Source organism: Saimiri boliviensis, chromosome 8, assembly GCF_048565385.1.
Source record: "Saimiri boliviensis isolate mSaiBol1 chromosome 8, mSaiBol1.pri, whole genome shotgun sequence".
Taxonomy (NCBI): domain Eukaryota; kingdom Metazoa; phylum Chordata; class Mammalia; order Primates; family Cebidae; genus Saimiri; species Saimiri boliviensis.
The window spans coordinates 41,540,624-41,828,981 of record NC_133456.1 but is presented as its reverse complement, the minus strand read 5'-3'; the positions used below and the strand labels follow the sequence as shown (position 1 = coordinate 41,828,981).

The 288,358-nt window shown below is 38.7% G+C and overlaps 3 protein-coding genes, 1 non-coding gene and 1 pseudogene across 5 annotated transcripts; 2 read left to right on the top strand and 3 right to left on the bottom strand.

The window, feature by feature from the left end:
* Positions 1 to 16,444: 16,444 nt before the first annotated feature.
* On the bottom strand, positions 16,445 to 55,651 carry GUCA1C (guanylate cyclase activator 1C). 2 transcript variants are annotated; one of them, XM_003939401.4, is made up of 4 exons: positions 55,331 to 55,651; positions 30,532 to 30,681; positions 25,110 to 25,197; positions 16,445 to 16,924 (listed from the first exon to the last, which is right to left on the bottom strand). In XM_003939401.4, exons 1-4 carry the CDS (start codon positions 55,532 to 55,534, stop codon positions 16,737 to 16,739), a joined length of 630 nt encoding a protein of 209 aa, XP_003939450.1. In that variant the 5' UTR covers positions 55,535 to 55,651; the 3' UTR covers positions 16,445 to 16,736. The 2 variants fall into 2 exon arrangements, with proteins under 2 accessions (XP_003939450.1, XP_039333411.1); XM_039477477.2 differs by having other exon boundaries at positions 25,070 to 25,197; positions 55,331 to 55,618.
* A 4,715-nt stretch (positions 55,652 to 60,366) lies between these two features.
* On the bottom strand, positions 60,367 to 229,256 carry MORC1 (MORC family CW-type zinc finger 1). Its single transcript, XM_074405314.1, is given in 30 exon segments — positions 60,367 to 60,384; positions 61,027 to 61,065; positions 61,068 to 61,196; positions 65,192 to 65,386; positions 71,316 to 71,369; positions 73,257 to 73,329; positions 79,771 to 79,923; positions 83,770 to 83,836; positions 91,148 to 91,217; positions 105,123 to 105,227; positions 109,206 to 109,277; positions 109,458 to 109,703; positions 112,042 to 112,107; positions 132,690 to 132,828; positions 136,367 to 136,472; positions 139,049 to 139,177; positions 153,375 to 153,529; positions 155,684 to 155,827; positions 158,505 to 158,569; positions 160,670 to 160,740; positions 161,572 to 161,651; positions 169,580 to 169,705; positions 201,146 to 201,251; positions 202,636 to 202,795; positions 207,398 to 207,506; positions 208,832 to 208,922; positions 212,718 to 212,786; positions 220,348 to 220,382; positions 223,971 to 224,024; positions 229,177 to 229,256. Coding segments are annotated over 30 exon segments (3,006 nt in total).
* On the bottom strand, positions 124,073 to 124,285 carry LOC120367295 (small nucleolar RNA U3). The gene has a single exon (XR_005581705.1). It is a non-coding gene; the product is annotated as a small nucleolar RNA U3 (small nucleolar RNA).
* A 1,347-nt stretch (positions 229,257 to 230,603) lies between the features above and the next one.
* Positions 230,604 to 232,082, top strand: LOC101046888 (putative ATP-dependent RNA helicase DDX6 pseudogene; annotated as a pseudogene).
* A 24,065-nt stretch (positions 232,083 to 256,147) lies between these two features.
* C8H3orf85 (chromosome 8 C3orf85 homolog) lies at positions 256,148 to 270,196 on the top strand. The gene is made up of 3 exons (XM_039477626.2): positions 256,148 to 256,200; positions 267,055 to 267,188; positions 268,610 to 270,196. The coding sequence occupies exons 1-3, from the start codon at positions 256,152 to 256,154 to the stop codon at positions 268,697 to 268,699; spliced, it is 273 nt and encodes a 90-aa protein (XP_039333560.1). The 5' UTR covers positions 256,148 to 256,151; the 3' UTR covers positions 268,700 to 270,196.
* Positions 270,197 to 288,358: the final 18,162 nt, after the last annotated feature.

The window sequence follows — 288,358 nt, the reverse complement described above, 5'->3', positions numbered from 1 at the left end:
GGGCAAGATAGTGAGACATCATCTCCAAAAAATAAATTTAAAAAAAAACAACAACACTACAAAGAGATATCACTACATAGCTACAGGAATGGCTAAAATAAAAAGTAGTGACAATACCAAATGCTACTGAATATGCAGAGAAACTGAATCATTCACACTTTACCAGTGGGAATGTAAAATGGTACAGTCTTTTTGGAAAATAGTAAGGCAATTTGTTGAAAAAGCAAGCATGTAATTACCGTATTATCCAGCAATTTCTTCTGAGCATTGATCTCACACCTATACATGAATTTTTATAGCAGCATTATTCATAGTCACCCAAAACCAGAAACAACCCATCTGTCCTTCACTGGGTGAATAGTTAAACAAACTGTGGTATACCCGTATCACAGAACACTAACTCAGGAAGAGAAAGGAACTGACTGATGACACACGCAACATGAATCAATCTCCGGAGAACTATGCTGAGTTTTAAAAGTGAGTTCCAAATGGTTACATATTGTGTAATTCCATTTATATAACATTCTTTAAATGACAAAATTATAGAAATGGAGAACAGTTAGGTCAGGTGTGGTGGCTCACGCCTGTAATCCAAGCACTTTGGAGGCCAAGGCGGGCGGATCACCTGAGGTCAGGAGTTCAAGACCAGCCTGACCAACATGGTGAAAACTCGTCTTAAAATAAATAAATAAATAAATAAAAATAGACCAAAAAAATTAGCTGGGTGTGGAGGCACGTGCCTGTAATCCCAGCTACTAGGGAGGCTGAGACAGGAGAATCGCATGGATCAGGGAATCAGAGGTTGCAGTGAGCTGAGATTGCGCCATTGCACTCCAGCCTGGCAAAGGAGTGAGACTTCGTTTCGAGATAAAAAAAAAAAAAAGAAAGAAAAAAAGAAATGGAGAATGGTTTAGTGGTCACCAGGTGTTGAGGAGGTGGTGGCAGGAAGGAAGCGAGTGAGTGGGATTACAAAAGGGCAACAGGAGAGACCCTTATGGTGATGGAATTATTCTGTAGCTTGACTGTGTCAATGTGATATAGTATCTATTGCAATATTTTACTGTGGTTTTGACAGCTGTTACCATTAGAGGAAATGAGTGAAAGATCTCTGTATTTTTCTTATAATTATGTGTGAATCTATAATTATCCCAAAACAAAAAGTTTAAATTTTTAAAAAAGCAAATACATGAAAATCAGTATGGAAAATTAAAGTGGTAGTAACCAATCTGATTCCAAGATTGAAGTTGTGCTGTTACCAACATTGGCAAGTAATTATAATTTAAAATAGAATGAAATTTTTCTTTCAAAAAATTTTTTTATTCCAGATAACGAAAACCCTACATAATCCTACCCCTTGTGCTTTTGCACCAATTCAACAACGACGCCTTTGCGAAACAAGGAGAGGCACTGAAATAAATCCTTTGCAAGATCTCAAACAAATTCTGAAAATGGCCGGGTAACATCCTTCATGTTCACTGAATTAATAACTGAACTAACATTGTTTGTAAAACCTTAAGCTGATTGGTCTGGCCCTTTCCTAGTGCTTGTTAAGAGTTGCAATTTTATACTCATAATGTAATTTACTTGATCAACAACTCCTTCTGGCTTGTAAACTCCAAAAGGGCATGGTCCATGTCTGGCTTTATTAACCTTGTCTCCTTTTGATCTATCCCAGAGTCTACAATATACAATAGATACTTGAGGAATTGAAGAATACAATTATAAACTACCCTTTCTGTCTCTGCCCACATCATCATTACCACTGTCCTAGCAGAAAGAGCCTCCTAGACTTATCTTTCAGCCTAGGGAATGCACTAGGCAGTAAGCTCATTGGGGCCTATGGTTAGATTCACATGGAAGCATCTTTCCCACTCCATTTTTGTTTATAAGGTTATGGGGTATTCAGGTATTCAGCTGTACCTGAGGTTACAGCTGCTGCTGCTATTTCTGTTTCTATTAGAAGTGATTATTTTTTTCTTTTGAGATGTTGTTTCACATTGTCGCCTGGGCTGGAGTGAAATGGGGCAATCTCAGCTCACTGCCCTCCGTTTCCTGGGTTCAAGTGATTTTCCTGCCTCAGCCTCCCAAGTAGCTGGGATTACAGGCATCTGCCACCTCCCCACCTCGGCTAATTTTTTGTATTATTAGTAGAAAAGGGGTGTCACTGTGTTAACCAGGCTGGTCTCAAACTCCTGACCTTGTGATCTGCCCAACTTGGCCTCCCAAAGTGCTGGGATTAGAGGTGTGAGGTACCACACCCAGCCAAAGTGATTTTTCTAAAATGAAAGAAAAAAATCACTTGGTATTCACTCAATAGGAAACAATGCAATTGTAGAAAATAACTTTGCACTCTAGTTCATGTTATCTGGATTTGGTTAGGGACTTCCTTTTCTTTGAGCTACAAGACCATTAGTTGGGTTTTCCTTATAACTTTTTCAATCAAAAGTTGAGCCTAATAAGTCACTGAGAAACAACTGATCTTCTACCATAGTACATGCATTTTAAAACATTAAGAACCCAAAACAAGTTAACACATTCTATTTTTCTCATTTAATATGACCTTAGTATTTTAAGTGGTTATTTGATCACTATACAGGTATGCTAGCTGTGACCACACTAACTTTGTGGAAATGTATCTTCGCCTGAAAGGATGTAATTGAAAATACTAAACAATTTTTAAAATAGAAATTAGACAAAGAGTAGATGTTTTAATGGAAAATCTTGCCCTAGAGGGGGGAAAAATACATTTACTAACTTAGAAATGAAGGCAGTGTAGAAAGCTATATATTTTTATTGTATAGTCACCAATTATTTTACAAAGAGATCATTGAACTATTTGTAATATGTTAATTATGTTGGACATTCACTGCTAATGCACAAGTCTTACATTTGTTCCAAACAGAATTTGTGAGTAATCAACCAGGAAAAAGAGCAGCAATGGAAAGTTTCTATGTAAGAACATATTTCATATGCAACTCCTGATTGTCAGCGTCTCTTTCAATCTCTCCACTGTCTCCGACCTCCAAAACCCACTCTCCTACTTCTGGTCTTAACCTTGATGACCTGTCATAACCTATCCCATATTAAAATTAAAGGGCTGATTTTAAAAAAAGAACGTGAGGTTTAGGCCCTTAAAACTTATGGTTGAGTCCCAATCTACCTTTCTAGATTACTTCAGGAAAAATCCAAATAGCAGAAATAAAATTTGAAGTCAAACTGCTTGCTTTCAATAGTATCCTTCTTAAATTATCACTGAACAGAATCACTGAACAAATCACTGTATCTTCTTTATATAGTACATTTCATACTTTTATTTTTCTAAGTAAAAATGTAAATCACCAAAAAAGCTTTTCCCCTTCAAATGAACAGTATTGAGAAAAGATTAAAGATGATCAATGCTTTAGATGGTGACTTATTTTTGCCTTTTAAATTCTTTTTTGTGTAACTGTTTTATTAGAAGAACAGTTTTCACATCCATACTTGTATGTGGATTCTTGGTAATGTAGATTATATTGTAAACAAAATGTATGCATCAAAAGCAAAATTACTGCCTCATTTATTTTTGTTCAATTTCAAATAAACTATTGTACTTTTTAAGCTTACTTTAAATCATCTCCCTATAAATGTGTCTTACTCTTCAGTTGTTTTTTTTTTTTTTTTAATCAGACTCTCGCTGTAACCCACACTGGCCTGCAATGGCACAACCATGACTAACTGCAGCCTCAGCCTTTCAGGCTCAAGCAATCCTACCTCAGCCTTCTTAGCAGCTGGAACCACAGGTGCAGCCACCAATCCCAGCTAATTTATTATTATTATTATTATTATTTTGGTAGAAATAAGGTTTCACTATGTTGCTTGACGGGTTTCAAGCTCCTGGGTTCAAGTGATCACCTGCCTCAGCCTCCCAAAGTGCTGGGATTATAGGTGTGCACCACCACACCTGGCCTTCCTTAGCTTTAGCAGCTTCCATTACAGCTGTGGGAAATGAAAATTGGGTTGGTTAGCCCAGCGTGGTGGCTCACACCTGTAATCCCAGCACTTTGGGATGCTGAGGTGGGCGGACCACGAGGTCAGGGGTTCAAGACCAGCCTGACCAACATGGTGAAACCCTGTCTCTACTTAAAAATACAGAAATTAGTGGCCAGGCATGGTGGCTCAAGCCTGTAATCCCAGCACTTTGGGAGGCCAAGGCGGGTGGATCACGAGGTCAAGAGATCGAGATCATCCTGGTCAACATGGTGAAACCCCCTCTCTACTAAAAATACAAAAAAATTAGCTGGGCATGGTGGCGCTTGCCTGTAATCCCAGCTACTCAGGAGGCTGAGGCAGGAGAATTGCCTGAACCCAGGAGGCAGAGGTTGCAGTGAGCCGAGATTGCGCAATTGCACTCCAGCCTGGGCAACAGAGGGAGACTGTCTCAAAAAAAAAAAAAAAAAAGAAAAGAAAAGAAAGAAAATTGCATTGGTTAGATAGTAAGCTGTTCATGTCCAGATTGTCACCATTTTACCTTCTTAAATGTTTTGTGGGTTTTGTTTGTTTTCTTTTTTGTGATTAAAATAAATATATTATCATTTAAAATTGTACCACTAGAATGTATAGTAATATCTTTCAAAAGAAGCAACTGGTCAGAATAAATAATATTTCCTAAATATTAGCCCTTGGTAGGGTTTCTAAGAAACCCTGAGAAAACTGAGAAAGCATTGCCACTTATATAACTTTCCTTAAGAATTTAAGTCTGCCTTAGATATTCAAATTAACATAGCTGGATATATGGCAATAATGATTTTCATGTAAAATGAAATTTTAGTAATGTTTTACACAGTCTAAATGAGCTACATCTGAAGAACAGTTGTATGTCAAAGGATTTATAATGACATCTAATCTAAAAGTAAGTTCCATTTTAAACAGAATAAGAGCAAAGTATGTGATTACAAGCTTTTGAGAACATCCAGCCAATCTGAAAACTATTTCATAGGGTAATGAGCTGCCATTTTCCCCATTAATTGGTGTGTTATTACAATGACAGGATACACTGTAAATATCACTAAGCAGAATAAATGACATTTGGGGAAAAAACTGTGATAGGCGTTTGTGGGTTTTTTGCAGCTCATCTTTGCAATCTTTGACCCCAATTCTGGGAAGCAGCATGTCCCTGCAGATTCATGTTGTTCATTAAACAAGGTCTGGGTGACTCAGTGGGATAATCATCACCACAGACTATAATTGGCCTTTCGGAAGAAAAAATAAAACTACACACATTTATCCATTTATTTGATTCTAGTGCCTGCTGGAAGCGGGCACTGCAATTAAAGAGGAAAGGGAAGCATGCAGAGATGAAAACAGGAGAGAGTGGAGAGGGCCTGCTGAGTAAGTGGGCTTCGATCTAGCTTTACGTAGAGGTATGGCCTCTCAGTTCATTTATTCAACGTTTTGTGTGTGTGTGCAATGCCTACCAATTGCCAGCTCTCTGCAAACTGTTAGAATGAGGGAAATGAATAGTCATAGAACTATAAACCAGTAAGTCTAGAAAAAGAAAGACAAACGAGCTTGGGAGGGAAATTGGGAAAATTTCCAAAGCTCTACCATTTGAGGCAAAGTCTGAAGAAGAGCAATACCAGACAAAGAGGGAAAAAGTTCTTTTTTTTTTTTAATTGCATTAGGTTTTGGGGTACATGTGAAGAACATGCAAGATTGTTACATAGGTATTTCTGAAGGTAGGTCTAGCAGAGCAAATGCCGTATGTTAAGAGGAAGCATGGCAAAGAGAAAGGGAAAAAAAGGGCGAGTGTCTAGGGTGGAGAAAGCTCAGTGGAAGTGTTTACGAGTTGAGGCTGGAGATAAGGAAAAAGCCAGACTATATGGCGCCTTGTAGACCCTCACATGGCCGGTGGAGGGTTCTGAATTCCACTGACCAATACATTACCTCGCGCAAACACGTGCCATTGGTCTTGTTTCTGGAAAGTGAGGCATACTGATTAACAGTTGGTTGCCCACACTGCTAACTGAAAGTCATAGGCAGGAATCTGATGACAGAAGAGCTACAGAACACTGATTCCAAAAAGTTAACTTTGCGAAGAGAGACCCAGAGAGAAGTGATACTGTAAGAGTGACTGTTTGCCTTTCTCTTTATTTTGATGCTCTCAGGAAAAGAGTCTGCCCTGGGGAAGTTATAAGGAGACAGATTTCAGATTATAACAAGCACCCCGCTCTCGGTTCCCGCCCTGAGACAGGAAAATGTCTCAGGAAAGCACACTTGTGTTGCTTGATAGGGTCTCACTCTGTCACTCCAGCTGGAGTACAGTGGTGCAATCATGGCTTACTGCAGCCTCAACCTCCTGGGCTCAAGCGATCTTTCCACCTCAGTCTCTGAGTAGCTGGGACACAGGTGTGCGCCACTGCACCTGGCTAACAAATCACTTTCTAATGGAGCAATCTGAAGACTGGGCAGGCTTTCAAGGAGGAAGACTGTTTTCATGCTTGAGATGTTTGTGTATAGTCTTGACAGATGGCTTAGGTGCCTGAAGCAGATATGCTAAATATTGAAATATAGAACAGCCATACGTTTGCCATTTCTTGTATTCCTTATTATTCTGAGAACATTCTTTAGTTTAGTCAGCAGCATTTCATTGCCTCAGTGGGTATGAAATAACAGAACAGGAAAAAAAATTTAAAACTCTTGGTTGTCAAAAGCCAAGGCCTAAGAGTCTTAAAGGACCCAGACCATAAAAATTTCACCCTAACCCATTTTTAGACTGCATTATAACCTGGGCAATAAAGCAAGATTCCCATTCTCTCTCCCTCTTTCTCTTCCTCTTTCTGTTTTTTTTTCTTCTTTTTTTTCCAGAAAAAAAATTCACTCTTAACAGTAGATTTGGGAAGATATATGGAGCAACACACTATAGCCCCCTCATTAAAGAAAATGTCTGGATCAGAAAAGGAGAGAATTGGAAACAAAATTAGAAACAGATGTATTTCTAAAAATTATCTGTACCCTGACCATTTCTGGTCCCTGACTCCCACCTCTATCCTGGTCCAAACCCAACTTAAACCTTGATGAGAATGAGAAACTGAAGGCCAGGGTAACTGACTGGATCTCTGCAGATTCTTGACTACCTCTAGGAAGATGCAAGGATCGTAATTTTACCATGTCCTACGGAACAGAGGAGTAGAGAAGGCACAGTTTCCATGGCCAAAAGTGGAATAGGAGTAGCATGCTGCATTTAAAGCATCCGAGAAGCACTTGGATATGGCACAGAAACTTGAAAAGGTTTTTCTATGCAGGCAAAAAGATGTAGTTGAAGCTTGGGTAGACCAATAGTTGCACATCAGAACGAGAACTTCAGTAGGTTCTTGTTTGTGTTAAGTAGTTACTGCAGACACCCATTTTGTCTTTGCCTGTGCCATTTTTACTTTTAGACATATAAAATACATATTTCGATGATGATCACTGATTACAACAGAAGTCAGCTGTTGATATGGCAATTAAGACCAGGTCCCGGGCCAGGTGCAGTGGCTCAAGTCTGAAATCTCAGCACTTTGGAAGCCGAGGTGGGTGGATCACAAGGTCAGGAGTTCAAGACCAGCCTGGCCAACATGGTGAAACCTCGTCTCTACTAAAAATACAAAAATTAGTCGGATGTGGTGGTGGGCGCCTGTAATCCCAGCTACTTGGGAGGCTGAGCAGGAGAATTGCTTGAAACCAGAAGGTGAAGGTTGCACTGAGCCGAGATTGCCACTGCACTCCAGCCTGGGCAAATGAGTAAAACACTATCTCAAAAATAAATTAAAATAAAGACCAGGTCCCACCTTCCTATATATTGATATTTAGTAAGTTTCCTAGACAGACGAAAAGAGGAGGATGGGAAAATGTAATCTCAATGTAAATTACCCACAAGAGTAGTAACCTGAAAACAGAATTTACATTCATTTTTAGAAAGATGATGTTATGTCCTCCCCAGCCTGCTGGTGTGGGCTGAGAGTTATATTTATCTACTCCTCAGAGTTTGTAGCAACATGCACTGGTGGCTTTTCATGTAGATTTACTTTTTGAGACACCTATCAATATGAGACAGGTAGTGCTAAATCAGAACTAAAACAAAAATCTGTTCCCCTTTGGAGAAGAAAAACTATTTGGGAATAAAATAAATTTTAAATATATATATAGAGAGGTGACAACAAAAACATTGAGCCCAAACAACCTAAGGATTCTCCAGGAAAATGTCATCTGCGTGCCAAGAATCAGCAAAGATGTTGTTGGTCTTACACAAAGTCTCCACCAAAGTCACAGCCCAGTTCTCACAAGCATCTCACACCAAATGAGCTGCTTGCTAGAGTAGAACAGCCTACCCAGGATCTTTTGTAAACCTGACTGTAGCCACTTTAAGTCAGAGAACACTGGCAAGCCATCCTCTGCCTCTGAATCTGTCTGTCAGAACCATTTCAACTAAAATACATCACCAAAGCAGGCACACACATCTCTTCAGTCCACATTTGGTTTGACAGTAATGTATTTCTATTGCACCAAACTATTTCCTTTAAACCTGTTTTGTAGTCTGGGATACCAGAAAACAGTTTGGGGAAGCCAAGTGAGAACGGAATCCTCACTCTGCCTGGTACAGTTATTCCTTGAATGAACTGAGGCTGCAAGAACAGTGTTGTGCTACTACTACAGAACACTAAAGACTGGGTACTCTAGAAGAGACAGAAATTTATTTACTCACGGTTCTGCAGACTGGCAAGTCCAAGATTGAAGCAGTGGCTCTTGGTCAAGAGAGAGCATCCTCGCTGCAGTCACCAAAGCAGAAGGCAAAAGCCTTCTGACAGCTGCAAACAATGTGAAGCCACTTTTATAAGGGCCTCAATCCCACTAATAAGGAAACAGCCCTCACGTCCTAATTACCTTTGGATGCTTAAGAGGCCCAACCTGGTAACACTATCACATTGGCAACACTTGAATTTGGAGGGAACCCGTTCCTATCATAGCAGTGGGTATAACAAACTTAGATTACGGTGGATCAGTAAACCTACAAATTACAATAAATGGACAAAGAATAATTCTCTCTCTAGGAAATAATGCCCAGAGAGGCCCAGGAACTTGAAAAAATTGTGCTGTGACTCTGTTGTTCCAAGCTTATGCCAAGTTATTTCTTACGCTTGGATTTCCTCTCAATATTTCTCTTTCATATACATACATTATGTAAATGTTAATAGAAATAATACACAAATGAAGTTTCCTTTAAAAAAATCTAACACGTCACTCTTCCTTTTTATTTATGTATTTATTTATTTATTTATTTATTTATTTTGAGACGGAGTTTTGCTCTTGTTACCCAGGCTGGAGTGCAATGGCGTGATCTCGGCTCACCGCAACCTCCGCCTCCTGGGTTCAGGCAATTCTCCTGCCTCAGCCTCCTGAGTAGCTGGGATTACAGGCACGTGCCACCATGCCCAGCTAATTTTTTGTATTTTTAGTAGAGACGGGGTTTCACTATGTTGACCAGGATGGTCTCGATCTCTCGACCTCGTGATCCACCCGCCTCGGCCTCCCAAAGTGTATGTATTTATTTTTTAAATTTTACTTTAAGTTCTGGGTTACGATGTTGGTTTCACAATAGCAAAGACCTGAAACCCCCATCAGTCTTACTTCCTTCAAGTCTGTGTTTGTAATGATAACCAAGGATCGATGTCGGTACAGCACAGAAGGCGTGTTGGTTCCTACATGAAATTTTTGTATCTGATTAGTATTTTGAAGTGATCAAGACAAGCTTTCTGATCATCAAAGAGAAAGTCTTCGTAACATACGGAGACCTTGACAGAAAAAAAGAAAAAAGAAAATCCCGCAGGAGCGCCTTCCTGTAGTCCAAGAAGTGACTCGTCTGCCTCCTTTCCATCCTTTAAGCCATCTGGTGAAGCTGTGAGTGCAGATAGAGCAGCTGTGAAGGAAATATTTTCCCCTGGGTTAAAAAAAGTGATTGATGAAAAAAAGCTATTCCTTGTTTTTAATTTTGATGAGGCTAGTCTCTACTGGAAGTGAATGCCCTGAGGATGCCCTGATGAAGAAAACAGAATTCAGGATTTAAGGCTATAGGGATGTACTGACTGTGGTTGGAAACTGGAAACTGTTACAATTGATTGTCTTGGCTCTCCGATAGAGCCAGTTGGATAGATTCTGAATAGTTTGTCCCCAATCTTATGTTTTCCATAAGCCTGGCTATTTTTAGTGTGCAATTTTACAAAACATTTGGCTTTTCAGGAATACTTGTATCACTTTACAACAGAACGATCGCTCTCACAGGCTGGGTCCTTTGGAAAGTAGATTCCGAGACAGAGTTGAGTGTGCAGAATGTTTGCTGTGAAGGACCCTTGAACGACATCTGTGGAAGGGAAAAGAAGGAAACGGGAAAGGGGAAAATCAGCCCCCGTGCAGGTTGAACAGCCTCGGCTGATTTCACTGGATGGCTCTGGAGCTAAAATGGCCATCACAGTGCTCAGTATTGGTCGAAAATAGCTGGGCCTTTATACTCTGTGGTTGATCAGCTAGTTAGTGAATGTGAGCCACCCACTCCTACCATCCAGGGCTAGCCACAACCTTGAGTGAGATATACGTTTCTTCTCATATTGAAAGATTTCCAGGTGACTTCAATGTAGACAGCCTGTCACTGGCTTAACATTCCATGCTTGATGAAGAGCGCTCAGAATCAGGGGTAGGGACAAAAGTGGTCACCTGTGACATACAGTTCATAGGTAGCAATCTGAGACTCAGTGGCTGAAGGAGTCCGGAGAAATCTGGGCTTGCAATTTGCATCAAATGTAAAATAATTTTATTCGATTTGGTTTCTAAACTATTAATCCTTTTGAGGTACTAAGGCATCATTTTCTGCATTGTGGGAGTCTCAAGGAATGACACAATATTAGAGGTGGAAGGAAATTCAGTGATTTTTTTCTCTTACCTCAGAAGCGAAGGGACAGATATTCAGGGGTAAAGTGACTTGTCAGAAGTCACTAGAATCCAGATCTAATGCTCACTCCAGCACACTGTTCACCAAGCCATTCTGCCTCTCTAAACACTTTTCTCAATGTTGTGTGCAATTCTGCTGAGAAAACTTGGTATTCTCGAGGTTTAATTTCAACATTCAATTTTGCCTACCTGTAGCGGTCCCCAGAAACAAATTCTGAGTATTGAAAAAGCTATTCCCTGTCCACGCAATTTTAATGATTTAGATTTTTTTTCAGCAAGCACAGGACCCTAGCTTGGTTTTAAATGTCAGACTTCTCTGTATTTCATTTTCATTTTTAAAGGTTATTCTAATATAGTTGGGGGAGGGGGAAGCATAGCTAGCTACCTCTCTCCAGCACTCACAGTTTCTTTAATGTACTAAACTCTTCATCTGCCTCTCAGTCATGCATTCAGTGTTAAACAAACCACATCTTCTCATTTATTTCCCCAATAACTGTTATACTAACAGATTTTGGAAAGAAAAATGAAGGAAACATTTGCGACACCTAAGCCATTTCCTATCCACTCTTCTGCTTTAAACAAACCCTTCTGGCCGGGCGCAGTGGCTCACACATGTAATCCCAGCACCTAGGAAGGCCAAGGCAAGCAGATCATCAGGTTAACAGATCAAGACCATCTTGGCCCAACATGGTGAAACCCCGTCTCCACTAAAAATACAAAAATTAGCTGGGCGTGGTGGCGCACGCTGGTAGTCCCAGCTACTGGGAGGCTGAGGCAGGAGAATTGCGTGAACCCAGGAGGCAGAGGTTGCAGTGAGCCGAGATTGCACCATTACACTCCAGCCTGGCGACAGAGTGAGAAAAAACAAAAAACAAACAAACAAACAAAAACAAAAAACGTCTTTAGCTAAAATGTTCTCTGTTCATGCCAGGAGAACCCAGGCTTCATTGAAGGAGCAGCTGCTGATTGGCTGCTGCAGCATGGGGAAGGGAGGGAAATCAGATCAGTGCTGTCCTCCTGGACCAGCTGCAACTCATCTGTTTCCTTTTCTCTTTATTTCTCTATATTTTGGGCCAAAAAATCAGGGCATCTGCTTCCTGGTGCATCTTTAGTTGTATAGAAAGACTTGAGTAACATGCTGTTACCCCAATATTTAAAATGTTTCTGTCATTTTTATAAGGCAAAACTTATTACAAGCTTTAGTATCTTTCTCTTCATCTTTATTTTTATTTTTATTTATTTTTTTATTGCATTTTAGGTTTTGGGGGTACATGTGAAGAACATGCAAGATTGTTGCATAGGTACACACATGGCAGTGTGATTTCCTGCCTTCCTCCCGTTCACCTATACCTGGCATTTCTCCCCATGCTATCTCTCCCTAATAATGTCTCTTAAAACATAGTAAAAAAAAAAAATTCCCAAGGAAGCACTCTTTGACTGTTAATACAGGTTAGATCCCAGTTATATGGCCTCACAGCTCCTTGTATGTCAGCATTTAGCATTTAACTACAATTACAATGAATTATTCAGTCATGTAACTCATTGATCTATCTTACCCTCTATGAGGGCAAGGACAATATATGTCTGATTTGCTGCTTTATTCCCAGGCTAGTACAAGACTGTGCACCTGGAAAGCACTCAGTAAATATTTCTTTAATGAAAAAAGTAAAATAGAATAAAATAATATCTCTTTAAACCATCAAAAATTGGAGTTAAAAAAAGAGGAAAGTAGTTGGAAGATCTATGTTCTCCTTCAACAGTGATGTGTTCTGGGTTAGCCACTGCTCTTTGGTCAATGGGAGTAGGTTCTTGAGGTTCTTAGACACTGGGCTCACATATCACGAAATCCCTTTCTTGAAATGTTACTATATAGTCATAAGGACGAAAACTGGTATTCCAATTAAATACAATAAAACTGAAAAAAGTTTTGTTTTTTTAAGTCACTAGACAGTAAACTCTGCTTAAGGCTTATCATCTGAAAGAGGAAAACATTTTAAAATATTTGATTTATTAAAATACCATGACTTGATATGTAGATTAGGACTATTCCTTTGAACTCAGTATCATGTTGTTAAATTGCAGGGAAAATGATGGAGAAGGCCAGGACGTTGGTAGAGATGACCTTAAGGAGACTTGAGGGAAAGAATATGGCTTTTCCCACAGTCTCTCCCTCATTTTTCCTCCACCTCACCTAACCATGAACCTAACCTAACATTGTTTCACTCCTGAATTTCTGACTTATCTCCTTCTTTGGACCACCCTCAGAAAAAAAATAAAACACAGATATTGTTTTATGACTTGTTTTCTTATGATGAACAGTTAGTATCTTCACATTCTCCCAATCCACCAACCAGCATTTTTTGGTTTTGTTCTCTTTTTGAGACAGGGTCTTACTCTGCCATGCAGGCTGGAGTGCAGTGGCATCATCACAGCTCACTGCAGCTTCAACCTCCCAAGCTCAGCAGATCCTCCCAATCTCAGTCTCCCAAGTAGCTGGGACCACAGGTGCGCACCACCACACCTGGCTAAGTTTTACATTTTTTGCAGAGATGGGGTTTTGCTATGTTGTCCAGGCTGTTCTTGAACTTACAGACTCAAGCAATTCTCCTGCCTCAGCCTTCCAAAGTGCTGGGATTATAGATGTTCGCTACCGGGCCTGGCCTCAACAAGTTTTCCTAAGAAGCCGACCAGAGTGTGCTATAGGATACCCAGAGAGGACACAGCTATTCTTTGGAAAGGGAAGTGAGTACCCCTTTCCCTTCTCTGCTATGAACCCCGGGGGTCAGTTTAGGAGGCCGAAGACCTGGAGTGAGCTTTGAGTACCACTCACAGAACGGAACTTAGAAATCTAAGAGGCAGCATCTAGGGAAAAACTGAAACCAGATCTGGGCAAACTACACAGGCCAGTCATGATGCCAAGGGATTCTGTGCTGACAGAGAGGATCACGGTATGAGGCAGCTGAGTGACTAGAGCCTGGGGAAGCCAGAGGGGAACTACAGGGCTCCAAACAGACAGTGCGAGGCGGGGCCCGGGCTAAAGCCGGGCTTGGCTGCTCTTAATATGTTACCTATGATGATGAGGCTGTCTGGACGGTGTCGCCTTGGCTCATCCTACGCATTCCACCTGTGCTGGTGATAAAATCATGAACTCTCAGCTCCAAGCCCATCCTTCTGTAACAGGCTCTGTGATGCCAGGCTGGAGCCCTACCCACAATCCTCCTTGGCTGGCTGTTTCCCAGGTAGGCTCAGCCCACAGCTGGTGCTATAGGGAAAACGCCAGGCAGGAGGAGATAGAAGGACTTGCTCCGTCCTGTTCCTGTCGGCCTTGGCTCAGCAACAGCCCCGTCCTGGCAGTGACCGTTGATTGCAATGCTTTTCCTACATTCCTCTGAGGCACCCTGTGTTCCTTCCATGGAAAACTGGGACCCAGCTCTCCTCTTCCAAGCTTCTGTGTTCTAATAATCCCAACCTCTTCCCTCTGCTTCCCTAGCCTAGGATGGTAGCTGCTCCCTGCCATTACTAGTTCTGTGTTACTTTGCATTTCCAGCCCTCCGATGCCTTTTAGATCAATTCCTTATATTACATTCTCTCTGTTCATACAAGTGTGGTCTCCCTGTGTTTCCTTGACTGGATCTCGACCGACTGAAGGGTCAATCCTGTTGAAGGTGGGGAACCCACCCTTTTCTTTTTCGACATGCCCTGAGTACTTACTCTGGATTTTGCCAAGCGGACTTATTTAATCCTAATAGCCCAGTGATGTTGCTGTTATCCCCATTTAATTCTGGTAGCCGAGTCTCAAAGAAGTTATGTCATTTCCTCAGAGTCACAAAGCACATGCTATGAGAACACGCTGCTAGAACTTGCTTCAGACCTGGGCTTGCCTGACCCCCAGAGCCTCTCTCTTATATTCCAGCTGGCTGCCTGCTGCTCCTGCCGCTTTTCCAGCTGCCTCCTTGTACTCTCCCATCATCTCCTCCTCTTTCCTCTGAGTGGGGTGTGCGGAGGTGGTTGAGTCCTGGGGCAGAGGAACAGAAGGACCTGAGTGACCACGAAAGATGGGTGGAGAGGAGGATGTTGAAGCTACAGAATCCACTGAGGTGAAAGGATCCATGGGTACGATACAATGCCTGGAGTGAGAATGGTGCCGCCGTGGTGAAAACAGCCAGGCCAGGGAGGAAAGCACTGGGTGGGAATTGTGTAAGCAGAAGTCAAGAAGAGTGGGCTTGGGCAGCAATAGTTACTGCCTTGAAACTGCTGCCTTTTCCCTAAATAGGTTCAGATACCCTGAGAAAGATTAAGCCACAATAAAAATGAGTTCTGTTTAGCATTATCCTAATACCTTGCATTTGCAAATCTTAACAATACATGGAACACTGGGCTGTTTAAGTTATTATGTCATCTGGCAACACAAGTTTGTGGGATTGCTTACTCTGCTGATATTCTGGCTCTTCTAATGTTTCCTTTTTCACTTCTAGGAGGCTCAGAGTCCAAAGAGTACCCCACCTTTCACAAATGAGTAAACTTCGTGTCACCACGGCTACTATAATTTTCTTTATATTATCTGAGATAATTTTATTTCAACATTTTATCTTGCATTGCATACCTCTTTGTGAATTTCCTCAAAATCTTTTGGAAAAAAATTCCCAGGACATTTCTACCTCCATCTATATCTTCATCTAAATGTTCACCTATTACCTTTTCTCACCTCCATTTCTACTTCATTTCTACGGCCAGTTATTTCCTCCATGCCTCCATTTCTCCATGGATCTGCTCAGACAGCTGTGAGGGAGAAACGGACAGTCCAACTCTCTCTTTGTAGTCTTCCAGTTGCATTTTTAACCCGGATTTGAATATGAAAGCCTAATTATGAAGCTTTTGACATAAAGATGGTTCACATCTGGTCTTAGAAAACTACAAGAAAGCCAGTCATTGACAGACATACTAATGGGCCTGTGACATAGAACTCAAAACTTAAAAAGCTCTAACCCATCAAGAAATCCCATTCATCATTTCATTTTTTGGAAAGGATATAAAAAATGAAATGTCAGAGCTATAATGTCAGGACTGTTTCAAATGTCAAGTGCTTGTGGTTGCACAGCCTGGCTGTCTGCTGTTCTGATCAAACCTCCAACTAGCATAATAATTACAGACGATACATCGCATTTTCATGCACAACTGGACGCAGATTTATAACAAATCATACAAAAACATTCTCACTGCCCAGCCTGAAGTTTTCTCCTTTTACTGCATAGCTTAAGATTTTTCTTCTGAAGCAGAGCATCAATACTAGTGCAAGACAGCATTCACGAATGAGAAACAGGTGCAAAAGAAAGTTTCTCAAATAAACCAGAACTCGGTCATTTATAATATACAGATGCAACAAGAGCCAAGAGGCAGCAAACACATTTAACACAGGCATGTTTAATCTAAGAATGCTAAACTGCAGAGACACTTTCCAAATAATCCAGTTCTATTTCAAGGTGTACATTAAGTGCACAAGGAAACACATATGAGAGTTCTACTTTGAATGGATAGGTATGGAGACAGTCCTTCAATTTAATTGTTATATTTTAATCTGCAGAGAGAGCACAGAAAAGCAACAATGCATCTGTTCAGGATCTTTATGGAAGTCTGTACTGGATTAAAATAAATGCTACATTCTCAAGCCTATATGAATTATAACCAAGACCTGAAATCAACAGCATGTACATGGGGAAGATTCTATTTCTTCTCTACTGAAATGTTGCGCTCATTGATAACTGGGAAAGGTATTCTCAAAGCTACTTCATTTTCACCTTCCCTAGACCAGCCTTGTCAAGAGATTTGGAGGAGTCTGCCTCTGTGTCTGGTTCCTTCCCGTTAGAGATTACTCTCAGCACATTGGAGAGGTCGAAGCTCTTGTAAACAATATCCAGGAGGTCCTGATCTTTTGCAATGCCATTGATAAATTCTTCTAAAGTCAATTCTCCTGGAAAATAATAAACAAACAGTTAACGAGGCGTTGTCTATACTACTCACTGGCACAAATAATGCACTCACTGGTATGTCTGTTGATATTCTTTTGATATCCTTTCCCCTCAACCAGACTCTAAGGTCTTTGAAGATCTTCATTAAAAAAAAAAAAATTCAGTGGTGGAGTTGCCAATGAAAATAAAGACAATAATAAAATAATAAAATCTATCTTTATGTTTAGTTGAGAACATCAGGTAATACCCTGGATGAAATAAGAGCACATATACAATTATATCTCTGCACAGCACTGGTTTATGAACTTTTAATCTTGGAGATATGACCAAGTCTTAGGAGCATGATAGATTGGAGGGTTTTAAAATCAAGACAAAAATGACTGTTCACACGGCTATTTTCAATATTCTTGGATTTTAAGATCAAGACGAAATGTCTGTTCGTGAGGCGATTTTTTCGATATTCTTCTCTCTAAAGAAATAATTCTTGGGACTATCTAAAGCTGTGAGAAAGCTTAAACATGTGTTCATTCCACATATTGTTATTGGTCATTAGTTCTCTTTTCTTTTTCTGGTTTTTGAGTCCTAATCTTATCACCTTGACTTATGCCTTAGGTCTATGCTGGCCAGCCCAGCGCTATGCATTTATTGCCTCCTATCCATGTGTCCCGGCTGCCAGGTTTTTCTACTACCTTCATCCCACGAGATGACTTTTAAACATTTTCGGGGGGAGGTGAAATTCTCTGTCGAAATAAATCATTTGGGTTGAGATTATGAGTATGAGTGTGTTCAAGTTGAAGGGTACAGATGCAGTTACTGATCTCAAAGAGACTGTACCCAGTAGGGTTTGTGGATGGGTATATCGGCCAAAGATGGGTCGTGTACATTCAGGAACTGGAGAAAGTTGACTCAGGAAAGAAAGTCAGCAGGCACTTAAGTCAGGTGTTATGCTGTACCTATACTTTTTCGTGGAGAAGACAAATATCTAAAATACCACAACAGTGATTAAAATATCAATCAGCATGAATCATCATATATTCAGAAACACCTCCCTTTTGGTTTCAGTGCAAAATGCTAAAATGCATTTTTTTTTTTTTTTTTTGAGACAAAGTCTCACTCTGTCACTCAGGCTGGAGTGCAATCTTGACTCACTGCAACCTCTGCCCCACCAGGTTCACGTGATTCTCCTGCCTCCGACTCCTGAGTAGCTGGGATTACAGGCACTTGCCACCATGCCCAGCTAATTTTTGTATTTTTAGTAGAGACAGGGTTTCACCCTCTTGGACTGGCTGGTCTTGAACTCCTGATCTCGTGATCTACCCGCCTTGGCCTCCCAAAGTGCTGGGATTACAGGCGTGAGCCACCCCGTCCAGATGCTAAAATGCATTTTTTAAGAGAAAAACCTAATCTGTGTTCTTTATATCTTGTTTATACCAAAGCAAGTTCTGTGCAAAATCCCAGTTTAATAGCAATCAGGAGTTGGGCCCCACATGCATCACAGAAAAGGTGCAATCATGGAATAAACCATAGGGAATACAGAAGATTGCAAATTTTAAGAAGTGATACATGTGCGACTGGGGAGAATCACATGGATCAGTGGCAATGGGGCAGAGAACCTGAAATAATCACAGAATAACCACCCTTTGCAAAAGAAAATCACGGTTGGTAAATTCCCAACCCCAGATACTTTTCAAATTTATTGGGACTCAGCATGACCAAAACAGAAGTGGGAGTGGAGCTGGAGGAGCTAGAGATTGTTTTGACTGCTTAATTATAAAACTTCTCTGATGTAACCGCTGGCAATAGAAAAGGCAGCATCTGAAAGAACTGGGACATAGTAGTGGTCTCAGTTGAAAAGCAATGCAGGTCACTGACATGGAAAAGAGAAAAAAGACGGAAGTATTCACTTTCTTCAAAACCCTTGTGAACGCTGCGCATTAACTTTTTTCATGTTACCTAACCAATTACCATAAAAAAAAATCTGTTCCAAATCATCAAACTTGATATTTACTGTATCTAAATTATTTCTTTTGAAATGAACTCAACATTCATTCATTCATTCATCACATTTATTAAGCCCTAACCACAATTACCATTTCTGCTACCACTCAGCTACCACCACTACAGGCAACTACAGTGCTATGCATATGGCAGGTGCTCAGAAGGCACAACTGACTAATTGCCTTCCTTTATCTGATGGTCTTTAACGTTGCTTCCTATTCTGCTTTAATTTGACTGCGGATTTAGGCTCCAACAAATTAAAAGAACAATTTCTGGATTTTCCTAGAAAGAATCACCTATGGAGGTCCAGAAGCTTCCCACCAAAGAATCTACCAGCAAAAAGCAAAGCCTGTGAGGGATGACAGAATGGGAGATCATGGGATTCAGAAGGACTCTAAAGTCATTACTGAGTTTTGATTACTTTGTTTTATATATAAAGACACATCTCGGCTGGGCGCGGTGGCTCAAGCCTGTAATCCCAGCACTTTGGGAGGCCGAGGCGGGTGGATCACGAGGTTGAGAGATCGAGACCATCCTGGTCAACATGGTGAAACCCTGTCTCTACTAAAAATACAAAAAATTAGCTGGGCATGGTGGCTCATGCCTGTAATCCCAGCTACTCAGGAGGCTGAGGCAGGAGAATTGCCTGAACCCAGGAGGCGGAGGTTGCGGTGAGCCGAGATCGCGCCATTGCACTCCAGCCTGGGTAACAAGAGCGAAACTCTGTCTCAAAAAAAAAAAAAAAAAAAAAAAAAAAAAAAAAAAGACACATCTCAATTTTCATAGGATATTATTTGGAAAGTGCACAATTTTATTTTTATATTGTTGAAATATAAATATATGTAATTGGAATCTATGTTGTTTAGGGCTGTTTGCTGAATTGCTGGGTGCATTCTGTAGGTCTGGGGACAGTATCACTGGTACTCTTTCATCACTCACTACCAATTTCAGGAGTCTCATTAGTAATAGAACAGCTACCCAGGAATATTTTACTTAGTCCTGTTTTTGCAATCTGGTTACCCTGTTGATATTCCTAAATAATGCATTTCTTCCCATTTGCACCTTAAATAATCTTTTATAACAAAACAAAATATTATCTTTCACAAAACCCCCACCCCCACAAGAAAGGCAGGATTTACTGTGCATACCTACATTTCAGCTCTCAAGAAGTCATCCTGGTTTAAAAGAAATCAGCCTGTGTAAAGGAATTTGTTATTCTAATTTCTTTTCATTATAACTTCATAAAACACTGGACTGGGGCTGGAAAATTAGCAAAGATGGGGTGGAAAAGATTCAGGAGATGAGAATAACCAAGTTTTTAAGGGAGGATGCTGGTGAAGATTTTGAATGGCACAGTATTGTTTATTAGCAAGGTGGCACTAGAAGCATTTAGCAGCATTTTACAGGAGAATTGTAGCACGCGGTAGTTTCGTTTCCTCTACATAGAAACTCAATTCTTTCTTATCTCCTGATAATTCTGTTTCCCAGTTTGTGACCCTCGTGGCTTTTCACAATGTTGCAGTCTAAAGCACTGGCCTTTCTTGTTAGTTACTCAATAAAATTTCTTTATGACCTGTCCTTGTTATTTTTTACCCAAACTATCTGCTCAGTAATCACCCTTTTTAGCTGGACATGGTGGCTCATGCCTGTAATCCCTGCAATTTGGGAGGCTGAGGTGGGTGGATCACCTGAAGTCAGAAGATGGAGACCAGCCTAACCAACATGGTAAAACCCCATCTCGACTAAAAATACAAAAATTAGCTGAGCATGGTGGCAGGCATCTGTAATCCCAGTTAGTTGGGAGGCTGAGGCAGGAGAATCACTTGAACCCAGAAGGCGGAGGTTGGATAAACCAAGATGGAGCCACTGCACTCCAGCCTGGGCAACAGCGTGAGACTCCGTCTCAAAAAAAAAACAAAAACAAAAACAAAACCCCACCCTTCTTCATTTCCTCTTTGGCCACTATTTACTTTCACCATTTGGTGTCATGAGGCACTAAGTCTCCCTTATCCCTGTGCCGCCTTTGGCTCTATGTGAGACTTGCTGAAGCACTTTCTGCACTTGATGTGAACATCCATGAATCTCCTTAAATTATGTCAAGAATGAGGCCTCAATAGAGCATGGTAGGATGCGGATTGCTCTTCTTCTGGTGGTAAAGCCTGCAGAATTCAGCACTTCATCATTTTTCCTGACTTGCCTTGCTGTCCTCTCTGTTTTCATTTTTCAACAGTATTGAATGTTTAGCTTCCATTTTCTGTCTCTGTGAGTCTCTTCAAGCTCTCTTTCCTGATGCTTTTGTTCATAATATAAAATAAATTTGATAAATCATAAAAATAATATGTTCCCAAGATAAAAAGAAATGAACAATACAGAAAGATGTAATGAAAAGAAAAAAAAAATTCCCCTTTAACCTCTTTCTGGCACCCGGTCCGACTTCCCATAGGTAATTAACTCCTGCTAACCAATCCAGGTTTAAGTTTTATGAAGTTTGTAACATATATGCATATATTTGTTAATTTCCAAAAAAAAAAAAAATCTAGACACCTTTCTTCCTATAGATAAAATTGCATATTGTGCTTGTTTCTTGATTTACTGTTTTCTCTATTTCTTACATGACATCTTCTTAACAGACACTCATTCATATCAGTTATTTATAGAGCACCAGTGTGTGCCAGCATAGGAAATACCAAAGTGCACAAAACAGAAATGGTTCTTTCCTTCATGGAGCTCGTAGTTCTTCATCTTGTTACAAATCTAGCCTTAATCCTGTACCTTTATTTTGTTTAGCCTTCTAACTTTGATTTGTTATTATAATAATTATGCTTAGAATACTTCACAACTGTTGTGTATTTTTCCGTCACAACAGATGCGATGTTGACCATTCTTTTGCGAACAATTTACAATCAAATTGGGATTTTCATATAGGTACCTAAAGTCTTTTTAGTTGTGTGCTGTGATCATCTTTACTTTTGGTTTCAAGATTCATGAGATTATTGGCACAATGATGTACTTTTTATTTTGAGAAATAAAAAATATGTATGTTGGCATATAGTCAACAGCAATTTGGTATACTTAATTGAGCATCTCTATTTCTATCAACACTGATGTTTCGATAACAATGATAACGAACAATAAAAAATTATGTTTGAGGTAGCTGGGTGTGGTGGCTCATACCTGTAATCCCAGCACTTTGGGAGGTTGAGGTGGACAAATCACCCTAGGTCAGGAGTTCAAGACCAACCTGACCAACATGGAGAAACCCCATCTCTACTAAAAATACAAAATTAGCTGGACATGGTGGCGCGTGCCTGTAATCCCAGCTTCTCAAGAGGCTGAGGCAGGAAAATCGCTTGACCCTGGGAGGCAAAGGTTGTGGTGAACCAAGATCGCACCACTGCAATCCAGCCTTGGCGATAGAGTGAGACCTCGTCTCAAAAAAATATATATATATATTTGAGGTATCCGTAGTTGAGATTTTGCAAATGTGAATAGACATTCTCCTTTGTGGTGCTAGCTCCTTCTTTATCTGTAAATGAAGTACTTCATATTATTATTCTCTGTCAAATACTGGCCAAATCCTTCTGCACTTCTGCAAATATCAACCTTTTATGTCTTCATTACTTTTTCTTCCTTGTCTTTGGTTACAGCGGGCTGTCTCTGCAGCACATTGGTTAGCATCTTTTTCTTGATATATGGAATGACCCAGCTGTCTCTTGATGAAATGATGTAACAGCTGTCAATTTTATATAAAACCAAATTCCATCAGTTTTAGTTCTGTATAAGCATTTGCTAAGAAATTGTTATTCATATTTACTAGATGGATATGGATGTGGATGTGGGTGTATTTTTTTTTACTTAAAATATAAGTTTTTATAACAGGAAACAATTCATGTATTTAGTTTTATAAACTATTCCAGAAATCATAATTCATCCCCTTTTTTCGGTCACTGACTTACTCTTGTAGGTCAAAGAGCCCGCCTCTAACTTCAGGCAATCTCAGCTATTGCCCAGGCACAATTTGTCTTTTCTGAATCACATCTCTTTTAACCCAGCCCTTTGTATTTCAAGTTCCTTTCTAACTATAGTTGCCATTTTATTGATTCCTTATACTTTGTCCTTGGGGAATCTTCTTGGATAGTAAACAAAAAGTTTTGAATCATATTCATGTTTTCCGGAATACGCTATGTCCTCAAACTAATAGAAACCTAGTTTTTTTCTAAGAATACCAAAATCTTCGTACTTCTCCAAGGAAGCTCACTTTCCCATTCCCCTCACTCCTAGCACTAGAAGCAGTGTTTATGAAAATTATCAAACATTTTTGACCTACCCTTTTGAAAGTAACTGTAGAAACCAAGTCTTAAAACTTTGTGCTATCCCGTCTATTTCCAGAATACTCATTCTTCTACATCAGCGCTTTCAGCCCCAAGCTGATATGGATTATTTACTCTGTTACAATCCCTGCCATCCTGCCATACCTCTAAAATTAAAAACAAAGTGAAACAGAACAAAATCTATAGCATTTCTCCAATTTGATGACCACCATTTTCAGTAGAATATTCCAAAGAAAGCCTTCGTTGGCCTCATCAGACCCTCCACTCTCCATTTCTCTGGTCCTGTTCTAGCTACACTCAGCCTCCTTATCTACTTTGGGTAGTCTGGCTCTGTTTCTTGCAAGCTTTCACATGTTTCATTATCTGATCTCAGTACACTAGTAAGTGAGCATACTGGATTGAGATTCAGGAGAGGCAGATCTAGACGGAGGTGAAGATGATTGAGGCGACTGATGCATCTTCAGATTGCTTTCTTGAGCAGTATGCTCTTGTCCAGTCGCTTGGCTTTTTCGAAGCAGTGGCTGCATTTGAGCTTCCTCCCAGCCTCCTCACCATCCCATTCTGCCACGCTGAGCTGCCACATTTTGCTAGTACAACCTGCCACACACAACATGCAACATGGGTCTCTACTGCCCTCTCGTGTCCACTAGAAGAAGTGATGCATGGTGGGCAGGTTAATGCCTTTGGAAGGGGTTTTGGAATGATGACAACCGTGATAGACATGCCAATGCCTCTTATCCTTTTTTTTTTTTTTTTTTTTTTTTTTTTGAGACGGAGTTTCGCTCTTGTTACCCAGGCTGCCAGGCTGGAGTGCAATGGCGTGATCTCGGCTCACCGCAACCTCCACCTCCTGGGCTCAGGCAATTCTCCTGCCTCAGCCTCCTGAGTAGCTGGGATTACAGGCACGTGCCACCATGCCCAGCTAATTTTTTGATATTTTTAGTAGAGACTGGGTTTCACCATGTTGACCAGATGGTCTCTATCTCTTGACCTCGTGATCCACCCGCCTTGGCCTCCCAAAGTGCTGGGATTACAGGCGTGAGCCACCGCGCCCGGCCTTCTTACCCATTTTTTAAAACGTTTTACTACTACCTTATATTTTTAACAATGTCAAATTTTCTGTTTTTCAAGGACCATTCCTAAATCTTCTGCCTCAATCTCAAGTCAATATGCTCACCTACCTGTTTGCTGATATCAAAGCTATATTAGAAGCACTCATTTCTCTTGGGCTGTCTGTGTCTTCTCTCTTCACTCCTGCCTCTGAAGAAAAAGGGTACCTCCTCTAAGCTAAACGGGAACCCAGAGTACAGAGTAGAAAGAGCTGATGGAGAAACGATCAGAAAAAGCAGAAATGTACATAGAGAAGGTAGAAACAGCAGAAGTGGAGGCAAGGGTGGACTCTTCTCCAGAAATGTTTAGTCCAAAGGAAGAAAAAGTCTGATAGTAGAAGAAGATAGCGTAGTTGAAGTAAAGTTTTCTACAATAAAGAAAACTTGAGTTTATTTGTAAGCTGATGGAAACCCTCCCGTGGAGAGGAACTGATTAATAGAGTGTGCCTCAGAGCAAACAGCAGAAGGTACTTCATCCTATATTCTTCCGATGTATTTCCTCGTCTATCTTTGCTCTTGTTTATATATCCCAACACGTCAAGCACCAGATGTTGGAAATAAATATGGTAAATAAATATTTACCACTCACTTGAATCATATTGAGAACATTGGATTGGTCCAGTTATGAAGCCCAAGTCATAACTAGGGTTCTCTTGAATGGTTTCTGCTTTTGTCTAAATAACATGCCCCCACTACCACCATCTCCTACTTTGAAAGAAAAGTGATCCAGAATAGAGTAGCTCCATTACCATCATTGTTTATATCGATCTTATGGAACACCAGGTTGGTGAATTCCTCAGGACTCAGAGTTTGCTGGCCATTGAGGGCTTGTACCGCCTACAAAAAGACATGAAATGAAAGAGGTCAACTTTTCTGAAAGCAAATATATTTTGCAACATTTCTGCTCCAGTGCGACAGAATTTGGGGATGGGTTCGTGTCAGTTGCTGTCCAACCAGTACCAGTTGTTAAAAGTAAAAGGAAAAGATTGTATGTCAGTTCTGGGGTAATGAGACTTGAAAATTAAATGAACTGAATAAAGACTGAAGGCTTATTTTATTCAACATACTAGGTCACAACAGATGCAGTGAGCCCATTGGAGACAATATTGCAGTGGTCATCGTCATAAGGATTCCAGACCCAGAAAGCAGACATCGCTCTCAATTTCAGACAGATTCATTTGGGTCTTATGGGTGAAAGTAAAAGCATGGCCAGAACACTGTAAGAGTCTCAGGCTTCCTCTCTGGCTTCCACTACTGGCACCCCAGATTCTTTGTGCCCTTTTGTATAATGATTGACTGGGGAGACAGATATATATGCCTTAGAAGGGTGCTGACTTAGCTGGGCGCAGTGGTTCACACCTGTAATCCTAGCACTTTGGGAGGCTGAGGCGGGCAGATCACCTGAGGTCAGGAGTTCAAGACCAGCCTGACCAATATGGTGAAACCCCATCTTTAAAAAAAAAAAAAAAGAAGAAGAAGAAGGGTACTGACTTTCTCCCACATTCTGCCAGTGCCTTTTCATCATTAAAATTGTCAGGAGATCCAGGGGGCAAATGATGTTTCCAGCCTTCCTAGAGCGCAGACGTAGCCAACCTCCCCTAACCCCAAGGTGATTAAATTAAATGACCCAGACTTGACATAGAACTTCATAATAAAATGAAAGAGGATTAGCCATTTGGGAATTTGAACAGAACTATCCTGGTTGAACAAGAAGGAATCTTTATAAAAATTTCTTGCAACATATTTCAATGAGAGGATACAATCATAAATATGACTGTCTCTCTTGCTGCTTCCTGAGCATTACCAACCTGGAGTCCAGGATTAATCATAATAGGTGATGGTAAGACACCAGTCTTAGCCTTAGCAAGTTTAGGTCTCATGATCTAATAGTTGAATATAGGACAATATTTAAAGTAACTATTACATACATATAGCATCACATTTGAAGAAAACTTCAAGGATTTCTCAGTGTTTGGTCAGAGGCTTCAAAAGCCTAGAAAATCTGGCTAGGCATCCAGTATACCCCCATTCTGAAGTGATATTAGATCACATAAACAAGTCCTAACAAAAAATTGTGAGATTGCGATTTGTTCACCAGTCTTCAAGTCATATAAGTGGAAGTGAAATACTGATTGGGAAGTGGAGCCCTGAGGGATAATTTTTTTATTTTTATTTTTTTTGAGATGGACTCTTGCTCTGTTGCCGAGGCTGGAGTGCAATGGCACAATCTCAGCTCACTGCAACCTCTACCTTCCAGTTTCATGCAATTCCCCTGACTCAGCCTCCTGAGTAGCTGGGATTACAGGCACCTGCCATACGCTGCTAATTTTAAAGACAGGGCTTCAACATGTTGGCCAGGCTGGTCTCAAACTCCTGACCTCGTGATCTGCCCTCCTTGGGCTCCCAAAGTGCTGGAATTACAGGCGGGCATGAGCCACCACGCCCAGGCTCTTTTTTTTTTAATAGAAGCACCAGGTTGGGGGGGATAGGCAAGAAGCTTTGTTTTGTTGTTGTTATTTGTTTGTTTTCCTTCTTTCCTTCCTCATTTACTACACACACTCTTTCTTCCGTATTTTCCTAATCACAGTCTCTGAGCACTCCCTGTGTGGGAGCAGGAGGATGTAGGACAGGCGTCCCCAAACTTTTTACACAGGGGGCCAGTTCACTGTCCCTCAGATCATTGGAGGGCCGCCACATACTGTGCTCCTCTCACTGACCACCAATGAAAGAGGTGCCCCTTCCTGAAGTGCAGCGGGGGCCGGACAAATGGCCTCAGGGGGCCGCATGTGGCCCTCGGGGATGCCTGATGTAGGAGATAAAGGAAGCAGGAGAGTTCTCACTTGGCAAGCACTGTCCTGGCTCGCTAATTTCAGTGCTCCCTGGACTGGCAAGTATAGACTCTCTCTCCTGCAATTCTCCAGGCAGGAATCATGCATCTTGATTGCAGCTGGTCCCTTACTCGCTTAGAACTTCTTAAAATCCATACAATTGCCATTTTTAGACTAGGCAATTCTTTCTTGTTCAGGGCATTCCCATGCATTGTCAAATACTTGGCAGTACCCGTGGACTCTAAGCAATAGATGGCAACAGCACTAGGCATTCTCTACTCTCCAACTCACCACAATGTCTCTAGACACTGTGAAATATCCCCCGAATAGAGATTCTCCTGGTTGAGAACAAGGGCTCTAGGTCTGCCTGCAGCTTTCTTTAAGTTTTCTTCACCTCTTCCAGTGGCCCCGCAGGTTAAGATCTAACCCAGACCTATGCCAGCTTCCTCTCACAGTGTTCCATACCTGATCTACGGAAAACACCTGGAGGAGGTGGGGAGGTGAAAAATAAAACAGGAAAACACCCTAGCATCCTTTGTCCCAACGAATTCTAGGAAGGCAGATACTTCCAAACTGTGCGCTCCTTTGCTGTCACCATTAGCTTCTTTAGACTTCTCACTCATGACTCAAACACTCAAATGTGGTGTTCCTCAAATTGCAGGATACAACCACATCTCAATGGTTTCCTAACATCTTCATGTTATTGACTTGGGGGTCCTACTAAATAAATTTTCCTCAAAAATGCTTAAAAACCGGACCAGGTGCAGTGGTGCGTGCCTCTAATCCCAGCTACTCAGGAGGCTGAGGCAGATGAATTCCTTGAACCCTGGAGGTGGAGGTTGCGGTGAGCCGAGATCGTCCCACTGCACTCCAGCCTGGTGACAGAGCAAGATTCTGTCTTTAAAAAAAAAAAAAAAAAAAAAAAAAAATCCTTAAAAAAACCCCTTCTGTTAACTATTTTATACCTTTGGAGTGAGACTGAGCTGTAACCGTGTCCTTTATAAATCCTCCCTAGACTCTGGTACTTCCTTCCAGTTTCTAAATGCCTGGGCTGAATTCCATTTTAGCATCTTCACTGTATGTAGAGAGAACTGAGATTACACAGTTTGTATTATTCTTTCTCTTGCCGATTTTTTCACTTGCCCATTGTATAGAAAGTATGTTCGGAAGCTACCAATTTCTTCCTAAGTATGTATTCCATTGCATTTGTTTATTTAAACATTTTCATTTTTTAGTTTTTAAAAAAATTTTGCTATGTTAAGAGATTCTGTGATATAAATCAAAGGACTTTATCCACAATGATTGTTTCTCCTGACTCAGAATAAGTCATGCTAATTCCAAAACGAAGATCAGCTTTTAGCCTCTTGATGCAGATTACCACATTTCCCAGAAGGTTTTATGCACTTACACTCTCCACAGTCTGTGAGATGCCTTCCTTACCTTGCTCTTACCAGAATTTGCTATTATTTTTAGTACTGATTAATCAGAGACAAATTATATCTAATTATTATTATTTTTTTATTTTTTTTTTTTATTTTTTTTTTGAGACGGAGTTTCGCTCTTGTTACCCAGGCTGGAGTGCAATGGCGCGATCTCGGCTCACCGCAACCTCCGCCTCCTGGGTTCAGGCAATTCTCCTGCCTCAGCCTCCTGAGTAGCTGGGATTACAGGCACGTGCCACCATGCCCAGCTAATTTTTAGTATTTTTAGTAGAGACGGGGTTTCACCATGTTGACCAGGTTGGTCTCGATCTCTCGACCTCGTGATCCACCCGCCTCGGCCTCCCAAAGTGCTGGGATTACAGGCTTGAGCCACCGCGCCCGGCCTATATCTAATTATTAAATTTATGTTCTATGCTCTTATTATTTTAATTTTCCTATGTTCTTCTTTTCCCCCCTCTCTAAGCACTTTGAGGGAAAATTCAATTTGCAACTTAAAACTTATCTTTCCTTGGCTCACTAAATGAAGTTATACATTTTAACTAATAAAAATCTATAGCACAATTTCCCGTATGTTATAGACAAAATCACTTTTATCCTTTTGTTGTTCTTAATACTTTTGAGAATCTGATGACTCTCTCCTTCACTCAAAAAAAAAAAAAAAAAGCATAACATACAGGCAAAATTTGCCCTCAAGTTCAAGGGCTAAAATGACTCCTGAAGGCCATTGATTCTTAGATTCCAGAATAAGAACCCTTGTTTTGAGAAATGCTTTGATGGCATCCTAAGATCTGCATGCTCTTGTTATATTTTCATTGTTTTTAGAAAAAGCTGAATATTTAAGAGAACATTTTAAAATGTACATGGAGTTGGGTATTCTCTATAGAATATTTGATTTTTAATTTTGTGTTGCAATATACCACGTATAGGCAGAATTTCTAAGTTGTTCACTTGCCAAGTGACTCCTAGTACATTTTTGTGTGTGAATGATCTACGTGAAATTAAAATGTTAGCAATATTGGTATTATCCTACTCTTGAATTCTTTCTATATGTTGGTTAAGTCTTCACTCACTTATTTAGCTTTACATTTTTAACTGCTTTGAACATTTGTTGAGACGGTTAATTATAATGGTAGTTCCACTCACTTATTTTTCTAGCATTTTGCTAATATTTCTATTGTGTATTTTATTTGTAACTCAGCTCCTTCATCTATGAAACAAAGAATTTGGACCAGATCAATTCTAAGACATCCAATTCTAATGTTCTTTGAGTCTGTGTTACAAATTCAGTGTCTTGAATTCACAATATTAATTACACCTCTTATCTTCACTTAGGTATAGTGTCCTGCTTAACCATTTTTTTACTCTGGGATCTTTATTGTTTTATACCATGATAATAACTATCTCCTAATCCTTTGAGGGGTGGCATGGTGGCTTATAAAAGCACTTATTGAACTTTAGATATGGAAAAGGTCTGAGATTCCTGAACCAACTATCAGAAATACTTCAGTATAGCTCCCAGAAAGATTAGGCCTCGCGTACCTTCATTCTTAGTCCATGTCTCTTGTTAAATATACATAAATCATCTCATAGTTTAGCTGTTTCTCACAAGGCATTCTGCACTGGGGCAGAGAAAAAGATAACTTGTTTTACAATATCATATTTATTTCCCTTTTCCATTTCAATACTCTGTTAAATTTGTGAATGTCAGAGTGGACTGCACCAAGAAGAAAAAGCCTATTTGCTGTTGCTCATTCAATAACCAATAGGATATGACTTCAGCAATTCAAAATGTACATTCAAAAAATAGCCAACCCCCTAGACAGTTGTTACCTACTCCACAGGAAGGGAAACTGGGCTAACTATATAGCGGCCTGAAAGGGATATTTTACTACTTCACTTACCACAAACATGTCCAGTAGTTCATTTTTGTCAATAGAGCCACTTCCATCAACGTCATACAGCTTAAAATACCATTTTAATTTTTGCTCCATTTTTTCTTGCACGATTAGATTCACAGCAGCAATAAACTCTAAAAAGTCAATAAATCCATCCTATGGAAAGTGAAGGGAAAAGAGAAATCAATATTTAAGAAGAATAATTGGTTTTTTATTTGAGAAGTCAGCATTCGTGAGCAGGCCCTTTAGCAAATCTTAAATCAACCAGTAAGAGTTCAGCATAAAACTTTTCCCTAGTGTTTCATTAAAAAAAAAAAAAAAAAATCCATGGGTGGCTGGGTGCAGTGGCTCATGCCTGTAATTCCAGCTCTTTGGGAGGCTAAGGCAGGTGGATCATGAGGTCAGGAGTTAGAAACCAGCCTGACCAACATGGTGAAACGCTGTCTCTACTAAAAATACAAAAATTAGCTGGGTGTGGTGGTGCACACCTGTAATCCCAGCTACTCAGGAGGCTGAAGCAGAAGAATCACTTGAACCCGGGAGGGAGAGGTTGCAGTGAGCCAAGATCATGCCACTGTACTCCAGCCTGGGCAGGCAACAGAGCGAGACTCCATCTCAAAAAAAAAAAAAAAAAAAATGCATGGGTAATGCTTATAGACACAAGTGACTTTAATTTTACAATTAAGTGCCTTAGGTAAATAGGCATTATTTTTAGTGTAGTTTTAGGCTCACAGCAAAAATGAATAGAAGGTACAGAGGTTTCCTACTTACTCCCTGCCCCCACACATGCATGGCCTCCTCCACCGTCTCGTACCAGAATGGTACATTTGTTACAACTGCTGAACCTACACTGACACATCATCATCATTCGAAGTCCACAGAGTACACTGGTGTTTACTCTTTGTATTTTACATTCTGCAAGACTGGATATATAATGCCATGTAGCCACCATTGGGTATTGCATAGAGTAGTTTTACTCTCCTAAAATTCCTCTATGCTGTACCTATTTAGTCTTCCCTAACTCCTGGCAACCATTAATCTTTGTACAGTCTCCATAGTTTTAACCTTTTCTTAGAGTATCATATGGTTCAAATTATATAATATGTAGCTTTTTCAGCTTGGCTTCTTTCACTTAGTAATATGCATTTAAATTTCCTCCATGTCTTTCCAGGGTTGGACAGCTCATTTCTTTTCAATACTAAATAATATTCTATCGTCTGGAGGTACCTCAATTTACTTATCTATTCACTTCCTGCAGCACATTTAGTTGCTTTATGGTTTTGGCAATTATAAAGTTACTATAAATATCTATGTGCAGATTTTTTTGTGGACATAAGTTTTTAACTCCTTTGACGAATACCAAAGGGTTTAGATGATAAGTAAGAGTGTGTTTGGTTTTTAAGAAACTGTATCGTGGCACTGTTTACAATAGCAAGACCTGGAACCAACCCAAATGCCCATCGATGATAGACTGGACAAAGAAAATGTGGCACATATACACCATGGGATACTATGCAGCCATCAAAAACAATGAGTTCATGTCCTTTGTAGGGACATGGATGAACCTGAAAACCATCATTCTCAGCAAACTGACACAAAAACAGAAAATCAAACACTGCATGTTCTCACTCATAGGCGGGTGTTGAACAATGAAAACACGTGGACACAGAGAGGGGAGCATCACACGCTGGGGTCTGTTGTGGAGGGGCTTTGGGAGGGATAGTGGGAGGGAGGGGAGGGGAGGGATAACATGGGGAGAAATGTCAGATATAGGTGATGGGGGGATGGTGGCAGCAAACCACCTTGCCATGAATGTATGTACCTATGCAATAATCTTGCATGATCTGCACATGTACCGCAGAACCTAAAGTACAATAAAAAAAGAAAGAAAGAAACTACCAAACTATCTTTCCAAGTAGATGAACCATTTTACATTTCTACCAGCACTGAATGAGAGTCCTGTTGCACCACATCCTCACTGGCATTTGGTCATTTTAGTGTTCTGGATTTTGGCCATTCTAACAGGTGTGTAGTGGTATCTCCTTGTTTTAACTTACAATTCCCTAATAACATATGATGCTGAACATCCTTTTATGTGCTTGTTTGCCATCCATATTTCTTCTTTGGTGAAATCTTTGGCCTATTTCTTAATCAGATTGTTTTCCTGTTTTCAATTTTTTTTTATTTCAATAGGTTTTGGGGGAACGGGTGGCATTTGGTTACATTGTTGATCTAACGATCATTTTGAACCAGGTTTCTTAATTTCCATGTATTTGCATGGTTTTGAAGGTTCCTTTTGGAGTTGATTTCCAGTTTTATTCCACTGTGAGAATCCTTGATATAATTTCAATTTTCTTAAATTTACTGAGACTTGTTTTGTGGCCTACCATATGCTCTATCTTGGAGAATGTTTCATGTGCTGATGAATAGGATGTATATTCTGCAGCTGTTGGGTAGAACACTCTGTAAATACCTGTTAAGTCTATTTGTTCCAGGGTATGGTTTACGTCCATTGTTTCTTTGTTGACTTTCTGTCTTAATGACCTGTGGTGCTGACAGTGGAGTATTAAAGTCCTCCACTATTATTGTGTTGCCGTCTATTTCATTTCTTATGTCTAGTAATAATTGTTTTATAAATTTCGGAGCTCCAGTGTTAGGTGAATATATATTTAGAATTGTGATATTTGCCCATGGGACTAGTCCATTTATTACTATATAATGTCCCCCTTTGTCTTTTTTAACGGCTGTTACTTTAAAGTTTGTTTTGTGTGATATAAGAATAGCTAGTCCTGTTCATTTTTGGTGTCCATTTGCATGGAATGTCTTTTTCACCCCTTTATCTTAAGTTTATGTGAGTCCTTATTTGTTAGATGACTGTCTTAAAGGCAGGAGATGGTTGGTGAATTCTTATTTATTCTTCCATTCTGTATCTTTTAAGTGGAGCATTTAGGCCAGGTGTCCCCAAACTACGGCCAGAGGGCCACATGCGGCCCCCTGAGGCCATTTATCCGGCCCCCTACCACACTTCAGGAAGGGGCACCTCTTTCATTGGTGGTCAGTGAGAGGAGCACAGTATGTGGTGGCCCTCCAACGGTCTGAGGGACAGTGAACTGGCCCCCTGTGTAAAAAGTTTGGGGACGCCTGATTTAGGCCATTATATTCAATGTTAGTATGCAGATATGAGTCATTATTATATTGATCATGCTATTTGCTGCCTGAATGTCTTGTTGTTTTTTTTTTCTTCTTCTTTCATTGTGTTATTGTATAGGTCTTGTGAAATTTATGCTTTAAGGAGGTTCTACATTGGTTTATTCTGAAGATTTGTTTCAAGATTTAGAGCTCCTTTTAGCAGTTCCTGTAGTGCTGGCTTGCTTGGTACTGAATTCTCAGCCTTTGTCTGTCTGTAAATGACTGTATCTTTCCTTCATTTATGAAGCTTGTTTTCACTGGATACAAAATTCTAGGCTGATCATTGTTTTGCTTAGGGAGGCTAAATATAGGAACCTAATCCCTTCTAGCTTGTAGGATTTCTGCTGAGAAATTTGTGCTTGTCTGATAGGTTTTCCTTTATAGGTTACCTGATGCTTTTGCCTCATAGCTCTTAAGATTCTTTCCTTTGTCTTGTCTTTAGATAATTTGATGACTATGTGCCTAGGCAATGGCCTTCTTCGCGATGAATTTCCCAGGTGTTCTTTGAGCCTCTTGTATTTGGATACCTAGATCTCTAGCAAGGCTAAGAAAGTTTTACTTTATTTTTCCCTCAAATATGTTTTCCAAACTTTTAGATTTCTCTTCTTCCTCAGGGAGGCTTTGTTCCTTTTTTTTTTTTTTTTTTTTTTTTTTTGAGATGGAGTCCCACTCTGTTGCCCAGGCTGTAGTTTAATGGCAATATCTCAGCTCACTGCAACCTCCACCTCACAGGTTCAACCAATTCTGCCTCAGCCTCCCGAGTATGGGATTACAGGTGCACACCACCATGCTTAATATTTCGTATTTTTAGTAGAGATAAGGTTTTACCATGCTGGCGAGGCTGATCTCGAACTGCTGACCTCGCGATCTGCCAGCCTCAGCTTCCCAAAGTGCTGTGATTACAGGTGTGAGCCGCCGCACCCAGCTGGCTTTGTTCATCTAAATTTTAAAAAAATATTTTTGTTTTGATAGATTGGGTTAATTCAAAAGCCTGTCTTTGAGCTCTAAGTTTCTTTCTTCTGCTTATTTGATTCTATTGCTGAGAATTTCCAGTGTATTTTGCATTTCTCTAAGTGTGTCCTTGATTTCCAGAAATTGTGATTGCTTTTTATTTATGCTATTTCACTGAAGAATTTTCCTTTCATATCCTGTATCATGTTTTTGATTTCTTTAAGTTGGACTTCACCTTCCTCTGGTGCCTCCTTCATTAGCTTAATAATTGACCTTCTGAATTCTTTTTTTGCAATTCAAAGATTTTGTCTTGTTTTGAATCCATTGCTGGTGAGCTGGTATGATCTTTTGGGAGTGTTAAGGAATGTCGTTTTGTCATTCTGTCAGAATTGTTTTTCCAGTTCCTTCTCATTTGGGTAGACTATATGAGAGGGAATATCTGAGATTCAAGGGCTGCTTTTCAGATTCTTTTGTCCCACGGGATGCTCCCTCGATGAGGGATTCTCCCCCTTCCTCTAGGAATGGAACTTCCTGAGGGTCAAACTGTAGTGATTGTTTTTGCTCTTCTGGGTCTAGCCATCTAGAAGAACTACTGGACTCTAGGCTGGTACTGGGGAGTATCTGCAGAGTCTTGTGATGTGATCTGTCTTCAGGTCTTGTAGTCGTGGATACCAGCACAGTTTTTTGGCATCTCAGGGAGCCTGCAGTGGTGATCAAGTTTCTTCAGAGTCTGTGGATTCTCTCAGCTTCTCTAGCATGTTCCCGTGGCAGTTCTTTGAGCAAAAGTCCACGATACAAGTCTCCACACACTGCTCCGTCCATCTGAGCAGGAGCTGCAAGCTAGTTCTTCTCCTATCCACCATCTTAATCCAGATTGTCTTATTGTTGTTTTAGGCGTTCTTTTTGTATTTTGGGTAACAGTCCTTCATCAGCTATGTTTTTTGCAAATATTTTCTGCCTGTTGGTGGCTTGTCTTTTTATTCTCTTACAATGTCTTTTGCAGAGCAGAAGTTTTAATTTTGATAAACTCCAGCTTATTATTTTTCATAAATTATGCCTTTGGTGTTGGATCTAAAGCATCATTACCAAACCCAAGTTCATCTGGATTTTCTCCTAAGTTATCTTTTAGGAGTTTTATAATTTTGCATTTTATATTTAGATCTGATCCATTTTGAGTAAATTTTTGTGAAATGTGTAAGGTCTTTGTCTAGATGTTTTTCTTTCCATGTTGATGTTTCATTGTCTCAGCACCATCTGTGGAAAAGACTGTCTTTTCCCCTATGTATTGCCTTTGTTTCTTTGTCAACGATTAGGTGACTAGATACATGTGGATCTATTTCTAGCTCTCTATTCCTTCAGCTTGATTGATGTATCTATTGTTTCAGAAATACCACACTGTCTCAATTACTACACTTTTATAGTAAGTCTTGAAATCAGGTAGTTTCAGTCCCCCGAATTTGTTCTTCACCTTCAATATTATATTGGCAATTCTGGGTCTTTTGCCTCTCCATATAAACATTAGAATCAATTTGTCAATATTTACAAAATATCTTGCTAGAATTTTGATTTGGATTTCATTAAATCTATAGATCAATTTGGGAGGAAGTGACACCTTGACAATACTGAATCGCCCTTTTCCTGAATATAGAATCTCTCTCCTTTTATTTCATTCTTTGAGTTCTTTTATCAGAGTTTTATAGTTTTTCTCATACAGATCTTGTACATATTTTGTTAGATTTATACCTAATAATTTCATCTGGGGATGCCAAAGTAAATGGTAATATGTTAATTTCAAATTCCACTTATTCATTGCTAGTATACAGGAAAGTGATCACTGATTACTTTTACATAAAAAACTTCATGTCTGAAACCTTGCTGTAATCTCTTATTAGTTCTAGGAGGTCATTTTTTTTTTTTTTTTTTTTTTGGATCAATCCTTTTTTTTTGAGTTTTCCAAAGTTGAGTATCATGTTATTTACAAAGACAGTTTTACTTTCTCCTTCCCAAAGAGTATAAATTTTATATCCTTTTCTGTCTTAATGCCGTAGCTAGGACTTCCAGTAAAATGTTGAAAATCAGTGATGAGAGGGGACATTCTTGCCTTGTTTCTGATCTTAGTGGGATAGCTCTTAGTTTCTTACATTTAAGTATGATGCTTACTGTCAGGTTTTTGTAGACATTTTTTTATCAAGCTGAGATTAACTACCTTTTTAGAGAAAATGTTTACTTCTTATGTCAAAGAAACAAACATAAAATGCCATGATGGAAGACTGAATCTTCACAACTGAGCTTCTACAATGCCTTTCTTCTGAATTTCTTTAGATTTTGTCCTTCTCTGAAGACCAAGTACCAATTTTTAATAGAAGTACCAAGCAGACAAATTCTATATTCCTTTTAATAGGAACTGATGGATATTTTTTCACTGCTAAATTCCAAGTTAGGATATAAATGCATAGTTTTAGGTATAAATCAAAATTAATGAGGCTCTTTTTCTGCAAAGATTTTGTCCTAGTCATCAATCTTGGAGATTATTTAAGGACTGCAAGTTTAGGTAGTGTCCCTTATCCTGTTTTTAATTGGTAAAACATTTTCAGTTGAAACAGAAACAGTCTGTCACTCTTTAGAACCATGTGCTTCAAACCTGACAAACATAAATGTTCAACTGTTTTAGGAAAGGCGGCCAGCTCTAGGGAGGTCCATTCTTCACTATTTTCCCATGTGAGTTCTGATGGTAGCATATCCAGCACAAGAAAACATGCTGGAGGCTATATTCTTCTTGGAGTATTTGTGATTCCGGGGCCTGTTTACAAAACCAGGATGTGACATAAAGTAAACCTCTGACCCCCAGAAATAAAGAGCTTTAGACTTACAGTCTGTAAAGTGTTATGTGTTTCACTGAGTCTCAAACTTTTGTGGATAGTTTCACGAAGTCCAGAAAAAAAAAAAATGCAACTGAGACCAATAGTTCACAATAGGGAAGTAAAGTCTATTTGGCGTTTTAAAAGTTTTTTAAAAAATAAGATTACCACAATATTTCAGATGTTGGAAGTTAACATGTGGGGATGGTAATCGCTGTGGCATTGTTTTCTAAATGTATTAAACTTTCATTTTCTACACTGTGGATGTTTTACTTTTACAGTCAGAAGGTGATAAGAAAACATTTCAAAGTTGTTTTACTACATTTAGTATTATATTTTTGTGTTTTACAACTTAGGCCTCCTTACCACATCAGTAACTTTGATACTTCTTATAAGAGATAAGATTTCTTCTAACAGATAGAAGTCTAGTTGAATCGGTCTCCTAAAAAAATTTGTTCAAATACACAGCACCTAACTGATTTTATCTTTTCACCGCTTGCCTTTCCTACTGCTTACTGCCGCCTCACTTTATTAATCCCTAGCAGAGCTGTGACTGAGACAGCGACATATGTTATTATAGGGTTGAAATTTATTTAAGAGGACAATGAGGTATCATGTCTCCAGATTCGGCAGGACATGACCATGATTTTTCAGAAACAGGATTGGAGGTGTGGATGAAATGAGCTAAATGGACAGTGTTCAACCAGAGGTACATTTACTCCCAGGCCTTCTCCCTGGGTCTTTAGGGTTGACCAATCAATCCAGCAGTCTCCTGAACAGTTATTGTGTGAATTTACCAAAGAGTCACAGGAACATTCTCCCTGAAAGCCTGGATTGTTATTAAGATGATCCTCCAGAGTTTCCATAAAAACCTTTTATTTGATGATGGTCTGTTTCACTTTACAAGTTCCACTTCAGTGACTGCGTTTTTCCATGTCACCTACATGATGAATGGCAAAAGGCTAAATTGAGCAACTTTGTCATTAGAACATTTGGTATTTTTTTTTTAGGTACAGTGGATGGGTGGTCCTAATATATTTCAATTCAGGCTTTAAGAGGTCTGGGCAAGCCTACCATGAGATAAACATAAATATTTTCACTGTATGGTTTTTAAATGAAAAACCTCGTTAATCAAACCTTTCTACTTAGACAAGTACATCCTCTTTCAAAAACTTCTGTAAGCAAAACATTTGTGTTTTCACTTCAGTATTCTGTCAGGTACTCAGGCAAATTAATCTTTACAATTTACAGCCAATTCTTCTGTTCCATTATCTTTCTGTTAAGATTTTGTGGAAATTTGCATTGGTGAAATGACTTTGGCAAATATGATTTAATGGCTTGTGTTAGTGCTAGAGAGGGTTTGGGGTACACATTTATTCTATAAATCAGGAGGAAAATAATTATTGTTTTCAGTTAATTTACGGATTTCAAGGGCTAGAGAGGGGGATAATTATCACCGTGAAGATGAGGAGATGTTCTTGCAAATGTGACAAAGAAGGATGCAATAAAGAAAGTCCAAAGACTTTCTTTGGGGTGATCCAAGGGAACACTCTGAAGCCTATGTTTCCGTAGTTGAACTTCAGGAGTCCCTGGCACATGGAACCGTTTGGAGATGATGAATTCTTATTGGCCCAAGCCTGAGTGGGGGTCATAGATTCCTTGCATAATAATCAGATGGGGGATAATGAAACATGCAGATTACTAGCCCACCCCCGTCAACACTGCATGAAAAAAACCCAGCATCAAAGCTGCTTGGGATATAGTCAAAGAGTCTGCATTTTAAAATGCTCCCCAGATAAGTCTTACATATCCTAAGATTGGAAAACCCACGGACCTAAGCTGTTTTTCTAATCCACACCCTTCTCTGTAGGCAATTTTATCATCTAGTCATCTCTCCAAGTGGCTATTGTAATTGTGATTTATTCCAATGTAAATTTATGTAACCTTATTAAAGCTAATTCCAAAAATTATGACCCATATGGCTCAGTCTCAAAATGATATATGCCATAAGATAAGGTCTAGCAATCAAAAATTAATTTCAAAATAATGGAAGATCTTTACTTGCATTTCAACAAATACATATGAGTTGCAAGAAATTTTATATATTTCTTCATAACATTCCCTTCCTGTCTCATCTGCTTCTCCAAGTATGTCACACTGCTCAATTTTCAGTAATCTCCATTCCTTAATTTTTCACGGCCAGCCCTAGCATGAGATCATTTTATCCTTTTACCGCACCAATTTTTCTTATAACTTCTACATCACAAAATTATAAATAATTTAATTTGTAATGGCAGAATCCCCCTTTGAAACTGAGGAAGGAGAAGAAATTAAGAGCTTGAGAAGCCTGAAGCCATTCTAGTGAGCCTCAGGAAAGGAGAGTTTGGGAGCATGTATATAAAATAATTTTAATCCCAGCATGTTTATCGATGTGTACATCATGTTCTGGAGTGAATTCCAGGGAAAGGCTTAATGGGGGGGTCAGGGGAGGAGGTGTAAGGATATGAAAGCATAACAGCTTCTCAGGTCCCTAAGGGAGTTTGTCTCCATCAATATATTACGAATCATTTCACAGAGGAGGAGAGGAAAGAAAGAAAAACTATATGGAGACTTCAAATTTAAGGTTTCTTCTGGCTTCTAAAACCTACGGAAGGTCAACATCACCAATCATAAGAGAAATGTAAATCAAAACCACAATGAGATACCATCTCACACCAGTCAGAATGGCTATTATTAAAAGGTCATAAAACAACAGACGCTGGCAAAGCTGCAGAGAAGAAAGAACATTTACATACTGTTGGTCAGAATGAAAATTAGTTCAGCCGCTGTGGAAAACAGTTTGGAGATTTCTTAAAGAACTTAGAACAGAGCTACCATTTGACTCAGCAATCCCATTACTGGGTATATACCCAAAGGATTATAAATCATTCTGCTACACACACACACACACACACACACACACACACACACACACGTATGTTTATTGCAGCACTATTCACAATAGCAAAGACTTGGAACCAGCCCAAATGCCCATCAATGAAAGACTGGAGAAAGAAAATGTGGTACATATATATACCAGGGAATATTATACAGCCATAAAAAGGATGAGCTCATGTCCTTTGCAGGGACATAGAGGAAGCTGAAAACCATCATTTTCAGCAAAGTAACACAGGAACAGAAAACCAAACACCATATGTTCTCACTCATATGTGGGAGTTGAACATTGATAACACATGGACACAGGGAAGGAGACATCACACGCTGGGGCCTGTCAGGAGGTGGGGGACTAGGGGAGGGATAGTAGGGAGTGGGAGGATTGGGGAGGGATAGCATTAGGAGAAATACCTAACGTAGATGACTGGTTGATCGGTACAGCAAACCACCATGACACATGTATACCTATGTAACGAACCTGCACATTCGGCACATGTATACCAGAACCTAAAACATAATTTTAAGAAAAATTCAAAAAACAATAGACGCTGACAAGGCTGCAGAGAAAAAGGGACATTTACATACTGTTGGTGGGGACGTAAATTAGTTCAGCCACTGTGGAAAGCAGTTTGGAGATTTCTGTTTGAACGAACTTCAAACAGATCTACCATTTGACCCAGCAATCCCATTACTGGCTATATACCCAAAGTAAAACAAATCATTCTACCACAAGACATAAGCACTTGTAAGTCCACCACAATACTACTCACAACAGCAAAGACAAGGAATGAACCTAAGTGCCCATCAGCAGTGGATTGGATTTTTTAAAATGTGGTATATGTACACCATGGAATAGTATGCAGCCATAAAACAGAACAAAATCATGTCTTTCGCAGCAACATGGACGAAGCTAGAGGCCGTTAGGCTAAGGAAATTAATGCAGATACAGAAAACCAAATTCCACATGGTCTCACTTATGTTCTCACGCTTAAGTAGGAGCTAAAAATTGGGTGCTCATGGACATAAACATGGCAACAATAGAAACTAGGGACTGCTAGTGGGGGAAGGAGAGGAAGAGGGCGGAGGTAAAAATTACCTACTGAGCACTCTATTCACTATCTGGATATTGGGATCAGTGGGAGCCCAAACCTCAGCATCATCCAAAATACCCAGATAATGAACCTATACTCCTGAATCTAAAATGAAAATCAAAATAAACCTCATGGAAAATATAAGCACATTTTTTATACTTAGAAAGCATAAAAATAATGTATGTACAAATATATGGTTAATTTTTTTTTCCTTTGTACCATTAAATAGATGAAACTTTAAAAGTCAAAATAAGGAAATAATCAAAATAAGGCAAACAAGAGCCGGTAGTGCTTCTGTCCAACAGAAAACCAGAGATGGAATATATGGCCTTCAGGCAATGTTCATGGCCTCCCAGCCATTGCAGATGTTTTCAGGATATGATCAAAACGTAAGCAGGTAAAAAGTTAAATAAGGCTTATTTGAGGTGGAGTGTGGTGGTTTATGCTCGTAATCCCAACACTTTGGGCAACTAAGACACGTGAATCACTTGAGCCTAGGAATTTAAAACCAGACTGGGCAACATGGTGGAGCGTCAAAAAAAAAACTAAACCAGGCATGGTGGTGTGCACCTGTAGTCCCAACTATTCTGGAGGTTGAAGTGAGAGGATCACCTGAACCTGGGAGTTGGAGGTTGGATGAGCTGTGAGGGCAATACTGGACTCTAGCCTGGGTGGCAATGAGATCCTGTCTGAAAAAAAAAAAAAGGCTTATGTACATGTAAAAATATAATATTATTTATTGCTAAGTATAAAAGCTATCATTTATTTTTCAAAAAGAAAAGGGCTGGACATGGTGGCTCATGCCTGTAATCCCAGCACTTTGGGAGGTTCAGGCGGGCGGATCACGAGGTCAGGAGATCAAGGTCATCCTGGCCAACATGGTGAAACCCCGTCAATACTAAAAATACAAAAAAATAGCCAGGCGTGATGGCGCACGCCTGTAATCCCAGCTACTGGGGAGGCTGAGGCAAGAGAATCACTTAAACTGGGAGGTGGAAACTGCAGTGAGCTGAGACAGTGGCACCGCACTCCAGCCTGAGCGACAGAGGGAGACTCAGGAAAGGAGAGGAGAGGAGGGGAGGGGAGGGGAGGGGAGGGGAGGGGAGGGGAGGGGAGCCTATGTCCTGGACACTGTGTTAGTCACTTTCAATATATTATTTCTAACAGCAATTTTGCAGGTCACCTTATTATTCTTATTTCACAGAGAATAAAACTGATTTTCAGAGAACTTAAATAAATGAATCAAAGTAACAAAAACGAGGTCGGGTGAATGCAGGATTTAAACCCAGTCAGCCACAGTCTAAGGCCTTGATGTTTTGTACACTCACCGTTACCCTCAGAACTCATTACAATTGGATTCTCTTTCTAGGAGAGGCATCCCAGACTTTAGTAGATGAGACGCATTCGGTGTAGTGCGCTATTCTGGATTCCTGTGTATGAGCTCTTTGGTAGTAGAGAGGATTGTATCAAGTAAGGAAATTCAGAGGTGCTTGGAGATGAACACGCTGCACCTTGGACCCTGTGCTCTCCTCATACTTGCTCAAGCGAAGTCTGGCCTGGGTACAATCATCTGCTCAGCCTCATGGAGACTTGGAGCCCAGACAGCTCTTGGGGCCACCACTTCTAGGGACCTTTCACACCTAGCCTTCAGTGCTATCTGGCTCAGCCTCTTTTACTCCTCTTCTGTTTACTGGTGTATTTCATGAACATTTCTTCTGTCCATTTTGGAACCCTTAGCCCTCTGCCCCCCACCCATAAGTTTAACCTCCAGCACCCCACAGACAATAGCCTCCCTTAGCCTACAGTATCCCCAGGAAATGTTCCCAGCTGCCCTTTCCAAAGCCTGATGAGTTGATCATTGTCCACCTCAACTGATCTTGTTAATCTTCACCCACACTCTTGACTAGGAATCCACAGCTGGCTTTTGCTGTGCAGTCTGACTTTGCTTTGACTCATCTTCCCCCCCACCGCACCCCAGCCACCTGCCATCCAGGGGGCCTCGTGCCCGCATTACAGGCCTGACTAATTCCTTCATTCTCCCCACCCTGTGCAATCCCCGGGTAAATCTCACTGCAGATTCCCTCTGATATGCCCAAACGGTCCCACCATTGCTCCCTCTCTGCTTGAATAACTCCAGGAACAGATACTAAAATGTTATCTTACTATTTCAGAGACATCTGCTTCGGGGTTTTGCCCCAACAATAGAGCTATGAATTTATAAGTTGGGTAATGTCATTGAGGGAACTTAGCTTCATTTCATTGCTTCAAATCTTAGAATTTTAGTTCTAGAAACAATCTTTCATTTTTAGATGGGAAACAGACTGAACTAGTAACAATAGCAATCATAATTAAACCTATCACGATGACAATTATACTTACTGGTGTTGCTGTAATACTTGCTATACCTATAAGACCAGGCATTGTGCTTTGCACACTTGAGGGCTACAGTGTTAACCAAGGGTCCTAACAAGGCCCTACAGCAGGCGTCCCCAAACTACAGCCCGCGGGCCATTTATCCGGCCCCCCGCCGCACTTCAGGAAGGGGCACCTCTTTCATTGGTGGTCAGTGAGAGGAGCACAGTATGTGGTGGCCCTCCAATGGTCTGAGGGACAGTGAACTGGCCCCCTGTGTAAAAAGTTTGAGGACGCCTGTCCTACAGAGTGTTGACCAAGGACCATAGCATCCAGAGTCCTACTAAGAATAAGACCACAGAAAGAGAAATTGTTATCACGGCAACTAGAGAGAAACTCCATTTGTCCTATGTACCCTCCAATTTAGGAAAACAATCCAGCTCCAACTAAAATTCACCGAACTATAGACTCAGATCAAAATGGATTCCCCCCACAGCATTAACTTTCAGTTATTTTTCAGAAAGCAACACTGTCTGTGAAACATTCATGAATTTTCGCAGCCCCATAACCTCAAGACATTTGCATGCATTCTTTAACATATGACACTTTTCAGTGACATTTTACCAGCTGTGGTGAGTTGGTACCAACACATGAATTGAAATGTCTGTCTGAAAATGGTTACTCAGATGGTCAGAAGTAAGGAAACCCAGACGGCTAGCATAAGCACATGACACAATTGATCAATAATCATCAGTGGTGTTTAATTTATATTTTAGGATCTTTAAAAATAGGCAATATAAGGTCCAGTCATGTTAAATATATATTAATATCTTTGTAAATTGTAAATTTAAAAAAATCCGTAAGGGAAATGTCAGGTACAGGATTTATGACCTAGCCCATTTCACCCACAGATACTAATATTAACAGCAAACACAGTCTCTATGAAACATGGAATTGCTGGAATATCCTGATGAGAGGCTGCCTCTGTGAGATCAGAAATACACTGCTGGCTTGGTACTTGGTTCTATAATGTGATCTTCACGCAGCTCTGGATCAGACACTGTTGTTCTTGACTTCACAGTGACTGTAATAATTTAAGGGTTCTAAAACAAAGGACTTCTCATAATCTTTACCAAAAGAGCTCCTGATTATTAACAGGATTTCTGGCTATCAGAAATCCCTAACCCTCTGCCCCTAGAATGCAGCCAGCTTAGTAGGTCCACTGTGAATCAGAAGTCATCTCATGTGGATTTGGGGAAGGCAAGACAATTGTCCAAGTTTGAGCACTTCTGGATACTGTAGCTAATTACTGCAGATCTAGGACTACAGTCACAGCAGCCTTTTGCAAAAAGCTTCCTCGGGTAGGCAGTATGAGCCTCCTCTTACAAGCATCTGTCTTCAGTGTGTCACGGGTAAAGGTGATGTCTTTAACAGGTAAAAGTCTGTGAAAAGCTTAGCCAAAATGTTGTAATTGATAGTATATATGAAAATTATTTGTAAATTATGAAGTGCCAAACAAATATGAGGTACTTTATTATCACCAACAAATGCTTCCTGAGAGCTTCCATTCTAGAAGCTCTAAACTCTTGGTCTTAATCCTTAACAGACTGCAACTTAACAGACATAAGGTCATTTGTTTCCAGTAAATGTGTCTTATGAATATCAACAGTTAATTGTGGTCACTTTGTAGGCCAGAAAACCCAGTACAGTGTGACAGGTTGCAGGGTAGCCAGGGGTTAATGAACAGCAGCGATTATGACACAAGTTAAAAAGCCATGTTGCCTGCTCCAATTTTTATGGGTTTTTTTTTTTTTGTTGTTTGTTTGTTTTTTTTTGAGACGGAGTTTCGCTCTTGTTACCCAGGCTGGAGTGCAATGGCGCGATCTCGGCTCACTGCAACCTCCGCCTCCTGGGTTCAGGCAATTCTCCTGCCTCAGCCTCCTGAGTAGCTGGGATTACAGGCACGCGCCACCATGCCCAGCTAATTTTTTGTGTTTTTAGTAGAGGCGGGGTTTCACCACGTTGACCAAGATGGTCTCGATCTCTTGACCTCGTGATCCACCTGCCTCAGCCTCCCAAAGTGCTGGGATTACAGGCTTGAGCCACCGCGCCCGGCTATGGGCTCTTATACAAAGAAGCTAGGGAGCAGATAACCAAAGGTCACTTCTGAATTTCAAGTAGAGCTGGGGCTCCCACACATGAGTCCTGGCTTATAGTAAGATGACAGTCAAAATACTAAGATGATTCTCACTTAATGAATTTCATTTCATGATTGACAGGCATTGCAAGGGGCAAATGTTGCCCAAAACAGCATGAATAAATGTTCAAAGCATTAAGAAAAATTAAGAAATGGCAGGAAAGCAACTCCCGCACCTGTAGAAACACCTTTCATTTGGAAATACAAGCTCGATAAGAAGTGCTATTAATCTACACTGTTATCAAACCTTTGGGGGCTGAGGTCAGAGTTATCTGCATTTTGCAGATAAATAGTCCGTTCATTTGTGGACCGGATTGCACATTTTTTCAAAGTTCTTTCACCTGGATTATTTCATATGAGCTCAATGCTAATGCAGGCAGCATAGGTCTTGTCCCAGTTTTGGAAATGAATGATTTGAGACACAGAGAGGTTAATGGTCTTGTCCAAGATTACATACCCCAAGTAAGGGTCAGAATGGGAACAGGAGCCCAGGCATTCTGATTCTTTCCAAGGTGCTGCCTCCACCATCCTGTTGCTGGGCTGTGATTCATATTATAAAGAGATTCTCTAAGGGGCTCATTACACACACACACACACACACACACACACACACACACACACACAGCAAGGACTTCTGCTACATTAAAGCTAAGATGTGGTTTATGAACACATTTGTAGGTAAACAGTCATCACATCCACTGTAATAATCATTATTCAATTCTCACTGCCCGCTACTTCTCATTCCTTTTCCTGTCCAGGTAAACCCCTGCCCCGTTTCTAATAATTCCCTCATCATCCCCTCAGTCCTGATGCCCAGGGTTTGTCAGAAGCTGCTAACTAAAAATAACAACCTGAGGATTTTCTGGGTGTTTTGTTTTACCCTGGAATTTACATGAACCCAGTGCTGACAACTGTTCTAGCTTAAACTGGCACTCCATTTGTGGTTTGAGTTCTAAACCCATACACTTAGAGAAACCATTTTGCCTCCCTCTGTAAGATTTCTGGAGTCCCAAAAAAGGCAAAGATTTTTGAGAAGTCTTTTAGATCCCTGTTACCCTCCTCCATTCTAATCCCCCTGCCACCAAAAATCAGGCTTCTATTGGTCCAGTTTTGCTCTTTGGAAATGGGGTCATTCCTACGATCCTGCATCTGACAAGTCAGTATTCTTAGAGGAGTTTTGGCCTAGTTTAAGGGTTGATAATGATACTGTATTTGGATAAAACCCGGATGCCTAGGTGTAGCCCTGAGGGTTATTTATGTACCTTCACACCTGTTAAAGCAACAAGAACTTGGACCAGAAGCTAGAGGCATCATAAAGGCTGACTTCCTGCTCCGAGACTCTCCAGGCATCTTGGTGTTCTGAGTTCCTCACTTCTCAGCTAGGATGCAGGTGTAGTGCTGACTACTGCCAGGTTACCCATATGGAGCAAAAGATCTAGTTGAGACACCTAGTGTCTCTGGCCAGTTATGCTCCAGCCATAACCCTCTGCCTCAGCTAAGCCCCATGCACCCTTCTCCCTCTTCCCTCCTACTCTAATTAGAGCCGTTTTCTTCATTGCAATTCTCAACTCCTCTGTTGAAGGGGGAATAACACACCAATTCCAGGGTGCAGCCAGCATTCCAATCCTGATGTGTAGTTTCTGGCAAGTTACTTAACTTCTCTGTGCCTCAAGTTCCTCATGTGTAAATGGGGATGAGAAAAATAGTATCTACTCTATAATATTGTTGTAAGGATTCTATGAGACAATAAACATAAAATGCATAAAAGAGTGACTGGCACAGAAATGTTGAGTGTTAGCCTTTATTAGTAATAATCAAAGTTCTTCACTTCTTTCGAGATCCCCAAATGACTCAACTTCTCCAAAAAGCCTTTCCTAACTAAGTCCATCGCTCAACCCCTGCTGCATCTTCTGACCCCAGTAAATGAACCTTGGATCACCCAGTCAGTCCTGCTTAAACTATTTTGTTTTATTTTTTGGTTACATAATCTTGACATAATTATTCCTCAACTAGGCTATAAATTCTTTGAAGGAACAGAAAAACCATGTTTTCTACCTACTCATACACCCCTATCCCTGCACAACCCTAATACTTAAATGTAATTTTTCTATTCTTATTTTCCCTGCTGGGATGGGACTCAAGAATTCCCCTAGGGAACCCTTGACCACTACCAGGTTTAAAAGCAGCCCTTAATACCATGGATCCATTCAGAACCTTGAAACCAGAGAGTTAGTACAATGTTTTCCCCTCACTCAAGCTTTGATTCTTTATTTACTAATTCTTTTTATTTTTTGAGGATGTGCCTATCTTCCCCACTAGCTTGTAAAGTCAATTTAGGACAGAGGCCAGTTCTTATCCACCTTTGTGGCATCCCTCACTCCGTGCCTCCAGGTGCTCAGTACATATTTGCAAGTGCAGTGAGATAATAATACAGAATGTTAAGGATGTGAGTTTGCTCCTGTTAATCCCTGCTGTCTTCCAGCTCTGCCTACATTCATAAAGACATTCATTGCCTAAGAGATAAGTCACTGTAGCAGAAAAGCAGGAATCAAGAATTCATTCTTAGCTCTCAAGTTTCTGTGGTTGAAGATCTTTAGGATTCAGAGCATAAAGTTTATGCCATAAACAAAAGATTTAGAGAAATGTATAATTAGAGACAGTTTTTCTAGTTTCTCCACTATACTCCCAAACTACATAAAGATTTCGTAGGCTGGGAAGGTGTGGAATAAGGGAAGGAAGAGAGAGTTGCCAGATATTGACAGGGAGGGGCACACCGATTTGGGAGGGCCAAGAATGGATGGATGACAGGTGACAGAAACACCATGTTTGGCAGATGTAAGAGCAGAAGCACCTGTGATTCACTCCCTGGGTTCAGATATACCAAGTTCCCCTGCACCTCGCATTGACCGGGAGAAAAGGCTATAGGTATTTGGCCAGATCAGCCTGAGCCAGACTAAGAGGGCTTGGAGTATAAAGTAGCTAAGAGAGAATCTGGCTTAGGAGGCTTAGCTGTGCAGAAACAATAGACGTCTGCATGAATCTGGACATAAGGAGGGGGACTATCTCCACAAATACTGGTGTAGACAGATTCTCCCCCAACACCTTGAGGTTTGGATACACACTTGGGATTTACAAGCAATCCTGGAGAGTGGAGGAAGAGCCGTCCTTGGTAAAGGAGGACTCAAAATATCAATCTAGTAAAAAACTAAAGTAACATTTATTAAATGCCTATGTAAGCTAAAATTCTTACCAGATAGGCAAATAAGAAATACATTTTAGTCTTTTATCCCTCGGCCCCTCCTAATCTCCCCACCTCCCCAAAGTCCATTGCATTATTCTTATGCCTTTGCGTCCTCATAGCTTGGCTCCCACATATCTGTGAGAACATACAATGTTTGGTTTTCCATTCCTGAGTTAGTTCACTTAGAATAATAGTCTCCAATCTCAACCAGATCACTCCACCTGTACCCCAATAACTTATGGACAATTTTTTTTAAATAAATAAATAAATATGATAAACCAAATTTAAAATAAGCATATAAAGACTGTGGACAAAATAAGGAATCCAAATAAAAAATAAACATATAAAGAAAATAAACAGATTTTCAGCTTCTTCTTGAGATCATTACTCCAATTAGGCATAAAGTTACAATTTGGAAGATATGGTGGCCTCCCTTCGGGGGAGGTACGGGGAAAAAATAGGAGGGAAAGAGAGGAACAGAAAGGAAAGAAGTGCATATGTAAAAGTGAGGCTACTGACGTCGTTTCCTGCAGGATAAACACACCTAGTAGGAATAATTTCAGAGAAACCTGAGGATGACCCTGTCTGGCAGATGTCCGTCAATGTGTTCTGAGATAGCGAATCCGGGAGTAGCCAACTAGATTTGTTTCTTGTCTATGAAGAATATCTGAGCCCCCATCCTGTCCTGTGGAACATGGGTCACGGGATTGAGGCCCTGAGTCTTAGGTTAAATGAAGGTTGCCAGGTGGAGGTCATTAAGGGAAGGGTCTTAACTGAAACACAATAGCAACTGCATACTGTTGGTAAGCGACTGCAGTTTTCCTGCCCAGCCTGCTACCACTGTGCCATTCGGTCATGTTGTCCAGACCCTGCCACCAGACTGTCTCTCTGGTATAAATGCCCCTGGTGAAACCCCACGTCTCATTTGCTAGCTCTGGGCATCTTGTTTGGCCTCTTAAACCCAGTGCCTTCCTTATGAAGGTTGATAGGGGTTCAGCACAACATCCCCCTATTATTTTATCACTCAGTAAACCTTTGTTCACTAACTCCTATATGCCATTATGCTATAATAGGAGCCCGTTCTGGAGAAATGTGGGATTTGAAGGAGCCAATGATCCTCTTACTTTTCCTATTTCTGTACTGTTGTTTCACAAGGATGAACTCACCACTTGCACTTAAAAAGAGAAAGGAGACCGAGAGAGGACTAAACTGAAGATGAGAAAGAAGGGGGCACACCTGAAGTGCGGAGCGCAGGATGTGCGGCAGGGCTGGGTGCTCCTTCATCCTCAGCCTCCTCATGGACGTCAGCAAAGCAGAAGGAAGCTCCACTCCGTGTACTCCCTAGGAGCTGAGCGGGAGTGCAGGTGCACTCCCAGAACATTCCCAGCAAGCAATTTCCTGAGAACTGGGTGTTTTGCATTAATCTCCAGGTGAAGCCTGTGGATGCTTAAGGTGAGAATAGTGCAGCCCCTGCCCACTTTCACTGCCTTTAAGGAACCAATGGCCAGCGACAAAAATCTACAGTTTCTGTTATACCTGTGCTGGCCCACACCTGGCCCTCAGAAGCTCACCAGGCTGTCACCAGATTTTGCCTTGGCAGTGGTGTTAGCTGTGACCAGTCTTTGGAGCCCACCTAACTTCAAGTCCCATCATCTCACGTGGTTTAGGTTTAGCACTGACCACAAGAGCCACATACTTTCATTTTGTACTCATCATGGAGACTTTATGTTTTGACAAGGTTACTCATTACCAAGTTTGGGCCAGTCTAGGCCATCAGCTTTCAAGTCAGTAGAATTTCCACAACGGAACGGACGATTCCCAGTTGTAGAAACTAAGGAACTTGTGTTGCCAAGGCTTTCCCAGAGACAGACCTTAATTTTGACAGGAGCAGTTTCCATCACTGACCTCACCTACAAAGATTTGCTGTCTTCTGTGTTATCTTTAAAATTTTTAAGTTTTTAAGCATGTACGTAGAACATACACATATTTTAAATTAAATACAACTAAAAGGCTTATGATTAAAAACATTGAACCAGTGGGGATTTTCCTAGTCTTTACTTACATTTGTAATTAAGATGCTTATTCTTTTATCTTGATGTATTAATTTTAGACATTGGCTTCCTGTTATATTGAAAGAGAAGTATCTAATTTTATGACCCTCATATAACCCAATGCAATGGTGTACGGGAGTGTATTTCATCTGCCACTGTGAGCTGATTGTTAAATTCAGAAATTGTATAAGCCAAGTATTAAATAGTCGTTAGCTTGAAAACTGGCCACAGTGCGAGTATTTACACCACAGAAATCAGCAAATGTCAACAGAGTTACCTGCCCTTGAACCCTCTGAGCTAATGAAGCATTCACCAACACAGTATTGTTCTCCCACCATATTCCCTTAATTATAGTTAATCTAAAAATCAGAGTTTCATTTTAATGATTGCGGTAATTTGTTTTTTGAAACAGGGTCTCACTCTACCACCCAGGCTACAGTGCAGTGGTGCAATCACTGCTTACTGCAGCCTCAACCCCTCTGAACTCAAGCAATCCTCCCACCTCAGCCTCCTGAGTATCTGGGACTATATGTGTAAGCCACTGTGCCCAGCTAATTTTTTTTTTAGGTATTTTTTTTTAGAGACAAGGTTTTGCTATGTTGCCCATGCTGGCCTCGAAATCCTGCACTCAAACCATCTGCTTGCCTTCTTGACTTTTCAAGACTATTGGGATTACAGGTATGAGCCACCATGCCCAGCCTATGGTACATTTTGCTGTCTGCATAGCCGTGGTATACTAAAATTACTGACTTCCTTGTTTCACATAGAGTTAGTAATTGCCTCATTGTAATCAGCCTGACACTGCCTGAACCTAGCAGACAATTCAGTAAAGTGAGATAACCAATAATTATGTGCCTATGAAGTATTCTTGCCAAACAAATAAATCAGAATCTATTTGTTTCTACAGCTAAATACCAATTTATAGGTAATACAAAGAATCAAAAGCAAGTTAGATGACACAGGAGAACAATTAGAATGTGGGATACTCTATAGAACAATGACTCTCTTTCCTTAACAAATGATTGGCATGGAAAGGGAAAGAGATGATTAGAGAGCTATTACAGAAAAAAAAAAAAAAAATGAAGACTTGAGAGTCAGAACCACAGTTGGAACATGAGGACCTTGTTTGGATCCTAGCTCAAACCAAGGATGTAGAAAAAAAAAAATGTATGCTTGAAACAATGAGGAAAATTTGTCCTTAGACTGGGTAGTAGATGATATTAGCCATTATTAGTTAATAATAGTGTACATTTCAAAATCACTGAGAGGATGTTTTAAATGTTCTCACCACAAAGAAATAAGTATGTGAGTTGATGGATATTTTAATTAGCTTGAGTTCATCATTTCACAATGTATTAACGACTAGTAGGTTGCTATTGCTTGGAAGCTTTACCAATAACAGAAACAGTTAATTAACACATAGTTTTTATATTATGTGTACTATATAATGCAGGCGTCCCCAAACTTTTTACACAGGGGGCCAGTTCACTGTCCCTCAGACCATTGGAGGGCCACCACATACTGTGCTCCTCTCACTGACCACCAATGAAAGAGGTGCCCCTTCCTGAAATGCGGCGGGGGGCCGGATAAATGGCCTCAGGGGGCTGCATGCGGCCCGCGGGCCATAGTTTGGGGACGCCTGGTATAATGCATTCTTACAATAAAGGAAGCTAGAGAAAATATATTTACTATTCCTTTTTTTTTTTTTGGAGATGGAGCTCTCTCTGTTGCCTAGGCTGGAGTGCAGTGGCACAACATCAGCTCACTGCAACCTCCGCCTCCCTGGTTCAAGCGATTATCCTGCCTTAGCCTCCTGAGTAGCTGGGATTACAGGCGTGCACTACCACGCCAAGCTAATTTTTGTATTTTTAGTAGAGACAGGGTTTCACCATGTTGGTCAGGCTGGTCTTGAACTCCTGACCCCATGAACCTCCTGCCTCAGCCTCCCAAAGTGTTAGAATTACAGGCATGAGCCACTGTGCCTGGCCATATTTACTATTCTTTAAGTAGAAATGGATCATCACAAACGTCTTCATCTTCATCATCCTCACGTTTGAGTAGGCTGAGGAGGAGGAAGAGGAGGGGTTGGTCATCCTGTCTGAAGGATGGCAGAGAAGGAAGAAAATCTGTAAAAGGACCCTCACAGTTCAAACCTGTGTTGTTCAAGGGCCAACGGTATATCATACCATAGCACTGTACCCCATAAAAATACACCATTATTCCTGTGGCGGACACTGAGAAGGCTCTCATAATCAAGGGCACACACACCTGTGTGGACATTGGCCCTGCTTCCTTGACAGGGGGCTTCATCTGACAGCAGATCCTTGCTTCCACCCACTCCTTTCTGCATGTTCTCATTCTTGCACGTGAACTGCTGACATGTACAATGCATTCATAAACACTGGGCTAGCAACCAAACTGCTGCATGGGATATGACAACACCTTTAGAGAATAACTCTAAAACTCGCTGATAGCTCATTTTCTAACCTCTCATGAGTAGATACTCAGAGCCGAAGAAACTGCTGTCTAGAGCAACCGACTTTTATCCTGATACTAGGCTGCTTATAGCAGCCATACAAAGAATGGAACACAGAGAATGACAGAAAGGAAGTGAGATTGAGAGCTGAGAGACACATCTGCAGGCAGAGGCAAATAAAGACGACATGGCAACACTCCTATAGTATCTGGAACACATTTCAGGATTAATCACAAAAGCAGAATCTGCCACATTTTCCCACTGATTTGTCAGCCCCTTGAAGATTGCCTTCTGCTTGCATTGACACTAAGTAAAATTTACGAGGAGGAGAACGTTGTCATGCTAAACAGGCAGGGCTTAACTCATGTTTGATACCAAAGCGCAAAAAACCATAATGTCCTAAACAAATCTGTTCCTGACATTGCGACAAGGATTAAAATAGCTGTTAATTTTGCACCAGTTTAATTTTCCCAAGTTCCTGCTTGTTATCTCCTTTTAAGTCACTGGCTTCTTGGTTTAAAGTACTGTGCTAAATTCTACACATCCTATCGGACAATTCGTTCTTTTCTAATTTTGCTCAATTTACCATCCCTTCTTTCTCTTTAACAGGTGGATGGCCTTCTAAAGTCATCTCTTTTCTATTAGTATGTTCTCTGTTTCTTTTTATTTTGATCAGCATCTACACATTTTGAAATATAAAAATATACAGGTAAAATAACCAAAATAAACAAGTAAAAGCAGGCAGAACCTAAGGCTGATATTTCAGGTTGTTGCTTTTCTTTCTTTCTTTTTTCAATTCCATATCTTCTTTTCTCTTCTCTTTGCATTTTTTCAAAAAATGAAATTAAATGCACTACAGCTCCTCAGGAATGAGTAAATTCAAGAAAATAGCTGAGTAACAATCTTTAAAAACAAAAATTTGTCTAAATTTCAGTTTTCATTTTCCCCAAACTAAATTGGTCAAATATGGGGGAAAAAAAGTAATATGAAAGAGTTTAACTTTTGATTTCAGTTCAGACAACATGTTGGCTAATTTGTATTGATTTTATCTGCCAACCTAGATGCAATCACATATTTAAAAGCGGAGTCCTGTAATTTGCCTTTCTATAAAATGTCACCAATGCATTAAATACTTCGAAAACAGTCTTTGTAAATCTATCTGTACTGATTAGATTTATTTAAATGATAGCATTAGAATTCCATGCCGAGATTTAATTTGGTTTTAAAATAACTCCCTACATGCAGAACACTTCCTAGGGTGGGAGAGGCTAGTTCCCAATTATTTTCATGCCGTCAGTACTAAATGTGTTTAATGACTCACTTACCTACAAGCTCTGGGTTGTCTGAAGACCTCTCTGTTCAGTGGGATGCACGCATTTTACTTAAGGCTATTTTATAGGGAAAAAAAAGGAAAGAGCACAGAACCACAGGATTTTCAAATGAAATAAAAAGTAGAAGGTCTTACCTTGTTCGTGTCAAAGGTGTTATAAACTTGATCAATATGTTTATTGGCCTTCTGATTCAGACCTTGCAGACCCAAAAGCGTCTTAAATTCATGTAGTGTTTGCAGGCCAGATGGATATTCCGTCATAAATGTTCTGTACCACACATGGGTCTCCTGTGTAGGAACTGCTACCTGATCACCAGCTATAGACTGACCATTCCCCATCTTGACTCACAGTCTACAGCTTTTCCTCAGGTTGTTTTCAGGTAAGTTTCCTCTGGATTTAGTCCCTCACTCTTCACTAAAACTGAAGGCTAACATATGCTCTCAGAAAGCTACTCTAAACCTCTTACAGCAGCAGGCTAAATAAGAACAGAAAGCCAGTGAGATTAACTCATCTGCACAGTTTTAAAACCAAGGTCAGTGGGCACTAACGGTATTGTTCTTACCAACATACAGAGACATAGCTTTTTTGTGAAGGGAAGACGCAATATTTTAGAGAGGGTAATCTTTGTTATATTGTTAGCTATAAATTTTGCCTACATTATTGAGGGGTACAGTGGATCTAATGGCAGGAACTTTGAGTCGCAATCAGGAAGCCTAGATTCTGTGCTTTGTTCTACCGCTTATTAACTACATTGAAACATTACTTCTGTTTTCAAGTCTGTTTCCCCAGCTGTAAAATAATAATAAAAGGTATTGTGAAGATAAATTTAGATAACATTTTTACATGAAAAAATTATACATTCTGAGTATTGTTAAAAATAAGTCTATGTGTAAGAGAGAAAAATCAAATAATTAGTAGTAAGAAAAACTGTAGATGTAGTAGTCAGTAAAGTGTCATCTGAAGATAAAGGAATACATTGGGCTGTGTTTCTGGCATTGTTCTTCCTTTTTCACGCCCACCCTCTGTTCTTATCTTTTTTTTTTTTTTTTTTTTTTTTTTGGTCTCTCAAGTATCTACACATGCCCTGGGCCTGCCAGCTTTATCTTACTCCAGTTTTCTAATCTGGCTAATCTTGTCCTAACCAAGCTCCAATTGCCAATGAACTTAAGAGGGTGAATGTACCTAAGAACTGTAGGCAAGGTCCAGTAGTGGAAATGAATGCTTTGTGTGGTCCTCAACCCATTGTTATACCAACCATACTTAGTACAAAAAACCTCAGGCAGAAATAATATAATTCCATTACTCCTAAATCACAGTTCTCCTTGTCTAACCCCACTCAGTTTTTACTTCTATTTCCATTTTTGGCCCAGCTCATACATCTGGTCTCTGTCTTTGTCCCTATTCTTTAATCCTGACTGATTACCTATTTATTTATTTATTTATTTATTTATTTATTTATTTGAGACGGAGTTTCGCTCTTGTTGCCCAGGCTGGAGTGCAATGGCGCGATCTCGGCTCACCGCAACCTCCGCCTCCTGGGTTCAGGCAATTCTCCTGCCTCAGCCTCCTGAGTAGCTGGGATTACAGGCACACGCCACCATGCCCAGCTAATTTTTTGTATTTTTAGTAGAGACAGGGTTTCACCATGTTGACCAGGATGGTCTCGATCTCTCGACCTCGTGATCCACCTGCCTTGGCCTCCCAAAGTGCTGGGATTACAGGCTTGAGCCACTGCACCTGGCCCTGATTACCTATTTATTAAAAAATCCCTGATTCCTAAGAATGAGCCACTGGGGCCTAAATGAACTGCCTTCACAGGAAGTGGTGGTGGTTATGGTGAATGTGGTTAATTTTGTTTCAAACATATCAATATAGACTCTCGATGGGACAATTTGATGTCATAATTAGATTTAAATAATAGGGCCAGGCACAGTGGCTCATGCTTGTAATCCCAGCACTTTGGGAGGCCGAGGTGGGTGGATGACTTGAGGTGGGTGAATCACTTGAGGTCAGGAGTGCAAGACCAGCTTGGGCAACCTGGTGAAATTCCATTTCTACTAAAAATACAAAAATTAGCTGGGTGTGGTGGTGCACATCTGTAATCCCAGCAACTCAGAAGACTGAGGCAGGAGAATCGTTTGAACCATGGAGGTGGAGGCTGCAAGTGAGCTGAGACTGTGCCACTGCATTCCAGCCTGGGCGACAGAGTGAGACTCCATCTAAAAAAAAAAAAAAAAAAAGGTGGAAATAAGGTCATAGAAATGTGAAACTTATCCATTTGAAAAAATTACTTCAAACCATTAGAGTGAAATATATTCTTTTTTGGAGAGTAAAAAGAACAAAAGGGAGGTAAGGGGAGACAGTGAGGACTCAGCCTCAGGATTATTCAGCTAAGAATATGAGAGATATCCTGCCAGAATTTTCAAAAAGCATTCTTTGGGGAAGTCTCCTTTAAGACTCTTTCTAAATGTCTGCCATAGGATGCTCAGATGTGCTAACTTCTTATCCTCATTAACATTTATTAATCACCAGTTTTATATTAAAGAAAAAATGGATACTGATGATGGCAGAGGAAGGTATTAACAGTTTTCAAGGAGGCCAAAAAAATCCTTTATGGAGGGAAAACTTTGGATGGATCAAGAATATAAGGACCTGAGATCCAAAAACTGTTTCTTAATGTAAATTAGACTTTAAAGAAAATCTGCATAATGATCTTTTGCTGATATGGAAAAAAAACTTTAAAATTATTTGTAAAATGAGAATTCTTATATTGAATACAATATTGAAGTCCCAAAATCAAGAGTCTTGCTGTATAAAACATTAGCCAGTCATAAGATAATGGGAAAAAGCCTTCATTTATGATACACTAAAGAATTAATCTAACTGCAATAAATATAACTAGCAATGTGCAAGATGAATTTTTTTTTTTTTTTTTTTTTGAGACAGAGTTTTGCTCGTTACCAAGGCTGGAGTGCAATGGCGCGATCTCGGCTCACCACAACCTCCGCCTCCTGGGTTCAGGCAATTCTCCTGCCTCAGCCTCCTGAGTAGCTGGGATTACAGGCACGCGCCACCACGCCCAGCTAATTTTTTGTATTTTTAGTAGAGACGGGGTTTCACCATGTTGACCAGGATGGTCTCGATCTCTCAACCTCATGATCCACCCGCCTCGGCCTCCCAAAGTGCTGGGATTACAGGCTTGAGCCACCGCGCCCGGCCACACAAGATGAATTTGAAGAAAATTTTAAGATGGTACTATAGGGTTTCAAAGAGGACTTAGGAATATACAAAGGCGTATCTTGGTCTTGGGTAGAAAGACTTAATATTAAAAAACATGTCAGTTCTCTCTATGTTAATCTGTATTATCACCACAAACCCTTACCTAAAAAAAAATAAATAGAATTTGAGAGACAGTGGTGGCTATACAATGCAATTCTGAGAAACAAGCATAAAAAGTACACAGGAAAATTTTGAAAAATAAAAGTATTAAGTAGGGCTACCGAAACAATATGAATCTGGCATGAGAAAAGATGAAGCACTCAATGAAAAACAGAATTTTTATAACTAGGCTCAATTACAAATAAGAATGTAATATGCAGTAAAGGTGGTATGGTAAGGCAGAAGGGAAATAACTGATGATCAATTAATAATTCTGGGAAAAAGCTATGGCTATGTGGACATGCATACACACACATACATACATACAAAGGATTTCTAACTTACTTGCACTCCAAAATAAATTTCCGATAAATCATACGTTTAACCATATAAATCACTATAAGAAAAGAAAGCAAAATTGTTTAATAATCTTGGCATTAAGAGTCCTTTCTTTTTTTTTTTTTTTTTTTTTGAGACGGAGTTTCGCTCTTGTTACCCAGGCTGGAGTGCAATGGCGCGATCTCGGCTCACCGCAACCTCCGCCTCCCAGTTTCAGGCAATTCTCCTGCCTCAACCTCCTGAGTAGCTGGGATTACAGGCACGTGCCACCATGCCCAGCTAATTTTTTTTGTATTTTTAGTAGAGACGGGGTTTCACCATGTTGACCAGGATGGTCTCGATCTTTTGACCTCGTGATCCACCCGCCTCAGCCTCCCAAAGTGCTGGGATTACAGGCTTGAGCCACCGCGCCCGGCTAAGAGTCCTTTCTAAATATGACCATAGAAGCCATAAACAAAAGGAAATTAAATCAAAATCTTTTTTTAAAATCCCAGATGATTCAAAACACCATAAAAACAAAAATAGAAAGTTTGTTAGAAAATATCTATAATACATATCATATAAAAAAGATAATATCCATAATATGGAGACAGTTCTTAAAAATCAGTAAGAAAAACACCCACCACCAAGTAGAAAAATTGACAAAGTCCAAATTTAAAAATCTGAATGACTTTTAAACATATGAAAAGATGCTCAATCACACTCAAAAGACAAGAAATGTATGTGAAAACTACAAGGATATACCACTTTTCACCTATTTGATGAGCAAGATACGAAAGTCTGGTAATCCACCAGGTAGGTGGAGGAACTCATACACTGCTGTAACAGTGTAGATTAATACAATTTTTTCAAAGTGCTATTAGGCAATATCTAGTCATAATAAAATGTATATACTCTTTGATCCAGCAATTCATTTGCTGAGACATTGACAGACATAATTGAGTATGTGTGAAATGAGCAAATTTATAAGGAAATTCACCATTGTGCACATGTAAACCCAAAAGAACAACAAATACGCACAGAAAAGGAAATGGTTAAATAGATTTAGTGTTTCCACAGAATGAAATAATGAGCAGCTGAAGATAATGAGAGGTTATCTCATTATCTCTCAATACATATGTATTATTGCACATACTGGTCTTAATATGTAATGATCTTGAAGGTATACTGAGTGGAAAAAAGCAACAGCATCTTTTGGATGTGATTACATCCATATCTATAGCTGTATCATGGTATATATGGTTTTACAGATATTGATTGTTTGGGGATGGATTTACAAGTAACTGGTAAAAGCATGCCTCTTGAGAAGAGTATTTAAGTGGCCAAAGACAAAAATGGGATAACGAGTTTACCGTATTCCATTTCCCATGTTCCAGACTTTTGCTATATGTATACACGTATATTAAAATTATACAATTTCACCAATGAATATTAAATGTTTTATTGTTTTTGTCTAAAGTTTCAGACATTTCTAAACAAAAAAAAAACACTTATGAAGAGTATAAAAACATACTTCTTTACGCATCTGTAAATGTAACAATTTTTACATATATGCAATACGTATATATATTATGCTTAGGAGATTTATTCTTTATGACTAATAAAATTATCATATAAACCATATCTCAAACTTGTAGGAGGATTTATATTTTCTGCTTTGCTGAGTATTGGCTATAGTGGAGAAAGAGCATAATGTCTTTCTTTTTCAATATCTTCAAGAGGAGGTGATTCTGTAGTCCTTTGCATACTGATTTTGAAAACATCTGCTTTTAAATTTTTTAAGGAGTAACAAAATTACAATAACAATCTTTTTAAGGAATAACAAAATTTAACCTTGAGTGACATTTTCATTTAGTAGCTCACATGAAAATTAGAGAACTCTAGAAATGATTAATATTTCTGAAAGAAAAGAAAGACTTAGATAACAGGATTAGGGAATATAATAAATTGTAAATTGGTCTCTATTTCTAGAGTATACAATTTTCTCATTTAAAAAAACAATTATTTCTTAATTCTTATTGTTAAACAGAACAATTACAGTAACAACAACAAAAAGGAAAAATTTTTAAAGAATCTTCCAGTTTTCTTACTAGCATTTTTTGAAAGGGAATACCTTCTCTGACTCTAAATTTTCAGGAGTCTTTTCGTTTTTTTTTCTAACAAGAGCCTATTTCTTGTATCTATGGTCACTTTATTTTAATTGTTCTGGAAGAGGAGATTATCTTCTTTAAGCAAAGCTTCTAAATAGGTGTCAATCTGCTCCAGGTCACCTTCTGGACCACCCTGGAAAGGAGAAGCAACAGTCACACCAGGGAAAGAAGCTGAAGAACTTCCTGCTGTAATTTGGGCAGCCTCCTAACAGTCTCCGCTGTGACTCATGCTGCAACAAAAGCCACCTTATATTTGAATCATGCTTTTAACCTTTCAAAATGTTTTCTCACTTAATGTCATTTTATGCTAATGAGTGGTTAGAAACTTGGTTCATTTTTTTATTCTTTAGTGGAAGCTAGCACAACTATTTTTTCTCTCTTTTTAAAAAAACTACTTGCTATATTCCTAAAGGCCCCTCAGTCTAATCTGATCCTTCTCTGTTACAGGTTGTCACCTCCTATTTTTAAAATTTATGAATCTTTGGTCTTGTAGACAAAAACAGACAAGCAGGCAAATTCTGTCTTCTCTGTTTCTTCTATTTCCATTGCAGCATCTTTTCCCTCAGCTCTCGGCTTCCTAACCTGGTCTGTCCCCTTCTCTTTACCCTTCCCTTCTCTCTTTCACTCAGCTCCCTACTGAGGCCATTTCATGGTCTCCTTTTCTGGGCTTCTTGATCCATGGAACATTTAGACGTAGGAGGAGGTCTCTAAGATGTTCACGGAAAATGCATATTATGAAAAAACTATGTGGGCATGGATTTCAATTTTTTTTGAACAAAAATAATTTGTTATGACATATTTGACCAGGATCTAGTTTGATGCACTAAAAAAATAAGATAACAGTTTGAAAGGAGCCCCTATCAGAGTAACATGAATTCTGCTGAAATTAAAGCAAGAACAGACGTAAAATTTATGGTGAAGCTTAGGTGGAAGAATGTTAAAATCATACACGCTTTATGAAAGGTTTATGGGGACAATACCCCCAAAAGAGCCTATAACAGAGAAGAATGAGATTAGACTGAGGGGCCTATAGGACTATGGCAAATAATTTTTTAAAAAGAGAGAAATCAGCAGTTTACAAATGAATAACTTGTTTCAGATCAGATGAGATGACGTTGAAGATGAAGCTGGCAGTGTGAGACTGCCCACATCACTTTGCAATGAAAGAGTTAACCTTGTTCATGCTCTAACTGGAGAGATGGATAATTAATAGCAGAAACAAGTGCCAACACCACAAATATCTCAAGCGGCTCAGCTAACACAAATCTGTCTGAAAAATTAAATTTGAGCAAATTTTCCACTCAATGGGTGCCAAAACCATTGCGCCTAGATCAGCTGCAGACAAGAGCAAAGCTTTCAATGGAAATTTTGGACAAGTGGGATCATGATCCTGAAGCATTTCTTCAAAAAACTGTAGCAGGAGATGAAACATGGCTTTGCAAGTATGACCCTGAAAACAAAGCAATGGCTACTGAGAAGTGGAAGTGGTCCAGTCAAAGCATCAGTAGATGGGTCAAGAGCAAAGGTCACGACAACAGTTTCACACTTGGGGTATTTTGCTTGACTTTCTTGAGGGCCAAAGAACAATAACATCAGCTTATTATAATGGTGTTTTAAGAAAGTTAGCCAAAGTTTTCATAGAAAAACACCTGGGAAAACTTCACCAGAAAGTCCTCTTCTACCAGGACATATGTTCCTGCTTATTCCTCTCATCAAAGAAGGGCAATTTTGTGAGAATTTTGATGGGAAATCATTAGGCATACACTTGATAGTCCTGATCTGACTCCTTCTGACTTCTTTTTAAAAATCTTAAAAAAAAAAAAAAAATCTGTAAAGGGCATCCAGTTTTCCTTAATAATGTAAAAAAGACTGCATTGACATGGCTTAATTCCCAAGACAGATCTAAAAGGCTGGTGTCATTGTTTACATAAGTATCTCGACCTTGATGGAGACTATGTTGAGAAATAAAGTTTACATTTTTACTTTTAGCTTTTAATCTCATTTTCCACAAACTTTTTGAGGTCCCCTTGAATGTTCCCTCTTTGCTGACTGATCTAAATCTCATTCCTTGGGCCCAACTATGGGATCAACTAACTCTCCAACTGAGCTGATAAGAGGATTTTTAGGAAGGACCTTTCAGAAACAATCCCAGCACTAAGTATCTAGCACCATTAGCCTCGCCTCTGCGTCTCTTCTCTGGTTTCACAAAATGTGCTTCAGCTTTACTCCCTCTACCCGAGATTTGCTCTCACAAGGCAGAATTGTAGTGAGTTCCAGCTTTGTGACTGGGACACTGTTCCTGCAGATGAATTATAACGATGATACTTACCTTGACTTCCAAATATTCGATGACCCTGAAGAATGCCCTGTGACCCTGACATAAGCACTTCTCATCCTGTTAGACATAATCTGATCTTTTGGTGATTATCCTCTGCCTGGGGGGCTAAATTTCTTCTAGGATGCTATATTATTTCCGTGCTTCTTCCAGGATGCTACATTATTTCCATGCTCCACAGAAATTTCATGTGGGGGGATGAGAGTAATACATTTGGGTAGGAGCCTTTTGAGTACCTTTTCACTGAGACTAGGCAAAAGAGTTTCATACTCTGCTAACTGAAGCCCTTCACCTGTCTACCAAACTTTGTGAATACAGCAAATTAAATTAGTATAGTTACTCTGGGTACTCTCTAAGAACCTAGAGGTCTGAAGAGAAGAGGTAGTAAATGATTATTCTTTCAGTTTTTCTTAGCCAAAACGGATTTGCTATTATGAAAGCCAATTATTTCATAACTTGTTTAATAGTCAGGAAGTAATCTTTAATTTCTATTGATACAGATTTTCTTTGGTCTTTATCTAGTTTTCTTGTTAGTGAAACAATCATTGTCAGTGAAACACTACCATGTGCCAGGCTCCACACCAGACCTTTAACACATGAAAACATTTGGCACCCTTCTCGGCCACAAGAACCAAAAGAAGCTCCACAGAGATTCCACTCTCATAGCAACAAATAAACTAGACAAACTGGCTGAAGTAGAACGGTTGAGAGAAGCACAAATACAGTTACCTTTACATAAAAATTTTAAATTTTAATAACATTTTAACTGTTGCCTAGACCATCAAAGGGGAGAGGGATTTCTCTTTTCGCAATATATTTAGATTAAGTAAAAAAAAAAAATGCTTTTATGTATTTTGTTTTGTACTTAATATAAGACAAATTTCAGATAAACTGAAAGATTTATTGTTTGAAGTGGGAATGGATTCCCACATTTAAACGTTCACAACCAGGACTGAAACCCAGGCAGTCTGGCTTCAAGGTCCATGTTCTTCACATATCATACAGATGTAAATCTGGCAAGTTTTCCTGTCTCTCCCCAAGGGCAAGGCAATCCTCTAGCCAATCCTCCATCAGGGTCTCAGTTCCTGCTCCTTCACGTTGCATGGCCCAGGAAGGCTCTGTCTCCTGTTCCAGCACTCAGGGCCTATATTTGAGGACAAAATGCCATGTGCTCCCTAGGCTCACTGCTCTGGCTTGGATTTCTCAATTTATTTCTAGACACCACAGGAAGACTTTCACCCTTGACTACATATATTTTCAGTTTTGCTGTACTTTGTGCAGCATTTCCATGTGCTATAGAAAATGGGCTCTTCCTCATTAGTTCAATCCATTACAGAGCTCAATTCTTTGTACATTAAAATACACAAAAAAACCCTGGAAGCAATCCATACTTACATGATGTTTCCTGACTTCTCCCAACCTGTCCTCTAAGAGGATTTATTTTTAATTATGCATTAAAATAAAAGTAAAGTAAAATATTTCACTGTCTGAAAAAACTGAAGAAAAATACCTACTCAGTGTCCCTATTAAAGGGACATGAAGGGTGATCATGCTATACCAACACCACCAAAGATTCCAAATTGTTTAAAATATGAGAGAACAGAGTTTCTAAATGTTCTAATATATGCCTTTACAGTTATTTATGATTTCAAAATCCTTATAGGGAGAGTAAGGGCTGGCTTAAGTGACTTGTCCAGATCAGCAAGTGAATGACAATGTTAGGAGAAGAAGTTAGCTGAGTTCTCGTTCCACAGAGTCTATTCCTGCTGCTCACATACAGTTTTATCACTCACCAGTTGAAGTCTCTGCAACAATAGTGCCAGTTTTATACGAAGATTCTTCAGCTCATCCTCAGAGATTTTTCTTTTTCCTTCACATTGCCCCAGAGAGATTTCATTGCGTTTTTCTCTCGTATTTGAATCATAGATGACGGATTGTATTTTCCTCTTTAGCTTTTTTTCATATTGGGCCATGCAAGTATTCTGTATCTGGGAATGTTTTAAAAACAGTTTTAGCATGTTTTAAAAATATTACTTTCTCCCTAATATCACAAGGCAATTTCATATTCCAACTCCGCCTAGAGGTACCAAGTATCAACTTTGTAAGTACTATAGGTGGTCTAAATTTAGTAAGTGTTGATACCCTTAAGGAACTTACATACACTCTGATGGAAGATGAAGAGAGAAGAGAAAAATCTATAATATTCCAGTAATTGTAATTCTAAGGAGGAAAGAGACACATCACAGGCGGCTTGGAGACCTTTGCTCTGGAATGAAGAAGAACCTCATAAAAGTTGAATCTGTTTTTCCAATAATGACCACCAGATTATTTAGGGCACAAAGTAAGCATGTGCCTGTGACTCTCTCCACAGCACCAGTAATTCACAGGCAATGACACAATGACCCACCACTTGGGGCTGTCTTGGCAGATGATGTAGTGTTACTTGTAATGCCAGGCTGTTGCATCTAGAAAGCACACAAACTACAGAAAGAGGAATTCCTGTTCTCACTCTCTTCAGGTTCTTTATCATGATACAAAAAGTACAGATAGTTATGCATATGATCCTCGCTAATTGAAGAATCTTGGTTGTTCTCCCAAATTTCATGCTGTGTCTGAGGCATTCATGAAGTAGAAAGAGGTAATGGAGAGGCCAAACGCTTCAGTTTTAGAATGACAGTAACTGCTTATATAAACATTTCAGGAAGGCCAAGTGATATTCTGAGAAAAGAGATACAGGGCAAATACCACCTTGATAAACATTTGAATGTTTACATAATAAGGAGATTTCTGTGTTCTAATAATGACTGGTTGCCAAGAAAGTTGTAAGGTAGCCTCGTTTGTCTTCCGGGCCTACCCTTCCCTCTTCAGTCCCCCCACTACACTGACTATGTGCAGACCCTTCTCTGACGTCCACATCATCTCCGTTAGCATTCACTGACCTCACGAGTTTCCCTTTTTTTCTACAAAATCCTTTAAACAAGCATACAAAAATCGCTACATATAGGAAATTCTGTTTAATAAATATTCACTCACTAGTTCTTAATTTGAAAGCACTGCATTTAATTATAGGTGGTATGGAAATACACAAGGTACGGTCTTTGCCCTCAAGAACTCCCTAGTCTATAGCAGGAGATAACACAAGTGTGCAAATACAATGTCTTACGGTACATAAGAACCCTATGTCCCCAAGTAAGGCACAAAATAGCAGGGATTCAGAAGAGCAGATATGCAGCACTCACAGCAAGGGAATTTCAAACACACGGGTAAATCCTGCCTTGAAATCCAAGCTACATTTAAAGATCCTGAAAGGGAATCCACTTTTGAACATCCTTAATTCAACCTGCAAGTTGATGACTTACAACTAAGGCAATCACCACCACCTCTACCAGGAAGCTTCACAGATGCTTCCAGTAGAGGCTGCATGGCAAACCCAGGGAGAGACATCTCCTATGGCCTGAAGGTGGAGTAGGGGAAGTCATTCAACTCAGCTGGAACGAGGAGGACAACACAGTTCGCATGTCACTAGCCACTTACTTACAGTTTTCAGAACTCTAGAATTTTACAGCTTTTGCTATTCTGAATAATAGTCAGAAAACACTTTTTCATAAAAATAAAAGCAACAATAAAATAAACCAAAACAAATCAAAGATAAATATCAAAAATGGCAAATACGATTGAAACATCATTTGAAAAAAACAATAGTAGTACTGCTCATCAGCCATAAAAAGGAAACTGCTATTGACACACTTAAATAGACCTGAAGTGAGGCTGAATTAATGAAGCAATTGTCAAACAACACATTCATATGATTCCATTTCTACAGCATTCCTGAAAAGACAAAGATGGAGATGGAGAACAGATTAGTGGATGTCAAGAGTGAGAGGCGATTGTGGAAGGGCTGGGTGGATGAGACTATAAAAAGGTAGCATAGGGAGATACTTACAGTAATGAGAATTCTGCACCCTGATTTCAGTAGTGGTTATATAAACCTCCATGTATGATAAAATGACATAGAACTATACAACACATTTTACCAAATTCAATTTCCTGGTTTTGATATCGTACCATAATTATGCAAAATTCTGCACTGGAGGAAACTGGGTGATGAGTACACAGGACCTGTCTGCACTGTTTTTGAAACCTCCTATGAATCTATAATTATTTTGAAATTAAAAGTAAAAGAAAAAAGCAAAAACAAAAAGCCTCAACACTATTAATACGAGATGAGACCAAGAATGTTTATACAGTACATTACATTCAAAGTCATATTCAGTTTCTGAAAGTTATCCTTCCCTTTAGTAACCTGTAAACGACGTTTTTGTCAAATACTACAGGTCAGCTTTTTGGTTTATTCTCCTGCCTTTCTCTCCAGGAAATTCTGCTAACCTCTCCAGGAAGTTTCAGTGAAAGTTAACAATTCTGACAACTTTTCAAGCTCAGTGTAAAAGGACAACTAGTTGTATTAACTTTTTTTTGCATCTTAACATTTTAATCAAGGTGACAAACGAATTCCAACAAGATGAGAGGCTTAGTTCTGCTGGTTAAACTCACTCTTGTAGAGGTATTTACAGATCAAAAACCAAATTCTTTCCAAACCACATTAACTCAGAATAGAATTAGGATTTGAAAGAAAGGATATTTAACTGAGATTTTAATTTTCTGCCTTGAATTCAAAAAGTAGGAACTCTAGCAGTTTTGCAGCTCCAAAATCCTAATGAGTTTGTGCAAAGTAAAGAAGACCTCCAAGACCTACAGATTTTGTACCATACAAACAGGAATATTCATTTAACTGTTTATGTTAGCAGGCACTAAAGCAGAAACAATAAGCTTTGATTCAACACCTAACTATTAAGATCCAGATGCATGCAAAGGCACTGGTTGAATGCTGCTAGAATACAGAGCTTGATGACAGGATTATTAATTTCAAAGATTCTATAATTTAACTGAGGAGAACATGAAATATAATCAACCATTATAAGGCAGAAATGTTAATGCTGAAACAGGGTTTTAAGGTTCTCCCAGAACACAGAGAGGTCAAGATTAATTTCACATGGAGAAACTAAGAAAGTCCTCACACAGAAGATAATATTGAGCAAGCTCAATGAGGAAGGATTTCAAGAGGCCCACTGTGGATTGGGAAAGTGGACGGGAGTATTCTGGGGAGTATCAGGAGAGGAAAGGCTCAGAGGTAGGCCAGCGTAAGTAAGTTCAAACAACTCTGGGGCACTCATTTTAGATGAAACAGATGGCCTGTGAGGAAAGAATAAAAGATGATGGTTTGAGTCAGGTGGCACAGGACCACCAACGCCATCATGTATCATCTACTTCTACAATAGTATTTGTGAAAACCACTGTTGTGACCAAAGAAGCCTGTGACTTACATAAGGTTCTCCTGTACTTTGATGTGGCTCTCTTTATTAAAGTTACACACCTTAAAGCAAGTTGTTCTGTGTTTTGCTTATAAGGTCTCATTTCAGCAGGAACTGCTGGTCTCCTGTTTATTTTGCTTTGATATTTTGAATTGGACATGCCCGGCATATTAAGGGGATACTGTTCATCATCTATGCTAACACTGTTCACTCTGAATAAACACTTATCTTATTCACTCTGGCTCCATTACTGATGGTGTCGACATTGGAAAAAAAATTGAAACAGATATCAAAGGGTATATATAAGCTTGGATAAACAGCTGTATGACAGTATAATTCTTAGCAAATTTCTAAGTTTTACAGGGTATTCAAATCAGAGTCCCCTAACCAGTAGGTAAAGAGCTACAGGAAGATCCAACAGCCTTACTAATAAGCTCCTCAAGCTGACTGACACAGACTTTCAGTTGGGACAATCAATTCCTGGTAGGCCAATAAGCCAACCCATCTACTACACACACCCCACATAAATATGTCACTGTCAGCACCTCCGCCATATATGTCTCACGATGTAACGTCAGGGCTCTGGTAAGTTAAAAATAATTCTTCTACACCAACGGGCTGAGAAGTTGTAACACACTTATAGCAAGTAATACACATGAACTCCATCACAAAGATGAAGTATTAAACCTGGATATGAGAATTAGATGAAATAGCCAGGTGCGGTGGTACCAGCCTGTAATCCTAGCCACGTGGAGGCTAACGCAGGAGGATTGCTTGAACTCATGAGTTCAAGACCAGCTTGGGCAATGTAGCAAGATCCTAACTCAAGACAAAAACAAGCAACACAAAAATAGAGGGGATGGGCAAAAAAAAAAAAAAAAAAAAAAAAAAAAAAAAGTGGGAAAATGTATGATGAAAAGAGCTTTGGAGTGGGAAAAATTAGGGTTCCAATTCTGAATCTGATCATGACACTGGGATATTATCTTTCTGAATCTCTATTTCCTCATCATTAAAAGAGATAGTGGCTTTACCTACCAAAGTTGTGAGAATAAATGAGTTAATGTTGAGCAAAGACCTAGTTCAGTGCCTAGCTCTAGTGGCTCTTGATCAATCAATCACAGTTTTACATTATTGATGAAAATAATGTTAGTGGTAGAACAATATCAAAGCACACTGAAAGTCAACTTTGTCTTTTATTCTTGTTAGGAAATGTTGACAAGCAACCCTTCAAACTGAAAATGTTCAGTTACTGCTTTTTCAGCAAAATGTTATTCAGAAAATAAATTCACTGTTCAGTTCAACAGTAATAGGAGACCAATAACTACACCCCCTCTTTCACCTCCACTTGTTTATCACCAACCAGTAGATAGAAGCATCAAAGCCAAATCTATCAAGAAGGGTTATTAAATTTAGGCACAGTCTGAACTTTAAATACTGTGTGATAAAGTCTTGGTAAGAAGGAATATGGTTTACATTCTACTTTTAAAGTTTGCCTAGTCATATGTCTTCTGGGAATTTACTTCACCATTCTTTTTCATTTTTCAAATGACTTCCATTACAATTGCTTCCTCAGTTTCAGCTAAAATCAAGTGCAAATGTACCTCTTTACCTATAAACCCTATGAGGCAGTGTCTCTGCTTGGAGTCATTCTTTGCACAACTCCAGGAAGTGCCAGTCACCTCTTAGTCTTTATAAATTTTCATGTTATGAGAGCTTTCCAGAGATGGCTGTAAACAGAAGCACAGGGAAGAAGATGCTAATGTATGCACTAATGATGGAGCTGGTGGCTAGGTGACAAGGCACAGGTAAAGTGTCAACAAAGACTCAATATTTCAGTGTTGATCCTGGTTCTAGGCTACACTGGGCTGTGCAATTAGTCCGGGAACCTTCGTGGCCACCCTGGCTCCAACATTCATCCTCTACATCAGCTTGGCCAAGTTCACATGTTAGAGTCCCAGGGGATTTTTTTAGTGTAAAATAAGGGATTTTAGGGCATTTGATTATTTGAGATATTTCTGTAGTAGAACTGAAGGGCAATCTGGACTCTTTCTCCTACAGGAAATCCTTAAGGACTAGATACACAGCATTATTTGATAACTGTTAAAAAAAAAATCTACCCAGAAAAAGAGAAAGGTTGTAAACAAATACACAAAAATATTATCAGTAATCTTGGAATGGCTTGAGACCATGGATGAATTTCTAAGAGAGATATGAAATTAAAATAATTTAAAACTTCAACCTAAAATTTCTGCTTCAGTGTATTTTGAGGATTCAGTGAATTTATTTCTTAAAGCTCAGAATATCCTGTTTCCTATTCAAGTTACAGCCCTGCTCCAAGTGTTTCATAGCTTTATGTTATAGAAATACTTGTATTTTAAAATTCAAAAAGATGTTGTTTTATGACATCTGATATGCTATACATTAAGTCTCCATCAGTGAATGCAAATTTGATTTGCTTTCAAACCTAACATTTGGAAATGCACATTATTTACCCTTTGAAACACAAGATCATTTAGAATATAAACGGCGATATTGAAAGGAAGCTTACCTGGTTGAAACACATTTTCAGCTTTTTGTTGATCTGCTCTGGGCACTGCTCCAGCTGTTTTCATAAATGATAACAGAACAGGATATTAGCTTTTAGAGAATGTGCTGTCTACAGCAGAGTTACATCATGCAAGCATTGAGTATAAAAAAGCATCAAAGCCTAGAACTAGCCAACATTGGTACTATGGGCCTTTTAAGTCTGGGTCTAATTAAATTAATTAACTAAATTATACTTCACTTCCTTCCAAAAAAGGATTAAGTCAGCTTACATAAATAAATGCAGCTTGGTTAGAAAATCGTGCAGATACAAAAATCAAGGTGAAGGAAAATTAAGTGATAAAATAAGAAATATTCAAAGAGAGATGTCAAGAGGGCAGCTGGAGTGTGGATTTCTTGGGAAGGGAGTGCCGGAGAAGCAGACAGGGAAGCCACTGGTGTGGGGTTAGCAACACTATTTGAAGTCAGAGATTAGATGAGGCTACCTAGAAACAGCATTTAATAGAGAAAGGAAAGTAGCCCAGGAAGGAGCCTTCAGACATGCCAGCACTGAGAAATCACATACAACAGGAGCCGCCACAAAGACGGAAGGGAGGAAAGCGAGGCAATGGGCAGTGAGCAGTCAAAGAAGGTGCTTCCAGAAGGTGAAAGTGGTCACCTGGGTTGAAGGTCTCTGACAGGCCAGGTAACAGTGACATTGCACTTAGCAGCGGTCACTGGTGGCCCTGACAAGAACAGTCATAGTTCAGCAGTGGAATCAGAAGCCCCATGAGAGAGGATGAGGTGAGAGTAGAAGTGAAGAGGCAGAAACAATGATTACAGTCTAGAAAATTAGGGATGGTGCCCGAATGAGACTCATATAGTCCCTCTGTTGCATTAATAATTTGTGCTGGGGCCGGGCGCGATGGCTCAAGCCTGTAATCCCAGCACTTTGGGAGCCCAAGGCGGGTGAATCACGAGGTCAAGAGATCAAGACCATCCTGGTCAACATGGTGAAATCCTGTCTCTACCAAAAATACAAAAAAATTAGCTGGGCATGGTGGCGCGTGCCTGTAGTCCCAGCTACTCAGGAGGCTGAGGCAGGAGAATTGCCTGAACCCAGGAGGTGGAGGTTGCGGTGAGCTGAGATCACGCCATTGCACTCCAGCCTGGGTAACATGAGCGAAACTCAGTCTCAAAAAAAAAAAAAAAAAAAAAATTAATAATAATAATAATAATTTGTGCTGAATACCAAGTGTATCCATCATCTCCACAGGCAAAACTGAGCATGGAGGTGGAGAAGAGGCCTCCCACCCTCCTGCACTAGGCAGCTCTTCCCCTCCACTTCTGCTGAGCAGCTCACTTGTCAGGCATACGCGTCTTACTCAACTTCACAGCCCTCCCGGGGCCCTTTGTAAACTCCTGGTTATGACTTAAGCACAGCCAATGGATGTGAGGCTTACTCTCTGCACCCCAAGTAGCTGTTCAAAGTTTTCTTTCCAATCACTTCTGGCACTGTTCCTGAGAGGCGATTTTCTTCATCTAGCTCAGTGATGTCTTGGTGATTTCAGTAAGATTAGTAGTTTGGATATCTAACGTGCCCGACCTGCCCAATTCTCAGCTCAGCTCCTCATAATAAGCAGCTGAGGAGGTGTTATCTGAGGAACAGAAACTCTGTTTTTGATGGGGGAGAGGGAAGTCAGGGACTATGTCCTGTTTCTTTCCATCTCTGCAACTATCTGTCTATAAGATCTTTTCCACCTTATTTAACTCACAGCCACAATGATTTCAAATATAGCTTTAATTACAAATCACGATTTGTAATTAAAGATGAGAAAGATTCACATCTTCATTCACGTAAGCCATTCTAGGTCCTCTTATTGGAAACACTTTACATTTTTCTTCCCTGAGGATTAAATTCAGGCTATTCTATCATTCCCTCACAGTTCCACAAAAACCAGCTCACCTCACAACTTAATGCAGGTTCTTCCAATACTGATGGTAGCTGATACTCAGGAAAAAAATACAGAAGAGTCTCCCTAGGAATACAAGCAGAGCAGATATGCGAATATACGAGGATAACAGAGGTAGCACTCACTTGTCAGAACTCGATTTGTCTTCTGGGTATTAAACATCCTGGCAAAGATGAACATTGTTTCCCTCCAAACATTTTGTTTTTATTGTTGACATCAAAGCGTTCTTCAGAAAGCACAGACTAGGGAGAGGAAGGTGGGTGTGGCTATAATAAGGCAATAGGAGGGACCCTTCGGTGAAGGAACTGGTCTGTATCTTGACTGCATCCATGTCAATATCCTGATTGTGATACTCTTCTATAAAGTTTTGCAAGAAGCTATGTGAAGTGTACAGGGGATCCCTCAGCATTATTTCTTACAACTTAACATGAAATAAATTTATCTCAAAATAAAAAGATTACAAGAAGAAAGGAAGGGAGAGAGGGAGGGAGGGCAGGTGGGCGAGAAGAAAAGAAACCAGCCAACTTCACAATGCCTCGAAATCCATGAACAACCAGTCTAGGAAAGCCCTGTACCTACTTGAGTGTTCTCTTCTGCACAGAACTCAGCATAGCAAATTTCTTGGAAAAAACTACGCTGACTACAGACCTACTAACTTTTTTCCTGAGAAAACCAAAGAGTTTAAGTCTCCAGAGTAATGTTTTTATCAGAAACTCCAGGACTGCTTTTAGAAATCATACATGGACCTTGCTCTTTCTTAAATAGTGGTGGCCATTGTTCTGACAGGTACTTCATTTTGTCAAAAGGCAGTAGCACCCATCCTTCTACGGTGACAGCTTTTCTAGGATTAATCACCTATATGACATATATTTCATTCCCGGGAGAATATGAGATCCAGAAATTTATAGCCACCACATCTTAAAAGTGTATAGTATTCTAATGCTGATATGTTCCAAGAGTCTCATGTATACTATCTAAGGGATTTACAAAAATTTTTCCAGTTGTAAAATAATACGGTATACCAAAGACAAAACGGCTCTTTCTTATACAATTTACATTCTTTATACTTTAAGTATATTCTTTGTATTAATATTCATTTATAGTTTCAAGGAGATTCACACCAGAAAGCTGGAAATTCTTGGCATTGCCATTGCCCAAACATTAAATATGACATACAACACTCCTCAGAGTTATCTGCCTGGCTAGCAAGAAGATAAATGGGGTAGAAATGGGATAAGAAGGGGCTTCCAGGTACATGAGACGAGAAGAAATCATATGGCATAGAGAGAAAAGCTGCAAAAGGAGTTCCTGGGAAAGGCGACGTGGGTCACCATTATGGCCATTTTGTTGGAGCAGGAGGGGTGAGAGACCTTTTACACAAACTATCCTTGCTTCTTCCCAAAGCCAGGCTCCCTTTCCCTACCACAGGCTTGAAACCTTTTCAGAGCATTGTTTCTTTCCATTGTGAGTATAAATTCTTTTACTTTAAATTTAGAGCAAATCAGAAACCCCCTAGGAATATGCTCTTAGACAAATATTAGATGGTAGCATTTACTAGGAAAGGGGAGAAACCAAAGGGGAAGTTTGAAGAGAGAAAAAGTTCTGGATTAGTTTTACTTTCAATCTGTGGCATCTCTATTTCAAAATCCATACCAAATATCTATAGTCTGAATACTGTCTTACACATGTACTATTATTTCTAAAAACAGACACATAACAGATATCTTTAAACACAATTTCATGTTTACTGAAATCACAGTACCTTTTGCTATCTGGCATTTCCTCAACTCATTAATTCCGCAGACATTCTTTAATTCCTACTAAAATATCGCCTTTGCTCTTCAGTGCCCCACAGAGCCTGGCATCATGCCCCCATGCTAGGAACGCAATACAATCTTATTGAACTTATTTGGCCTAGTGGGGAAGTATAGACAAGAAAGCAAACTATTCTAATACCATGAGATAAATGCTTGGAGGACAACAAGAAAGGTGTACCATGGGGTCTAGAAGAAGGGACTCTAAGTCTTATTTCGGTAGCCGTAAAGGAACAGGGGGAGTTAGCCAAGTGTAGGGGAAGTAAGTATTTTGGGTGAAGGAAGTATTTTGGGTCACCTGCACCATACACCAGAGCATTTTGTATTTTTCTTTGGTAAAATATCTGACCAAATAGTTGGTCAGATTCAAGTATTTTTCTTGGTGTTTTTGTTATTGCTATTTTTGAGACAGAGTCTCACGCTGTTGCTGAGGCCGGAGTGCAGTGACGCACAATCACAGCTCACTGCATCCTCTCTGCTCCCAGGCTCAAGCAATTCTCCCAACTCAGCCACCTGAGTAGCTGGGAGTACATGTGCCCACTGCCATGCCCAGCTAATTTTTGTATTTTTTTTTTTTTTTTGAGACGAGATTTCACCATGTTTCCCAGGCTGGTCTCAAACTGCTGAGCTTAAGTGATCCACCCACCTTGGCCTCCCAAAGTCCTGGGCTTACAGACATGAGCCACCACACCCAGCAGATTCAACTATTCTTTATAAAGTACTAGAAATGTGCCAAACACTGCTATATAGTTTCTTGGCATAATTTCATGTAATCGTTACGGAAACTCTTTGATTGAGGAAGTATTCCTATTTTCTCTGGTCATCCAGCTGTTCTTTTTAAACAATAACCTAGTTAATGAGCTTAGTCCTGGCTAAGGAGAAGAGCAAGCCTCCTACTGGAGGTTGATCAAAACTATCTTCTCCAACTCAGTAAAAGACTAGTATGAAATGGAAATAACACAGCTCTAATCATGCTTTTTGGCAGACCTCAACAGCTAGTATATATATTTTCATGGCCTTTTCCTTTAACAACTGGCAGACATGTTGAAAAGTGACATTCTTTTTAAAACTTATTTTTGCTATTTTTAAAATCTAAGATAATAAAAATCATGTTTATATTTTTATAGAGAAGAAGTAAATGGAGTGCCTTATCAAGTTTACACATAAAACAATAAGCCAAAACAAGGCATTACAGTTCAACAGTTAAGAGCAAGGAGTGTGGGATCAGATTGCCAGGATTCAAATCTAAGTTCTATCACTTAAGTGTCATATAATGCTAGGCAACTTACTTAACCTCTGCGTGTCTCAGTTTTCTCATCTTCAAAATGAGGATAATAAAAGCATCTATACAGGATTGTTGTAAGATGAGTGAGTTATCATATGCAAAGCCCTTAGGACTGTGCCTAGCATATAGTAAGTACATAATATGTATTATTACTAATATTATTGCTATTATTATTGTAAGTGATGTGAAATTTAATACTACTCCAAACTTTAGGATCACCTGGTAAATTTAATAGTCTGGAACCCAGTTCAGCTTATTTACCGCTAACTTAACTCAGTTGCACTCCAATATTTAAAAGTGTTTAAAAGTATTAAATATTGCACTCCAATATTTAAAAGTATAACATCCAGTAATACTATTCACTGCTTTTTACATTAATCCCTTTTAATTGAATTTCAAGTATTATTTAAATATATGCTGATATGTTAGACCTACTGTGGACAAATCAATCTGTTTTCAAAGATGTTACTTCATTTGAGAATTCAGCAAACTAATATACAGAAAGTAAGAAGTAATATAAGACAGGAAAATGCCTAACTGAGAATAATTAGGTAACGAGTATGTACACTAAAAACTGTATTTTTAATTAATTGTTAGCATTAATTACACAGAGATAGCCAGACACTACTTTGGCATTGTGGAAACAGATACGGATGATGTCATGTCCAAAGTGACCCAAATGGAAGGAACACCCTTCACACTTAAAATGTCTCTAACTGCTATTCTTTTTATCATGTGACAAGAAAGGTAAATACAGTGAACAATTCTGAGTATTTCTATATAAATTTAAATTGTACACAGCTAGCCACAATCTTCATGCCTTGAAAAATTTAAAGTCTAGTAAATTCAAGAAATTACATGTGGGCCAGATAGAAAATAGCAAATAATACTACAAAAACAACAACAACAAAAACCAACAAAATATCTAACAAAGAAAACTGTTTACACTGGTGAAATGTGAGAAAACATACTACATGTTGCTGAAGGCAAAAGAGTAAACTGGTATGACAAGGAGCTCATTTTGTTTTAAAGTCATGTGTTCTAACTTTTTTCCATAGAATATTTTTAATAAAATAATCACCATGCAAAATTTAAGATGGTACAGAATAGAGCTAATATATTAACACATTCAGCTTTCGGAGTACTCACTTGATAACAGTATGATGATTCTAAGCAATAAAGAGTCTGCCTGTTCATTAGGGAGATAGTTTCCGGGAAATTTTAATTTTCTAGTGATGCCTAATGATAGAAGTGGATGCATTTTAAAGTCTTAGTACACTCAATCAGATTATCCCCTTTTTGATCACATGTAACTCACTAAAATTAATAGAAATGTTACACTTAGACAAATAACAAAAATTAGCCAATAAAAAAATCAGGAAAATAATGAATTTGAAAAAGAAAATTGATCTAACTTAAAAAGAAATTTAAGTAGCTATGCATCCAAACTCTGCTGTAACACACTCAGACAGGTCTCTCTAGGTCATCTAGTGTGGAGAGAGGGTATATGCTATATATGGTTAAGATCATGGGATTCCAAGTCAGAAAGCCTTGCCTTAAACACCAGCCCCATCCTTAATATTTGTGTAATTCCCCATGAGACTTGTAATGTGTTAGTTCCTCTAAGCTTCAGTCTCCTCATTCATACAAGAGATTTAAAAATAATACCAATCTCATGAATTTGTGGGAATATAAATTAATTTACAAAAAGTAAGCGGGTATCCACCCTGAAATACAATAAAGGCTCAAACCTGATAGCTATTGTTGTTATTATTTTTTATGGAAACAGGGTATTGCTATGTTGCCTAGGCTGGTCTTGAACTCCTTGTTTCAAGCAATCCTCCCATCTTGGCATCCCAAAGTGCTAGGATTATAGGCATGAGCCATGGTCCCTGGCGTGATAGCTATTATTATTAAGAAGGCCTGGTTCACTGGTAGCATGACCAAATAATTAGAGATGTGGTCACAGCCATACATTTTTAATGATATTCATACATTTATTCAAATACATATAGGCACATGTATAGAAAACTTACTGTATACTACTATGCTTTAGTGACCAACCAATAGGACTGAATCTTAGGACCAGTAACATACCAGGATTCAAACTTATAGCAACCAACTTCAAAGCTGAAAGACTTTAAATACTACTTCTAGGCAGAGGGAAGGAAACTAGTTAGAGAATCCCAGTTGTTAGGGATTATACTGTAAACTACAGCAGTGCAATACTAACATCTGTCTTTCTCAGCCTTATAATGCCTGTATCACGCTGAGGTCTGGCCGGCTTTTGTCCTATTTCCAGGTCAGCGCATGATTGCCAACCAGACAGAATGGAGGTCAGAACTTGGTGTTCTGGAATATAGCTGTCTGTCTTCATTGCTCCATCAACCACTTGTCTCTGGATCCCTAGTGCCAGTAGTGAAAATAGGTACCTCTACAAAGTCCAAGGTGGGTCCATCCACACTGGAAGAGGAAGAGTGCTTCCTCTCTCCTGGGGCACGACTGGTGTTAGGCATGAGACAGCAGGTGGGGCCTTCATGCCCATGTAATAATCATAGCCCTGCAGCCCTGGATGCTGCTATAGAGACTTTCACCAACCCCATGGCGTCAAGTTGCTATCCTAAGAAAAAATACTATTCCGGGTAGGGCATGTTGTTTGTTTTTCCTGGCCCATAGCCTCTCACCCCACACAAGACCCTTAAAACCAACAAAAGTCTGTGGAATCCAACAAAACCAGTGAGGTACACTAATTTAATGATGGTACTGGCCCCACCGCCCACCTTCCCATATGGCACCTATTTTAGAGCACATTATTTTAGAGCACACTAATGTATACAGACTTCCTTGACTTGATTTTAAGGCCCCCACCTATTATTAGCCTCTATTTGAAAAAAAAACAAAAACCCTGAATCATGAACTTTTCCTACTCCTTGTCTCCATCCTTTGAGAAATGAGACACAGATATTTAAATTGCTCAAATACCAGGCCCACAAATGTTAACATTGTACACAGAACAAGTAAAACTCAATTTCCCTCAATAAATTTAGTATCCAAACTAAAACAAACAAACAAAAATCCCAGATTTTTTTAAAAGGCCATATAATGTCATAAGAGTCTTTGTCAGGGGAAAAAAGAAAGAAAATTCAGTTAAAATTATTTATTACATTCAAGAGAGGACTAACATCCACCACACTGCCAGACTATGTAACAACAGGCAGTTACCAGTTCTATTACAAGGGACATTTAACCCATAGTATATCTAAATCAGCGTGGTTAGGAGACAAGTCATAATGTCACTCCACTGAATTTATTCAGTAACATTAAAACTCAGCAGGGAAAACAACAGGAGTTATCACTGCTTAGAAAGCTCAACAAAGCATGCGGAAATATATGAGTAAATATCTTTACCTTAATTTAGACATCAGTTTTCTCACTGGTTCCTTGACAGATGTGCTTTGAGAAGACACTGGCGTAAAAGCAACTTTACAACCACCACTCACAGAAACTCTGGCTTTGTGTCCAGAACTTAGATTCACGTCTTCCACTGGCAGATTGGGCAAGCTGAAGTTTATAATTTCAAAGGAGAAATCATGTTAGGTATTAATCTCAGGAACATTAATATACAATGAGTGAAATGTTAATATATAACAAATGAGAGCAAGAACATACATGTGAGGCTGAAAATTGCCACCGCTGTAGTTACATGAAACAAATTCTTAATTAGAATAATTTATATTTATTCCAGTCACATATTTTTTCGAAGTTTTTAGGTAGTAAAAATTAAAGGGAATTGGTGACAATTTATTTTTAACAGTAGTCATATACTGCTTGTCTCTCATTTGCTGAAAGAAACTTTTTAAGTTTGTTTAACTGTAGAATATTTTGTGTAAGCCTCATAGTAGCCATATAGCAAAAATCTATAATGGATACACTTAAAATAAAAAGCAACAAATTAAAACATACTGTAACCAGGTAGCCCCATTTTTCTAAGAAAAGGAGTTGCTATTATTTTTTATTATTTTTTAATTCTCTTTTCTCCGTTTCCCCATTCCCCACTTCCTATATAGTCCTGTAGAAATGCAATGATAACCTTTGACCTGCCCTTCACCAGAGACTCTCCAGAGGGCAAGTTTGTTTAACTATATGCTTAGAAGCTCCAGAGTGGAACTTTCAGCCACAAGGAAACTGCCTCCAAAGATAACAGATGATTTACAATCCAAAGTCCCACTACGAAACTCTCTCCCGTCTAGAGAGTTTTCGGCCACCTTTACAATCTATTTCTGCCCATGAAACGCTAACTCAACTGCCCAGCAGGTAAGGCACCATGCTAGCATGTGGGCCTACCCACCTGCTCACCTCCTCCCCTTTGGTGCCATTCATGATAGGCCCCCTTGAAAAGTGTCCACTTTCTGCTCCAAAGGTGAATGGGTACCCTTAAGGCGGGAAGGAAGCCCGTACTTCTTCCCCTATGCTAGCTTTGGAATAAAAGGTCACTTTGTTTACACCAGACCCGGCTCTTGTTAATTAGACTCTACAAACAGCGTGCAAGTGACCCTACCATTTGGTTACAATACTACCAGAAAAAAATCACTTAACTACAATTAAAGAGACTTTTAAACTAAAGTTTATTTTAGGCTGAGAGAAAAGCACAGAAATAAAACAAAACAAGAACTAAGTCAGTTGAGGGAAATACTTAGTCATGATCTGGAGGAGGAAGAATGTTCAGAGCTAATGGGGTGGAGGAAGCCAGAAGCAGAGGGAAAGAGGAGATGAGCGAGGTCAGTGTTGGGATCTCAGCGAATCGTGGGCATGGGGAGGGAACTGAAGTTTCTTCTAAGCAGAGTGGGCACTAACATTGGAAGTTTTCAGGCATGAGAGTGAGGTGATCTGATGCAGGTTTTAAAAAGATACAAGGCTACAGCATGAAAAATAACTCATGGTGAGGATGCATAGCTTGTTAATGAAACTAAAGCTTTTGATACCATAGGGAAAAGAAAGTACAAGAGTCTGGGAGCAGTACATGGGAGACAAAGCTGGGGAGGGTGGGTAGGGGTCAGATCACGAAGCATTTTGTTTGTCAAGTAAATAAAAGGAATTTTTTTTTGGTAATCCTTTCATGCTGATGTCCATAAATTAAGATCACAGCTCTAGAGAGTTCTGCATGTTTAAAAGATGAGGATCTTTTAAAATTGGATAACAATTTATTATCAAATGGAATGTGCTTCTACCGTCAACAGCTCTTTGGCATTAATTACACTGTCTAACTTCAGCTAATTTTTTTCAGATTAAAAACATTATATAAAACTAATGCTTAATTGCCTGTTAAAGAATACTTACACAGTGTCTGAATGCTCATAGTTATAACCTCCTTTATACTGACATTTTATTAAAGAAGTCTTTTTTTAAACCATTTTAGGGATGTTAAAGATTCATTCATGTTGGCGTTGAGGTTGAAGGATAAAAAGTACCATACTGGAGCACAGGGGATTCCTCTCTAAACCTCTGTTTCTCCTCTGTTAAATAATAATAGGGCCTACCTCATAGAGTTGTGCTGAGGATTAAACAAGATATACAATGAATGTAGCTCAATGTTCAGAGTAAGTGCTCAGTAAATAGTAACTATTATTGTTATGATCATCCTTGTCATCATCATGAGTAATGCATTTAGTAAGTTTCTTCCATTAAGATTGTTTTTCTAACATTCATAATGTATTTACAAGTCAACAGTGATTACAAAAAAAACTCCACAATCTCATAAACACCTAAAAGTATTACATGAAAGAATATACACATGCATACACACACTCACATACACACAAATGTGTTTTAGTTTTTGGATGAATCTTAAATTGTAAAACAAATTTCAAAAGTAATTCTAAGTCAAAGTATTGGCCGTGAGAAGGCCTGGCAACAGCACTGGGAAAAAATTACATCAGTTATTTAATCAGCAAGTATTATTGAGTGCCAAGTATGAGTTGGTGTCATTCTGGATATCAGAGACAGGGATAAGCAAGACAGTCCTTGCTCTCATGGAGTGCGCTGGCATCTAGTGAAAAGTAGAGAAAACAAGCAAGCTGGAATTTAAAATGGAAAAAAAAAGGTGAGTAAAGGAGATAATTTAAAATAATAATACATGCTTTGAAAAAAATGAAGGATGATAAAAGTGTGACTTGTCAGAAATGGGGTGGGCTATTTAGATGGAATTGTTAGAGAAGACCTTTCAAAAGCTTAGAATTAGGAAGAAGACAAGAAGGCCTCTGTCCTTAAGGAGCCTGTATGCAATGGGAAGACAGAGATTCAAACAGATAACTTCACTTGACTGTGATCACTGTTCACCATTGTGTGTAGGAACACAGTCAGAGTTTAACACGTAACTACTGAGCAAATACAATCTCATCATTGCAACAGTGGCTCTGTGAATACCTGATTTTGCTGAGGAGAGTCAAGAAGACCCTAAAGAAGGGAACACTTGAACTGAGACTTAAATGAAAGGGTAATTGACATTGGCATAAGAGTTACTGAGGGCATTCAAGTCAAGAAAGCAGTACAGACAAAGGGATGAGAAGATGTGATAAAACACAACTACTGGTAACTTAGAACCTTTGGAAAGCAAAGTGGGGGCTAAAAGTAGAGGCAGGAGAGGAGAGGATCTGTGCTATGCTAAGGAGTTTGTAACTTACCTTAAAAGTAGTGGGGGCTGAAAAGGCTCTGGAGTAGAAGAGTGAAGTGATCAGATTTGAGTGCTGGAGTGACTCACTACCCTGTCAGCAAGTGCAGGAAAATAAAAGCCCCTCTCTGTTTTTCCTTGCTCTTAATTCAATGTGCTCCTATGCAAAGAGCACAGGATTTGGATTCAGAGAAACTGGACCTGAATGCCTGGAAAGCAGCTTAGTCAGGTTTGTAATACAGGATAAGAGTTTGCTTCCTTGAAAACAGTATTTTCATTCTATTGGATATTCAAAACATTCAGCTGATTTCATTTTAAGAGATAAAATTCTCATGTCAAGAAAATTCTAGCACTCAATGATTGTAATTACATGTATGTATGACAAGAAGAAATGAACCACAGAGAAAAATTTCAGTTAATGATTTCATAATCATACCTTATATATATGTGACATTTTGAGTTCTTTGACTACACTGAAGTAATTTCAATTGGTTACTTGCTGTGGGTAGGAAGTTAAGCCGGCTCCATTTCATTATTTCCAAATCCTCACAAAATAAATTAAAAGGTTTGGGGAAAAGGTGTATTGCTAATTCTTTCATGTCTCTGTTGTAAAATTTGGTTCCACTCTTGATTGCTTTTGTTGCTATTATTTTCTTTCTTCTTGTATGTAAACATTGATAATTACTTTCTGGCAGTATAATTGCCCTCACTTGGAATTTGTGAAATTGTAGTACACTCACCTTTTCCAGCTAGGTAATGAAGAGATGCTTTTCACTGCTAGAACTTCATTGCACAGCTCCTGTTTTTCTTCAAAAGAACATAGACAAAACTATCACATTTGGATGATCACACAATAAAATGAACCAAAAGAAATGTTAGTGGTTCATTAACTATCTCTGTATAATATAAATTTGTATTCAAACATCCATTTATAAAACTGTACCAGTTTTCAGGAGATTTGTAATATAAGGTAAGTTCATAATGTTTTAAAACATTGTATTTACCTTATATTATAAACATTATGAACTACCTTATAATACCTTATAAGGTAGTTCATATTGTTTTTAAATAAGGTTTATGCAGTATACATCATTATCCAAGAGACTCTGTAACATTTTTTTGGTAATTTTTAAATTGACGTTTCTTACAGTGCCTGGAGGACTGATGAGAACTGTTGATTCCCTGCTTTCACCAGCCTCTACCAAGACAACCATCTTCCCCCTAATATCCCACTTTCTACTATTTTGGGTTCAGGTTCAAACCCATTCTGATGGATCCCAATAACAAAAGTGTCTCCAGTTAGAAAGATGAACTTTAAAGCAGGAAGAAACCCAGAGTCGTTTAGTCTTCTCACTCAGAGGACCTCAGAATTATAGGCTAACAGAGCTTGGTGATTTATTTCCAGTTCACATCAAAGCAGAAATTCTATGATCCACTTAGATTATATATATATATATATATATATATATACATATGTATATTTTATTGCATTTTAGGTTCTGGGGCACATGTGCAGATCATGCAGGATTGTTGCATAGGTACATACATGGCAATGTGGTTTGCTGCCTCCATCCCCATCACCTACATCTGGCATTTCTTCCCATGTTATCACTCCCCAACTCCCTACCCCCTACTGTCCCTCCTCTATTCCCCCCCAATAAACCTCAGTTTCTGATGCTCCCCTCCCTGTTTCCATGTGTTCTCATTGTTCTGATTCTGTTTTAACAAAATATTCAGGCGATCTTAAGCACTGATTCCTTCAAAGTGAAGTGTCTCAAGTTTAAATGTTCAGGTTCTATTTAAGCATTTTGGTACTCAGTTGCTACATTATCTCCGACATGTGTTCTCATTCTTCAACACCCACCTGTGAATGAGAACATGCAGTGTTTGATTTTCTGTTCTTGTGTCAGTTTGATGAGAATGGTAGTTTCCAGACTCACCCATGTCCCTACAAAGGACACGAACTCATTGTTTTTTTATGGCTGCATAGTATTCTATGGTGTACATGTGCTACATTTTCCTTGTCCAGTCTATCATCAATGGGCATTTGGGTTGGTTCCAGGTCTTTGCTATTGTAAACAGTGCCACAATGAACATACGTGTGCATGTGTCTTTATAACAGAACGATTTACAATCCTTTGGATATACACCCAGTAATGGGATTGCTGGGTCAAATGAAATTTCTATTTCTAGGTCCTTGAGGAATCACCACACTGTCTTCCATGATGGTTGAACTAATTTACACTCCCACCAACAGTGTAAAAGTGTTCCTATTTCTCCACATCCTCTCCAACATCTGTTGTCTCCAGATTTTTTAATGATCGTCATTCTAACTGGTGTATCTCAATGTGGTTTTGATTTGCATTTCTCTAATGACCAGTGATGATGAGCATTTTCCCATATGTTTGTTGGCCTAATAAATGTCTTCTTTTGAAAAGAGTCTGTTCATGTCCTTCATCCACTTTTGAATGGCTTTGTTTTTTTCTTGTAAATCTGTTTTAGATCTTTGTAGATTCTGGATATTAGCCTTCTGTCAGATGGGTAGATTGCAAAAATTTTTTCCCATTCTGTTGGTTGCTGGTTCACTCTACTCATTGTTTCTTTTGCTGCACAGAAGCTCTGGAGTTTGATTAGATCCCATTTGTCTATTTTGGCTTTTACTGCCAACGCTTTCAGTGTTTTAGTCATGAAGTCCTTGCCTACGCCTATGTCCTGAATGGTTTTGCCTAGGTTTTCTTCTAGAGTTTTTATGGTGTTAGGTCTTACGTTTAAATCTTAAATCCATCTGGAGTTAATTTTAGTGTAAGGTGTCAGGAAGGGGTCCAGTTTCTGCTTTCTGCACATGGCTAGCCAATTTTCTGCACACCATTTATTGAACAGGAACTCCTTTCCCCATTGCTTGTTTTTGTCAGGTTTGCAAAGATCAGATAGTTGTAGATGTGTGGTGTTGCCTCTGAGGTCTCTGTTCTGTTCCATTGATCTATATCTCTGTTTTGGTACCAATACCATGCTGTTTTGATTACTGTAGCCTTGTAGTATAGTTTGAAGTCAGGTAGCGTGATGCCTCCAGCTTTGTTCTTTTTGCTTAGAATTGTCTTGGCTATGTGGGCTCTCTTTCGGTTCCATATGAAGTTTAAGGTAGTTTTTTCCAGTTCTGTGAAGAGGGTCATAAGTAGCTTGACGGGGACAGCATTGAATTTTTTTTTTTTTTTTGAGATGGAGTTTCGCTCTTGTTACCCAGGCTGGAGTGCAATGGCGCGATCTCGGCTCACCGCAACCTCTGCCTCCTGGGCTCAGGCAATTCTCCTGCCTCAGCCTCCTAAGTAGCTGGGATTACAGGCATGCACCACCACGCCCAGCTAGTTTTTTTGGTATTTTTAGTGGAGACGGGGTTTCACCATGTTGACCAGGATGGTCTCGATCTTTCGACCTCGTGATCCACCCGCCTCGGCCTCCCAAAGTGCTGGGATTACAGGCTTGAGCCACCGCGCCCGGCCTAGCATTGAATTTATAAATTACTTGGGGGCAGTATGGCCATTTTCACGATATTGATTCTTCCTAACCATAAGTTTTTCCATCTGTTTGTGCCCTCTCTTATTTCCTTGAGCAGTGGTTTGTAGTTCTCCTTGAAGAGGTCCTTTACATTCTTTGTTTGTTGTATTCCTAGGTATTTTATTCTCTTTGTAGCAATTGTGAATGGCAGTTTGTTCTTGATTTGGCTCTCTTTAAGTCTGTTATTGGTGTATAGGAATGACTGTGATTTTTGCACATTGATTTTGTATCCTGAGACTTTGTGCTGAACTTGCTTCTCAGTTTCAGGAGATTTTGGGCTGAGACGATGGGGTCTTCTAAATATACAATCATGTCATCTGCAAATAGAGACAATTTGACTTCCTACTTTCCTAACTGAATTCCCTTTATTTCTTTTCTTGCCTGATTGCTCTGGCTAGAAATTCCAATACCATATTGAATAGGAGTGGTAAGAGAGGGCATCCTTGTCTAGTGCCAGATTTCAAAGGGAATGCTTCCAGTTTTGCCCATTCAGTATGATACTGGCTGTGGGTTTGTTATACATAGCTTTTATTGCTTTGAGATAAGTTCCATCAATATCTAGTTTATTGAGTTTTTAAGCATAAAGGGCTGTTGAATTTTGTCGAAGGCCTTCTCTGCATCTATTGAGATGATCATGTGATTTTTGTCTTTGTTTCTGTTTATGTGGTGGATTTTGTTTATAGACTTGCATATTTTGAACCAGCCTTGCATCCCCAGGATGAAGCCTACTAGATCATGATAGATAAGCTTTTTGATGTGCGGTTGCAATCAGTTTGCCAGTATTTTATTGAAGATTTTTGCATCTATGTTCATCATGGATATTGGCCTGAAGTTTTCTGTTTTTGTTGAATCTCTGCTGGGTTTTGGTATCATGATGATGTTGGTCTCATAAAATGATTTGGGAAGGATTCTCTCTTTGTGTATTGTTTGCAATAGTTTCAGAAGGAGTAGTACCCACTCCTCTTTGTATGTCTGGTAGAATTTGGCTGTGAATCCATCTGGACCTGGCCTTTTTTTGGTTGGTAGGCTATTAATTGTTGCTTCAACTTCAGCCCTTGTTATTGGTCTATTCAGGGTTTCGACTTCCTCTTGGTTTATGCTTGGGAGGGTGCAAGTGTCTAGGAATTTATCCATTTCTTCCAAGTTTACTGGTTTATGTGCATAGAGTTGTGTGTAGTAATCTCTGATGGTAGTTTGTATTTCTGTGGAATCGGCGGTGATTCCCCTTTATCATTTTTTATTGCATCTATTTGATTCTTCTCTCTTCTTTTTTATTAATCTGATTAGCGGTCTACTTTGTTGATCTTTTCAAAAACCCAGCTCCTAGATTTATTGATATTTTGAAGGTTTTTTTGTGTCTCTATCTCCTTCAGTTCTGCTCTGACCTTAGTTATTTCTTGCCTTCTGCTAGCTTTTGAGTTTTTTTGATCTTGCTCCTCTAGCTCTTCCAATTTTGATGATAAGGTCTTGGTATTAGATCTTTCCTTGCTTCTCATGTGGGCATTTATTGCTATAAATTTCCCTCTAGATACTCCTTTTAATTGTGTCCCAGAGATTCTGGTACATTGTGTCTTCATTCTCATTGGTTTCAAAGAACATCTTTATTTCTGCCTTCATTTCATTGTTTATCCAGTCGACATTCAAGAGCCAGTTGTTCAGTTTCCATGAAGTTGTGTGGTTCTGAGTTAGTTTCTTAATCCTGAGTTCTAATTTGATGGCACTGTGGTCTGAGAGACTGTTTGTTATGATTTCCGTTCTTTTGCATTTGCTAAGGAGGGATTTACTTCCAATTATGTGGTCAGTTTTAGAGTAGGTGTGATGTGGTGCTGAGAAGAATGTATATCCTGCTGATTTGGGGTGCAGAGTTCTGTAGATGTCTAGTAGGTTTGCTTGGTCCAGGTCTGAGTTCAATTCTTGGATATCCTTGTTAATTTTCTGTCTCATTGATCTGTCTAATACTGACAGTAGAGTGTTAACATTTCCCACTGCCAGATGTCAGGCTCAGCTCTACTTTATGAGGTATCTCTTTGGATATACAGGGGTCAGGGAGCTGCTTAAGGAGACAGTCTGACCCTTGTAGGAGCTCAAGTGCTGACTTGTGACCTCCGTTGTTCTGTTCAGAGCTTCTGGACAGGTACATTTAAGTCTGCTGCAGTGGAACTCATAACTGCCTTTTTTCCCAGGTGCTCTGTCCTGGGAAGGTGGGGCTTTATTTATAAATTCCTGATGTGCTGCTGCCTTTTTTTAGAGATGCCCTGCCCAGCTAGGAGGTAGCCTAGTTATAGTCTGCCAGCAGAGGCATTGCTGAGCTGCTGTGGGCTCTGCCCAGCTGCTGTGTGAACTTCCTTGTGGTTTTGTTTATAGAGGTATAGTTAGAACTAGCTCGGTAATGGCAGTCTGCCTCAATAATGACCGACAGCCTCTGTAATAGTGGACTGCCTCAATAATGGCAGACTGCCTCAGTAGTGGTGGACTGCCTCGGTAATCGTGGGAGACCTTCCCTCCACAGAGTTGGACCATCCCAGGTCCAGCTGCACTTGCTGTAAAACTCTCAATCCAGAGAGTTTCAGACTGTGGGTCTTTGTGGGGGGTGGAACCCACTGAACCAGATCACCTGGCTCTCTGTTTCAGCCCCCTTTTTTTCAGTTGAATGGGCGGCTCTGTCTCCCAGGTGTTCCAGGTGCCAGTTGAAATGGCCGCCCAGATTTGTATGAGTTTTTGTGTGGAGACCTGCTGCACAGGCTGAAACAGCTGTGCTGGAAACACATGGTGCTTTTCAGCCCAGGAATCCTCTGGTCTGTGGGCAGTAATAACTCATTTGGAAATGCGGTGATCACTCATCCTCTGTGCTGTTCTCGCTTGGAACTGCACTTCAGAGCTGTTCCTATTTGGCCATCTTAGATCCCTATCTGAATTGTTTTAAGAGTGTGTTGAGGTCAGTATAAGCAATGAGTGAATGTAGAAGTCTTTATTATTACTGTCCAGACATCATGATCCACTAAGTAAACATTTACCAACAAGTTTAGGGTTATTGAAGGCTAAGTAGAAGAGGACATCAACAAGCAAAGTTATGGTGAGTAAATGGCTGAGTATCTGCCTGACTCTTTTAAGGAAAAAGAACGGATGAAGAGATGTTTTCCAACCATGCTGTAGGCAGCATTGGTTTTGCTCAGTGACTTGCAATGCAAAGTGAAATTTTTTAACCCAACAGCTAATTCAAAATCATAGTCATTTGAAAACATTTCACAATTTTTTCCTGCCAAACCCAGGATGAGTATTTAAAATTAAATATTAATTTTAGGATAAAATTGTATTAGCAATTTTTTCTAGTACAATTTGGAAATCTGACAGAACCATATTTGACAGCATAGCAGTAGTTTGAACTGTCTATAAAAGACTGGCTTTAAAATTAAGATACTCTTACAAAGAAATCCTGATGGTGGAATTGCAAATTATTGTAATTAAGATGAAAAAGAAAAAGCATGATTTCTTAGGGACCTCACTAATGGGTTCAAACATAAAGTTGTGAATGAATAGCGGATTAGGTTACCTAAGCAACAGAGAAGGAAGGAAGAACATGCCACCAAAGGAGAATATAAAACCACAACATGGATCATAAAGAAAAGGATTGGGAATTATGAAACCAAATGAGCTCAGACTTACTAAGAAGACTAAGATCTTTAAAACTTATTTCAAAATAAGACAAAGGCAATGAAAACAATGGATGTGCTTCTTGAGTCCAATGGTATAATATTAAAATAAGGAGAATGCGATAATGATAATATTAGAGTGCATAATAAAAGAAATACAGTAATAACAATGAATGAACACTAAGGAAATAAATACTTTGAATCCAGTTTGTTTTCATCTTCTCTACCCAGGAAATTATTACTGGATTGAATATTATAAGATGGCAACTTATGCCTTAAATAAGTTTAAGTCTTTTATCTGAGACACATTACATCCCCTGGGCATAATGTGTTTGTTGAACTACTTTTAGGAACCTCAGAAGAATCATGAAAAGCAGAAAGTTACTAAAAGATAAAAAAAAAAAAAAAAAAAAAAAAAAAACAGGGACTGTCATCATCATAATTTTCAAAACTTCTGAAATGTAATAATAATTACAAATGTAATTATAAAATGTAATAATATAAAATGTAAATATAAATATAAAATGTAATAATTAAAAATGTAATAATAATTTTCAAAACTCTTTTTGAAAATTATTGACCTGGTATCAATCCTAATCAAAATTAGAAAGAGAATTCAAAACAGAGCATGGTGTAAGTCTATGGAAATTTCAGGCAGTGTGGCAGTGTAGCGGACACTATCCTCAGCCAGAAAGTGTCTCTCTGCCCATCAAAACATACAAGGTTGGCAGCTCACCCTCTCTCTACTCCTCTCACTTCTAGAAAAACAAACCTAATTTTTTAAAATCCAAACAATTTTTTAAAATACAAACTTCTGATCTATGTATCAGGCTGTCGAGCCATATTGAAAACGTTTCAAACATTATAGTTAATATAGATAGACACAGATATAGATATGCAAGCTGATTTGTTTTACCTTGGTTTATAAGAGGAATTTCCTTTTTTTCTTGTTTCAATGAAACATCGGTGTTTCTTTTATCTGAAACCTGAAAAACAAGCTCTTTATTTAAAACTGTACAAAAAGATAGGACATATTATAAACTTGATAAAAGACTATGAAAGGCAGTGCCCCCGTCAGAAGAGAGATCATAATGTTAGCAGCAGTGAAGTTATGCACCTGTTATAAAGGGAACGAATGGTACATGTTCAAAATGAAAACAGCATATATTTCAAGGATGATTACATTATCATAGTCATGTTTACTCATTTGATTTCCTTAAAGTGATTTTTGTATTTCTACTAATATTTGTACAGCTATTTTAAAAATCGATATCACACGCAGATATAACGATGTCTACAACAAGTAGGTCAAGTATTTGATTCACCAGTAACAACCATTGAGCCTCTATTCTTTTTTGTTTGTTTTTTGAGACGGAGTCTCATTCTGTCACCAGACTGGAATGCAGTTGTGTGATCTCGGCTCACTGCAACCTCCAGCTCCCTGGTTTAAGCGATTCTCCTGCCTCAGCCTCCTGAGTAGAACTGGGACTACAGGTGTGCACTGCCATGGCCAGCTAATTTTTGTATTTTTTTTTAGTAGAAATGAGGTTTCACCATGTTGGCCAAGATAGTCTTGATCTCTTGAACTCATGATCCACCCACCTCTGCCTCCCAAAGTGCTGGGATTACAGGCGTGAGCCACTGTGCCCGGCCACCTCTATTGTTTTGAGGAAGCTTAGGGTACCTCTGGTTGCTGCAAAGCAGACAAAGTAGGAGTTCAGCATCCATGCCATGAAAACTTTGGAGAGTGTGGGCCTGGGGCCTGTAGTCCTAAAACATAATAAATAAGACTATGGGGAAGAGGATGAGGAGTTGACCTGGAATACTGGGGGATGGGACATCTCATCTTCTAACAGAATCCCAGGCAAACTGCCTGAAAGGGGCTGCAGAGCCTTAATGTGTTGATTGCTGGGGCCAGGAGGGCTACTTGCACCTGGAAAGAGAGAGGACATATATGTGTTTGTGTGTGGTTGCAGGGCTGAAAAGGTGGGAATGGACAGGGGACATTTGAGGGGTGGAGTGCACCATTCATAAGCCAGGTCTATCATCACTTTGGGAATCCTGTTAGGATCCATTTTACAGGACTCACACAAAGCAGACTTACACTTTGTGAATATACTTTAGATGAGAGAGAAAGAGAGAGTGAAAGTGTCTGTTTATGCCTTCAGGTAGACACCCAGAATGCTCCTTCTGTGTATTTTGTAAATCTGTGAGAAGGTGTAGGAACAGGCAGTTATGAAGAAAGGAAGGAAGGAAATGAAGAAGGCAAGCAGAAGGCAAAAGCTCCTGTCTGCTCCTTGCTCTGAAGACCCGTGAACACACACTGATACAGATGCAACCATGTCCCCAACTCTGTTGCCTCATGGAAGATAGGGAGCTGTCAGTCTTCTTGAGGTTTGCTCATTGTGAAGTTTGCTCATCCTTCATCTTTCATGCCCCTTCTAACCTGCTAAACAAATGTGGTCTAAAGAGGATATCAACTCTCTTTTTTCCCCTTCCAGGAAACAAAGGAGTATTTTTACACAGCATTCCGGAAACTGTGCTCTCTCAGGAAGTAGGTTAAATGGGCACACAGGGAGCCTAGTAACAAAATAACTATGTGGCTGTCTATCATTGCCATTTTCCATTTCACCTAAATCAAGAGCAAGAAAAGCCTTATGGATAAGGGAGAAATAAATAAGACTACTTCTAAGCTACTTTAGTCTATTTAAAAAAAAAAAAATTGTACTTAAATTGTAAATAAACACCTGCCCCAGGAAGTAATCAAAATGCACATTTCTTAAAGATTCATTTTGCAAAAATCTTGAAAGTGACTTTAAAATGCATGTTTTTTTCTTCTGATGAACATAAAATTTAAAGTTTTCTTCTGATGCGCTGATATGTAAGGAAAATCTACATGATACTAAGTGTCTCCAACTTCGGACTAAAGATTTTTCCAACCAGTTTATAAACAGCATAGACTATTTTCAACAACAGCTAATAGGAACCACAAGATAAGCTTATGAGAAGAACTATTTGATGCCTTTCATTATAAGCACTTCGTTATAATCCATGATGATTATATCAAAATGTGTTAATTTTCTTTGGGAACTTTCTTCTATGACGAAATCAGACAAGATGAAAGTATCCAAGATTCAAGAAAATGACAGCACTCCCAGAAGAGAAATTTTGTTCTTGGTGTTATTAATGCAGCCTCACAAAATTAATTATGTTTGCATTATATTGTTTAGTTCTCTGCTTTGAGCTCTGTCTGGTTAGGGCTGTTTTTACTAGGATCAGATAAGCCCCCTTACTCCAAAAATGTGACTTGTATGTACAAAGCTCTGCCATCTCTATAAAATAAAAAATTTATTCTTCCTTTGCTTTATTATCCTTATTCTTTATATTGAAAGCATAGAAATGTTTAAAAGATTTTTAGATAAATGATTTAAAGCCTACAGTATTTTCTTTGAAATAACATTGTATAAATCTGATTTTATAGGATGCTGCCTTCTATTACAATATAGCTGAGGGTCTTATTTTTTTCAAAATGAGACAAGAAAACACAGCTGTTTTTTCAATTACATGACTTGTATACTTGATCTTACTTACAAAGGTCTTTCATTTACATTAATTGGTTTCATTACAGAAATGTTCTTCGGTCACTTAAGCTTAGCTGTGTCTCATATTCTGAAGTTGGAGGAAATCTCTTGCCTGAGATTTTTACCTATATCACGAAATAGACAACACCTCAGACAAAGCAAATGAGATTATAGTTAAGTCTTAGCATGGAGTTTAAGACGTCTTAATTAAAATTATGTTAACAATGAGCAGGGTGGGATTTGTCAGTTCTTCAAGGGATGCAACGATTAACGTAATACCACACGCTCAATTTTGTAAAGTATCTACTTAAGAAGATAAATAAATAATAAGTAAGTCAGAGGAAAAAAAGAACACACCACAGGCAGCTGTGCAACACCTATTTAATTTCATTGTTGTTAAGGAAGCTTAAAAACTGGATTATATCACTTTATCTGACTACTTCTACTCCTTTATCCCTCAAAACCTACGTCAAGCACTTATTATGATGAAGAATCCATAAAGGCTATGAGACCAGTAAATACCTTTCCAGCAACTTCAAAGACCCTTTCTGTTTGTGCTCGTCATGGTTAACATTATGTTCCAGGCCTTCCCCTTCACTCAATAATTTATTCAATAACATTGGGTTCCTGGTGTGGACCAGGTACTATTACAGTGAAAAGTTCAAAGTCCTCCTGATATGGTTTGGCTATGTCCCCACCCAAATCTCAACTTGAATTGTAGCTCCCACAATCTCATGTGTCGTGGGAGGCACCCGGTAGGAGGTAATTGAATCATGGCGGTGTGCTTTTCCCATGCTGTTCTTGTGACAGTGAATAAGTCTCAGAAGATCTGATGATTTTACAAGGGGAGTTCCCCACACAGGTTCTCTTGCCTGCTGTCATGTAAGACATGACTTTGTTCTTCTTTTGCCTTCTACCATGATTGTGAGGCCTCCCCAGCCATGTGGAACCTCTTTCTCTTTATAAATTATCCATTCTCAGATATTTCTTCATAGCAGTATGAAAATGGACTTATATACCTGCCTTTATGGAATGACTTTTCTATATTCAATCAATAAAAAGATAAACATGTAATATATTGTCAAGTAATGGAAGTTCTGAGAAGAAAAATAACACAGGTGAGAGAGAGTGATGTAAGATCCTGCATAATCTGACCCCCTCACTGCTCTGTTCTCATCCCACATCCTCCATTTGCCTCTAGCAGCTCTTTGACAAATATGCCAGGCACACTCCTCTCAAGTCTTTGGCTTGTTGTTTACTATAGACTTGCTTGTTGCCCCAGCTTTTCCCTAGTCTTGCCTAAGCATTCCATTAGTGGGGCCATCCGTGGTCACGCTACCTAAAATTGCAACTCCTGTTCACCACCTGCAACACAGATACTTCCCATTCCCGTCCTTTGCTTTCTTTTTCTCCCTGATACTTGTTATTATCTACCATGCACCGTATTTACTTATTCATCATCTCTCTTGAATGATCCTCCCCACTAGAATGGAAGCTCCACAAAGGCAGGGAGGATTGTCTGTTTTTTCCCCTGCTGGACCCCCATTGTCTAGGACAGTGAGTGATGTTCAAGATATTCAGAGAATAAAAGAAAAAAGTTTAAAAAATCAAGTCATGAAAATACATGTTTGTTGCTGACAGTGGTGACGGGGTGGTCTGGGTGGTGGAGTACAGGTATATGAATGATAAAGGAAAATACTTAGGCTTATGTTTCTGTCTCTCTTACCTGTATTATTTTTCTTCACAGAATTTATATGACCTAATATTATATTATTTATTTACCCTTTTATTTAATATCCCTTAGGGTACTGGAGGCCAACTATGGTCAGAGTGGCCACAGTGGACGAAGAGAAGGAATGAGCAGTGGGGTCTGCAGCCTCAAAAGTTATCAGGTCAGGACATCTAGGGCTTTGGGGGCCACAGCAAGAACACTGAATTTTGTTCTAAGTATAAGCAACAGCCATGCAAGGGTTCTGAGTAGGCGAATGACATAATATGACATATTCTAGATGGCGTACTCAGATTTTTAGACTGTGGTGGCCAAGAGAGACAACGAGATGATTCATAGGAGTACTGCTGTAGTCCGGGTAAGAGATGTCAGTGTGATGGCCAGAGTGGCAGCTATGGAGGTGGTAGAATACGTTGTATGTCTAAAGATTGATCAGCAAAAGCAGGATGAGAAAGAAGGAGAGAAATTCAGGATGATTCCCAGGTTTGGGCCTGAGTAGCGGTGAGAGTTAAGGAAGCATGAAGATGTCTCTTGGAATTCTTTCTTCTCTTGATCTTTACAGCCTTCTCTGTTTCAACTCTCTCTGGTAGTTTATCCTTTTTCTGTCTGTTCTCAACTTCTCATGGTACCTGTTAAAATCTCTGGAGTTAGGCTATCACACTTCATGCAAACAATGGCTTATCTCGGCACATCAACCCTAATTTTTCAAGTTTGCTCCAGTTATTTCCAACTGATCTCATGACCGTTACACGTGAATGTCTTGCTGAAACTTCAAATCCTCAGTCCCATCTTTGACTACTTGGCCAGATTCCCGTCAATGAACTCCATTCTATTCATAGTACTGGCTTTTGTTCCAGATTGCCATTGCAGAACTGCTTTCATTATTTCGTTCTCCATACTTCTTAGCAAGCTGTACTACCTTACTTCCACAATTTCTTAAGTTTTTCTTGTCATCCTATACTACAATTTTCAGGCAGCATCATCCCACTCTTTTTTGTTGGTCTTTACTTTCTTCTCTTTACAACCCAAGCCATTATCCAAATCTGATTAATTTTTTAAACAAAATACCCATGATTAGATGTTCCTTCTTAAAACCATCCCATAGGTCCTGCATGCTTAGTATCTCAAGCACAGAATCTTTATCTGTCTTTCAAAGCTCAGGTCCTGCATGCTTAGTATCTCAAGCACAGAATCTTTATCTGTCTTTCAAAGCTCTTCTCAATGTGATTCTAAGTTATCCAGACACAATTTAAGTATTTCTTAACAAATATCCCTTATTATACTCAAAATGTTCTCTTCAGAATTCCCTAGACTTACCATATGCACTCTTGCTTCCACATCTCTGCCATGTAAATGTTCTACCTGGAATGGCTTCTCTCTTCTCTTCCTTTCTTAAAAGTTTTATCCATAACTTATAAAGACAAGTATACATCCCACTCTTCCCAAAACATCTTTTTTGTTATTACTCCAGCACATATTCTTTCTTCCTCTAAATAACTATTAACAGTAAGTTGTATACAGTTGACTATTCCTACTGTTATCAATAGTCAAGAAACATCTATATGACCCAGATAAGACTGGGACCCTACAGCAGCCTTAGATTCTTACCTTGATCCTTCCAAGCAAAACTCAAAATTTGGCTCCATCTCCCAAAAACAAATCCAACTCTATACAGCTTTGATAAATGTACAGATTTTACTAAAGATTATGTTGGAAAATGGAGGAAATGATTACATGTAGCAAAAAAAATCAACTTAAAATTATAATTAAATGTCTATTTTTTAACTTCTTCATCTGCTAACTGCCTCATCTCTCTCTGCCCACCTGCGGCTTCTCCAGTTCTGCAGCTCCAGGTTTCTTCACTTCTGGCAGTACCTCTCCCCTTCTGTCTTCCCCATAAGTTCACTCTTTGGCTATTTTTTTCCATAAAGATTTTTACTTTCTCAATTTTCATTCATCTAGCTCACCAATAAAGGCTGACTTTTTCTTCTTTAGAATTACAGAAGGTGGCTTTAAAAGCTTTTTATAATGCAAATAATTATTTTCATTCTATCATGAATATAATTCTCATAACCTTGAAAATAGATAGCATTACTGCTCTCATTTTATATACAAGAAAACAGAATATCAAAATTTGACACAACTGACAAACCTCATGGAGGTCTGAATTGGAGCCTGGGTCAGCTGCTCAGTGTAAAGCCTCCACAGTGTAGAGCCTGTATCCTTTCCATAACATAATATACTACCCAATGGTGTTGTAAAATTGTCTTCCAATTTTTTATTCCTTCAGCACAGAAATCAGATACTTGACTTTTTTGGTGTCCCTCAAAATCTTGAACATAGTATTATTCAATAAATTCGTTTTGATTAATTAGCTCAGGGTGCTGGTAGTTCACACTCTAGCACTTGAATATTTAAATTCCTTGTAAGTCATCCACAAGGTTTTCCTTTAGGTCAGGGACATATCACACATTGTTGTTGTGTTTCTCTGTACATTTGCTGGAGAGTTGATGAACAATCCTGTGGAGGACTATTCCCTCAGGGCAGCTCTGGTTTGCATCTTGTAAGAGGGCTTCCCATGTGTCTAGTATTATTATCAACCATCACAGCATTTTACAGATTCATAAAGAGTCAATGGTAGCATCATCAACCAGGAGCAAAGCTGGTGAGAAATCACCTACTTTTGAAATTAAGGCAACTTCAATAATCTGAAATTATGTTATTGTACTGCCAGTGCAGTATTCTATTTTAAAAAAGCCATTCTGTTGGGAGTCAGAAAAATGATGTATATCTAGGGTGAATGCAGTTGATTTAGGGACTAATTTTGCAAGGTTTTTGTTTTTCTTTTCTATCTGCTTCTGGGTTACTTTGTCACCTTTTCAGTCTCATTGTCATGATTCATTATCTTATATATTTGGTATATACTTATACCAAAAACAGTACTTATAGTTGTTTTTCATTTGTTTTGGCCACCATAAAACATAAACCTAGACACCGTAGCAACTCATCACTCTTCTGGATGTTCTCCAGGTTTTATAACATACTATGAAGGCCCTGTTAATGATGTCAGGGATTCAGAGTGCATTGATGCTTTTTCTAAGCTGGAATCTGCCTCTTTTGAAAGCTTCCCCAAAGAGCTGACCAGTACAACTGGTAAATGACTTAGCTTATTTCTGAGACAGGAAGATGGTTCCATCCACTCATTGCTATATGTCTTTCTTGAGCCCCAGAAAGTGTTCTGTTCTAGATACCAGAGGATACATGTTTCATAATGGCTGAGGTTTCATTGCCAAACTCTTGAAATACTTTTGTCAGTGGCGATCTGGACATCAAATGTTTAAAAATATCTATAGATTGAGAAAATGAAACAGATCCCTCTGTCAGTATACTCTTGAGGACAGCTGTAAGCCAAAAGAAGGCTTAAATAACCACAGAGGACAAAAGGGCTAGTCAGTCCAAATAAAAAAAAAAATACATGGTTCCTGGTTATTAAATAGAAGGTCTATTCTAACCTTACTATAACCACACCATACATATTATTCCATGTCTTCGCAAATCTGGGTTTTCCTCTGACATTCAGTATAGTACCTGAAAGATTATTATTATAAAATATGAATAAACAACAAAGAACAGTATTTATGAGAAAGGTGTATGTTGCTTCATGTTAGAATTAGAAAATTTCGGGCCGGGCGCGGTGGCTCAAGCCTGTAATCCCAGCACTTTGGGAGGCCGAGGTGGGTGGATCACGAGGTCAAGAGATCGAGACCGTCCTGGTCAACATGGTGAAACCCCGTCTCTACTAAAAATACAAAAAATTAGCTGGGCATGGTGGCGCATGCCTGTAATCCCAGCTACTTAGGAGGCTGAGGCAGGAGAATTGCCTGAACCCAGGAGGCAGAGGTTGTGGTGAGCCGAGATCGTGCCATTGCACTCCAGCCTGGGTAACAAGAGCGAAACTCCATCTCAAAAAAAAAAAAAAAAAAAAAAAAAAAGACTTAGAAAATTTCTACAATGTCAGTTTGGAGTGTGTGTTCAGGATGAAAAAAAAAGCATGTACATATGTTTTTAAATAAAGTTAGTACTTTTATCGCTCTGTCTGGAGCCTCAGCACATTATTGCTATTCAACTTCTCTAACTGCTGGCATTGGTAATTTCACTTCCCTGGTGTTCCTCAGTTTTGCGTCTCTCTTCAGATTGATCGTTAGCTTTTCTGACCCTCTACTGTGGTCTGGAAACCTAATCTTCCCAGTCACCTTTCAGAATAGATCCCCTAGGATGTTTAATCTGTGTGGTTACTTCTTACCTCTCATCTGGTGATGTAACTTTGATAGGATGTGAGATACTGTAATCCCATTGTTCCATTTTTACTTTTAAAGTTTTTATGAAGCATTGTGTAGAAACAGCTGATCAGACTGCATCACTTTGGAGAGGCACGGAAAATACCAGATTCACTCCCAGATCCAGGGTGGTATGGAGTTTGCCTGGAGCAAAGTTGGACTGCCAATTTATCACATAGCAGTGCACAGGAGTTTGCAACTAAATCTAAACAAACCCTTAATTACAGGAGTACCACAGGGCACTATTCCAATAAGAGCAGAACTATAGCAATATCTACTCAGACACTGATTCTCCTGATAAAGGCTGGCATATCTATAAAAGATGTGATTTAACAACAACAACAACAACAATTTCTACTTCCTTCCCATCTGGGATTAATTGGGACAAATTTGAACTTTACACATGGGTTTGGAAATGCCTGAGACAGAAAAAGTTCAGAATACCCACTATTCATTTAAAGAGACAGCAGGACATGTGTTCTGAGCATGTAAGATAGAAAATAATAAGATTTTCTGGAGGCCAAAGGTAAAGCAACAACAGCTCATGGAAGGGGTTGGTGACCACAACCATATTACTAGAGTGATAATCTTGGACAAGAAAAATGCTTTCTTTTTTTAGAAGCCAGGAATTAGTGGAGACCCCAAGGAGATGAGCCTCATAACTGTGACTGGACTCTAGGTTGACTAGAAGGACAAAAGCTAGGTCTTAGAAGAAAATAACTATTAATACATCGTTTAGGTCGGATTTAGGGTGGATACGGAGAGAAATGGGCTAAAGAGAGCTGAATCTGGGCAAGGCGTGGATGATGGATTGGTCCTTTAAAATTGATTCAAGACACTTGACAGGAGGTGCCCATCTAAAAAAACTTTCGAAACACAAGCCAAAATGCTAAATGTTAGCCAATGCAGTATAGAGGTGGACCTTGAAACCCTCATGCCTGAGTAAAGTGTATTCATGTGCTTCACCTGACCCGAGTGGAATGGGCTGATTGAATTAATGTAGGGGCCAGCTATGGAGGTAGGAGGTAAAAGGAGATGTCAGAATGAGGAGTGATTACACAAGAGGGAGCCAAGTCAAACAGCTGGGGCTCAAGGTGCCCACTTCCTGGCAGTGTGATCTTTAGCTAGTTTAATTTTCCCCATCTGTAAAATAGGGGTGAAAGAGTACTTGCCTCAGGTTATCAGGTGAGAAGAGATAGGAAACATGGGAAGAACAGTACCTGAATTTCATCATGGCCACACAGAAAGTGAAAAGACTGACTACTGGAATATGACGGCTGTGCGCATGTGCGCACACACACTAAAATTTCTGGATAATTCAGCTTTATAGCGTCAGAGGTTAAAAAAAAAAAAAAAAAAAAAAAAAGGACCACCTTAGTTACCCTAAAATGGTGGAGAGAGCTGTAGTTGTGCTAACGAGATTATGAAAAATAAAAAGTTTGCTAAAGTGCAGAATCCCACAGCAAATGTCTCCAAAGGTCCAACTGAGAGGCTATCTAGAGCATTTTGATGAGGATTAAGATTTTTTAAAGAAAAACTCTTCATTATTTTCCTGCCAGTTTTTTAATCTCCAGAAAATGCCTGAAGCTTTAACCAAATCCCAGTTGGAAACTTCTACAGCTCCAAGTGATGTGTAAGGTCTTGCCAAGAACATGCTCATTGCATGGACTTTGAAAATGAATGGCCCGCACTGGCTACAAGACCAACCATAAATTAATATCAAAAAGAAAACATGCTGTGGAAGCAATATCAATGAAGTATATGAGCTGAAGCAACTGGAGATGGGACAAATGAAGCCCCACACCCCATGAACGACTTGGAGCATGTCAAATGGGAGGCATGGTGCAGAACAAAGTGCCAGACGTTAAAAACGATCCGAAAATAAAGATTATTCCTCTGGGAAAAGAGGAAACAAGAAGAATGTGGTTTTAAAAAAATTGCTTCAGTAAGGTTGGGCACGGTGGCTCACGCCTGTGATCCCACCACTTTGGGAGGCCAAGGTGGGTGGGTCACTTGAGGCCAGGAGTTCGGGCCAGTCTGGCCAACATGGCAAAACCCCATCTGTATTAAAAGTACAAAAATTAGCTGGGTGTGGTGACGCATGTAATTCCAGCTACTCGGGAGGCTGAGGCAAGAGAATTGCTTGCCATGAGCGAAGACTATACCACTGCACTCCAGCCTAGGGGAAACAGACTCTGTCTTGAAAAATTTAAAAGGTAAAATAAAAAAAATTTCTTCAATAGACCACAGGCCTTAGAGCAAAAGCAATAAGAAGAACATTCAGTCAAGAATTGAGGGGCTCAGTGGGGACAGGGAGGGAAGAAGTTAGGAAAACAAATAAAATGTAACAGTAGGCCACAACAGTGAGGTAATTTTGGAGAATGAATGATCACATGGCTGAAATAATCAGCAATGGTTGGGTTAAATATGGATCTGGAAAGTAACCAATACTTTTTTTCATTTCACTTGAAATTGCATTAGTATTAGCACAAGAACCAGAGTGAGATGTTGCCTGAAACATGGAACAGAGAAAACTAAAGTGCCTTAATATGAAAAAAAAAAAAAATCCTTTCAAAAGGCAGGCTGACAGATATTTATTAATATAGCAAAACAAGTCTGCTAATCAGAATGGAGTTATTCTCCAGAAAGCATGAAAAAAAATACAGTTATAGGAGCATAGTCAGGCACGGGCAAAGGTTCCCTGAGTCAGTACCCTTTTAGTATTATGGTTGCATTGGTACCATCATCTCTGTCATGTCTCCTTGGGAGGTGGACACAGCAGGCTGTCTTAGCTGGACGCCTTTTACATATTCAGGCACCTAGCTCACTAGCAACTGTCAGATTATAATTGGCCAGCCCATGCAGATTGGCATAAAGGGACAGAACGCATAGCTTAGGTCAATATGTGCCTTCCAGTTGAACTGAGGCTGTATTTATCTTTTAAATGACTAAACTGACATCATGCTATAATACAATAGTTTCATGAATTTGGATAAATTGGATGTGAAGTCATCCCTGTGAGATGAAGTTTCTTTGGTATGCTGAACATGCCATATTTCTTAGTCTCTTATACCTATAAATAAGACCCTGGGTCCCACATTCAGTAAATTTACCAAAATAATAAATACCACCTTTGGGGGTCAGGGGAGAGAGTCCTTTGCGGTAGGTAATTATTCTTCTTTAAGTGACAACCTCCTGTACCACCATTAGCACTGAGAGCCTTCCTTCTTGAAATTTGATAGACACAGGGGCACATACACTCACACGTGTACACAGACACATGCTATAATTAGAAGATAACTAGAAAGGAGCATGGGGAATGGGATGATCTTTTTTTAATTTCTAGGTTTAAGAAAATACAGACAGACAGCATTGAGGAGCAATTATTTCCTACTTGAATTATTGCAACTACAGCCAAACAGAAATTAATGTGCATCTCTGGATAATACATATTTATCCAAGTTAATTAGACACCATCAGTATGGAAACAGACATCCTGCTAGGATCACAGGAACACAAATAAATCATACCACATACCTACACACAAGCAATATAAAAACTGGAGAACTATTACCTAAAAAGACAATATTTTAAATATAAATGTCATATCTAACTGATGAAAAGGCACTTGCCAAAAGCTCTGTGCAAAGCTGAGAGAGGTGACATAGTAAGGGCTACATGAAAAACTCACAGAGACTTTGAAAATTCTGCAAAGCAAGTGGTGAATAGTAATATTCGCAGGTACAACTATATTACATTTTGCTTTGAAGAGGTCAAAAGAGGGGGCATTATCTACAACACCAGTTGCAGTTTTGTCTTTCTTTCCAGCCTCTGATTAAATTTTGACCCTTTTCCTTTTGAACATACTTCGGTGTTCACTTTTTTCATTTAGTTGTTCTTTATTGCTAATAGCGAGGCTGTTTCTGTTCCCATTCACAAATCACTTCTATACCTTTTCAACATCCCTTCAAATTGCTTCTTAAAATGATTATAATTTATGGATGAAATGATGTGATGCCTGGGGGTAAGGAGGGGAGGGAGGGGACAGGGGTGAAACAAGGCTGGCCATGAGTTGACAACCACTGGAGCTGGGAAATGGGCACACAGGAGTTGGTTGCGCTATGCTCAAAATTTTCCAAACTGAAAAAAATTTTAAATAAAACTTTCACTATAGTTGTATCATGTACCTTGTGACAATAATTTTCTAGTGAAGGACATTATCATAAGTTAAGCTAAAGTTCGAAGAAAGTATGTGTTTCTCATTGGCACAAGTGCAATTTAAACCTAATCCACAATTCTTTATAGTATTTTGAAGTACCTTACCCTAAAGACATGTGCAACGAGGCCTGGTCCTTTTCTAAATACTCTCACTTATCATGTCAAAAATAGAACCATGCAGGCTACTGTAGTTACTCTTATGTAGGTTAAAGTTTAACTATAAGCTTAGGCAAAAAACAAACTATAATGAGTAATAACATTTATATTCAGATAAAAGAAAATATGAGATAGGTTTTTTTTCCTGACATTAAATTCTAATGTATAAATTATTTTTAGTGTTTTTTATTATAACACAAAGAACACTACATAACATAATGCACACCATTAGGTTTTCTTCACAGATGAAGCATTTCTCAAATAGTCAGTCCTTTAATCAATTCTTCCTAAACACCAAGGGCTTTTTATGCTTGGTTGAATGAGGGCAAAGCAACTCAACTCTACAGGAGCCCAGATACGTACTCTTTGATATCAACTATCAAGTTAGAAATAGGAACACATTATTTAAAGGAAAAAATGGGGAGTATTCCCATAATTCTTGAACAGACTTTTCTCTGCCTAATTTAAGTCAATTCAGAATTACACCTTCTGGTGAAGAGTCCAATTTACAAATTATAGAAAGGTTCATATTCTTTGGATTTGGGAATGAGTTTTTACAATGACCTTCAAGTCATATATGTAACTTTTGTATATTTTTGTATATTTTCATATATATCAAGGTTTTCTTAATCTGAGAACTAAAAGAAAGGGGCCATAGACTAGGGGTTGATGTGTGTAAGTTCCAGATGTATCTCTACTAATTTATGTAGCCTTGAGTAAGTAACTTAAACTCTTCTGAGGCTTATTTCTGTATCTAAAAACTAGGTTATCCAACTAAACGTTTCCATTACTTTGAGGCACTAACAGGTCCCTCTAATCTCTGTGAATATGAAAATCTCAAGGTGTCACTTAGGGTGTAGTTTATCTCACCAGAATTATATCTGGATCACTGTTGCTGTTCTCATCTTCAGTCAGTATCTGACATTCCTCTACAAGGTTCAGACTCTGCTTCCTTTTCATTTTCCAAGAAGTGGCCTATAACAAGGAATTAACAAAAAAAATACAATGATCAGTGGCAATCAATGGTAGACATTAAACTACCTTCACTCTTTACTTCATTCTGCCTCTACTTACTGCAGACTTTTGTAGGACATATAGCAAAAATTCAATTTCTGATCTTTGCATATGATAAGCATGTGGTAAGATTTACTGAGAGTATATCTGCTATCCTAACTCCATGCTGCTTAGGTTAATTTTTTTTTTAGATGGAGTTTCACACTTGTTGCCCAAACTGGAGTGTAATGGTGTGATCTCGGCTCACTGCAACCTCCGCTTTGCAGTTTCAGACGATTCTCCTGCCTCAGTCCCCCGAGCAGCTGGGATTACAGACCCCCACCACCACGCCTGGGAAATTAGCTTATCTTTCTAAGAGCTGATATGCAATCTGTTTCCATTTCTTCATGTTCCACTTACCAGTCAATTCACTACTTTTAATGGCAAAAAGAGCAATTACTTTTGCACCAAACTATAATCTGATTTCTACCCTTTCTACTCCAACAACAACAAAAAATCCTGAGATCATTCCTCTTACCTCTAAATCCTTAAGACAACAGATAATTCTCCAGCCATTGGCCAGTTGAGTTGACCCCTCAACGGAATTTAGCCCTCATGACAGCCTCTCTTCCAATCACCCTTTTCCCCCTTTTGGTTTTAAGGAAATAACACATTCCTGGTTTCTTCTATTAGCACTTTGGCAATTCCTTCACAATCATCTGTGCACATCTGTACTCTAGTAGGTAGCCACAAAATGCTAAAATTCCTCAAGTTTGTGTGGAGTCCTTCCTTTCTTCTTACCCATTCAACGTCACTCATCCTTAGGTATGCAAATGTCTCAAACGATTGTCTCCTACTTAAACCTCACCTCCAAAATCCAGACTCATATAATATGTGACTTTTCACTTGGCACGTCCTTTTGGCAGTCTCAAACAACCTAAGCTAAACTCATGCTCATGCTCTTCTCCAAAAGCCCAGTCACCTTCTACAATCCTGTTTCAATGAATGGAATTGCCATTCAACCTGGTGAAAGAGCTCAGAATTGTGTAGTCATTCTCGCTGTTTTCCTCTACATGATCCTCTGTATCTAATAAAGCCTACCTCCCAAGAAAAGGGCAGGGCTACCTCCTCATCACTGTCATCCCAGCCCACACCACTGCGATCTCCATCAGAGCACAGACAAGTCTCCTAACTGCTCTGCCCACACCCACTCTTGTTAAGCATTATTTCAGTTCCAGAGGATGAGTCTCAAAACTTCTGCTCATTGTATCTTGGTTATTGGAGTTGCCAAAGAAAACACAATGCAGGCAAGCACGAGATGGAACAATGCCTTACTCATGTAGAGAAGAGACAAAGCAAGATCCACTGCAGCAGCGTTTATCAGGCCCCCACGCCCAGCAGGATCCCCATCAGCCAATGCTGGGCAATTGGCTACATGCACCCCTCTCATGCTACAGGAGAAAGACGCCATGCTCCCTCCCCAAGGAAGATGGATATAGCAGTGGGGTTGACCAAGGTTTCATGTGACACACACATTTAAGCAGATAAAAGAGCATACATTGGGCTTGCGACAGAGAAATATAGCTCCACACAAGGAGATAAACCCAGCATAGGCCATGTGTGTCCCAAGGAAGTGTCCCAGGCTCAAGGTCCATTCTTATGTAACCAGGTGGAGGCCAAAAGGCTATACCCCTGAGACCGTCTTTCCCAACAACTCAGCTCTCTACTAATCTTTCTTTATACTCAGCCAAAACCATCTTTACTAAAGAAAAATCTGGTCATGTCACTTTCCTACTTAAAACTCTTCAATGGTTTCCCATTGCTTATAGGATAAATGCAAAACCCCTTATGGGTGGCTTATAGGACCTGCCCTACTCCTCCACACCACAGTCCCTTTCCATCTCTTTTTCCTGCCATAGATTACTTGACTTTTAAAAGTTCTTTGTATTCACCATGTTCCCTCTTCAGCAAATGCTGTTTCCATTGCTTAGAAGTGTGTTTCCTCCCTTTTACTAACTTAATTACATTTTAATCCTCAAAGGCTGGTTACCATCTTTTCTGGGAAGATGTTTCTGTCCTACCAGAGTCAAAAGCCCTTATCCTATTGTCTCATAAAAATTGCCATAGTAGTAGTTGACATCTGTCTCTGTAATTATTGGGTGTCTGTCTTTATCACTAGACTGTAAGTTTGATGGTGGCAGAAACCATATGTGGTTTTGCCCACAATCCCTTTGACTGGCACACAGAATGGTACATAATAAAATTATATATATACAGACACATATATGTATATATCGCTATATGCATATATATGTGTGTGTATATATATACATGAAGTGTGTGTATATTGTTTCATATAGCTTTACATTTTATATGTGTATGCACACATGCACTCACACATACACACACATGCTATACTGAGTGAGTCTCTGTATTTAATGTCTAAAATGTTTTGTTCTAACACTTGGATACACTCTCAACTTCTCAATGGACTGTATGTTTTTAGAGCATGCAACATATCTATACAATAAACTGACAAATCCCAAATCTTGAAATTGCACAGCTAATGAGTTTTTCTGGAATTCCGAGTGAAAAGAGATGTGATTATAAAGTGATAACATGCAGGAGTTCCAACACAGCAAGGATCGAATATCTGCTGAATACATAAAACATTCAAGTATAACACATAATTCAAATTAACAAAAAAACTGAAATTCTGTAGGTTGTGAACAGATTCGGCTTGGTTCATATAGAAAAGATTTGGGGCAAAAATTTCAAAATTATAGGGAAATGGATTCGAAATACTTTTAAGAGGATGAGCTGCCAAAAATAGCATTAAGAAAAGGGGGTAAGGATTTTCACTAAAGAATTTCAGAGAGTCTGTATACCATTTGCCAAAGATATTATAAAGGAATGTGTGAGACATTTCTATAATGTAACTGATGTTCAAAATAATTCCTTAGAACCATGCCTAAAATATCTTGCCTCCCACTATGACTAATGCAGTATCTGTTTTTGTTTTTCTTTTTTTGTTTTGTGACAGAGTCTCGCTCTGTTGCCCAGGATGGAGTGCAATGGCACAATCTCAGGTCACTGCAACCTCCCCTTCCCAGGTTCACATGATTCTCCTGCCTAGGCCTCCCAAGTAGTTGGGATTACAGGTGCCTACTACCATGCCCAGCTAATTTTTTTTTTTTTTTTTCGTAGAGATGGGGTTTCACCATGTTGGTCAGGCTGGTCTCAAACTCCTGACCTCAGGTGATCCACCTGCCTCGGCCTCCCAAAGTGCTGAGATTACGGGCGTGAGCCACCACGCCCAGCCAATGCAGTGTCTTACACTGGGCAGAACTCAGTAGATACTTGCTAATTAAATAAGTTTATGGATTTCAGAGCCTATAGCAGTTCATTTGAATATTTTCTGTGGTGGATAATCTCTACTCTTTAAGGTTGAATTTAATTTGTGGAAATAGTAAAAGGGCATTCGAAATCAAATGTTATAATAAACAAGGTAGATAAACTAGGTGGTAAATTTTGGCTTAAAAAGATACGAAATGAAAGTTATTGAGATGATGTCTATAACCATTCAGCACTGAACCTAGCACAGGGTAAACGCCCATTGAATTGTAGGCATTAATATTGTTCTAAACTGAATTTGAGGGAAAAATCTCAAAAAAGAATTAAATACTGGCAGCTTTGTAAGAATAAATGTGTTGTGATTCTTTTGAAAGAAACTGATTTGGATAAAGGAAAATTCTAGAGTGGTGCATTTGTTAACATCACTCTCAACACTTAGTAATACATTAACATTACATCCCATTTTTTCAGAACCTTGATTGCAGGGTCACAATATGCATGATTTAGCTAAGCATTTTCCTAGAAAGCATTGAATTCAAAACTTAAAAGTATTTATCGTATATGAATATTTCTCCCTTAAATATGAATTTTAAATCCTTTTCCCACCTGGGCATTCTTCTGGGGCCCTTCAGTCAATTGAGCTCTCCAGACACTGGTGATATTAGCAATCTGAATTTTCTTTCAAAACAGAGAATACAGAAAGAAAACTATAAATTGGGACCTTGTCCAGGAATCACACATTACAATGTATATTTTATAATTAAAGTGTCTTAAAATGTGAAAATGAAGCAAACCTTGACTGAATGCTATTTCCAAAATGAGTGAATTGTCTTTTTGAATGATAAACAACAATAATACCTGGGATCTCTCAGCTAGTTTAACATTTTCTGGCAGAGCTACTGGAAGTCTCTGCTGTTGACAGTTCATTTTCTCCTCCATAGACTTTTTCATAATTTTAGTTTCTGAAATATGCGCTACATCGGAGTCTGTCTCTTCTATGTTTATTTTCTGGCCTCTATGGCTCACTGAAAGCTGAAAGGATGAAAGAGATTCACGCTTCACGTCATCGCCCAAAAGCCTGATTTTCTGGGTTTTGTTATTTTCCTTAAATAACAAAAAACATGTTTTTATTTTTGATAGATACCTTATTTATAATTCATTACCACTTCTCTCATAACCTCATTATATTAGGTATTTCTTATTACTAATAAAAAGTTTAAAAATCAAAAGCTTAGAAGCAACTTTAGCAAATGCATAATGCCACAATGGCTCATTCAGAATTTGATTCATAAATAGCTGCAGAGTTGTGCTGAGTCAAGAAATCTGACTTCAAGGATAAAAAAAGTCCCCGCAGTGAGAACATACTGTGCATTCTGACTTCCTGCCAATAGAGGTTCACTTGCCTTTGGCTCCCACCGCAAACAAGGCTGGCCTTCATCTCTACCCACATCCACAACCTGCTTCCTGCCCCTTGCTAGCTGCTACTGCAGCCAGTGAAAGATATATTTGCTAAGAGATCTAGCATACATGTGCCTGCTTGTATAAGAGCCTACTCTCTTTTGTAAGAAACCAAAAATAGGGCGGGCACAGTGGCTCAAGCCTGTAATCCCAGCACTTTGGGAGGTCAAGGCGGGCGGATCATGAGGTCAAAAGATGGAGACCATCCTGGCCAACATGGTAAAACCCCATCTCTTACTAAAAATACGTAAATTAGCTAGGCGTGGTGGCACAAGCCTATAGTCCCAGCTACTCAGGAGGCTGAGGCAAGAAAATCGCTGGAACCCGGGAGGCAGAGGTTGCAGTGAGCCAAGATCATGCCACTGCACTCCACCTAAAAACAAAACAAAACAAAAAATCAAAAATAAGTATTAGAAGGAGAGGAGTTGAGGGCAGAGCACTGAGAGACACTCTAGTTTTCCTAAGCATATCATTATTCTCCACAGCCTTGGAGAACACTAGTCAAGCAACCCTCTCCGCAACAGTGCTGAGGGCTCAATGAAACTCTTTAGCTGTCATTTTCCTTCACATAAACCACCATCATTTTTAAAGTTATGATAAGGTTGAGTATACTAGTTTGTTCATGGCCAAGTCGAATCTCAAGGCATGAGACAATGTTATTATTACAGAGGACTTACAATGACATGTTACAATCTATTTCTCATGGCAAGTTACTTGTAGGTGATTTTTACTGCTTTCCACTCCAGAAGAATCCCTTTCTTCATCTTGCTTTCAGACTCTAGTGATAATTTATTATAAAATGGGTACATCCTAAGCCCGGTGCTGCAATTCAAGTATGTGGTGATCTTAGATAAATTACTATAAAAGGAGGGAGTTGGATTATAAGACTATACGAGGTCCAACTTATTACTGGGTTCATTGGTCTCTGATTCCTTGATACAGTAGCAAAAGGTGAAAATGCAAACACACACACACACATACACACACACACACACACACACACACACACACAAAGACAGTATGGAAATGAATGGTCCAATATTTAAAATGAATAGTAAAGAAATGCCAAAGATAAGAAATACATTATGTAAGTCTATCAGAAATCTATTTATTTAAAGGTTGGCTGAGTTTGTAAATCCCATCAACTGCCTGTAAAGAAATGTGAATAATTAAAACTATAGAGTTCCATATTTTTGTGTGGGACTGATATAACTGAGAAGCTCTAACTAAAGGTTCAAAAATCTTCCTCTCTAAATTTTAAATTCTAAATAAGAACAGATATTTTAAGAATATAATGTAATATGACATTTAGCAAATACAAGAAATGATATAGGAACTATATATACAACATATTTCTAGGCAAATACACATCAGTAGACAAAAAAAATACATATGTATATATCCCTAGAAAGTACTGGAAAGAAATACATTATTTTAAAAGGCTATTGTGTGCAGGCAGTAAGATAATAGGTGATTTAATCTTGTTTATATTTTATTTTCTAATTTATTGCTAATAAACATGTATCACTCTAACAAAGGATAAAATGGTAGTTAAAATCTATTAGCGCGGCTGGGCGCGGTGGCTCACGCCTGTAATCTCAGCACTTTGGGAGGCAGAGGCGGGTGGATCACGAGGTCAAGAGATCGAGACCATCCTGGTCAACACGGTGAAACCCCGTCTCTACTAAAAATACAAAAAATTAGCTGGGCATGGTGGCGCGTGCCTGTAATCCCAGCTACTCAGGAGGCTGAGGCAGGAGAATTGCCTGAACCCAGGAGGCGGAGGTTGCGGTGTGCCAAGATCGCGCCATTGCACTCCAACCTGGGTAACAAGAGCGAAACTCCGTGTCAAAAAAAAAAAAAAATCTATCAGCGCTTCACTGTGTGAACCTCATAAACCATGATGACATTTTGGCCCTTGATAAGGCTTATCCTTCACAGGGAAACATGACACAAATTACTTAATCCTACATTAATTACTCACCTTAGTTGCTGAAGTTAGGCAGGTGGAAGTCAACTCAGAGATTTTGTCCACTGGTATAAATTGGGGCTTTATGGGAAAACAAACCATTAAGGCAAATGTAAGTAAAAATAACCTTCAATTGGCATAGGGTAATAATTCAGCATTCTTTATTTCTTACAGAAGGGTCAGGATAGCAAATCCTCATGAATAATTGTTCAGGAGTGCATTTAAGTTTAGTTATACTGCAATAATGTTCTGATTAGTAGTGACTAGACAGTGCAAGAAAAATCCAACAGTTTGTTGAAGCATTATGGATCAAATGCCTCATGAACAAGGCACCGCTCTGTTGAACTGGGTCTCATTTCAGCCTCCACAGCCCTTGTCTCTCTTCTACCAAGTCCCACTGTTCCCCACCTGCAGGGTCCAGGGTCTGGAAGGAATCCTGACCTTAGGCAGCAGCACTCTAGTTCAGAGCTCTGGGCCTCACCTTTAATGGACTCTTGAGGGTAAACTGGCCCTGACTGTGTCCCTAATGCACTCGATGTCCAATCACTTACTATTCCTCAGGCTTGTTTTCATGTTTCCACACTTTGGCCTGAAATGACTTTTCCAACCTTGTCCATTTGTCGAATTCCACTCATCACTCAAGTCTCAGTTCAAATATTATCTATCCTGAAGGTCTCCTCTGTTTCACCAGGGGAGAATTAATTGCTTTCTTCTATGCCCTCATGGCATTATTTCTCTTTACATGTTTATAGAGGTAATATAGTCACATGTGACAACACTTTTTTTGAGGCGGAGTCTTGCTCTGTCGCCCAGGCTGGAGTGCAGCGGTGCAATCTCGGCTCACTGCAACCTCAACCTCACAGGTTCAAGCGATTCTCATGCCTCAACCTCCTGAGTAGCTGGGATTACAGGTGCTGGCAACCTCGCCCAGCTAATTTTTTGTATTTTTAATAGAAACAGGGTTTCACCATGTTAGCCAGGATAATCTCTATCTCCTGACTTTGTGATCTGCCTACCTTGGCCTCCCAAAGTGCTGGGATTACAGGCATGAGTCACCCCACCTGGCCAACAATACATTTTTAGAAGTATATTAAAATGAAACCTCTTTACTACTTCATTCTCCACTTGTCTAATTCATAATCCACTAACATGTGACCACAGCTACTACTGTCTTCTTTGTCTTTCTGGAGATTTGTTTATATATCATATACAAGCATGTGGGGGGGGGTGTTTATAAACTTTTCCCACTTTTTGTTGTAGGGAAAGATGGTAGTGTATTATAGACATGGTCTGCATTTGTGCTTTTTCATTTAAGGATATATCTTAGAGGTCTTTCTCTTTTAATACATAAAGAGCTTCTTTATTCTCTTCTACAGCAGATAGTATTCCAATGCATTGTTGTACAAAAATGTATTTAATCATGTTTGTTGACAGACATTTGGATCTTCTCAATCTTTTACTATACAAACAATTTGCAGTGACCAACCTTGTAAATAGGTAATTTCACATTTGGGTGAATATGCCTAATCAATTTCCCCAAAAGTGAAATTTCTGGGTCAAAAGGTACATGCCTTTATAATTTGGATAGACACTGCTATAATTGTCTCCACCAGGCTTTTTGGTGGCCTAGCATATAGTCATCCTTGCAATTATTCCAAGGCTACTTAAAGAGAAATACCTTCTCTATTTTGAGAGTGCAGAGTTTACACACACACACACATACACACACACACACACACACACACACACACATAATTATATGTATGTTGCTATTATTATTGATTGTTTAGGTATCCCTGGGCTGAGATTAAGTTAAAGTTTCCTATTACTAGTACGATTGTTTCTTTTTTTCACATATCACTTGTAACTACTTTGATATCACATACATGTTTGATATTGGTTCAGTCATTTTATTTTATCCTTCACTTTTATAATTAAAGTTTTTAATGATACATTGTATTTTCTTTTTTCTGGTGACCTCCATTATAATGATAACTTTATGTAATATTTTTAGTTTTCTCTGTCTTTAGACAGGATCTATATATTTCCTACTCTGAACAGTGGCAAAATTTTATTTTCCCTTCCCCATTTTCTTCCCCTGTTTGATATTTATCAATAGTATGATCCTTCTCAGTGTTAACCTTAGTACTCAGAAGTATGCAGAGATCAAATAAATGACATCTTTTGGTCTCCTTTAACAGTTGAGGCAAACGTTAAACTATCTTTCTCCTTCTATCACCCTTGACCTTCCTTTATGTTGGCTGAATTATTTTCACATTGCCAGGGTATTAACATTCAGTTTGGTGTCTAATGTCACATAAGTTTTAGGCTTTTTGCTTTAATTAAATACAGTCAATGCTTACATCCAGTCCTTTGCTGTAAAATTTTCAGACATCTCTTGCTGTTTGAAATTTGATCCCCAGTAGTTTCCTCAAAAAGAGACCATGACCATTTCTTGAGTTGTTTCCCATTTTTTACAACTATTTACCTGTAGGCTTTTTCTGTGAAGAGTAGTTTGGTGAATATAAAAGTCTTGGTTTATACTTCCTTTCCTTGAGGATCTTTTAGTTTTTATTTCATCACCTGAAGCTGATTTTTTTGTAGAGAAGTTTGAAGCCAAAGTGAACTGTTTTGTCCCTATAGGTGACTTGATGTTTTATCTGTTGGTCAAAGGAATCTATTTTTTTTTTTACAGTCAAGTAATTTTATTATAATATGTCTTACTATTGACTATTCCAGGGGCAGTTTTTTCCCATTGTGTAGTATACCATTTCGATCATGTAGCTTTAAGTTTTATTGTTTTCCTGAAAAGCGTGCCTGATTTCTATCTTTAAAAATTATTCTGTTTTCTCTGAGTATTCAAAATTGTGCAGATATTGTCTCCCTTTCCTACTTCTATCATTAGCATTTTCTGTGTCATTAATTGCAAGCAATTCTTTTGTAATTTCTATTCTTTTTATTTGCTTTTTACTTTTATCCTCTATGCCAGGGGTCAGCAAACTTTTTCTGTAAAAGGCTAGATAACAAACAGTTTGGCAGGTCACATACAGTCTCTGTTGTGTATTCTTCTCTCTCTTTCCTCTCTCTCTTTCTCTCTTTATTATCTAAAACTGTAATTTCAGCTTCTGGGCAATAAATGAACAGGTAGTGGACAGGATTTGGCCCCTGAGTAATAGTTTGTGACCTTTGTTCTATATGCCCACTATGCTTACCAAAATGATCATTTGTCTTGTGTTCTTTCCAACTGTATGATTTCATTTATTGTTTCTTTTTTACTAAGTTCTGCAAATTATGTTTTATTTCATTGTCTCCTACAGTCTCAGCATCTCTTCATGTTTGTATTTATGAATTAGTCTTCTTTCATAAAAACGACTTTTTTCATTGAGTTTTTAAAAATGTATGTATAAATGTGTATGTTATTGCCTTCTGATGTGCATTTTTCTTTTTCTTTTTTCTAATTTACAGCTTTAGTGAGATATAGTTGACAAACAGTAGCACGAAATTCCAGTATATAATTTAATAGATTTTTGTATATGTATAATAATCAAGATAATTAACATACTGATTATCTCCAAAAGTTTCCTTGTCTTCCCATCACCTCTCCCAACCCTGTCCCATCCCTGAGCAACCACTGATCTGCTTTCTCTTGCTGTCAATTAGCTGCATCATCTGGAGTTTTATATTAAGTGAAATCACATAGTATGCAATCTTTTTATGTTTGACTTCTTTCACTTACAAGAATTATTTTAAAACTCATCCCTAGATGGGTGCAATGGCTCATGCCTATAATCCCAGCACTTTGGGAGGGAGGCTGAGGTGGGTGGATCACCTGAGGTCAGGAGTTCAAGACCAGCCTGATCAACATGGTGAAACCCCATCTCACATAATATACAAAATTAGCCAGGCATGGTAGTGCATGCTTATAATCCTAGCTACTCAAGAGGCTGAGGCAAGAGAATCGCTTGAATCCAGAAGGCAGAGATTGTGGTGAGCTGAGATCATGCCACTGCACTCCAGCCTGGGCAACAAGAGCAAAACTCCATCTCAAAAAAAAAAAAAAAACGTATACATATTGCTGTGTGAATCAAGAGTGCATTACTTCCTATTACTTAGTTTCCCACTGAATGGACATGCCATAATTTGTCCTTTCACCTCTTGATGATTATTTGGATGGCTTCTAGGTTTTCACAATTACAAACAAAGCTACTTACTATAAGCAAATAAGTACAAGTTTTCAAGAGGACATATGCTTACACTTCTCTTGACTAGTACCTAGGAGTGGATTATCTGGGTCACATGATAGGTATATTTTTAACTTTTTAAAAACTGCCAAACTAGGCTTACTCCTTTAATCCCAACCCTTTGAGAGGCCAAGGCAGGAGGATTTCTTGAGGCCAGGAGTTTGAAGCTGCTGTGAGCTATGACTGTACCACCACATTCCAGCCTAGGCAACAGAGAGACCCTGTCTCAAAAAACAAAGACTAAAACAAACAAACAAAAAAACACTGCCAAACTGTTTTCCTAAGTCATTTTGCCATTTTACATTTTCAGTGGTTGCTCTATATCCTAAGTCAATATAGTGTAATCAATCATTTTAACTTTATCCATTCTAGTAAGTGTAGAGTGGTATCAAATTGTGGTTTTAATTTGCAGTTTCCTTAATGATTAATGAAATCGACACTTTCCATATGTTTATTGGCTAGCTGCATGTCTCCTTTGGTGAAGTACCTGCTCAAATGTGTCTATTTTTTAATTGGATTGTCTTCTTATTACTGGGTTTTTTGTGTTTTTTTTCTTTGAGATGAAGTTTCATTATTGTTGCCGAGGCGGAGTGCAATGGTGTGATCTTGGCTCACTGTAACCTTCGCCTACCAGGTTCAAGCGATTCTCCTGCCTCAGCCTCCCAAGTAGCTCGCATTACAGGCATCTGCCACCACCCCTGGCTAATTTCATATTTTTAGTAGAGATGTGGTTTCTTCATGTTAGTGAGGCTGGTCTCAAATTCCCGATCTCAGGTGATCCACCCACCTCAGCCTCCCAAAGTATCAGGATTACAGGCATGAGCCACCACACCTGGCCGAGTTTTAAAAGTTTTCTCCATACTCTAGATACAAATACACTGTCATATTGTTTTGCAAATATTTTCTCCCAGTGTGTGGCTTGACTTTTCAGTTTCTTAACAATGTATTTGGAAGAGCAAAAGTCATTAATTTTGATAAGGTACAAGTTTTACATTTTTCATTTCATAGTTCATGCTTTTTGTGTCACATTTTAGAAACATGCCAAACACCAGGTAGCTAAAATTTCTTCCTATAATTTCTTCTAGAGGATTATCTTTACATTTAGCTCTATGATCCGTTTCAAAATAATGTTGTATATGACATAAAGATTCAATTGATTCAAAATAATCAATTATTATTTTGGGGGAATACACGGCCATCCAAATATTTTGGTTCCATTTGTTGAAAAGATTCTTCTTCTCTCACTGAAACGTTGTGATCCCTTAGTTGAAAATTGGCTGGCATGTATGTGTGGGTCTATTTCTAAACTCTCTATTCTATTTCATTGCTATCTTTGTCTCTTTTTACGCCAATAGAGTTTTATTACCAGTATTAAAATTAAGTAGTATGAATCCTCCCACTTTCTTTTTAAAAGTTATTTTAATTATTCTAAATTCTTTGCACTCCATATAAATTTTAGAATCAGTTTTTAATTTCTATCAAAATACCTGTTTGAATTTTAATTGAGGCCAATTTGAGAGAATAGACATCTTAGCCATGCTGACTCTTTGAATTCATGACATAGAATCTGTCTCTATTTATCTGTTTTATTTAATGTTTTCAGTAGTATTTTATAACTTTCAGTGTACAGGTCTTACACATCTTTTGTTAAATTTATCTCGAAGTATTTCATATATTTTAATGCTATTGGAAATGATATTTTTCAATTTCAATTTCTAATTGTTTGCTGCTAATATATAGAAATAGTTGATTTTCATATATTGATTTTGTATCCTGCAACCTTGCTAAAGTTCGTTTTAGTAGTTCTAGTAACTTTCTGTAAATATTATCTGATTTTCTACATAAACTACCAAATCTTAAAAGAAAAAAAAATCTTTTACCTCTTCTTCTGCAATCGGAGTGCCTTTTATTTCTTTTTCTCTCTTTTCACACCATCTAGAACCTCCTGTACAATGTGGAACTGGAGGGGTAGAGGGAAACTCCCTTGCCTCATTTCTGACCTTAGTGGGAGAACATTGATTCTTTCACTAATAAGCATGATTTTAGCTGCAAGTGTTTTGTAGATGCCCTTTATCAATTGAGAGAATTTTCTTCTATTCCTGCTTTCCCAAAAATTTTATCAGGAATGGCTATAGTTGCTTCTTTTTCGTCGTTTTATTTTGCTAGAATTCTTCAGCATTTTTCTTATGGCATTTTATTTATGTGTTACATTATTATATGGTTTCTTATTGAAATTGTACTGGAATCTTTGTGTGTGTGTGTGTGTGTGTATCTGTTGAGATGCTATACTACTTTGTTTTATTTAAACATATCATTACAAAAGTTAGATTTTCCAGGTCCAGCTCTTTACCAGTTTTCTACAGAAAGGGTAAGTGGAAGGCAAAATTCTAGGCAAGTTATTTTTCACAAAGAAAGCTTCTTTTCTTCTGAACGCTATAAAAAATACTGCTTCTGCAAATTATGACTTATTTGAGTCCTTTCCTGTGCATTTCACATCTACTTTTGTGAATCAAAGTTGCTCCAGTAGGGTTCCTGTTGCCTGCTGGCTATTTCAGACAAAAGGCTATAGCTTTCCCATCTCTAGATGTATCTTTCTTCAGTTTAAGTGTATATTTGTATTCATTCTTTTGATATGCTATCACTGGGCTCTTCCTTCAATTTATCTTGCATTCTTCCTGTGGAGCTCCTGCATCATCTTGATTGCTTTGAGCAGCCCTAAGAAATATGTTCATATATATCTATGCTATGGCTTGAATATGTCCCCCAAAAGCATGTACTGGAAACTTAATCTGCAATGCAACAGTGTTGGAAGGTTGAGCCTAAAGGGAGGTGTTTAGGTTATGAGGATTTCATCCTCATGAATGGATTAATGCTAATTATTAAAGGGTTTGAGGCTCTAAGTTCAATCTCTCTCTCTTGCCCTCTTTAGTTCTCTTGCGTTCTGCCACAGGATTACACAGCAGGAAGGCCCTGACAAGATGCTAGCACCTTGATATTGAACTCCCCAGCCTTTAGAACTGTGAGAAATAAATTTCTTTTCTTCATAAATTACCCAATTTTTGGTATTATGATATAGTATCACAATATAGACTAAGACAGTTTCCTAGTTTGACTAAAATTTCAGTTTGCATTTTTGTCTTCCATTTTCTGTGTTGCTCTTAGAAGAGTTTCAGAAAAAGAATGGGGAAATGCTAAGTCTATGTAGCCATATTTATACCAAAAGTTCCCTATAACACTTCACCTACCTTTATCATTGTACGTATCACACTGTCTAATAGTTATATGTTGGCATATGTGTCTCTCTCGATTGACTGTAAACTCCCAATCATTTGTTTTATCTGTAGTACCTCGTACAAGATTTTGAGTATTACAGGTTCTCAACAAAATGTTGATGATTAACAGGATAAACAGATGCTTCCAGAGCCTACTGGTCATCTCTTTCATAGCCAAAACAGTGCCACAAGTCTACTCTACATTCAAAATATGGTTACTTCTCCACTACTTGTTGGAACTTATCACACCATTCAGATGCTTTATATTAAATTCCAGTGTATACTCTCTTCCAGTGTTTGTATCACTCTGGGATGAGTATTTTCACGATGTGTGATTCTGTTAAATTATTTGGGTTTGTAATATTTTAGGTGCTAGCTTGAAGATAATTATTTTGCGTTACATAGTTTTATTGTAATGGATTTTATCCTGACACTAATTATATCACTAAACGGAATTTTGAGTAAATAAAAATTTTATAACTTCTATAAATTATGCTCTTTCATTTTAACTTCAGAGTTGCTTCTACCAAAAAACTTGAGATACTATAGAAAAACATAGCAAAGACGTCTCAACTACATTTTGAGTAGAAAAACATTAATAATTATGGTCAATTAAAACTTTTTTAGTAGATAGGGGGTTTCACAATGTTGGCCAGGCTGGTTTTGAACTCTTGACCTCAGGTGATCTGCCCTCCTTGGCCTCCCAAAGTGCTAGGATTACAGGTGTGAGCCACTGTGCCCAGCCCCAAATAAAACATTTTAAGGTAATAACAGAAGCAAGAACAGACACAGTAACCACCTCTAGTAACAGGATGAAGGCAAAAATTCACTCATAATTGGAAGAGCACAGCAGGAGACAGAGGAAGAACTCAAAGACAGCAGCACTGAACACCCTTTCTCCATTAGATCTATACCTAGAAGGTTTTACCATAGTCAATGAATGGGTTACGTTTTAACTATACCTTTAGTAAAGTGCACCATATCCTTAAGGACATCAGGTCTGTTCCTCCCACCCATCTGGATTCTGCTCATCTTCTTCCTTAATTCTATCACATGTTGCTTTCACTTTGGAACTCCAGGGGTAGCTCAAGTTCAGTCTTTTCATCTCTTAAAAATTATCTACCTCTGAAATGCTTTTCTCTTCTTTATAATTTATAGTTCTTCTAATTCTTTCAGGATTATTATCAATGCTCTTCATATACACAAAAACTTCCTTTCCCACAGTTGTCCTTTCTCTGAATTTATTATACCCCTCTTGATTTCCCTTCTATTCCCAATCCTGCCTGAGAAAAATAGTCCATCACATCAGCTAAGCTCTGCCATGCTATCCTAATAATCCTCAGTCTTGGATCAATCTCATCATTTTCCATCTCTGCAGAAATTCCAGGTGCTAAAATTTGTGCAAATTGAGTATCTCTTATCCAAAATGCCCAGGAACAGAAGTGATTCCCAGGACAGTCAGTATGGGAATCTGATTTGGGATTTTTTTTGAATTTTGGAATATTTGCACATATATAATTATTTATCTTGGGAACCCAAGTCTGAACATGAAAACCATTTATGTTTCATATATAACTTATACACATAGTCTTAAGGTAATTTTATACAATATTTTAAATACTTTTGTGCGTGAAACAATGTTTTGACTGTGTTTTGACTGCAACCTGTCACATAAAACCAGATGAATTTTCCTCTTGCAGTGTCATGTCGCACTCAAAAAATTTTAAATTTTGGATTATTTTGAATTTCAAATTTTCAGAACAGCGATGCTTAAACTATATATAACCACGGTATCCACACTACAAGAAGTATGCCTGGTTCTCATACTCTTCTGGATGATCTTTTCACTTTTCCCTAACTAGTTTCTGTATCCATGTCCACAAAGATTGTTCCAAATCTATACTGTACCCTCTACATCGGACCTGCATCTTTCACTCAGATGACCCTGCCTCCTCTTTAGATAGTAGAAAAAAATTTAAGGTTTTTAGGTGTGTGTGTGTGAACACCCTTAACTTCTTGTCCACAATCTCAGAGGAAAACATGTCCCTCCTCCCGCCCTAACTTAAACCCTGCAGCTAGGTCTTAGTAATCCTTCCTTCCTCTCCTTGCTGGACTCTCTACGTGAAAAAGGTCCCACCACACCTGTGTGCTATATTTCTCCAATTTTGCTGGCTTTTTTCTCTTAGTCCAGAAACATTGTCTCATCTCACTCTGTCACCTAGGCTGGAGTGCAGTGGCACCATCTCCACTTACTACAACTTTTGCCTCCCAGGTTCAATCGATTTTACCGAACCATGAAGTTACCTCAACCCCACATAACGCTCTAGCTGTAACCCCATGTTTCTTTGCTTCTTTAGTACAAAACCTCCTAACACAGCTTATTACTCATGGCTTCCATTTCTTTACTTCCCATTCACCATTTCCCCTGATCCCACCTGGCTTTCCCTCTGAAACTTACCTTGCTGAGGTTGGCAATGGCCTTTCTGTCATAAGGCCCAATGAACTCAGCACAATGCTAAGTACTTATCATTGATCATAACAGATACAGAGGAAATACTTGCCTACTTAATTTAATAATCCAATGGAATTGAAGTGAAAAGGTCAAAGCAAAATATAGAACACAAGATTAGGGCCAGGCGTGGTGGCTCGCACCTGTAATCCCAGTACTTTGGGAGGCCAAGGTGAGCAGATCAACTGAAGTTGGGAGTTTGAGACCAGCCTGACCAACATGGAGAAACCCCATCTCTACTAAAAATATAAAATTAGCTGGACATGGTAGCATATATCTGTGATCCCAGCTACTCAGGAGGCTGAGGCAAGAGAATCACTTGAACCCAGGAAGCGGAGGTTGCTATGAGCCACGATCACGCCATTTCACTCCAGCCTGGGCAACAAGAGCAAAATTCCATCTCAAAAATAATAAAATAAAAAATAATAAACAAATAAATAAAACCCACCAGATGAAAGTTTTCTAAAGCATTAATACAAAAAGTAGGATACTTTCTTTTATCTATTGAAGTATCCTCTATGCAATTTACACATAATTAGTGTACTAAATTTACACATGTTAAGTATACTAAATGAAGCTGAGCTAAATGAAAAATGTAAATAGTTCCCCTAAAAGTTGTCCTTCTAATTCTAATTAGAGACAGAGATTTCCACTAATAGATACATTTCCACTAACAGATGAAGATTTTCAGCAGCACTTTTGGGGTTGGCCTATAGTTTTAAAAATACATTTTTTAAAAAATCACATATTTACTTTTTTTAGGAATACATTCTTACATCTTTGATTGCATTTTTGTAAAATAGAAATCTGAATAACACAGTTAACCCACACTTCAAAATCTGAGTTACTTAATGAGTTTACCAGTGATAGCATCATTTTTATCATCATCATCTTTTCAGATTTCAAAGAATCATTACCCTAGAAAGCTGAAAATATCAGTATTCATTTTTTTAAATGACACTTGTAACTTCTCCCAGCAAGACTATTACATTTCTTTATGAGTTCAGAAAGTCCTGCAAATCACAGACAGAATCAGTGAGAGCTGCATGAGACGAACTGTCTCTGGAAGTAGAAAAACTGAAGAATCCTTAAACCAGGAATGAAGAATTGAATAGCGGTGACGCATAGCATCATTTGGGAAGCTGGCAGAAATGCAGATTCCAAAGCACCAGACTCAGATTCTTGTTTAGTCTGTCTGGTGTAGATCTCAGGAGCGAGTACTTCTATAAAATTTTGACACTGCTCTCTACCAGAAAGCCCCATAATTGTAGACTCACAGCCCTGGAAAGTAAAGAATGATACTTTCTAATTTTCTATCAATTGTTTGTGGGACTATGGAGAAAATATTTTTATGTTTCTACATAGTTAGGATTTTCTGATTAAATGTACTTCACTTGGGGCCTGGACTAAAAGAGCAAGTCTTAGAATTTGATCTGCAACTGATTATTAGTGGAGAAGGCATCTAAAGAGATTTGCCTCCAGAGACATTTACCTCTCTGGAGGTATCTGTTTATATTTTAAGGGAGGAATAAAATCTGGGACCAGAGACAAGACCAGAGTTGTCAAACTGAAGAAACTAGTCTCATCTTTCCCCATCCCCAGAGATCTGTTTATATTCCAAAGGGTAAGAGTTACAACCCAGGGTCCTTCCCAAAGAGCAAGAGTGTGGAGAGGGTGGTTGCTACTCTCCTATAGAAATGTCCGGACACATTTTCTTAGAAGTTCTTTGCCTTTAGTACGAATCGTAGGATATCATCTGATCTGACTCTCATCCGATCCATTGCTTCAGGGGTAAAAACTGGAGCAAAGGGCAATTAGCTTGATTACTTGTAGCATAACAATTTGTTCTGCTTCAGAAATATCATGCTTATATTCAAAACAGTAGTAAATACAGATATTTGAAACATAACTGCTTGTGATAAAAGATTCACAACTAATATTCATGGGTTCTAAAATTCGAATGGGTCTTTGTAAACATCTAGCTTAATTCCCCACCCCCGCCTTTTTTATTTGTTAAAGCAGGAACCACTCAACTGTGTCCTCTCCCTATTCCTCTCCCAAAGGAAGAGAGGAATAATCATCAATAGCAAATGAATGGCCAGTTGCAGTGAAGCAACGCTGGCCCCACACTCAGGAGAGAACGCTGCGCCTCCTCTTCCTGGTTTCCTGTGCCCTAAATGTTCAGAGAAACTTCTCCAGAAATGACCTATAGGCATGATTCCTGAAAATACAGTCTTCTTCTTCTTCTTTTCCCCAGGCTGGGGATACTCAGATCAATGACTACAGACACCAGGCAGGCCTGAGGTCACTCAGCTAATGAACAACAGAGCCGGGACTTGAAGGCAGGGATCCTAACGCCAGGCCACAGCTGTCCACTACATCCTGCTGCTTGTACCTCCTTCTTCAAAGAGCTCCTAAGCATTCCTCCTTCTATAAAGCTTTCCAAAGTTACTTTGCCTTCCAAATCTGCCCGCTATAGACTGAGCTACTCAGAAAAAGAAATTATGATTACTATTAGCAGTTAATGTCTCAATTTCTCTTACGCAGAAGAGCAACTGAGCCAAACTGAAATGAGAAAAGCAGAGTCCTTTGAACAGCTTTGAACTAAGAATCAATCCTATATTTCAGATGCACTCCTATCCCTACATCACGCTGGCCAGAGGGGCAATATAGTTCAGTAATAGAATCAGGGGTCTAGAGCCAGTCTGCATTGGCTGAAATCATGGTTCTGCAGTTTCCTAACTCCATCTTTGGCAGATTATTTCTCTCTGACTCGGTTTCCTCATCCACAAAACAGGAATCATAATAATAATAGTATTGTAATGAGGATTAAATGTCAGTGCACTAAGAGCACTAATAGAGGCACATGCTAAGTGTTTCATCATTTCACCCCTCCATTCATCCTTCTCATTAGGTTTCTTCCTCTACGTAATATGTACAGTTATGTACAGTTATAGGAATCAGGTAGTTTCAAAATTTCACCAAAAGTATACATAATTACGGAAATCTCAGGGAGAAACTGGAGAGAAGGGAATTGGAAATATGAAAAATATGTAATTATCCTTTATTACAAAATATTCTGCAGTGACCACATGGTATAATACGTGCAAAAACAGATAGTGGGTGAACCGTGAAGTATATGCAGCTTAAGCGGCAACGTCCCCTCTTACACAAGCCTCTTCTATGGCACTGTCCTAACTTCATATTTATAATTTGGTATTTTCTACTTTAAAAGGATCCCCAAAATTGTATGAACCTCAGGCTCAAACAAAACAAAATGGAAATTAGATCTGCTCCTGTTCAGAAGCATTTTAAGTAATACTTCCTTATTTTCAAACGCCAGAAATTATTCCTAGTGGTCTTGGCTAGTGCCTACAAGACCTTCTTGGGGTCCCACCAAGAAGAGGAAAGGTTATTCTAGACCATTGCGAAGCAAAGTTCATGGACTCATGTCAGTTCTTTAGGACTGCATGCAAACCCCGATGTGTCAGGAGACCTTGTAACCTGGTTAGAATGCTGGACTTGGTGGGGGAACACTAACTGAAGGAGTGGAGAGGTTAAATCACACGCTGGTAAAGTACAGGTGAAAAACAGACCCCAATTAAGATGAAGTATGAATTTTACTCAAGCCTCTAGAAATTTAGACCGAGGAAGGGAGCAGATTCAGATCACAAATATGGTCAGGGGACACGGGTGAATTGAGGTTGAATCAGGGGTACAAGATACGAGATTTAAGTTCAAAATCAGAACAGTCATGAAACACAGTTCTCCAAACTGAATTCAAAATATAAATTTAGGTCCTAAGTAAGAAGGAAATTGGATCAAGCAAGTTGAAAAACAGATTCAGGCTCAGAGAGGAGGACTCAGGTGGGTTGGTGCCCAGGGGTACAGGCGCAGAGGCTCAGGTTTCCTTGAGAGGGGAGCAGCGAGCAGCCTACTGTGGAAGGAAGCCAAAGACTTGTATCTTACTCTAAGCAGAGTCAGGGAACAGGCCCTGACATGTACCCAGGACACCAGGCAGCCTCTGATGGTCCCTGATTAATATGCACACTAACTGGGGACTGGCTGTACATAGAGTTCATATGCTTAAGGAGTTTTTGTAGGGTAGAGATCAAATAGGTGTATTTCGATTAAAACCAAAATTAGCATTCCCTGCAGTGAAAATCATTTCAGACAACACATCTGAACCTCTACTCCTCTCTCCATTTCTGCTGATGTGAACGGGAATGACTGACTAGCATGCAAAGAGAGGGATGTAATGAGGCAAGACTGCCTGCCACTATCAAAGCTATTGGTGTCCTTCTTGGAGGAAAAATGTGTTCCCTCTGGGCTCAAACTTCTCTTGGCCTTTGAAAACAGCATTTGGCCACTTCTGTGAAGCTCAGGAGCAGACAACAATGGATGACATTCCTCAGTGTCAACCCCATGGCAAAATAAAGATACTTATAAAGCCAGGAGCTGAGAATGTCCTGAGTTCCCTGCACCACACTGTGCCACAAAGCCAGGCTGTTCTGACACCCTTTAATCATTAGTGCTGCCTGGGTCAGTTCAGTAAACTACGAATGCTGTTCCATCACATCAGCTTCTCAAGAAAGGACGAGTAAGAAAATAATTTGGACATTCAGTGCAAGTTACGGAGTTGAACTCCTGTTAGACGCCTACTGTGGCCGACATTGCACCAGGTGTGGTGGTAGGAGGTACACAGAAGAAAGCAATACATGATACCTGCCTTCAAGGGACTTGTACTCTAGTTAATCATAAGCGATTTGTTTAATTACTCATTTCGTATGCCGTGAACACAGGGCATAGGACCCAAAAGTGTGAATATATTATGCATTATCCCTCTTCGAAAAGCAATACATCACCAAAGAGAAATGAGATCTTTGCAGTAAGAGCAATAAAGGAAAATATTTCATCTACAATAACTAGAATAGTCACTTATTAGACAAGGGCCTTTAGGTGTCACAAATTTTGGATCATGACAGTTTATATAAGGAGACTGAAACGCACTCTTGAATAATACATAAATGTATTTTCTATGGCGTCTGTCACTATAGTTATACAGATTTCAGCAGCCTATACAATAATGACACATTAAAAAGATTAAATTCTACATGGAAAAATGCATTCACATTCTTCATTACAAAGTTGTACTCAGATACGCCATTCAATTTGAAAAACACAGCTGAAAGTTCAGCAAGCCTTCTTTGCTCTACATTTACTGCTAAAACAACCAATGTGGGAATTGCCAGATTATACTATTTTCATTTCTGAATGTATGTGTGTCCACATGAGCACTGAAAAAGAATGGAATTCTATTGCTGGAGTTCCTTCTCAGGCATGAAGTCTTATAAAGGCTATTTATTTGATTGGATGACTATGAACATAACAAATGAAATCCAAAGGCAGTCTCTGTACTCCAATCCAAATACAACAGTTTACTATCAACAGGTGTAAGAAAATTTGGTCTGCAGTAATACATGCAGAAGTTGGTAAGTCTAACCTATGTAGAGTCAACCAAGCCAATCAAATACAAAATATTCATCTTTCAGGAATTCTGCATAAATCAAATTATTCCTTCCATCCTTCATTCATGGTTTGCTAAATACCTATTACGTGAAAGCTGCAGGCCTAGGTGCTGTTGGGAATGCAAAGATGAATAAAAAATAGTCCTTTCTTTCAAAGAGCAGATAAGTCTGATTGGGAGACAGATAAGATACCTAATTAACTGTAACATTAGACACAAAGTAACTATAATACCAGGTAGAAAGTAAAACAGTAAGAAAGACCACATGGGACAAAGGGAACTGGAAAGAAGGAGATAGTTTTCCAAGTAGGTAAATAAGAATTCAAACAGGGATTGGCAATAGTTTGGGATTTTGAAGGACTGGAGAAGAACCAGAGGGTGCTCCAGCTAAGAATGCAGATACAAAGGCCCGCAGAGCAGCATGGGAGTGAACACTCATAAGGAACATGGAGAAGCTCAGTAGGAGCACCACACAGAGTGGAAGAAACTAAGGCTATTATATTAATAGAAAGGCAACTAGTGTCAGATTATAGACAGCCTGGACTGTAAGCCAAGAAATTTATACTAAACGGAAAAGATTAGTTCAGAAAGGCCTAGGGGACACATAAGCAATCCATCACACATCGCACAAATATATCGATTATGCAAATACGCTAGTCATTAACATTACTTAGGTATAAAGGGGTAAATATAGGGTAGCTTAAATCAGGGAAAAAACTATGATCTGTCTTTTAATGACTGAGGGTATTAAGTGGATTTCACATGGTACCATGAAACCCTGAATAAAGTGTAAGTAAAACTAGATTCTGTGTGCATGATGACACGATCGCCCTTGTTATATAACAGAAGGGGGAAGAGAAATTTTTAAGTTAAAAATTGAGAAAAAGGCAAATTGAGAATGAGGAGGTCCTGAAATACAGAGAAATGGATTTTACAACATTACGGTTTTTAAATTGTTTCCTAGGTTTACAGAAAAATAACAATTATTCAGCTAATATGGCAATTACAACTGAGCAATCAAGTGAAACAATGGAAATGAAAGTTTCATCATCTGGCCAGCAGGTGGCACTTGCCACTCAATATAGAAAATAGCAGGTAATGAGGAATGAAGCTGAAAGTGGAGTCAGAAACCACTCATTCATCTATTCAGAAGGATAAAGATGCGGATGGGTTGTATTCAGAAGCACAATTTATAACGAGGATCTTAGCTTGTTGACATAGCTTATCAATTACATGGAGGACAACCCTTTTACTCTATAATATGCACCACAGGTGACAGATCTGGAATTTGAGCTCTCCCATTTAGTTTACTGAACTTAGGTATTTCCCTTAACAAATATAATTTGCAATATATAAGTTTGCTACTACTGTAAAGTTCTTATGTCCTTTTTGTCTGTATTTTTCCTATGAGACTGTGAAGAAAATTGTGCTGGAATTAGGCAAAAAGGAAATGAATTCCAACTTCACCATTTAAAGTTTTGTGACTTAAAATTATTTAACTTTTTGGATTTCACTTTTCTCTTTGTTCAAATAGATATTGCTAGCTGAAATGTTGTAGGAATTAAATATGATACCTTTAGACCTAGCTACTTCATTTTCTCCTACGGGACAACATCTAACGATCAGGATACCTCTCTTACCATCTAATCCAGGCATCCCCAAACTACGGCCCACGGGCCACATGCGGCCCCCTGAGGCCATTTATCCGGCCCCCGCCGCACTTCAGGAAGGGGCACCTCTTTCATTGGTGGTCAGTGAGAGGAGCACAGTATGTGGCGGCCCTCCAACAGTCTGAGGGACAGTGAACTGGCCTCCTGTGTAAAAAGTTTGGGGACGTCTGATAATCATTAGATAACCACAGAACCTAAACTCCAGAAAGATCTCTGATTTTCCTAGTCAACCCTTCATTTTCCAGATCAAGATGGCTGCTACCATTAAAGCTGAAATGGAAGAGAGTTAAGAGATAGGGTATTCAGGTTTGGGTCACTTTTATATTCACTACCCAGGTCTGGTCAATGGATAAGTGGTCACCGGGAGTGGGAGGGAGGAAGAGAAAACAGGAGGTGGGCAAATAATAATTACATGTCATATATTGTACGATTTTGCGATACTGAGAGAATAGGCGAACGGACACCAACAGCAGACACACAGTGAATCATGGTAATAAACTAGCCAGTTCTTGATTTTCCAGTGGTGTCTAGCCTGCACCGAGTGTCTACGCTGAACCTGAATAAAGCCAATGATGCCCTGCTTTTCTGGCTCTCCCATCCTTGCTTACATCACATTCCAAAACTTCTTCTAACAGGTTTTAGAAGACAGGAGAACAAGAAATGTATACTGAACACTGGATGGTTTTGACATCTTATTTTTGGCATCAGATAAATGTCACCAAAACATAGTTTTGAACACTTTCATGGATTATTTTTGTGAAAGGGGGAATCGAGGTCATCTTTCAGAGGCCTTCTATTCAATAATTACCGTATAATAATTAAATGGGAGTTACATCATTATTAACAAGTCACACCATTTTTAAAAGACAGATACCACATAAATACTGAGTTTAATTTTTAAAATATGTAAGCTTAGCATGTAATTTAAGTGACTGGTTCCATGAAGGCACAAATCAGTGCTCATCTCCAAGTAATTCTTTAGGTTGTTTTTCTTACCTGAAATGCCTTATCCTTTTCCCTCTATTTATCCTAAATAGACTACAAGACACAAGTGTCAGTTCCCCTACACAATTTTATTTGATTTTTTTTTTTTTCCCTGAGACAGAGTCGCACTCTTTCCCCCAGGCTGGAGTGCAGTAGCACGGGCTCACTGCAACCTCTACCTCCCAAGTTCAAAGGATTCTCTCACCTCAGCCTCCCAAGAAGCTGGGATTACAGGAGTGAGCCACCATGCCCAGCTAATTTTTTTGTATTTTTTGTAGAGACGATGTTTCACAATGTTTGCCAGGCTGGTCTCAAACTCCTGACCTTGAGTGATCTGCCCGCCTCAGCCTCCCAAAGTGCTGGAATTACAGGCGTGAGCCACTGCACCCGACCTCATATAGCTTTCTTTGATTGAAGCGGCCCTCACTGTCTTCTGTAGTAAACTTCTATTCCCGTGTCAGTTACAGGAAGTAAACACATTTGAATTAACATTACTTTATAGTGGTTGCTCATTTTTACATAGCTGTCAGACTTGGTCCACAAAAAGACTGTATAATATCTGAGGGCATGTTTTATTTGTTGATTCAACTACCTATTGAGTACCCAGTATATGCCAGGCACTATTTTGGTTAATACAGATTCACAGTAAGTAAAACAAGACTATCCCTGCTCTTATGGAACTTATATTTTGGTTACAGACACTCTGTATTCCCCATAATACTCAGCCTGGGAGAGACCTGAGGGCAAATATGTGCTCAGTGATCACCTCAAAATTAACTGGTTGCCTCTGGTTGAGTGAATCTTAACCCAAAGCCTGCCTTGATTACCACAAAAGCAGGGTCAGGTAGAGACCCCGAGAACTAGAAAGTATGTAAAAGGTATTAGAAATCTTTTCAAAAAAAAAAAAAAGAGATTTTGTAAAATTTTCCTTTTGCAAAAGGGAAAAAAAGGATGGAGAGGATTCTTACATCCTTTGAAGTACTGGCAGTGAATTTCTATGTAAGTACTGCTAAATTTCTTTGTTTACATTTGAAACAAACTAAATCTATAACCTTGGCTTAAATCTTATTTTTAAAAATCAACTACCAAGAAAAAAGAATAAGCAAAACTGTTGGCCCAAATCTGCTATTCCATCAGCTGCTATCAAATTCTCTGCCTCAGTGATGAATACAACATCCAATACTAAACAAACAAGCTAATTAAGTCTTGGTGATCGCCATTATTACTATACAGGGGTTGGCTATGATCGCTACAGAAAAGATAAACAATGTCCAGAAATGCAAATAAAGATGCAATCAATTCAGAATGTGCTGAATGCCTTCACAAAGCTGCAAAGTATGATAAATAAAATAAGAAACAAAATTGAAATATTTCATAACAAAAAGATCTGAATGTACTTAATTATTTACTAAAAGTTTGTGAAAACTTTGTTGCTGACTTATGTTATCAAACCCTTAAAAACTGTAGAAAGTTGAACCACTTTTTAGAGGTGGGGAGTGCTTAGGAGAATGTGTTTCCAAAGTGACTCAGTATCTTTCCAAGAGAGACCCTAAGACTCCAGGGTAGAAATGAAGGCTTGGGGTTTTTTTGGTTGTAATCTCAGGTGGTATCTGGCTTGCACTGCAGAACCCTAGCAAGCTAAGTGAGGTAAAAAGAGTAATCCTCCATGAGCCCAGGAAAACACTATAAGCTGCACGGCTGGGGAGCTTAACTTCCACTTTATCATTGAATTTTCTATTTTAATAAGCATTTTATTTCCTGACATCTATAGAAGTGTTGTTCACACATTTAGACATATGCAACAAGTGCTATTTGAGAAAGCTGACAGGCATACAATTAAAAATATGTGCTAAATCTATAGAGATTTAATTATTAGTCAAGAAAATAAAATAATTTTTCTACATGTCACACTTTCTTACACTTAAAATTGTCATGGTTACCTATGTTGATTGATGGTAATGTTTTATTTATTGAATTTTCTTAACAATTAAATATGACTTTGACTCTCTAAATTAATAGGTTAACGCTTTTTAAAAGAACTCTTTACCTTAAAACCCTCCCTCAGGGAAGAAGTGTAACAAAACCGAAACAGCCTATCCTTTGGAGTTATACAAACTTGTGTTACATCTTGACCACATGGCCTTGGACATGCCGGCTGATTTGGGCTCTATGTGCAGCTGTGGAGTGGAAAGGAAATAAATGTCTCTATTTCTCACATGCATTGTTGTGTAGGTGGGCTTAGGTATCATTAGAGAGTATTTTTTTTTTTACAAAGTTCTCCACCCTCCTCTGTACTCTTTCTCTAGAACAGGTCTTAGATCCAAAATTAAAAGATCTCAAAAAGGACAGCAAAAAGAGTATACACATTTTATTGTGTAAACCGCTTTAGTCAATTTGCACATATGAAACCAACAGCTCAAGAATCACAGTAGAATTGGGGAGGAATTAATAACAACTCACCTGTGGCTGTTGTTCTGCCAGTCTATTCTGATACTTTACGACCGACTCTCTAAGTTGCTTCTCTTTCTCATTTTTTGATGGTGATACTATGCTCATGGCACCCAGGGGAATGGAAGGTAGACGTTCTATGTGATGACAACTTCAGAATCAACAAGTACAAGATTAACATCAGGAGGAAATACAAAACTATTTACTGTCTCTAAAAGATGATTTGCTTCTAAAAGGAGTTACTCTTTATGTCACATATCCAAAATTCAAATACAAACGAAAAGCACTGTATTGGTGGCTTTAGGTAACAAATGACCTTAAATCTCCAGTTTGCATGGAAAACAGTTTAATAAAAAACGTGGACAGTGGCATATATTTACAAGGATGGGAAAGTGTCAATTACATTGCGAATGCTTCATTTATTCTACATTATCATGAAATGAAGCCATTTGCAAAAATTATTTCAGATCACGGAGCTTATCTCATCACTGTCATTTCCCCCGCCTCCGAGAACTTGGTAGAGAAATACATATGCCTCTTTAAAATACAGCAAATCATTATGCCTCTGAAACACATGGATTATCTGTTTGATGACCCAGGATCACTGTGAAGACCAGTGACTACGTGATGTGATGTAGGATTCAGCAACAGCCTTGGAGGTCCTAAGCTGCATAGAGCCCCTTCTGCAAATCGCCCGTTGGTCCTGACTGCAGCATCCTGCCCAAGTGCTCTATTGTCATAAGGGTTATCTGCTTCTGGCAGCCACTCTGCTTCCCAGCCTTACCGATGTGCTGTTCTAACAACTTGTGAGTTAGTAAATATATAATAACGTAGAATGATTTGTAAGTGGACAATAATCAGGCTACGGATGAGCACATTTCTTGTTATAATTACAACAAAAAATACTAATAACCCTCAAAGCATATGGTTTGGAAGGTTTGAGGCCATTTTTTTCCTTATTTTTGCTTTTGTGGCTATGTACTGGGAAACTGAGTCAGCCAAACTGCTGAAAAAGTAAGATATTATTTTGTTCAGTTTGGTATCAAAGCTTGATACAGACAAGAAGTTCAACTCCCGCTAGGCATCGCTTTGATTCAGGGCATGGCGGGGAACATTCATAGTGCCGTAAGATGCTGAGGTTAGTTCTTCAAGCCCACTCTAGGTCTAGGAGTTTTCTATTATTGATTGGGAGTGGGGAGGGGATGAGTTCCACTGAGCTACCAAAAAAAAGGAGAAAGGGACAGAAGTCCACAGAAAATACAGGGGTGTTAATCTAGGCGAGGGAGGAGGAGGCTGAGGATTGAGAGAAGACTTTCTCCCATCTGGAACGGGGAGGGAAAAGTGAGGTAGCTCAGACCCACCATTTCTGTTTTTCAGGGCTGCAGCATATATTTTTCTCACTCCATACCAACAGAGAAGAGTTAGGAACTACAATCAAATTCAGGCACTACTGTGAAAACACACTTAATTCCACCCACATATGGTGTTTGTTATTATGGTTGTTTTCAAAGAAAGGTGCTAGATAAGCAAATCCCAGGGACAACTTCTATATATACAGCGACCTGCAGTGTTGTTTTGAAGACATCTGTGGGGCGGCATCTATATAGGTTTCTATTTCATTTCAGAAAAGAACCTGTGGCAACATTAAGTTTTTATTCTGAAGAGAGAAACCTCAACCATTTTATTAGAAGGCAATTCATTCAACTGTCTTCATTTAAAGATGTTTGGAAATGAATTAAGCTTTAATGTGCAATATAATACATGGATATTTTTCAACATCCTTTTCAAAATTCAGACATTTTTGGTTCAGCCAAGTAATAGGCATCATTTTTACTCTGCTGGTAATCCCTGTTTTCAATGCAGATAAGTGCATAGTATGAATGTAATGGAAGCATACCGATAGCTATTTCTCAGGTATTGTGTCAAAAATGTATTGCCTCCCTCTGTGCTTAAAGCAGAAAACAAAACCAGGTTCCAATCATTTGAAAAAAGAGTGGCTCCACTTTACCCTGTCCAGGTTACTGAATACCACCATTTGTAAGATGTATTTTGTCCACTAAAAAGTATCTCAATGATACCAAGCTTCCTGAAACGGGAAAGGGTGCCTTCCAACAGACAGTGTGGTAAGGCAGGAAGAGTATAGGTTTTGCATCAGCAACTTGGCATCCAGCTTCAGCTGTAGTGAAGAATTCTGGGCAAGTCACTAATCCTTTCTTAGCCACTCTATTTTCTTCTCTGAAAAATGGGGAAAGTTCAGGGCCGGGCGCGGTGGCTCAAGCTTGTAATCCCAGCACTTTGGGAGGCCGAGGCGGGTGGATCACGAGGTCAAGAGATCGAGACCATCCTGGTCAACATGGTGAAACCCCGTCTCTACTAAAAATACAAAAAATTAGCTGGGCATGGTGGCGCGTGCCTTTAATCCCAGGTACTCAGGAGGCTGAGGCAGGAGAATTGCCTGAACCCAGGAGGCGGAGGTTGCGGTGAGCCGAGATCGCGCCATTGCATTCCAGCCTGGGTAATAAGAGCGAAACTCCGTCTCAAAAAAAAAAAAAAAATGGGGAAAGTTCATAGGCCTTTTATAGTAATGGAATGAGATAGCAAATGTAATTGCAAAGTAAGAGAAAGTTATTATGCTTCCAGTCAGAGTTCTAGTTACACATTGTTCATTCAAATGCTGTCCGTTGACATCGTCCTTGCTGACAATTGGCAATTAACTACTGACAAGAAACTGTATTTTCTGTAAATACAGGCAATGATACTTTTCATCCCATTAATCTGTCCCTCTACTCATAGATTATTCCCTAATAAATAACTATACTTGTCATCATTTTGATACACTTATTTTAAGCAATCTATCCAAACCCAATGGCATATATGTCAGGGGGTTTGCCTAACAATAATTTATTTCAAGGCATATTCTCAAGGTATAGATGGCCTATCCTACCATTTTGAATCAAAGGACTGAGCAAGGTCGTCAGATTAATTTCTTTACCCTCCCTGGAAATGGTCATATCTACATCACTGTTAATGAGCTCCCCTGAGGAAAATGCCAAATCTCAATTAACTGCCCTTTTAATCAATTTTTCTTTACATGTCCCTTAAATCTCTTGCTACCACTTTAAGCAAATTTTTGTCACAATCTTTTCAGTGAAAATAAAACACAGATGGTTAATATCATGTCACATATTTAAAGAATCAAGGACTTAAGGAAATTATAAACCTAAGAAAACATTTTTGCATTTTAGGCTTTTCAGGTCTATCAGTTTTCTGTCAACATGGCTAAATTTATCTAGCCACTCATCACAAGTAGCACTGTTCTTACGTGTAAAAGAGACAAAATTAAATGACACCCTCTGAGTCACATTCCTGTACAATAAGGCCATTTGCTGTGTGAAAATGAACTGGAAGGCAGAACTCTTAAGTACCAGGTTGTGGTCTCCCACCAGTGGAGGTACAGAGCTGCACACCCCAACATCTTCAGATAGTTACACCCAGATCTCTTTTATTTCATGGAAAAGCACACCAATGAAATAATCTTTGCACAGGTAGCAGGGGGTCAGAAAGAGTTTGAACAGATACCAGATACTAAGCTAAAATCTATATTATAGATTGACATTTTCAAGGTTCATACATGTGAACTTTAGAAATTAAAAATGGACAAAGAATCTTAGAAAATAATCAAAAACTACCTGTTTTCCAAGAGGTTAGGATTATTAGCACAAATCCAAATGTCAAAAAATTCTTTCTCCTGATAATGAGCAGAGGAAGGCAGGACTCTCCATTTAAGACAAAGATCTGACAATCAAAACAAAATGACACAGAAAAGAGATCACAATAAGAAACGAATCTATCATAGTAAGATGTCAGTTTGCACATAGCAAAAGTATGAGGTAACTCTCAATCCAAAGACAAGTGAATCCTTCATATACCATTATTCTTGATGGCACATCTATTCTAAGGTTCTATAAGCTACTTCGGGACCCCACCAACAAGTTATTGTGATTATTGTCTCAGTTCCCTCCAGTTAGTTTCTACTTTCAGCCAAAATATCCTTAAATAATAGATCCCACTTCACTTCTTCTAAAACCAAATTAAGCATTTCAGTGACTTAACTATCCCATTTTCTCTGACATATTACCTATCTGCTGACAACACCACTTTCTGTCTCCAACTACATGGTTAACATAAGAAGGAAAATCACGGTCTCAACTAGTATAAAATTACGGTAAAATAAAGCAAGAAGGAAGGAAGGAAGGAAAAAAGGGAGGAAGGAAGGATGGGTAAAAGGAAGGAAGGAGGGAAAGAAGGAAGGAAGGAGGGAAGGAAGAAGGGAGGGAGGGAGGAAAAGAAGGAAGGAAGGGAGGAATGACAGAATGTCAAGGTTTTTGAACCATATACGTATTTTCTTCTGTACTTTCTTCTGTTCTTATTCCCCTCACCAGTTCATAGTTTCTGATTTCTTCACCCATTTTCCCTTACAGTCCTTCCTTGCCTTTAGAATGAAGGCACACTTCTCTCTCCAGGCTACACTTAGATTTAATCCTGAATTCCCTCCAGACACACTGCTAACAGCTCATAGGTTAACACTTGTCTCTTTCATCTAAGGCAGAGGCAGTATTCACAAAGGTTAAGAATTTGAACAGCTCCACCTCTTACCACCTGTATGATCTTGGACAAATTATTTAACTTTTTATATTTTGGTATCATTATCTATAAAAAGAGATTAATATTATATTAGTATGTATCTAAAAGTCACTGAGAATGAAATGACATTCTCCTCCTCCTCCTCCTTCTCATCATCATCATCATCATCATCATAAAAGCCAACACTTCTAGACACTATCCTCCTTAGCACTTAGTAAACTTCATACTTATTAATTCACATTATTCTTAAAACTCTATAATGGAGCTACAAATACTAATCTCATTTCATAAAAAAAGAAACTGAGACTTAAAGAAGTTAAACAATTTGCCCAATTTCGTATCGCTCTTGGGTACTGGAGATTGGATTCTAACAGTACCTGGTACAAATCAAAATCACAGTAATTGTTATCCATTATTATTAGCATGTGACAGACTGTCACATACTGTCATCAATTTCCTCAATTATACCTTCTAAATATCTGTCATGTATGATTCTCTTAACTCTCACTGCCACACCTTCATTCAGACACTTACAATTCCTCACCTGGATCCTAGATTACAATAATAGTCTCCTGTTCTAGTCCTTCACCAAGTCTTCCCTCACTGAGCTGCCAGAACAACCTTAACTACAAGTTACCCCTGACCTCTTTGGAATAGTCCCAGGCAAAAGGTTAAAGAGGTGCTCCCTCAGAGCTGTATAAAGACTTCTCCAGAGTTGTACACACTGTAGAGTGCTTTCTTGTCTGCTTGTCTGTTTTCTCCACTAAACTGTTAGTTGCAGATATTAGACACTGTCTTTAATTCCATACCCCTTTGTGTAGTCGGTAGAAAACAAATCAGTAAGTGTTGAATGTAATTATCCTCCTATTCCTTCTACTGAAAGAATTCCAATATCTCCTCCTTGCTTATCAAAGTAAAACCTTATCCTGACATCCAGGAATCTCTAAATGTTTACCCAACCTAATGTGTTTGTCTTATTTATTCACTGTTTAGTCACTCAGTTATCAGTTACTAAATTCCTACTATGTGTTAAACAGTGTTACATATTAAAAATAGAAAGATGGCTATTATTCTTTCACAAACATTTTAGCTGAAGTGTACACCTGATATTAATTCGTATTTCCCACTCTTCATCTCTGCCTATCAAAATTCTATTTTCATTTATTTATTTATTTATTTTTAAGACAGGGTCTCACTCTGTTTCCCAGTGTGGAGTACAACGGAACAATCACAGCTCACCATGGCCTCAATCTCCCAGGCTCAATTGATCCTCCCATCTCAGCCTTTCAAGTAGCTGGGACCACAGGTGTGCACCACCGTGCCTGGCTAATTTTTGCATTTTTTGCAGAGGCGGGGTTTTGCCATGTTGCGTAGACTGATCTTGAACTCCTGGGCTCAATCTACCTAGCTCAGCCTCCCAAGGTACTGGGATTATAGGCATGAGCTACCGTGCCCGGCCTGAAACGATTTTAAAGACTATCACAAATGCTACTCCATCAAGAAGTCTTGCCTCTACTCCCCAATCCTTTTCTTTGAATCCTCAAATAATTCTTTGTCTCTTTACTACAACCATTTTCATCTTTACAACTTTCTTCTAGACTGTAACCTCCTTGGAAACAAAATGTTTTACTCACCTTTGTCTCTCTCATCCCTCATTTCTTAACACAATGACCTGCATATTTAAGAAATCTTAATATTTGGTAATTAGAATGGAATTCAACACTCACCACATTGTATGATGAACGGGATACCCATGGCTTGTCTTCTTTGAAACTGAATAGAATTTAAGGGTCTCTCTATGTTGATGTCATTCTGGTACCCAAATTCATTCCAAAACAATGTTAGATTTCTATTATCTTTTTTTAAAAAAGGCAAAGAATAATGAAAAAAAATTATTAAAATCAAAACAATTGGCAAAGGAAAGTTTGTATATATGATATGATCTCAACTGTGTAAATATTAATACAAATACAGGAATAGAGATTAAAATATCAATATTGGTTGTCTCTGAATAGTAATATGATGACTGAAAACTATTTAGTCTTTTTGCATTTTCCAAATTATATGCAGTAAATCTGCAATATCTTTATAATAAAACTAAAGACAATAGCCTGGATTTTAAAAGTTATATGTTTATGCAATAAAACATATTGACATTTAAAGAATCGTTCTTAAGCATTCCCAGGAAAGACTGTACTGATTAAACTTTAAAGGACACTCTTAAAATTATTGATACAAATATTTATCTTTCTTATCTCACAGCCAGAGGTGTTTTTTTTTTTTTTTTTTCATTTTCATTTTATACCTGGTTCCTTTTCTCTCTAGTCTTTATTGTTTATGCCCTATCCTATCCCCAAATTGTGTGTTTCCTCTTTGCTTGGAAACACTATTTATTATGCAGGACTGTTAGAGAGTCGTCTTTAAGAAACTTTATTCTTATCCTTTGATCCAGCAGTTACACTGGTAGGAATTATCCCTACACACATACATAAGTTGCCACATATATTATAGCATTGCTCGAATAGTAAAAGGTTGGAGATAATGTAAAAGTGTATGAATAAAAAACTGGCAAATTCTGTTCCCCAAAAATGGAACAGTGGCAACGTTTAAAAAGGAGGAAGTAGAGCTAAATGTAGTGTTGCATCAAGACCTCCAAGTTACAGTTTAAATATACATTTATAAGAGAATCCCTAGCATAATCATTTTACGTAACTTATGAAAAGCATAACCATATAAAATTGTATTGCACGTACTTTTCCTGAATGGATGCAAAAGAAATTTTTAATAGTGGATATCTTTAGAGCAGAAAAAGAGGTGGAGAGGAAGGCAACGGAAAATCCTTTTACTGTTCACTTTTGATTTTTCTTAGCACTTTGAATACCTTTACATGTGCATATAGTAATTAAATTTTTAAAAAAAGAATCCATGTTTGACTGTTTTGTCCAATATGATAACCACTAACCACAGAGCCAACCTTAACATATGACTATGTAATCCAAGAAAAATGCAAATAAATGACCGAACACCTTACTATTCCTGCTAAAATTTTGGCTCAGGGTGCTACGGCCCTTAGAGACCAGCAGAGAAAGAACTCAGCTTTCAAAAGGATCCTCACAGTTGGGCTTGCCTAAGCAGACCTCACAAATTCCTAGGTCTGCCCTCTGGTCGCCTCACAAAATCCCCAGCTGTTCTCACTTCAAATTTTCCTTTGAATTTGGCTTTTGGAGCTTTTAATTCAGACTTTCAGTTTCTTCTCTTGGCCCAGTGTTTGGTTTTTGTGAATAATCAAGTAACTCCATCGTAAATACTAATCGGCCATGCTGACTTGTGATTAAGCCCTGTTCTGGAAATGCCTCTAAAGTTTCTACTTTATCTACTGTTACTGTAAACCTTGCCCTCAGGTTAAAACAACCTTGACCATAAAACCTGCCCTTAGGTAGATTCACATAGCATTCTTACCTTTCACCGAGGGTTCAACTTCAACTGTCCTACACATTCTTTCCCTTGGTTTTTAAGTCCTGGGTCTGGGGGTTAATGACACAGGGATCCACCATTCTTGTCTCACCATAGCCTAAGTTACGGCTTTTGTTCTTGAGTCCCTATTAAATGTTTACTTCTACGACACTGGACTTGTCAGCCTCTTTCTTTGGCCTCTCAGCTTCCTCAGCCTTTGAGGGTAGGTTCACATAGACTTGTTCACAGCGGAACAGTCTCAGTTCATCTCACACCCCTCTTCTCTGTACCCCAGATCCTGACCTACTACTCCCTGGTATCTAGAAGTGTTGATGAAGTTCTGCTTCTCTGATTTTTCTTTCTTTTCTTTCTTTTTTTTTTTTAAGACAGAGCCTCACTCTTTCCAGGCCGCAGCACAGTGGCACGATCTCGGCTCACTGCAACCTCCGCCTCCTGGGTTCAAGCAATTCTCATGCCTCAGCCTCCTGGGTAGCTGGGATTGCAGGTGTGCATCGCCGTGTCCAGCTAATTGTAAGATTTTTAGTAGAGACAGGGTTTCACCACGTTGGCCAGGTTGGTCTTGAACTCCTGACCTCAAGTGATTCACCTGCCTCAGCCTCCCAAAGTGTTAGAATTACAGGTGTGAGTCACCATGCCCAGCCTACCTTTCCGATTTCTACATTAACTCTTTAGTTTCTATTATATCAAAGCAGAGGGTGCTGCAGGTTAAAAGAAACAGATTTTTTTAGCACTGGCTCTGTCATATATTAGTTGTATAACTGTGGGTAAGCCACTAAGCTTTCTTATCTATCAAGTGAGTGACCGCTGTAACCTGCCTCACAAATTTATCACAAAGAATAAATGTAAAGGCACACTAAAAACTATAAAGCCTGGAGGATTCTGGGAAGATGAGAGAGTAGGAAGCATCAGATGCTTTCGCCACCTAGACAAAAACTGTACTGGCAGAATCTAATGTAACTATTTGGGAACTTGGGAGTCTACTGAAGGCATGCAACTTCCAGGGGAAGGGATCAATAGTAAATTGCAATTAATTTCAGTGATTTCAGCTCTAAGCCATTAGTAGCTACCCACCCATCCTACATTCCATGTTCCTAAGATCTTTCACACAGCTTGCTGAAAATTACAGTGGGGAGAAAAAAGACCCTGTCCTCCAAATAATGGGGACCCCTGTTCTGATCACTGATGGCTGGTTATGATCACATAAGTGTAGATGAAGAGGTAAAGGCCATTTTTGTTATGCCTCTCCCTCATGGTTGCAAGTTCCCCCCCCACCCCACCCCCTCTAGCTGGAGTGACTTCCAGGGGATTTAAGGGACTGGTGTCTTTTTTCCCTCCTTTCATTTGTCTCTTTTTCACCTTATGGAAACCAGATACTGAAGACTAGTGCATCCAAAAGCTGCTACATGTATAGAGGAAATTAGGAAGTAACTGCCCATGTCCAGAGAAAGGCACAGGCTCAAAAAAACCCAAGAAAACCTCAGGCTGATCTGCACAGAGAGAGCCTACAACAATTTAAACAAACACACACACACACACACACACACACACACATACAAACAGCAAGTCTTAGAGAAGAAAGACTCTGATTTCCAGAAGTACAACGCTGTTAGATTTAAATGTCCAGTTTTTAACAAAAGATAAATCACAAGTCATACAAAGAAACAGGAAAATATAGCACATTCCAAGCAAAAGAATGAATCCACAGAAATTCTGCCTGAAAAAAACCTGATGGCAGATCTACTAGACAAAGACTTTAAAATGACTGTCTCAAAGACACTCAAAGGACTAAAAGAAAAAGAAAAAGAAAAAAGAAAAGAAAAGAAAAGGCTGGGCACAGTGGCTCACACCTATAATTCCAGCACTATGGAGGCTGAGGTGGGTGGATCACCTAAGATCAGGAGTTTGAGACTAGCCTGATCAACATGGTAAAACCCTGTCTCTACTAAAAATACAAAAATTAGTGGTGTCACACACCTGTAATCCCAGCTACTTGGGAGGCTGAGGCATGAGAATTACTTGAATCAAAGAGCTGGAGGTTGCAGTGAATCAAGATCATGCCACTGCACTCCAGCCTGGGCAACAGAACAAGACTCTGTTTCAAAAAAAAAAAAAAAAAAAATCACAGGGAAATTAAAAAATATTGAGAGATAAAAACAAAAACACAACATACCAAAACGTACAGGATACAGCATAAACAGTGCAATGGGGAAAATTTATAGCTTCTACAAATGCCTATATTTAAAAAATAAGACCTCAAATCATCTACAAATGCCTATATTTAAAAAATAAGACCTCAAATCAAAAACCTAACTTTACAACTAGAACCAGAAAAAAAAGAACAAACTAAACTCAAAGCCAGCAGAAAAAAAGGACATTAAGAATAGAGCAGAGATAAATCGAATAGAGAATAGAAAAATAATACAGAAAATCAACAAAATCAAAAATCAGTTCTTCAAAAAGAGAAACAAAACTGACAAACCTTTAGCTAGATGAACTAAGACAAAAAGAGAGAAGGTCCAAATTACTATAATAAAAAATGACAGTGAGGACATTACTACAAATTCTATAGAAATAAAAAGGATTATTGGAGTACTGTGAACAATTATATACCAAAAATTGGATAACTTAGATGAAATGGACAAATTCCTAGAAACACAATACCTACCAAGACTAAACCATGAAGAAATTAAGAATCTGAATAGGTCTATAAGTAGCACGGAGATTGAATCAGTAATTTTAAAAATCTCCCTACAAAGAAAAGTCCTGGAACAGACAGCTTCCTCAGTGACTGCTACCAAACATTTAAAAAAGAAATAACATCGATCTTTCCCAAACTTTTTTAAAAAATTGAAAAGGAGATAACATTCCTCCTTAATTCATTAAGCTGGCATTATCCTACCTTTTTGGCAGTACTACAAAAAGAAAACTACAGACCAGTATTACTTTTGACAATGATGCAAAAGTTCACAACAAAATACTAGCAAACTAAATTAAAAAGCATATTCAAAAGACTATATACTTCATGACCAAGTGGAATTTATTCATTGTAAATATACAAAAATCAATGTAATAGATCACATTAAGAGAATAAAAAAAAATACTGCATGATCATCTCAATTGATCTTGTGAAGGCCTGTGATATAATGAAACATTCTTTCATGATGAAAACACTCAACAAATCAGGACAGAAAGAAACTTCAACATAAGAAAAGCAATATGTGAAAAATCCACAGAGAATATTGTACTCAATGGTAAAAGACTGAACATGTTTTCTCTAACATAAGAGACAATGCAGAGATGCCCGTTCTTACCACTTCTATTCAAAATAGTACTGGAAGTCCTAGCCAGAGTGATTAGGCAAAAAAAAAAAAAAAAAAAAAAAAAAAAAAAAAAAGAGAGAGAATACAAGGTACCCAGACTCAAAAGAAAGAAGTAAAATTATCTCTGTATACAGTTGATATAATCCTGTATACGTAGAATGCCCTAAATATTCCATGCAATTAAAAAAAAAAACTGTTAGAACTAATAAAAAATTCAACAAAGTAGGACACGAAGTCAACACACAAAGATCAGTTTTATTTCTATACACTAACAATGAGCCATCCAAAAAGAAAAATTATAAGACAATTCCATTTACAATATTATTAAAAAGACAATTTAGGAATTAATCAAGGAGGTGAAAAACTGGTACAATGTAAACTGTAAAACATTTCTTAAAGAAATTTAAAACGATGTAAATAAATGGAAAGAAATCTCATGATTATGGACTGGAAGTTTAACTTAACACTATTAAGATGTCATTACTACCAAAAGCAATCTGCAGATTTAATGCAATCCTTATGAAAATTCCAATGACCATTTTTTTGTGGATGTAGAAAAACCAATCCTAAAATTCGCAGAAAATATAGAAAGATCCTAAATACCCAAAACAATCCTGAAAAAGAATAATAAAGCTGGAGAACTCATAATTCCTAACTTCAAAACTTATTAAAGCTACAGAAATCTAGAGTTGGCACTGACATGAAGACAGACAGATAGACCAACGGATACAGAATCCATAAATAAATTCTCACATAATCAAATATGGTCAAATTATTTTTGACAAGGGTACCACAACCATTCAATGGAGAAAAGGCAGAAAAACAGTCTTTTCAACAAATGGTATGGAGAAAATTGGATATCTACATGTGAAAGAATAAAATTGGACTTTTACATAACACCATCTGCAAAAATTAACTCAAAATGAATCTGCAACCTAAATGATATAAGATCTTAAACTACGAAACTCCTAAAAATCACAAGGCACCATTAGATTTGGCAACACTGTAAAATATATGATACCAAAGCCATAAGCAAGAAAAGAAAAAATAGACAAATGGCAATCCACAGAATGAAAAACTGCAATGGCAACTCACATATCTGATAAGTGATATCCAAAATAGAGAGAACTCCTCAAACACAGCAACAACAACAACAATGAAAATAATTCAACTCAAAAAAAAAAAAAAAAACACACAAAAGAGCTTGAATAAATATTTCTCCAAGGAAAATATACAAATCGCCAGTAAGCGCAAGAAATGATGCCAAAAATCACTAATCATTAGGGAAATGTAAATCAAAACTACAATGAGATACCACTTTATACTCATTAAGATAGCTACCATCAAATAAAGAACCCACAAAATAACAAGTGTTGGTGAAGAGATGGAGAAACTGGAACCCCTGTGCACTGTTGGTGGTAATGTAAAATGGTGTAGCCACTGTGGAAAAGAATACGGTAGTTCCTCAAAAAATTAAAAACAGAATCACCATGTGATCTGGGAATTCCACTGCTGGGTAAACACACAAAAGAACTTAAAGCAGGGTCTCAGTTTTCAAAAGAAGACATATAAGTGGCCAATATATATATGTATTGTTTAAATGCTCAACATGACTAAGCAACATGAAAATACAAATTAAAACCACAGGGAGATATCACCTCATACCTGTTAGAATGACTATCACCAAAGACATGAAAGGTAAGTGCTGGCAAGGATGTGAATAAAAGCAAATCCTAACACACCAGTGGCAAGAATATGAATTAGTGTAGCCATTATGAAAAATAATAGGGAATTTCCTTCAAAAAGTAAAAATATAACTACCATATGATCCAGCATGTCCTCTTCTGTGTATTTATCCAAAGGAAATGAAATCAGTATGTTAAAGATATTCACTGCAGCACGACTTATAAATAGCTAAGATATGGGATCAACGTAAGTGTCCATCAACAGATGAAGGGTTTCAGAACATGTGGTACCCATACAATGGAATACTATTTAGCCTTTAAAAAGAAGGAAATGTCATTTGCAAAACCATAAATACATTACATGAAATAAGCCAGGCACCGAAAGACAAATAATGCATATTTCATTTATCTGTGGAATCTAAAAAAGTCAAACTCATAGAAGTACAGAGTAGAATAATGGTTGCCAGAAGCTGGGGCAGAGGGTTGGGGAAATGTTGGTAAAAGGATACACAATTTCAGTTAGACAGAAGAAATAAGAACAAAACATCTACTGTACATCATGGTGATTATAATTAATAACGATATGTTATGTACTTGAAAATTTCTTTTAAAAAACACAGGACCTTGAAGAGAAATGTGCATACCAATTTTCATAGTATCATTATTCACAATAGCTAAAACATGGAAGGAACTCAAGTGTCTATCAACAGATGAATAGATCCCAAGCAAAATGGGTGGGGTGGGGTGTGTGTGTGTGTGTGTGTGTGTGTGTGTGTGTGTGTGTGTATAATGGAATATTACGCAGCCTTAAAAATGAAGGGAATTTGACATCTGCTATAACATGGAAGAACATTGAGGACATTAAGCTAAGTGAAATAAGCTAGTCACAAAAGGATAAATACTGTACTGTTCCACTTACATGAGGTACTTAAGAGTTGTCAAGATCATAGAGACAGAAAGTAGAACGGTGGTTGTCAGTCAGAGGATGGAAAGGCAGGGAATTGGGAGCTATTGTTTCATGGGTATAGCGTTTTAGTTGTGCAAGATTAAAAGAGTTTTAGAGATGGATGGTGGTGACGGTTGTACAGCATTTAAATGTACTTAATGTTACTGAACGGTATGCTTAAAAGTGGTTAAGATGGTAAATTTCATATGTCTTTCATCATAATGAAAAAAAGGAAAAAGAAACACTTAAGAGCCCTGCAGAAATTTAAGTTTGCTGCTGTGATGTATGTTTCCTCTCTCTACAAGTTACTTCTCCATGAATACTGCACCTTTCCAAAGGAGGAAGTGTGTTTTATAATTTTGCATGTCATCAACATGTTAACTCAGCATCCTGCACCTAACAAGCCCTCAACGAATGCTGCTACTATCCCTGAAAAAATACCTCATTAATATGTTGTCTGAAATAAAATGAAAGTGGAATAATGTCTCTTCTAAAAAACATTAACCAAAATACTTTATCCACCTACAAAAAGAGCCATGCAGATAACCCCCAATTTCTTAACTCAAAAATTACATATTATTTTAACATCCTCAAGATAGGTTGATTAAAAAATTCAGTTTACTACATCTAAAAAAGTCAGTTTTTAGATGGCTGAGAGCACACAGCTAATTTTCAAAATTATAAGAGTACATATCTTAAGACTTTTGTGTGAAGAACCAACAAGCTCATTAAATTAATAGGATAATCTGGGATTAATGAACACAGAATTAAAGTCTCAATTTCTAGAAGAAGTATCTGTGAGAAAAAAACTGAGAAATTAATTTACTGCCAGCTATGTATGGAATACTTTATTCAGTAGATTCTTAATGTTTAAATTAATCTAATGAATTTTTCAGGAACCTCTTTAAACCAAGCACCTGGAAAAAAAAAAAAAAAAAGAGAGAAATATTGCAACAACTTACAAAAAATTTGCTAAAATCCAGTAACTAAAAGGGCAGCTGACACACATTTTGCCTCTGAAAATTAAGAGAAATGGAGCTGGGCACAATGGCTCACACCTGTAATTCCAGCGCTTTAGGAAGCAGAGATGGACAGATCATTCGAGGTCAGGAGTTCGAGACCAGCCTGACCAACAGGGTGAAACCCCATCTCTACTAAAATACAAAAAATTAGCCCAGCATGGTGGTGGCACCTATAATCCCAGCTACTCACAAGCCTGACGCAGGAGAATCGTTTGAACCCAGGAGATGGAGGTTGCAGTGAGCCAGTCTGGCAGCAGAGTGAGACTCTATCAAAAAAAAAAAAAAGAGAGAGAGAGAAATGCAACATCCTCTTAGGTGTCAGTTTCGTATCTGTTCATAGAATGTACAATGGAATCCAGGGAATCAATTAGCCCAGGAAAGATGCCTCAAATTCAATAGCAAACTACTACAGCAAAGCTTTGATAGTCTCCATCAAAATAAGGAGGCCTGAAACAATTTATAAACTCAAAGCACCAGAAAAATGGTATACCTGGAGAATGTTAAATCAGTTCCCTACCTCCAGGTGGTTCTGCATCTAAACAGAAGATTATATAATCATATTCTAAAGAACTCCTGAGAAAGAAATTTGATACCTTTTCTCAGGGGACTGTTAAATCACTCTTCCTCCTCTGTTGAATACAGTCCTTTTTGTCATTACCCCTCTCATTTAAAGCTAATGTAACAGCCAGGCATCAGGCCCCTCCTCATCTGATCTAGGGTGTGATTGCTTAATCATCTTTGTTCTTAATGAAAGCTCTGGATTTGGGATGGCAAACTCGTTTCAGTTGATAATGTCAATGCCAATCAGTTGGTAATGACGCCTGGTACACTCTTGAGAAGAAAGAGGCCAACTGCTTATCAGGAAGAATTGCCATGATGACTTAGTGTGTGGTGCAAGTGAGCCCCAATATAATTGAGGCCTATTTGCTATCCCTGTTTGTCACTTCCCAAGGTGGTCTACTTGAATTGAAAAAAAAGCAAGGCAAGATATATTCAGTGGTAGTGAAGATGCTACAGTCCTTCCTTTTCTCTTGGCCCCTGGGTATGGTGGCGTGCGGTTGTGCTAGTCTCATGTTATGAGTCCAGTCAGTGTCGAAAGTTACGTGGCAGCTGCTATCAGAACGTTTTCACTTCTCCACTCTACTCTAAGCACAGGACGCTCCACTGCAAAACTCCAGTAGCCTGCAGCTGGTCCAATTCACTCCAAATGTCAACTTCCTCATTTCACTTGGCCCATGTAGCATCACTTTCTCTAGTTCCCTATCACTGGTCACCCACCTTCTTAAGTGTGAGGACCTCCTTATGCTGCAAGAAACTTTTAGAACCACCACCCCCAACCTAAGAAAATACATGACAAAAAATAAATCATGAATTTAATAACACCTTGAGTAATTTTATATTTTACTACCCACAACTACATCTATATACATTTGAAAATCTCTAGCATATAGATGTATGAGGCATAACGCCCCCTTAGACAATTACTGGTAGACTTAGGAATTCGTGGACTCCCTGGTATACTGAGATGCCCTCGGGCATTTTGGCTCCCAGCTGGAAACCACATCATTCTGTGCATGAAGACTAGAGTAGGGAGAAGCCTAGAGGCCTCATTAGTTTATTTTCATTATGGCAGATCTTCAAAAATAACACTGGGGATAGTTATGTTTCTTCTGGTTTCTTTCTTCAGGAAGAAATAACTTTGACCTTCTTTTTTTAGGTTATATTTTTATTTAGTCATTGTCATTGCTCTCCTTTGGCTACATTCCAGTTTCCCTCTAAAATGTGGAAATCAAAACTAGACATAAAAATCAAATCTAAAGCATATTCCTAAGGAATTCTGTGTCATCATGGGCAATAGCCTATTCAGCTCTATATGTCTCCTCCATACCTGGGTTAGACTACCTTTCTACCAGAATGCTCCTTACTCAGATATACATAAAGCCTACTGACTAACCTAATGTTCCTAAAAGCCTAAAGAGTCACTTTGGTTTTTATTAGTACAATGCATGCTTAATTCTGACTACATTATTTTATTTTTCATGGATTACAGGAATATTTTAAAATAAACTTTATTGTGTATATTTAAAATATACAAGAGGTGTGTGGGGTTTTTTGGGGGTTTTTGTTGTCGTTGTTTTTGAGACGGAGTCTCGCTCTGTTGCCCAGGCTGGAGTGCAATGGCGCTATCTAGGCTACTGCAGCCTCCGCCTCCCAGATTCAAGTGATTCTCCTACCTCAGCTTCCTGAGTAGCTGGGACTACAGACGCCTACCACTAGGCCCAGCTAATTTTAGTAGTGATGGGGTTTCACCACATTGATCAGGCTGGTCTTGAACTCCTGACCTCAGCCTCCCAAAGTGCTGGGATTACAGGCATGAGCCACCGTGCCCGGCCTCAACATGTGTTAAAGGATACATACAGATAGTAAAAGGGTTACTACAGTGAAACAAATTAATATATCTAGCTCACAAAGTTACACATTTTACTTGTTTTTGTGACAAAAGCAGCTAAAACCTACTCATTTAGTATAAGTCCCATATACAGTACTTTTGTTTTTTACTTCAAAGATGTATTGTGAGTTGCTTTCTTATCGTGAAGTGAACCATTTAGCAAACTCTGAACTTCATAAGCAAGTGTTTAAAACAAGATTTTCAAAGACATTCCTTACCATTGTGTTTAAAGCCATAATGCAGAGTTTACATGTACACTTTAAAAAGATGAATCTCAGCATGTTACTTCAAAGATGTATTGTGAGGTGCTTTATTACAGGGAAATGAACTGTTTACCAAACTGTAAACTCCCATACACAGTACAATTGTATTACTTACAGTCCTCATGTTGTATATTAGATTTCTGATTGCAGTTTTAAATTCCGAGTCATTAAATATAACTTATTCTTTTAAGCAGACTGATCAGGAGAGTTTTGAAGTCTTCCGTTAGGTATGGCAGGGAAAAATCAAACTATAAGAATCAAATTTTATTAAATTCTGGAAAGAACAAGAGTTCTAGTCTTTTTAGTATTTTATTTGCAATATGGGTGAGATCCTCTGAGATATTTTAGCAAAAAACTTCATTGTAGATGTAAAAAATGTCATTATCATGAGAATGCAGGTACAGTCAGAAAGAAAAGGAAGCATAAGTGCTGTCAATGGTAATAATTTCAATTCCCAGCTGAAAACAACGTAAATGAATCAAATCTAAGAATGTGTCTTTTTTTTCCAACAGTCAATTTGATGAACTCCTGAACCATCTTTTTATTTGCTGGGAGCTGACACGAAGTAATGATTTTAAATAGAGTATATATTTATGTCACGTAAATCAATTAGGCAAAATGTCTATATCACATTTTAATCTTTTAATTGTCTCATTCTTTTCACATCAAGCTTTTATGCAAGGCATTTTTTTTTAGCAATATGGAGTTCAATTGCTTCTGTTAAACAGTAAAAACACCCACATGAGTAACCAAGTAATCAATGAAAGACAGTTTTTTCTTACAGAAGTATTAGAGCTGATGAAGAAAATATAATTTTTTGAACTTCTAAGGAATCTGAGCATTGATCAGTAACTGCTAATATCATTAAAAGAGAGAAAATCAGCCTCCCAATGGAAGAACACACTACCACCTGTGAAACATCTTGACAAGTTCCAGGTGATGCTGATAATACTGGTGCACAGAACACACTCTGGGTATGTTTTAGACCATAACATGAAAACCCAGCTTTGGCAGGAAATCTGTCCCCTTCACTTCGTTCCCTCTTTCATAATTTCCTGCTGAGTTCCTACACTTTTCCCTGTTTTGCTGGTGTGAAAGTTTTAGGTACAGCAGGATGGATACAAATGAAAAGAAAATATTTTAAAATTACAACTTCAAGTGAAGATTTTAAGTTGTCTCAAGGGTAGAGACATATAATGTGCCTGAATTATACATACTTCATCCAAATCACTGAATACATGATATTCTATTTCTTGACATAAATGGAGCTCTATGTCTGCATAACTGAAAAAGTTTATTTACAGACAATCAATTATAATAGGTGAAAATATTCACAAACTATGCCTCTGACATAGGAACTTAAAAGAAATCAACAAGCAAAAAACAACCCCAGTAAAAAGTGAGCAAAGGACACGAACAGATACTTCTCAGAAGAAGATATACTTGTGGCCAAGAAACATGAAAAAAAGTTCCACATCACAACTCACCAGAGAAATGCAAATCAAAACCACAATGAGATACTGTCTTATACCAATCAGAATAGTTTTGTTAAAAACTTTTTAAAAAGCAGATGTTGGCCAGGCTGTGGAGAGAAAGGGACACTTAACACACTGTTAGTGGGAATGTAAATTCATCTAGCCACTATGGAAAGCAGTTTGGAGATTTCTTTAAAAACTGAGATTTCAACCACCATTCAATCCAGCAATCCTATTACTGGGTATATACTAAAAAGAAAATAAGGAAAATCAGTTGTTCTGCCAAAATGACACATGCACCCACATGTATGTTCACTGGAGTGTTATTTCCTATAGCAAAGACATGGAATCAACACAGATGCCCATCAACAGCAGATTGGATTTAAAAAAAAAAATGTGGCACAAATATACCATGGAATACTACAACACAGCCATAAAAAAGAATGGAATTGTGTCCTTTGCAGCAACATGGATGCAGCTAAAGGCCATTATCCTAAGTGAACTAATGCAGGAAAAAAAAAAAAAAACAAATACCACATGTTCTCACTTATAGCGGGAGCTAAACATTGGGTAAACATGGACATAAAGATGGGAACAACAGACACTGAAGAATACAAAAAGGGAGAGGAAGGGAGACAAGGGCTGAAAAACGACCTATTAGATACTATGCTCAATGCCAGGGTGACGAGTTTGGTCATATCCAAACCTCAGCATCACACAATATACCTCTGTAACAATCTTGCACATGTACACCTTGATTCTAAAATATAAGTTGAAAAACAAAAAGAAGTTTAATTAATGCTCAACACACCCTCTCATTGTTCAGGTGTCTCTGGGGAGTAAGGTGATCTAAATGAATCACATTTTCCAGATAACTGAAGTTTATCTTTTTAAGTTTCCAGACACAGCTATTTTAGACATTTTTAATTGACATCTTTCTGGAATTAACATACACAATAATTTTTAATTATACAAAACAAAGTTTAACATATCTACAATTATCCAGGATCAGTAGTTTTTACTCCATGGTATGACATAACAATGTTATAAGAGCTACTAAGGTCTGCGTGGGACTCTGTGCTCTCAACACAGTGAAGTCCCAGTGCCCAGAGCAGGGTTTCCCAGTCTGTTTGGAGCAATAATCTTCTGCTTCCTTCCCCCACGGTCTGCTACTTCACTCTGCTGATTGCCCTCCCCTTGCAATTTCTAATCTGCTGCTTTGTTTTTCACATGATAGTCTGGGAAAGATTCTGAAATGGGCTCCCTTCTCACTCCTCTTATGTTTTAAAGTAGGAACTCTCTTTCAGAGCTTTCAGTTGTTGGTAATTTGAATTCAGGTAGTCATATCAGCTTAAAGAAATCACAAAAATTAATCCCTCTTTAAGTATCTTCTACTATGACTATTGATTGAATACTTACTGATGCCAGTGTCCTTACAGTACTGGACCACGTACTGTCCCATGACTTTTAATAGATGATTATACTCTCGGACATTGAGAAATTCCTGTTTATTGTGGGATGGTTCCATGATCTCCAAGGGTATATTAACAATTCCAACCACGCCTGCACCAAGTCTGAGAAAATATATGCATATTTACATTTTGTAATTCTGGCTAAAGAAAAACAAATCAAATATATTCTGGTCATTTGAAAACTTTTTTTTTCAAAAGTAACTTCATTCCATTGGTCCGGACCATGTTTTACAATTTAACAATTTATCTAATTATGTTATCGTAAATCTGTGGTGATCCCAGTGTATTTAGTCCCATAATAAAAAATTACTCTAGCACAATGTTACTGAGTTAATATGACTTTTTACAAACCTATCACCTTACATGGAGTGTGAGGGTGGGTGGGAAGGCAAGTCCTTTTGACATTAAAAACCATGGTGCCTTACTGCAATAAACTAGCATAATCTTCTAAATGACAGTGGCCAGAGAACCATTTTCCTTGTCTGCATTTTATCTATCAGATTGGATTTCTCCTCCTCATTGCAGAGGTCTGTGGGGTGCTCTGTGAATTCTACTAAGGAAACACAGAGTGGGCTTATCCCAGAGGGCAATGAGTATTTCACTATAAATCTGCTTGGTGACATAACCTGCTTTCAGAAAGAGCATACAATTGTCTAAGCCTTTAGGGCTCCCCACCACCCTCTGCATGACACACATGTCAAGCCTCACACTTTGAGGTCCCAGCTTATGTTTTGTTACCACTTCCCTCTTCCACCCTGCTTTCCTTTCACTATTCATTCCATAAGTCTAAATTTGGGCATCATTCTTCTAGGAGGCCTGAATTGACTTCCCCAGTTTGCTTTACTGCCCCTCATAAATGTTCTTTTTGCACTGATGCTCACCTCTAACGTAATATTCATTCATTCATTCATTCATTCAAGCTCAGCACCTGGCCCTGTTCCAAGAGCTAGGAATATAGTGAGAACCAGAAGTACAGGTTTCCCCTGGCTTTGAAGTTTCTCTTCTACATAGTAAAAATATACAAGATCATTTCAGATGGTGATTAGTGGTATGAGGAACATAATGCAGGTGCTGTGATAAGTGAAGAGTGATAGGTGGAGGGGATAACGGAAGGGGCCAGTTTTAATTAGACAGTCAAGGAAGACGTTCCTGTGGAGATTACTTCAGGCTCACGGCTGAATGGCATGTTAAGGCCAGCAATAAGAATATCTGAGGACAGAAGGTTCAAGGCTGAGGAAATAGCATGTCTCAAGGTCTTAATACAGGAATTAGCTTAGGAGGTGTGAGAAGCAGGCAATGCAGAGAGGGTAGGGTATAAGTAGGGGGTGAGATCCCACAGCCAATCAGAGATCAGATCACTGGAAGACCATGGCAAACAGTTCCACTCTAAGTGCACTGGGATTTAAGCCAACTAATCTAGATTTTAAAAGACCATTCTTGTTATTTTCAAACAATATTTTAAAAAATGCATTTATATGCTTGTCGCATTCACTGTATAATACATTCCTTAGCAAAAGGTAGTAGGTCTGGACTACCTTATGGGCAGAGCTTAGTACAGTGCATACGCTGCTGCACTATAGGTGCTTGTTAAATAAACAATGAATGAAGGACCAATTCCCTGAGAGTGCGGGAGCAAGATAGTAAGTGCTCCCCTGACCCATTATACTGGTCTTGATTACCTTGTCTGACCCTGGCCTTTTCTGTGTGTCTCTGTAGGACTCTACATCATTGATGAAAGCAGCTTGAGAAATTTCAGACCATTGGGAAAGCATGAAAATGTATTACTCTAAAATCCAAATAGGCTACAGAGTTTTGATAACATGACCTTGCAGGAAGCTGGCAAGAACTCATGCATGTGGGGGCTTCACAAAATGTTAATAGGGTTGCTTTACAAGACTATGGATTTTTCTTTTCTTTCTCTTCTAAAATTTATTTAATATGCTTGTATTATTTTTAAATTGGTAAAGCATCAAAAATTTAACCCAAAGAGGCAGCACAAGGAATGGCCCCACACCAAGTTGTTCAATAAATGCATTGAAAAAAATTTCTCACTGTGATTTTTCCATAGAGCATGCATGCAGACTCACTGATGTTATAAATGAGGCACATAAATGCCTGCACATCGACAGGAAGGGTGAACAGAGACTGTGACACTTGCTCCCATTGTGATTAGTCACTCATCTCACTTCACAGACAGAATCTTACTGCAACTTCCCTTTCTCTGCTTATATCTGTGAAGGCAAAAAACATACTTACAAGGACTTCAGTTTCAACTGTGGGCCCACTTTTTCGTGCATTTTGATCAAACGGTTATTGCTGTAAATGAACATTCCAGCTTGGCTTCGGTTTTCTATGTTCACTCCATAGAACAGGGAGAGTGTTCTTGCTTTCTTTAATTCTCTAGAGTTATATTTAGAAAGTTTAAAAAGTTTTTTATTAAATAAACATATATAGTTTATGAAATGGCTAATCATTAATCTAAAAGGCATATCCAGATACTTTGCCAAACCTGGTGGCAAACTGCTAATAATTAAACTAAAAGGTTAACGTCAAAGGCATATATCCAGATACTTTGCCAAATCTAGTGGGCACACTCAGTTATCTCGGCATAGCCAAGTATTCTGCATAAACATGATGCCAGTAACTATGTCAGTCAAACAAAGGCATTTATTGTTTCAAAAACAAGTCTGCACATTTAAATTTACAAGAACTAGAAAATGGCAAAAGTGTTCTGAAATATTAACTGGTGTTATAGGTACATTGCAGCATTTTTTTTAAAAAAATGATGACTTGGTTATTTTAAATTTAGGTATTTCTAACATCAGTTGTGATTCCTAAATTTCAGCATGTTCTCAAGTCTCCAGATATCCCACATAGATTGGAATGTGCCAAAAGATAGTCCCTGGCTTTCTCTCTAACCTTTTCCAAAATACAATACAAGGTAAATAATAGTTATTATAATAAAGCAAGTTTACAAGGGCAACAGATATGAGCTCCTATTTTTCTCACTGACCTTCTATATTTTGTGTGAGTTTTCTAATAAAAGTATAAAACAGAAATTGAGAAATACCAAAATGTGATAAAAACAGCTATGGTAAGGAGTTGTGATATAAACATCTATGGTATCAGAGGCTGCTGGGAGCTACGAAAATGCCTGAATATGACAGGCAGACCTGTTTTCAAATACAAGCCTGTCTTTGTAATAACCATGTGACCATGGATGTGCCTCTTAAACTTTCTATCTCATTTGAAAAATGGGAGTAATACCTACCTAGCCACTTGTGATGTCATAAGAACTAAAAAAAAAAGTTAAATATAAGCCTGAAACAGGTTAGGTATATCACAATTGTTATTTTCTTTACCCAACCAAGAATGACACCAAATATAATTCTCCTGCACTCACCCTGTAGCTCCCCTCCCTCCATAAACTTGGCCTTTTGTTTTCAAGCTCATGACCATGTGCTATCACAATTGACACAATATACTTACTAGTAACTAATTAAATGCATCTATCATTAAAGAATAATGATAAAGTTCTATCAGGCCTTCCATACAGATATGATATATAGAGAACCTAAGACATGAGTTAATATATTATATATTTATTAAATGCACGTATATCTAAGGTTAAACATACATAAATCAAACTTTTTCTCAAAAATCACTACTCAGTAATGAGATCCCAACCCTTCAACAAAAAGAGTATAAGGGATATGTAAATAAGGTATTACAGGATATGATATGACATAATCACTCTATAATATTAAATAATATATTGATATTCTTCGGTGTTTTTTTTTTTTTTGAGACAGAATCTTGCTCTGTCACCAGGCTGGAGTACAATGGCGCAATCTCAGCTCACTGCAGCCTCCACCACCCAGGTTCAAGCGATTCCCCTGACTCAGGCTCCTGAGTAGCTAGGACTACAGGTGTGTACCACCATGCCTGGCTAAATGTTTTTTGTATTTTAGTAGAGATGCGGTTTCACCATGTTGGCCAGGATGGTCTCAATCTCCTAACCTCATGATCTGCCCACCTCGGCCACCCAAAGTGCTGGGATTACAGGCATGAGCCACCTCGCCCAGCTATTATGGAATTTAAAGAAAAAAAAAAAACAACAACATTTGCTATTAAAACAAGTTCATGGCAACTGGCATTATTATTAATAAAATGTTGACTGGTCACTTTTTATACATTTCACTGTATGAGCTATCTCACACAGTGAACTTGTTTCAACAAGGTTTTTATTTCTAAAGACCTTAGAGAGAGCTTCATTTTTCAATTAAAATTTCTATGACATTTATTTAAATTTTTTCTGGTAAATGTAGAAGTAACATTTCAAATTTATTTATTTTGATAAATGCAAAATTGACATTTAAAATTTAAGTTTCGAGGAAAGTTATGGTTGAATGTCAGTGCATGGTTCACCAAAAATAATGTTAAAAACAAATCATACTTCCCTTAAGAATAGTTTCACAAAGATATAATGACTTTTAAAGTCTGATCTTATGTGGGCAGCAGTGATTATTTTCAGTTTAACTTGGTTAGCATTTGAGTTGGAGAGCAAGTTAATCTTACAAATGTAAATATTTCATTTTTGTTAACATAGCCTTGCTTTTTTAATTTTAACGATATATAAGCAATACATTCACATGAAACATTATTTCCTATCTTAAATTTTTAAGGTACTAGACAAAGGGAAGAAACTGGAACCAACTCTCTAGAATTTAAACGGCAAACGACACAGAGGGAAAGTGAGTTATCAGCTGGTCACTTCCTCATGCAGACATCTTCATCTAGCCCAAATAATTAAATGCTGAACTAATTTTTCTTTTTTTTTTTTTCAGAATTTTTATTATGTAGACACATATGCATACATGCAAATATATATTTTATCAATGTTTTATATTGCTTATCTTGGTTGGGGGACCTTGACTGTATTAGGTTTTAAATTGTAAGACGTCACAAACTGGAAAAAAAATTGTCACGGTAAACACTAAATCTATCTACTTAGAAACTAGAATTTGTTTTAACATAGTACAGAGGATCCCTGCAAACAGAAAACCTTATGTCTTACCTTTGCTTCTCTTTAAGATTCTTTTGTTTTGCTTTTGCATCTTCCAAAGCTCTCTGTAACACATCCTGGAGAAGTACATTGGTTGGGAGAGAACATAATGCCACTGAATTAACCAAAAGCAAGTTGATACTATCCTGTTATTCAAATGTTTCAAGGGTAATGATAGCTCATATTACCTAATGCAATTCTACCATAGTAGATTCTCAATACTTGATAAATCATTCAGTTCCAATACCTTAAAAGATAATCCAAATCCTAGCCCACTATTCTCTTTTGTACATATTCAGATAACCTCTCTTCCTTTTAGAGAAAGAAACTTTATTCTCTCTAATGGCACAAAGACTTTGACAAAAACTACAAAAAAACTTGGGTGAGTTATTTAGCATACCCAGCTCTGACTTTCGTCTGTGAGAACAATAAATGCTCAATTATGTGACCACTGAATGTTCTTGCAGGAAAGAAAAAATAACAATAATTGAGAAATTTTGTTAGCAGCCAACAGAAAATATCTCCTTCATATTGAATTCTGGATACCTCTAATATTTCTCAAACTTTCCCTTTATAAGACACCCCATGCCCAGTTGTCTTTCTTATTAACTCTTTTAATTTGATGTATCAACTCATTCACTACTCTAAATCTAGTATGCTCCCTCTAATCAAGCAGAAGAAGAATTCATTATTGTTCTTAGGCACAAGAATAGCCTCTTAACATGCTTCATCCACTTGAGGTAAAAGGTGGGCATCTGTTTTGAGGTACAGTATAACACTGACAGAACACTATTTTTACTGCCTTTCAAGTAAAAGAAAATGGAAATGGTTGGCAAGTATTCCACTTAAAATTCATCTGCCCTGAAGAATTTAAGAGGTTAAAAGTTTAGGTCATTCTGCTTTGCTGTCTTCTCTGCCTTAAACCAGAGAGCCTCAGAGGAAGAAAGAGAATTGGTCAAAGACTTCCCCACCCTTCCTGGCAGTGCCCTCAGAGCACAGCAGAGGCAGGGAGAAGAAACAGCAGAAGGCAAAAAAGGAAGAAGGACCTGACCCATGAGTCTTTCTCTTGACTCTCAGACACATAAAGCAAAGGAAAACGATTTCTCAGAAACAAAATTTTAAAAAGCTTAAACTATTATAAAATTAATAATCAATCAAAATAAGATAGATTTACCTTTAACTTAAAAAACTGAAAAGAAAAAACTAGGAGAATTTGGGATAGGCCATGGACAGAATTCGCTTTGGGGCATTACCACGGGCTACTCTTTGATGTCATCCCTTACTCAGGACCTTCGCTAGGAAAGGTCTTTATCAGACACCGCCTTGGTCCTGGAAAGTTAAATGGCAAATCACTGAAAGGACTAATATTTTCAGTCTGTAGAAGAGGATGAAGAGAAGGCGAAGAAGAGCATTTGCCTACATATTCCTACTTATCCCTTTGTATGTAAGCAAATAAATATGTTGCTTAATGATTCACCATTGTTTAAAGCTTCATAGCATATTTTTGGTAAAAGTTAGCAAACTTACAATACATGTCTTAAGCAATATTTTTTCTCTCAGTTGCAATGCATTATAATTAATAATAGTTCTTCATAACTTATCTTACTCTTGGGCATATTGTAAGGATTACAAGGAATGTTTATGAACTGTGTGGAGCAACTCATAATAAAAGAGCTTTGTAGGCTGGAAGCTTTGTTATTAATATTCATAATTACAGCATATAATTCCAAGCATTAAAAAGAAGGATTGGTTATTAGACATTTCCTTGCTTTCCCCATTTATTTGGGTCCACAGGGAGCTATCATTTGAATAGATATTTTCAAGGAGATTTGATAGGCTATTTCTTTTTTCTGCTGGCTTTTCATTATTTTTTTCCCTTTCTCCTATTACTTTCCATTTTAAAGAAATCGGTTGTGATGCTCTTCCCCACTGTTTCAAATTCACCCCATGTTCTGTTCGTCTTTTCTCCCCACCTCAGCCTCACCTCCACTTGCTGAGTTTCCTCTCCTCTCTCTCCATTCATCTATTCTGTTTACCTGAGTTAAAATCAACTTAATCTTCTGAGCTTATCTGTGCTTAAAAGTTTAGGAAGTGGATGGTAAGAGACAACCATACAGAGGAAAAAGCAAATGACACGATCTGCCTTTTAATAAGACTACTCTCTTTACATGTCGCACCTTGGCAGAAGACAAAGAGGTTCTGTCACACTGGTTTACTTTCATTTGTGCTTCTTTCAATACAAATTCAGCTGGAAGTGGAAGCCAGATAGTTATAATACAGCAAAATTATTTCAAGCAATTCTAAGTATTTTCCATGCATATAGCATGACCAGTGAAAATGGCATACAGACCATGATCTCAGAAAATTCTACATTGCTCTTACAACTTTTACAAATTTTAAATCTTTTTTCTACTGGACTTTCACTTAGGCATGACAATATATAGGACACAAATATACATACATAAATTCAAAAGTCATAAGTGAATTTTTAGCTGACAGGAAATGTTTTAAAATCCACAAAATATGGATGTAGAGCTACTGCTCACCCCCAGATAACTGGGTAAGAGTAGCTTTGTTCCTGCAGTAGGAGGAGTGAATATGTAGAACATCCTTCTTAAAGCAAATGAAGTGCAGGGATCTAAAATGACCTAACACAATGTTATGACATGCAGCATTTCCTACTTTATTTTATTTTTAAATACAGACATGGACTCACTATGTTGCCCAGTCTAATCTTGAACTCCTGGCCTCAAGTGATTCTCCCACCTCAGCCTTCCAAAGTACTGGAATTACAGGTGTGAGCCACTATGCCCAGACAGACAAACAAGGTTTCTAACAAATAGCAATCTAGTTTGAAGTGTGTTCAGGATCATATTTAAAATCATAAATAATAACATGAGTAAACAAACTCAGAGATGGAAAGAATGTGTTATGAAGTTCCATAGAGACAGAAACGACATTTAATTAATTGTAGTAGCTCCTACAATGCCTAGAGCCATGTATGTCTCAGAATAAGTGTACAATTAACATTTGCTGAATGACTGAACAACAATGATGCAGGCTGCAGGTAATTGCATACCAATCTTTACTGCTTCTTCTGCCTTTTGAACTTCATTTTTAAATGCTCCTTTGAAAGAAGATGTGACATAAAGATACTTTCTGAAAAGAAAGAAGAACATAATCAAGTCAGATTATCATTTTAAAGTACATAAGACAATATTCTTTAGCAAGACTGTATGCTCCAGAGATACATAATTATTAAGAAAGATTCATCGAGAACATCCAGCTGGTACATTAGCAAACTTTATACCTAAGAAAAATTTCTTGCCTTTTACTACTTAGAAATGTTGCTTTTGTAAAGAAACTTCATGAGAGCAATAGGAAAATCTGCCCACACAAATGTTCACTTAGACATATAAACTAGGATAATTTTCTTTAAAAAAAATTATGAAATTGTTCTCTTATCAAAGTTTCTGGTTAATATGCATAGCCCTCTTACTCAGATTATCATTGACACTGGAGAAACTACTTCTCCTAGTCCCAAAACAATTATCTCTAACTGCAATGCTCAGAAACACATATTCATGTATCATTTTAAATTGCAAAAGCACATTTTCTACTTTATTGATTAAGAAACCTGTTTTCAAGGTCCATTGTTTTAGTAATGGCAAAGATGCCCTAGAACATAAAAGAAAAATTTATGCATGTATATATCCATAAACTCAAAGAGAACAACGCATAGGTAAGAAAAGCCCTACAGAACCTCAGGTTCTCCGAATACGGTTGAAACTATGTGCATCTGTTGCAGAAAATTCTTGGAACTGGGCTTTTAAACATTGGTTTAAATAATCATAGAGAGAAAAATGCTAGAATAATATTTGGTTTGAGAATGCTCAAAGCTCTATAAACTCTAAATGTACATCAATAAGAAAATAGTTAAAATAAATCATAGTGCTATGCAATATATTTAACACTGATGAAAGTCTCCAAGATACAACTGTAAGTGAAAATAAGTTGTACATAATATTATGTTTAAAAAAAGCTATGTGTGTATACGTGTGTGTGTGTGTGTGTGTGTGTGTGTATATATATATATATATATATATATATATATATATATGTAAAGCTGTGTAGAAAACAACAATCTGGAAAGATATTTATTAAACTTCTAACAGAGGTTCTCCGTTGGGGAATATTACAGATTGCACAGAATGAATGACAAATGGTAAAAGGGACTTTTAGTTATTTGACTTTTCCCCCATATCTAATTCTGCATTGTATAAATTTTTGTTAATTTTACAATTTTTATGAGGAAAATGGAATGCTTCTCTATCAAGAGAAATAGAAGAAATACTCAGAACCTTTCAAGGCTTTGTGCTGCAGAAGTATAGAACATAAATTAATACAGCATTTTAGGTCAATGGTTTGATCAGAACAACTGGCAGAAATTTAAACTTTTATTGACTTTAATTTTCACACTGAAAACATTTGTTCAAAATACTTTGGCCAATATCAAATATAGTATTCTAAAGTTTAAGTTTGAAAAAACAGACTATAAGTAAAGAAAACTACAGTTCTGAGCTTTTATTAACACAGAAAAATTGGCCCACAGTTGTTAAGACATAACTATATTGTGGTACTCGATCATAATTATTTCTTTAAAGTTATGAGAGTTTACCTGGTTTACTGATATTATAAAATAATTCTAATCCTTAATTATTCTTTACAACATGTAATTAGGCAGGACTGAGAATTTTCTGGTTAGTATGATATTGATAGGTAGAGATGAGGATGTCAAGTAGACCTCCCAAACTTAGTATGTCCACTGTGCTATGACGAGAACTCCACCCACCATTCCTCCTAACCTCGCCACTTGCACCTCACCTATCACTCCCAAGATTTTGTTCAGGATAAAAACTTAGAAAGCCTTCCAGACACCTCGTTTTGTCTCCACGCCATAGCCAATCCATTGGCAGTCTTACTGGCTCTATCTTCACAACACATCTGTAATACAGACACTTTTCATCCCTTCCACCATTACCACCTGAGCTCAAGCTCATTTCTCCCCTAGAATAAAGTAATGCTATCTATCCTACCACAACTTCCCTCCTTTCTTCTTGTCTCATGAAATCAATTATCTACTCAACAGCTAGAATAATCTTTTAAAAACATAGGCCAAGTCCACTCCTCTGCTCAAGTCATTCCATTCTCAATATAGTCACCTCTTCCTGTCTTGTTGTTTCAGGCCCTACCTGGTCTACCCTATCTACCTTGATCTGTTTTCTGTGTTCTAGCTAGACTAGCCTTTGATTCCTGTCTTCGCACTGTCCCCTCCTTCTGGAACCATCTTCTCACAAAATTATTGCATAACTCACTGTGCTACCCACCATCCAAGATGTCTCCTAGTGGTTTTTATTTTCTCCTGGTATTAATGCCTATGTGTGGTGTCCTCCCACATTAAATCTAGGCTGGCCTATGGCATGGCAAAAGTGATGGTCTGTCACTTTTGAAGATGGGTTCTAAAAGGCTGCAAGTTCTACTTTGCTCTCTTGAATTGCTCACTCTGATAGAAGCCAGCCATTATGTCATGAAAGTACTCAGGTGGACCTTTGCAGCAGCCTTTGTAAAGAGAAACCGACTTGCCCCAAAGTTGCCACGTTTATTGTATATTGTCACATTATTCACAATCACAAAGACATGTAATCAATCTAGGTGTCCATCAATGGTGGACTGGATTTTTTTAAATGTTGTGCATATACACTATAGAATACTACACAGCCATAAAAAATAATAAAATCATGTCCTTTGCAGTGACATAGATACAGTGGAGATCATAATCTTAACTGAATTCACACAGGAACAGAAAAACAAGTATCTCATATTCTCATGTGTAAGTAGGAGCTAAACACTGAGCACACATGGACATAAACATGGGAACAACAGACACTGAGGAATACAAGATGGGGGAGGAGGGAGGCCGGGATTGCGGCATTGGTAGAAATCATCTCTATTGGGCGCTGATATCCAGAATTTACAAAGAACTAAAACAGATCTACAAGAAAAAAACAAACAAGCCCATTCAAAAATGGGCGAAGGATATGAACAGACACTTTACAAAAGAAGACATACAGGAGGCCAACAAACATATGAAAAAATGCTCATCATCACTGGTCATCAGAGAAATGCAAATCAAAACCACATTATTGAGATACCATCTCACACCAGTTAGAATGGCGATCATTAAAAAATCTGCAGACAACAGATGCTGGACAGGATGTGGAGAAATAGGAACACTTTTACACTGTTGGTGGGAGTGTAAATTAGTTCGATCATTGTGGAAGACAGTGTGGTGATTCCTCAATGACCTAAAAATAGAAATCCCATTTGACCCAGCAATCCCATTACTGGGTATACATCCAAAGGATTATAAATCATTCTACTATAAGGACACATGCACACGAATGTTCATTGCAGCACTGTTTACAATAGCAAAGACCTGGAACCAATCCAAATGTCCATCAGTGATAGACTGGATAGGGAAAATGTGGTACATATACACCATGGAATATTATGCAGCCATCAAAAATGATGAGTTCGTGTCCTTTGTAGGGACATGGATGAACCTGGAAACCATCATTCTAAGCAAACTGACACAAGAGCAGAAAATCAAACACCACATGTTCTCACTCACAGGCGGGGGTTGAACAATGAGAACACATGGACACAGGGAGGGGAGCACTACACACTGGGGTCCGTTGGGGGGAAATGAGGGAGGGACGGGGGGGTGGGGAGGTGGGAAGAGATAGCATGGGGAGAAATGACAGATACAGGTGAGGGGAAGCAAGGCAGCAAACCACACTGCCATGTGTGTACCTATGCAACAATCTTGCATGTCCTTCACATGTACCCCAAAACCTAAAATGCAATTAAAAAAAAAAATCTTCCCTATTGGGTACTATGCTTACTAGCTGGGTGACAGGATCCATACCCCAAACCTCAGCATCACGCAATATACCCATGTAATAAACCTGCACATGTACCTCCTGTTTCTATGAGAAAATTGAAACAACAACAAAAAAATAATTACCTGATATTTTATCATCCATTTTAATTTATATGTTGTCTTCCATGCCCCTTACTAGAATGGAAGCTCCATGAGGGCAGGAATTTTTTCTTTTTGTTTATGCCCAATGCCTACAAGACAGCCTTGCACATAGTGGTCATTCCATCCACTTGCTCTTACTCATTTGAATAATAACAACTACTATTGGTTTACAAACATTTCAGAAACCTGACTGTTTTTATGCTTAAGATAAAGCACTGTTTTAGTTTAGTCCTCATAATAAACTCAGTGGCAGAGGAATTCCCAATTCACACTGGAGATGAGTAAGACTCAAATAACAGCCAAAGGTCCACAACTAGTAACTGATAAAACCGAAACTCAAATCCAGGTTTGGTTAATCCAAATTGTACTTCCAATTATCAAACTATAACGAAAGATTAAATAATTCAGCATTGCAAAAATTCAAAAATGGACACATAACATGCATGGTATGCAAAAGAATCACCGTTCAAAAATTACTAGTCTGATGGGTGGGTGGGGTGTTAGGGTATGGAAAGTATCCCTTAAAAATGAAATCCCTGAATAATTTTAAAAGGACCATGTGGTTCCCATGAATGCAGGGTAACAACAATCCCAACTCATTTAGGCTCCTTTCAGCATTATGGGTCTATAGTTAAGCAATTTAATGAAGAATGTTTGTTGCCTAAGATCAAGTAACACAGCCATATAATAACTTGTCTTTATTATAAAAACAATATTTAAGATTCTAAGAATTATAGACTTACACAATGTTTAAGTTGAAAGAGAACTAAGAAATCACCTTGCAATCTTTTCCAAAGTAATAATTTCCTATAATCGAGACTCCTCCAGAGACAAATTTGTACTCATCTTGGGTGGAGTCCCTTCCGTTGCTGGAGAGCATGAACAACTCCATTAATCACATGCCACACTCATGGCCCTCACTGCGTTGCTATAATTCTTGCTAATGTCTGTCTAGAAAAAGTAAACTTCCTGTTGTAAACCCTGTAGATTTAGTACTCTGGATGTCAAATCCACTAACTGGACCAGGGACTGGTGCTGTGCCACAGGAAGATATGTGAGAGGGCAAACCCCTCTGAAGTGGCTTGTGCCACAAGTCTGTCCAATAGAGTAGCTTTAAAAACCCAGTCTTAGAGGCGCAGATGGCAGGCACACCCAGTGAGGATGTACAGCTTAGTAGAAACTAGGTGTATCCTGAGCAACACTGGGCTATTCTTCCGTCCTCCAGAACATCACAGTCATGAAAACCTGAGGCAAAGGTACTGGTGAGGCACCTTCATTTCCAGTCTACAGTAGCCAGGTGGCCAAGTACACAGAGTATCTAATCATTTTGAATAACCTTTAAAAAGGGTATTAAGGCCTGTACTTTGGTCACAATTCTAGTTCTTAATCTGCTCTAATACAGCCATTAGAGCTACATTGCCTTTCATGAAAGAAAAAAAAAAAAAGTAGGAGTTATTCTATTAGGGTAGGATAACATGGAGGAAACTCCACATATTTTTTATGAAGGACTTTTGCCACCAGAGAACCTGTGAGAGAAATTATATGTAAGTAAGTATGGCAAAGCCCTAAGGTATAACACCATAAAGGAATAAATCCTTCTATACAGTGGATACCAATTAGAGTTCCAAATGAAACCTGGCAAAGGTTCAAGCCTCCCTAAGTTTCTCTTCAGGAAATACACACACACACACACTCAAACTCACTCTACACGTACTACTTCCTACTAATATATATCTAAGAATATCACTTTCAAAAGTAAATAAACAATAGACTCGAATGGGAAGCAGCCATCACTTAATATAAGTAATTTAGGTAGATTACACTCAATTGCTAAAATTCCCTCAGAAAATAGAGACAAATCCACATTTTCCATGGGCTTGAACCATTTTTTACCCAAACTCACTAAGAGAAATTTAATTTGAAAAGATTGGCTATATTGATTGATCCAGGAGACGCTTGGTACTTCCCAGAAGAATAAGGCTGATGAAAAGGAAACAGTGCTTTGATATTTATTAGGAAATGAATGGACTGATTTATATAGAAAGTCTCAGGATTGGTATATTTTATTTTCAAAAGATGATGGGCAGCATAATTAGAAATCAAAAGTAAAGTTTTGCGAAATCCATCAGTGTGTGGTCAGGGAGTCTGATGCAGAGATCTATATTTTTTAGTATTAATGTCTATATGAGTGATTGCAAGGTCCCTCTCAAGACAGCAACTGAATTTTCATGAAAGTAAGACAAGACAACAAATGCAGACATAAAGAGTTAATGTGGTATGGGAGAGGAAGCAGTGAATTTGGCTTGATAAAGAATTTAGAGCCAGAAGATCTGAGCTCTTTTCTAGTTTTGACATTTCCTTATCCCTAAAACAGTGATGATAACCTAACCCACAGTGTTACTGCAGAAATCAAATGAAATCATTCAGGCAAAAAGGTGTATACATAGGCAATGTACACAAATTAAATGTTTCTCCCAACAGATATCAATGTCCTCAAAACAAGAATTAATTTTTTTTATTTGTCCATAAGTAATTAGGGTACAGGTGGTGTTTGGTTACATTAGTAAGTTCTTCAGTGGTGATTCGTGAGATCCTGGTGCACCCATCACTTAAGCAGTATACACTGCACCACACACATTGTCTTTTATCCCTTGCTCCCCCTCACTCTTCCCCACAAGTCTCCAAAGTCCATTGTATCATTCTTATGCCTTTGTGTCCTCATAGCTTAGCTCCCAAATATCAGTGAGAACATACAATGTTTGGTTTTCCATTCCTGAGTTATTTCACTTGGAATAACAGTCTCCAGTCTCATCCAGGTCAATGAATTAACACTGCAAGTGCTGTTAATTCACTCCTTTTTATTATTAAGTAGTATTCCATCATACACACACACACACACACACACACACACACACACACACCCCCCACCCCATAGTTTCCTTATTCATTTGTTGATTGATGGGCATTTGGGTTCGTTCCCTAATTTTGCAATTGTGAATTGTGTTGCTATAAACATGCATGTGCAAGTATCTTTTTTAATAACTTCTTTTCCTCTAATCTCAGACTCACAGAAAAATCTAATAAATGTTTGGTGTGTAAATGAATGACTACCCAGAAACCACACCAAGAAAATGACCATTCTGATGGCATGCATGATTGGATAAAATGGACTTTATAATATATAAATATAAACTTAAAGGCCAGGCCTGGTAGCTGGCCAGGCGCAATGGCTCACACCTGCAATTCCAACACTTTGGGAGGCCAAGGCAGTGGATCACTTGAAGTCAGGAGTTCGAGACCAGCCTGGCCAACATGGTGAAACCTCATCTCTACTAAAAATACAAAAATTAGACAGGTGTGGTGGTACACGCCTGTAATCCCAGTTACTTGGAGGCTGAGACAGGAGAGTCGCATGTACCCAGGAGGCAGAGGTTGCAGTGAACCAAGATTGCACCACACTGCACTCCAGCCTGGGTGACAAGAGTGAGACTGCCTCAAAACAACAACAACAACAAACAACAAACATACAAAAAAAACTTGAAAACATCTATGCTAAAGTAAAAAAAAATCATAAAATATAAATCAACCAGATACGTATTTATAAATATATTTATTCTATATGTATAATATAAACATGTCTATATGGTTTGATAGTTCAAATGCATTGTGTAAACAGAAGATATACATAAACTGTGATCATTTTATGGAGCTAACTGTTTTCAAAGCACCTAAGATTCACTGAAGTAAAAACAAATTTCTACTCGGGATTAACTTAGCATGCTCACTGTAGTGTGTTTCTACCACTGCCAAATATTTGTTCACATCCAGTTACTCTTTAGCAAACCTTCCCAAATGCAGTTTAAATTTTGTTTACAATGTAAAAATCGTACTATCAAAGTCAATGTCCTTATTTTGACAACTTTAGGGAGCATATCAATTTTATAAATGACTCTGTGAAGATAACGGAAGAAAGATGAGTTACCTGGGTCTGTAGAGGCAATAGCCTAGATGTTTAGTTTTAACTCTCTTGGCTTGAATGAATATTCTCATCCACGGGTTAAAATACAGAACAGACGTATAGGCTCTGAAGGACCACCTCTCTGGGAAACTGAAATAGAAAAGACAAAATGACACAATATAGAGGACACGACAACTACATCTCTTTGAGACGAAGTAACATCAGACTATCAGATTATTATTGGTACCACCAGAGCTTCAGAAACTTTTCTTCTAAAACTAACGATACCACAAACACTAGCAAATCTCACAACAGTCACTTCATTAACGAGGCCTCTAAACACAAGGCCCAGCACAAATAGCCGACACTTGGTTGGAACTGAACTTCTTTTGGCGACCACCTGATTCCAAGTAGACTTACATTAGCAATAAACATACGTTCCCATGAAAGCTGTTGACCTAGGAGAACAAAGTCAAGTCAAATAAACAAAACAATCCCTTGTTCAAACATAACAAAAAGAACCGAGGCTCACGTGAATAAAAAGCATTCCCATCAAGGCCTTATAAACAGAGAAATACAGTCAACATGTTTCATTTGCTTTTAAAATTATGAATGAGAAACATAAAACTTCATTCTATAAATATAAAAAGTATTAAAATAAGTATTTATGGCCAGCTGAGGGGAGGAATCTGACCACATGATAATGAAAAAGGAAAACAGAGAAAAATAAAGGATGGGAAGGCAATAAAATGGAAGCAAAACCAATGTAAATAGCCTATGAAGAAAACTACCCTTGTAAACTGCATTTTGGGAAATCACCATGTCACTGCATACTAACAACTCCAGGGAATTTCTATATTAAAGTCCGTTTATGAACTGCAAGTCCTCTCCAATAAGATAAATAAAGATCCAAAACAAGCCCAGCCATGCTGAAGAAGCGATGCTCTTTACCACTCGGCCACAGAAAAGGCTACTCTGAAAAACTACAAGGTCAAACGGAAAGCAGAGAGCAGTAAACCCATCATTTTTATACTTGTACCTCAGTCCAGGATAAGGCAAAGTTGATGGGAAAGAAAGGTAAGGCCAGTCTAAGGGGGAACTACAGGTTAACACTATTGCCAGTAACTCAGTAAGACAGGACAGAGCACTAAGAATTTTCAAAAATGAAGACAAAGCCACAAGAAATTCAAGAATTGCCTGGTTGGTTTTTAAGTTCCTTCTGGCAGGATCTGAAGTTCATTAAAAAGTCAACAATTTATTTTAATTGTTCTAAAAGAAATGCTTTTAGATAAGTCTTGAGTAGAATTTTCCCAGTATAAATTACACATAAGTATCTAATTCATCACTCTTATTTCCTAAATATTAATACTAATGTATTTTTTAATGTAACTAGATAGGCTGTCTGTATTAGGGTGTTGCATTACAAATACAATAATGTGGTTGCTTTCCGTATACCTGGAAATGCACAATTAAATAAGTCCTCACCTGATAAAAGAAACTGAAAAAAGTTAATTTGGGATGCTTGTTATTATTTAAATCCTTTCTGGATCTCCTGATTTTAAATTGCCCTTAGAACTGGTAGCTCTTTTTTTTTTTTTTTAATCTCTCTTCAAAACTGATACATCTCTATCATTTGAAAGTAAAAGTCAAAAGTAATTCAGAGACAACTTTGAGAATCTGAGAAATACAGTGAGAGACAAAACTAGCTAAACAAATTTTGGTTAAAAAAATCACATATATACATACACACACATATGTATATATATGAACACTAATACTTCTACCTTTTAATAGCTCAATTTATTCACTCATTCAATAACTAGTTCTAGGTAAATATTCATAGCATGCAAGCTGAGGATCCTCAAGGTCTCCCCTATTTTAGGAGATTCACTGGAAGGACTCATGGGCCTTAGCACACAATTGTACTCATGGCTTTGACTTATCATAGTGTTGTAGTATGGACACATAGCGGCTCACAAGGGAAAAAAAAGGTGGACTCTGGAGGGATCTATCTGCTAGCTTTCCTACATTCTCTCCTCATGAATGTTCATACACAGCATACTCTTCTCCCAGATATGAAAATGCAGCAACGTGTGTGTGATGTTTCCATCTAGGAAAGCTTATTACAGCCTTGGCATACAAGATGTTTATTGGGAAGATAGCCACACAGGCACCTTCAGGCTAACATGCATATATCAATGTTCCAGAGTCCCAGAAGGAGAAGAGGTTTCCATATAAGCCACACGGTTTGTACAGTCTAGACACAGCAAACCACTGTTATCAGCTATGAAAAGTTTTACGTCATTGTAGGAAACTGTTTACCAGGCAAGTTCCCAAAAGCTGGCCACGCACCACTTTTGCAAGCAAGCCTTTCTAAGAATAGACACCTGCTATGTAAACCCTTTTCTCTCACATGCCTACTTTTGGAAGTTCCTGTTTATTTGTGAGAAACAGAAGGGTACTACCTCTTATTTGTGATGTCTTTGATAAAAAGAAGACAAAGAGGGCTAAATATAAAAACCATATGTGAAATGGGCCACCCCATTATAAAGGTGAAACTTTTTAGTATGATGCATAAGATTCCTTACGGTCTGACCCCCATTTAATTCTCCAGCCTCATCTCTTGTCTTCAGCCTGGCCATTTAGGACCACTGCCAGTTCTCCAGACATGGAAGCATGCTTTCTTATCCCCAAGGCTGGCATATTCAGCTCTTCAGCCACTCGTGCTTGACGAAGCGCTCCTTTTCACCCTGTGGTACGCAACTTGAGATTGCACTTCCTTTCTAAGCCTTCCCTCAGCCCCAAGAGGGGTGAAGTACTCTCCTTTGTGGCCCCTCCTTCTGTCCCTCCCTATTCAAGGCACCTACCACTCAGCGCTGTCATCTTCTGTCTATGCATTTGCATCCCCAACTGGCTGTGAACTCCATGCAGTAAGCACTCTCATCAGCAAAGATGCGCTGAATAAATGACAATCATTCAGCACTTCCCTGGCTTAACTTGGAATAAACAACAGAGGGTTCCCTACGTAAGAAGGATATTTTAATGAAGGATTGCCTCCAAAGGCAACGCTACCAGTCTTTACAAATAAAGCCATACACTTAGGAAACAGAGATACAAACGTGCTCAATAGTCAGGATATCTTCAGAAGATGAAAGGAAAAAATGCTATTACTCCACACTCACGAGGAACTGCTCCCATGTATTCTTCACGAGTTTTCTTCCTGTTTCCTCCTAAATACCTTTCTTTCCTGTCTCCTTACACTTCAGGAGAAGTGTACATCTCTATCTTTCTCTCTCATTTTCTATGTAACTGGCTATGATAAGAAACTGAAGAAAGAAAGAGGCAGAACAAACCCCCACCACACACACACACACACACACACACACACACACACACACACAGAGTCACATGACAGATGTGGGGAAAGAGGAGAGCATTTCAAGGCAGAAACCGGCTTCAAGTCTGTGGATGTAATAGGAGGGCATGAAGTAGAATTGGTGCTTTTGTCCCCTTCTCAGCACTGGGTGTTCTTAAGTCTCCAATGTAGCCCCTACCTATGGCTGTGCTCTCTGTGCCCTCTCTCTTCTCCCAATCTGTCCCCAGTATTCCGCTGCCATTTTAAATGCTGCGCCACGTGCCATGTATCATGGGTGAATTGGTGTGTTGTCATCATCAAACTGTGGTAAGGGCCGTGAAGGAGTCCGAAAGTAATGCTCTGTGGCCAAGGCCACATCTCCTCATCTGCTGATTCAGATTCTCCATGGCTACAGTCTGGAATTGTGAGGTTTTCCAAGCTACCCAGGTGATTTCTTTGACTCTTCCAGGTTTGGACAGCACTGCATAGCTGACCTAGTGGACAGGGTGGTATGTAAGGCGGGTTGCCACAAAGATGGGAGGAGAACAGTTTCTCACAGGTATTTGGACCTAGATACCAGCTGAGAAATACAACCCCTACATTACCCACACTGGCACACAGACAACAGACCCTCATCTACCCAACAACTGAGCTACTTTTATAAGTAGCTGGGTTGAGAAAATGACTCTAAACTGCAGACTAAATTAGGTCCCTTTTGCAATATCACAGAAGTGCCATATTTTTATTCATGAAAATATTATATAACCAAAATTGTTTTCTAAGTTAAGTCTTTACAAAATCTCTAACAACTTCTTGAAGTTGAAGTTAACAGGGTTTACATTATCTTGAATATAAGTAAGTGCATCAGGAGTTTTAACTAGTTTCAATTCTGAACTTTGAAGGGGCTAACCAAATTTAATATTAGGGCAGATTATACCTATGAGAAATGTCAACTCAAAGAGGTAATTTTTTTAAAAAAAAGTTATAAGCTACACAAAGTAATGAAAGTGCTTCTTCCGTGACAACCACAATATAGCAAGTAGCATATGAGAACAATTTGAAGCTGTAACATTTGATGTGCTCCTGGGCAGCTCAGTTAAGACATGAAGTAGAGACATTATGGAATGCTGCCCAATGACTGTCAATTTAGAAACATGCTGGCAATGTGGCACCTAATTTTCAAACATTACCTAGCACAAAATTTCAACTGCATTACTCTGTATTATATCATCACTCTCAGAGCTGCTTTTTGGATGGGTTTCTCTGGCTGCCTGAGATGGATCCTGAGCCATGGCGGATTTCAGGGACGTGATGAGCTCTTTTGACGACAGCCAATTCCACAGCATTCCTTTTTTCACTAGGGTCTGTGCTTTTTTCAAGTTTCTTACAAACTTGAGTGATTAGTATTTACAATGTCTTGAAGATAGTAAGTTACTGAAAGCAACAAGAACACATGGAAATAATATGCATAATAGGCCAGGTGAAATGGATGGATACATGGTCCTGACCTCCAAAAAAGGAAATCAAGAAAAATTATATAATGAATGATTAGGCCTTCACAGTTTGGAATTCAAAGGAGATTTTAAGGGCAACAGAATTATTTTACAAAATTTTTAAAATTCCCTCTCCCACCCTAATGATCTCCTATGATCTTTAAGAATACAGGACAGTGGAACTGACACTGACAGTCCAAACACCTTACAATGAAAGCATTTGTCATGTCCTTGGAAAATTATCCAGATAATGACACTCAATTCAACTTACTTGAATTTAATTCATTTTTTATTTGCTGTGTACCAGACACTGACTCACTTTCCACAGTATGATAGTAAGTGCTTGAAAGAGGTATTGTAGGAAAACATAGAATGGGGGGACTGTGAGGGTTACTAAAATGTACAGAGATTTTCCATGTCCCTGGTACTGTGCCTATTCTATTTAAATAGCTTTCATATCAAGTAGGTGATGTTACAGCCTCATTTTACAGATGAGAACACAGAATTTCAGAGACCGAAGATAACTTGCCACTAGAATTCAAGCTCTCCCAACAGAACTCAAGTCCCTCAATGGCATATCAACCCAGAGTTCTGGTCTCTTCAATTTGCTCTTACAGAACTTAATTCAAGGATCTGATGTCCCTGTTTTCTAATTCTACATATATCTCACTATACAGAATAAGTGATGTGGCAGTAGACAGCCAATACCTCCTAGCCATCCAATTAAACCTGATGTCTCTGCTGATAGATTATGCCATTATGTAAAAGAATATCCTTTTGGAAAAATAAAGACATTGACAGAATCGGGCTGGTAGACTAAGAATACATATTATTCTCCTGCTGAAATTCAAGGAAAACCATTAAGAAGGGCTGTGAGCCTAGGAAGGAGTGAGGGAAGCAGAAAATATTACAAGAGATCACAGGTAACCACATGATACAGCCTGCCTCAGAATACTGTAAATGCTTAGGCTTTCTCTCCAAATGAAATGGGAAGTCATTGAAAAATTTTGCAGAGAGATTTTTAAAGGATTATTCTAGATACTACTGAGAGTTAAGGGTAGAATAGTTTTTAGAAGACCAAGGGTGAAAGAAGGGAGACCAGTGGACCAGTGGAAGACTAGTACAATAATCCAGCGAGAAGGATCTGTACTGTAGCAGAAGATACAATAAGTGTTTAGATCCAGGTCAGTTTTGAAGGCAGAGACAACAAGAAAGAGTAAGTTACAAGAGTCCCCTGACTGCTGAGTGTGAAGAATAAGAAAACTATATGACCCACTGACAGAAACACAATGGGAATTATTAAAAGTTAAGAGAAAAATCTTTGTCCATGCCTATGTCCCGAATGGTATTACCCAGGTTTTTTTTTAGGGTTTTTATGGTTTTAGATCTTATGTTTAAGTCTTTAATCCATCTTGAGTCAATTTTTGTATAAGGTGTAAGGAAGAGCTCCTATTTCAGTTTTCTGCATATGGCTAGCCAGTTTTCCCAACACCACTTATTAAATAGGGAATTCTTTCCCCATTACTTGTTTTTTTCAGGCTTGTCAAAGATCAGATGGTTGTACATGTGTGACATTGTTTCTGAGGCCTCTGTTCTGTTCCATTGATCTATATATCTGTTTGGTACCAGTACCAGGCTGTTTTGGTTACCGTAGCCTTGTAGTATAGCTTGAAGTCAGGTAGTGTGATGCCTCCAGCTTTGTTCTTTTTGCTTGGGATTGTCTTGGCTATATGGGTTCTTTTTTTTTGGTTCCATATAAAATTTAAAGTCTTTTTTTCTAATTCTGTGAAGAAAGTCAATGGTAGCTTGATGGGGATAGCACTGAATCTACAAATTACTTGGGTAGTATGGCCATTTTCATGATATCGATTCTTCATATCCATGAGCATGGAATGAAAACACCAGAGCAATGGCAATAAAAGCCAAAATTGACAAATGGGATCTAATTAAACTAAAGAGCTTCTGCACAGCAAAATAAACTGTCATCAGAGTGAACAGGCAACCTACAGAATGGGAGAAAATTTTTGCAATGTACCCATCTGACAAAGGGCTAATATCCAAAATCTATAAGGAACTTAAACAAACTTACAAGAAAAAACCAAACAACCCCATCAAAAAGTGGGTGAAGGATATAAACAGATACTTCTCAAAAGAAGATATTTATGCAGCCAACAAACATATGAAAAAAAGTTCATCATCACTGGTCATTAGAGAAATGCAAATCAAAACCACAAAGATACCATCTCACGCCAATTAGAATGGCGTTAATTAAAAAGTCAGGAAACAACAGATGCTGGAGAGGATGTGAAGATATAGAAACACTTTTACACTGTTGGTGGGAATGTAAATTAGTTCAACCACTGTGAAGACTGTGTGGCAATTCTTCAAGGATCTAGAAATAGAAATACCATTTGACACAGCAATCCCATTACTGAGTATATACCCAAAAAATCATAAATCATTCTACTATAAAGACACACGCAGGCCAGGCACGATGGTTCATGCCTGTAATCACGAGGTCAGGAGTTCAAGACCAGCCTGGCCAGCATGGTGAAACCCCATCACTACTAAAAATACAAAAATGAGATGGGAATGGGGTGTGTGCGTGTAGTCCCAGCTACTTGGGAGGCTAAGGCACTAGAATCACTTGAACTCAGGCAGTGGAGGCTGCAGTGAGCTGAGATCATGCCACTGCACTCTAACCTAGATGACAGAGTGAGACTCCATTTCAAAAAAAAAAAAGACACATGCACATGGATGATTACTGCAGCACTATTCACAACAGCAAAGACTTGGAACTAACCCAAATGCCCATCAATGATAGACTGGATAAACAAAATGTGGTACATAATACACCATGAAATACTATGCAGCCATGAAAAAGGATGAGTTCATGTCCTTTGCAGGGACATGGATGAAGCTGAAAACCATCATTCTCAGTAAACTAACACAGGAACAGAAAAACAAACACCACATGTCCTCACTCATAAGTGGGAGTTGAACAATGAGAACACATGGGCACAGGTAAAGAAACATCACATACCAGGGCCTGTCGAGGGATGGGGATTAGAGGAGGGATAGCATTAGGAGAAACACCTAACATAGACAACGGGTTGATGGGGGCAGAAAACCACCACGGCACATGTATACCTATGTAACAAAACTGCACATTCTGCACATGTATCCCAGAACTTAAAGTATAAAAAAAAAAAAAGAATAAGAGAAAAATCCTAAAAGTTCTCCAAAGGAAAAAAATAAGTTATTCACAACAATTTGGTAATCACATTTCTATCAGACTTCTGATCAACAACAGGGATTCAAGAAGTCAAAGCAGCAAACAGTTCTAAGGGAAACTATTTTTGAAGCAATACTTTTTACAACCATTTAAACAAATTTTGAAGTGGAAGGGAAAAATAAAGACACCTGTAGAGATACAAAGCTTCCAGCAGTTTACTGCCAACAGACTCTGAAAGAATCATTTCAGGATACAATAAAGCAAATGAACTAACAAATCCAAGATATAGAATGGAAGATACAGTAGTAAACAAACAAAAAACAAATCTTATAATTTAGTCTAAAGAATTGGTCATGTCTGATGTAATAAAATTGTATAAAAAGGCGTAATTAAAATCCTATATAAAATAATTTTTTTTTTTAAAGGTGGGTTTCATCATGATGGCCAGGCTGGTCTTGAACTCCTGACCTCAGGTGATCCACCCATCTCGGCCTCCCAAAGTGCTAGGATTACAGGCATGAGCCACAGCGCCTGGTCCATAAAATAATTTTAAAAAGTGGAACTGGGAAGGAAGAAAGATGAACTCATACTAAGACCACGCCTTACTTGTGAAATGAAATACATAATAATTCTACAGTTTGATAATAAAATCGTAAGTTTAGACATGTTTATTAAAAATGTAAAATTAATCCACTGAAAGTATATAATGGAGCAACTAATTTGGAAATCAGTAGAATAGAAAAAAATAAACTTTTCCTCTTGGGGAAAAAAAAGTCACAACTCAATTATTATCGAAAGGCAGGGTAAATAAAGCAGAAAGAATAAAAAAAAAAGAAAAGAAAGAAAGAAAGCACACATAACAACAAAAGCAGCAAGGCAAATACAAAATATAAACAGGCAGAGTAAGTCTAACCATAGCAGATGTCACAGTAAGTGTGAATTAGCTAAAAGACAGAGGCAGTTAGAATAAGCAAAAAAAAAAAAAAAAAAAAAAAAAAAAAAAAATTATGTATATTTTATATATAAAATTTATATATATATAGTATTATAGAATATATATATAACATATAATACTTATATGCTGTTTATAAGAGACAAATCCAAACCCAAATATCACTGATGGAAACAGAGTAGTGGCAAAATACCTAGTAGGAAAGTGTTAACCAAAAGAATGCAAATATAGGGAAGTTAATACTAGACAAAATAGAAACAAAATGGGGCAGTAACAGACACAGATTCACAGTATGCGTTAATAAGAGTGTCACTTAAAATGACACGTAAGTCACAATCTAATAACTCAGAAAAACAGATAGCAAAAACTAGTAGAAATACAAAATACATGGTCATAGTCATAAATATTGTAGATTCTAGCATACTGCTCTCAGAAACAGAACAATCAAGAACAAAGAGATAGAAGATTTGAATACTTAATTTAAAATTTTATGTAAATGAAATGGATACAGCTCTGTCCCTATGAGAGATTCACTGTTAAAAAAATGTTTAAGACATAAGGCAATGAGAAATTCTGAACAGATTTCAAAGAGCAGATAGATTCTCTGACCACCATACAATTAAAGCAACAATGAAAGATATCTGATTCCTCTCTCCAAAAAGCAAACCTGTGCACTTGTAGATTGTTTTAAAAACATTTTTAAAAGAAACTCTTGAATAAGAGGAAATCAAAATCAAATTATAAGCTATTTAGAAATAAACTAACAATAAAAATTCTGTATTTTGAAACCTGTAGAATATAACTATTATATAATGCAAAGGAGAAACAAAAGCCTTATTGTTTATATTAGAAAATGAGATTTAAAGTCAATGGATAAAATGTATACCTCAAGGTAATAGAAAAAGAAAAAGAAACCCAAAAAAAATATTAGAAAATAAAGAAATATAAAATAAAAGTAATCCCAGTAGACTTAATTTTAAAAATCCAAAACGGTTTTATTTTTAACGTCAATTGAAATAAATTACTTCAGCCAAGAAAGAGAGATGGCAGAATACATGATATAAGAAGAAAAATTATACAAAATTTATCAAAGGAAAACATAAATTTTATAAAAACTCCATGTCAACAAAGTGAAAATATAAATAAAATGAATGTTCTCCTAAGAAATTATAAATGACAAATTTAAGCACCCAAATTCCAAAATCTGAATAGAATAATAGTCCTAGTACAATTAAAAAGTAATAAAAGTAATAATATATTATATAACTATATATAATTATATTATATAATTATATATAATTGTATTATATAATTATATTATATAATCATATAATAATTATATTATATAATCATATATAATTATATTATATAATATAATTATATAATAATTATTATATTATATAATTATAATTAATTATAAAAGTATTAATTAAAATAGTAAGGCAACAAGATTTTCAAGGAAGTTTTAGATAACCTCTGGGCAGATAAAGATTCACTTTATATAAATTCTTCCAAATCATAGAAATGGGTGAAGAAATACCCAATTCATTCTGAGGCTACCATAATTTATATATCAATCAATACTAAATGCAGAAATGATAATAAAAGCAATTATAGCCAGCCTCATGTGCAAACATAAAAGTAAAAAATTTAAAGTATCAACAAAATGAACACAGTGATGTAAAAGAATAATACATTATGATCTTGTTTGGTTTATCTCAGGAATGCCAAGATGATTCAACATCATAAACTCTATTATAATAAAACGCTACTTTAAAGTAGAAAAACAAAATTAAACCACTTCAACAGATGTCAAAAAGCATTAAAACTGAAACCTGTAGAATAGAATATAGCTATTATGCACAAGGGAATAAGAGTCACATTTCCTCATGCAAAAAAATAAGTAAAACAAAATGTACTCTATAAACTAAAAATGCATTTCTCAATTTCACAACAGCCATGGATTAAAAATAATAATAACTAGAACAAATATCACATATAACAGTCAAACATAAAAGGATGCCATCAGGACAAAAACAGAGCAAAGAAGCATACCTGCTATTATCACTTCCATTTAACTAACCAACTAAATTACAAAAAACAAAATAAAACGTATGAGTAATAGGAGACACAAAATCACAAAACTATCCTTATTTGCAGATGATAAGACTATATGGAAAATACAATGAAAACTATTAGAATAAAAGAATTCAGTAAGTGGTCAGATATAAAATCAACAGGCAAAAGTCCATGGTTTTTTAACAAATGAATAATTAGAAAAGCAACAGAGAAAAAAAAACTTATATGAATCCAACAAGAGTCATAAAATACCCAAAAATATACCCAACAAAAAATAGACTAGAACTACATGAAGAAGTAATAACAACTAACAATCACTGAGTACATATTATGTGCCAGGTAGTGTCCTAACCACCTTTCACGTTGTAAATCACTTCATCTTCTCAACAACCCTTGGATACATATACTATTATTTGTATCATCACTATTTTCAGATAAATAAACTGAGGTCCTGTGAGGCTAAATTACTTTCCCATATTACGTATTAGTCTGTTTTAACACTGCTGATAAAGAGATACCTAAGACTGGGCAATTTACAAAAGGAAGAGGTTTAATCAGACTTACAGTTCCACGTGGCTGAGGAAGTCTCACAATCAAGGTGAAAGGCAAGGAGAAGCAAGCCGTATCTTAAAAGGATGGCAGCAGACAAAGAGAGAGAGTTTATGCAGGGAAATTCCTCTTTTTTTTGAGACTGAGTCTCGCTCTGCCGCCCAGGCTGGAGTGCAGTGGTGTGATCTTGGCTTACTGCAACCTCCGGCTCCCAGGTTCAAGCGATTCTCCTGCCTCAGCCTTCTGAGTAGCTGGGATTATAGGCACCTGCCACCACGCCCGACTAACTTTTGTTTTTTTAGTAGAGGCGGGCTTTACCATGTTGATCAGGTTCCTGACCTCGTGATCTGCTCACCTGGGCCTCCCAAAGTGCTGGGATTACAGGTGTAAGCCACCGTGCCCATCCGGGATTTCCTCTTTTTAAAACAATCAGATGTCACGGGACTTACTCATTATTATGAGAACAGCATAGGAAAGACTTGCCCCCATGATTCAATTACCTCCCACTAGGTCCCTCCCACAACATGTGGGATTTCAAGATGAGATGTGGGTGGGGACCCAGCTAAACTACATCACCATAATAAAACAGCTTATAGAACTATAAACTGAACCCAAAGCCTTGTTTTTAATTACTATAACACACTATGATGTTATAAAACTCCACTCAATCATATGAAAGAAGATTAGAATAAGAACAAACATATGTGTCAGTTCTCTCATTTAATTATAATTACCAATAATTCAATGAATTATCAATCAAAATCCCAAGAACATTTTTATAATAAAACTTTTTTTTTTTTTTTTGAGGCGGAGTTTTCGCTCTTGTTACCCAGGCTGGAGTGCAATGGCGCGGTCTCGGCTCACCGCAACCTCCACCTCCTGGGTTCAGGCAATTCTCCTGCCTCAGCCTCCTGAGTAGCTGGGATTACAGGCACGTGCCACCATGCCCAGCTAATTTTTTTGTATTTTTAGTAGAGACGGGGTTTCACCATGTTGACCAGGATGGTCTCGATCTCTCGACCTCGTGATCCACCCGCCTCAGCCTCCCAAAGTGATGGGATATAATAAAACTTTAAAGGCTGATTTTTAAAATTCAGATTAAAAAAGAGTATCTGAAACAATAGCAAATAATGATTTTTTTAAAGAACAGTGAAAGAAGGGCTTGGTACTTGTCCTTCTAAATATTAAAACATATTATAAAGGCTGTAGAAATCAAGTTCTAATGGGGAAGAAGGAGAAAAATATATCAATGAAAGGGAATAGTTCATCCAAAAACAGAACCATATATGATGAAAATTTAGTTTATAGTACTGATTGATTTCACATAAATGGAAAAGGCTGAACTATTTCATATAGATTTATTAGAAAAATATTAAATTAATCCTTCACCCTCCATGTACACACACTTCAGACCATATTCAAAAACAATCAAGATAATTTAAGACTATACAGAAAAAAACTATGATTCTTAGAGTAAATTATAAGAGAATACATCTAAGTCATGGTTAAGGAAAGCATTTTTGAGTTTAAAATTACAAAATAAGAAAAACATTTTTTAAAAAAGGTGACAGATATGAGCTCAAAAAAATTTATGAGACAATTAACAATGCTAAAAGTCAAGTTGAGAGACTTCTGCCTCCAAAATGGTGGTGTAGAAGCAAGCTGGCTTCACATTCCCCATCAACAGAAAACCAAAAACAAATGTATGGTGCCCAAATTAATACCAGCAATACCACAGAACTCAAATACCAGGATGGGAAAGTTCCCAGAACACAGAGAACATGAAAACATTCTGAGCAGATGGTACAAGAATTGAACTTTCATATCCATGATGCTCTTCCCCCCAGTCTGCCCATCTTCTAACATGCAGAAAATTTCCTCCCAACTCACAGTTTCTACACCAGAAAAAGTGAGAGCAAGGTGAACAACCAGCTTCGACACTACCTGGGTTCCCCAGCAGGAGATCTGTCCCTGCTTCAATCCCCCGAGAAGCATCACAAGTGCCTGGAAGGAGAAATGTTGCTGAGGACAGCAGGAAACTACCGTCCTCGGCCCTAGAAACTGTGCTTGGTAACCCAGACAAATCAAGTGGCTGTTCGGCAGCATCACAATGCAGGAGGTATGTTCCACAGGTCCCACAATGCTGGGAAATTCCCCTGAGGACACTCCCATTCAGGAAAAGAAATCCCCCTGAGGACCCTATTCAGGACAGGGCAGTGCTCTGATGATTTACTAGAGCCAAGGCAAACCTGGGTTACAGCATCACCTAGTGCCTAAAAGAAGGCAGCAACTTAGGAGAACAGTTTTTAAAAATCAACAGGTAAATTATGAATAATCTTCAAGCAAATATACCCAATGAACACAGAACAAAACAAAAACAGAAAGAGAAAACTGGGATAGGTGATTAATCCTTCAGTGCAAAGACAGATGTATATCCACAAGAAACACCACCAAACAAGAGAACAATGACCTGCTCAAAGCAAGGAATCAGTGACTGACCATAAGGGAAAGCAATATGTGAGCTCTCAAATAAAGAATTAAAAACAATAGTTTTAAAGAAACTCAGTGATCTCCAAAGTAACACAAAAAAGTAATTCAGTAATTAATCAGATCAATTAACAGAGATTGAAATAACTTAAAATCGAACAAACCCTGGAACTGAGAAATATGTTTACCAAACTAAAAAATTTATTCAAGGCTCTGAACAACAGAATAGATCAAGCAGAGGAAATAATCTGCGAGCTCAAAGATAGGTTATTTGAAAATACACAGAGGAGCAAAAAGAAATGAGAGAAACAAAGATTGCCTGCAAGATAACAGACAATTACCTCAAAAAGACCAATCTAAGAATTATTGGTGTTCAAGAGAGAATAAAGCAAGAGCAATAGGTAGAAAGCTTATTCAAAGAAATAATAACAAAACTTTGCCAAACTTGAGAAAGACATAAATATCCAGGTATGAAAGCTCAGAGAACACCAAACAGATTCAATCCAAATAAGACTACCCCAAGGCATATAAAAATCAAACTCTCAGCAGTCAAAGACAAAGAGAGAATCCGAACAGCACTAAGAGGAAAGAAGCAAGTAACACATAAAGGAGCTCCAATTTGTCTAGCAATAGACTTTCCAATGGAAACCACACAGACCAGTAGACAGCAGGACAATATTTTCAAAGTGCTGCAAAAAAACGTTGCCATTCAACAGTACTGTATCTAGCAAAGCTATCCTTCAAATATAAAAGACAAGGTATTTCCTAGACAAACAAAAGCTGCAAGAATTCATCACCACCAGACCCATCTTAGAAGAAACGCTAAAGGTACTTCCTCAATCTGAAAAAAAAACAAAATACTAATGTAAAAATAAAATAAAATAAAATCTTTTCAATATCTAAGATCCACTGGCAAAATTAACTACTATAATTGTGGTGCACAATCTACTCATTATGCTAGTATGAAACACAAAAGACAAATCTAACAAAAACAAAAATATCTACAACAACCTGTTAAAAGATAGCAATATATATCCATCATGATCAAGTAGGCTTCATCCCAGAGGTGCACGGCTGGTTCAACATACACAAGTCTATAAACGTAATTAACCACATAAAAAGAACTAAAGACAAAAACCACATGATTATCTCAATAAATGCAGAGAAGGCCTTCGACAAAATTCAACAGTCCTTTATGCTAAAAACTCTCAATAAAGTAGGTATTGACGGAACGTATCTCAAAATAATAAAAGTTATTTATGACAAACCCACAGCCAATATCATACTAATATAGGCAAAAACTGGAAGCATTCTCTTTGAAATCCAGCACTAGACAAGGATGCTGTCACCACTCCTATTCAATATATTATTAGAAGTTCTAGCCAGAGCAATCAGTTAAGAAAAAGAAATAAACGGTATTCAATTAGGAAAGGAGGAAGTCAAATTGTCTCTATGCGCAGATTACATGATTGTATATTTAGAGAACCCCATCGTCTTAGCCCAAAATCTCCTGAAACTGATAGGCAACTTCAGCAAAGTCTCAGGATACAAAATCAATGTGCAGAAATCACAAGCATTCCTATACACCAATAACAGACTTAAAGAGAGCTAAATCAAGAACGAACTGCCATTCACAATTGCCACAAAGAGAATAAAATACCTAGGAATACAACTAACAAGGAACATAAAGGACCTCTTCAAGGAGAACTACAAACCACTGCTCAAGGAAATAAAAGAGGATACAAACAGACGGAAAAACATTCCATGCTCTTGGTTAGGAAGAATCAATATTGTGAAAATGACCATACTGCCCCAAGTAATTTATAGATTCAATACCTTCCCCATCAAGCTACCTATGACCCTCTTCACAGAACCAGAAAACCACCTTAAACTTCGTATGGAACCAAAAGAGAGCCCGCATAGCCACGTCAGTTCTAAGCAAAAAGAAAAAACCTGGAGATATCATGCTACTGGACTTCAAACTGTAATACAAGGCTACAGTAATAATCAAAACAGCATGGTACTGGTACCAAAACAGAGATATAGACCAATGGAACAGAACAGAGGCCTCAGAGGCAACACCACACATCTACAACCATCTGATCTTTGACAAACCTCACAAAAACAAGCAATGGTGAAAGGATTCCCTGTTTAATAAATGGTGTGCAGGAAACTGGCTAGCCGTGTGCAGAAAGCAGAAACTAGACCCCTTTCTGACACCTTACACTAAAATTAACTCCAGATGGATTAAACACTTAAACATAAGACCTAACACTGAAGAAAAGCTAGGCAAAACCATTCAAGGCATAGGTATAGGCAAGGACCTCATGACTAAAACACCGAAAGCATTGGCAACAAAAGCCAAAATAGACAAATGGGATCTAATTAAACTCCTCAGCTTCCACACAGCAAAAGAAACAACAAGTAGATTGAAACGGCAACCAACAGAACGGAAAAAAATTTTTGCAATCTACCCATCTGACAAAGGACTTATATCAAGAATCTACAGAGAACCCAAACAGATTTACAAGAAAAAAACAAACAAACCCGTTCAAAAGTGGGTGAAGGATATGAACAGACACTTTACAAAAGAAGACATATATGAGGCCAACAAACATATGAAAAAATGTTCATCATCACTGGTCATCAGAGAAATGCAAATCAAAACTACATTGAGATACCATCTCACGCCAGTTAGAACGACGATCATTAAAAAATCTGGAGACAGCAGATACTGGAGAGGATGTAGAGAAATAGGAATACTTTTACACTGTTGGTGGGAGTGTAAATTAGTTCAACTATTTTGCAAGACAGTGTGGCGATTCCTCAAGGACCTAGGAATAGAAATTCCATTTGACCCAGCAATCCCATTACTGGGTATATACCCAAAGGATTATAAATCATTCTATTATAAGGACACATGCACACAAATGTTCATTGCAGCACTGTTTACAATAGCAAAGACCTGGAACCAACCCAAATGCCCATCGATGATAGACTGGATAGGTAAAATGTGGCACATATACACCATGGAATATTATGCAGCCATCAGAAATGATGAGTTCATGTCCATTGTAGGGACATGAATGAATCTGGAAACCATCATTCCCAGAAAAACTGACACAAGAACAGAAAATCAAGCACCACATGTTCTCACTCATAGATGGGTGCTGAACAATGAGAACACATGGACACAGTGAGGGGAGCATCACACACTGGTGTCTGTTGGGGGGGACTAGGGAAGGGACTGTAGGGGGTAGGGAGTTGGGGAGGGATAACATGGGGAGAAATGCCAGATATAGGTGATGGGGATGGAGGCAGCAAACCACATGGCCATGTATGCACCTATGCAACAATCCTGCATGTTCTTCACATGTACCCCAGAACCTAAAGTGCAATAAAATATATTTTTTTTAAAAAAAAGAGATAGCAATATAAAAATATGCAAATTGAGACAACTAAAAGTCAAAATACATGTAGGGGCAATAAAATTAAAGTTTAGAGGGTTTATTCCTTTTTTTTTTGTTTCTATTTTTTTGTTTTTTTTTCTATTCTTTCTTTTTGTGATCTAAGTTGTCATGTCTTATAATAACTTGTTGTATCTCTAAGATTTTTTTATAAGCCTTAGGTAACCACAGTGCAAAAATTTATTATAGATACACTGACAATAAGTAACAAACTAAAACATACGATCAGAAAGAAATCAGCCACAAAGGAAGACAGTAAAAAGAAAGTGAAATGTTATAAAAGAACCATAAAATAAGCAACAAAATCATAGTAGTATGCCCTTATCAATACTAACACTAAATGTAAATAGACTAAGCAATTAAGAGCCATATAGTAGCTAAATGAATAAAGAAACAAGAGCCAACTTACGCTGCCTATAAGAAAGGAGTAGACTCGTCGGCAAAATCAATTACAAGTCAAAGGCTGTACAAAGACACAAAGAAGGTCATTATCTAATGATGAGAAAGTCAATTCAGGAAGAGAATATAACAATTATATATATCTATGCACCCAACACCTGCAGCACCCAAAAATATAAAGCCAACTCTAATAGATTCAAAGGAAGAGACAGACTGCAATACAATAACACTAGGGGACTCCAACACCCCACTCTCAGTAATGGCAGATCATCCAGACAGAAAATCAACAAGAAGCCTCAGAGTTAAACTACACACTAGACCAAACAGTCCTAAGTGACATTTACACAATGTTTCACCCAACAACTGCAGAATACACATTGTCTTCATCAGCATGTGGAACAGTCCCCAGAATAGACCGTATCTTAGGCAACAAAACAAGTCTCAACTAATTCAAAAAAATATAAACGATATCAAGCATTTTTTCTGACCACAATGGAATACAACTAGTAATCAATAACAAGAGGAACCATGTAAACTACACAAATACATGGAAATTAAGCAACATGCTCCAGAATGATCAATGGGTCAATGTAGAAATTCAGAAGGAAATTTTTTAATTTCCTGAAACAAACGGAAAAGGAAGTACCATATTCCAAAATCTATGGAATGCAACAAAAGCAGTGCTAAGAGGGAATGTTATCGTAGTAAATACCTGCATCAAAAAAGTTGGAAGCCATTAAATAAATAACCTAATGTCATACCTCTAGGAACTAGAAAAGCAAGAACAAACCAAGTCCCAAATCAGAAGAAAAGAGATAATGAAGATCAGAACATCAGAGCACTGACTTGTCTTTAAAAAGAGAAAAAATGATGAAAGCAGAAATAAATAAACTTACGACAAAACACACACACACACACACACACACACACACACACACACACACAGATCAACAAAATGAAAAGTTGGTTTTTTGAAAAGACAACAAAAAAAGTCTGACAAACCTTTAGCAAAACTAAGAAAAGAGAGAAGACCCAAATAAATCAAATCAAAAATGAAAAAGAAGACTTAAGAACTGAGACCACAGAAACACAAAAAATCATTAAAGACTATTATGAACAACTATGTGCCAACAAATTGGAAAACCTATAAGAACGGATAAATTCCTGGACACATGCAACCTACCAAGATTGAGCCAGGAAGAAACAGAAAATCTTAACAGACCAATAATGATTTAACAAGATTGTTAACAAAGATTAACAAGATTGAAGCTGTAATAAAAAGGTGCCCATCAAAGAAAATCTCAGGACCTGATGTCTTCACTGCTGAATTGTACCAAACATTTAAAGAAGAACTAATACCAATTCTACTCAAACTCTTTAAAAGATTGAAGAGGAAGGAATACTTTCAAACTAATTCCACAAGGCTAGCATTGCCCTGATACCAAAACCAGACAAACACAACAAAAAAGGAAAACTACTGGTCAATATCACTTAATAACACAGATGTCAGAATCTCCTACAAAATACTAGCAAATTGAATTCAGCAACATATTAAAAAGATCACTTACCTTTATCAAGTGAGATTCATCCCAGGGATGGAAGGATGGTTGAACATATGCAAATAAATAAACATGATACATCACATTAACAGAATCAAGGACAAAAACCATAGGATCATTTCAATTGATGATGAAAAAGCATTTGATAAAATTCAACATCCCTTCATGACAATAACCCTTAACAAACTGTGTAAACAAGTAATATACCTCGAAATAATTTTTCATAAATCATGTATGATAAACACAAAGTTAACATGCTGAATGAGGAGAAATTATAAGCCTTTCCTCTAAGATCTGAAATAAGATAGGGATGCCCACTGTCACTACTTTTATTGAACATAATATTGGAAGTCCTGTCTATATCAATTAGGCAAGAGAAAGAAATAAGCAGCATTCAAATCGGGGGAAGGAAGAAGTCAAATTAGCCTTGTTTGAGAGCGACATGATCTTATATTTAGAAAAAACTAAAGACATCACCAACAAACTATTAGATAAATGATACATGAATTCAGTAAAGTGGCAGAATACAAAAGCGGCATACAATTAGTAGCATTTCTATATGCCACCAGCAAACCATCTAAAAAAGAAATCAAGAAAGTAATCCCATTTGTAATAGCTACAAAGAATATATAATACCTAGAAGTCAATTTAACCAAGACATGGAAGATGTATACAAAGAAAATTATATAAAATACTGAAGGAAGAAATTGAAGAGAATGCAAAAAACAATGGAAAAATATTCCATACTCATGAATTGGAAGAATTAATATTGTTGAATATTAAATACCACCCAAAGCAATTTACAGTTTCAATACAATATCAAACTACCAGTGATATTCTTCACAGAAATAAAAAAATGATCCTAAAATTTATATGGAACCACAGAAGATCCTTAATAGCCAAAGCAATCCTGAGCAAAAAGAACAAAGAACATCACACTACACGACTCCAAAATATACTACAAATTTGTAGTAACCAAATCAGCACGATACTGGCATAAAAACAGACACAGAACAATGGAACAGAAGACAGAACCCAGATATACATCCACACATTTATATCCAACTTATTTTTGACAAACTCACCAAAAATGTGCAAAGGGGAAAGGATAGTTTCTTCAACAAATGGTGCTGGGAAATCTAAATATACATATGCAGAAGAATGAAACTAGACCACCTATCTCTCACCATATAGAAATATCAAATCAAAATGAATTAAGGACTTAAATGTGAGACCTAAAACTATGAAACTACTAGAAAACCAATTAGAAAACATTGAGTTAACTATCCAGAAAATTGATCTGGGCAAAGGGATGTGTGTGTGTGTGTGTGTGTGTGTGTGTGTGTGTGTGTGTGTCCTCAAAAGCAAAGGTAATTAAAGCAAAAATAGACAAATGGCATTATATCAAGCCAAAAAGTTTCTGCACAGCAAAGAAGACAATCAACAAAGTGATGAGACAACACACAGAATAGGAGAAAATATTTGCAAACTATCCATTTGACCGAGGATTGATATCCAGAATATATAAAAAGCTTGAACAGCTCAATAGCAAAATACCAAATAATGTGACTTTAAAATGGGCAGAACTGAACAGACATTTCTCTAAAGACAATATACAAATGGCCAAAAGTATATGGGAAAATGCTCAACATCACTAGTCATCAGAGAAATGTAAACCAAAACCACAATGAGATATCATCTCACTCCAATTAAAATGGCTTTTATCAAAAAGACAGGGAATAATGAATACTGATGAGGATGTGGAGAAAGGGGAACCCTCAGATGCTACTGGCAGGAATGTAAATAAGTACAGCCATTTTGGAGAATAGTATGGAGGCTCCTCAAAAAACTAAAAATAGAACTACGATATGAACCAGCAATTCCATTACTGGAAGGAAACTGAATCTATCGAAGAGATATCTGTATTCCCATGATTATTACAGCACTATTCACAATAGCCAAAATAAGGAATCAACCTAAGTGCCCATAGTGGATGAATGCATAAAGAAATGTTGTACATATATATACCCAACAGAATACTATTCAGTCATTAAAAAAAAGTATGAAATCCTGTCATTGTAGCAACAAGGATGGAATTGGAGGTCATTAAGTGAAATAAGCCAAGCACAGAATGACTAATATCACATGTTCTCACAAAGTGGATCTCATGGAGATAGAGAGTAGATTAGTAGTCACCAGAGGCAAGGTAACAGGGTGGGGATGTAGAAAGGTAGATTTAATGTAATGAAATACATAATTAAATAGAAGAAATAAGACAGGATCAGTAGGGTAACTATAGTTAACAATCATCTATGGTACATTTCAAAATAGCTAGAAGATAATAATTAGAATGTTTGCAGCATAAAGAAAAGAAGTATTTAAGGGGATGAATATCACAATTACCTCTATTTGAACTTTACAAATTATATTAATGTATCATGTAACCTGAAAACATGTACATCTGTATCTAGCAATACACTTTTTTTTTTTAATGACAAGTTGATGGAGAAAGGAGGAGGTGATGTGTGATCATAAAGGGTAATGTGGGGGATATTTGTAGTGATGCATTGGTGGATTTGTATCAAACCAGATGGATTGTGTTCATGTCCCAGTTCATGTTCTGGTTATCATATTGTACTGTGGCTTTGCAAAATGCCACCATCGAGGAAAATTACAATGACTTAACTCAGTAATATTATTTCTGAGACTCAACAGTAAAGAAATTGTCTAAGTGTCTAACAATGTAAGTATAAAGATTGGCATTGTTCCCAAAAGCAAAAAAGTAAAATTGACCTGAATTTAAGGGTGGACCATCCCTTATTTGAAATGCTTGGGTCCAGACATCTTTCAAATTTCTAATTTTTGGGCAGGCACTGTGGCTTATGCCTGTAATCCCAGCACTTTGGGAGGCTAAGGTGGGTGGATCACGAGGTCAGGAGTTTGAGACCAGCCCAGGCAATAATGGTGAAAGCCCATCTCTACTAAAAATACAAAAATTAGCCAGGCATTGTGGCGCATGCATGTAGTCTCAGCTACTCAAGAGGCTGAGGCAGAAGAATAGCTTCAACCTGGGAGGTAGAGGTTGTAGTGAGCTGAGACCATGCCATTACACTCCAGCCTGGGCGACAGAGCAAGACCCTGTCTCAAAAAAAAGAAACCAAAAATATTCTAATTTTTTCAGATTTTGGTAAAATATCAACATTTGGGAAATCTGGTTGAAAGATATATGGGAATTTTCTGTATTATCTTTAAAACTTTGAAAAGGTAAATTATTTCAAAATTTTAGAAAGGGTAACTTAAGGCTAATACGAAGTGACAGATAATAAATATCGAGAAGATACATTTAAATCCCCAGTAACAAAATAACTTCTATAGTAGAAGAGAGACTTGGAGAACTGAGGTGGAGAATGAGGAAGCACTTCTATATTGCTTTACCTATTTATGAAAGTTTAAATGTTTTTCAATGAGTTAATATTTGTAATACTAATTGAAGCTTCTCCCTTCATTCCCACTCCATCCTCTGCCCCCAAAATTAATTGCCTCTTGAACAGGTGCTGAACCACCTGACAAACAATGAGGGAGAGTGCGGTATATGGGAAGTAAAGAAAACTAATGCTTGGCAATCAGGCAAGAGCAAGAAACAAAAGCCATCAAAATAGGAAGAAAGGAAGCTAAACTACGTGTGTTTGCAAACAACATGATTCTACGTCTAGAAAACCCCATAGCCTCAGCCCAAAAGCTCCTTCGGCTGATGAACAACTTCAGCAAAGTTGCAGGATACAAAATCAATGTACAAGTCAATAGCATTCCTATACATCAACAACAGCCAAACTGAGAGCAAAATCAAGAAGGCAATCCCATTCATAACTGCCACAAAAAGAATAAAATACCTAGGAATACAGCTAACCAGGGAGGTGAAAGATCTCCACAAGAAGAATCACAGAACACTGCTCAAATAAATCAGAGAAGACATAAACAAATGGAAAAACATCCATGCTCCTGTATAGAAAGAATTAATATCATTAAAATGACTGTACTGCCCAAAGCAATTTACAGATTCAATGCAATTCCTATCAAGCTACGAATGACATTCTTCACAGAACTAGAAACAAAACTATCTTAAAATTCATATGGAACCAAAAAACAGCTTGAATAGCCAAAGCAATCCTAAGCAAAAAGAACAAACCTGGAGGCATCACATTACTCGACTTCAAATTATACTACAGGGCTACAGTAACCAAAACAGCATGGTACTGGTACAAAAACAGGCACATAGACCAATAGAACAGAATAGAGAGCCCAGAAATAAGGCTGCACACCTACAGCCATCTGACTATTGACAAAGCTAACAAAAAGAAGCAACAGGGAAAAGACTCTCTATTCAACAAATGGTGCTATGATATCTGGCTAGCCATATTCAGAAGACTGAAGCTGGACCCCTTCCTTACACCATATACAAAAATTAACTCAAGATGAATTAAAGACTTAAATGTAAAACCCAAAGCTACAAAATCCCTGGAAGACAACCTAGGTAGTATCATCCTGGACATAGGAATGGGCAAAGATTTCATGACAAGAAACCGAAAGCAATTGTGACAAGAAACCAAAAGCAATTGCGACAAGAAACCAAAAGCAATTGCGACAAGAAACCAAAAGCAATTGCGACAAGAAACCAAAAGCAATTGCGACAAGAAACCAAAAGCAATTGCGACAAAAGCAAAAACGGACAAATGGGATCTAATTAAACTTAAAAGCTTCTGCACAGTGAAAGAAACTATCAACAAAGTAAATAGACAACCTACAGGATGGGAGAAAATATTTGCAAACTATGTACCTGACAAAGGTCTAATATCAAGCAGGTATAAGGAACTTAAACTTACAAGAGAAAAATAAGCCACTAAAAAATGAGCAAAGGATATGAACAGACATTTTTCAACAGAAGACATAAATGCAGCCAACAAGCATATGAAAAAAAGCTCAACATCACTGATCATTAGAAAAATACAAATCAAAACCTATCATCTCACACCAGTCAGAATGGCTAGTATTAAAACTGTCAAAAAATAACAAATGCTAGAGAGGCTGCAGAGAAAAGGGAATACTTGTACAGTGTTAGTGGGAGTGTATTAGTTCAACTTTGTGGAAAGCAGTATGGCAATTCCTCAAAGAGCTAAAAAGCAGAACTGCCATTCAACCCAGGAATCACATTAGTGGGTATATACCCACAGTAATATAAAGCATTCTGTCATAATGACACATGTATGCCAATGCTCACTGTAACACTATTCACTATATCACAATAGCAAAGATGGAACCTAAATGTCCATACATGACAGACTGGATAAAGCAAATGTGGTACACAGACACCATGGAATACTATGCAGCCATAAAAAAGAATGAGATCGTATCCTCTGCAGGAACATGGATGGAGCTGGAGGCTATTATCCTTAGCAAACACAGGGAACAGAAAACCAAATACTGCATGTTCTAACTTATAAGTCCAAGCTAAATAATAAGAATATATGGACACACTTGAGGGGAACAACAGACACCAGAGTCTACTTGAGTGTGGAGGGTGGGAGGAGGGAGCAGAAAAGGTAACTATTGGCTGCTGGGCTTAATACTGAGTGATGAAATAATCTGTAAAACAAATCCCTGTGACATGAGTTTACCTGCATAACAAACCTATATGTGTACCCCTGCACCTAATATAAAAGTCTAAAAGAAAAGTAATGCTTGGAATCTAATTCAGTGGCATATCTTATACGTAGTTTTAAAACCCAAATTAAGATTGCATCCTGGTATCCACATAAAGAAACTCATGTCCTATGAATGAAATTTAAAACACCTTATAGAATTGCAATATCTAGTATTTATATAAGAACTCAATGTAAGGAATGCCAAAGCAGAATTACGGTCCTGTGATTTTGCAGACGAGAATCCATACTAAACTACATAGGAGGTCGTGATGAACACCGACTCATTTTAAAACCCTCCACTAGCCTGTTACCTTCTGTACTCACTCAATACAGGACTTTTGAAAACAATTCTAAACTTTAGTCATCTGTATGATTGTAAATGAAGTTTACTAAAAGCCATCAACAAGATAGAGGGAAGAATTAACTAAAGATTTTGTTTTGCACAAATGGACGACTTAAAAGAGAAAAATACAACTCAATGGAAAAAAAAATCTACAAAAGTTTGAGATGTGGGATTCGGCCCCAGAGTTCCAAAAAATTACCACAACATAAACTAATAAACGCACCTAGACCAGCCCTGAAGAAACATCGTTGTCTGTCATTAGCCCACCTTTATTTTCTTAAGTGTTTGAGGTCCTTGGCATTATCCCCACCCTTTGTTGCAAAATCTTGATTTTCTATTTTTCTGGGTTTTTTTTTTGGGGGGGGGGGGAGCGGGGAGAGTCTTGTACCGTCGCCCAGGCTATAGCACAGTGGCATGATCTTGGCTCACTGCAATCTCTGCCTCCTAGGTTCAAGCAATTCTCCTGCCTTGGCCTCCTGAGTAGCTGGGACTACAGGCATGTGCCATCACACCCAGCTAATTTTTTATTGTATTTTTAGTAGAGATGGGGTTTCACCATGTTGGCCAGGACAGTCTCGATCTCCTGACTTCATGATCCACCCGCCTTAGCCTCCCAAAGTGCTGGGATTACAGACGTGAGCCACCACGCTTGGCCAAATCTTGATTTCCCTTTTTTTTATGAAGTTATTTGTTGTATCTTCTTCCCTTTTTCAGGAAACAGGCCTAAGTTTATGGTGACATATAAATTTAAGATAATTTTTGTCTGCAAATTCAACTCACTTTCTGCATATAACCCTGAAACCTATGTATGATTCCATGGTGCTCTCCATAAATCACATTCACAATTCAAAATTCAGTATTTCACACATAAAATGCAGACTTCTGTATCATGTGCCTTCTGAAATTCTGATGACTGCTATCTATTCGAATTTTTTTTAATTTAAGTGGACTAATACTGCCAAACCACAGGACACCACCAACCATGTGCTTTAACACCACTTCTACTGAAATTCTCTTAACGTGCTTGTCATCTTGACAGAAGACCCTGCCACTGGTCTGATTACTGCTGTTAGTGCCTCAGCCCAAAGCACAATGATAAAAGGTTTTGAATCCTATGTTTAAAACTTATGTCAAGGCCGGGTGCAGTGACTCACACCTGTAATCCCAGTACTTTGGGAGGCCAAGGTGGGAGTATCACCTGAGGTCAGCAGTTTGAAACCACCCTGACCAACATGGTGAAGCCCCATCTCTACTAAAAATACAAAACAACAACAACAACAACAAAAGCCAGGAGTGGTGGCACATGCCTGTAATCCCAGCTACTTGAGAGGCTGATGCAGGGGAATTGCTTGAATCTGGGAGGCGGAGGTTGTAGTGAGCCGAGTGAACTTCAGCCTGGGCAGCAAGAGCAAAACTCCACCTCAAAAACAAAAAACAAACAAACAAAATGTCAAATATTCACAAGAATTATATGAAAGTTCAGACTCTTTGACTCAGAAGTTCCCTTCCTGGAAACTTACCATTAAAAAAATTCGAAAAATAAAGAAGTTCATCTACATAATATGCTTATATCAACATTATCCATAAATAATGTGAAACATTGGGACCAATGCTACTATCCAAAAATACAGGAATAGTTATGCAACTTATAATCAATTAATTCAACATGACATATCAATATTAGAAGATAGAATAATGTTTAGAGGCAAATCACAAATTTAAAAAATGAAATATTACACTTAAAAACAGCAAAATGCAATAAAAATTAATAATATAGAAATTAATTTCCTTAAACATTTTTTAAAACATTGTTTCATTTTTGATTTTACAATAAATAATATTAGGGGGAAAATAAATAATAACAAAACACCTCTTCCCTGAGGTCCAATAAAAGCTTGAAAGCTTGAATTTTCATATTCCTACCCAGAAAATTAAATTATTTTCAGAATCAACAGGACTCTACTATCTAAGACCAAACCTGAAGATAGCATCATTTCAAGATCTGAAAATTGTTTTGTACAGATGTAGAATCCTATCCAGTAGTGATAAAGGGATATAATAATACCAGAAAAATAAATGGTTTAAAAAAAAAAAAAAGGTGTTGTATTATAAGCTGCACTGGAATAAAGGCTCAAATATCAGAAACCATAAATGAAAGAGGACTTAGAAAAAAGATTTACCTTGGACCAGAACTAATCCTTCATGACTAAGAATTAATGTTTTTTTCCCTGTCTTTTACCGATGAGTAATTGGGTGTAAATGTTAGAACCTATGGGAGGGACCACACCATCGTCCATAATTTTGTGTGGCTATGTACTATTTTTTTAACAAGTTAAAAATACATGTATGTTGGCCAGGTATGGTAGCACTCGCCTGTAATCCCAGCACTTTGGGAGGCTGAGGTGGGCATATCACCTGAAGTCAGGAGTTCAACACCAGCCTGGCCAACATGGTGAAATCCTGTCTCTACTAAAAACACACAAAAAAATACCAGGCTGAGTGGCACATGCCTGTAATCCCAGCTACTTGGGAGGCTGAGGCATGAGAATTGCTTGAACCTGGGAGACGGAGGTTGCAGTGAGGCAAGACGACACCACTGCACTCCAGCCTGGGCAACGGGGTAAGATTCCGTCAAAAAAAAAAAAAAAAAAATATATATATATATATATATATATATATATATATATATATGTTCTAAGTTTAAAAGGGGGGAGTGATGGGGAGGAGAGAGTAGGTCAAAACAAATATTGAGGAGATTTAAGGGCAAACCTTTTCTTTTTTTCAGATGGAGTCTCACTCTCTTGCCCAGGCTGGAGTGCAGTGATGCGATCTTGCTCACTACAACCTCCGCCTCCCGGGTTTCAGCAATTCTACACCTCAGCCCCCCGAGTAGCTGGTATTACAGGTACGTGCCACGACACCTGGCTAATTTTTTGTATTTTTAGTAGAGATGGGGTTTCACCATCTTGGCCAGGCTGGTCTTGAACTCCTGACCTTGTGATCCACCCACCTCGGCCATCCAAAGTGCTGGGATTACAGGCATGAGACACCACGTCCAGCCCAAAAGCAAATCTTTTACAAGAGAAAATTACAGAGGCACTGCTACCCCCAAGGAGGTGGTGATGCTATCCCTTCCTGGCACCATCATAGTACTCATGTCAGAGGTCATGAAATGTATAGCATCCTTGGTTCAGAAATTATGAACGCTAAAGAGAATTCTTCCTTATAAAATTGATTCTTCCTTATAAAATCCTAGCCCTGTCTTTAAAGGCTTTTCTTGTGATCCAACTAAAAAAATTTGCTGAAAAAAAAAATGTAAAACTCCAGTGTGATGTATGTGCCAAAGTGAAAGTGTACATGTTTTAGGTCTGATTCATTTTCTTTATTTTGTAATTAACTGCCTAAATGGCTAGAGAAGCTCTGGCTTCATTACACAATCTGGAAACAGCAAGAACATCTTTCCAAAGATATAGCTGTCAAATTATCCCTCTAATAATGTATTGTTTTCTAATGCCAGTGTAGAAATGCCAAGGCACTCTGACAGATAACTGTTTCAAAATGTGTGTTCAAAGCTTTTAAATAGCATGAAATATCGGTTTTGGAACCAGCTGGCAAGTAGAAGGGCAGAGGCAGCAGGAAAAGGGGAAGACAGTAACGGAGATGCTGGTAATTCTGGGACTCCTTTCTGACACTGGCATATTAATGCTGGCACAGAGGTTCCCAGCATTTGTGGAACAGCCATTACGCTGAATATTTTTTTCCAAAAGAAAAAAAAAAAAAAACATTTCTGTGTATATCAAGAATTCCACATGTTGGAATATGAGAAAAAATATACATCAGAAATAAGGAGAGAAGATAATCTAAAAGTGTGTTATCAAATATTAAATTTGCTAACTGTGGAAAGAAATTTCTAAATTTCACCACATAGGGAAAAGCAAAATAATTTCTCTGTTAACCTGATGTGTCTACTTCAGTCTTAACACCTTAGTCTAAAACCATATGGTAGCTACTAGCCACCTGTGGCTATTGGGCATTAGTCAAATTCATACATGCAGTATGTTGCAAAACACATACTGGATTCAAAGACTTTGTATTAAGAAAAGAATATAAAGGCCGGGCGCGGTGGCTCAAGCCTGTAATCCCAGAACTTTGGGAGGCTGAGGTGGGTGGATCACGAGGTCAAGAGATCGAGACCATCCTGGTCAACATGGTGAAACCCCGTCTCTACTAAAAAAAATACAAAAAATTAGCTGGGCATGGTGGCATGTGCCTGTAATCCCAGCTACTCAGGAGGCTGAGGCAGGAGAATTGCCTGAACCCAGGAGGCGGAGGTTGCGGTGAGCCGAGATCGTGCCATTGCACTCCAGCCTGGGTAACAAGAGCGAAACTCTGTCTCAAAAAAAAAAAAAAAAAAAGAAAAAGAAAAGAAAAGAATATAAATATCATCAATATTTTTTACATTGGAACTTAAATGACAATATTTCAGATATACTGGATTAAATAAAACCATTATTAAAATTAATTTCACCTATTCTTTTTATTTTTCTTAATGTGGCTACCAGAAAATTTAAGATTCAATTTGTCCCTAATTCTGGCTCTCATTATACTTCTATTATACAACTCTGAATACAAAATAAATCACACTGGATTAAATTACCTTTACAATCTCTTCTAGCTGTAGTGTTCTAAGACTAAAAAACTGCCAGTTAATGCTACTAAGTTTTAATTATGTTATTTTAGAGAAACCTAGCTTTTGTGACTATTTCATTCTTTCTCCACACCCCTTCATACAGGTCTCTCAGTATCTTCTTGTTCTGTTCCCTATAGATCCCTAGTAGCCAATAAAAAATGAAAGTCTGTTTATTTGTTTACTGTAAATATGCAGTTCACAGAGACATTCTGGACAAATAATAATAAAATTGCCTTTTGCTCATAGTCCTCTTTGCTTCACACTATCCTGATGCATGTCCATTTTTAATGATCTGTAATGAATAATAAACTCTTATTTTTCCAGTTTTAATATCTATAAATTAGGAGTCAAAGTGACGAGTTTCCTCACACAGGGGCACCACTGATGGGGTCCAACAGGCAGACCCCAAACCTGTGACAGATGAAGAAATTCACTCAAACACAGAATACAGTGAAAGAGCAGGCAGGGGGGTCCATGGCCACTCACCCAAAGAAGTTAATGGCCACTGGCCCCAACTCCCTGGCTTTGCTGGCCTTTATTCAGCACACATTAAATGACAAAGGCTTTGAGTCAACACCACTAGAGGGTAAAGATTAAAGGCCAGGTTCCGAGGCTTAAAACAAACTCCATTTGTGGGTAATAAACTTCTGCCAACCCCTGAGTAGGAGACAGTCAAGTGCGGACGGGCAAAAGTTGGTCTTAGGACAACAAGCCATTTAGATAAACTGCTTTGCATTCCCCTGTTAACTGCTCTATGCTTCAAGCCTCAAGATAAAAGAACTAGCCATCTTCAGCTCCCATTCTCTCATCTGAAGCTTATGTAAACCACCTGGCCTTCAAAGGGGGTTTTGTGACTATTTCCTTTAACTATCCCTAATACTTTTCCCTTCATATTTTTGCCACCACCTTGACTGAACAACCACATCAAGGTATTAGAGAACTTTGGAAGTCTTATATTCCAGTGGTCCCTAAACATACTGGCACTTCTGAATCACCTGGAGAATGTTTGAAAAAAGACTGATACCTACGCTTGATATCTGGACATTCTGACTCAGTAGGTTGAGATGGGCCCCAGACCCTATACTTCTCAAGAAACACCCCAGGTCACTCTGAGGCTTAGACAAAGTTTGGAAGCCAGTGGTCTAGCCTAACTTTATCGGTAACGAGGGTAAGATGAATTGTCCCAGTGCTAAGGCCCAGTGACCTGAGACCTGGAGCCAGGATGCAGGGCTCCTAACTGTAGCTCACCACCATTGTTGAAAGACATTCTGTCAAACACATACTCTTCCAGAGCTCCAGCCATCAGTATATCTTCTCTGTCAGTTTTAACATCCAGCTCTGGTTCTCCATTAAGCAGAAGATTCAAGTTATAAATAACCAGCAAAGTACCTGGTAGAAAAATAGATGTTTGACTTGTCAGTATTTTAAATACACAAAACGCTAGTCATTGTGCTATTGTCTCATCTGTGGAACTGAGTCTGCTATAAAGTTTTCTTTTGTACTTTAGTAAATATTATGTTTGGCTAAGTCTTGGGCTAAGCCAAGACACATCTTATAACAAGTTTCACTCCCTGCCAAAGAGTGTTGAGTTTCTACAGTATGGTGCCTCTTACTACTATTCAATTTACTACAAGTCTTTCAATGTGGATTTTTCAACTTTGGCACTCTTTTCATAATTTGCATTACAAAATTTGTTAAGAGGCTGAGCCAAGCTTGTGTTATAGGTAAAGCTCTCACTGGTAGTACTGAATTCAACACATATAAAAACAAAGAAGGGTTTTTAAATATTGTACAAATAAGAAATATTGTTTTCATACACTATAGCAGGTGTTGGTAAATTCTTTCTGTAAAGGGCCAGATAGTAAATATTTTAGGCTTTGCAGGCCATACAGTCTCTGTTGCAACTATTCACAATGCAGCTCTGTCACTGCAGCATGAAAGCAGCAATGGAGAATGCATAAATGAATGAGTGTGGTTGTATTCCAATAAAACTCATATTTACAAGAACAGATACAGGGCCACATTTGATCTGAGACCATAATTTGCTGACCCCTGCTCCAAGGCATGGTTAACAGAAAAAGTCCAAATTATTTCCAGTTGATTATGATACTAAGTCAAACAGGATCATCAGAGAGATTAAAAAGACAACTAATTATACTTATCTTTTTGGTAGTTCTTAAGCACAAGGAAGAATAGCATAGTAGCTAAGAACATGGGCTTTCAAGCCTAAATCCCTGTGTCTAAATCCTGGATCAACTGTGTCAATAGATACCATACATTCGACATGTTGAACAGAAAGGTGGTGGAGGTAGAAAGAATGGGGAAAAGATCTGCTAATCTAGAGAAGAATGTCTGCAATGCTTTTGCTGTTTGCCACAGAAACATAAATTTGTTATTTTACAAGTTTCTAACTCTGTTTACACACCTGTTATGACCCTATCTCAAATGACGCAGTAAGTATCTCCCAATTTTGCTATCTAGTGCAGCAACTGTGGGGTCCCTGTGGCCACAGCCTAAATCATCCTCTTTTCACCCAGTTTCACCAAGCTCATGCAAGTACACATCCTTCTCCCAGTGTCAGGGATTTACAGTACTTCATGTTTGGATGCTCTTAAGACAAAGCTCATATGGATAAAATAAGTGACTGTCCCCAGTGTGAATCTACATGTGCTTATAACAACAACAAAAAAAATGAAAACACATGTACAGTGTCTTTCATAAGACACTGAACATAAGTACTTCCATCAAATGGTCAGAGTTTTGATGATCTTACCACATTTTCCATAGATCACATCAAATTGCTTCATCAATTCGGCTTCAGTTTTAAATGGGGAGTATTTATAAATTATAGATAATTCCATTGAGAATTTCTGGGGATCATCTGTGACAGATTCTCTGGTTCTTGTTAACCACGAGGGCATTGGAACTACAACCTATTAAAAAAAAATCAATTTATTATGAAATACACAAAAAACATTATTCTTTTGTCTTGTCTATTTAATTCCACTCTTCATCTAGACAAATTACAAAACACTAAATTAAAAGTTCATTTTCCTCCTACAATCTAGTTGTATAAGAGACATATAACAAATGTGTATAGACAGAATTGTATTTTAAAATACTCCATTGCAGAATATGGGAACAGATGGAGTGTACTTCAACTCCCTCTTGAAGGGTAGAATGGCAGAGGAAACAACAGAATCAGCATTTTAAAAGTTGAAAAGCAGATGACAGCATGCGCAAGAAAAGCAATCTAAAGCCCAAGCCAGAAAGAAAAGCCAGCCTGATTTGCAATTCAGAATTCCTACAGTGAAAGGCTCAGGGACTGACGGCAAGAGTTAACTCTAGAGTTGGTGTTGAGGGAAAGAAGAACTAGAAGTAATATCTAGATCCCCATCTGACAGCAGCTCCTCTCCAACTCCCAGGGTCTGGATATTTATTTTCTGGAAAGAGAAAGGGATTTCTAGACTGGAAGGCATGCCAGGCACTGCTGTTAGGGCACCTTGCTGAGATTAGATGGACCGAGTGAAAGTATATTTTACGGACGCTGAGAACCTCAGATCTTGACTCCCATTTGTCTCCTAGAAGCTGACAGGCCTATAGGCAGAAGACTAGGAGTCTTTCTTATAAAAATCTGACCAACCCAGAAAGGAAGAAACAAAGACAATTATATTAAGGATTCCCCAATAAAAAGGCTCAGTTAGATCACATTATTGTGACAGTCAGAGTAGCTAAGCCCCACTCACACTCTCAGAGCTTGCACTCAGCATTTTATTGGACTAATCTTTAACATATTCAGAATTAATGGCCATCTAAGAAAAGCCTCTCAATATGATAACAGAGAACAAATGATCATAAACAAAGCAACTCAGTGAAAACAGAAACCATAAAAAGAAGATGAAAATTTTAACAGGGCAAAAATCAATTATTGTTAATATCTTCAGAGTTATACAAGAAAATAATGAATCCATGAAACAGAAATGAGATATCCTTGAAAAAGAAACATTCAGAGAATAAGAAAGACATCTTAGAAATTAAGACTATGATTACAGAAAAAAAAAAAAAAATCAGTGAAAGTGTCAGGGTCCTTTGAATCAGAGTGACTCTATCTTGAACACGGGCTGGGTCAAATAAGGCTGAGACCTACCGGGCTGCATTTCCATGGTAGGCATTCTTAGTCACAGGATGAGATAGGAGGTGGGCACAAGATACAGGTCACAAAGACACTACTGACCCAGCCTCACAAAGAAGCTGGCCAAATCCCACCAAAACCAAGATCGTGATGAAAGTGATCTCTGGTCATCCTCACTATTCATTATATGCTAATTATAACATATCAGCATGCTAAAAGGCAATCCCACCAGTACCATGACTGTCTACAAGTGCCATGGCAACTTCAGGAAATTGCCCTAGATGATCTAAAAATGGGGAGGAAACCTCAGTTTCTGGAATTGCCCACCCCTTTCCTGGAAAACTCATGAATAATCAGCCCCTTATTTAGCATATAATCAAAAAGTAACTATAGGTAGACTCAGTTGAGCAGCCAAGGCTGCTGTTCTACCTAAAGAGTAGTCATTCTTTTATTCCTTTACTTTTTTCTTAATAAACTTGCTTTCACTTCACTCTGAACTCGCCTTGAATTCTTTCTTGCATGAGGTCCAAGCACTCTCTCTTGGGGTCTGGATACCCCTTTCTGGTAACAAAAGGGTTCAAAAACAAATGTTAGAAAATCTTCCAAAAAAAAAAAAAATGAAAATACAAAAACAGGAAAGAAAGGCTAAGAAAATTAGAGAACCATTTCCAGACTCTAATAGCTGAAAAACAGGAGTTACAAAAAAGATAAAAAGGAGAATATGAATAAAAGAAAATCATCAGATACTACAAGAAACTATCCCAGAATTGAAGAATATGAGTTTCCAAATCAAAAAGACCCAACAAGTGACCAGCACAATGGATGTAAATAGACCAGGCAAAGGCAAAACATTGAAATCAGAATACTGGGACAAAGAAGATTATTTTGACCTTCAAAGAGTAAAGGTTAAAAAAAAAAAAAATGAATGGGTCACATACAAGATTAAGCAGTTAAATGGCTTGAGACTTCTGAATAACAACACTAGAAACTAGATACTGGAGCAAAACCTTAGAAATTGTGAAGGAAAAGAAATTCCAACCTAGAAATAATACCAAGCCCAACTATCATGAAGTGCTAGGGTAGAACAAAAACCTTTTAATGCATGTGAGGTCTCCAGATATTTTGCCCCCTGTGTTCCCTTGCTCAAGAAGTCACTGGAGAACATGTTGTACCAAGAAAAGGCAGCAAGCTACAGAAGAAGACACGAGATCTAGAATCTGAGAGCTGACACAGAAGAGAGGGAAAGGGAATAACCAGGATGATGGCAAGGACATATCCCAGGATGGCAGCTGAACACCGCCATGGAGGCAGGAGTGTGAGCTGTGGCACAGGAAAAGGCCCCAGGCAAACTTTATTAGGATGATGGGACCAAAAGGACAGCATTTTGAGACTGGGGTTAGCACAGTGACATGAACACAGAAAACCAAGCAAATATTCAGAGACAGCAATACACATAAAAATCTAAGCAGTCAATTATTAATTTTAGGGGAAATAAGTTGTACATGAAAAAGAAAAATAATAGGTTATGACTTGGTATAATTTGAACAGTGTTTATAAAGTCTTATAAAGTAAATACTGAATATTGCCATAACTAAAATTAAAGCGATGTTGAGAATGGGAGATGAGAAGACTGATTGTATGACAGAAGTCGAGAAAAAGGGTAGGTAAATCGTCTTTTAAAGTGGGAGGTTAATAGATAATGCCTACATAAAATCAAGAAGTAGCAATATAAGCATGCTATTTATTTTATTTATTTTATTTTATTTTATTTTATTTATTTTTTTGAGACGGAGTTTTGCTCTTGTTACCCAGGCTGGAGTGCAATGGCGCCATCTTGGCTCACCGCAACCTCCGCCTCCTGGGTTCAGGCAATTCTCCTGCCTCAGCCTCCTAAGTAGCTGGGATTACAGGCACGCGCCACCATGCCCAGCTAATGTTTTGTATTTTAGTAGAGACGAGGTTTCACCATGTTGACCAGGAGGGTCTCAATCTCTTGACCTCGTGATCCACTCGCCTCGGCCTCCCAAAGTGCTAGGATTACAGGCGTGAGCCACCACGTCCAGTCAACAAGCCTGCTATTTAGAGACATGCAGGTAAATGTCAAAAGAATAGGCTTTTTTCTTTTGCATTTTTTGAGACAGGGTCTCAGTATGTTGCTCAGGCTGGGCTCATACTACTGGGCTCAAGTGATCCTCCCTCTTCAGTGTCCCAGGTCACTGGGACTACAGAGGCACTGCACCATGCCCAGATAGAACTTGTTAGTCTTGTTCCAAGAGGTTGTCTCTGTGGAAGTAGAAATGGAAAGTGGTTGCTGTCTTCAGTTGTTTTTTTTTTAAAAAGGGAATGGCCCATTTTAAGAAAGCTGTAATTAAGGGTTAGCCCAATTTTCCAAGCCCTTTATACACATAACATGCAACATCAATGCTTAAAGCATCATTTTTCCTCAGGTCAGGCTCCCACATGGCTTACTCCGTTTTTGCCTGCAGACTGCTCCCGTCACCTAGCCCCACCCACTGGCAGTCTCACAGCACCACACCATCCATCCAAACTCCACATGCATCTCCAGGTCTGAGACTTGTTAGGGCCATTACTCTCCAGTACCAGCTTTTCCAGCTACAAGTTGTACTCTCTCCATAAAACCCTCATTGGCCACTCAAGGCCCTCTAATATCTCCATCCAGATCATTGCTTTTGATAATCTGCTAAAGGCAGACACACAGACTCACTGAGGAGCATTCTTTTTAAATACTGTCATTTTTAAAATCCAATTCATATATGTCTACCTTATTTTGTGATAAACCTGAAAACTCTGAGATGGCCACATGATATTCTGCTTCTTTCCCACTTTCCCTAGAGTCTATCCAGTACTAGGCAGAAAGTAGTTCCTCAACATGTATTTGTTGCATTTAATTATAACTGATAGTCATAATAATAAAACTCAGGCACTTATAACTAACAGAATGCCTCTGGATCAGCTAACAGAGTCGAAATTATGGTCACCAGAGTAACAGTTTAAAGTCCATTTTGCATTCAATTTCTTTACATTTTGTATTCCAAATCTTTGACTCCAATATTTTATTTATTTTTAAAATGACAATCCATTTATGGCAGTTATGCTGGAAAGATTTCGCAGGTTTCTTCTAAAAAGCTCATCATGCCTAAGGGAGCCTCTTATTTTGGGAGATTTGAGCACATGGATAATGAAAATGTTCTCAGGAAAGAGTCAAGAGGATAGGCCTTTGATGTCCCCAGAATGTCTAAATACCTTCTCTCCATTTCCCAAACATATTCCTAAGTTTCTAAATCATATCAGAAAGAACCCATGACAAGACTTCACCTTCTGAGAGGGTAAATGAAAGCAATACCATTGTTAATGGGAAGAGAAGGAAAGCCTCAACTCTTACCTCACTAAGACCTTCTTCTTCACAGAACGTCTGAGAAAAAAACACACAGGTCATCGTTTCTTCCTTCTTCGTAAAAAGAATAAAGTCTTTTCCAATTCTCATGGACCCACTATATTAAAAAGGAAGAACATCATGTTTTAAATCTCAAATACTGTAAAGGAAGAACAGGCACGCTGTTACCACTATGTACTGTCAGGATGTTCTTTCCAACACTCTGTTTTGCTGACCCATCATTAAGAGAGTACAAATGTTTTTGTTTGTTTGTTTGTTTGTTTTTAAGTAAAGCAGAAGAATTTGAGCTAAGCCGGCCCCATATTCTTGCTTGAGATTTGGCTGCTGGGGAAAGGGTCCATTCAGGGCTCAAAAAAACAATCATCTATCTCAGGCAGGAGCCACACAAGTGAGCCTCATGTCCTCACCTTTCAATGCAGCATACTGAAAAAAATGAGCTGCAGGCCCAGCACCTAGGTTAAAGTATGCTTTGAGAAACAACAGAACAGGGAGATGCAACAAAGCCCTAGAGTCCAGGGGTACTGCTTCAGGAATCCCTGAAAAATGATTTATCTTATTACATGGGAGAATTCACTTTTAAAATGTTATAAAGATAAAAGTCAGTTATGGGCCAGGTGCGGTGGTTCACGCCTGTAACCTCAGCACTTTGGGAGGCAGAGGCGGGGAGATTACTTGAGGTCAGGAGTTCAAGACCAGCCTGGCCAACATGGTGAAACCCTGTCTCTACAAAAATACAAAAATTAGCCGGGCATGGTGGGTCACATCTGTAATCCCAGCTGCTCAGGAGGCTGAGGCAGGAGAACCTCTTGAACCTGGGAGGCCGAGGTTGCAGTGAGCTGAGATCGTGCCACTGCACTCCAGCCTGGGTGACAGAGTGAGACTCTGTCTCAAAAAAACAAAAAAAAAAAGTCAGTTATGGATATACAGAGTGAGACTCTGTCTCAAAAAAAAAAAAAAAAAGTCAGTTATGGATACAGAAATTCCGGATGGACACAGTGGCTCACGCCTGTAATCCCAGCACTTTGGGAGGCTGAGGCGGGTGAATCACAAGGCCAAGAGATTGAGATCATCCTGGTCAACATGGTGAAACCCTGCCTCTACTAAAAATACAAAAATTAGCTGGGCATGGTGGTGCGTGCCTGTAATTCCAGCTTCTCGGGAGGCTGAGGCAGGAGAATTGCCTGAACCCAGGAGGCGGAGGTTGTGGTGAGCCGAGATTGCGCCATTGCACTCCAGCCTGGGTAAAAAGAACGAAACTCCATCTCAAAAAAAAAAAAAAAAAAAAAAGAAAAAAGAAATTCCAAAACAAAGTAGTAGGTCACACCCTGACTCCATACCAACATCATTCTGTGTAAGTTGTTTTAACTAAACAGTGTTCCCAGTATCAATAATGTATGCCTTAAGGGGAAAAAACATGCTTACCTTTTAAGAGCATTGCCGTATTGCCCAATGAACTTCAAGGTTGAAAGCCGTTTTTTGGATCTTCCAAAGTAAATGATGTCTGAAGCTTCCTCTGTAATTGACAGTGACTTTTAAGGTGGTTAGGAAGACTCTTTGACACTGGCCTAAGGCCCAGTTGTCAGGACTTCACATGTCCTCAGAACATCAGGGCAAATCCATAGCTCTTGGGTCAGCCCAGAGACAACGATTTTCATCAGGATCCATAGTCTCTGGCAAGGGTCTTAACGGTATTACAGTCAGCCCAAGGTACTGCGGGCTCCACATTCATGGGCTCAACTAATCTTGGACCGAAAACATTCAGGAAAAAAATAAATTGCACCTGGACTGACCATGTACAGACTTTTTTTTTGGGGGGGGTGTCATTATTTTCTAAACAACAAAGTGTAACAATTAATAACATTTATTCTGCATTAGGTATTATAAGGAATCTAGAGAAGATTTAAAGTATACAGAAGGATGTATAGATGTTATACAGAAATAATGTGCCATTTTCTTTCATGGACTTTGTCATCCACAGCTTTTAGTATCCTAGAAAAGGTCCTGGAATCAATACCCTACAGATACTGAGAAACAACTGTATACTAAAGAAGATGAGACAGACCTAACCAGGTGACCTTAGGTAGAGTTTAAAAGTCTGTAAGAGGGAACTACTTAATACTTATATCATGGTGTTGCTGACGAAGATAAATGAAACAAATTAATGGAGACGATGTATTTGTGAAATTCCGAACACAAAACTTGGCACTTGCTTGGGTGCTAACAAATTATAAGTGTATTATTTGTACCACTCGTAATTTCCCTACAAATTTAGCCCTTAACCAGGCCCACATGAGACTAAGAGGGGCAGGATGGCTTCTGCTCTGATACTTCCTGGGAGGGAAGGTTAATCATTTCAGACTTTCCAAGTCATTCTCCTGACCTCTCCAGGTATTCTGTCTGGAGAATAATCCTTTGGACTTCAGAATATATTAATACCAACCTCCAGGACCAAGAATGTTCTTCTTGTTGGTCTACCTGAATACATGCTGTAGAATTGTCCTAAGGACCCTGTGTCAGTCTGGGTACAGACGTGCTATAGTTCAGTGGCACATGGTATGAGGTATGTAAAAGCCACCAAATACTCTGCTTCTCTGAAACTAACTGGACTTTCTACGATGTGTTCTCATGAGGGATTAGGCATTAGGTGAGGATATCCATAATGACAATGTTAGCTACCATTTATTGGTTTTTTGTTTTTGTTTTGTTTTGTTTTGTTTTAGATAAAGTCTTGCTCTGTTGCCAAGCTATAATGCAGTGGCACGATCTCAGATCACTGCAACCTCCACCTCCCAGGTTTAAGCAATTTCCCTGCCTCAGCCTCCTGAGTAGCTGGGACTACAGGCGCGCACCACCAAGCTCAGTTAATTATTTTTTTGTGTGTATTTTAGTAGAGATGGGGTTTCACCATGTTGGCCAGGATGGTCTCGAACTCCTGACCTTGTGATCTGCCTGCCTCAGCCTCCCAAACTGCTGGGATTACAGGTGTGAACCACCACGCCCAGCCTATTACTTGTTTAGTACATGCTAAGTACTATGTTATAAACTTACATGCACAGCTTAATATTTACAACAAAACAAGAAAGGTATTATTATTATGACCTGCATGTCACAGATGAGCAAATGTAACTCTAAGGAGTTTAAGAAAACTGCTCAAGGTCACAGAGCACACAGATGGTACAGCTAGGATTATAACCCAAAGCTGTAAGTCTTGGTACAGACACAGTATAGCTCTGAACCATATCCCACGTGTTCATTATACGGTACGTGAATGTACATGCATGGTTGCCAGGTTCTGAGCACAGGAATAAAACACTGAACAGGCCAGGCATAGCTCCTGCCTTGGACAACATTATGTCATGGCAGGAGAAACAGATTGAAATTAAACTAATAAACAAGATCATTTCTGACTGAGAGTATTAAGTGAAGAAAACAAAACCAGGATAAGGCATTAGAGAATTAACAGGAAGGTCGCCTGCAGGTGGAATGATCAGGGAAGGCCACTGGCAGATGGTTAACATGAGATGGATTCCAATGATGAGGGGCCAGCCGTGTGTGGGTGGAGTGTTCTAAGTGAGGAAGTGGGAAGAATAAGAAAAGGCCGAAGAGGCGCACAGGGCCAAAGAATATAAGGCCTTGGAAGCAATGCTGAGAGCACAAATTTTATCAAGTAATGGAAAACCACTGAGAGTTTTCAGCAGGAAAATGATACAATAAAATGAACATTAAAAGAAAGAAAATCAGTCAGGATGCTACGTGGGGAATGGACTATCAAGGGGCAAGACTAGAGACTTTTTAAAAAAAAAACCCAGAAAGTACTATAGTCATTTTCTACAGGTCAAGATTGATCTAGCTCCGTTTGAACAAGGGATAGATTCTACTTTTAGTAATCTTCCTTCATCTTTATTACTACTTGATGCTACTATGTAACTAAAGTGTGAGTTACTTCTGAAGGTCTGAATATTTGTCATTTGTCTGTGTTTCAAACATTTTGTTCATGACCCATATAAAAAGAGTTGCTTCTTTTCATAAGAAATTTCCTCAAGAATATATCACATATATTCTGTCATTTATTTTAGGGACTTAAAAAAAATGAACTTAGGAGGCTGAGGCAGGAGAATTGCCTGAACCCAGGAGGCGGAGGTTGCGGTGAGCCGAGATCGCGCCATTGCACTCCAGCCTGGGTAACAAGAGCAAAACTCCGTCTCAAAAAAAAAAAAAAAAAAAAAAAAAAAAAATGAACTTAATATTCAGGCTAGTGAAAAATTACTTTTTCCAGCATGGGTTTTTGTTGTTGTTGTTGTTATGAACTCTCCTTTCTCACTAAAAGACCAAGAATACCTTCAATTAAAATGAACTGGAAAAATCAAAATTACCCAAAGTCAGAACAAAACTGGTGAAACAATCTTTCTAAACTTGTTAATAAACACTCTTCAACTATTCAGACCAAGAAGAAACTTCAGAGCTGAAAGAAGACATTTGCCGTACTTCAAATTCTCAGTTTCTATCAGCACATATTATCTGAGCATACCGATGCACCCTTTCCTTGGTTATGGAACTGACCATGGCCGTTCCATATCACTTGAACTCTCTCATCATTTTTTAAATCTAGTGGTCAAAAACCCCAGCTTGTGGAACACACAGTGTTTAAAGAATTCAGGAATACAATATCTAAAACAACCCAATGCCCTCAGATGGAATAACATTTCCCTTTCACAGCACACAGACACTGTGTACCCATAATGTGCTGGCTTTGTGCTAACCTTGAATACACAAAGGTAAGTCATGAGATCTATTGTAGATGCTTTCATTATGATGGGAACATTCATTTGAAGCAACTAAATCTTTCAAAATGCAGAGGAAAAAATAAGGCTAAAAACAAGGAGAGGTAACCTCTACCTCAAGGTTAAGCAAAATTAAAAATAGCCTAAAGGTACAAGAAACTGCCTGGGGCTCTCACAAGCAATACCTAAAGGATGAGCTAAAAACAATCTCAGAGTCCATTCGGTGACTTGGTCTTCCATTCATTCCCAGATACTTACTTCTTACAATCAGTAACATCGGCCTTTCATTTTTCTGACAATATTTATAGACATTTACTTTTTGTCTTGGTTTAGATGGTTACAATAAATTTACTCTGCCAGCTGGAATAGTTAAACCGAAAAAGTTCAACAATAAGTTTGTGGCTCATTTTCCTTAATTGCTTCATCCCTGTTTTTGAATAGATAGCTCAATTTATTTTTTATTTATTTTGTAGGTTTTCAGACTGTTTCATTTAACAGCCAGTTAGGTATCCAGACAATTAACTTACCAGGGCTCATGCCACATCCATCATCCAGGAAACACAACATGAATCCACCCTGCAGTTTTTCATTATGCACTGTAAGAGAAAGCAGTTATTACTAATAAATATCGGGCTTAATTTGTTAGTCAGAAAGTCATGCTGCTAGAATACTTATTTGTCTTCCTCCAATGCAGCCGCAGAGTGACAGAGTTATGGCACAAAGATGGAGCCCAGAGTGGAGTCTTGGCTACAGCTTCACAAGAAACCGCAGGGGAAAAACAATCATGTAACATAAAGGCTTTAAATTAACATAAAACATCTACATGTGAAAAAATTATGTATACCGCAGGACATGTTCTGCTCTGGAACTGGACCAGTCCTTTAAACTTCAGGCATTTCCTCTCTGTGGGAAGGGAAAAAGGTAAATGGTGAAGTGACCCCAGGACCCCTCTCTCAAACTGACCAAGTTTTGTGCCTTTCCACCGAAGTGTAATTATAAAAGAAATCTAGGCCATTCTTACTAAATCCATCAGGCTCCCTTCTAAGCAGTTAATTCCCATAAGAGCCATTTGTGAGTGTTTCTTCATGGGAGCAAATATTTGCCTCTTGAAGACACCTTTAATTTTTCAAAATGGTTAACTTATTTAAAATCAATTTTGATGATTTAAAGACATCATTAAATTACATAATATTAATCTTTGGTTTACAAAAATGTTGGAGGTAGGCTGGGTGTGATGACTCATGCCTGTAATCCCAGAACTTTGGGAGGCTAAGGCAAGAGGATCACTTGAGGCCAGGAGTTCAAGACCAGGCTGGCCAAGGTAGTAAGACTTCATCTCTAAAATAAATGAATAAATAAATAAATAAATAAATAAGGTTTAAGGTGTAACTAAAACTAATGAGACTAATTTTAGTGCCCAGTTTGTAAACTGGCCCTGACAATAATTTCAGCAGTTGGACATAGGAGTTCTAGCACATTTCTCTCTCTTAAATGACAGTGTTATTCAGGAATAATTTATACACAATAAACTGCACATATTTAAAGTATACAATTTGACAAATTTTAACATATATATACACACACACACATGTGAAATCATAACCACAATCACAGCAGTGAATATATGCACACCTCAAATGTTTCCTCCTGACCCTTTGTAAACCCTCCCTTCGGCCCCTTCCATGTCCTATCACACTCACCTTACCCTCAGGCAATCACTGATATGCTTTTTTTCCAGCACTTTTATTAAGTCAACTTCTCTGTTCAGAAGTCAGCTAGAGACTACACGTGGTAGCTCATGTCTGTAATCCCAGCACTTTGGGAGTCCAAGTAGGGAGACTGGCTTGACGCCAGGAATTCAAGACCCACCTGGCCAATATAGTGAGACTCTATGGCCACTAAAAATTAAATATAAAAAAAATAGCCAGGCATGGTGGTGCATGCCTATAATCCTGGCTACTTGGGAGGCTGGAGCAATGACATCACTTGAGTCCAGGACTTCGAGTTTACAATGAGCTATGAACTCCACTCCACTGCACTCCAGCCTGGGCAACACAGAAAGAGACCTCGTCTCAAAAAAAAAAAAAAAAAAAAAAAAGTCACCTAGAAGTGATATTTTAAAAAGTAAGTAAGTTTCAAGAGGGCACATGAATACATACTTATAAAACATACTCAATCTTTCTGGGTTTATAATTTCATGGTCATGTGCCCACTTCTAATCCCCGCTCCTCTAATTTACTTCTTTGTAAACTTTTAGGATCTGACCACCATTTCATTTTCCCAGTTCCTTCTCTCTGCCTAGTCCTCTGGTCTGCTTACCTTAACTTCTGTGCCAGGACATCCCTCCCCTCCTCCTTTAAGGTATTTGTTCTGTTCAGTCCTCCCTCTAGGGCTGACATTTCTTCACTGTTCAATGAGAGAACTCCAACTCTGTTGAGCTCTCTGCATAAAGGCAGTAACGCTCAATCTTGGTTGCACATTGAAATCAACAACAGATATTCTAATATAACTGATCTTCGATAGGGTTCAGAAATTGGTATTTTCGGGCCGGGTGCGGTGGCTCAAGCCTGTAATCCCAGCACTTTGGGAGGCCGAGGCGGGTGGATCATGAGGTCAAGAGATCGAGACCATCCTGGTCAACATGGTGAAACCCTGTCTCTACTAAAAATACAAAAAAATTAGCTGGGCACGGTGGTGCGTGCCTGTAATCCCAGCTACTCAGGAGGCTGAGGCAGGAGAATTGCCTGAACCCAGGAGGCGGAGGTTGTGGTGAGCCGAGATCGTGCCATTGCACGCCAGCCTGGGTAACAAGAGTGAAACTCTGTCTCAAAAAAAAAAAAAAAAAGAAATTGGTATTTTCTTCTAAAATTCCCCCTCATTTATTCTAATGTTCATCCAGGATTGGGAACCACCTGATGCAAAACCAGGTTCAGCCTTGGGCAGCTTTGCATAGTAGCCACAGCCGATTTTGCACTTCTTGGTATATATTTCTCATGGAAGGAGCTTGCAGAGAGAAGGGTATTCCTTCAGTAAATGGCTGAGAAAGACCCAAGATTCCTAGCAGACATATACTACAGTACTTCCCTTTTTTGTGAATCCATATTAGGAATTAAACACAAGTATAGCCTCAAAATTGAATACTCCCTATTATCCACTCTGAAAGCTGGCCTTATTTCAATTCCGTAACACTATGAATTTCAGGTATATTTTATCACCTGTTAATTATGCATGTCCAATACAAATCAAACACCTCCAATACAAATCAAACACCTCCTCCTACATTAGACTTTCTCCTCCTCCTTGTTTCCTGTTCAGTAAATGGCAGCACCCTGTCCGAGTCAAAACCTCAGGATCACCATGACATTCTCCATCTCCTCACCCCACACACGGGCAACTATCTAGTCCTCTCCGTTTCACTGCCTGAATGACTCTCCTGTTTAATCACTTTCCCTTTCCCCACTATACTGTCTTATTTCAGGAAACCATCTTCTGGGTCATAACAGCTCCCTACCTTCTATGTTCTCCCTACAGTCAAAGGGTGCATCTAGTCCTCTATCAGTTGTGCATTTCACTGCTCTCCTGCTTAAAACCTCTCCATGGCTTCCCACTGCTCTCAGGATAAAATCCAACCACCTAACAAATCTTGTGTGCCCTCCGTGACCTGGCCCTCTGGATGATTCTCCAAGCCCATCTCTTGTCCTCCCCTCACCTGCCCATGCTGCCGCCTTCCACTCCCACACAAATACTCGCCTTGAATGAATCTTCAACGTCTCCAACATTTTTTTCTACATTCTCTCCATATTCCAGTTGCTGTACATAATGCCCTTCCATCCTTTCCATGCTTCACTCACCGCACGAATGCCTATTTTCTCTTTCAATTAGTTCAAATAAGATTTCTTTTAGGAAGCCTTTTCTAATCCTTCCATGCCCTTAGTGCCCGTAATTGATGTCCCCTTTATCTCTGTTTTCCCACCTTTGTAGTGTATGAAAATACCTGTTCATATATCTATTTGTCTTTCAGTGGTTTCTACACTTTTTTGGAACACAGTTACCTCAGAGATATGAGGAAAGCGACGGGCCCTCTACCCACCAAAGTACAGCTACACACTACATTTCTCATGGGCTCCACACTAGAATGTCAGTTCCTTAAGAGTGTAAACCCAGCACCTAGCCTGGTGCCTGGCATTTAGTAAGCACTAAAATATGGGTACTGAATGCATATCCACGTTTACTGGAACTAATAGACACGAACATATAAAATACCACGATGAAAATATATTTCATTTGAATGTTATAGCCTTCAAATTACTAGACAGAAATTTAAGATTGACAATAATTCAAGGCCACAGTAAATAAATTGAAAAATAGTCCAATCCTAGATGAACTTTGTATCACGAGACTATTTCCATGTATTGATGCATAAGCATTGTCCCTGACTTTTTTATGTTTTTTTTGTTTGTTTGTTTTTTAAGAAAATCAGTTTGGGCTAGGTTGATAGCCATACGATGGCTCGCCTCAATAAAAAATGTTATAACATGATTAGGTAATTTTTTTCAGATCAATAATAATTTATTAGGTGGTGATTCTGTCAGTTGGCAATTTGAACTGGGCTCAGCTGGCTTGTTTTTCTTTTGGGCTTGCCTGGGCTTGCCAGCTGGTGGATTGGCCCAAAGCTGGTTCACCTGGTGGAATCATTCACATGTAAAGTGTTTGGTGCTGGCAGTTGGCGAGAGGGCAGGAGTGACTAAACCCCATGTCTCCACCAGCCTAGCCCAGGCTTATTCTCATGGTAACAGCCTTAGAGTCTCCAAGGCAGCAAGAAAAGGCAAGCCTCAACATGCAAGTGCTTTCTGGGTCTTCATTTGTGTCATTCTTACCAATGTCCTGTTGGCCAAAGCAAGTCACATGGCCAAGCCCAGAGTAAATGTGGGAGAGGACTATCCAGGATCACAGATATAAGTGGCCCTTGTTCAACACTATACCACAGTCTCGTTTCTTTGGGGAGTCTGAGTGAAAACACTTCGCATTTAATCATCAAGTGGTACAAATTTTCTTAAGTTTTATTTTAATTGACACATAATAATTGCACAAAGATTTCTTTTTTAATCCGTTGTTGGAAATGGTACTTTAATATGTTGGCATCTGGTCACCACCCTTGGATTTTTTTTTTTTTACTGCATTTTAGGTTTTGGGGTACATGTGAAGAACATGCAAGATTGTTGCATAGGTACACACATGGCAGTGTGATTTGCTGCCTTCCTCCCCATCACTTATATCTGGCATTTCTCCCCATGCTCTCTCTCTCCAACTCCCCACCTCCCACTGTCCCTCGCCTATTTCCCCCTGACAGACCCCAGTATGTGATGTTCCCCTCCCTGTGTCCATGTGTTCTCATTGTTCAACACCCGCCTATGAGTGAGAACATGCAGTGTTTGATTTTCTGTTCTTGGGTCAGTTTGCTGAGAATGATGGTTTCCAGGTTCATCCATGTCCCTAAACTAAGATTAGGTAATTTTAAACCAAACTGAACTCTTAAGTTCAGTTTTTCACAATATATACATAAACACAAAAAGGAAACAAGTGCCGGCCAGGTGCGGTGGGCCATGCCTGTAATCCCAGCACTTTGGGAGGCCACGGTGGGTGGATGATCGATAGAGGTCAGGAGCTCCAGACCAGCCTGGCCAACACAGTGAAACTCAGTCACTAATAAAAATACAAAAATTAGCTGAGCATGGTGGTGCATGCCTGTAATCCCAGCTACTCAAAAGGCTGAAGCAGGAAAATTGCTTGAACCTGAGAAGCAGAGTTCTGCAGTGAACTTTGCAGTGAGCCGAGATGGTGCCACTGTACTCCAGCCTGGGCAACAGAGTGAAACTCCACCACAAAAAAAAAAAAAAAAAAAAAAAAAACTGCCACTTGTATCTCAAATTGGCCAAGATCTTATTTTGCTTGTTTATGATGATGCCAAGTCTTTAGGGAAAGTAGGGTGAAATAATCATTCCCTGCTGGTGTCCAGTTACAAACCCCAAAGAACAGAATGTGTGGATTCTGATGACCTTTGTTGTATTCTGTGACTATGGATAAGTCTTCTGAACCCTCCAGCAACTGTGCATGTGCTCTGCGTGAAATGCAGCTTACATCTGTTCCTCCTCCTCCTCCATTTCTAGTACTCATGCTCTATGATCATTCTCATGAAATCTTGCCTAGGTAATTCCCATAGCCACACCTCCCTGCTATCCTTGCTTTCATCCTTCTCCAGACTAGCTTGTAAGGTATTTCTGGAATGAATATTTTTCTTTTAAAAAGAGAAGAGCACATGTCTACTTAGAAAACCGACACTGCTCCAAGTTCTTCAGTGGTCCACTGATTGCAGAATAATCTTAGAATAGTATTGAAGATGCTCGTTCATTTGGTTCTGACACTTAATCGAGTGAATCAACTGAGCCTCAGCATTGTTCGCTAAGCGCTTTTTCTCCAGGAATCTGTGTGACTCCCTCCCTCACATCATTCAGGTCTTTGCTGGTATGTGAGCTATTTAAAGAAACCTTCTTAGACCACCATGTGGAAAACCGTATGCCCCTTCCATCACTCTCTGTTCTCTTGTCCTGCTTTATTGTTTTCCCTTTTAGCCCTTGTCATTGCCTGGTATATTACGTATTTGTTCATTTCTGTATTGTCTCCTCTCCCCATTAGGATACATGTTTCCAGGGGAACACAGACCTCAACATTTTGCTGAGTGCACTATCCCCAGCACCTCGAATAATAGACAATAAATTATTACTGAATAAATTAATGAATCTGTGAACTAGTCTACCTTCATTTCTTTTCTCCTAATTATTATTTAGACAGGAATATTCATTTTTTCCTGGAATATCTGACAAAAATCACATCCATATTTCAAGCCCTAGCCCCTTAATATGAGGCATAATTTCTTCTTTCTCTGTGTTCCCACCATACTTTAAGTCTCTCCTAGGCCAGAGTGTTCATCCTCTTTTAATATAATTGGATATGGAAGGGAAGATGACTTTTTCTCACTAGAGAGGCCCTATTCTGTGCTTTCACTTTTCCCCAGTAGAGGTGAGTTCACTCACCTACTGGTCACTTAGAGAAGAATAAACTGGGGAGGCTCAGTTCTGACCCTGCATTTTCCTCTTGGAGAGAGCTGCCTGTGGAGAGGATGAGTCCTGATCCCTTGTCCCAGGGCAGAGGAGTTTCAGAGGAAGCCTGACTCCACTAGGCCAGTGAGGCCACGTGATCCCGGGATCTGCTCTGCAAGTCCGTGTGCTCTCTCACACTAAGCTACATACTCCAGCCCAACCTTTATCAGCAATAAAGGCTGACTCTTTTTTTATTTCTCAAGTTTTTCAGGACCTGGAGAGGAGAAGGAGATGAAGAGTGTCATTTATTGTTTCCCCCAGTTATCTCAAGAGGTCCATGACTATCTCTCTCATGAAGCATGAGCACTCCTCTGGCTCAGAACACTCAGTTAACTGAGGTGCTTTTTAAACAGAGATACGGATTTAGATCATGGACCGTATCCTATCACCTGCGACCAATAGCCACTACTGCAGAAGAGCTGACAGATATACGGTAGGAATGCTGCGTGACTACCTGGGCACTTCTCTAGGTAGTGTTACCCACAGAGCTGGATCACAGAACCTAATTTCATTAGCATCATAGTCTAATGACATAACTAATGAGAGCAATAAATACTTGATGACTACAAATAAAGTCAGCAAAGAAAACAGGTTTGGTTTGGATTTTCTAGCCCTCATACTGCACATGCACTTACACACTTTAAAACTATTAAGTTGGGAATGATGTATGCCTCATTATGAAAAACCATTAAGTTAATATGCTTTTTAAAATAAAACTATTTCTCATGGCAGGTCAATTGAGTGCTCCAAATCACTCTGATACATTCACAAAACTCTGGAGGATCTAATTTTGTAAACGGGTCCTTTAGCACACAAACAATCGGACTCTCAGAGTACACTTTGCTCACCCTGGCTACCCACAGGGTCACTGTACCCACAAAGCACTTAGATTACATTAAAATTCTATAGAACGTGATTTTATTTCGTGAAATAAAATACAAGCAAAATAACTATGGCTTTCCATTAGAAGAAAATAAAAGAAGAAAGAAAATCTGCTCACCTGTAAAGACATCAAGTCTTGCAGCCCCTGCATCTCTGGAAACAATACGAAAACATTGTTGCTTTAAATGAACTGCTTACATGAGGTACAACCTATTCATTGTCAGATATCAAACAATACAAAAATTCACTTAAATTACTTCAAAATCAATTTATAAAATGTTCAACTGTGCTATTATATCATAAGACCTGTGATTATTTGAGTCATAATTTGAGAATATTCAAAAGACTGCAACTCAGACATATGAAAAAAGAGATGTAATTAAGCGGAAATGACACAAAAAACTAACAAAATGGATATAATTTTTAAAAAAACAACAACAAAAAAAGCTGGCTGGCAAATAATCCAGAAGTCATATTTGTCATATTTTAGTTCAAAACAAAAAAAAAAGACAAATCAAATTACTAGGCACTGTAAGAAGACATTTTAAAGAACATATATGAAAAGAAAGACATCCAAATGTTAATGGGAGTTTTCTCTATGTTAGAGCTTGGAAAACTATAGCCCATGGATCAAAATGGCCCATCAACTGCAAATAAAGTATCACTGGAACACAATCATGCCCATTCAATACATAGTACCTAAGGTTGCCTCCGCACTACAATGGCGGAGATGAGTAGTTTTAAAGGAGACCCTATATCCCATAGAGGTAAAAATATTTACCATCCAGTCTTTTACAGAAAAGGATGCTGACCCCTCTTCTAGGTGACGAGAATACTGATGTAGATTAGTTTTTTTAAATAATTTCTCCATTTTCTAAAATTCACGGAGCTCTTTTTGCATTTTTTTACAATTACTTTCAAAAGTAAAATTTTGAATAGGAAAGGAGAAGGGGCTGGAAGACTGTGGCTTCAATATCGTGGATGTGAGAGAAAGGAGGAAGGCAAGGAAGTCTTCGCTGATGAGGAAGCAGGTATGTTAAGGAAGCAGTGAGTCTACAAGGAAGCTCAGTGCAACAACAGCAACCACATAACTCTGGAGGTAACCTGGGGCTCTCTCAGTTTCTATCAGTTCTAAACCCAAAACTAGCCCAAACAAATCTGAGTAGGTACACTGTACTCGCTCCACAAGCCTAGAAGTTAGTCCCATATAGCTGCTTCTTCTAGCCAACTGCTGCTTCTCGGCCCTCCCTATATAACACTCTAGAGTTACCACTGCCATTTCTTGAGCACCTCCTATGTGTCAAGTAAGCACTGAATGATGTTATTTGTGAAAATTCTCTTCTAATCCTTACCATAGTTCCGTAACACATAGGTAGCAATATCTCCAGTATATAATCATACATTACACAAAGTACCAGGTACACAATAAATGCTTAATAAACGCCACTGTACTGAAATCAGTTTTTAAAGAGAGTTTTTCATGTAGCACTTCCATGAATTAAGGCCTAAAATAACTCACCTTTATCATATATTAAGACATTTTATAATAATCCTTGTTCTTTAGCCCAGGATACTTCCTCTCTGAAGAGCTATTGTATTAGGAAGAGAGCCCTAACAAATCCTTCCTACATCACCACATTTTCTTCTCCTCTCTTTACAATATTCTTTTAATATCTTTCCATTCTAATTTTTAAAACTGCAGGAAATCGTTAAAATATTGAATCCAATGATATAAAATAATTTCTTAGAATAACATGGGGACTTCGGAAAGCTCTCCTTCATAAGACCAACTGAGTATCTTGAGTAAGTCTGTTAAACAGTTTCCTTTGATGTCAACTACTAGCATCTAAGCAATAGTGGAAAACTCAAATGTCCATGAAGAAAGAGGGACTGAAGGGTTGAGGCCGTCCATGGGGGAAAACTGGAAATGGGGCAAAGCCGAAGGCATGAACTGGTCCCAAGAGAGCACCTGCTACTCCCTCCAGCCCCTGATCCTGTGGAGGAATGTGGCCTTGAGGTTGCTGCTTCTCCTAATCTTTCAAGGAAGGCAGAGGGCCCAAATTTTTTATTTGGTATCTCCAACATCTTAAACCTTATAAACAATTCCTTTTCCCTCCCTTCCTTTTCTTTATAAACACTGTACAAACTTTCACTATGAGCCAAACACACATAAGACAGGCTGGACCTGGTCAAGGGGCTGCCAGCTTACAAATGCTGCTCTGAGGATTACTTTATTGATCACATTTCTCTCAGTCCCCTGTGTCTGAAGTCAATCTTTCCCAATCACCTAATCACCCTCTACTACGTAAACTGGTTCCATTGTTCTATTTCTTCCACATTCTGATTTTACTTGTCCTCCTTTGTGGAATGAATGAAAGAAACAACTTCAAAGGAGAAAAGACAGTTGCAAAAATAGACAAATGTGTTCTTTCAGACTTGCAGATGTCAAGCTGCTGAAAGTGGGCCATTCAGTAGGAGGCAGGACCAGTGACATAGGAGGAACCCTGCTGGTTCCAAGCTTTGAGCAGAAGCAACAGCAACACTAAGCTCCTTTAGGGAAACTAATCAGAAGTGTTCATCTGTCTCGGCTCCATCATTATTAGCTCCTTCCAAGCTGAGTTCATGGCTCTGAACAACAGACTTTATATTCTTTTTCTCCGCTTCTCTCCCTTTTTATGATTCCGTCAGTCCAACAGAGAGAGCGCGCTTCCTAAAAGGAGGAGATAATGACTTTCTACTTAGCGCCAGGCAGGAATTTCTGGATGATTGGTTCATTGACTACACTCTGTGGTCACACTCTCAATAGGAGCATCTCCCAACTAAAGCAAAAAATGAAGAACACATGGAAAAAGCTAAAATACTGCTGTCAACCTGTGGCAGGGAACTTAGGCTCCTGCTGAGATCCTTGATCTAATAGCTGCATACTACTTCCCGGATGGACTTCGCTTTCCCAGGAAAAGGTAGGAAAAAGGCTTCTATTATATGGGAATACCAATAGAAATCAAGTCAAACGCTCTATTCAATTTAACTAAATAACTAAATAAATAAAGACCCTTGCAAGGCCCCACAAATAAACTACTGAATAGAACTTAAATTGTTTATGGGGTTCCTTCATCATCAATACCTATATTGGAGACAGTAAAATGTGGCAGTGGGGTTCTGCATGCAGACAGATTGCCCCAATTTGAATGCTAGCTCTGCCAAATATAAACTATGTGACCTTGAATAAAACATCTAATCTCTCTGTGGATCAATTTCCACATATGTGGAACTAGGATATTAATTCCCATCTCAGCGTGTTGCCATAAGGATGCATGACATAATGCTCATATATAAAGTGTTTATGTATGTCTGATACATATAAGAGATCAAAAACAGTTATTTTCTTAACTATACAATGAAATTCAATGCAGACTTCAATAAATGCCCAAATCCAAGTGTAAATTCTCAAGACAAGTGTACGCTGACATGTAATTCAAAAAAATTCGAATGAATATGTACTATTAAATGGTTATTAACATAAAAACAGACTTCAAGTTTGATCATACATAAAAATTAATTAAAGGTGAATAATTCTTTCAACTATCTTTTTTCCTAGAAAACCTTGATTTTACAGGAAATCAAGTCACAAAACATTCCAGATGGGAAAATATGACATGTTCTTTTTTTCTTCACATGTAACTAGACAAGAGTTATGTCATGAAATTCCCTCAATAACCTTTGTTCAGAGATAAACCTTACCTTGCATTGTCCAGCAATTCAGCCAGTGCTCCAAAAAGGAAACTGTGCGTGGTGCTGGTAAAGAAATAAAGAGAAGACAAAAAGGTAAAGCAGATGTGAAATCAATGTAAAAGCTTCAAGTACTTGCGGATAAATAATCTCTAGTTCCAGACGTCTAGTGAATTAAGAAGTTGCCCTAGAAACAACTCTCTCAGCATGGTCAAGATTTGGAACTAGATGCCTTCCATTATGAAGTCAGGTTTAAAAATACTTTTGCCAAAATATCCTGTCCACTTCTAATAAAACAAAAACTTAAGGGCCTCAGTACGTATCATTAAAATAAACTCTGACCTTTATTTTTTGAGCTGGAGTTTCACTCTTGTTGCCCAGGCTGGAGTGCAATAGCGCAATCTCGGCTCACTGCAACGTCTGCCTCCCAGGTTCAAGTGATTCTCCTTCCTCAGCCTCCCAAGTAGCTGGGATTACAGGCATGTGTCACCATGCCCAGCTAATTTTGTATTTTTAGTAGAGACAGAGTTGCTCCATGTTAGTCAGGCTGATCTCAAAGTCCCAATCGCAGGTGATCGGCTGGCCTCGGTCTCCCAAAGTGCTGGGATTATAAGCATGAGCTACCACACCCGGCCTGAACTTTGACCTTTTAATATTACTTTATAAGCATATTTTCAAGTGAGGTTTTTCGGAGAGGATTTTTCATTAAAATTGTATTATTTAAAGACAAAATATTCTGAAGAATACTGATCAAAATCCTTGCCTATTAAAAGGCCATAAGGCTCCATCTGCAGGCAAAGGAATTGGCAGGAAGCCCTTGCATGCCTCACCAATCTGTGTTTTTCTGTGGAATCTTTCCGCCGCTGAAAAGCCTGCTCCTTAAATAACCTCAGAAATGGCCTCAGGTCACTCTTTCCTGTACCCTTGAACACCAGGTCCTCGGTAACAGAACACTCCAGACAGCCTTCAGTATTTACAACAGTTTGGAGTTATCTGAGGGTGGAATCATACTACCTTGAGAGTCCATGCTTGCTTTCCATTTCCTGATGCGGATATTTCAATCAACAACCTTATCACAGCATTAAGGGGATATTCAGTATGCAATTTTCTTTCTATATTTAGTAAATAGGTAACAGAAGCAGGAGAGCCTCATTTATCAAAAACACATCTGCTCTTCTGCACAAGAGAAAGCATCATCGGCAAGGTCTCAGAGTCTCCAAATACTTCAGGCCACAGGACAACACGTCAGCTTAAAATTTTTAAAACACACACACACACACACACACATACACACACACAAACACACACACACACACGCAGAGAGAAAATATCCCCATATTTTGGAGTTTCAAACACTGAGGCTAATTAAAAGTCCCTTGAGTCAAGTAAGCTTTAAATTTTGTAATCAAGAAAAAAAACTACTAAAATGTTATTATTACAAAAAGATGTCCTTCACTCCAAAAAAATATATAAAAATGTAAAATAGTGTCAAAGAGAAGTAATGATATGCTTTACAAATCACAGGCCCTTCTAGGGAATTTAAAATACATGATTCAATATACAGAAATTCAATACATAAACAATCCTTTAGAAGAGCAACTGCAGTAATTCTGACCAAAAACATCGTATGAATTTTTGCACTAGTTCATGCAAGAGATTTTCACTGCATTCCATGGGGCAGTGTGTATAGGCAGGGTCTTTGATGTCTTGGAGCTCAAGCTGGCAGGGTACATGGAAAATGTACAAGTAAACAAACTTATGAAGATGATATTACAGATTTTGATTGGGTGCTAACTTAGTAGCAGTGATGGGAAAGAGTAACTGGTGAGGAAGAGCTTGGTGGTAGTAAAGCATCTCTTGGTAAAAGATACTTAAACCGAGACTTGAAGAATGAGAGAATTCAGTCCCTTGCAGAGTAGGGTAGAAATTTTCTAGCAAGAGCAAGAGATGCAAAGACCCTCGAAGCAGAAAAAGAGCTGAGGAGACCAGCCAGCTCTGCTTATGGTAAAACGCGGAGAACAGGCTGAGATGAGGCCATGGTTGGGTCATACAGGGCTTCCCATCCCACAGAGAAGAGCTTGTACTTGGCCGACATACAACTGGAAACCACTGCGGTGTTTCAAGAATTGAGGCATAATCTGGTTTACATTATTTAAAAAGCTCATTCTGGCAGCTTTCCTGGAAAATAAACCAACAAGCAGCCAGAACGGTAAGCAGAGAACCCAGTTAAGAGGCTGTGTGGAGTAGACTGGAAAAGGGATGGTGGTGCCTTGGGCTAAAATCAATAGCAGTGGAGACAGACAGAAATAGATGATTTCTTACATTTAGAGAAAGCATGCACTTGATGGCTTGGACATGGAGGAAAAGTAAAGGGAGAAATTTAAATATCACTCCTTTTGCAGAAGGAAGTCGCAAACAAAAATCTACCTGGGCTGAGCTCAGTGGCTCATGCCTGTAATCACAGCACTCTGGGAGGTCAAAGTGGGAGGATCACTTGAGCTCAAGAGTTCAAGGCCAGCCTGGGCAACATCGCCAAATCCCACCTCTACTAAAAATTTTAAAAAATAATAATAATTAGCCAGGCACAGCGGAGCATCCCTGTAGTCCCAGCTACTTAGAAGGCTGAGGCTGGAGGATCACTTGAGCCCTGGAGTTCAAGGCTGCAGAGAAGTATGATGGTATCACTGCACCCCAGCCTGGGCCACAGAGCAAGAGCAAGACCCTGTCTCAAAAAACAAACAAATCAACAAACCAATCTGCCTAGAAGAGCTGAGAATTCTTCAATTCGTATTTACCTTTGTTGTTACTTCATGTTGCTGTCACTCTTGTTAAGTTACTACACCACCAGTTGAAAATGGCACTGGGGAAGTCGCTACCACAGGGTGTTTGGGAGAACGGAGGCGGTGAGGCAGTGGCCACAAACTCCACGCAAAACTGAGGCCAAAGGCCGGGCGCGGTGGCTCAAGCCTGTAATCCCAGCACTTTGGGAGGCCGTGGCGGGTGGATCACAAGGTCAAGAGATCGAGACCATCCTGGTCAACATGGTGAAACCCCGTCTCTACTAAAAATACAAAAAATTAGCTGGGCATGGTGGTGCATGCCTGTAATCCCAGCTATTCAGGAGGCTGAGGCAGGAGAATTGCCTGAACCCAGGAGGCGGAGGTTGCGGTGAGCCGAGATCGTGCCATTGCACTCCAGCCTGGGTAACAAGAGTACAACTCCGTCTCAAAAAAAAAAAAAAAAACTGAGGCCAAGGAATTTTTCTCAGATAAAATTCACAGTCCTTCCAGCACCCCACTGAGTATTTTTCTTAAACTCACTCGAAATGATTATTTCTTCATTTGTCTTCCACCTCAGCTACCTTTTAACTATTTGTTCCACCTTTTCCCACTTGACATCATTCTCTATAGAGAGATAAAAACTGAGTGTCTGCAGAATATTGCCTGTTTAACTCTGCTGTGTTAAAATTATACAGTCTGTCCCACACAGCAAGGCTGGCCTTCCCTGGGTTTCTTTATACCTCTGTTTCTGTGGTTTCAAATTTGGTACATCCCTGATATCAGTTCATATACTTAGTAAATCCAAATTACCAAAAGATGCCAAAAAAAAGAAAAACCCTGACGTATCATTGTGAATTAAACAGCACTAACTGATATAATTCGCTGTATGAAAAACGGCAGATGAGAGAGCAAACCTGTGTCATTTGTCTCTGCAATCTCAGGATCCAAAAAGACACCTAATGAGAAGCTCTAAAAGGCAGATAGGCAACAGGAATAGCAGAGAAGAAGAAATGACCAAGTAACAACTAAAATGTGAGATTCCTATCCTTAGAGAGGTCACATTTTTGGAAAGACTCACAGAGTTTGAAATCAATATATGCAAATTACTCTACTTGAAGAGCACCATCCATCTTTAAATTGCCACCATGTTCAGCAGACTAAGGTCAGACAGGATTGGTGGAATCACGGTTCTGATGACCAGCAACGGTAAATGTGGGGCCTTCCAGCCACTTGGTGTTCACTGAAGAGCACCAAAAGGGTTCAGCCCACACACTGCCATGTGTGTACCCATGCAACAATCTTGCATGTTCTTCACATGTACCCCAAAACCTAAAATGCAATTTAAAAAAAGACACACAAACTATTGTCATGCAGCTAGAAAAAACAGATATTACTGCTTTCCGTATTTATTGTATGGAAAGACAACAGCTAATTAATTGTTAAAGTTTCTGCTTTCCCGGAGACAGAGAAGTGCTACCTAATGTTCTTTTTAAAAAGTTTGGTTAACATTGTGAGGAGCTATTTGGTCTTTATACGGGTAAAACTTGTAGAAGGATGAGAGGGATATGGAAGGTAGACAGTGAGCAAATGGTACCCTGAAGAGTTTGTATTGCAAAGAATGCAAAATTTAACTGACTAAACCAACACACAAATAAATAACCATTGACTATTCATTTAAAAAATAAAAAATAAAAAAATAAAATAAATAAAAATGGGCAAAGGACTTGAATTTGAATAGACATTTCTTCAAAGAAGGTGTACAAATGGCCAATAAGCTCATGAAAAAATGCTCAACATTAGTCATTAGGGAAATGCAGATCAAAACCACCATGAGAAACCACTTGGTGGTGTCTATACTAAGATGGCTACAAAAAAGAAAAAAGACAAGCTGGGCGTGGTGGCTCACGCCTGTAATCCTAGCACTTTGGGAGGCTGAGGCGGGCAGATCACCTGCGGTCAGGAGTTTGAGACCAGCCTGACCAACATGGCGAAACACTGTCTCTACTAAAAATACAAAAATTACCTGGGCGTGGTGGTGGGAGCCTGTAAACCCAGCTACTGGAGAGGCTGAGGCAGGAGAATTGCTTGGACCCAGGAGGCGGAGGTTGCAGTGAGCTGAGATTGCGTGTCACTGCACTCCAGCCTGGGCAACACAGAGAGACGCCATCTCAAATAAATAAATAACAGCAAGAAAATAAATAATTAAGTAATCAATAAAAAATAAAATAAAATAAAATAAAAGGGTTCGGCCTGGCCCAGAATAGAACTTCATCACGCGTTCATTGTTTTTTAAAAAGGCCTAACCAGCTCAAATAAACAAATAAATCCGTAAGTCTGCAATACCAACTTCACTTGTTGAGTACGTCCTCGGGGTCCGACAGAACCTTTCTTCACCGCGCAGAGACCCTGACCCTCCCCGACCCCACCTCGACACTCACGAGTTGGCGTGGATGAAATCCAGGTGCAGCTGGGCCCGCCGAAGCACAGCATACCTGTCGTCCATGGCCTCAAACGCCATCCGGGCAGCCCAAAGGGTCAAGGACACTTAACAGGTAGCCGTTTGTCCGTGCGCACGCGCACGCGCACGCCCACGCCCACGCACGGACGCCGGGCTCCGCAAACACGAGCTCCCCTCGCGGCGGGACCACGAAGCTCTCCTTGCGCCACTGACCCGGTTGTCTCGCGAGATTGTTGCTTGCTCTTGGCGCCATAACATGAGAGTGATGCATCTGAGCTAGGTTCTCCTGGAATTGAGGTTTATGTCACCTTTTCAGATGGTTGTTCCCCACCCAGCACCTCTCAATCACTCCCCAGCTGGAAAATGGAGCCCAAGGCTGGAATTAGAATTTGATTTAAATGATTACACACTCACACACACAAGATCGTGGGGAACGTGGGCGGCACGGCAGGCCAGTGCGGGGAACATAATAGTTCCCTTTGCTTGTGCAGTGTGTTACATAGAACCAGAGGTAAGGGTGCTCTGTCCTGTAATCCTAGCACTTACCTTCCTATGTCTCTTGAGTTGATCATGTTTTTTTCTATTTGGAGGAAAAAATAAAAGTGATAAGCCTGAGAGAAAACAAAAGGAAGGGCTAAAGACAATCAACAGAATTTGGACTTTACTGTAATATAGAGGCTTGTCCCTAGGTGAGAATAGCTGCCCTCACCTGGATGGATCACTAACCTTTTTTTACCTGTCAGCTGACGTGCAACTAGTGCACTTACTGGCCTGGCTCAATGCCTAGACATTCTGTTTGCTCCAAAAGATAGAACTAGGCAGGTGGAAGGTAGGGGTGTGGGGTTGTGGTGGGTAAATAAATATAAGGAAGGACTGTACAGATGTGTAGAACAGCTGTGAAAATGGTGTTTCTCTACTCACAAAGCACTGAGTTCTAAGTCACCAAAACCCAAGCTGAAATAGGATTTATCAAGGATGCTGTATGGAAAGGTCCTGGTTGGGCTGGGGCATTAATTAAGCGAGTTGACTGCAAAAGAAACGGTCAAACTCTGATTCAACGTCTACAGCTTTTTACTTAGAAACTAAGACAGGAGTCCCCCTTCCAGCCCCCACACTCAGAGACTGACGTGAGTGAATTCAGATATAATTCAAGCTTGTTAGAGGGCTTTTTAAAAATAAAAAGTTGATTCCGTTCAAGAGAGCAAGTTACTGCTGCTTACCGTTCAGAGACTTACAGGTGTTTGCCTGCATTGCAATAAAGGACTCATTTACTGAGCAAAATAGCAAAATTTATATTTATCTCTTCATTTTGGAGAGTCTAATAAACTGTTATTACAGTTTCTCTACTAACTTTCAAAAGTTTTGAAGTTTGAAAGACACCTTTGCAACTAAAACATTATAACACAGAACCCTGTTATAATGGATCTGTCCAGTCAAAATGGTCAGCTGAGGGACCCTGTGAAATCCAGTGGTGGCCCTGGAGGAGGGGGCACACAGACACTGCAACAGATGAACCAGCTGTAAAACACCAACACAATCAATAATGGCACTCAGCAGCCAACACGGAGTGTGACCACCATTAGACCTGGTGATAACTGGGAAAAGACTTTAAAACTCCCTGCAAAGGATCTAAGAATCAAAACTTTGAACGTGACCTCCACAGAAGGAAATGAGTTTGAAGATTACTGTTTGAAAAGGGAGTTACTGATGGGAATTTTTGAAATAGGCTGGGGAAAACCCATCTCCTATTCAGGAGGAGAGCATTCCCATTGCTTTATCTGGTAGGGATATCTTAGCTAGAGCAAAAAACGGAACAGGCAAGAGCAGTGCCTACCTTATTCTCTTACTTGAATGGCTAGACCTGAAGAAGGACAATATACAAGCAATGGTGATTGTTCCCACCAGAGAACTTGCTGTACAGGTTAGTCAAATTTGCATCCAGGTCAGCAAACACATGGGAGGGGCCAAAATGATGGCAACCACCGGAGGAACCAATTTACGAGATGAGGCTTGATGATACAGTGCACGTGGTGATTGCTACTCCTGGGAGAATCCTGGATCCTATCAAGAAAGGAGTAGCAAAGGTTGATCATGTCCAGATGATAGTACTGGATAGGCAGATAGGTTGCTGACACAGGATTTTGTGCAGATAATGGAGGATATTATTCTCATGCTACCTAAAAACAGGCAGATTTTACTCTATTCTGCTACTTTCCCTCTTAGTGTGCAGAGGTTCATGAATTCCCGTTTGCAGAAACCCTATGAGATTAACCTGATGGAGGAACTACCTCTGAAGGAAGTAACCCAGTACTATGCATATGTAACTGAGCGCCAAAAAGTACACTGCCTTTTCTCCGGGCTTCAGATAAACCAGTCGATCATTTTCTGTAACTCCTCTCAGTGAGTTGCATTGCTAGCCAAGAAGATTTCTCAACTGGGTTATTCTTGCTTCTGTATTTATCCTAAAATGAGGCAGGAACATTGAAATCGTGTATTTCATGATTTCCAAAATGGCTTATGCCACCATCTTGTTTGCACTGATCTGTTTACCCGAGGTATTGATATACAAGCTGTGAGTGTGGTAATAAACTTTGATTTCCCAAAGCTGGTAGAGACCGATCTCCATCGTACTGGAAGATCGGGTCACTCTGGTCATCTTGGCTTGGCCATCAACTTGATCACATACAATGATCGCTTCAACCTGAAAAGTATCGAGGAGCAGCTGGGAACAGAAATAAAACCTATTCCAACCAACAGTGAGAAGAGCCTCTATGTGGCAGAATACCACAGCGAGCCTGTAGAAGATGAGAAACCTTAGCAAGCATGCTTTGACAAACTTACAGAAGGCTGGTTTGGATCTGTGACTCATCGTTTTGGGGGGAATGCTCTTCTCTTTGTGGGTTTTTCATCTTTTATTTTGGAACTATGTAGACTTAAAGGAGCTTGGACTTTTTTTCTTTTTTTAACTGGTTCAGAAAATATGGTAAAATATTGATTTTTGTTAATTTATCTCAATAAAAGCCCACTGGGACTCCAAAAAAAAAAAAGAAAAAGAAACTAAGGCGATTCAATAATACTCAGCAAAGATTTTACATGATAGTCATAAAGTCAGATACAAACATCTATTAAATAAAGAACTTGAATTAGACATGTTTATAATTTCCAGGATTCATACAGGCAGTGAAACTCTCAAAAAGAAAAAAATTACTAGTTTTGGAGTAGTCATTCTACTTCCAAAGAGAGCAGTTTATCAGTGACTACATTTATGGGAATCAGGAGAGGAAGAGAGAATTTGAATGACAACCCAAAGGAACACGATGTTCTAATTTCAAAACTGGAAGTAAACATAAACATTCCAAGTAATTTTCCTGATTGCATTTTTGTTTTAACAGTGGCTGATGTGGTCGTGTTTTGACAGCAAACTTCTCTTTACTAAGCAACTTGAGCTATCTTTCTAATTTTTCCTTCTATAGAACTTCACAAATATAATATTTTATTTTCATTTTATGGGCAAGAAAAGCTTGACAAGCCTCTTCTGGCCTCTATTTTACTACCCAATTTACAGCTGCTATCTATCTCAAAGCAATTTACTATCGGAAGGGCACCAGAGCCACCACCCTATAATTAGTAAAGGCTGTAGTATCTAATTTTTACCAGAGGGCAGGGTGTGATTATTGCAGAAGCACTTTTTCTAATAATCTGAGCAGAGCATTCCTACGTAAGTGGCCAGCCCCAAAGCCGCAGACAGTACTGGTTAGCCTGGATGACAGGCATAGGGAGGATCCATTAGATTGTGCTTAAACAGAGGCCTGAAAGTCACCGCACACAACACTGTTTAGCCATTCCGCCATCACAAAGGCAAATCTTGTTTCTCCGCAAGGAGTACTTTTGTGATTGCTTATTTCAGCCATATCTCTCAACCCTGTCTCAAGACTCATTTTAACACTACTTCATGGTTAAAAAATACTGAGGGAGTGTCAGGGAAGGGAAATTTAAAATTAGAATGTCCTTTGATCATCTTATGGTGAGTACTGATTGGTACAGTTTGGGATAAGAGACTCTTCAGCTTTTCCTAACATAACATTTCAGGTTTGTAACATTCATATTGTAGTCACAAATATGGTTCAGATCTTTCAAACCACACTTTCCCCCTCATTTAAACAGATATTATGTGAACCAGTATTTCACTACTCTTCACAAACATGCTGAAATTCAAGGCAAATTTTATAAGCATAAAAAACTGATGTTTTGAACCTACCAACCATCCACAATGGTATGCCATTTCCTAAGAAGTGACATTGGTATATTATAATAAACACAGAAAGCAAATGCTATTAAATCGATAATATTAAAAGAACCCAAGGACCCTCAATCGGCAATAGGAAAATATACCCCAAAACAACTCACACTCTTTGCTATGGCTTGAATATTTGCCTCCTCCAAAACTCATGTCAGAATTTAATTCCCAATATGGCACTTTTGAGAGGTGGGGCCTTTGAGAAGTGATTGGGTCATGAGAGCTCGGCCCTCATGAATGGATTAATTCACTCATGGATTAATGGGTTATCATGTGAGTGGGACTTTATGAGAAGAGGAAGAGGGACCTGAACTAGCACACTCAACCCTCTCATTATGTGGTATCCTGGGCACCTGGGGACTCTGCAGAGCATTTCCACCAGCAAGAAGGCCCTACAAGAGGTGTTCCCTTGACTTTGAACTTGTCAGCCTCTATAAGAAATAAATTCCTTTTCTTTATAAATTACTCAGTTTTAGGTATTCTCTTATTAGCAACATAAAGTAAATGAAGACAGTCTTCTTACTTTTTTTATTGCAATCGTGTGAGACAATCTGGTCAGTGTGTTTTTGCCTCTCTCAATCTACTCCATGTTAGACAATGTTAGAGTTTTTATTACATTCATCTAAGTTACTTATATTACTGGAAATCTTTATGCTGAGGTATGCAGCACAGTGGTAAGCATGTCTGAAGATTGTAGAAAAATATGAGGCCTTGAATTTGCCCAAATATAGTCATAGCATTAGAAGATTTAGAAAATAGAGTAGTCACTTTGTTTTGAGTATTTTCAACTGCTTATTTCCGTCTCACAGCTGAAAACTTGTTTTCCTGTACTCTTCTGTAGTGAGGGATGACCATGTGACCCAGTCTTCAGGAATAAGTTAGATGTAAAAGTATGCTAAGTGGTTTCTAGAAAGCCTTTTGCCTTCCTATTAAAAGGCACAGGCAGGCCTGGCTCTATCTCCCTCCTTCTCTGTGTCTGCCTTGAATATAAGCACACCACCTAGATCTTTGGGTGCCATTTGCATCCATGAGGAAAAAGTCAAGAAAATCGCTTGAAGCTGCTACAAACATTCTTGAATTACGAAACCAAAACCGGCAATCTCTCACCTCCAGATTTTTTGTTACAGAACAGAACAAATTTAATCCTATTTGTGCAAGCCATTAGAGTTAAGCTATTAGAGTTTGTTTAAGCCATTCGAGTTTTTTTACTTGGAGCCAAAACTGTTCTAACTGGTAAAGAGAAGCAAAGCATAATGCCAGAAAGCACGAGAACTCAATGTTCTTTTCATCCTTGGGCATCAGCAAAAGAGCATTTATTATAAAGAGTGATCTTTTTGTTTTTTCTTGGCAGAAGTGGTAAATGTGAATTGGCGGAAAGGAAGGAAGACGCTGCAGACTGGAGCAGCCACTGCAACAAAAAGATAGAGGAAGGGTCACTACGTGTGTGCATGGAAGACAGTAACTAGAATCACTAGACTGAAGCCCAGGAAGACACAAGGTTGGCCAGGCGAAAAAGGAGAGCATTGAAAGAGGGGTTTGCATGTCAGGGGTTTGTGCGTCAGTAAGCAGGTTTCTGTTCACTGTAATATATCATTTGGAGTCATTATGGGCTCATCTAGTGAATCACTCATTTATTTGGTGAAAGCCAGCTCTGTGGTCATCCCAAGAAAACTGAAAACAAAACAAAACAAAACAAAAACACCTTTTTATCCATTCAAAAAAGTTACAGTTTGATAGAGGCAAATCTATCCGGTTTCAATGTAGGAAAGAAAAACCATTCCAGGTGCTTCAAGCACAACAAAATATAATACAGGGAAATGGGTATTTGTAAAACTTCTGGGAGGAATAGAAGGGCCAAAATCAGGGGCCCAGCACTGGACAACTGAATTCAGGCAAACTTCATAAAGGTGTAGAGCAGAGGACAGCATCTGCTGATGCCACTGCTCCACTGCCTCCAGTTACCTATGGGGATGGCTTCCAGAAGGTAGAATGCTGAGTCTGGCCATTACCTCTCAACACTCACATCCCACATTCTGCATGCTAGCAGCAAAGGCAGGAAGGCAGGGAGGGAGAGTGGGAGGGAGGGAGAAAGAGGAAAGGCATCTGACTTCTGATTTATAGAACATAGTCTAGTTGGTAATTTCTAGTTTTAATGTAATTACATCTGAATATAGTTTCTAGTTTTTCAACCTCTCTAATAAGACAGATTGAAGAGAAAGTACATAGAGACAGAGGCAATTTCTTTTTTTTTTTTTTTTTTTTCTTTTTTTTTTTTTAATAAAGACAGGGTTTCACCATGTTGGTCAGGCTGGTCTTGAACTGCCGACCTCAAGTGATCCGCCTGCCTTGGCCTCCAAAGTGCTTGGATTACAGGCATGAGCCACCTCACCCGGCCGAGGCAGAGGCAATTTCTACCGCATTGATAGACTTACAACACATCAGTTAGGTCAACAGGGTCTGAGAGGTTTGCCTAGTGAAGTTTGGTCAAGGAGGGAAGAGGGTTAGGAAAGACCTCAAAGGAGCAATGAAATTTGAACAATGCCTTGAAAGATGAACTTACATTTGCCAGGAAAAAGAATCAGGATTGGCATTCTAGGTAGAGTGTCCAGTTGGCAAAAGAAAAAGTACGAAACTGCCTGGGCATTCAGTAAGTAGCTCATACATCTGGAGTGTGTCATGAAAAGTGGGGCAGGAGGACAGTGATGATCCATCTTCAAAGTCCACCAAAATCAAATGAAAATCTGGAAAGGATTTGATGAAACGTTCAAGTCAAACACAGAACAAAGCCAGCAGGAAGAGGCAGCGTGAGGAGCCAGAGGGCTTCTTGACCTGGTTTACTGGCCATTCTGATGCAGGTGCTGATGAGTTAGGAGAGGTCATCAAAGATGATATTTGGCCAAACCCATTACAATACTATTTGGTTCCTAATACGGATGATGAAGAAGGAGAAGGAGAAGAAGATAACGGTGATGATGAAGAGGAGGAAGGAAAGGAGGATGAAGGAGAAGATGAGTAATAGAACACTGATGGATTCCAACCTTCCTTTTTTAAAATTTTCTCCAGCCCCTGGGAGCAAGTTGCAGTCTTTTTTTTTTTTTTCCCCCTCTCTTGTGCTCAGTTGCCCTGTTCTTGAGGTCTCTCTTTTCTACACCATGGTTATCAACTTATTTTGGGGAAAATACCTTGAGCAGAATACAACAGGGAAAGAGTTTCTGCCCCTTTCTACTCAAAATTCACTTTTATCCCTTCCTGTCTGAACAAAAACTGTATGGCATCAACACCACCAAGCTCTGTGGGAGAAAAGAACAACCCGCTCCTTCCAATCTGCTGGAAGCTGGAGAGTGCTAGGCCCCTGTATAGCAGTGCATAGAATTCTAGCTTTTTCGAAGACAGCCGAATACAAACAGCTGTGGAGTGCAGTTCCTAGTGAGAATGCAGAGGGTGACTGATCACTGCATCTCCAAATGAATTTGTACTGCCCACAGACCAGGATATTCCCAGATGGAAAAGTGCCATCAATCTCCAGCATGGCTGTTTCAGCTGGTGCAGCAGATCTCTGCCGTTTCAACTGGCACCCAGAACGCCTGGGAGACAGAGTCATCCATCCAACTGAGAAAAAAGGGGCTGAAACAGGGAGCCAGGTGATCTGGCTCAGCAGGTCTCAGACCTACAAAGACAGGCAACCTGAAATGCTCTGGACTGAGGGTTTCACAGCAAGCACAGCTGGACCCAGGACAGTCCAGCTCTGTGGAAAGAAGGGAATCCGCCATTACCAAGGCAGTACACCACTACCAAGGCAGTCCGCCATTACTAAGGCAATCCACCATTACCGAGGCAGACCACCATTACTGAGGCAGTCTGCCATTACAGAGACAGTCCACCATTACTGAGGCACCACCATTACTGAGGCAGTTCCAATTATACCACTATAAACAAAACTGCAAGGAAGTTCACACAGCAGCTGGGTAGAGCCCACGGCAGCTCAGCAACGTCTCTGCTGGAAGACTGTAACTAAGCTACCTCCTCGCTGGGCAGGGCATCTCTGAAAAAAGGCAGCAGCACGTTTGGAACTTTTAAATAAAGCCCTCCCTTCCCAGGACAGAGCATCTGGGAAAAAAAGTCAGTTATGAGTTCTGCTGCAGCAGACGTAAACGTACCTGCCCAGCAGCTCTGAACAGAACAACAGAGCTCACAACTCAGAACTTGAGCTTCTATAAGGGACAGACTGTCTCTGCAAGCAGCTCTCTAACTCCCATATAACCAAAGAGAACCTCATAAAGGAGAGCTTAGACTGACATCTGGCAGGTATCCTTCTGGGACAAAGATAACAGAAGAAGAAACTGACAGCAACCCTTATTGTTCTGCAGCTGCTACAGGTGATCCCCAAGCAAGCAGGGTCTGGAGTGGACCTCCAGCAGGCCTACAGCAGAGGGGCCTGACTGTTAGAAGGAAAACTAAAAAACAGAAAGAAATAACTTCAACATCAACAAAAAGGACGTCTATTCAGAGACACCATCCAAAAGTTATCAACTACAAAGACCACAGGTAGATAAGTCCACAAAGATTGGAAGACATCAGCCCAAAAAGGAAGAAAACACCCAAAACCAGAACACCTCTCCTCCCCTAAGGGATCATAACTCCTCACCAGCAAGGAAACAGGCTGGATGGAGAAAGAGTCTGATGAACTGACAGAAACAGGCTTCAGAAGGTGGGTAATAACAAACTTCTCTGAGTTAAAAGAACATGTTCTAACACAATGCAAAGAAACTAAGAACGTGGAAAAAATGGTTGACAAACTGCTAATGAGAATAAACAGCTTAGAGCAGAATATAAATGAATTGATGGAGCTGAAAAACACAACAGAACTTCATGAAGCATACACAAGTTTCAATAGCCAAATTGACCAAGCAGAAGAATGGATATCAGAGATTCAAGATCAACTCAATGAAATAAAATGAGAAGGGAAGAATAGAGTAAAAACAAATGAACGAAGCCTCCAAAAAATATGGTATTATGTGAGAAGACCTAATCTACATTTGATAGGTGTACCCTGAATGTGACGGAGAGAATGACTCTAAGCTGGAAAACACTCTTCAGGATATTATCCAGGAGAACTTCCCCAAACTAGCAAGGCAGGCCAATATTCAAGTCCAGGAAATACAGAAAATATCACAAAGATATTCCTCAAGAAGAGCAACCCCAAGGCACATAACAATCAGATTCACCAGGGTTGAAATGAAGGAAAAAATGCTAAGGGCAGCCGGAGACAAAGGTCGGGTTACCCACAAAGGGAAGCCCATCAGACTCACAATGGATCTCTCGACAGAAACCCCACAGGCCAGAAGAGAGTGGGGGCCAATATTCAACATCTTTAAAGAAAAGAACTTTCAACCTAGAATTTCATATCCAGCCAAACTAAGCTTCATAAGCAAAGGAGAAATAAAATCCTTTATGGAAAAGCAATTGCTCAGAGATTTCATCACCACCAGGTCTGCTTTACAAGAGCTCCTGAAAGAAGCACTAAACATAGGAACAACCAGTACCAGCCACTCCAAAAACATACCAAATGGTAAAGAGCATTGACACAATAAAGAAACTGCATCAACTAACAAGCAAAACAACCAGCTAGCATCAAAGTGGCAAGATCAAATTCACACATAACAATATTAACTTTAAATGTAAATGGACTAAATGCCCCATTCAAAAGACACAGACTGGCAAATTGGATAAAAAGACAAAACCCATCGATGTGCTGTGTTCAAGAAACACATAGAGCCAAAATAAAAGTATGAAGGAAGATTTATCAAGCAATGGAGCACAAAAAAAAGCAGGACTTGCAATCCTAGTCTCTGATAAAACAGACTTTAAAGCAACAAAGATCAAAAGAGACCAAGAAGGGCATTACATAATGGTAAAAGGATTAATGCAACAAAACCTAATGATCCTAAATATATACACATCCAATACAGGAGCACCCAGATACATAAAGCAAGTTCTTAATGACCTACAAAGAGACTTAGACTCCCACACAATAATAGTGGGAGACTTTAACACTCCACTGTCAATATTAGACAGATCAACAAGACAGAAAATTAACAAGAATAGCCAGGACTTGAACTCAGACCTGGATCAAGCAAACCTAATTGACATTTACGGAACTTTCCACCCCAAATCCACAGAATATACATTCTTCTCAGCACCACATCACACCTACTCTAAAATTAACCACATAATTGGAAGTAAATCACTCCTCAGCAAATGCAAAAGAATGGAAATCATAACAAACAGTCTCTCAGACCACAGTGCAATCAAATTAGAACTCAGGATTAAGAAACTAACTCAGAATCACACAACTTCATGCAAACTGAACAACTGGCTCTTGAATGTTGACTGGATAAACAATGAAATGAAGGCAGAAATAAAGATGTTCTTTGAAACCAACAAGAACGAAGACACAACGTACCAGAATCTCTGGGACACATTTAAAGCAGTGTCTGGAGGAAAATTTATAACAATAAATGCCCACGTGAGAAGCAAGGAAAGATCGAAAATTGACACCCTATCATCAAAATGGAAAGAGTTAGAGGAGCAAGATCAAAAATACTCAAAAGCTAGCAGAAGACAAGAAATAACTAAGATCAGAGCAGAACTGAAGGAGACAGACACACAAAATAACCCATCAAAAAATTAATAAATCCAGGAGCTGGGTTTTTTTTTTTTTAAAGATCAACAAAATAAACAGACCACTAGCTAGAATAATAAAAAAGAAAACAGAGAAGAATCAAATAGATGCAATAAAAAATGATAAAGGGGATATCACCACTGATTCCACAGAAATACAAACTACTATCAGAGATTACTACAAACAACTCCATGCACATAAACCAGTAAGCCTGGCAGAAATGGATAAATTCCTAGACACTTGCACCCTCCCAAGTCTAAACCAGGAAGAAGCCAAAACCTTGAACAGACCATTAACAAGGTCTGAAGTTGAGGCAGCAATCAATAGCCTACCAACAAAAAAAAGTTTAGGCCCAGATGGGTTCACAGCTAAATTATACCAGACATACAAAGAGGAGCTGGTACCACTCTTTCTGAAACTATTGCAAATAATCCAAAAAGAGGGAATCCTATCCAAATCACTTTAGGAGACCAACATCATCCTGATACCAAAACTTGGCAGAGACTCAACAAGAAAAGAAAACTTCAGGCCAATATCCATGATGAACATAGATGCAAAAATCTTTAATGAAATACTGGCAAACCGATTGCAACAGCACATCAAAACACTTATCCACCATGATCAAGTAGGCTTCATCCCGGGGATGCAAGGCTGGTTCAAAATATGCAAGTCTATAAACACAATTCACCACATAAACAGAACCAAAGACAAAACCACATGATTATCTCAGTAGGTGCAGAGAATGCCTTCAACAAAATTCAACAGCCTTTATGCTAAAATCTCTTAATAACCTAGGTATCGACGGAACATATCTCAAAATAATAAAAGCTATTTACGACAAACGAACAGCCAATATCATACTGAATGGGCAAAAGCTGGAAGCATTCCCTTTGAAATCCGGCACTAAACAAGGATGCCCTCTCTCACCACTCCTATTCAATATAATATTAGAAGTTCTAGCCAGAGCAATCAGGCAAGAAATAGAAATAAAGGGTTCGTGTCCTTTGTGGGGCCATGGATGAACCTAAAAACCATTATTCTCAGCAAACTGACACAAGAATAGAAAATCAAACACCGCATATTCTCACTTATAGGCAGGTGTTGAACAATGAGAACACATGGACACGGGGAGGGAAGTATCACACACTGGGGTCTGCTGGTGGGGACTAGGGGAGGGACTGGGAGGGTAGGGATTTGGGGAGGGATAACATGGGGAGAAATGCCAGATATCGGTGATGGGGATGGAGGCAGCGAACCACATGCCATGTATGTACCTATGCAACAATCCTGCATGTCCATCACATGTACCCCAGAACCTAAAGTGCAATAAAATATATTAATAAATAACTAAATAAATAAGAATTCTAGCTTTTTCCTCTTTTCTTTGTATATTGGGCTCAGAGAGTACACTGTGTCTCTATGGGAATATGGACAGTTAGCATTTACCAACATGTGTCTGTCTACTTTCTCCTGTTTAAGAAAGAAAAAAAACTTTAAAAATGGGGTTATAGAGAGTCAGCAAAGGGTGGATTTGAGATGTTTGGGTGGGTTAAGTGGGCATTTTGACAACGTGGCTTCTCTTTTGGCATGTTTAATTGTGATATTTGACAGACATCCTTGCAGTTTAAGATGACACTTTTAAAATAAATTCTCTCATAATGAGGACTTGAGCACTGCCACTCAATGGGAGAATCAGCAGAATCTCTAGGATCTTATTTAGAATTGACATTCCCTATTGTAATTTTGTTCCTATTTATTTTTAAATTTTCTTTTTGTTTCACTGGAAAGAGAAGACTACACTCAGTTTCAAAGGAAGTGTACAAGTTGCTTCGTTACAATAAAACTAAATATGTACACAGAGAGAGAGAGAGAGAGAGAGAGAGAGAGAGAGAGAGAGAGAGAAACAGAACTCTTGAGCTGGGGAGAATCTTGATATTAAACAAAGAAAAAGAGAACTGGATGCTGTGATAACTTATTTAACTGGAAAGGTCATCCCTAAAAGACTTGCAGTAAAGTGAAGAAGAGGTGATACAGATAAGAACTAGAGTGGTGTGAATGCAAGGTCTTGATTAGAAAAGCGTAGGAGCAGGCTTTTCCAGATGGGATCAACAGATAGGAAATGCATGGAGAAAATATTTTTTGGTGGCTTAATTTACTTCTTCTGGTATCTGAAAAAAGCAGAAAAAAATAGGAGCCAAAAGGAAGTTCATGCTTTTAAGTCTTAAATCCTGGGAAGATGGCATTGTTGTTGATTGTATTGGGCAAGTCACAAAAAATTACCAGGTTGAGAGATGGAAGAAAATGAGTTCATTTTTGTCACGAGTAGGATTTAGCACTAAATAGCATATCGAAGTAGAGGAAAATTGTCAATGAAGTTTAAATAAATATATTTGTTTATTTTAAATATTTATAATATTTAATTTAGTCTTCAGTGGAATTAGCTAACAACAAGTTGTCATTTTTTCAATAAAATATCGTTTTTTGTTATGGAAAATACTGGTGAAGTTAGTGAAACTTATGTGCCTGTAAAATCAGAGGCTGAGAAGCTAGCTCATGCGGATGAAAAAAGCCAGTTAAAAATACGAGGAAGGGGAGAAAACACACATATGTAAAACGAAGAGGATATGCAAGGTCTATAGATATAACTTAATACCTTTTAAGACTGATCTTAAAAAAGTGTAAAGAAAATTTTGTGCACAAAACCCCCATTTAGATGCTATTGTCCAATGTCTGAATTAAGCTGTCTGTCAACTCGAGTGGCTTCCAAGAATTACATAGCAGTCTCAATTTGAAAAGACAAGACAGAGTTTTCTATAATTGTATTTGCTGGGATTTGTCCATGGAAAATGAAGGGAAAATAACACATACAAATTTCTCTCAAACTTGTTTTATCTTCTTTCAGCAAAACCTTTTTAAAAACCCTGGCAAATAGCCAGCTTTGGTGCATTTATTAGAATGCAAAGTGATAAAACAAGACACATTGATCTTTGGGGCACTCTGTAATAAAAGCCTTTTAAGAAGTTCAAAGGTGAAAAAAAAACTCACACATGTAAGGAAGACTTGTACCTTCACCTTTGAGCACAGCACTTACAGACATGCAATGAATCACTGGTAATTCAAAAGAAGAGGTAAGCACACTTTTCCCGCTATAGCAAGAAGGACAGTCTCTTAAAATTTCTTATCTAACTCAAATTGCAGACCTTTGAAGTTAATCAAATTGTCTTGTATTTTCTCCAATAGACAAATTTCAGTCTGGGGAACTTACTTACCCATAATTACATTATCTTCCTCTCACATTGTACTACTACAACGTGCAGAAAATGCCTGGTATATTTTAGACACTCAAACTTTTTGTTTCTAATTCACAATTTGCTATCTGATTTTCCTTTTACTAGTGTTATATCCCTCCCACATCAAATTGTCAGACTTCTGTCATTTGAAGTAAGCTTAAAAATGTCATGTTGGCCGGGGTGGTGGCTCACACCAAAAATCCCAGCACTGTGGGAGGCTAAGGCAGGCAGATCACGAGGTCAGTAGTTTGAGACCAGCCTGGCCAATATGGTGAAACCCCATCTGTACTAAAAATACAAAAATTAGCTGGGTGTGGTGGCACACACCTGTAGTCCCAGCTACTCGAGAGGCTGAGGCAGGAGAATTGCTTGAAGCTGGGAGGTGGAGGTTGCAGTGAGCTGAGATCATGCCACTGCACTCCAGCCTGGGTGACAGAGCAAGACTCCATCTCAGAAAAAAAAAAAAAAAAAAAAAAATCGTGTCAACTTAAATAACACAGAGAGGCTCTCTAAAAGAAAAAGATATCTATTAGGGACTAGAGCATTGCAATAGGAATATGCATGCCATCGTAAACTATGTGCATATTCAGGGAGGTAAAGGAAGCTAAAGATTTTTAAAAGAAAAAAATGAGGAGGATAACATAATTGTTTTGAATTATCCTTGGCCACAAAGATCGACAACGAAGGTGATTCCAGTCCAATGTTAGACGAGCAGTTGCTGGGCGGATGTTCTTGCAGACATATTTTTTGTGTGAGGTCACGATGGCCTTCACGCAAGGTCGTGGTTTTTGCAAAGTCTTCTATGATAGTTTTGTTAACAGACATACAAATATGAGAACCCTCTCTGCCTGGCCTTCCCCAGCTCTTTTGTCAGAGTATTTTGTTTTTGTTTTGTTTTAACACTAGTGACTATTTTGATTCCGACAACTTTCACAGTTGTAATAAAAAAATTTTAGAATAGACACAGCATTTGTGTATAACCAAAACTGCACACTTTTAGAATCATTTTTTGTTTCATTGATTTCATTGTTGTTCATTATTTTTGTTTCACCATAATTAACTATATGACCATAAAGTAATAAACAAAAAAGTCCAACCTGTAAAGGAAATAAGCCTGTACTGTGATAGTCAGGGACCCTCTACCATCAGCCCAGTACTACACCATCTCTTTATTTGTAGCCTGAAATTTCTTCAACAAGGTCTAATGCCCTTCATTTTATAGACACCCCTGGAAAAAATAATAGGGTGTGGTGGAGAATTGCTGACTGCTGGCTGATTGTGAAAGTACTAGTTTCAAGGTTCCAAATTGAAACACTGGTATTATCCTGCTCTTCTGGCTCAGAAACGTTTGCTGGATATTCCTCGCTTGAATGGGGACTAAATTCCTGACCAGAGAAGGAGACTGACTCTTAGACCTTATCCTGGTATAAAGGTTAGTGATGGAGCATCTTCCTGGGTCTTCTGACTGGTAACACAAAATGCCATTGGGAAACATTGAATCAATGAAAAAAAAAATGCCAACAGGCTTTAATACGTCATGTGTATATGGAGACTGAAAGCCCACAACACCTCTCAGCTTTCCAAATTCCTCACCTTTTTGTGTGGAGAGGTTGGGAGGGAGAGTGAGTTGTTTGTTCTGAGTCTGAATCCCTTCCATAGTGGCTTCCTGCCTTTGCATCATTCTCTGTAACAAGCCTTTTTTAGTCTCTCTTTTTTGGGGGGTTTGGGAGTGTGGGATTATCTATTTCTCTTGAAATCACTCACTTGTCCCTCCCCTACTCCTAGAAGAAGTGCTCTCTACCCTCTAATCAGTTACCATTAAACTGGTAGATTGGGTTGTCTCTATTCAAAATATCACTCCCTGCCAAAGCTAATCACCTCATCTTCTAAGGGGCCCCCCTTTCTAGGTAGTCTCTCCATAATGAAGAGTGATGGAGCGGATGTCATCACTCCAAAAGTGGTATTTTCTTTGCTCATATACCCAACCTTTATAGATAAAGAATATTTATTATAATTAATTTCCCACTGACAAGATTTTCTCCCAGAAAGATGCATGCCATATACAAGGAGTATACGGGACAAGGCTTATTCGATTTGGATGCATTTTTTATTTTATATTTATTATTTTATATTATATTATTATTCATTTTGTGAACTTAAACATTTAAAACTTTATTCAAGACAGCTAGGTATATGACAAAACAGCATATAGTTGATCATATACCTACCCGCTCTTGTGTCTTTCACCTGCCTCTGGTGCAGACATACCCCAACCTCAGCCACAGTCTCATCTTTATACCTGTATCTCAATCAGATCATGAAATATTTTTGATTAATTATCTTAGATTGGGTCCTAATGTTGTTTATTCTTTTTAGGTTTGTAGTTTCTTTTCGTTCTTCTCATTTTCCTTTTCAGGACTACATGTGTATACTCTTTACCCCAAGCTCTTTTCTTTATAGTATCATAGTTCTCATCAAGAGTAACCAAAGGCTTAGGTATTAGTCTGTCCTCATACTGCTATGAAGAAATACCCAAGATTGGGTAATTTATAAAGGAAAGAGGCTTAATGGACTCACAGTTCCACATGGCTGGAGAGGCCTCACAATTATGGCAGAAGGCCAAGGAGGAGCAAAGGCATGTCTTACATGACAGCAGGAAAGAGAGTGTGTTCGGGAAACTGCCCTTTATAAAACCATCAGATTTCATGAAACTTATGCCCTATCATGAGAGCAACATGAGAAAAACCCACCCCCCATGATTCAAGTACTTCCCACAGGATCCCTCCCATGACTGGTAGGGATTATGGGAGCTACAATTCCAGCTGGGATTTGAGTGAGGCCACAGCCAAACCATATCAGCTTACTACTCCTGAGAAGAAAATCTGATGGTAACAGTGGAGAATACAGCATCCTACCAACAGAAAAGGCACTGGGACATGAAAAAGGCCAGACTCTGTAATCATTATACCTCTATTAAAATGGAATCTCTACAAAATTCCTCCTAGGAACCTTTGATATAGGGATAATCATAGTTTTGAGATCCTTGGAAAATGCACTAAATTTGATTTTCTAGTTCCAAAGGATAATATTCTCAGACTTCCTTGAGAAATATATATTACAATTGATAACAAAGAAAAATAATTATGGCAATTCATTTAATGTCTATTATATGACCAGGGAGAAAGTAAATAATCTGGCTTTAAGGTTCATGAGAAAGTCATTCATTTTACCCGAGGAACCTCCTAAAAATGGAACCAAGGCCTGCCATGGGTATAGGAAGCCCTTGGCAAGCTCCCCAACTCACTTTTGCCCATTTCCATGTGCTCTGGTACATCTTTTTTCCATGAAAAAGAAATTAACCCATCAACCTGTTGGGTGACTTCAATGGGAGGGAGAACTAAAATTTCACTTTAGCTTCAGCAAGTTGGCCCAGAGATACAAATAATTTAACAATTTTGAATTACTAGGAAGAAAATGGAATAAGGGGAAATGGAGAGAGAAGACTGTAGAATAGCATTCTTTGTTTTACTCAAACCTCTCTTCTATTCAAGAAGGGAAGGAAAGGAAAAAAATAACAATTCATCAGTGGACACATTCTACTGGGGCTGTTCCTCTCTTCTGATATTCTCTATCAGCTTTTCAAAAACTCCTTTTGTGACTGAACATAGTGGCTCATGCCTGTAATCCCAACACTGTGGGAGGCTAAGACAGGCAGATCACATGAGGTCAGGGGTTTGAGACCATCCTGGCCCACATGGTGAAACACTGTCTCTACTAAAAACACAAAATTTAGCTGGGTGTAGTGGTACACACCTGTGATTCCCAGCTACTCGAGAGGCTGAGACAGGAGAATCACTTGAACCCAGGAGGCAGAGGTTACAGTATACTAAGATTGCATCACTGCACTCCAGCCTGGGCAACAGAGTGAGGTGCTGTTCAAAAAAAAAAAAAAAAAAAAAAAAAAAAACCAAAAGAAAACCTCCTTTTTTTAAAACCAGAAGTTCATAGTAACAAAACTGCCCACATTTGAAGGTTTTGTCTTTTCTACTGTTATGGGCTGAATTGTGTTGCCTCCCCACTAAATTCATATGTTAAAGCCCTAACCCTCAGTACCTCAGATTATGATTGTATTTGGAGATAAGGCATTTACTGGGGTAATTAACTAAAAATAAGGTTGTTGGGATGTGTGCTAATCCAATCTGACTGGTGTCTTTCTAAGAAAAGGAAATCAGGACACAGACACCTGAGATATGTGTATGTGCAGAAGGATGACCACGTGAGGAGGCAGCAAGAGACTGGCTGAAAAAGAGGCAAAAGGGAGGCTCTGGAGGAACTCAGACTGCCAACACCTTCTTGGACTTCCAATCTCAAGAACTGTGAGAAATAAATTTCCATTACTTAAGCCACTCAGCCTGTAGCATTTTGTTATGGCAGCCCTAAAAAACTAATACAGCTACCCAACAATCATGCATGAAAAGTAATTTCTACTATTCTTATGCATCCACTGTGGCATCCTGCATGTCCTCCTTTCAACCTTTGGCACCTTGCAAGCCAGGGCTCAGAATTCTGTTTACTCTTTCCTATTCCCCCACCGACTCATGGCATTTAATTCCCACACACCTTCTTTCATATCCCTTTGCTGTATCTTAAGTCTCTGATTTTTCCCTCAAGGACCCAAGAATTTCAAGGAATACTTTAAATCCTTCAAAGCTAAGCCTTTCCCTTGTTATAACCAGGAGAGTTAGATGGAATAGCACCACGCTCTGAGTTTCAAATTATGAGTCCTTTATTTTTACCTGGTGACTGAGAGATGGCTAACGCTCAAAATTCTCTTGGCCCCGAGGAAGGGGCTTGATTATATTTTATACTATTTTAGGTAGGGGAGGGGAGCCTAGCTGGAGCAGAGTTTACAGAAGCAGAACAAGCAAGTTAGATAAGGAAGCTGGTAACTAGGAGGCAGGAGGGTCTCATGATGTTGATTTTTAAGGAGGGTATACACAGGGGGTTCCCATGATTGCTGGTTACCAAGAGGGGTATTCAACACTTGTCATATAATCAATCAAGGTGGGGGGCATTCATAATGGCAAGTGGGCTTTCCAAGCAGGCTATAGTTACAAAGGTTATACATTTCTACAGTTCTAAGTACAGCATGACCCGGCACAGTAGCAAGATCCACGTATACACTAAAGGGAGGAGTGGCAGCGGGGGTGAGGTGGAGGTCAAGATGGAGTCTATCTGGCTTTCAGCAAAATGAAGTCTTTCTGGCTAAGACAGGGTAGGTTAGCACACCCTGGTGAATCCAACTGTTGGTTTTATATGCACCAGACTGAAACACATGTACTGAGTTTTGATCCTGAGAAAGTCACACTGCTGAGGGCTCAATTACAGGTTGCAGCAGAAAAAGCATCACAAAATGATAGAACAGCCTTTCCCTCAAATCTACACTAGATTATCAAGTTTATCTTCTATGATCACCAAAACCATAGGAACAGATTGAATCCCTATGGAACTAATACTAATGTACACAGAGCTACCTGCAGAGAAAATCTGGTCTTGTTCACTTCTGCAGTGAATCTCCAGAAATGCCTTTTTTTTTTTTTTTTTTTTTTTTCTTTTAGTTTGGTGAAGCATGGAAGACTTAGGAAATGACAGACTGTGTTTTGATAGTGAGCCAATTGGGCAAGGTCCCTTGATAGTTCTATGCTCTGTAAGCAAGCTAGCACATTGCTGATGCTCAATAAATGTCACATATTGTCAACTATCAATTATTCAGAGTGTAATGAGAAAAATGCCTTGGCATGCATTACCGCAAAGCTTAATCATGAAGCTGTGTGACTCTAATACCTATCTTATAACAGATTGGCATTTTACTTAAACTGCTAGACTGTATACATTTGTATTAATGACACATCTTTAAATTATTCTAACTTGTTTATAGTGACAACCAACAGAAGTCACTGAAATTATTGAACATCAGTAACATAGAAAGTTTTTAAAGTAGGCCAGAAGAGTGCTCATCAATGTTACTGTGGTGGCCCCAAATGATGCCTAGCTGATGTATCGTCTCCATTTGAACCCCCTGACCTTTTCTCAGGCTCTCTTTTCCTGAATTTTTCTTCCTCCCCCAACTCAATTTGTCCTCACGGGAAATTCCAACTCACCTCACTGGGAAATGTTCCCTGAAACTATCTTCTCCCACACAACCAACAATTTTGATATCTGTTGTAATGCTAGTACTTTGAACAGTGCACATGGAATGCATTCAAATAGACGGATTTTGAAAAGTGCTTAGAGCTTACAAAGTATCTGATAAATCATTGTTGAATGAATGAATGACAACTGAAGGACAAGACTGAAGGACAAGACTGTAAATTCTCAATTTTCTGTCTTTTAATACTGCTCTGTGGTGTATATACAAATTAGGAAATAAATGGGAAAGAGTGAGAAGAAAGAGACTTTAGACAACATGAGCTAAATTGTCATCTTAAGATTCAAGGTCACATTGGATCAGCTTAAGATCCAAGATCAGTCATCTTAAGATCCAAGATCCAGTATCACCTTGGATCTTAAGATGACAATTAAACCTCATATAATGGGGAGCTCTTCTCTTCCTCAGTGCAGGTAGGATCATCAGTCTTTCAAAGATCCTGAGCTACCTACGACTACTTATTGAAGTCCTGAAGCTACATTTTCAAACATTAAACCTAAGTTATCTCAGGCTGTAGCAATTTTTTTTTTCCTTTTGAGATGGAGTCTCACTCTGTCATCCAGGCTAGGCTGTAGCACATTTTAAAGCCTACAGTAACCACACTAAAATGAATACAAGGTCAGAATACATTTCTCTGACATTTTAGTAATTTCTCCAAGTTAATCTGTCTCCTACTTTTAACATATGGTGAGTATATGCCCCCACATCCTGATGATAGCAGCATTAGAGCCTCAGTAGATAGGATAAGAAGTATAGTGTACTTGACTTGACTGGAAGGATGAAAGAGAGAATATACTTCGTATGTGTCCTCAGCAAGTCCTGGTTTTATTCTTAAATTGAGAAAAAAAAAAAATGAAAGCAAAAGTTTCAGCTTCCAAGACAGAAACATGGTCTACACAATAATTGAAAAGTAGTTTTTAATTACACCAACCAGGTCTGAATCTTGTGCTTTGCTAAAGAGCTACTTTAGCAAAGTAAATGAATACAAGTTAAATGATCTGATATCATCATCTGCAGTTAGCTCAAGACTTTACAGAAACTGTCATTCATTCTTAGGATGTGGTTGCTATGTCATTCTCTGCTTAAATATCAGGATATTCGCTCATGTCCTAGGAAAGAAATGGCCCCCCTGAGATGTGTGACCTGATAATGATGACACATTATACTAAGAATACAAATACATTAAACCTTTACCTGCAGTCAAATCAGTTAAAATGATTCCCTTACCAGGTGCTACAGTAAACTTTTGTTCTCATATAGCAACTCGTTGAGAGTCTCAAATAACTTCATTAAAATAAGTGCTATCACCTGCTCACTTCCAATAGGTTGACTGTAGTTGAAAGTTCATTTCAATGTTTAGTTAAGAGTTAATATCTTCTCCTCCCCAACACGTTGGCTGACTCTCTACCTTTTATTGATGCCAGTTATGACACGGAATCATGCCAAGCTGTACCATGCCCTTCATTCCTTCTTATCAGAATTTTACTAATGAGCATTACATTCTCCAAAGCTTTGCAGTTTGTTGGGCTGTATTGCCTTGCTGGCATGACTCATGACAGAAACTAAGTTCAGCTTGCTTCTTGGTAGTATAAAGGTTTTTTTGTTTGGTTGGTTGGTTGGTTGGTTTTTTATTTTGAGACAGAGTCTCACTCTGTCACCCAGGTGGGAGTGCAGTGGTACAGTCTCGGCTCACTGCAACCTCTGCTTCTCCAGTTCAAGCCATTCTCCTGTCTCAGCCTCTCATGTAGCTGGGATTACAGGGATGCGCCATCATGCCAAGCTAATTTTTGTATTTTTAGTAGAGACGGGGTTTCACCATGTTAGCCAGGCTGGTCTCGAACTCCTCACTTCAGGTGATCCACCTGCCTCAGCCTCCCAAAGTGCTGGAATTACAGGCATGAGCCTCCGCACCCTGCCAAAAGGTGTTTTTTTTTTTAAACCTTTATTTTTCCTTCTTTAAAAATTTTTGCTGGGCGTGGTGGCTCATGCCTGTAATCCCAGAACCTTAGGAGGCCAAGGTGGGCAGATTACAAGGTCAGGAGTTCAAGACCAGCCTGGCCAATATGGTGAAACCTCATCTCTTAAAAAAATAATAATAATAATTTTAAAAAAATAAAAAATATTTTAAATGATATCAGATCTGATTTTCATGTTTCTCTTCTAATATTTGTTTTTCATTGATAATGTAAGAGACTATGGGAGCTTACTAAGGTCTATCATATCAAAGTAATGATTTCTAAGTATAAAGCATCAGAGTTGTAAACAGACTCCAATGATGAGCTTCATTAATCCTTCCACTTGATCTTTCCATTTTTCAAAGATATTCCAATTTGATTTCAAAGAGCATTTCTATATGTTTATAATTGAGATTGCCAATATTCATGGATTTTGGCTTTTTTCTTTCACAGATCATAAGAAGAGACAAGCTCTGGGGAAAACTATTTAAAACTCAAGCATCAACATCAAAACAAAACGACATTATATTTGTTTTCTGTAGCCAGTTAGATAAGGCTGTAAACTGACAGGCCAGTGCAGGAAAATACTGACTCAAATTAATTCAATTTAATTTGAATCAGTTAATTCAATTAAGTTCAGTAATGTTTACTGAGAACTATTATATGATAAGCACTGTGCTAGGCACTAAAGGTACACAAACAGGAGTAAAAGGTAATACCAGCCTTTGGGAAGTACGTCATCTACTCGGAAATACTGAAATGTACCTACATAACTATCATGAGGGAAAACATGATCTAATGATTAAAGGTATGCAGATAAGAGAACAGCAGCCAAATCTGAACTGGGGGATCAGGGAAGGCTTCATTGACCAAAAAGGATAACAGTTTCTTGCCCATGAAGGATTTTGTATTATATCTGTACCTCCCCAACGAAACTGAGTTGCCCTGGCCACACTCACCTCATTTGTCTCATTTTTCTGGCTCATGCTCTTTTGTATGAACGGCATCTCTACTTCTGCTATAAAGCTTTACCCTGTTATTTCTGAACACTCCTCGGACAAGTTATGAAAACTCTCGGAGCCTAAGTTTCCTTATCTGTAAAATAATGATAATATTGTCTCCATAGAATTACTGTATTAAATGAGACAATGTATATAAAATTCATGGAATAGCTGTTATTATTTTTTACTTGCACTATCTAACCCATCCAAAATAACTAACTGATGATCCATAGAGAGAAGTAAGGTAAGAGAGATAGGAAGCAAAGCCCCTCTCCCATTCCTCCTCCAGACAAACTTCATTTTAGGTCTGTAATTTGAAGAATGATAAAAGTGGAGAAAAGAAAGATAAATTTCTCTTTTGGTTCTATAATCTCCCAGCTTAAAAAACAAAAGTATTTGTTCTCACTCGTAATTGGGAGCTGAACAATAAGAACACATGGACACAGGGATGGGAACACACACACACCAGGGCCTGTGGGTGGGTGGGGGGCAAAGGGAGGGAGAGCATTAGGACAAGTGCCTAATAATCCATGTCGGGCTTAAAACCTAAATGATGGGTTGATGGGCACAGCAAACCACCATGGCACATGTATACCTATGTAACAAACCTGCATGTTCTGCACATGTATCCCAGAAGTTAAAGTAAAATTTAAAAAAAGAAAAGAAAAAGGAAAATAAAAAGTATTTTCCATGATTTTCTTGGTATTCTTCTAGTCTGTCACACAACTAAAAATTTATACCTTTTTACAAAGAAAAAATAATGGAGACTTAAGGAATTGTGGCAACAGCTATTGCATCTCCAAAATCTTGCACAGCTGGACACGTGGCCTAAGAGTTTGCAGTGTGTTTCTACCTAGCTGTCTTCTAAAGCCTTTCATTTACCAGTAAATGGAGGCATAACTCCCAGGTAGAGAGCTTAAGGTTTCTAAATACCCTCTACAATTTAAAGATAGTCATCAACAAAGTTGTTTTCTACCACTTTTATAGATCCATACCAACTCATTACAGATTGCATAATCTTAATGAAACTGGCACACAGGCATAATTTGTCATTAAGAACAAATTGTATAATGATGAACTTAGTCAATTAATCAAGCCACTGAAAAGGGCAATTGTTTGAAAAATGAAAGTAGTGTTCTGGTTGTATCGATTATATACTTTTGTTGGAAACAAACACATTTTACAATACAGTAAAACATTCCTTGATTTTAATTAAACTCTTTTTTTTGAGATGGAATCTCACTCTGTTGCCCAGACTGGAGTGCAGTGGCACGATCTCGGTTCACTGCAAACTCTTGACTCCTGGGTTCAACCTATTCTTCAACCTCAGGCTCCCAAGGAGCTGCGACTACAAGCATGTGCCACTGCGTCCGGCTAATTTTTGTATTTTTAGTAGAAGGTGTCATCATGTGGGCCAGACTGGTCTTGAAAACCTGACCTCTGGTGATCTGCCTGCCTCGGCCCCTCAAAAAGTGCTGAGATTACAGGTGTGAGCCACCACAGCCAGCTTTAATTAAACTTTTATTTTGAGATAAGTAGATTCACACACACTTGTAAGAAATAATACAGAGAGATCGTGTGTGTCCTTTACCAAGTTTCTCCCAAAGGTAACATGCTGCAAAACTATAGTACAATATTACAATAAGAATATTGACATTGATAAAATCTACTGGTTTCATGCAGACTTCCCCAGTTTTACATGTACAGTCATCCCTTCATATCCTCAGATTCCACATCCACTGACTCAACCAACTGTGAATCACAAGTATTTGGGGAAAGAAAACCAATACAAAATAACATAGAAAATTTTAAAAAAATAAAATCTAAAAATCAAAGCAGTACAACTATTTATATAGTGTATGCATTGTATTTGTTACCATAAATAGTCTGAAGATGAGTTAAGTATAAAGGAAGATGTACAGAGCTTATATGAAATTACTACATCTTTTTATATGAGGGACTTAAGCATCAGTGGATCTTGGTATTCTGAGGGTCCTGGAATCAATTTCCTGCAGATACTGAGAGGTGACTGTGTGTGCTATGTGTATTTAGTTCCATTTAATTTTATCATGTGTATGTTTACATATTCACCACCACAGTTAAGATAAAGAACAGTTTCATCACCACAAGGATTCCTCATATGGCCATTTTATAAGCCACACCCACCTCCCTTTTCATCCACTAATCTATTTTGGCAACCATGAATCTATTCTTAATTTCTTTAAGTTCATCATTTTCAAGGAAATATATAAGTGGAATCATATAATATGTAACCATTTGAAATTTGCTGTTTTCACTCATTATAATTCCCTTGAGATTCATCCAAGTTGTATAAATCATTGATAAAAATCAATATTTTTATTAAGTTATTAAGAAAATTTTAAAATTTTTTTAAGAAGCACAAAACTTACATAGTACCATTATGTGAAGACCTCAAAGAACTTTGGGAACAGGAATTTATTAACCTTTAGGGCAAACTGTAGCTCAAAGTCGTGCTTTGAAGGCAGATCAAGGCAGGTACGAGGCCAGGTGATTTGCTGCCAGATTGACTCAGTAATTCAGTAGTTTCTGTCAAAATTGAACTTAAAGGTCACTTGTTTTTCTAATAATAATAATTTGTTTTTTTGAGACTGGGTCTCACTCTGTCACCCAGGCTGGGCAGTGCACTGAAACCTTCACCTCCCAAATTCAAGAGATTCTCCTGCCTCAGCTTCCCAAGTAGCTAGGATTACAGGCACATGCCACTATACCCAACTAATTTTTGTATTTTTAATAGAGATAGGGTTTCAGCATGTTGGCCAGGCTGGTCTCGAACTCCTGACCTCAAGTGATCTACCTGCCTCAGCTTCCCAAAGTATTGGGATTACAGGCATGAGCCACCACACCCAGCCAATAATTATTATTTTTAATAGTTATTATTATTGCTGCTGGTAGTAATGCATGGTGTAGCTATATCACATTTTAACATTTAGTTGTTGAATGCTATCTGGCTTGTTTCCAGTCTTTGCCTATTGCTAATAAAGCCGTTATGAACATTCTCATATAGATTTTTTTGTGAACATAAGTTTTTATTTCTCTGACACAAATGCCAGTAGTGCAACTTCTGGGTTGAACAGTAATTACAAGCTTGAATTTTTAAGAAACTACCAAACTGTTTTACAAAGTGACTGGACAATTTTACATTTCCACCAGCAAAACATGAGCAATCCAGTTTTCCCACCTTTTTTTTTTAACATTACATTAATCTATGTAGATGGTAAAATCAGTAAATAAATAAATGACCCATATAAAAACAGCCTGTAAAAAGTCAGTTCAAAGAGTCCAAAGGGTAAAAAGGCAAGAGGTATATTTAAAAGCCACCTCAGGCGAAGGCCTCTCTCTGACTTGTGTCTCAGTTTACGGGGCTTCCAGGTATGCAATAAATGCTTTATACTTCTGAAAAGTACCTGATACACCCTAAAGCTTTGTTCCAGTTAATAAATTTTTTTTTTTTTTTTTTTTTTTTTCCCCAAAAACAGGATCATGGCCTATAAAATGCTTCAAGTAGCCCTGTGTTCAACACTGCTTATCGGTAAGAACCTATTTCTTTTTTATCATGTCTCTTACAACCATAGGGTTGATAATACCTTTTGTCTTTTTAAAGAAATGAACAAACACATTTTATCTATAGGCCCATTCTATAGCACTGGGGGAACCAAACTATTGTAGAATGCTGTGGTTTTGAACACGTTAATGTTAACTCTGTGTGTGTGTATGTGTGTGTGTGATCATTTTAATGATCCTAATTATATATTAACATGATACTGTTGCTAAGAACATTGTTTATCCAGTCCACACTCAGCAGTTAGTTGCTCAGTTTCCATGAAGTTGTGCGGTTCTGAGTTAGTTTCTTAATTCTGAGTTCTAATTTGATTGCACTGTGGTCTGAGAGACTGTTTGCTATGATTTCCGTTCTTTTGCATTTGCTGAGGAGTGATTTACTTCCAATTATGTGATCAATTTTAGAGTAGGGGTGATGTGGTGTTGAGAAGAATGTATATTCTGCGGATTTGCAGTGGAGAGTTCTGTAGATGTCTGTTAGGTCTGCTTGGTCCAGATCTGAGTTCAAGTCCTGGCTATCCTTGTTAATTTTCTGTCTCCTTGATCTGTCTAACACTGACAGTGGAGTGTTAAGGTCTCCCAGTATCATTGTGTGGGAGTCTAAGTCTCTTTGTAGGTCAGTAAGAACTTGCTTTATGTACCTGGGTGCTGCTGTATTGGGTGCATATATATATTTAGGATCATTAGCTCTTCTTGTTGCATTGATCCTTTTACCATTATGTAATGCACTTCGTCTCTTTTGACCCGTGTTGGTTTAAAGTCCATTTTATCAGAGACTAGGATTGCAACTCTTGCTTTTTTTTTTTTTCTCTCCATTTGCTTGATAAATCTTCCTCGATCCCTTTATTTTGAGCCTATTTGTGTCCTTGCACATGAGATGGGTTTCCTGAATATGGCACACGGATGGGTCTTGACTTTTTATCCAATTTGCCAGTCTGTGTCTTTTGATTGGGACATTTAGTCCATTTACATTTAAGGTTAATATTGCTATGTGTGAATTTGATCCTGCCACTTTTATGCTAGCTGGCTGTTTTGCCCATTAGTTGACATATTTTCTTCATTGTGTCAATAGTCTTTACCATTTGGTACATTTTTGGAGTGGCCAGTATCGGTTTTCCCTTCCTTGTTTAGTGCTTCTTTCAGGAGCTCTTGTAAGGCAGGCCTGGTGGTGATGAACTCTCTGAGCAATTGCTTGTCCATAAAGGATTTTATTTTTCCTTTGCTTATGAAGCTTAGTTTGGCTAGATATGAAATTCTAGGTTGAAAGTTTTTAAGGATATTGAATATTGGCCCCCACTGTCTTCTGGCTTACAGAGTTTCTGCTGAGAGAGCCACAGTGAGTCTGATGGGCTTCCCTTTGTGGGTAACCCGACCTTTCTCTCTGGCTGCCTTTAGCATTTTTCCCTTCATTTCAACCCTGGTGAATCTGATGATTATGCGCCTTGGGGTTGCTCTTCTTGAGGAATATCTTTGTGATGTTTTCTGTATTTCCTGGACTTGAATATTGGCCTGCCTTGCTAGTTTGGGGAAGTTCTCCTGGATAATATTCTGAAGAGTGTTTTCCAGCTTAGATTCATTTTCTTCGTCACATTCAGGTACACCTATTTAATGTAGATTAGGTCTTTTCACATAATCCCATATTTCTTGGAGGCTTTGTTCATTTCTTTTCACTCTTTTCTCTCTATTCTTGCCTTCTCATTTTATTTCATTGAGTTGACCTTCAATCTCTGATATCCTTTCTTCTGCTTGGTTGATTTGGCTATTGAAACTTGTGTATGCCATGGACACAGGGAGGGGAGCACTACACACTGGGGTCCGTTGGGGGGAAATGGGGGAGGGATGGGGGATGGGGAGGTGGGAAGAGATAGCATGGGGAGAAATGACAGATACAGGTGAGGGGAAGGAAGGCAGCAAACCACACTGCCATATGTGTACCTATGCAACAATCTTGCATGTTCTTCACATGTACCCCAAAACCTAAAATGCAATTTAAAAAAAAAGAAAGAAAGAAACTTGTGTATGCTTTGCAAAGTTCTCATGCTGTGTTTTTCAGCTTCATCAAGTGGTTTATATTCTTCTCTAAGCTGTTTATTCTCATTAGCATCTCATCTAATCTTTTTTCTAGGTTCTTAGTTTCTTTGCATTGGGTTAGCACATGTTCTTTTAGCTCTGAGAAGTTTGTTATTACCCACCTTCTCAAGCCTGTTTCTGTCAATTCATCAGATTCATTCTCCATCCATCTTTGATCCCTAGCTTGTGAGGACTTCTGATCCCTTGGAGGAGGGGAGGCATTCTGCTTTTTGGTGTTTTCATCCTTTTTGCTCTGGATTCTTCCCATCTTAATGGCTTTATCTACCTGTGGTCTTTGTAGTTGGTGACTTTTGGATGGGGTCTCTGAAAGGACGTCCTTTTTGTTGATGTTGAAGCTATTTCTTTCTGCTTCTTAGTTTTCCTTCTAACAGTCAGGTCCCTCTGCTGCAGGACTGCTGGAGGTCCACTCCAGGGATCACCTGTGGGGGCTGCAGAACAGCAAGGGTTGCTGCTGGTTTCTTCCTTTGCTATCCTCGTCCCTTAAGGGTACCCGCCAGATGTCGGCCTGAGCTCTCCTTCATAGGGTGTCTCTTTGGGTATATGGGCGTCAAGGAGTTGCTTAAGGAGACAGTCTGTTCGTTGTAGGAGCTCAAATGCTGTGTTGGGAGCTCCATTGTTCTATGCAGAGCTGCTAGGCAGGTACCTTTAAGTCTGCTGCAGCTCAACGCATAACCGCCTCTTTTCCCAGGTGTTCTGTCTTAGGAAGGGTGGCTTTATTTGTAAGTTCCTGTCCTGCTGCTGCTGCCTTTTTTCATAGATACCCTGCCCCCACAGAGTAGTCTAGTCACAGTCTGTCAGCAGAGGCACTGCTGAGCTGCCACAGGCTCTGCACAGCTGCTGTGTGAACTGCCTCGGTAGTGGCAGACTGCCTGGGTAGTGGGGGACGCCCTTCCCCCAGCTGAGCTGGACCATCCTGAGTCTCACTGCACTTGCTGTGAAACTCTCAATCCAGAGCATTTGAGATTGCTTGTTTCATGGGGGTGGTACCCGCAGACCCAAACTGCCTGGCTCCCTGTCTCAACCCCCTCCCTTTCAGTTGGATAGATGGCTGTCTCTCAGGCGTCCCAGGCGCCACTGGAAACAGCTGCCCAGACTTGTGTGAGTTTCTGTGCTGACCAGACACCAGCTGAAACCCCCGTGCTGTAAACTGTGGCGTTTTCAGCCCGGGAATCTCCTGGTCTGTGGGCAGTGAAAACTTGTTTGGAAATGCGGTGAGCACTCACCCTCTGCGCTGTTCTCACTGGGAACTGCACTCTGGAGCTGTTCCTATTTGGCCATCTTGGATCCTCCCCTCTGTTTACTTTTCAAAGTACTCAAAGTGTCAGCAATTGTAATGCCAGTAAAGTGGAAGTTCCTGAGTTAAAAAGTCACTTAGAAAGCATCCTGTTAGACCTTTGTTTTTTGTTTGTTTGTTTTGTTTTTGTGTGTTGAGACAGTTGCTCTCTGCAACCCAGGCTGGAATGCAATGGTGCAATCTCAGTTCATCGCAACCACAACTCCCCAGGTTTGAGTAATTATCCTGCCTCAGCCTCCTGAGTAGTAGGGACTACAGGTGCGTGCCACCACACCCAGCTAATTTTTGTGTTTTTAGTAGAGACAGGGTTTCACCATATTGACCAGGCTGGTCTTGAACTAACCTCAGGTGATCCATCCACCTAGGTCTCCCCAAGTGCTGGAATTACAGGCATGCACCGTGTCAGGCCCGTTAGACCTCTGAACAGCACACTTGATTATGAAAGCCAATCCACATTTCAGCACCCGTCTCCATTTTTTCCCATTTCCTTTCATCCTCTTTGCCTTCTGTTGTGTTACTTTATTTATCTGCCCTGTGGCTTTTCACTTCTGTCTTTTGTAAACCCCCTTCATTTTTCTCCCTTTCCTCAAAATTTTTTTGTTCTTGATTTCTCTCTCCATCTCTTTCCTTCTGTTCTCTCCTTTTTCTTCTTCACATTTTTCTCTCATAACCCAAATTGCTTCTCTTCCATTACCCGTCTCTGTCTCTCCTTTTCTCACCAATTTTTATCCAAATTCAAACAAAGTAAGAGAATACATTCTACTAACCTTAACTCTTCTGTCTTCTACCACACATTTTTGGATCAGTGACCAAAGGTAAGGGGGAAAGAAAGAAAATAACTATGCCATTGTGTGCAAAAATTAATTACTTGGTGGGGCGCGGTGGTTCACGCCTATAATCCTAGCACTCTGAGAGGCCAAGGTGGGCGAATCATGAGGAGTTCAAGACCAGCCTGACCAGAAACCCAGTCTCTACTAAAAATATAAAATTTGCTGGGCATAGTGGCGCATGTCTGTAATCCTAGCTACTCAGGAGGCTGAGGCATGAGAATCACTTGAACCCAAGAGGCAGATGTTCTAGAGAACCGAGATCATGTGCCACTGCACTTCAGCCTGGGCAACAAAGCAAGACTCTGTCTCAAAAAAAAAAAATTACTTCACAGAGAATATTCAAATTTTAGAAAATATGAATCTAAATATGAGTATTTTAGTCTCTCACAAAATCATAAAATTTATCCTGCATCTATAGAAATCTTTGAAATTTTTACACCATTACCAAGACATTTATATATGCTTTTCTCTAGATCCTCTTGCGTACTTTATTCCTAATGACCATTTATACCTTATTTCACTACTTAATTTGTGTGTGTTTCTAATTTTGGGGGCAGTTATTTCATCTTTCTAAAAAACAAATATTGTAAAGGCAAGAACTGAGACTCAGCAGTCCAATAAAAATAGTAAACGAGAAATATTATCTACTTATACTGAGTGTGAAGTGTGTTCTGTTCACCATCCCATACACAAATATCTTTTCAGCCATACATAAATACCTTTGAACTTAAGGCAAGTCTGTAGTGCTTACTCTCCATCTCTAGTCCTAGGTATCAGGTAATACCACGGATATTACCTAGACTCTAAGGAAATAGCTAGTAATAGGCCTATTCTGTGGATCTGCCCAGATATTTTATGCCTTCTGACCCCACTGAATCTCATTGCATTTATTTGAAAAACATACAGACATTGAAGGTTACATGTAGGAAATAATTCACAGTTGTGCCAATCTGGGATTGACAAGCTCCCACTGGATAGCCCTGTACGTACTGAGTTTTTTTTCCCCTCCTTTTTTTAGTGAGGCTTCAAGACAACAGACTATTGGGTTCTCTAAGCTACTCTTTCTTCACCTCTCTCTTAACAAATGGCACCCTTCATCTTTGTCCTGGTTTTGATCAAGTTGAGAAATAAAGAAATATGATTATGGAAGGCAATCGATTTCCTTTATTCCTGAGGAGGGCTAATTTGGACAATGTAGCTTAGAAAAAGTACATAAAGGGCCTGATGACTGGACCCCTAAATTTGTCAAATTTATAACCAATTGCAAGTTGTAGAACCAGAACAGAAAGCATGTCCTAGGAGGGTAGTTTACTCTCAAGAGAAAAAGAAAGAGCTGAGCTGGACACAGCCAAGTTATACTTCTTGGATTTACAAATTAACTGAGGCACTGACCCTTCCCAGGAGCAGAGCACACAAAGGCTGAGGAGGGTCCTGAGATTATTCTAAATGAGCTTCCTCTATAGCACAGAAAACAGAAATCTGCCACCAGACTCTGCCCTTTAATTCTGTATCCTATTTTACCTTAGGCTTTCTGATCTTTTTTATATATAGGTTCCTTCCACACGTATCATTTCAAGGTTACGTGTATAGTATTTAGAACACTGTCTTTTCCCCAACCACTGTGTTAGAAGAGTTTTTTTCAGCTTTCTAGGGGTGCTAGTAACATAGAGAGCCTTTTATTTCTAATGATGCAGTTTTTGTTATTCTCATACTGCTCATTAGCCTGTGACAGGCCCTCCCCTCTTTGTTCATAATGTGAGTACATTTTTATCTGTTTTGCTTTAATTATTGGGTAAGTCTACTTTAGCCTCTCTTTCACTTATTTCTGACTGTCACAATGCTAAATTTTTCAATAAGTTCCTTGAAAGTACTAGGAACCTTGGGAGAAATGCCAGACATAGTATGCACCTAAAGTAAAATAAAATAAAACAAATAAAAGAAAGTAGTAGGAACCTTGCCCACTTAGCATATTTGTGCTTCCAATAACACAACACCATGCATAGAAAGTAGTTTTTGGTTAATGACCTATTTGTTATTAATACATTCGAGATTAAAATATTAGATCTGGAAGAGACCTTAGTGGTTGCATAATCCAGATTTGTTTCACAGAACGAAAAATGGAAGTGCAGGAATAAGAAGTGGCCAATGACCTAGCTGGTTACTGACAAGGCCAAGAGAAAACTCTGGGTCTCTGATCCTTCTAGGCTTGTGTAAGGAGAGCTGTGATCCCAAATAGTGTCTGCTTTATACTCTGAAGTGTTTGCCTTGTTTCTACTGTACAGAATTTTCTGCAGAGGATATTTGAGAAATACATAGACAAAATATTTACAGATCCTATTAAAGTTGACTATGATGTGGGGTGAAAAAAGGGGCATGTGTAAGGAGTTATAAAGAAAGAGAAAAAGATATCTTTCATAGCTGATGATCATAAAGTTTAAGAAAGGCATTAACCTGGTTGATATTGCCTACATTTTAAAAAAACACACTCATTTAAAAATCAACAAAGCGATAAAAGTCAGGGTTCCATTTTCAAGACCCAGCAATATTGCATAGGTTCACAAATGTAAACCCCTGGTCTTGCTCTCACTAACTTTCAAGGTTGATCAGGCAGAATGAAAAAGGGAGGAGAAACTTCTCAAGCAGAGAAGATAATAGCCTGCCCTTCTATATTACTTGCATTTTTATTTCCAGCCCTGCCAGTGACTTACTATATGACCTTGAGTGAGTCATTTCATCTCTGCGTGTCAATTTTCTCAATTTGTAAAGTAGGATAATAAATACTACTTTCTGTGTCTCTCATGGGTGATGTTATCATCACCATCGATTAAGATTTATTGGATGCCTGTTGGGCTTATAATGCTGAGGTAAGTGGTTTGTCCTAGGGAGGAGAAGGAGATTATATCGGTAAAACGTTTTCCAGGAGCAAAAAGGTAAAAGACTTACAAAAGACAGAATTGTTAGAGCTTAAAATAGCCATGGTGTATATTTTAAAGCATACTTCTCTGCCAAGATTTATGTAATAGCATTTTTTTTTTCTTAGTGATCATATAATGCACCAGGATGACTATGGTATAAAATTCTGGTTTTACTTTTAAACCATTTACTTTTAAATCAAGTAACACTATCTTAAGCAATTACTACAGATTCACTATATAGCTATAAATTATATCCTAAGCATCATTTAGAGCTATTTATTGTTTATTGATGGAACTGGATCTATTTTGCATACCCACTAATTTTGTTTTGAAAAAAAACACTGATTTATTAACAGAATAATAACACATAAAATATGTAACACTGTAACTAATACCTTTTCTTTAAAGAGAATGATGAGAAATCTGAAAGGTGACCCATTAGTGCATTTCATCTAAAAGCAAAAAAATCAAAGCTGGTTGGTTCACACTGGTCAGCCCAAATGAACGTGGGTTCCTTCCTCCCATCTTCCTCAAATCAATCCTGTCTTCCCACCCCACTTTCACCAGATTCAGGCCCTCCTTATCTCTCACCTGGACTATTGAATAGACTCTGATCTCATGTCCCTTGCTCCTCTCTTCCTTTTACTGTCTGTCCTTACACAACTGACAAAAGGGTCTTTCAGAGTAAATCTGTGAAAGAATAAACTAAATGTGGTATATATACATATATATTAAATACATAAGTTGTTATTCAGTTTTAAAAAGGAATGAAATACTGATGTCACAATGTGGAAGCACTTTGAGGGCATTATGCTGCGTGAAATAAGCCAGACATAGTGTATGATTCCACTTACATGTGATGCCTAGAACAGGCAAATTCATAGGAAAAGAAAGTAGAATAGTAGTTACCAGCAGTTGGGTAAGGGTTGATTGGGAGTTGTTTAAAGAGTAAGAGTTTCTGCTTGTGACAATGAAATAGTCCTGGAGATGGATAGTGGTGCTGGTTACAAAACACTGTAAATATACCTAATACCACTGAATTGTACACTCAAAGCTGGTTCAAATGGCATGTTTTATGTTATGGGTTTTTTACCACAATATAAACAATGTTTTTAAAAAGTATATCTGGTCCTTCCTATCATTTTCTTATTCAGAAATGATCATTAATTATTTAAAGTGAAGTCCAAACTCCCTGCTATAAAAGTTAAAATCATTCAGAATCAAGCTCCAACTTACTTTTCCAATGTTATCTCTGACCACATCTACACTACAAACCTACCTTTCAATCATTTTGGCAAAGCAAAAGTCACCAACCCTGAATCTTCCTTTGTTCCTCCATTCCTTAACTCTCTGGTCTCCTTCAGCCTGGAATATATGTGCTTTGCTTCCACTTCCTTCATTCTCATTGTTGAAACGTTAACATATCTTTGAAGCCCAATTCAAAATGAATTTCTCTGTGAGGTCTCCACGACATTATCAAAATTAATTGCTCCAACTATGGATGGTCTGATCACAACATGTCTTCTTATAATTATATATGACTCTGACTATAATGTGAATGATTTAATGGCAAGGGTTATTTGTTGTCTATCTTTGCATGCAGTAGTGATTAGCAAGAGTAATTTTTGTTTATTTTTCCATGCAGTGATGATAATCAAAGCAGGAACTAGGGTGAGAGAAGTGAAGAACTTATGGCACAAAATTTATATAACCCTGAAAGTGAGTTCCTTGTATTTTGTGCCCTATCCTAGGTGTCTCACTTGCCTCAACTTAGTCCCAGCTCTTGTGATTAGCAATTTACCTTGACATCAGTATGTATAATGCATTCTATAAGTTATCTACTACCGCATAACTAATTTTTCCAAAACTTAACAGCTTAAAACAATTAACATTATTGCAGTTGCAGGGTCATGAATTTGGGAGTGGCTTAGCTCAGTGGTTGTGGCTCTGGATTTTTTTATGATGATGCAGTAAAGATGTCAGTGGGTGCTACAGTAATCTGAAGGCTTGACTGGAGCAAAAACATCAGGTTCCCAGGTGGCTCACTTACCTGGCTATTGGTGGGAGGCATCATTCCCTTGTCTTGTGATCTTCTCCCTCAGGGCTGCTTGAGTGCCCTCACAACATGGCAGCTGACTTTTCTCAGAGCAAGTGGTCCAAAAGAGGGGCAAGGCAGAAGTTGTAATGTCTTTTATGTCCTAGCCACAAAAATTGCACATAGTCATTCCACAGTAGCCTATGGTTACTTAAGTCAGCCCTATTAAATGAAAGAGGGGACTACTACACAAGAATATGAACAACAGGAGGTAGTGATCTTTGGGAGCCACCTTAAAAGATGGCTTCCACAGATATGCTTGTTGGATTATGCTAAACTGGATTAGCTAGCAGCAGAACAGTATTACTTCTAGGATCTGTCATCAATATCTTCTAAGTTTAAATGTTAACTAATATTATTATTTTTTATATAAAACTCTTCTATCTAGCCACTTCTGACTATTGTTTTGAGATAGTAAAACACATCATTCCTCTGGTTTAAATTTTAAAAAAACATTTCCCCTTCTCCCATCCAGCTAAATCTAATTTTTCCTTCAAGGAGCAGGTGAAACAACTTCCTTGACCGTAAAACCGTCTACTTGTTCCCCAGCATCTTAGTGCTCAATAACACCACCTTCTCCTAAATTCCTTTAGTGCAATCAAATCCTGTGTTGCCTCAGTTTGTCTTTTATCTTTGACCCTGGATCCCAACTAAACAAAAAGCCCTATAGAGGCAAATTTTCATACTGTATAGCTTGCTATAACCCAGGTTCATACAGAGGGTTGGCCAATAGAGGACTGCTAATAATTAGGTTGTTAAGTGCCTAATATAACATTACTCACAATTAGATGTTGTAATAAATGTTTCTTTATCACAATGAACAGATTGTATTGTCCTATCATATAGGTCAGGAGAAAATGTGTTCTTCCTTTGTATTGATTCAAGTTATAATTCTGAACACAGTTGTGTTTTACTTGAGAATGAAAATACAACACCAATTGTTAAAATTTCAAGATCTTTAAAAAGTTTGGATTTTTAAAATTATGATTTTTTTCTTCTTAATCCTGGAGTAGGAAGGAGATGCAAAATACAAGGTGCTTTGATTTGATGATGAATTGATCAGTACCAATAATTTAAACCACAGTGTCAGATTTGGGAGCAATCTAGTTCAAACAAAAAGATCAGTTATATTTTGGAGGGCTAGGAAAGCAAGAATAAGATAGTTGTCTGCCTAGTTTGACAGATGGTTTATATCCATTAATTTATCCAGTCCTTACAGCAAGTGTGTGTGTATTATTATGCCCCTTAACATGCAAGAAAACTAAAGTGCAAAGATATCAAGCAACTTTCCCAGAAAAGTGATAGGGCTCAAATTTGAATCCAGGTCCCGATGCATATATGGAAGCTCTGAAATCCTGCTGCGATCACTACATAGCACTGGCTTCCAAGATGAACTAAATGCAGGTCAAATTGAGTGGTGAGCATACAATGGTGACAAAGGGCCAAGGAGTCACTGTTTCACTCAGAGCTTAGCTTTTCCAGAGTTTTCTCCTCAGGCTCCCAGCCTACCAAAGACCACAGTGGTGTCTCTTGAAGAGGAAACATTGAGATGTAAACTGTTGCTCTAAAAGATGTTGTGCTCTTGGACTCTAAATTGCAGGAGCGTTGGGAGCACCATTTTTGTTGGAGGACCCTGCAAACCAGTTCCTACGTCTCAAAAGACATGTAAATTTGCCTGATTTCTGGGACCCAGATCACAGTTCAAATGTGTGGAAAAACACACTGGCCAATCAGGTATTTGTATCAGAAACAAATGGTCCTTCACCATTTATCTTTTTAAGTAGTCATTGCATTAGCCGACCACTAATTAACCACACCACTAGCCTAGCCCTGAACTTTCCTCGCTAGACGCTCTGAGCTATGGTTTGCTTTTTCCTCTCCATGAAGTGGTTTTTGCCTAGTAAACTCTGCCTCTTGCTTAAAGACTAAACTCAAATGTCCCGTCCCCTCTGAAGACTTTCCCTTCTCAGGGTGACATCTGTCTTTCCGTCTCTCCATTTTCATGCTGTTTCACATGTGGATAGCTCTCAAAATGTCAATTGGAATTACCTGTTTTGTCCACCCAACCTACCTACCTAGACTATAAACGCAGGATCTGTATCTTATCCTTCAAGGTAATTATTCTCAGAAACAAGCAAAGTGACAGTTATATAGTCAAAGCCTAATAAATGATTACATGTTTATGTAGATGAAGGAATGGATAGTGGTCAGTCTTTAGTTCACTTTCAGTTGTTCAGTAGCTGAATTTCCTCTGTGATAATTATCCAAGCTTTAATGTCGTTCCTCCATTTGCTTGCCTTTTGGACATTTTTCTATTCATTTGCATTCTTACTGCAAGAGAAGTAAAAAAGAAACTTGCATTGGCCTTTCTTATTCTATATTTACTTTTCTGATAGAAGATGATACACTCCAGGCCAAATGAAATTGCTGAATTATCTGAGGATTTCAATTATTCATGATCTCCCTCTTACAATTTAGCAATTTAGGAAACAAAGCTGGATAATGAATGAATGAATGAATGAATTCCTTCACTTATTCTTTCTTTCTTTCCACATATCTCAGGCTCTGATTATCATCAGGCATGAGAATTGTATAACGTCATCAGAAGTTGAATGTTCTTGTTTTCATGGGCCTTGACCCTGTCCTTACTCCACATAACTGGGTCTTAACAGGTCTACCAGGATCTGCTTGTTTAGCCATTGCTGGTGAAAACCACTAACTGAATAATGCAGACAGTTTTATGGCTGTTTTTTCCAATAGCTATCATTGAGCATTGTTAAAACAAGACATTTGTTTATTTGGTCAATTAAGTAATGAATAGGCTGGTAGACTGTGTCTTCTTTACAGAATGTTGACATTTTCAGGTACAGTCCTGCCTCTACTTGTAGAAGAGTTTTGTACCAACTGACAGGCACTATGTAATGTAACAAGACTCTACTACATTAGTTTATACTGTGGCCCCACAAACACTGCAAAACACTTGAGCACTGAAATAAACAGATAATTAAAGGTATGAAAACCAAACTTTATTTGGTACAATTCTTCCATTATATTTTTCTCATCTTTTAGGAATATCTGTATGATAATCAGAATAATTGATGCAAGATGTGTTCTACATACTCAGAGATCATGACTTGCGTTTCCTTTTCTTGCAGGCTCATGAAACATGGATTACTTTGAAAACAACAGCACAGTATTATTTGGGTGTGAATACTTTCACTTCTGACATGTCTATTGCCCAGTAAATATGTTTTCCTGGTTAAAGCAGGAGGATGAAGATGGTGCAAGTTGGAATGGCATTGTGCCAAAACCATAGGTTTTCGAGACCTGAGAGTATATCCATGCTGTTTACTACATTATTTATTATGTCTATCTCAAAGTTGTTGAGAAGAGTAATTATGATTACTCATGTAGAAATTTGGAATAAGACATTCTCAATAAATAGTAGTTCTCAAAAACAAAACTAAAAAAATAAGCCTGTAGTAATAACATTTACCAAAAAGATGGCATTTATGGGAAACCAGAAAAAAAAAAAAAAGTAATCTCATTAAACCACTCTGTTCATAGCTTTTACTTTCTATTGCCTCATCTTTGTGAGAGTTTTCTAATTCAAAGAAGGGCAGGGAGCTCTCAAATGGGGCTGATTCTCTTCTCTTTTCTTCAGTGCTTGTCACCTTCTTTAGTCAGCCTATTTCAAAACCGTGATTTTGCAATGTTTTCCACCAAAAGTGTACTGCTGAGGACAGTGTAGCATAGCCTTAACCCGTATAAAAGAGTAGATAGTGGCTAGGAACCCAATGGAAGCCATTCATTTGTAAGTGCACACTTCCTTCAAAGTTTCACATAAAATTTTTGCAAGTTTTGCATTCTCTTCCATAATCTGTTGATTTTTAATATGAAATATTAGTTTTGACTCACTGACCAGGCACATTTTATAATCTTTTCAAATAAAACTGAAAAATTGTCCATAGGGAAAAGTGGACTGCATTTATCCTATAACTTTCCATAGATTCATGGATTACCACCTCAGTTTGAGAAGTACTGAGAGAAAATTACTCTTCACTAAGATTGCCCCCACCCCCACAAAATCACAGGTAAATGGAATTTTTGTCTTCAGAAGTCTATTTCTCTCCATTCTCTATTCTCTATTTTAGTTGTTCTCTGTAACAATTTATTTTGAACTTTTAAGGTAAATGGAAACATTTCCCTAAAACCTAAGTTGATTTTATGTGGTCTTAAAACAATCTTAAGCACTTTTTGAGTGGCAAGTAAATCAGAAAAACCAAATGCCAAAAAGCTGTACTAGAAGGACTTTGGCCTCAGCAATTTCTTCTCCAAAAGGACACTGACAGCTCCTTGCTAGTCCACATTTCCCACCCTATGGCCTCGAGGTGTTTTCAGTGAGAAATTTAAGGCTAATTTATAACTTATTAAGTTGACTGCTATCCATTTCCAATCAATATAAACATAGATTTTTAAATTAAATCTGAACGAACAAAGATGACGAATTTTTGCAGTGGGAAGTAAGTTTGAGATTGTACTTAAATATATCTTCAGTGTTTTAACAATAATATACATTTTACTACCACAAAGTTTCATTCTTTAATCATTCAATTAAAAATTAGAGAATGCCTGTGTGTTAGTCAGCATTATCCAGAGAAACAGAACCAATAGGATGTATAGAGAGAGAGATGCTCATCCAGTTATGATGGAGTTACATCACACTAAACCCATCACATGCTGAAAATATTGTAAGTCAAAAGTGCATTTAATACACCTAACCTACCCAACCTCATAGCTTTGCCTAACCCACCGATATGGTTTGGCTCTGTGTCCCCACCCAGGTCTCATGTTAAATTGTAATTCCCAGTGTTGGAGGCAGGGCCTGGTGGGAGGTGAGGGGATCGTGCGGGTGGTTTCTAATGGTTTAGCACCATTTCCCTAGTGCTGTCTTGTATTAGAGTTCTCACAAGATCTGGTTATTTAAAAGTATGTAGCACCTCCCCTAGCTTTCTCTCTGCTGCCACCATGTGAAGATATGCTTGCTTCCTCTTCGCCCTTCCACTATGATTGTAAGGTTCCTGAGAACTCCCCAGCCATGCCTCCTGTATAGCCTGTGGATGTGAATCAATTAAACCTCTTTTCTTTACAAATTATTCAGTCTCAGGTAGTTCTTTATAGCTGTGTGAAAACGTACTAAACATACTTAAAAATACTCAGAACACTTACCTTGGCCTAAAGTTGGGCAAAATCATCTGGCAACACAGTCTACTATTGAGTACTAGTTGTTTATTTTTGTATTTGTGTGGCTGATTGGGAGTCATGGCTGGCTGCTGCTACCCAGCATTAGGAAAGACTGCTGTACCACATATTGCTAGCTTGGGAAAAGATCTAAATTCAAAATTCAAAGTATGGTTTCTATTGCATGTATGTCACTTTCATATCATAATTAAAAATTGTTAAGTTGAACCATATTAAATAGAGGACTGGCTGTAAAGAGAAAGAGATTTATTTTAGGGATTGGCTCATGTGATTATGGAGGCAGGCAAGTCCAAAATCTTCAGGGTGGGCAGGCAGGCTTTAGACTGGGGAAGAGCCCACACTACATTTAAAACCTAAAGCAGACTGTTGGCAGAATTCCCTCTTGGATTATGATAGGTCAGTCTTTTGTTTCTTCTAGGACTTCAGCTGATTAAATAAGGCTCATCCATATTATACAGGGTAATCTCCTTAACCCAAAGACAACCAAAAATATAAATCCTATCCAAAAATACCATCACAGAAGCATTCAGAATAATATTTGACCATGTTTACATATTCTACCAGAGGATTACAGACATAAATACTGTGGTGACTCTGAATTCTTCTGAAGCAGATTTTCACTGTGAAGTGTAAAAGGAACTCTGTTGGTTTGCCCTCTTCACCTGCTTAATTATAGAGGCTCACTACATAACTGGAAATGACTGGCAAGGATAATCCTACTAAATCCAGACTCCCCAGAGGCTTCTATCCAAATTTGGGGCTCACCGTTCAGACTTCACTCAAGCAATATTCTGCCTAAGCTTTCCTGCATTTTCTACAGAACCAGTCAACATATATGCTAAGGATCAGGCTGACCCTTTTCATGTCTCTTGCACATCCTACCCTCTAGAATTCCTGTAATGCCAATTCACATGATTTCACAGTGGACATTCCAATGCTGTATTAGTCCAGGGAAACATTTCCAAGTCTTCCTATGATGATATGAAAAGCATAGTGTTCATCTTGTTATGTGTCCTATTCACCCACTTTTCAAAACCTTCAACTGATTAAAAAAGAGGAAGTAACATTTATTGAGATATATGTTTTGCTGTATGCTATACTAAACAGGTATATACTGTATTGAATAATCACAACAATCTGATAACAGATTCCATTTTAGGGTGATGAAAATTAAGGCTTAAATTGCCTAGATAGAGCTAACCAAAGGCAGCTCTGTAACAGCAATTAAAAATGTCTAGACTTCTGGCCAGGCACAGCGTCTCATGCCTGTAATCCCAACACTTTCAGAGGCCAAGGCAGGTGGATTGCTTGAGGCCAGAAGTTTGAGATCAGTATGGCCAACATGGTGAAACTCTATCTCTGCTAAAAATACAAAAACTGAGAAAGACATGGTGGACTGTGCCTGTAACTTGGGTGACTGAGGCATGAGAATCACTTGAACCCAGGAGGTGGAGGTTGCAGTGAGCTGAGATACCACCACTGCACTGCAGCCTGGGCAACAGAGTGTGACTCGTTCTCAAAAAAATATGTCTAGACTTCAATCATGGCTTTCCTTTGGCTGGCTGTGCAGTCTTATTGACACCTCTCTGTGCTCAGCTTCCTCTTTAGTAATATGGGAATAATTGGATCCACTTACTGTGAGGAATAAATAAGATCAGGTGGAACAGTGCCTGGCATGTAACTAAGCACTCAACAAATGTTAGCTATTACTATTAGCTTTCCTAAGGTCACACAAAAGTCTATGCTCTTTTGGTTTTTCACATGTACTCCAGAATTCTGTTACCCATAACTCAAAGTTCCCCCACATCTGGCCTTTTTAAATTATTTCATCCACTCCCCTCAAATACTCTTTCTACCTTGTATCACTTATTGATTAATTTATCTGCTCATTTAACAAACATGACTGCCATCTTTCCTTGGCCTAGGCATGGTGAAAGTACAAAGAGAACTGAGACACAGTTTCTTCTCTATGGAGCTTCAAATGTAGTAAGGGAGAAAAACATCCACTGCATTTATACAAAAGAAAGCTACATCGATTCAAATTCCAAATTTATGTGTGCACAAATTTATGTGTACTCAGCCTGGGGGATTCAGGGAAGGTTTCACTGAGGAGGTGGATTTAGATTTAGGTTTCAAATAATGCAGAAGAGTAACATACGCATATGTAATTATAGCATATGATATGGCTATAATTACAACCTTTATTTATAGCAGCTTATATTTATAGAACACTTACCTACATTTATCACTATCACAGTAGTGCATAATTACACCATTACAATATTGCAGTATAGTCGGGCTCCATTTCTGTAGGTTCTACATCTACCAATTCAACCAACCTTGAATAAAAAATATTTGAAAAAATGAATAAAAAATAACAATAAGACAATTAAAAATAATACAAATTTAAAATTGTACCCCATAACAACTATTTACATAGCACTTCCATTGTATTAGGTAATTATAAGTAATCTAGAGATGATTTAAAGTATACAGGGGGCTGTGCATACATTACATGCAAATACTATGCCATTTTATATAAGGATTTTTATATTAAAAATTTTATATAAAAAATTTTATATAAAGATTTTATATAAAAAATTTTATATTAAAAGATTTTATATAAAAAATTTTATATTAAAAGATTTTATATAAAAATCCTTACATAAAATGGCATAGTATTTGCATATAACTATATGCAAAAAATTATGTAATTTTTATCAAAATCTGCAGGGTTTTTTTTTGTTTTTTTTTTTTGTTTTTTTTTTTTTGAGACGGAGTTTCGCTCTTGTCTTGTTGCCCAGGCTGGAGTGCAATGGCGCGATCTCGGCTCACCGCAACCTCCGCCTCCTGGGTTCAGGCAATTCTCCTCCCTCAGCCTCCTGAGTAGCTGGGATTACAGGCACGAGCCACCATGCCCAGCTAATTTTTTGTATTTTTAGTAGAGACGGGGTTTCACCATGTTGACCAGGATGGTCTCGATCTCTTGACCTCGTGATCCACCCGCCTCGGCCTCCTAAAGTGCTGGGATTACAGGCTTGAGCCACCGCACCCGGCCAAAATCTGCAGATTTTGATATCTGTCGGGGGGTCCTGGAACTAACTCTCTGTGAATAGCAAGGAACAGTTTTAAGGTTAGGATTCAATTGAGATTTATATTTGCAACTCCAACAATATTTAAAACAATGTCTGATGTGCAGTAAGTGTTTCATGAATAAATGGGTACTGATGCCTATCAGTAAGTCATAGTCACAAGATTTTGCCCTTACCGTTTTATGTCAGTGATAGGACAAACAAATACGATGGGATGTAATTTATCCACAGTGCTGTCCAGTGAGTCGATCAGAGAACTGAGTAAGAACTCAATAGTATTTTTTCATTTCTGCTGCTTCTGTTTCATCCACACAGCAGTGCCAGTCTCAAAAGATACCCGTTTTTTGTTCCAATTGATTATAATTTAAATAGAATAACTAATGGATGAGAACCACTGTACACATAACAAATTAAAAATAAAGGTATTTATTTTCCTGTGTGGATTTTACTTTTTCCATTTACTTTCCTCAGATTGATCTCAAATATCTCAGGCAATTGAATCAGGCAGAAAATATATATATATCTCACACTGTTATCTTCAATGACAGTGGCAGTCTGAATGAATTTTATTGAAAGTAATTTAGCATTGACTGGTTAAATATACAAACTACCCATCTAAATCAGAGACAGTGCCAGACTACTTCAAATTAGAGACAAAAAATAAATATTTGGAGATTACATCACAAATTGGAACTGTCTTAGAAGGGAGTTCAAATGTAAAAATGAAATAAATTATTTAAATTTAAAATATTTTACTTTATCCATCAGTGACAAAAGCAGCTGCGCTTTCTCTTTCTGATCCTAACAATAGAAAACAAGATAGCTGTTTTATAACAGACAAGTTGAGAAAGGTATGCCTTCTTAGGTCCAACCTTTTGCCCCATCAAAAGTATATTTTTGAAGAGGTAATCTTTAACCCAGGAAGGTAACTATACAGAGAAAAAAAGTCGCCTGACCTGTCATACAGTTGAACTTTTAACTGCCTCTAATGATCAGACAGGAATTCTCTGGCATTTTTCCTGAGAGTTTTAAGTTTAACTTTGGGTTGTGTCCCACTTGGGGAAAGAATATGGAGTGGGTATAGCCTGGTATTTAAGAATGTAGCCTCTGGAGGCAGAAGCCTGTTTAAGTCTTATAAATACCTAAGGTCTCGCACTGTTAGAACTATCCCTGATTATGGTAGCAGTGTTGAGAAAATTCCTACTGGGGACTCAAGTCAACTATATATTTTTTTAATTTTTTAAGTTTTTTTTGTTTTTTTTAGAGACAGGGTCTCACCCTGTCACCCAGGCGGGAGAGCAGCAGCACGATCATGGCTCACCACAAGTGACAAACTCCTGGGCTCAAGCTAACCTCCCACCTCAGCTTCCTGTGTGTTGGGACTACAGTCACATGCCACCATGCTCACTAATGATTTTATTTTTATTTTGTAGAGACAATGCCTCACTACGTTGCCCAGGCTGGTCTCAGACTCTTGATTTCAAGTGATCCTCCTGCCTTGGCCTCCCAAAGTCCTGGTATTACAAGCATGAGCCACCACATTCATGACAAACCATTCTTTTAATCACCTGAATTTCTCTGATTCACATACTACCACAGATTATTTCCCTTTAATGTGCCATAAAATAATTACCCAAATGATGAAACATTTACATTTTAAAATGCAAGGAGCTCCCAGTAGTCAAAAACCCTAAATCAACAGAGATTCGTCTTTCTATTGTTGTTTTTCTAAAGAATCTCACACATAATGGCCAGCAGCTACACATTTGTGAGATTTCTATGTTTGAGGTACTACAGTTACTTTGTGCAGGGCCTCAAAGATGAATGAGACTTACCAGTTCCTACTGATAAGGATCTCCAGACGTGCAGTGAAGTGAGGGGCTACTGTCTGTGCACACTATCACGACGTAAAGTGCCACAACAGAAGTCCTGTCCACAAAGCATTCTTGATGGCTGGGTGCCTTGGCTCACTGCAACTCTGCCTCCCAGGTTCAAGTGATTCTCTTAATTTCGGCTGTCCGAGTAGCTGAGGTTACAGGAACACGCCACCACACCTGGCTAATTTTTGTATTTTTAGTAGAGACAGAATTTCACCATGTCAGCCAGGCTGGTCTTGAAACTGTGGCCTCAAGTGATCTGCCAGCCTCAGCCTCCCAAAGTGCTGAGCTTACAGAAATGAGCCATCATGCCTGGTCTATACTCACCTTTTTTGAATCATAGTTGACAGCAGGTAACTGTGGATAAGGAGCAACTATGGTAACTCAAGGCAGTAGCTTAGAATGCTGGCTTATTTGACATCTTTAAAAAGAACAATACAAGACAGGACAAAGGAAAGTGGTTTTAGGCTTCCAAAGGTGGAAACCATGGCAGCATAAATATATGGGAAGACACTAATGGAGTAAGGTTTGTTGATTCCTTTGGACCCCTCTCTGAGCTAACAAGCATTGTCTCTAGTAAAGGAGAATTTATACCCTGTCTTTAAGCAGAAAGGTGGGAGGAAAGAGAGAGAATTCCTCCACTGCTGATTCTTAATTATCTTTAGCTCAGCAACAATTTTTATAACAAGGAGGTGTATTTTGGGGTGACATTTCTAAGACACTGCATTCCTTGGCTTGTGGCCCGTTCCCATCATCTTCAAAGCCAGCAACATGGCACTTTCTGTCTCTTCCATCACCATTATACTCTCTTCCTCTCCCAACTCTTCTCTCTCTCATGAAAGCTGAGAAACGTTCTCCATTTTAAAGGACTTGTGATTAGGGCAAACATCTGAATAATCTAGCATAATTTGCCCATTTTAAATTTCTTAACTTTAGTCACATCAGCAAAATCCTTTGCCATATAAGGGAACATATTCACACATTTCTGCAGTTGGGATGTGCACATCTTTGGGGGCTTGTTATTTTGTCTATCATCCTTAACCTTCCCCTAGTTTCTATTACGTTGCCATTTTTTAATTTTTTTTTCATTTTTATTTGAAAGAGCAACTCACTCTGTCACCCAGGCTTGAGTCCAGTAGAGCAATCACAGCTCACAGAAGCCTCAGTTAACTTTTTATATATATATTTTGTAGAGACAGAGTCTCACTGTGTTGCCCAGGCTGGTCTCAAACTTCTGGCCTCCCACCTTGGGCACTCAAAGTCCTGGATTATAGACATGAGCCACTGTGCCTGGCTACTTAGGAAATTCTCTTGTTAATTTATAATTTACCTATTATTAAGTATTTAGCACATGAAAAGCCTCCCTTCCACCGCATTTCCCCTGTGCTAGTCTGTAATCTTCTTGAGAATCAGAACTTGAGCTACACTGATCGCAGCAGCATCGCCAGGCCCTAGAGTGACTGCTGGCAGAAATTATTGTATAATAAATACAAAAACTAAATTTTTATAACTGGTATAAGCTTTAGAGAGGAGGCACAGCTTCAGTTGCTTGAAGATAAGTAAAAAAATTGTTGGATGACAATCAGATTTTCCAGCATGTGCAAGAGAGCAGGGTCACTACGGAATGATGATACGATGGTGCTCTTGAAGGAGACCAAGGACCTGAGAGGCTGAAAAAAGTGAGTTGGAGGCAAATCACTAACAACTGTTTAGAAATAATAGGAAATACATAACAAGAAATGTTGAAGGATTTTACATGGAGAAGTAACTTGATTAGCTTTGCATTTTAAAAAACTCTATATCCCTGGTATCATTGTCAAAGAAGACTGCTTGGAGGGAGGCCAACTGGGAGGCCGGGAGGCAGGTTTTTTGCCTATCTTCCAAGGTTTTAGCTGGTTAATCTGATTAACTAATGAATGCCAAATTATTAACAGAAGATTGCTAATAGAAAATCCATCTCTTTATCTAGGTAATGTGTATTATAGTACTTGACACTGCAGATAATAGTCTTTCCCCTAGCAAGTGGGGAAGACTTTTGGCAACATATCAAGCAGCCTTCTTAAGAGTTTTTTTTTTGTTTTTAAATCTTGAAGGACAAGTTATATAAAGTCCATTGCTATAATAATATCCTTAAGAACCAAAAGATTCAGCCAGGCGTGGTGGCTCACAACTGTAATCCCAGCGCTTTGGGAGGCCAAGGCAAGCGGATCATGAGGTGAGGGGTTCAAGACCAGCCTGGCCAACATAGTGAAACTCCATCTCTACTTAAAAAAAATTTAAGGGGCCGGGAGCGGTGGCTCATGCCTGTAATCCCAGCACTTTGGGAGGCCGAGGCAGGTGGATCACAAGGTCAAGAGATCGAGACCATCCTGGTCAACATGGTGAAACTCTGCCTATACTAAAAATACAAAAAGTTAGCTGGGCATGGCGGCGCATGCCTGTAATCCCAGCTACTCAGGAGGCTGAGGCAGGAGGATTGCATGAACCCAGGAGGCGGAGGTTGCGGTGAGCCGAGATCGCGCCATTGCACTCCAGCCTGGGTAACAAGAGCGAAACTCCCTCTCAAAAAAAAAAAAAAAAAAAAAAATTAAAAATGAGCCAGGCATGGGGGCACGTGCCCATAGTCCCAGCTACTCTGGAGGCTGAGGCAGGGGAATCGCTTGAACCTGTTAGGTGGAGGTTGCAGTGAGCAAAGATCAGGCCACTGCACTCTAGCTTGGACAAGAGTGAGACTGCGTCAAAAGAAAGAAAGAGAAAGAGAAAAAACCCAGAAGATTCAGTTGTATATATTCCAGTCTGGCAGCATCACACAAAGTTACATTTGGCAAGATGTTCAAGCAGTCTTCTCCCTTGCTCCAACTTTACAATAGTATAAACAAAACAAAACATTGCTAAGTGATGACGGCTTATACTTAAGCAGTAAGAGTAAAAGACGCCATCAAACTTTCAAAGGTAGGTGACATGAGCAATGAGCATTTTGAAAACAGAAAAGAGAGATGACAGCAGGAAAATCTGATAGACTCTCAAAGTCTAGAGATGACGTGTTTGGTTTTAAACACTGGATTTCATGTTCCAGCCTCCCTTCCTCCCATTCCCTATTCAGAAAACATTATGCACAAACACAGACGTTGTATTTGGGAAGTTAAGGGCTTACTTTCTAACTGAAGATTTTTATGTGAAAAAGACTTTTGTTAATAACATATCCGCATTGGTTCATTAATTGTTACCAACGTATTATACAATGCAAGATGTTAATAGGAAAAACTAGGTTTGTAGGAATAATGTTATATGGGAACTCTACTCAATTTTCCTGTAAATTTAAAACTGTTCTAAAAAGTAAAGTTTTCATTTGTAATGACGGAGATGAGGCACCACTTTGACATTATGTAACTATAGCTGTGCCAATATCTGCTTGCCTTCCAAAATGTTTTACTCAGAGATCGAGTGATTATGCACTTGATTTGCCCAGGATGATCCAGTTTATGTCTGTTGTCCAGGTGTAATTGTTTACTGAGCATCAATTTGTTTTCAGAAGTCTTCCATTCCTAATGATACATTGCATGGTCACTGTACATAGAAGGGAAAAGAGAATTAAAATGTTTTTTTGTTTTGTTTTGTTTTGTTTTGAGACGGAGTTTCGCTCGTTACCCAGGCTGGAGTGCAATGGCGCGATCTCGGCTCACCTCAACCTCCGCCTCCTGGGTTCAGGCAATTCTCCTGCCTCAGCCTCCTGAGTAGCTCGGATTACAGGCATGTGCCACCATGCCCAGCTAATTTTTTGTATTTTTAGTAGAGATGGGGTTTCACCATATTGACCAGGATGGTCTTGATCTCTTGACCTCGTGATCCACCCGCCTCGGCCTCCCAAAGTGCTGGGATTACAGGCTTGAGCCACCGCGCCCGGCCTAGTAAAATGTTTTTAACATATGTCTTTGACTGTGCCCTTTTTTTTTTAAGAGCCTCATGTCAGCCTCACAATGTTCCTATGAGGACAACTTTGTCTTCTTCCACTTGCAAATGGGAAAACTGAAGCTCAGAAGGGATAGTCGTTTACCTGAGACCATATAATTCATCACTGGCAGGACCAGCCGTTAAACCTTGATCTCTATGGCTCCAAAGCTCATGCTCTTTTTACTATAGTATTTTAATTCTGGAGAAAAGCCAGGTGATCTTTGGACATCTTTCAGGATGCTGTAATTTTTGAAAGAATTCTATAGCAGCTATACTAAGAAGTTCATATACATGGTACGAGGTAGTAGAAAGTAGAAATTATATAGAGAGTTTTATTTATAAAACTCTATATATTTTTCTTCAATAAATCATGATGATATCACAGTTAATGTCTGTTCTATCCCTGGATAATCTGATAATAATGATGTCTGTAATCCATTATTTCCCATAAGTACAGTGATAGGTAGCGCCCAGATCTGCTGGCTGATCTCCACGTACCAGAAAAATGCTATTAATTTGTGCCACTACATCTGTGCAGGGAGGAAGGAGTCTTTGGGGAAGTAGTGAATCCTGCGGGCTGTGGCAGCTCACATTTCTGGTTTACTGGAAACACCAACCAACCTTTTACTTTTCCTCCCCCAATACTTTTGGACTCATTTCAAAGACTGCAATAGCCTGGCCAGATCTTCCATACACATTCTTCTCTTTCGCTCCCAAATTCTCACAATGCATCTGCCATCCCTGCCATTTGCCGTCATTCCAAAAAACTAAGGCCTGCCTTGGGATGGGATAATTTCAGTTGTGGCAGAAGAATGGTAGTAGCAGCTGTATTAGAAGTTGTTTTGTAAAGGATCTCTTCAAGAAAGGATCAAATTTTTCTTACTCAATGGAACTTCGAAAGGCAGGTAATGGGCCAGGTGCAGTGGCTCATGTCTGTAATCCCAGCACTTTGGGAGGCCCAGGTGGGTGGATGACTTGACCTCAGGAGTTCAAGACCAGCCTGGGCAACACAGTCAAATCCCATCTCAAAAAAAAAAAAAAAAAAAGTAGGTAATGAACTTTATTCCTTGTGTGATATTTTAGGAGACAAGTTAAGCAGTGGATGTAAAGCATCATCTCTATCATCAGACACACCTGGATTGAGCCTTGGCTTCACCACTGAGTTCTGCCCATAATACCTCTATGTTCTATAGTTCTTTGTTCCTCTCTGTTCCTCAGTTTCCTTATGTAGAAAATGGAGGCAATAAAAGTATCTATCTCATAGGGTTGTGGTGAGTTTGAATGACATAAGGCATGTAAGAGATTTAGCCTGACAATATAAGTTCTGTGAGGGTGATAGAGATTAATTCCATGCTTAAATATGTAGTACAGCAGCTTATTAAAGTATGATCTGGAGGTTCTTGGAGACCCTCAAGATGCTGAAGGGGGTTCCATCAGGTCAAAACTGTTTTGATTAAAATACAAAGATGTTATTTGCCCTTTTCACTTTCATTCTCATATGTGTAAAGTAAAGTTTTTCAAAAACTACTTGCAACAGACACATGCAGAAGCAGATAAGGAATTTGCAAGATTATAAAACTATGCCATAGTTCTAGTTTCTTTTGTTTCAGAAAATAGTTATGTTACATGAAAATATGTTAATTATGTTAACATGTAATGGGTTTATATTATCATTGAATGAATCAATGAATACTTTTCTAAAATAGTCGGTTTTGGCCTGGCATGGTGGCTCATGCCTCTAATCCCAGGCAAGGATCAGAGGAAGCCAGGGTGAGTGGATCTCTTGAGGTCAGGAGTTCAAGACAAACCAGGTCAACATGGTGAAACCCCCTCTATGCTAAAAATACAAAAATTAGCCAGACATGGTGGAATGCACCTGTAGTCCCAGATACTCAGGAGCTTGAGGCAGGAGAATCACTTGAACCCAGAAAGTGGAAGTTGAAGTAAGCTGAGATCGCACCACTGTACTCCAGCCTGGGAAACAGAGCAAGACTCAGTCTCAAAGAAAAAAACAGTCACTTTAAATTTCTAATACAAAACATATCAATGACTGTAACCCACATATTCAAAACTCACTGAAGCTCAACATGCTGGCAAGTGCCTATAGTCCCAGCTACTCAGGAGGCTGAGGTGAGAGAATCACTTGATCCCCAAGAGTTTAAGGTGGTAGTGAGCTGTAGTCATGCCACTGCACTCCAGCCTGGGCTACAGAGAAAGACCCTGTCACTTAAATCAATCAATCAATCAAAACTCACTGGGACCTTAAATAATGTCTAAGAATGTAAAGGGGTCTCAAGACCACGAAACCTAAGTACCACTGCAAGCCCAGCACATAGTAAGCATTATTAGTAAACCATATAGTAAACATTACTGAATGACAAGCATAGAGCTTGACTTAGGATAACTGCTCAATAAATGATGTTGCTTTTGCTGCTGGTGTGGTGATGTGTGGATGGGAGTAATGAAAATCACGGTAGGAAGTATGATGAGAGCCTCAACGTGATTGAAGTAAATAACAGTAATTTTCAGATGCAAAGCTTTCCTTGCTTTAGGCTGCAGTTGTTAGACTTTAATGTAACAAAATTATGTTCAGTGTTTCAACTCGCATCCTCTTGGCTTACTCTTTTTGTAATGGAGATGATCATTCTCTTCTTACCTGAAGCATTTTGGATGGAGTTTGGGACTGAAAAATTTAAAAATGTTATGTGTGGTATCAGGACTGAAGGAGTTGGAAGTCAGAAATTTTGGGTTTTACAAATTAAGAAGCTAGGACATGTACTAAATATTTACAGTGAAAATTGGATGTGAGAATATGCCTCTAAAGCTTCTCATTGGATGTGGTGGTAGAGGTTCCCATCTTCCCAACCCTTCTCTCAATTTCTCCATCCTCCTGTATGTCTAGTCCAGCTTGATGTTTTGTTTTGTTTTGTTTTGTTTTGTTTTGTTTTTGAGATAGAGTCTCACTCTGTTACCCAGGCTGATGTTGGTGTGCAGTGGCGCAATCTCAGCTCATTGTAATCTCTGCTACCTGGGTTCAAGCAGTTCTCCTGCTTCAGCCTCTTGACTGGCTGGAATTATAAGCCCCTGTCACTGCACCTGGCTAATTTTTGTATTTTTAGTAGAGACAGGGTTTCACCATGTTGGCCAGGCTGGTCTTGAACTCCTGACCTCGTGAACCACCCTCCTTGGCCTCCCAAAGTGCTGGGATTCCAGGCGTGAACCATCACTCCTGGCCCAGCTTGATCATCTTATTTGGATATGCTGATAAATTGGCTGTCCAGAAAGAAAAACAATCTTTGGTTTGTGGTATTTGCTGATTTCCATGGAATAAATACTGCTACCATGGACAGTTTAATGTTACTAATGTAATATTACTGAACTCCAAGTTGGGACCGGAAGAACACTACAATTGGCTCTCACAAGCTGGTTTAAGCTGTGTCCCAGCACACCTATTTCTGGCCCTCTATTTTGAGAGAACCAAGTTAAAATATCGGACTTGCTCTCCATCTTTAATAGCTGGCCCATCCTGTCCTCAATTTTGTTGTCTAATACTCCCAGCTAGTCAATATCCCCAGGTCCCAGGATTATTTCCTGCTGCTTCTGCCTTCGTGCGTTAGCTAAGGGTATCACCTCCGGGTCCTGATATGCTCTACTTCCTCCTTCTGCTTCCTCATTTGCTATCCAATTCTTTATGCAAAAACTAAAGTGCTTCTTCCTCCCTAGTCTTCTATCACTCATGTATCTCTTCTAAAATGATAGGACATACTGAGGAATAGCATCTAATCTCAGAAATGGTAACATTATTTGTTACCCAAAATGTGTTAGTATTGAGAGGGGAGACCCCCTCTCCTACTCCTGCTTCCCGGCCTCCACCTCCTCCTCACCTCTGGATGGGAAGGAGGGTGAGAAAAAAAAAGAAAGAAAGAAAGAAAATACCAAAGAGCTGGGAAGAAGATGACTCCCTTTTTGGTTCCCAGCATCTCTACTATCTATAAGCCTTGGAAGAGTTGCAAATCAATGTTATCACTACCCGCTGGCCGAAGCCTGTCACTGGGTCACGTCCCCCACATTTGCATGACCCAGGCTCCCTCCTGGAAACACCTCTGCCGACTAATAATGTACTGCCTTTGTCTTGTCTCTGTAAGCCCCCGCCCCTTCCTCTCCCACTTGCACTGCACATGAACTAGCAAATCAATGAAGCCAAAAGATTGTAAGGTCGGACGTTCAGCCAACAGACAATGACACAGTTTCACCTCCCTTTAGTGTTGTAAGCCTACAAAAGGAAAAAGCAGCTGCTTCTCGGGGAGTTCAGTGAATGTCGATGCAGCTCCTGCAGCTCCTGGCCAAATAAAAAGCCACTTCCTTCTTCAGTTTGGTGTTCAAGAGGTTTGTTTCTTGCTGCCCTTGCTTCAGTATGGTGCTGTTGGTGTTACTGAAATAGCTTAGGACGACATAGGGAACACTGCATCCCTAACCCTGCCATTAATGTACTAAATTGTCATAAGAAAATCACCTAAGGTTGGGTGCGGTGGCTCACACCTATAATTCCAGCACTTTGGGAGGCTGAGATGGGCTTATCTTTTGAACCCAGGAATTTGAGATCAGCCTGGGCACCATGACAAAACCTTGTTTAATCTCTACAAAAATTAGCCAGGTGTGATGGTATGCACCTACCTTAGTCCTAGCTACTTAGGAAGCTGAGGTGGGAGGATCACTTGAGCCCAGGAGGTCAAGGCTGCAGTGAGCCATGATGGTGCCACTGCACTCCGGCTTGGGTGAGCATGAGAAGAAAGAAAGAGAGAAAGAAAGGGAGAGAGAAAGAGAGAAAAAGAGATAAAGAAAGAGTGGGGGGGGGCAGAGGGAGAGGAAGAGGGAGAGAGGGAGAGAGAGGGAAGGAGGAAGGGAGAGAGGGAGGGAAAGAGGAAGGAAGGGAGGGAGGGAGGGAGGGAAGGAGGCAGGAAGGAAGGAAGGGCAGACCTAGATATTCTGAGCCTTGGTTTGCTCATTTGTAAAATGAAGGTAATAGAATACAGGATTTCAAAGAACACTATTTACAGTTATTAAATTCCATGATTCTGTTAAAGAAAAAAAAAAGGACTTTTTATAAACCTCGAAAATCGCAGGACCTACTCCTATTCTTAAAATTCAATGTCATTTTTATCTTGAAACAAGTCAGCTTCACCATGTTTTAGTTTATAATTATCCTTTCCTAATATTTCATATTAAAGTAATCCTGTTCACCTTTAGCTTTCATCACAGTTTCTCTATAAGATCAACTTTTTACCTTCCCAACAGATAAAACAACATGTAAGTGCTTTTGATGAGCGGTTCAAATGAAAACTAAAGTAATACTTTTTAACTAACTGTAAAAAGTGATCACATCAAAGAATTAAGAGCACACAAAATGGCAGCTAGGCAGAAAACTCCTTAGAAGGAAAGTTTGAGATTCTTAGGTATTTTTAACTTGCTTCTGATGAAGTATTTTCTATGTGACCATATCTTCATGGTCTAAAAGAAGCCATTAGAAAAAAACTGATTTTAGGCTGGGCACAGTGGCTCATGCCTGTAATCCCAGTACTTTGGGAGGCTAAGGCAGGCAGATCATCTGAAGTCAGGAGTTTGAGACCAGCCTGGCCAACATGGTGAAACCCCGTCTCTACTAAAAATACAAAAATTAGCCGGGCATGGTGGAACACACCTGTAATCCCAGCTATTTGGGAAGCTAAGGCAGGAGAATTGCTTGAACCCAGAAGGAAGGGGTTGCAGTGAACCAAGATTGTACCACTGCACTCCAGGCTGGGTGACAGGGGAAGACTCCGTCTCAAAAAAAAAAAAGAAAGAAAAGAAAAAAACTGATTTGAGAAAAAAATTTGTTCACATGCAGCTTCATGGGAATTAGAAAATGTAGGGCAAGATTAAGTTTTATATTTACTGAGAAAGCCAAACTATATTCTTAAACAAAATGAAACTAAATCATAATTAGTCCCACAATCCTTTCCTTTATATCTTTCTGAAGATTTCAAAGGTTTGTTTTGTTTTTTGTTTTTTTTTTTCTTTTTTTGCAGAGATGAGATCTTGCTATGTTGGCCAGGCTGGTCTCGAACTGCTGGGCTGAAGCAGTCTGCCTGCTTGGGTCTCCCAAAGTGCTGGGATTACAGGTATGAATCGCCAGGCCCAGTCCCAAAGTATTCTTTTTTATCCCTAAACTGAAGTCAAGTTCCAATCTTTTCAGAATCTTACGCATATTTCTCTTTGCCCACGTTAACTCAGTGTGTGATGAGGTAACTGCAAGGCAAGGGGCTGTGCGTAATCCCTTTTGCATGGTTTGACTCGGCATTCTAAAATTCAGTTTCACCAATGGGGACAAGCAGAATGGCTCAAGCTGATATGATGTGAAAATCTGCAGCTGTTTTCTCAGCATGCTAGGCAGTAAAATTAAAGAACTGCAGGTTGTAAGTGAATTTAGAGGTCATCTATTTTCTTGCAACTTACAATGTAGTAGTTGAGGACCAGCAGCAGCCGCAGCATCAGCTAGTTTGAAATGAGCTCAGGCCTCATCTCAAACCTGCTGAATCAGACTCTGTATTTTTACAAGATCTCCCAAGTGATTTGCTTACCTCCAATACACCATCTCCAGCTAAGTGGTAATGCAGGCTACACGAGCATGTTCAGTCACAGCAATGCCCTACTTCACAACGCAACTTATTCCAATTCTTTCTTCCTTCAAAATATCCTAACTACTACTTAAGATTCATTTGAAAACATTGCCTTAATAACTTCCCTTGCTCAAATGAATCATTCAGTGTCCAAATTTATTACTCCCAACTTTGTACCCAAGTGCAGTCTGAACCTCTCCATCCTTATTGTTTAGTCTTGTTTCTGTGGTGCATGTACGCCAACAAAATTGCTCTCCCTTTGTTTCACAACAACCCTAACAAGTCGCTTCTGCCAGTAACCTGGTCCACAACATTATTCCTCTCTGGAACTCTCTTTTCTTCTCTCTCTACTTGTATAGATTCTATCCACCCAAAAACCCTCACCCCTTGTGATTTGCCAGTCACTGTAACAGGCTTTCCCTATTTTCATTGGTTTTATTATTATTTAGGCATGGTAAGGCCAGTATATCAAGAGATGATTGCCATTGAAAAGATGGTTTGTAAATTGCAATTCCCAAGAAAGGGAGGCATGCTGTGCTATGACTATGTATGGAGAAGCACCAGGGTCAGTTAGGAGGCAGAGGGAGAGGGGAACTCAAAGCAAGAGCCTTTAATGTGGTTTTCATGGGGCGGAACAGGGAAGGAGTAAGCAGGCTTAGGATTGGCTAGCATGAATGATTTTAGCTGGCTCTGGGGCATAGAGGCTGTCCCTAGTTGTCTGATACCTGGCCCTGGGGTAATGTGGAGAGCAGCCTGGAGTATGAGAATCCAATAAGAAGGTAGCTGGAAGTCTAAGCTCTGGATTGGTTGGTTTGCATTTGAAAGCCATGCTCAGGCCAAGTTATTTACCGTATCTAGAAATTGGCTAGCCCTGGGAGGGGAGTCCTTCTGGGGTTAGCAAGTTTCCAGACATCAAAGCATCAGAACTTGGAAAATAAAAGACATGGTTAATACACTCCCTAAGAATCTCAGGAGTACTTTGGTCTCAGTCTGTGGAAGGAACATTTGTCTTTGTACTTTCCATAGGAGGCAAGGAGAGGAAAATGTGACAATTCCTTCATCCTGCAGAAGTACTTCCAGCTTCCACTCTCAACGATAACAGTGGACGAGGGCATCTTGGGCACGAAGGAAGATTAATGGGAGAAGCCAAAGCAACAGTAAGAAAGTCCTTCTTCAAGCATATCTCCCCCAACCCACACCCCAATCTCTCTTTTTCTCCTATATTAAAGCTAGAGATGCTCTCTAGATATTGTACTCAGGCTTTAATTCATCAACCAAAATGTTCACTGATGACAAAACTGGTAGTCTCCTGCTGGACAGTCACATAGATGGCTCTGATTTCGGCAAACAGGGCTTCTCCTCTAGGGTTTCAACTGTCATGCCAGATTCCTGATTTCTCAGGGAAAAAAGGCAAAGTGTCTTAGCAGCCTGATGCGTGTCCTTTGAAAAAGCCTGACAAGCATTCCTGGCTTGTGGTGGAGCATAGGTATGTGTTCGCCCATACATAGATACAGATACAGATACAGACACACACACACACACACACACACACACACACACAGTCATGCACACACATGCATACATGCTCAGTACAGCAGATGACAGACACACTGACTTATATCCCAGTCAGGACATGCCTGAACCAAATGGAATTGTTCCTTCTTCTCCTTTCAGTTCAACTAAAGTCCCACATTATTACAAAAGTTACCCAGCTGATGGCAATGTAATTAATGCAGGCCAATTGCTGCACAACTGCAGTCAGAAAAATCCATTTTGTCTCTACATTTAAGTTCTGGGAGGAGTCTTAGAGGGAACATTTGTGAGATCTTTTTAGCTAACTGGATGTAGGACACTATAATATTAGGGAATATGGTAAAGATTTCCTTAAGTGTTTGTTCACCTAAGGATCATAGACAAAATCTTAGACAATTGAAAAAGGACAAAGGCATAAATTATTCAAAACAGCAAATAATCCAGAATCAACTCTTATAATGCAAAATTGCTGTTCAAAAGTGACTTCTTGTTTCTGTGATCCTTAACTGCCCATTCACATGCACTAATGAGCT

Bases quoted from the DNA above. Each gene is read 5' to 3' on its own strand.
- GUCA1C (XM_003939401.4), bottom strand. From the start codon at position 55,534: ATGGGGAATGGTCAGTCTATAGCTGGTGATCAGGTAGCAGTTCCTACA. The intron at 25,198-30,531 runs GTAAGTGAAGTA...GTCTTTTTGTAG, and splicing joins AACTACTGGACATGTTTGTG to GCGGTACAAGCCCTCAATGG. The intron at 16,925-25,109 runs GTAATGGAGCTA...ATTATTTTCCAG, and splicing joins GATCGATATAAACAATGATG to GAGAATTGACTTTAGAAGAA.
- C8H3orf85 (XM_039477626.2), top strand. From the start codon at position 256,152: ATGGCCTATAAAATGCTTCAAGTAGCCCTGTGTTCAACACTGCTTATC. The intron at 256,201-267,054 runs GTAAGAACCTAT...TCTAAATTGCAG, and splicing joins GTGTTCAACACTGCTTATCG to GAGCGTTGGGAGCACCATTT. The intron at 267,189-268,609 runs GTATTTGTATCA...CTTTTCTTGCAG, and splicing joins AAAACACACTGGCCAATCAG to GCTCATGAAACATGGATTAC.